At 40.9% G+C, this 227,089-nt stretch overlaps 12 protein-coding genes and 1 non-coding gene across 35 annotated transcripts; 7 read left to right on the top strand and 6 right to left on the bottom strand.

The window, feature by feature from the left end:
- Positions 1–1,861: 1,861 nt before the first annotated feature.
- Positions 1,862–7,375, top strand: LOC135496842 (uncharacterized). Its single transcript, XM_064786391.1, has one exon. It carries the CDS (start codon positions 1,862–1,864, stop codon positions 7,373–7,375), a length of 5,514 nt encoding a protein of 1,837 aa, XP_064642461.1.
- Positions 7,376–27,494: 20,119 nt separating this feature from the next.
- Positions 27,495–27,568, bottom strand: Trnan-guu (transfer RNA asparagine (anticodon GUU)). The gene has a single exon. It is a non-coding gene; the product is annotated as a tRNA-Asn (tRNA).
- A 23,646-nt stretch (positions 27,569–51,214) lies between these two features.
- LOC135485486 (zinc finger protein Noc-like) lies at positions 51,215–56,374 on the bottom strand. The gene is made up of 2 exons (XM_064767563.1): positions 56,000–56,374; positions 51,215–53,908 (listed from the first exon to the last, which is right to left on the bottom strand). The coding sequence occupies exons 1-2, from the start codon at positions 56,057–56,059 to the stop codon at positions 52,490–52,492; spliced, it is 1,479 nt and encodes a 492-aa protein (XP_064623633.1). The 5' UTR covers positions 56,060–56,374; the 3' UTR covers positions 51,215–52,489.
- Positions 56,375–61,976: 5,602 nt separating this feature from the next.
- LOC135485420 (erlin-2-B-like) lies at positions 61,977–67,797 on the bottom strand. Of its 2 annotated transcripts, none has more exons than XM_064767423.1 (11): positions 67,700–67,797; positions 66,910–67,005; positions 66,374–66,524; positions 66,029–66,090; positions 65,680–65,805; positions 65,226–65,358; positions 64,992–65,083; positions 64,539–64,628; positions 64,235–64,314; positions 63,840–63,980; positions 61,977–63,597 (listed from the first exon to the last, which is right to left on the bottom strand). In XM_064767423.1, the coding sequence occupies exons 2-11, from the start codon at positions 66,995–66,997 to the stop codon at positions 63,571–63,573; spliced, it is 990 nt and encodes a 329-aa protein (XP_064623493.1). In that variant the 5' UTR covers positions 66,998–67,005; positions 67,700–67,797; the 3' UTR covers positions 61,977–63,570. The 2 variants fall into 2 exon arrangements, with proteins under 2 accessions (XP_064623493.1, XP_064623501.1); XM_064767431.1 differs by having other exon boundaries at positions 66,910–66,999; positions 67,700–67,788.
- Positions 67,798–69,101: 1,304 nt separating this feature from the next.
- LOC135485433 (pro-neuregulin-1, membrane-bound isoform-like) lies at positions 69,102–101,851 on the top strand. Of its 13 annotated transcripts, none has more exons than XM_064767476.1 (11): positions 69,102–69,252; positions 72,094–72,151; positions 76,554–76,607; positions 80,651–80,795; positions 82,144–82,188; positions 88,711–88,897; positions 90,641–90,696; positions 92,669–92,771; positions 94,258–94,290; positions 96,143–96,272; positions 97,960–101,851. In XM_064767476.1, exons 4-11 carry the CDS (start codon positions 80,732–80,734, stop codon positions 98,158–98,160), a joined length of 819 nt encoding a protein of 272 aa, XP_064623546.1. In that variant the 5' UTR covers positions 69,102–69,252; positions 72,094–72,151; positions 76,554–76,607; positions 80,651–80,731; the 3' UTR covers positions 98,161–101,851. The 13 variants fall into 13 exon arrangements, with proteins under 13 accessions (XP_064623546.1, XP_064623521.1, XP_064623586.1 ...); XM_064767467.1 differs by lacking the exon at positions 69,102–69,252 and adding an exon at positions 70,870–71,026; XM_064767485.1 differs by lacking the exon at positions 69,102–69,252 and adding an exon at positions 71,319–71,507.
- Positions 101,852–102,587: 736 nt separating this feature from the next.
- Positions 102,588–107,071, top strand: LOC135485406 (dual adapter for phosphotyrosine and 3-phosphotyrosine and 3-phosphoinositide-like). Of its 2 annotated transcripts, none has more exons than XM_064767411.1 (8): positions 102,588–102,830; positions 103,631–103,750; positions 104,251–104,384; positions 104,680–104,813; positions 105,254–105,301; positions 105,686–105,837; positions 106,034–106,121; positions 106,474–107,071. In XM_064767411.1, exons 1-8 carry the CDS (start codon positions 102,799–102,801, stop codon positions 106,543–106,545), a joined length of 780 nt encoding a protein of 259 aa, XP_064623481.1. In that variant the 5' UTR covers positions 102,588–102,798; the 3' UTR covers positions 106,546–107,071. The 2 variants fall into 2 exon arrangements, with proteins under 2 accessions (XP_064623481.1, XP_064623473.1); XM_064767403.1 differs by lacking the exon at positions 102,588–102,830 and adding an exon at positions 102,895–103,064.
- Positions 107,072–107,142: 71 nt separating this feature from the next.
- LOC135485380 (equilibrative nucleobase transporter 1-like) lies at positions 107,143–115,161 on the bottom strand. Of its 5 annotated transcripts, none has more exons than XM_064767389.1 (13): positions 115,059–115,161; positions 114,168–114,335; positions 113,785–114,001; positions 113,245–113,291; positions 113,045–113,121; positions 112,701–112,793; positions 112,269–112,491; positions 111,685–111,858; positions 111,309–111,410; positions 110,864–111,053; positions 110,231–110,351; positions 109,645–109,821; positions 107,143–109,419 (listed from the first exon to the last, which is right to left on the bottom strand). In XM_064767389.1, exons 2-12 carry the CDS (start codon positions 114,325–114,327, stop codon positions 109,687–109,689), a joined length of 1,539 nt encoding a protein of 512 aa, XP_064623459.1. In that variant the 5' UTR covers positions 114,328–114,335; positions 115,059–115,161; the 3' UTR covers positions 107,143–109,419; positions 109,645–109,686. The 5 variants fall into 5 exon arrangements, with proteins under 5 accessions (XP_064623459.1, XP_064623427.1, XP_064623443.1 ...); XM_064767357.1 differs by having other exon boundaries at positions 114,168–114,377; positions 115,059–115,077; XM_064767373.1 differs by lacking the exon at positions 115,059–115,161 and adding an exon at positions 114,827–114,924 and having other exon boundaries at positions 114,168–114,377.
- Positions 115,162–116,859: 1,698 nt separating this feature from the next.
- On the top strand, positions 116,860–125,669 carry LOC135485375 (glutamate--cysteine ligase catalytic subunit-like). 2 transcript variants are annotated; one of them, XM_064767345.1, is made up of 13 exons: positions 116,860–117,180; positions 117,648–117,754; positions 118,604–118,723; positions 119,102–119,170; positions 119,531–119,703; positions 120,122–120,339; positions 120,554–120,670; positions 121,071–121,209; positions 121,975–122,180; positions 122,794–122,980; positions 124,057–124,127; positions 124,348–124,468; positions 125,007–125,669. In XM_064767345.1, exons 1-13 carry the CDS (start codon positions 116,989–116,991, stop codon positions 125,156–125,158), a joined length of 1,872 nt encoding a protein of 623 aa, XP_064623415.1. In that variant the 5' UTR covers positions 116,860–116,988; the 3' UTR covers positions 125,159–125,669. The 2 variants fall into 2 exon arrangements, with proteins under 2 accessions (XP_064623415.1, XP_064623403.1); XM_064767333.1 differs by having other exon boundaries at positions 116,862–117,180; positions 124,925–125,669.
- Positions 125,670–127,630: 1,961 nt separating this feature from the next.
- On the top strand, positions 127,631–163,185 carry LOC135485362 (uncharacterized). 3 transcript variants are annotated; one of them, XM_064767309.1, is made up of 30 exons: positions 127,631–127,724; positions 132,107–132,267; positions 142,804–143,005; positions 143,296–143,510; positions 145,684–146,001; positions 146,973–147,225; positions 148,130–148,371; positions 148,605–149,033; positions 149,311–149,465; positions 149,676–149,816; positions 150,656–150,852; positions 151,335–151,509; positions 151,847–151,989; positions 152,941–153,085; positions 153,266–153,451; positions 153,649–153,900; positions 154,151–154,312; positions 154,621–154,998; positions 155,358–155,461; positions 155,772–155,913; positions 156,164–156,357; positions 156,660–156,753; positions 157,149–157,455; positions 157,798–157,985; positions 158,297–158,452; positions 158,711–158,853; positions 159,072–159,214; positions 159,561–159,658; positions 159,991–160,132; positions 161,221–163,185. In XM_064767309.1, exons 2-30 carry the CDS (start codon positions 132,216–132,218, stop codon positions 161,298–161,300), a joined length of 5,436 nt encoding a protein of 1,811 aa, XP_064623379.1. In that variant the 5' UTR covers positions 127,631–127,724; positions 132,107–132,215; the 3' UTR covers positions 161,301–163,185. The 3 variants fall into 3 exon arrangements, with proteins under 3 accessions (XP_064623379.1, XP_064623370.1, XP_064623389.1); XM_064767300.1 differs by lacking the exon at positions 127,631–127,724 and adding an exon at positions 131,812–131,885; XM_064767319.1 differs by lacking the exon at positions 127,631–127,724 and adding an exon at positions 160,332–160,357 and having other exon boundaries at positions 131,817–132,267.
- A 7,312-nt stretch (positions 163,186–170,497) lies between these two features.
- LOC135485351 (F-box/LRR-repeat protein 16-like) lies at positions 170,498–196,899 on the bottom strand. Its single transcript, XM_064767262.1, has 3 exons — positions 195,666–196,899; positions 176,089–176,237; positions 170,498–173,067 (listed from the first exon to the last, which is right to left on the bottom strand). The coding sequence occupies exons 1-3, from the start codon at positions 196,706–196,708 to the stop codon at positions 172,919–172,921; spliced, it is 1,341 nt and encodes a 446-aa protein (XP_064623332.1). The 5' UTR covers positions 196,709–196,899; the 3' UTR covers positions 170,498–172,918.
- A 671-nt stretch (positions 196,900–197,570) lies between these two features.
- On the bottom strand, positions 197,571–200,099 carry LOC135485358 (uncharacterized). Of its 2 annotated transcripts, none has more exons than XM_064767275.1 (5): positions 200,031–200,099; positions 199,724–199,807; positions 199,304–199,516; positions 198,405–198,857; positions 197,571–198,251 (listed from the first exon to the last, which is right to left on the bottom strand). In XM_064767275.1, exons 1-5 carry the CDS (start codon positions 200,086–200,088, stop codon positions 198,226–198,228), a joined length of 834 nt encoding a protein of 277 aa, XP_064623345.1. In that variant the 5' UTR covers positions 200,089–200,099; the 3' UTR covers positions 197,571–198,225. The 2 variants fall into 2 exon arrangements, with proteins under 2 accessions (XP_064623345.1, XP_064623356.1); XM_064767286.1 differs by lacking the exon at positions 199,304–199,516 and adding an exon at positions 199,041–199,253.
- A 1,127-nt stretch (positions 200,100–201,226) lies between these two features.
- Positions 201,227–216,465, top strand: LOC135496833 (uncharacterized). Its single transcript, XM_064786379.1, has 5 exons — positions 201,227–201,671; positions 201,755–201,975; positions 202,321–202,503; positions 215,760–215,942; positions 216,455–216,465. The coding sequence occupies exons 1-5, from the start codon at positions 201,343–201,345 to the stop codon at positions 216,463–216,465; spliced, it is 927 nt and encodes a 308-aa protein (XP_064642449.1). The 5' UTR covers positions 201,227–201,342.
- Positions 216,466–223,711: 7,246 nt separating this feature from the next.
- On the top strand, positions 223,712–224,900 carry LOC135496826 (FMRFamide receptor-like). The gene has a single exon (XM_064786366.1). The coding sequence runs from the start codon at positions 223,878–223,880 to the stop codon at positions 224,898–224,900; it is 1,023 nt and encodes a 340-aa protein (XP_064642436.1). The 5' UTR covers positions 223,712–223,877.
- Positions 224,901–227,089: the final 2,189 nt, after the last annotated feature.

Genomic DNA, 227,089 nt, shown 5'->3' with positions numbered 1-227,089 from the left:
ATTGTTTTGCCTTAAGACAGGGATGTATATATTGGCAAATTATTACTCGGAGGGGTTAGGGTGGCCGATGAGCTGCCAGCAGAAATATGTGTGATTTATTCTCTCCATTTGTGCTTTCTAAAGGACGGCTAAAGCTCAAGCTATATTAAAGATAACTCTCATAGGGGTGACTAAATATGGTCGGAGACTTCTTGACTAATCACCACTTACTTCCTAAGTTCCTGAAATTTCACTAGACATTGGTTGTTTAGGGAATCTCAAAACAGTAGGGTTAGGCCAAGGAATGCTCTCTCCGTTCAACACGCACTGGGCTGGACATGAAGACCAAGAGAAAAGCACTCGGAACAGCCAATTCCTCGGGCTGTAAACAATGCGGTTTTATCTTGATCAGCTCGCTATGGCAGAACTTGACAATACCCTCACTTGAAGTCCATTAGGGTCACGTAAGTTTGAAACATGGCCCGGTCTATAGGTATCAACACCATGTTATGGCATTGTGTTCATGACTGTCGTGGGTTTAGCATGCGGCACAATCAACCATAATATTTTCTTACCAGTTCAATTACCTCTCCAGGGAAGTAATACTCAAAGTTGCAAAAGTGTGGAAAACTCACTGTCAGGATATTAGACAGTTCTCTGAACGCTAAAGTCACGTATTGGTCATTTGTTGGAAGGTTTCAATGCACAATCTCGCGACTTATCAGACGATTTATTACAAGAACCGGACAGAATTTCACACTCTCGATTTTCATCAATATTCTCTTCAAAACCATAAGCGTCGTCATAAGATCAGTTAGTGCCAGATTGGCAATATGAGAAAGCAACAAAGAATGATGAATTATACAATCAATTATGCACGAATTCACTAAGGCAGAAAATGATATGATTGATGGACTACGGACCGGGCCGGTCTCTCGGGGCTGGTTTATCAATGTCCCTTAAAGTGTCGTGAGTGCCTGTCCAGGAAATGCTGGTGACTAGGTAAATAGCTTGTGTAGGAAGGGTAAACACGATTGATACCTTGGGTACTGCTTGCAGTGTATTCACTCCGTCACCATGCTGGGAGTATGCATGCAGTCCTCATTCGGTTTTAAAAGCACAACATACTCATAGTGATGCACATCGGTCTTTTTCCAATGTGTGGTAAAGGTTAAGGTCGAAATAGATGTAGGCCTAGGATTTAGGCCCAATGAAGGTCAAGGTTGAAATGACGGAGGTGCATGGAGGTCAGCTTGGGTTGCCATGTTTCTATCTCGGAGACATATCTGATCCTTATAGCATACCAATGAGACGGCTTTTGTTGAAAATACATTGGCCGCCTGACGGAGACGATCGCAGGTAGCGATCGCCCCCTATTGTGCGCTTTTTTATACGTGCCAAGGTATTTCTTTGATGTTGTCGGGAATTGTCATCCCGAATATACTAAAGTACATCAAGTGTCAATTCAGCCCACGCTAGGTCCTGGCGACTGGTACAGAAGACATCCGTTTCTGGTACATTTCACCAATCTAGGGATGGTCACTCGGGTTCTGTTTATCTTAAAGGCCTTCCCACACCAAGAAACAGGAAGTGACTCATGCTTTCTTCAGAAGCCAAGGTTTGGCAAGATTAGTATTATAGCAAATAAAGTTAGTTCTCTGATGGTAACCAAAGAGTTTGCCTCGTTCTATAGCATCATATCCCCAAACTTCCACATGGTGTCGTTGGACCAGGATTTTTGGGTTTTGCAACACGGAATACGGAATACGGAATACACAACGCAATACTCCGGACGGAATTTACGGCGACAAATTCGCGGATTACGGAATAAACACTGATACGGGCATCAAGTTTATTACGGACAATTGAATTTCAACTCGGCATGGCAGACGAGAACGAAGAGAACGAAACCATGGAAACGGCGGAAACGGTTCCAAGGGAGAAAACTCCTGAGGAAATAGCGGACTTGAATCGCAAGTATAATAAACGTAAGGCTCTAATCAAGGCCTTTGATCGTGAATTCGAGGGGGTTGAGGACATTCTCTCCAAAGAAACCCCTAACAAGGCGGAACAAATTCTGGCAGAGGCCAGTCTTGAAGAACTTAAGAACATATTCGACAACGAATATGAATTAAATAACGATATCGGAGCGGAACTCGATGGCGGCGAATTCATCATTGAAATGGATAACATTATCGTGCGGCGGAGTCATGAGCGAAGACGTCTCATGCGTGTAAAACTGTTCGTTGAGGATTTCAAGGAGCACGCAAAAGCGGAAACAAAGAGGGAGAAACGGGACGGCACACCTTCGTCGGCAAAAACGGCAAGGTTGCCAAAACTAAGGCTTCCCATATTTGATGGGACATTCACAAAATGGACAGCCTTCTGGGAGACAATGGAAGCAGACGTGATAAACGGTAACTTTTCGGATATTACAAAATTTAGTTATATCCTAGGGCAATTAAAGGGACCAGCGCTGGATGCGGTCACAGGCATCCACGCGACGGGAGATAACCTCGAGACGCTGACGACAACACTAAAGGAGAGGTTCGGGCAACAACGGAAAATTGTCCGAGCTCACGTGTGCAGCATTTTCGACTTGGAGCCACCCGGACATAGCTACGCAGCACTGAGCCAGTTCTACAACCACGTCATGGGAGACATCAGATCGCTCAACAACCTGGGCATCGACACGGAAGAATGTGCGGCGTTCATCATCCCAACGATGGAGAGGAAGCTGCCGAGACAGTTCCAGGACAAGATGGGGACCAGCGGACAGGACGGAGCCTTCAACCTGAAGGCGTTTTTAGAAACTTTCGTAAAGCACCTGAACAATCTAGGAGAACGTTTCAGTAGTGAAAATCGCGAGAAAACCAAACCCGCTGAAAGTGCGAACCGGAAACCCATCTCTGCCGCAACCTTAGTGTCCAACAACGGGACAAAACCAAAATCATGCGTGTTCTGCGATGGAGACCATTTTCCATCAAATTGTACAAAGGGTGATTCGGATCGATTCGCGGTGGTCAAAGCCAAGCGCTTATGTTTCAATTGTCTCCGACCGCACTCTGCCAGGAATTGCAGCAATCGCAAAAATTGCAACGTCTGTAATCGCAGACATCATTCATCTCTGCATAATCACTTTGCTCAACATTTTGGCGCGACGAATGCTGGTGAACAGCAAGGCGGTTCTAGTACTACTCAAACATGTGCGATACCGCGTGAAAAATCACGGTGTCCAGTAGGCCTATCCGGTGCAGGCCTATGCGACAAATCAGAGTCGGGAAGTGTCGTAAAATTAGAATCCAATAAGTTGGATAGGCCTAACGGATCGGAACGCAAAACTAGGCCTATAGATCCTGCTGCTGTAGCAGCTGAGACGGCAGAAAACAACAAAATTGTTTTGTTGGAAACGGGTCGTGTCACCTTAGAAAATGGTGATGCACAAATTAAGGCAGGGGTACTCATAGATCGGGGCAGCATGCTGTCATACATTCGCAAAGATACGGCTGTAAAATTAAAACTCCAGCCACACGGTAAGCAGTACCTAAATGTCAACGGTTTCGGGGGTCATGTAAGCAAACGGTGCTACGACATGGCATCGGTTAATGTAGCTACTAATGAAGGGCCGAAGGTCATGGATGTCTTAATCACAGATGAAATTGTGAAGCCGATAAACCAAAGCGGATGGAAAAAATGTTTGAATCATGATTACATAAAGGAATTACCCCTAGCGGACAATCTTGGTGCCAAAACTGGCAAATTAACCATAGATTTACTCATAGGATGCGATAGTGCATATTTGTTCTTGGAAAATCGCATTATCACGGGAAAACGTGGTCCCACTATACAGTTTTCAAACATCGGTTGTTTCTTGTCAGGCCCATTAGAAATAATCCAAGGGGATAGCGCTGATGCCACGACCGCCGTGGTCGGCCAAGGTGATAACGAAAGTGAGGATCGGGAGGCGGAATTGTTGAAAACTTACATGGAATCAATAACGGTCAAAAATGACGAAGGAAGCGATGGTAAGTACGATGATCAATTCCTCTCAAACTACCTTGATAAAATGCAATTCAAAGAAGGTCATTATTATGCTCCACTCCCCTGGAAAGATGACTACCCGGAGTTAAAAACCAACGTGGACGCCTGTAGGTCCCGCCTCAATCAGGTTACATCTAGGCTTAGAAAATTGAATCTTGCTGATCAATACATGAAAGTAATGCAAGAAAATCTTGATAAGGGGTATGTCTCAGAGATCAGTGATGCACAGGCCTTAAAAGAATCAGATTGTCACTTCATGCCACATTTTCCGGTATTGAGAGAAAGCGCAACCACTCCTGTTAGAATAGTGTTCGATGCTAGTTGTGGTTCGCCATCATTAAATGATTGTTTACACGGTGGGCCAAATATGACACAAGATCTGGTAAGGTTGTTGATGTTATTTCGGACGGGAAAGTATGCTATCAGTGCAGATCTGGCCCGGGCTTTCTTATCGGTTAGGTTGCTCGAGCCGGACCGGAAGTATGTGCGTTTTTTGTGGTACAAAGACAACGACATGACGAAAGAAGTTGTGCCGTATACCTGCAACACAGTCATCTTTGGTAATGTCAGTAGCCCATTTGCCTTGGCAGTCACCTTGCATAAACATCTGACTCAGTACAACACACCTGTATCACTAGACATGTTGGCAAAGACATACGTTGATAATTTGTTGTCAGGGGTCGGCTCAGAATCGGAAGCCTTGAAGTATTACCATGAAGCTAGAGAAATCATGTCTTCGGCAGCCTTTGACTTACGGCAATGGGCCACAAACTCGGAAAAACTAAATGAGAAAATACACGAAGACGGTACAAATGCAAAAGCAGGTCCACAAAATGTCCTTGGCTTAAAATGGCATTGTGTCAGGGATGAGCTTTCGGTTAGCGAGAAACGGTTTGAAAAGGACAAGGTCCACACAAAAAGAACGGTAGTCTCAGAGACTTCTTCGATTTTCGATCCTCTTGGTCTTGTGGGTCCAATGGTTGTGCCAGCTAAAGCGTTCGCAAACAAACTGTGGGTTGAGAGTAAGTCTTGGGACGAGCATCTGACTGAGGATCAGAAACATGAGTGGAATGACATTCGGGTGTCATTACAAAGAGCGGATGAGATGAAATTTCCAAGATGGTTGAATCTTGAATCAGATAATCAGTTGGAAATCATTGTGTTTTGTGATGCATGCCCAACTACGGCAATCGGGTGTGTAGCATATGGTAAGCAAGGCAACCGGGTCACATTGCTGGGTTCTAAGAACAAGGTGGTATCGCAGAAAAACAACAATCTGACGGTACCAAAATTAGAATTGCAGGCCATGGTGATGGGAGCCCAATACGCAGATTACTTGGTCAACACATACAGGGACACTTACGCAGGAGTAAACGTAACTCTCCTCACTGATTCGGAGATAGCCTTGTATTGGGTGAAATCTGACAAAAAGTTGCAGCAATTTGTCAAAAATCGGGTTGACCTGATCAGAAAGCTCACAAAGGTCGAGCAATGGTTTCACGTCAGAACGGCTGACAACATTGCTGACATAATATCACGGGGTACAACACTCCAGGGACTGGGGAGCTCTGTTTGGTTACAGGGACCCAAGTGGTTAGAAGACGACAGCATCACTTGGCCAATCAATCCCCTAAATGATCACAAAATTGAGACAGTGTTGGTAGGGAGTGTAGAGGTGGAAAATGAATTTCTTCCAAAAAACACTAGGGTAGGCCTAACACAAATCATGGATGTCCAACGCTACAGCTCCTACACCAAACTGTTAAAAGTGACCTCATTGGTCACCCGAGCTTTCAAACGTGGAATTCAGGCCAAGAGCAAAATTTCAGCGGACGACATGCACGCCGCGGAACAACTATGGATTCGTAGCACTCAACAAGAGGGGTACGGCGATGTTCTGACTTATCTACGGGCAGAGAAAGCAAAGAAGCAAAAGCTTCCCAAGCGACCACCATTGGTCAATCAACTAGGCCTATTTCTCGCAGACGATGGCATGATTCACTGCGGGGGGAGGGTGCGTAACGCAAATGTCGAATTGGACAGGAAGTTTCCGATTCTACTTTCAAAAACTAGCTTTTTGTCAACGCTGATCATCCGGGATGCGCACCAACGTATAGTGCATTATGGTACTGGGGCAACAATGTGTGAACTCCGGAAAAAATTCTGGATCACATCCATGCGTTCTACAGTTCGTCAAGTTGTCAAACGTTGCGTAATCTGTAAGGTTGTAGCTGGAAGACCTTACTTGACACCACTGGCACCAGAGTTACCTGAGTTTCGGTTAAATGAACTAACCGCATTTAGAGCATCAGCAGTAGACTTTACAGGTCATATTTACGTTCGCAATAGGCCCACAAACAAGGTACAGAAGGTCTATGTAGCATTATTCTGTTGTCTGACAACTAGAGCGGTTCACTTAGAAGTAGTCCCAGATATGACGGTTGAGTCATACTTGCGTGCCTTCAGACGGTTCACATCAAACTGTTCGACACCTAAACTTGTATACTCGGATAATGCCAAAACCTTTAAGGGCGCAGAAACAGAAATCAAACGGTTGTTAGCTAACGTGAGTGGTGAAAGAGTTCAGAATCACCTTACTAGAAACGGCATCTCTTTCAAATATATACCGGTGCAGGCTAGTTGGTTTGGAGGTGTGTATGAACGCCTTATCGGGGTAGTAAAAAGCGCCATCAAGAAGACGCTTGGTAAGGCTCTGGTTGACAGTGATGAATTAAACACCATGGTTAAAGAAATACAACAAGTTGTAAACAACAGACCGCTAACATATATGTCGTCGGAGCCAACTGAATTAGGTTTACACGCGATCACTCCGAATCACCTAATTTTCGGTAGAGATATGGATCTCTTACCTCACCAAGAGGTAGAAAACGCAGAGTTCGACCCAACATATGACGGGAAAACCGCACTGGAAAAAATGGCACACCACAGATGCGTATTGATCAATCATTTTCGGAAACGTTTTTATGACGAGTACGTGGCCGTGTTACGGGAACGTCACATGTACGAAGTAAGTAAACAGAACGCCACAGCAGACACAATACGCTGTGGGGACGTGGTCTTGGTTCATGATAAGGATGAACGTCGGATTAACTGGAAATTAGGAAAGATCGAAAGTTTGAATACCGGCAAAGATGGGTTGACGCGTTCCGCAACTGTGCGCACAACATCGGGTAGATCAAACCGTGCGATTGGAAAATTATATCCCCTGGAATTGCATGTTGGTCCAGAGGAAGTGCCGCCAAAGGCGGGAAATCACGTAAACGAAGGTACGCGACCGCAGCGCGCAGCTGCGAAACTCGCACGTGAACGGATACAGAGACAATCTCAAGACTAAGAGAATTCTCTCAAAAACTTTGTGTGAACTATATGCATGATAAAAGGCACTTGTTATTAACATTTGGTTTAGGTTTCAGTAAAGGTTGATCGGAAATCATTCATATCGGAACTTAGTTGAGTTTAGTTTGAAGTCATCACATTACCTTTAAGTGTATACTCATTCGTTGTTGATGTTTAGACACACGACTAGTAATTTCTCGGAATAACCAAGATTCGGATAATTGTCAATCGTGACATTGTTTACAGTAAGATGGTTATAATTATATCGAGTTCACGTTCTTTGTCGTGTAGACAATATTCTTTCTGATGGCTGATTACATTACAAGTTTAACTTCAAGGATGTCAAGTTGACATCATCTGTTGATGGATTTGTCTACTTTTAAAGGTACAAGTTTCTAGAGTTTTAATTAGTATGCATGTTTTTTAGGTTTCACTTGCATTTACTGTTTCTTGGCCGCGGGGAATGTCGGGAATTGTCATCCCGAATATACTAAAGTACATCAAGTGTCAATTCAGCCCACGCTAGGTCCTGGCGACTGGTACAGAAGACATCCGTTTCTGGTACATTTCACCAATCTAGGGATGGTCACTCGGGTTCTGTTTATCTTAAAGGCCTTCCCACACCAAGAAACAGGAAGTGACTCATGCTTTCTTCAGAAGCCAAGGTTTGGCAAGATTAGTATTATAGCAAATAAAGTTAGTTCTCTGATGGTAACCAAAGAGTTTGCCTCGTTCTATAGCATCATATCCCCAAACTTCCACAGATGTTTCTGGATGAAACATACCAGACTGGCAGCGATGACTTGCAACTCGGCAGGTAATTTCTAACCCAATGCCCCTCTAAAGATGCGTAAGTGTAAATGATTGATCTATCTTTATCAGTGCAAGTCGAATCTTTCTATCTCATCTGATGATCTATGGCGTTTTGAAGTTCATAGCATAGCCAATCTGTCATGCAAGCTTGAGTCAGTACAGCAAGGCCTTTGATAGATCCGCACCCAAATCTAGACATGACCAATCATGACTTATATCATTCTTCAAAGATGATTTATCGCTTGCTAGAGAGACAACACCGACACTTCTGAACCATACTCTATTTATGATTTATAGTGTAATATTAAAAAAGCCGTCTGGCATGTTTTATAAGTTGGCATGAAGATTCTGAGAGTAATTAAAGTGATTAAAGCGAGAGAAAGAGGATCTTATTAATACAGGAGAGCTTGAAATCAGTTAGATTGATGATACCTTCTTGCAGAGCTTTTGTACCGGTGATGCTACAGATGCTGCTCCTCATCTTTGGATTTTTTCCCCAATCCGCAACACAGATGATTTTGGATTTTTGTTGTTGCTGCTGTCAACTATTACAACCTAACCACCGTCCTCAATTTCGTTCCCTTCAAAATGAAATGGTTGTCAAATGACGATAAAAACTCGACTGAAATGAGGTGGCAGAAGTTGAACGATCGACGCACAATCTCCCCCCAAAAGCCAAGAAACTTTCATATTTTCCATACAGATGACAACATTTCAACAGTGATTGATCATGGCAATATTTCATATATTCCCAACTCCCCTGTCAGCTACCCGTCACAAGCTCAACGTTATCCAATTTAATTTCACTCCGAACCCGAAAACAAAAGACCTCAGGATCCCTGGCACGTCACAAGCCTGTCATAACCACCTTAACGATGACTTAGGACCAGATTTGTGTGTATTTAATACATTCACCACGTGTCAGAGTTTTGAGGAATGGATTTTTGAACCATCTTTCCAGTCAGATTGTAGTGATTTATTAGATGGGCGCTGTCAGGGCAATCCTTTAGGACTAGCGGCTTTGTCAGAATGTCGACTAGAATCAGCCTCTGGAAAGAGATCTCACTTCATCATTTGAGAATCTTCGAGAACCCTGACAATGGATTTAAAGATTTTATATCTATGGGATGATGGTGAATCTTGCGAGTACAGATACAAGTGCTGTTGGCCTGGAAAGATGGTTTTTTGGGTTGCGAAATTCAGTTTATCTTTTGCCGCTAGAGGTCGTTCTATTCATGTGACTGGCGCTTTGGGAGGTCGCCTGAAATTCTTTTTTTCTCTCGTAGGCTTTCCCACTCCTTCAAAATATTGGACGTGGTATTAGTGATTAAATCGCAGCTGGAAACATGCCGCAGCGCCAGTCAATGTATGATGAAACAAGTGGCATCATGTTTCGTCCCTTCGATAATGGCTAGCTTCGTATATATCCATCAATAACCAAGTTATAATATTGAGGGGAAAAAGCCATGTTCAATCATTATTTATTTCCAAATGATTTCCCAATCAGGAATGTGCGAAGAGTTGTTGGTAGTGATTGAAGAGCGCGATAGTTGTCTGCCTTTGACAGATCGACGCAAGTTGCCCCCTGCAATATCCCACATATGATGGATGGGTGAGCTATGAGAGTCATGTCAGCCCAGCACAAAAGCTTAATCCTTGGGGGCACTCGCTCCTGACAGCCTATGGTTATGTAGCGATATTGCTTTTCAATGAAACTACAATTGCAATTAATAAATTAGTTTCTTGTCGGGATTTTCTTTAATAAAAATTCTTCCCCTGACAAGTTGATGTATGAGTTATGGGCGCTGCTATCTTTGTTAATTTCCAACCAATTCATTTTAAATGATAGTTGCAGTGAATAAGGCATGGTTTGGGTATTGTTCACTTTGACAGTTACAAATTGACCTGCAGCCTCGAGGGGGAGCCGCCTGGATGACCAGGGTGGACAGCCTATCACGATTTGCTCAGAGGTCCCCGACACTTGGCACGTTGACGCGACACTAACATTTGAAACCTAACTGATTGTTCTTCAGTTCGGGATATTTCAAAGAAGACTTTGATCTATAATTGACCCATCCAACCAAAGACCGGGTTAGCTTGCAGATGAGATCGAATTGTAATGCAATTACGCCTAGTCCTGAGTTTTTCCTATCACCATTAACTTTCAGGTGCCAAGCATACCGATAAACAATGTAAGGGACCTAGTTTTGCATGTCACCATCAACGTTTACATATAGATGCCATTCATACGGATAAGCAATTTAACATGAACCTAGTTTTGCCTGTCACCGTTAACTATCAGCTGCGAAGCATACTGATAAACAATGCAACATGAACCTAGTTTTGCCTGTCAACACTAGGCACACTGATAAACAATGCAACATGAACCTAGTTTTGCCTGTCAACACCAGGCACACTGATAAACAATGCAACATGAACCTAGTTTTGCCTGTCAACACCAGGCATACTGATAAACAATGCAACATGAACCTAGTTTTGCCCGTCAACACCAGGCATACTGATAAACAATGCAACATGAACCTGGTTTTGCCTGTCACCATTACCTTTTAGGTGGCACGCATACACACACACACACTAATAAACTATGCTTTTTCTCGAGGAAAGATGGCTCATGTTTTTGCTTTGCATGTAAATGTTTTAGAAATGAAAAGGAATCCAGTTGAACATCGGTGTCTAACTTTCTACACTGGTAGCTGCATACAAGACCACCGCTTTACCACAATCAATAACCTGTCGCATATTTTGCATTTTAGATTGATATTTCGAGGTAGAGTCTGCCATGTCTGGTCCTTTAAGATAATTCAGGATAATCAAATTGGCGCTGTTTTGACATCTGTGTCGGAAAGGAATCGAGTTTTCTTAACTTGGCCATCAACATCATAGCCACCGCGGCATTCTTGTCGTTTCTGGCTTTTCTCTAATTAACTAACCATCATAGCTCAATATCAAAGAGATGAGATGTTTGTATACAATGGAGTAGACCAGGGGAGCATTTCAAATGTACCAGTTCATGATTGGCCCATAAACTAGTACCAATCCAATCGAGGCTGCGACTCCTGTGATCAGGGTTCAGAGGAAGTGCGTGCCCGCACCAGTATAGGCAGGTCCGTCACTTGCTTTTTGATCGTGGGGGGGGGGGGGGGTACCTCTTTTGTCCTCTGTCACTCAGAAAATCAGCCAAAATCTGCATGAAAAACATGTTTTTGATGAACCTTGGGGGCATTTCGCCTTTGGCCTCAACATGTAGAGAAACTAATGGCTCAACTCGGCAGATGGGCCTGTATCAAGTAATGTACTTTGAAATGGTCCCTAGCACTCATTGATAGTGAGGAATCCTTCTCCTTCGGCTAATCTTCGCTTTGAAGTAGGTTTGATATACATATGCTGACATGGCAATGGCAAGGTTGCTTTGATAGGCTTTGATTGATGTGTTTATAGGGTTAGATACCTCGGAATGAAGTTTACAGATAAACAGCTTCTACTGTAGACATGGGCGATTCTATTACCTAAGTGCAGTGCGTTGCCGAGTTCATCTGACAGCTAAAGCATCCCTAAACCTAGCTGAAGTCGGCAAAAGTAATTTTACACGACTACTCATCAACTAAACTAAAGGACCCCATTGATCAATCTGGCCAAAAGATGTCAGGTCGGGTCAGGTCAAGGTCACCTAGCAACTGGCAAGCGCGGAGTTGGCGCCACTGTTCTGGTTATTGATATTTCCTGTCAAATGACCTTGCCCTTCCTGCCAAATGACAAATGACTTGTACATTCAACACATACATAAAATGTACATCGTATGCACGTACTGGAGGTTGAAAGTACCGCTCCATAATCCTCAAAGCCTATGCTGTAAAATAAAGTGGCAACCATTAATTATGATTAATTGATATCGCTATGACATATCAATGATTATCATGAGAACGGTCAATGTGTCCGCCATGATTTATTGCCCATTAGACACATATAAATTTCTTCTCTGCCCGTAATTATCATAATTATTCAATTAGCGTAAAGTGCAATTAACATGGTGGATGTAGCATGTGGCGATTGTGCAGAACGCTGTTGTTATCCGACGTGAATATCTGCGGGAAGGCGTCACAGCGCAAATGTTATAACAGTATGTATATATACTGTATATAAATAACCCCTAAAATTTCTCTCATTTCAGTTGCAGTTTGTGGTAAAAAAGAGCGACGTCTAGCGGCGAGATTTCACCTCACCAGTTTAGCATCATAGTCACAAAGATGCAAGGTTCCTTCCGCGTGGCACTGATGTTGAACATCTTCACTTTTTATGTCTGTAGAGCGTATTTGGCAAGTGGCGGAGGTGCTACCCCTCAAAGCTTTTACGAAGGAGCCTGTTAGAACAGCCGCTTCACTAGCTCAATGGCTTCGTGGCTTCAAAAGCCTAACATTTTCCCCTTGACTGCAATATTTACACGATGTTTCAGATAAAAACACAAATGGACGTGCAAGTCAGGTATAGTGAAACAACTTCAATTTGAACCGGATATGTGTGTCACCATCGCTTCCTCTGGTTTCGTCTTTCCTTCACCATTGACGCACACAGCTGCTGTTATCAGATGTGATTTTTCGGTCAAGGCTAAAATTCACATGAAAGTCCAGTTTATCAAACGTAAACAGTAAACAAGTTTACCGTTAATAGCAAACTCCCCTATGAACCAACGAACAAAGCGTTCGTGGCAGCTTACATGCTGGCCCAATCTGGTGATCAGGTCATCAATAACAACTTTCCTGTCGTTCCAGCTTAAAAAATCAAGATGCAATCGGATTATGTCAGGCAATCTGACAACTGCATCTTTGGCGAGTCCATGATAAATTGTCTAAGCCATTAGAGTGGTTGGAAACACGCTTCATCATCCGGACATTTGCCAGCGTCTATTTTTATAGACGCCTTGGCTCCCTGTTCTTTCGGTGTGACTGGTTGGTGCGACCATGTGCAGTGATCAGAGGACTGTTCGTGTTGCAAGATCATATAAGATTGTCAGAGGTGCAAAAGGACAAGATCACGGCAAATGATGTTACAAGGAATGTATTCCGAACTTGTCGGAATCTTCGTGAGTTATGTATTCCTTTGAAATGACGGTGCATCAAAGCCAATACAATGAAAACATCAAAGTCTTTGCCTGTGTTATGGCGATGTCGTAATATGAATAAACGGAAGTTATATATCATTTGCAACAGGCCTTAATTGTAATCGTCCCTCGTTATATCCGACACGGACATTTCAAATGCTCTTTTATGTCATTTAGCCTTTTAATCAGATACTTTTTATGACATTGCGAATGTTATAAATGATCCTCCTCAACAGGCACATTTGACTGAAATGCTCATATATTACTTTTATGAAGCCCCGCTTACAAAGGACCCGGCCAATCGTTATTTATACATGTTTAATGCCAGTTATATATTCTATGACTACAGCGAGACCGATGAGCATAAGGCCAGGGATCGTGGGTATCACCCGTCCGGAAATGACAATAACATATTTCATCGGGAAATTAATGGTTAGCATTGTCATTACCATTCAAATCATTATATATCACCCCGTGGCATGGGCGATGTTCAGAGCATTCAACATTCATTCCGTTTGTGTAACGTGGAAAATGTTTGACTAAATGGTACCTTGTTTTGATTAATGAGGAAAATGTAGTATCATTAATCATCTGCCTGTGATTCATAAATCATATTCTTGTTGTGTTCTTGGCAGGGGACAATGGTAGTGTCATGACGCCACCACTTCCAGGTGGGCCGCGACAAGTCCCCTCATCCGGCGGCCAACATCACATGCTAACGACACCAGCGGCACCTTCAGGAGCAGATGTTCCGAGACAGAAGACGTGGAATGGTTGCAGGGGACACTAAGCAAGAAGACAATACATTCACTGTTCTTAAATGTTGGAGTTTTGAGTCGATAATGATGTTGGCAATGGTTGGCGACCGAGGATCATTTGTGAGCAAGCACACACAGTCAAATATGCACTCCCTTGAGAACAAATAATGTTGTTGTACTGATAAATCTGACCCGAAAGTAATTCGACGTCTACACACTCTTGCTTCCCACAGGTGACCAAGGCTGTATGATAGTCTCAGAAGCCCTCTCCTTGGGCCAAGCCATGGTCCACACCACTGATCAGAAGAACTCGCCACGAGCACCTCAATGCGGTCATGTATTGCTGACGGGTTTCCAACGATCGTGTGGGGAAAGGCCCTTATTTCAATCTACATTAAATGGTAACTCAACTGACGCCATAAGTAAATGATATCTTCATCCTCAGCACCTCGGCTTGGGGCACCTCCCATTTGGGCAACACGATACCATGCTTTCGAATGGACGCCACTTTCTGTCAAGTTTTTCCAGTTTCCCAGGAACGCACCAGGAGAGGACCAACCTTCTAAGATTAATGAGCTCTAATTTGGTTCACTGACACTTGCCTACTGTACGATAATTGATTTCTAATTCAGGCTGCTACATTGATGTGTAAAAAATTCGTTTTAATCTTAGTTAATGCTATAATTAATTCTGGAGGCATCTGAACCTAAACACCAAACAAACGACTAATTGTAACCCAATGATTGATTGCAACCTTTCTCATTTATTTCGTAGTTAACTTCTCCTTTTCTTGATGTGAAGGATCACTATAGCTCGGCGCATGCAGCAATATTGACTTTCTCAGGGTTGCTTTGGCCCACATCTGCTTTTTTGTGGATGTCGCGTAGGGCAATCGGACATGACGTATGTCCCATCACCAAGTCCGTGGTCCAATAAATGGTCTCCAAGCACTGGCTCAAATATCAGCAGAAACAGCTCTGTGCTTGCTATACTGTTAATACCAACAAAGGGTAACCAAACATCGAGTACGCAGAGGGAGGCTGGTCTGGCAGGGGTGCTCGCAAATGGAAATCCCTCTGCGAGCATCTACAGGAGAGTTTTTCAGCGAGTATGCGAGATTTCATTTGTGGCCAAAAATACAGATCTCATTTCGTTCAATTTTCACTTGTTTTCTCTGCATCTGCACCCTGTCAATGTCATGTCACCACTGAATAGAACGAATTAATTCTGTCTATCACGTTGGCCGCATGATCCAGTGCGAATCACCTCCTAATGTCATCATTGTCCGGTTGACAATCGCCCTCACGATAATGAAACAAACTTGATGTAGGCATTCGTGACAAATTGTTTCTTTTGGTTGTATACAGCGCTTTGATGTGACAGGTCCCGCGTGATGGATGGATTAGAGATGACTGACAAGTCTGCCTGGGAAAAGCCATTGATACAGCGCCGGAGTTAAACTTTGATTAAGTGCCTATTGTAAAGGGTTTCGTGAGCATGTTGTGGTGTATCTGATAGGATTTTACAGTTTCCGTCAGGCAATGCTTTAAATTGGAGACAAGTGATGATAATAGGGATACAGGCGCTATCTGCGTGATAGGTAGGTTCATAGGGTCGACTGACAGATTGATTGCCGGGGCACAGAGTAACCCGAATGGCAGTGCATGCCAGGGACTGTCGCCGTCAGGAGTTTAGAAGGGCAGTTGAAACCTGCTTGAACTTCCAAAAGTAACGGCTTCACCATGCACTAAATGAAGCATGCATGTCCGCTTACTAGCCAGTCATCAAAGACAAATGGATGCAAACCACTGTAAAACGTCCACTATTCTAGCCTTCATGTCACATCGGTGCTTTGAGAACTCTGGTTCAACCAGTCACATTATTCCCACAAATCTAATGGACCATCGGCAGCACCACCACGAGTAATACCATTCCGAAATCAAGGGCTTCTTTACACAAGGATAAAGAGTGCGTTTGTGAACACTGCTCCGTGTCAACAAGATGGACCCACAGAAGATATTGTTTCTCATTTCACACGGAATGAACCAGCACTATTTATTTAGATATCTAACCATCATTTATGCAAGATAAACAATCATAAATCTTTCCAATCAACTATCTGTGGTCTCGAATGCTGTTTTATTAACACTAGGCCCAAAATAAAGGTCGCCTTGTCTCCTGAGCAAATTCAGATAACTGGTCTCGAAGCAGGTGGAAGAAGTATCCATATTCACACATAAATTGACAATTCAGGACAGGCAAAGGACCCAGCCGATGAAGCAGTTCATCAAATGCGACTATTAAAACATGGCCGAGTGGCAGGCAAATTTCCGCCGCTTAAAATTCAAATATGCAGGTGCGAAAAATTAATCAATCAACGCTGGTTCGTTTGTTATGTTGTTGAAATGAGTGGTCAAATTGATGGCGGCGCTGGGCGTTGTTTGTTGAGCATCGTCAGCGTCGTTCTGGTCAAGAGGACAGACGAGAGATGAATTTATCAAACCCTTTATCCAAGATAATATGATGTACGACTGTTTTCTTTGTGCATTCATAACTCATGGGTGACATGCAAAGATGCCACAGTGTGCAATAAAAAGATAAGGCTTAATACTGGCAACAAATTAGGTGATGCTTGCTTTGCACCATTCTTAGATGGGGAGATTTCTTTAGTAATTTGTCGAGCCTCTCCCTTAAGACGTACAGTGGTTGAAGCTTTGGCTCGAACCCATAGACTGGCTTGACCAAGCCAATCTATTGGTTCGAGCGAGCCTAGTTTTCGTTGGTAGTGCCTTCGAGGGTTGTCTTGTCCACCTTTCAAAGTAAACGCTCTTGGTCATCACTGGCCTGGCTCCAACATTATTTATTTGGAAGCATTCTAATGGAGCTCGTAAGACTTCGACCAAACTTTCATCCAAAATATCGTATCATATTACAGCACCACCAATAACAGCATTTCACACAATGATTACCTTGGAAGGCAGATGGCACGAAGCAGACTGCCTGACAAACTGTTCTGACTCACGTTTGTAAGATAAATGGTTATGGATCGATCTAATATCAAAAGCCAACTCATCAGCAATATTTGAATGTTTAAGAGTGATAATAAATTTCATTCTTCGCTATAACCATTTGTCAAGTTGATAGATAAAAACTCAAGAATACATTTCGCGCTGTCAAACGGTTGAGAAAAACAGGGGAATAAATAATGCGCAAATGGCGGGCAGATGACGGTACGGCTCATGAGGCGCATGGAAAAAGCGGCGCAGACTTCCAATATAGAGGACGATAAATCATCGTCATGAAAGTTCTTATGAATGTCTTTTCAGCACTCCACCTGGGCCTACGATTGATGTCGTCTGGTTCATCTTAAGCCTGGTTCCTAGCCGACTACCTTGGCACTAGGCCTACTCAGTTCGTGTAGATAAAGCGCATCCCTCCCACACCTTTACCCCGGGATCCGTAGGCCTACATGAAAGTCTCTACATCAAGACAAACATCTTTGACTCCACACGCTCTCGTAACCGAGTTCAAATCATCCAGATCATCCTTCGATCATGGTGTATCGTCTGCGAATCTCATCAAATGTAGCCTATGTTTTCTGACGAGACACAAGCTTCTCTGAAAGCGGACAATAGTGATTTCATTCCAGAATCACCCAAATGTATCGAAAAACCTGAAATAAACTTTGCTGAAATCATTTGAACTCTATGATTGATGTATGTTTCAGTAGCCCTGCATGGTTTCGAATCTAGAAACAACTTGACATGTTATCTATGGAGCGCCAAAGAAACAACAATTGCATCCCTACACCCATACAATATGTCCAATAGAGGAGTTACTCGTGTATATTTAGACGTCGACCAAATGGATATAACACAAGTATAATAGGTAGCCTAGACTTGGTTTTGGTGGCAAGATGAAGACGTAAAGAAGATACCGCTTCACCTGATGAACTTCAGACAAAGGGACTTGCCTGTAGCCATTTGTGGCCAACTATCAGTAGTGGGGAAAGAAACCAGGCGGGCATGATCAATCACAATCCATAAGGAAATGACAATCTTGTCCGTTTCCAAGCAGGAATCGAGAAAATAATTCATATCTTTTCATATTTTGAAAGCACCATCATTCATAGTTGGATGTCATCTGGTTATGTTGTATGGTTTGACTACAATTTGACTACATGATTGAGAGGAGGCCAGCTTTTGTATTCACGTACCTTAGTGACACATTGTCACATCAATCATACAGGAGCCCCGCTTTATTTTCCCCTTCGTGTATCGTCCGTTTTTGCCTTTGAGATTACAGTCATCTGGAGCTGTCTCAAGCAGTGCCTACACGACACCTGCCGGGCAGATGAAGGTGTAGCCTGAATTTCAAAGCAAACGACACCACCATCGCTTCTTCCGGTCATCCCGCGATTACACGCGACATTTGACCAAATGACAAAATAAGAAGAAGGACGGGAGGGGCCGAGTTGGAAGTCCAAACAACAAGAATGCTGCTGGTTTTTGGGAATATATGTGGCAGGATGACGCTGAGACATGTGGGGGGGGGGGGGGGGGTCATGGAATATCGTCACGAATATAAGGGAATCAGGACACGTGAGGCAACTTAATATCTGTCAGGTTGAGAGCATTTGTCACCCGAACGTTTCCTTCTGCTGCTTTTAATTGATGTGCCCCTGTCAGATGTGTAAACTGAGAGATGAATGACCGACATACCCCAATCCACATTTTCCTGACAAGCATTATAGCGAGACGTCGGCGAGTCTTTGTAAAAAGCGAAATGTTGGTGACGGGATGGGACCTCTAACCTGTGACTGTCAGGCAAATTTGGAAACAAGGCACAAGTTTTACAGAGCTGACAGTTTAGTGATTTATGGGCGTCTTGCTTGAGAAAAGTCGATGGGCACTCTGTTATTACAGACGCCGGTTTAGCCTGATATATGGCTAACTAAGGGAGCATTATCTTCTTATAAAACCCATTAAGAACAATGGAAACTCTCGTTTTTCAAAGCGAAAAATTAACGACGCTTTTTGCACTCAAGGGTGGGAAATAAAACGTCAACATTTTGTGTGGTGTGTTTTAATTTATTTGCTATTTTCGCCAAGGAAATTGAACAAATAGACTTAATGGAAGTGAATGATGTATGCGTCTCATTGGCTTTCTTGCCAACCGATCTATTCTGACTCCGGTTTAAATTCAATTTCGAAAAACATCCATCTTAATATCTATAAAGCGCAATAGGAGAAAGAGGGTAATTTATAACTGTTGTATTGCACGATTAATTATTCTGCGAGAGCAAATTTTCGATAAATTACAATTTTAACTGCGAGCTTGGTAGTGCGCAAGCAAGCGTTCACTTTGAAAGCTGGCCTCTAAGATATCAACACTTTCTCATTAGTAAGTCGAAGTCATGGTTCATTATGCTTCGTCAGGAACAGGAGCCTCTTAAAAAACGATAACAACAAAATCACTGGACATCTGAACTCATTTGTTGTGGCTGGCCAGGTCATCCCCGTCATCTTACACTCGGGTCGTTTACTTCTCTCGAGCCCGCCAGCCTCTATTCCCAGGGGTCAGTGCGCTCCCCAACTTCCGGTGCTTCTATGCGGCCATTTTGAATTGTCACGGTGAATCAATTAAGTAGACCCCGGATGTAGAGGTTTTATGGACGAAGCGTAATATACCAGCCAATTCACTGGCGGATTACATGTACTGTCCACTCGTCTAGTGAATAAATATGGTACCTATCCATTTTTTCTGGCCTCCCGTGGCACCCACCATGAACACAAACACGCGGAGGAATATATCACCAAAGGGACCCGCGCGACTACAAATCAAATATACGAGAAAAGCATTTTTCTCTTCTGATTTACAGCAGATCAAGATGGGGTCATAAATGTCTGCTCCCGGGTTTTATCTTCCTCGGTGCCACTCAGAGGGCTTATTGTTGGATATTTATTTGCCAACTGGAGCCTTCTGACCCCTGTACGTGTATTTAGCGTCAGAATGTTTGATCAGGCCTTTCGCGCGGGCAGCGTTTGGTTGATAAATCGACTAGACTGCCCCCGTCTGTCATCTGTAAGGCAAGATCTGAACTTAGAGTGTCTGGTTACTCTAAGATCTGAAGCACACCGAAGTCACTGGAGTATACACCATCAATGATACATCGCTTTTGAAGGAGATATAATGTGCCCAAGTCATTTTTCAAGGTATCTCGACTCTTATCGCCATAATGAAAAAATATGACAAATTACATGGGCTGCATAATAAAAGTGATAAATGCGCATAGTAAATTTCGTAAATCAAAACTGAAAGGTTCCAAATTATAGCAGGAGGCCATACTTTATCGAGATGGTCGTTATTGCTGGCGTTTATTGCCTCGGCGCGGTATAAAATACAGAAGAAGATGAATGGGCAGCCTAACTAAAACCATGTTTATAGCTCATTTTACCGATTAGGTTTTTTACCGCGCTGAACATGGCAGAGAGTTATTTTCTCAAGAAGATGGTGTGCATGGCTAATGTACTTAGCTGTTATTGCTGCTGACATGCCTTTGAAAAAATCAGTTCAATAGGTGGCGCCATGTGGTTCTTTCTTTTCAAACCTCGTCCCTATAGAATTTTTAGATATTCTGCAATGCAGAACCGAGGCCTTGGCTTAGTGCTGCTGGAGCACTTACAAGTCCCTGCAAATAGCATGACAACACATTTGATAATGTTCATGCATAGTGCAATTACGTGCTGTGAGAATACCCAGTGCAGTTACGTCACCGTGAGGATCTGTGAGGGATACCCAGTGAAGTTAATACGTAGGCCTACTATGAGTGCAGTTACGTCACTGTGAGGGATCTGTGAGGGATACCCAGTGAAGTTACGTAGGGTAGGCCTATGAGTGCAATTACGGACTGTGAGGGTACGAACTGTGCGGGATACCTTCAAGCCACAGAGAATGACTTTGATTATTATCATTCGTTGTAAGCATTTGCTACCATCAAAGATTATTCACGTGTAAACCTATATGTTGCCGAGAGGTTAACATTTACCGAATGTTCAAACATCGATTTCGATTACCCTCAATTTATTTCTTGGAGAAAAATAAAGAGCTGACATGAATTCAAAAGAAAAACTTTGAGAAAAAGTCGATTTGAATTGTAGGTTGCTGTTTGCACGGCATCCGTTCGCATCCAAATCACAACCGATTTCATTAATTTCTTTTAATGCGGCAATAAATAAAGAGATTTCATTTCACTTTATTGTACTCTTGTCATTATTAGGGCCATTATACGATCAAACTATGACAGGTGAAAAATGCCTATTTCACCTGATATTATCCATCTCATTACAGACTTCGTGTAGATTTTCCTAAGCAGCCGAAATGAATATTTGGGCAAATTAATTCTGTTGAAGATTTAGTCGAAATCGTGGCAATAATTGTCAATAAATATAAGGTTTCTTTGGCAACACAACTAACCCGTCAGTTGGGGGATTGGAAATAAAAATAATTAGATAATGAATAATGATAGCAGATATTTCTATCTTTATTCAAAATGTGCAGTTTCGCACGAAACCGCTTGATTTATGAAATGGTGCGATTAACCCACCTGCTCATAAAAAACCCTTCTGATCCAAATAAGTCCAATCGCCACAATTATAGCAGAGGCAGCATATATTCATCAAACGATAGGGTAGGACAAATTCTCTACTTGGATACTGATACCTGTTACACCGCCATTTGAAATGGGAATCAGTTGAGGAGGCGCGTTTGGCAGTGTTGGCCTCCAACCAGAAACCGAATGCAGACTTCTGGTGACATGAGACTCATCAATAACAGACAGATAAAACCATCGATCCGTATCCGGTAGTATTTCATCTAAAAGTACATTTTTCATGGTACAAACGACACACATAAATCAGCAACATGTCGTGAAAGTATTCCTTGGTTTTGGTAGTAAACAAACTAAAACGTTGAAATAAAACAAGTGTTGATGTACAGTGATATTAAACTCGTCGTAATTTCACAATAAAAGTGGTATCATCGTTCTTAGAAAATTGGACCACAACCCAATTTATGTTTCTGCACTCAGGCTGTACCTGTCACTCTGGTCGTCATACTGTCGGTGTCCCTTTGATAGCCAATGCCGTTTGAAAGGCATTTTATCCGAAAATCAGCCATTTGTTCCAGGAAACTAACCCAACGGCTGTAAGTACACAGTATGAATAACATCATCATGAACGGATGTTCGTAAATATTATTTTGTGTCATTTTTATTGAGTTTTATGATATTCGGGGCGGCAGATGGCGCTTGTCGTATGACGTACGGTTGTGGGCGAATTTTATTTTTATTATCATTCAATTGGCGCCGTGTGATATTTGAATACAACTTAGAAATCTGCATATATGAAGGGTCTATATGTCCCACCATGTGGCAAATCTTCCCGGAAAGTACATTTTTGTGGCCTGAGAAAATGTACCACATATGCATGTCGTTATTTCACAGTGTTCGTTTCAAAGATAATCAGGCCTATGACTTGCATGCATACATGTACACATGTATATCCTTCCCTAAATCATACTTCCGAGGAGAACTTAATCACAACCAGAAGGCCGGAAGAACACTTTAAATTGGCCTGTGTAAGACAGGCTCAACTGGAGGGGGGTAGAGAGGAAATGTCCTCAAGGTCCTAAAACTGTGATTTCCTGCTGATTTTGGCCAATTTTTAGAAAAATTTTTTTTGCTCCCCTCATGATCAAAAGCGCTATGAGCTAAGTGCATATACCTAGACTAGACACCAGACCACACCTACGTATTTGTTATGCACAGTTATGATTTTATGGGATACTGAATTTTGAATATTAAAATAAAACTGAGTTATCAAATGTACATGCATCATAATGTATACGTGGAAACGTATCTCATGCACATCCATAGACCTATTTATCATCGCTGCCACAAAAACATTAAAAATGCATACTTCAAAATTGATGATGGGACGTTTATCATTCAATTCCATTTGTCATCGCTTTATATCGATGATTAATGCACAATGTCAGGAAGATAGGCCACATTACACATAAATGCCATTTTCAGCTTTGACGTCACACCCAAATGTCATTTGTCTCCTACAAGTTCATTCGAGTCAATGGTGTTCAACATGACTGAATCTGAAATTCTTGGATTTGAAATTGAGAATTAAAAAAACTCAAAACGATGGTGGTGATAAGAAGAAGAGGTATATAGGCTTAACCAAGACTGTACGACATGAACTTTTAGGAAAAGACCAACTTTCCAGCTCGGTTAGTTCAAATAAAATATTTTAAAATTGAACTTTTTTTGAAATTTTCCAATTATTGTGTCACTACACGTACATTGTTCACACTGAATATCATATGCATCAATACCGTCGACTGATATAGAAATACTTAAAAAAATGCCAAATTTCAGCGAAAAGGACGTATAACTATAAGAACTGCACAACGCCAATGTTTATTTCTGCTTATCTCCCACCGGGAATAGGACTTCAACAAATAAAATGTACATGTAGGTAGGCAATTGGTGGGCATTTATAGTGTAGGTAACAGGATTGGTACAGTTTTTAGTTATTTTCATGCATGACATGCATGAGGCTCACATGTTTTTCAATGATATGCATAACTATAAAGTGCATGTAAGCTTGAAATTAGTTTTCATCCATAATGTCAGCGCACGTGAGATAAATGTTAAATCCAAACAGAAAAAAACTCAACGTATTTATCATTTTTCTATGTATACATGTAAATGATTAATGATATGGTAATGAGAATAATTAAGCTATAAAACATGTTAGGCTATGCGTCATCATTTCGTTGAATTTTATGATATTTTCATCAATCAAGGTTCACAGCCTGTTTCGACAAAGTAGGCCTACATTGTGTATATACGGGTACATATGTATATAACAGTGTAGGTCACTTCTTACAAGTCCTGAAGAGATGATGGGTCTAAAATCTTTTGATGGTACATACATATTCACATAGTACGTGTAGTATATTGTACATTATAAGCAATTAGATGAAATAGGTTTAGCTTCCAGTCATGGGAGACATACCAAATTGCCTGCAGAACATCATATAGACTGCCACATATACTTTGTATTGTCTATTATTTTTTGGGGCATACCGCATTTTGCTATCACTATGCAGACACGCCAAGGCTTTCGAGTATCAACTGATCACCCTCCCACAGCGGGCCTTTGTATTGTTCCTAAAATCCACTCAAACAAAGACCTGCTATGCGAGGGTGGACAGACATGTAATGCCTTCCGAGTCTCCAATGGTCATCGGATACATCCATTTGTAACTCACTTAAAACATTTCGCTGCCGGCCTGTCATGACAATCGATCCAGTGGAGACCTCTGCGTCTTTAATATTAACACTCTGGCCTTCAACCTGAGGAAACCAGGGGTGAATGTGTGTGCATGGCCGTAAGAAGCGAACACCAACCCTAATTTCCTCAGGGTGACAAGCCTTACATGTAAGTGCTTATTATCCATTGCTTCATCAAAATTCCTTTTGAAAAAAAATCTTCATTGGAGGAGGTAGATTATGTCATGGTTGCCATTTTGGTAGCTGTCAATTATCAATTTTATGTTAAGGTTGTATGTGAATATCCTCTTATCCTCCGACAACATCTTAAGTACAATTATAGGTAACTTGTTCCAGTACTACCCGCTGTCCCCGGCCCCTGTCCAAAGAGCTCTTCGCCCAAGTTTTCTGCGGTGAAAGTTCGACTAAAATACCTATAGGCTACTTTATACAATCATCGTTCCTTTGAGAGAAGCTTATGTCAGTCCTCATTACTCATCATATTTATGTCGGAAAGTTGGCTAACTAAATGTGACAAGTCGAACATCAGAAAGGAAAATGGATCACGTTCTATTCAGGGTTTACCCTTGTAAACCCATTACTAAATACTTACGAGATTTCTAGCAAATCTGCGATCCTATATACCCGCCAAAGGCGTCGTCATCCTATGCTAATGCCGCTGAAAATTGGATTGTTTGGCAACAACATCCCATAGTGGATTGATGATGGCGGCTCACTGAAGCCAGAGGGTATCTCTGCGGCTAATAAACCACCGTGATTACCACTGTCCCAATCTTGCCCTCTAATTATGCAAATGTTGAAATATTATCACATTGTCATTGGCCAGAAATTGGTGTCCGTCCCCTCGGGTTACTCCATATTAAACAGGCGCGTACACCAGATAAACGCGTCAGAATTCGTACCCAATGGCGGTTCATTCTGACAAGTTAGATGGTAACCTACAAGAAATTAATTTATCGTGCTCCTAATGAAATTCCCATCGCCCTGAGAATGAATTTTCAACAAGGTTTTGCCGCGGGTTTGAGCGAAATTGATAGTGTTTACAAGCCGCTAATCAATAGAGTAATAATAGGATTATTGCAGCGAACGCTGGAACAATAATTTCAGATATATCAGACAAAGGATTCGTGGCAGATCGAGCACATTTTTAGTTGATAGAAAGCTGCCAGTATCGGTAAGAAATGAATAATTTATCTGTTCCGATTGCGAACACTTAGCAAGTGTTTCTTCGAAATTGATGAAGGCTGAAGATGAGGACAATGCGGTTTACGTCCATTATCAAAAGACTGAGGAATTTTCATGCAAACAAAACGATTAAAAAAAAAATTACAAAGAAAGCCCAACCAAATTGTTATGAGCCTGAGATGATGAGGCCATAACCTTCATTTCCTATACCACTATGAGGCCATCCATTGTTCAAATCTTCTGATGAGGGAATCAATTGTTTACATACTCCATTAGGTCACCCACCCCGATTCTCGCCTGAAAATATATGCTATTCTAAAATCTAGCGTGGCCTCAATTTTCTGACATGACAAGTAAAAAAAACAAATACATGTCTTTATAAAAATCAGCAATTGTACTGACATTTTCCGACAGTGTTTTATAGAGACTGATTATCTCATAAAAATGAGAGATATGCAGTGTTTAGTTATGACTGCCTGTGGGCGCCAATTATGTTTTAAGATACCCTTTGAAACATAACACGTACAAGCATGCGATTCAAAAGTGTGTTATTATACAAAAATACAAAATTGTGAGGTCTTATGTTATTATCGCTGTGTTAATTTTTTACCTGTCTATTCTCCTCTAGGGTGTTTGGTTTAGCAATTTACAAGAGCTTGTCCCCTTGGGCAGTTTGCTTTGTCACAAAACACGCACTTGAAAAAACCGCGCCGCGAATTCGTATTTGACATGTTTGATTTGCGAGCTGTTCTTTTGATTTTGAAACTTGGTAAAGCAATGGTAATCGTAGGATGGTATTTCTAAGGATGCGCCTCTGGGAAGGAGTAAACAATTTATGTAAAATACGTTTAGGGAGAGTGCCGACTGACACGGCATCCTATACACCGCTCCAGGCACGTCAAGAGAATACAGCCCATCAAAGATGCAGATTGTCGGGGTTGTGTTCCACCACACCCATGCGCGCAAACCCTTTCGGAATTATACCCTGGCAAGCTTACAAGGTGTTGTCAGAACCTTTAGCTTTTAATTATGCCACTTTAGATTTATTCCAAATGATTGGTACTTGGATGTTAGATGAGCTGTTTGATTGTTGGTGATTGAATATGAGCCGAACTTAACCGAGCCTGGTGCGATGGGTGGAGCAGGCAAGACACCAGGACCGCAGGCTATTCTCATGCCGTCATTGCTGCTCTTGACGGATATTCTGTGCGCACATTTTGAATTTTATTGCAGTTTCAATACGAAACGAGAAGATTTTAGTTCCCATCTGCATTTGTCATCAGCACTTATGCACTTACTGGTATATACTTAAGTAGTTCAAATACCATGTAACATGCAACACCCTGTAGACAAATGCGTATCACAAAGCCACAAATGAACGCTTGTTGTATTAATGGCAGCTGAATACATTTCCATGTATCTATCAAAGATAAGCAATCTTTCAAATGAATTATTGCATATTTAGACGTATTTATCTGACCCCTCGTATCGTTGTCACATCACAAACAGTTTACGAGATGATTAATGAGAGAACAGTTACAATGAATCATATGTAGCGTTTATGGTGTTCGAAGCCTAGTTAATGACTGTGAGAAAGTGACCAAATTGTTCGATACGTATTACTGATAAATATTGATATATGGTGCTGTGTATAGTGTCAGATTATTCTGTACTTCGATGACTTCTTTGTCAAAAAAGGTGGCTGACGGGCACCATTTTGGACCACTGTGTCAGAAGTACACTTCACCACACCCGGTGTAACATGGAACGCTGTCCCTATAGGGGCCTCTCGACAGATTCCCACTTCGAAATGTTTGACAAATAAAAGAAAAACATTCAAAGCATTTCACGAAAAAGTTATGATAAAAAAGACCGTCGTCCCTGGGTGGGCTCGAACCACCAACCTTTCGGTTAACAGCCGAACGCGCTAACCGATTGCGCCACAGAGACGGCTTGACTTTCATGGGAGTTTATGAAAATAATATAGGCCTACGGTAAATTGCATCGTGGGATGTTTACTGCGAGAGACTGCTTTATCAAAAAACGGATCGGGCACCCTGGGTCCTGCAGTGTGGCTGATGTCGTCCCTCGTCCCCATTCAGCAAGAGACAACTTCAATTCCCTGACCGAGATATCTTGGCAGACTTTGAAAGGTTGGGTTGTAATATCCACAGTAATATAATAATATCCAAGATGTCCTGGCACACTTTGAAAAGTTGGGTGAAATCCATTGCAATAGTTCAGTAAAAAGTGATGCAAAACGATGTACAGGGGATCTTACCGCGTAAAGTTCCGTTTTGGAGTCGAAATATCGGATCTACCTTTTTTGGTTATTTCTCTGTACACGTAACCCCAGTGTTCAAAGGTGCTGATCCTAGAAGGTTACTTCTTTCTGATCCTCTGTTGGGTGACACCTTAGAGTAAACCTTGGTTACTCTAAGGTGACACTGATAGCTGACTGAGTTTCCCTGCCATGCCCAATTGTTTCCAAATGATAAAGCGATGAAACACGCGGATAGTCGCAACTGATGACAGGCAGTATAAAACATATCAATTCTCGTCGACCTAATCTCGCCTGATTTATCGTTATTTAAGGCGTCAGCATCTGCTAGCAATGAAAATTATGCATCATAAATAAAAACAACAAAAATAACTGTTTTAATGAAGTTTTATCTTCTGGTCCGTGACACATGGTTAAATGAATTCTTAAGAGCATGGTCGGTATCTTTGCCCACACAACGAGGATTTGCGTCAGCTTAATGACCAATATTTTAACCAGTTATGTTTCATTAGAGAACTTACACAAATACATCAGTAATAGTCTAAAGTGGCCCCACCTTTAAAATATATAATCACCAGGGCAGGATTGAATCATCCTGCATTTTCAACGATATCATTCATGTCCTTCCACTAGAGCCAGTTTCAGTCCACTGCAGCCGTGATCCATGACTGTGTTGTGGTAACTTGGAGGCAGAGGCCGCGGGGGGGGGGGGGGGGGGAAAGCGGAGGTATATCTGGTCGTATTTTATCGTTTTGAAGCGATGTCAGCAACAAAAAAAATCTTAAACGTCTTCCAAAATAGACAATAAGGAGTGTGTTGACCACGATCGTGACTCTCAAACCCGACCACTGAACACGCGTTGGAAAAAATTACTCAAGAGTGATAAAAGTGCGAATATAACCTCGTGTCCAACGTACAGAAACGTCACTCCGGACACGCGTTGCATCGATATTCTTTGCGGATGCGGCGTCCCATATCCCTCTAGCAACTCAAAGGTGTTATGTCAACAATAACGGCATTCGTGCGTATTTGCCTGCAGTGGAAATTGAAACTGTTCACTAGAAACCGATCGGATATTTGATGGATATTTGATACATTAGATTTCATCCTATATCATTGCTCATGCAAGCCCAAAAAAGTGTAGGGGATCAAGGGTTTATTTGGGATGCCCTTGGTAGTTTGGGCGATCACCTCGTTCCTGATGGATACGAATGCGTTAATTGACGTATAAAGGAAATTGATTACATCATTCGGACTGAACGTATGATGCTTTGCCTTAAACGTATGACCTCCGTGTAGTACAAGAGGTATACGTGTGTGATGATGTCAGATTATCAGACTCAAGTTCACAGGTTCATTTCATATCCTTTCTGTAAAAACCAGCGAAATGCGTTGTCAGCCAAACTACAACGAAATGAGGCTAACGTAACTTTCTCAAAAGCATTATCTCCCCACGCCCAACCATCTTTTCCTCAATTGCGGCCGAAATGAAATGTTAGTAATCAGTATTGGTTTACGCGAAAGTGCTCCTTTACATTCAGGTGTTATTTCAATCGTGCGTGCACAGAGATCGCTGTTTCGTGATCGAAAATATTAATACGCAGTCGCCGCCATTGGCGACATAATTCACAGGAATGGTTCAGTGTTTGGTCCATACGTTATGATTAGCGGTTTATTGCCTAAGATAACGACATGGAATAGCGTCTAAACGTGATGCGAGAACTGAAAATATTCCCCATTATTTCAAATTTATCTCCAGTTTAACGGCGGCAAGGTTGTTATCTGTCAGAGGGAACCGGTATAAAATTTACATTCATCCGCGTTGATTTAAATGAAAAATTATGGCCATGTTCATTACGGTGATAGGAAGACTGTGCGCGGCAACAAATAGTCCATTGGCATTTGTTTATGGCTTTGCCAATAGGCTATTATAGTAGACATTTGTGTCATCCCCGCGGGCCCTCCCCTGCTGATCTTACTGCGGTTACTGACAGATATAAATTTCCCCCATATAATTTAAAGGAAAGAAAGACCTCGCCCCTTATAATTGATCAGCGAAGTCTCGTACATACGTTCTGACACGGATCGCGTTTCTGTGGTCCTTGGTTTACAATTTTTGTAGTTTGATTTCAACATAAACCCCGAAGACACTACCAGGGGCGTAGCTGAGCCGAGGGGGGCAGGGGCAACACCTCCAAAGGGTCAGGAAAAATGGGTTTCTCGTGTTTATATTGGCAGATTATTGTGGGCAAAGGAGGTGTTTTGCCCTCCTCCCCTTCTATGATCAAATAGCTGGCTACGAGGTATGCATGCACAAAGTACAGTTTGTTTGCTGCAGCAAGATCAAAGAGATGGTCGGGAACGAGGTGGCCGCGACGGATATCCCGTTGCCTGTTGTCAAAAATACGATGAACCACTTCGTTCTCGGGTTCTCGTTCTGTTGACGACATGTCAACACAGACAGTGAGTAGGGACGAGGTGCCGCAAAATTCAACACCCGGATGCCAAAACGACAATGAAAATAATAAACAACTCGTATTCCAATAGCAGACGTAAGATCTATGACGCTGGAGGGTACGAGCATGGTATTTTCTGAGTGTAGGCAATGGAAAACGACCAGTATAAATTAACGGAAAGTGACGGCGCAGACTATTCCTAATGGTTTATGAGTCCACATCTCTTTCAAAGGGTACATTCTTTATTGATTCGGGCGTAGAGTGGTGAGCTACTTGTACATATGGCCCCAGTTAACGAGAGAGATGGCGATTCATTGTTTGGGACTATTAGGTAGTAAGCCATTGGCGGTGAATCAAACAAGTTCGCATTCTTCTTTCTGCTAAATCCGGCCCGTGACAGCTCAGAAGATCACGCCAGGCGACAGTTTTTGCATCCTTATATCATTTTATCATGACAAAAACAGGACACATCCGTTGTTGCAATCGCATCTGCATACAGGTGTGATTAATGTTATAAAAAGGACCCGCCAAAATTCAGCAGGTCTGATTTTGCTGACACCAATTCCGCCCAGCTCGCATCAACAACTGACGTATTCGCCGGGCATCACAGCTGCCGAGATCGAACAACAGAGACAGCATAGCGACCCTTTCTGGGCGGAAATTTGAGAAAAATCCTTTTTTAGCTGGCCGATCTTGAAAATGATATAGTTAACATTTTCTCAACCTTTAATATAGTCAGTGCCCTGTACACCAACATGTCCAAGACACTTCGGTCATCTGGCTGATATCAGCCACTGAGAATTTCCTCCAAAGCCGCACAAAATGAAAGAGCAATACTTGGTCAGGTTGTGATCACTTGTCACCTCCGTGACGCAGCCATACAACCCTCGGACAGGCGGACAATTGACCGGCAGAAGGGGCAGGAAATGTTGGCCGCGGGTGGTGGTCCTGGTCCAAATGAGCAAACTCGGGAACGGCTATATTAGTTGATTAGTGACAATAATACCCCCTCGTACGGTTACAATTCATATTGACAGGTTTATTGGCAGTTGATAAACGTGACTGCTGGAAATCTGACCGAGTAGATGTGATTAATAATCAGTGTATATTCGCTGTCCAGAATCATCAAGTCACATCAAAGCAGAATGAACCGCTTTCTACATTGGGGCAGATCGTATTTAGAATGAGATAAATAGCCTGTGAAGTGATCGCTCAATGTAAACTAACCCTGAGTAGATGAAAGCTACATTTTGACATGCTCTAATTTAATGAATTTTATGGCGTTTTCTATTGCCTTAATTATTATGATATGATCGGAATCATTCGTTGGCAGTACTGCAAGAAACATCTACCGCGCACCGAAAAAGGACAAGTTTCCCTCTCGTAGCCTTTAAATGGGCTGAGTTACTGATGGCTGACCAAAATCATAAATATCATTTCGGACATCTTGTCATGAGTGATTCCGGCAAATACATATCTGCGGATATAAATTTGTTAAGGGAGTGATAGATGAAGCTGGAATGTGACACTAATCCGGCTGGGTGGTGATGGATTTCCTTAAGGCAAATAAATGGAATCAGCCTGATTAATGCCTAATTCTGCCCGTTTAATATGCATCAGTATTTGGACGAATCCTGTGATGCGATCCTCATGATATCTCATATATTTCATATGAAAATGACTGGTCATAAAGGCGAATGGGCCAAGTGTGCATCGTTTTAGTCTGATTTATGATGAGGCAAGACATTTAATCCTGAGAGAGTCAACATTAAAGTGATGGACGGGTTGACTCTTTACGGCTAGGAATTAACTGGTGCATCTATGCTCGCAATAACTATACTCGGTTGATTTCTCTCACATCAATACCATGTTTCTGTAGTAATGTGGCTGTACATCACTGCATGCATTGACGTACATGCTGCTGGTTGTCCTGATTTATACGCTGGGATGGAACACAGCAGCCTTAGTTGAACATCTGAATAAAACAAACCTAAATTTTGAGATATTGTTGAGGGGACCAAAATCAATGCAAATCGCGTTTTGTAAGGGAAACAGCACATTCGATCTTTAGCTGTTTTCTGGGCATGGAATCTAAGACTTGCGTTGGCGAGAGCATAATGGAAGACTGCAGTAGTTTGATGTTGTCCTGCAGTCTGCCTCATATTCCGTTGTATTAACAGCAATCTGACTCCATTCTGCAAGGTGAAATAGCTCCCCATACCTTCATTGCAACCGTGGCTCGAGGTGTTATACCGTAAGATTCTGCATAAAGTTGTAAACTTTGATCATAGCGTGACAAGACTCCATGAAATGCTTTCCGTAATTAAACCAGACAGCATCGTTTTTACTCTAATTGATTGATTTGAAACGAATGAGTATGAGCATCGTTTTTACTCTTATTGATTCTGAAACAAATGAGTGTCATCATCTTTGCTCAGTGAACATGAACTCAGTCCCTTTTGCAACTCGCGCCAAAGCAAAGAATCACAGTAATGTTGTGTCGCAGTTTTCAGATTAACCGCACATTCATTGTCAACTTCGTAGCGCCACTATCGGTACTTCCGGTCGCTCAATGAAGCCATGGCGGCGCCACTGAATCAAAGGTTGCGATACGAGTTAAATTCGCTGGTGCAGGTGAGAGAATAATCCAAAGGAGTCAGCTAACCTCTATCTAGGAGCATGTTCAAGCCGAAACTCTAATCTGATCTGCAGTCCCGACCAACCGAACTTGCTCGGGCGCTAATATAACACCCTTTTAACTGTCACTCCGCATATCGATCAAGCCACATTTCTCATCAGAACATCAAATACTATTTTCGCCTCATCCCTCAACAAGTTAAGCCCGACACCTCAAAGACAGCTCTTGGCAACCCAGTCTCCATTGGCGCCGCCCGTCACCACATTACTTGAAATAGCGCCTCTGACAGTTACAGCGCATCCCGAATCCTCTATGAAAAAACCTCCGAAGTAATCTTGTTATATAGTTGGTTTATTGGTCTAGTCATGTCTGCCAATGTCAATCTTGTCACTCGTCAAAGATCAAAGTCGCCCTAATTGATAGCCTTCACTCAGTGTTTCTCATTCATTATGCCTTATAATTCGTATATAATCGTGTTTCACCCCTATTTCCCGAGACATGATTGTCTTAGGACACGCCTTCAAGCTTGTTGTGGATATCACTACCCTTGCCATTTGATAAGAAATGGATAACAGAAACACGAGGGATATTTTTCATCTTTTTTCCCTGAAATACGCGTGCCAAGTTCTAGGTGTTTTTTCTGTGGCAGCACTCCATATGAATTCCCATTTTTTTTGTGAGATAGCGCTCCATATGAATATTCTCAATAACGAAGACCAGGAATCAATAATTTAATGATTCTTTTGAAGACATACATGTATGTTGCGCTCCTAAAGATTAGCTACATGTACGCTTGGCTTTGTGTATACCCTGATCTCGATCGCGTGGCCCGGGAACCGGATTTTCGAACTGTTATTCGTTTCTCACAAGAATGTTTGCCTTACTTCAAAATTGCAAATGTTTCACCGCTTATTGTTTTGATTTATCGCCCTTTCGATGTATATACATCGGCACCATAGGATGTACAGGAGACGTTACAGTGCGTTAGATATATATTGGTTCAAGATGGGTTCATAAAAAGATCCCTTGCGCGATAACACCTCATAACGGCCCCTCTTATCGCGAGTTGTCATTTGCTACATAAACTAGACTGTTGTTTATGGCTATTCAGATAATTGACGTCGGTTTAGTTTCATAAGATGGAGGATCTCAACGACATGCCTTTGAATCATACCTCCATCATTCATCCTCTGTAGCAAGTTGGCGCTCAAAACTGCGCCCCGGACTGCCTTATTTCCTTCGCAAAGATACCGTGGCGCCGTGTGACAGAGGTGCTTGGATACCGCAAGTAATTAAAATGGCTATTTCGAGCGTGAATCGGTGCATAACAATCGACAAGTATGTCGTTTTCATGAAATAAGATAGTTGAAATTCCATACATTTTATTATCTATGGCTACGCCATTGTGATCAGGTTCAAGCGTGCAGGCGTACAGGAGTTGTTTGGGCAAAATATCGCAGCCCCGTGGACCAATTAACCTTGGCTCTGCAAAAGTTATTTGGTGCTGGATTCGGCTTTTCAGCCATCTTGGGGCTTATTGGTGGCCCGCGAATCACGTGGGACATTTTAATCAGTTATCTTGGTGTTGATTGGTGCGTTTAAAAGAGGCGTTGGGCCTTTGGCCCCCAGTGCCAAGTCAACACGTGATACTGCAGGGAGAACCCGGATAACGAGATTAGTGCCGGGTTTCTTCAACTTAAGTGCCCCCTTTGACGTCAAATAGGCCACCTTGACATTCAACCATCATGCTGACATACATGTAGGGATACATTGTGTTCGACAGCTGAAGTGTCCATAACCAATTAATCACAATAAACTTGAACTATCATCTGACATTGACTTTGATGTTTACCGACCATGTTTGGTGTGTGCTCAACATACGACCATATAACAATAAACTCTCTTCGATAAACCTTTTATGATATTTTCTATTGCTTGGTTCAATTTCAAGTACAATCATCAAGCCTCCTGCTGGACCTGTCAGCAGGTACTCGTGTGTTTACGATCATGAAAACAGGATTGGCTTCTGTGTGTATTACCGTGTGGTTGGGGGAGAATGAGTTTCATACATCACCAATGCAACCAGTCATGAGGCCCTACACACTAATTCAAACACTCCTCCTGAAAGATACACATGCCATTTAATTGTAAATACGTGTAATTTTCTCCGTGATCTCAAAAACTCTCATCACATCAATATTAAAGCATAAAATGTTTTGCGAATCAAACCGTCCTATAGGCACCAATAGTACTGCCATTAATATTGACTCGAGATTTCTTGTCAGAAAAAATAAAAATCCCCTGCAGTAGGGAAAGGAAAAAGGAACTCCAACGATTCAGTCAAGGCATTTGTGGACTAAAAAAGTTTCTTGTTCTCATCCGCAGGTGAAAAGTATAATTTATTCGCCATATTTTTCCTGCGTACTATTTTTGTCAACAACATCGCCAAACCGTGGCATTTATAATGAATAGGTTCTGGCGGTGATTCTTCTTTTTCTAATCTTTCTAACATGACACTTGGCTGTAGATACCTATCTTTCCTCACTCGTTCCTTATCTCCTACCCTGCCCATTCATCTTATATGATGGATGCACTTCTTTCTTTATGACTGCGAACAAAACGGCAGCCATTTTGAACTCGTCCCCATGAATACAGGGGCCAGGTTTATTCGCGTTGGGAATTTTAATTTCATGCGAACACACGGAGTAATACAGCTGTTCGGACGAAATATGAAATAAGCATACATGTCAACAGCAGAGGTTGTTTTGTACAACGGCTTGTCGTCATTTTTACGGAATCACACTAAAACATGTTACATACCTCCAGGACCTTTGGACGAGTGTGTTTCTGCATCACGTCTTCAACTGACAGCAAACTATGTTCAGGAATACCTCACGTCTTAGAATTAATGAGCGTGTCACTCCGTGGAGGCTAATATTACTTTAATGTATGTGATGAGAAAAACTTTGAAACCTCATCAGTCAACTTGATGTATGGGCCTTCCCGCGCCATGAAGGTGGAAGATGAGTAAATAACCACAAGACGCAGATAGTATTCTTTTTTTGAATATGTTCGAGGCCAAAGGTTGTTGAAAATCGCAAACGCTAACCTATATCAAAACTACAACCACAACATCATTGGCGGGTCAATAGACTTCCCCATACTTCGTCCAACTCGGTGGCGTACTGGGCTACACTTTCACACAGCGGTTTAAAAATAGATGTCTCGAGAGAACTATTTTGACGGAGGAGATGCTTACATTTGACCGAGGCGACTGGCATAACTGGGAGAGTGCTCTCCTAAGTGACTAACCCATTACTACCCTCCCAGCCGCGAGTTGCCGACGTACGCAAACCTGGCTTTGATGCAAGTTATCTCACGTTATATTTTATTCCCAGTACTTTATACTTCTAAACGCTATTAGTAATGTTATATCGCCAAGAGTGCAGAGTTTATGATAAATTGCGGCGCCCATGCCCAATTTTTAACAAATGGTGGTCATTTATTAAACTCTTCTCGTTTGAAGTCTGACCTCGCCGCCTTTAATTACTGCCATATTCTCATGTGTCGGAGATATAAATTATCTTAGAGCTAAATAACCTCCAACAGCATATCAGAATCTGTCATGTTGAATTTATCGTGACTATATACTACCCGCCAGAATGCACACGTACATGTTAATGCACTGACGCCATGATGAATTGGATGAGATTGCCTTGCTGAAATACCCGTCAGTTGGTTGATGGGGCTTGAAAAATTGCTCCTGGCAGGCAAAGTACACTGGCTTCTTTATCCTGATGTGGAAACCTCGGTAGCAGGAGGTAACTTGGTACCGCCAACACCTACTCTTGGAGGCACGTGCATCGTATTTGCCACTATGCATGAAGCGAGGTTGATACAAGATGGCGACAAGGGTAGCCATTCTGGTTCGGCTTTGAGCTTTTCTTTTTACATCTAGATTAAATGTATCAAGGACATAACCCAACACTGGCCACACCGAAGTCAACTATAATGTCATCTGATATCAGTGAGTTTGCGGTGATTTGGCGCTCCACGTCAACAATGCCAGTCATGTCGCTTGTGATATTGCTCAGGTGTGCGTTGGACCGGCGTTATGACGGATGCGATTGAGCTGTGATGGGTTATTCATTACATAGACAACCAGATAAAAGGATCAACCGGTACTAACTTGACCAAGTATTTATGATATTCTGTTTGATGAGTGATGGCCGGTAAATGGAAATTACTCACGCGAGGGGTGTACCCTCCCAGCAGGCCTTTGTATCGCATGAGTGTATTTCAGATATGATCCAAAGACCTGTTGTGGGGCTATAGGATAGGATGCCGCAGACGAACGAATCCGGGTCATTTTCAGAAGAAGGTGCTAGTGTTATTTCGATCTTGCCGCGGGAGACCCTTCTTCTTTCGTTATCGTCGCTTCAGAGGATGTTATCATCAATAGGGTTCCTGACATTCTACGAGAAAACTGTTTAGGTCGATTGCAGTTGCAAGGCATTCTTGCGCATTCAAAACCTTTGAGATCTTACGCTCTATCAAACCGATTCCTTTGATGATCACCCATGTTTACTGTTAATTCCCCTCATCATCCCAGGGTTACATATTCTGAACTCTTCCTCTGCAGAAAGGTAAATCTTGATCCCGAAACTTCTTTGATCTTTCACCGCTGATCAAGACTATCAGTAAAGATGCACAAACTCAGTTGGCCGCCACTAACAACGTCAGCTCACCTTACACGGTCCATTTGCCAAAGGGTACGAACGAACCAAGCAAGGTGAGGAGTCCATGATAAGCACAACGTAATCACACCTATCTGTTTGTGCCTCATTTACCATAACCCCCCCCCCCCCCCATCTCCTACCGCTACTAGCCCCTGGCTTGTATCACTGTCTGTTTATTACTCCATTACCATTCCAAATAGCAAACACATAACAAAGCCCCCGCCGCATTGATGAAATCATTTTGGTGCCGTTCATTCCATTCTTGCTTGCTCAGAACAATTCCACATAAAAAGCTACATCTAATCGTAAGTTCTGTATACTTAGGCGGGTGAAGTGCAGGACTGATGAACCACACGCCCAAAGGGATTTTGCAATCTTCGCAATGTCCATCACCTTTGTAAGTTTTTATCAATTGCCATTCTGTCGCCTCATTATAGAGCATGAATCCATTCTATTACATCGGTTGAGCTATCATGATCCTCTTGATTGACTAGATGGAGAATCAATTACATTGGGCGGGAAGACCGCAATACTCTGATTCAATTTTTAGAGTTGGGTCAGCCTCGAATCATTTTAATCAATGGCAAATGCAAACATTACGAGTGTTAACCTCTCTGCGAGCTTGCATGGAGTGATACAGATCGTAGTCTTGGCCGTGAATTGATATAGACGCAGCCTCTTCTTTGATATTTTGCGGCCGATGCATTGGCAAACCGGTTTAGAACAGTCGAAAGACTGGCGCCATAAGTTCATTTCATCCTCAGCAGTTATGGCAGTCGGACAATCCATACATAGTCGAACTAATTTCTTAGTGACCTCGACATGGTCTCTACACGTCATGAGACAAACCAAATACAGTTTCTTCGGCAGAGGCGCCACCATCGCTTCTTCCGGTCTGTCGGTGTGATCACATGACCTGACAAATGGTGGAGACAATGCCCTCGGCACTGCATCTTCTCTCATGTGTCATGGCGTTAGTAATGTTCTGCCATAAAACGATGAGTTCATCACCTTCATCCCTTTCTCAGATGCCCATCACGTATAAAGGTGGTCACTCCAACGCTTAGCTGTCATTCTTTAGAAATACAGTCAGAGCTATAACAGTTTTGTTACAACAGCTACGGCCATTACCACATCGTAAACCAAATCAAGGGAATGGGATGCGGTATTATTTGACGCGAATGCATCTCACGTAGATCTGATGTTCACAGTAAAGACCTGTGTATCATAACAACTCGTATTTCTTGTGGTCATCAAGTCACGGTTTTGATGGATGGCGAACCATACAATGTCATGGATATCCATCCCAAAGGTGGTATCGCTCGCAATAAAGTGCAATGATGTGATGTCCTTCCAACCAGATCATATGGTTCATGGTCAATGTGTGAGCGCAGCTGGGACACTACCAGCTGTATGGCTTCATTGAGCCCATCATACTTCGAGAACTGATCATAGCTGTCGCCAGACCTAATGGTTCCCAATATAGTTGTAAAACCATTAAAGCAGTAATAAAAGCCAGCAATAATCAAGATCAAAGTGGCAGACGGCCACCAAGGGGCGCTGGACTGACGTTGATGCATGTCCATGAGCACTGGGACCATGTATCATGCTACCCACCAATGTGACAGCGAAATGACAGGAGGCGACTGTTTCATATTTATTGTTCTTGTAGAAATGTGTAAATGAATGGATATATATTGGACACAAACAATGTGATGTTGCGTCTAATGTCCCTGCTGATATTGACTTTTTCATGAGGCAATGTATAGCATTCGAATATGACAGAGATATCGACCATTGCTGTCAATGTGATAAATTGCCTCGTAGAATTCGAATACACTCTGTACCAGCTATTTCGTAGGCCATTCACCGGGTTTCCGCACTGAACCATCTGAATAAAAGTAACACCCACTGGCACTGACATCAACCCGCTCAGGAGTAACCTCTACTGACTAATGAGTTACATTCTCTGACTCAATCGAAAACCTCCAAAACTCAAACCCTCTTGTTTTCAGATCTATGGCGAGAATGCTTAAGTCTTCATTACTTTGGCCAAATTACAGTTGAAAGCACCTTTTGCCAACTATAGGATATTCAGAACTGCAAACTTTTCACTGACATTTAACAGAAGTTTTCAAGTTTTTCACCCATCTACTTTTTCTGAAACAAAAATCAACACTAGATGGATTCTCCATGCTTGTTCATTTGTCATTTGGCACAGATAATGGAAACATAACAATATTTTCGACTCCGTATGTCCAATTTCCCTGGCACCCAGAAACAAGGTCTCAAAATGCCCCAAGCGTTTTGCTGTCGACGTATTATGTCACCAGTGGATTAGTCGAGATTGTCACATGTCAAATCCGTCGGAATCTTCCGTCAGGTCTGGACGTCAATTCGCTGATATTTTGTCAGTTGTGCGGAGATACTGTCTCAAAAATCACATCACAGCCATGACAGGACATCGGAGCTCCCGGACAAGTGCAGAGATAAGTCTGAAATTGCATCAATCTTCATGGAGAATTTGAGATTTGTTGACAGTTTCAATCAAAAAGTATCCGCAGAGAAGCGAAGTGACTTGTCTTCTTGTCAATTGTGTTGAAAATCGTGCTTTGTGACACTATTAGAGGAAGTTCCTAGTGGATTGTTGTTAATTCATTTCATACTATTCTTCACCAACCTTGATGTCATGACATCGTAACAAAAATTTGGTTTTACTAACGATTGCACACATAAATTACGTAATATCAAGCATTAATATAGACTAGCATCTCAATCTCAAAATGTACATTTGTCAATCCACCGAGTTTGAAAAAATTGCAACAAACATATTTCAAACTGCCAAGACATGACACCATTTGTTAAAAGGAAGAAAATCGAACGACTTCAGAACTTTTGACAAAGGTAGTTGTGAATTTCCTCCCCTTTGGCGCAAATGCCATAATAGATGCATTCACTCATTTCCCAACTTAATAGAATAATTCCTGCAAGATGACTCTTGTCTCAACGTAATTCAAACCTCCCGACTTGTGGGCGACTTCAGGTGTCCCACAGGAAAGTACCAGAAAGTGGTTCGTCTTCGATGTTACGCCGCCGCATCCAACTGTCCTCTAATCCATGAAGTTTGTATCCGAGAATTTGATCCGTGCTCTTTCAATCACCTCCTCCCGCAGGATGTGACACTAGCCAGAAGCGATCATGATTCATAATCGTGGCTGTTTTGTCCCGGTGTGGCATGTTCCATCAAACGACATTAGCTGGCTCTAGGAATCTTTATTAGATCTTCCGTTGCTCATGTCACAACGTCAAGCTTGATTTCCTTTGATCTCTGCCACTTTGCAAAACTAGTGTGGATGATCTAATTTTTCGTCAGCCATATTCATTTACTCATTTGCTCCCTGTTAATCTGCCATGTCAAAGCTTTTACCCTTCATTATTATAGTTAGCCTTTCCTGGTGGGAAGTGACAGCCATAGGGAATGAAGATCAACTGCACTTTTTTCGTATTGACAAATATTTCTCATCATTTAATGCCTGAGGGTCCAAATGATGGGCTTGGCTACATCATACTGGACGAATTTGTCGAAGTGAAAATCTCTCGTTGAATAGGGGTCAACAGTTGCTTCAGTGAAAACCTTACTCTAAGGTCAAACGACCCAAATACAATGCAAGTGATTGCTCCTGAAGTATTAAAAGCGACTGTTGTAAAGAGTGTTGAGAAGGATCTCACCATGTAAAGAATATAGGGATGAAGACATCGAGGAGTAATATCGATTATGGAGTAACGTCTGAAGTAGCTGTATCTAGTACATCAATCAGTGGACACTTGTGCACATATAGCTGAAATAAAGGGAAAATGCTAGGTTTGACTTCACCTTCCATCCATCACGTTGATTCTATGTGGACGATCTCCTTGACCAGAAGTCATATGTGGACGTTCAAATTGAAGCAAGGTTCTATGCAAACGATTACATCAAATCCATGTTCTGTGTAAACGATCACATTGATTTCAGTTTCTATGTGGATGATCACATTGAATCCAGGTTCTACATTGACAGTCACATTGAATCTACGTTCTATGTAGGTTTTATGCGGACGACCACTTTGATTGGCTGCATATATATACACCCATGTTTGTCTTTGAGCTTGACTTAGCTGATTCCATCAGAGTTCTATGCAGAAATATACCCACTATTTCGCCATTTGAATCCAGTTTCTAATCGAGGTCATCTTTATCGAGCTTGTTTTCCTCCATCCGAGTTGTCTGTAGATATTCATCTTCGTGCCTGACTTCGACGTTTCGATCCAAGTTCTTTGTGGACGACCATCTTCTCTGAAGACTTCTGTGACCTTGCCTTAGGCTTTTCCATCTAAGTTCTATGAACTAGGTCCTTCTTTATTCTCGGATGTCAGCTTGGACTTCGATTTTTCAGCAGATCGACATCTTTGAAGTCAACTTTGCCTTCCAAGTTCTTTGTGGATGATCGTATTTGAGCTCGACTCACCCCTAGCAACCCCTCGTGTTATGAGAACGCCCCAGGCAACGATAAGAGCAAAAGTGATAGCGCTGAAGTGTCATGACATACCGATCGAAACTGACAGGATTGATATCAAACACCCTGCGGATCTTCCGAAGCCCTCGGGGTCTGTTGGTTTCAATCTCAGCCTATTAGGTCGCCCGAGGCAAACTGGCCATTATCGTTCACCAATCAGGGATTCTTGTTTAATCATCATCTACTGGATCTTCTGCTACATCCATATTCCATTTGAGTCAAGGAGCTCCATTAAGAAATGGATACTGTGGTCATGGGGTGACAGAGACATTTATACTAGGAATCCCCCTCGGGCTAGCTACCCCCTGGCTATGCGAGGAAATTGACTCAAAATGTGCATTAACACCAATAACCTGCAATTCATATTAATTGTGCTACTCGCCACCCATGCTTTTCTTGATTACTCTGTCGATTAGGAATGCGTTCACTCGATATGTCCTTTGTTTCTCTTTCGACTTGAAATATCTCTCAACAAGAGCACGGGGCCTCAAGCGATTTGTACCACGATACTTAAATTCCTGGAATCAAGTTTACGGCCTATTCGAAGCTGCCGACATTGTTGTTGTTGAGATCAACACGGATATCTCAAATAGTTAACCAGGGGGTCTTCTATATACATGTATATAGTGAAATATCTTATTGATGACGTTCTTAACATACTCAAGGTTGTGACAATGCTTTTGGTGGTAACAATCGATGTAGTGTACATGTATCTGTTCCTGAATGAGATCATCGTCTTCATACTTTCTGATCCTAATGAGTCTTTGCCTCTCAATGATTATCATATTTGGCCTCTACTTCGCCCCGATGCTTAGCCATGTTAGCACACTCTCATAACGTACATTTCATTTAGTATTTTTATAACATAGCTCAGGGCCTTGCATTCGATATCCGCGATAGGTTCTCTCGTAACTCATTGATTGAATTAAACTGAAAGATGTCATGTCTTTTGATTAGGTTCATCACGCCGAGCAAGTTGTCTGTTTTTGTGGTAAAGCTTGGGGCTAAGTGTAGTAATTATCTTAGAATCTTTCCAAATGCGATTCTTCGCCTGCAACTACTTTCATTATTCCATGTTTGGCTACCATTCGGTTTCATTTCTATGCTAATGAAAACTACGTTGCTCGTATACTGAGATCTCGCCTGCATTCAGCCATCATTATTACCAAGGCATGCAGTGTCAACAGAAATAACCATAACGAGCAATAATTCACTACTGTTGATTTTCATTAATTCAAATCTATGGAGAACCGAAGGGCCATTTTTCAATCAAGATTTATGCTATCAGATCAGGCTATGCGCAAGTTTCAGGTACGTTTTACGTGCTGTGGAGTCGTAATTGGGTTTCAGGAAAGAAAAGTGCTATTTTATTATGAGATCATATATCAATTGACATGCATTCTGGTCATGAAGAGTTCTCAAAGTTTTCGGAAAGTGTAAATTTCAAAACTTTTCTGACACTTCAGAATGCGATGGTGGTGTGCACAGACATGTATATGGATTTTTCCGTCTTAAGGACACACTGGAGGAATGATACTGTCTATGGGTGCCAGACGAACTAATGGTAATGGTGACTCTGGAGATATGATGAGTAACGGTTATCCCTTTAATGATATATTAATATCAATGGAAACTTGGCATTGGTCACTCATGGTCAGATTTTGATCTCTTATGTGAGAGGTTCATAACTCTTTCATGGCCAGAGCAGAGGTCAATGTTCGTATGCAGAAATTTGTTAATCGCAGTTTTGAAAGGTGTCAGTACTGTCACCCAGAGCACCAACAGAGGATGAGCCAGAATGTGACTTTCCTATCATCCAAGATGCAATTAAAGATGCAATTTGTGTGGACACCACAACGAATAGGCGAGAGAGGGGTAGACCCTGAGGGGACTTGGATAAATGCCGCATGACCATCGAAAGGACCTGCAGATCGGCTAGGCCGGACACTAAGGTGAGGTGTTATCCATTGGTGTCTGATTGGTCGGGAGGAATTCAACATGGCGGACATAACTGATCAATCCATTTCTTGTCCAACCATCGAGGGAATAGATTGGGTACCAATCGCCATTTCTTCCCACAAATTTGGGTGCTTCACTTCTCTTTGATCGACACCCAATTCGCCTGCCGATCATGGCCGACCCATGCAATTAGGGACTTCACGTTTGAAGAGCTCTCGACGCTTCGCCCGGATGTGACAGTCGTTGCCAAATCGTGATCCACCCCGCGGCGCCGCCCGTCTCTCCTCTCACCTCCAACAGGATCATGCCTCCTTCCGAGCCTCACCCATCAGACATTTCAGAGGCAAATTAACGCTCATCAGTACCTCGGGCCCTGGAAGATAGAGTGGTAAACAATGCATTGAAGACCAGGCAATGATGCCTGGATGCACACCTATTAGTTTCAACGAGTTTCTACCCTAGGGCCAGCGGTCTTTCGCTTTGAACTCGGAACTTAAGTTGTTCTCTGTAAAGGTCTTTACTTTCAAAAGCGGTATTTGCCTGAAATATTTCTGCTGTAATTTGCCACTTTATATCTCCAAATAAAGCAGATCACAATATTAATCAGATCTCGAGTCTTCGGCGCCTGTCATTCGAGATAGATGCGGGAATTTGGGGACGTCTTGGTGGCTGCCTGGGGGTTCGTTGTGTAAGGCTGGTAATGAATTGGAGAATAACTGACATCGTTCTTGAGGTGACAGAAGCCGGACTGATCACTATGATGATGACGCAGCCATGTCATGAACAGATTCTGCTATCCGTCGAGTTTGAAATTGAAATCGAAAATACAGTATTGGCAGGCCTAACGGAACTCTTTGTGTCCCTGATGTGGTGATTTGGAGATGAGAACTTGAGATGAAAACTTAATTTGATTTGTCACGACTTAAATTACCCTAGGGTTCCATTGGTTGAAATTATTAGTTGGTGATATTGCTTACATCACGCAAGACCACTAATGTTGCTTTGAATGATATTCTCTTCAATTTAACTGTTGAAAAATAAGTTATTCTGAACATTGTCATCAATTTGCAAGATGTGAACAATACAATCGATCTTTCTTATCAAACAATACAACACATTTGAACATTGAAATTATTTATACATGTAAAACATTTCACAACTTGTCCGAGAATAGAACATCTTCGAAATGGCTGTAAGCAACCCGGCTGTAGATAGAATCATTGTTGTTTTAAACCCAAGGCGATTCAGTGTGTCTGCAATTTTAATCAACATAACGAACGTAACTATGTAAATAATAATATGACCTTTGATGATAAATCAAGATTTTTTAAAGCATTTCTTATTTTGCACTTTTCGTAGCCTTCGCCTTATCCGTTTATTGGACGGGCAATCATTGAACGCTCTCTGATTTGAGAGTATATTTGATACATTGACTGATTTCAATCATTCTAAGGCATTTCAAAGGTCATATGATAGTGTTACAACAGATTAGTGTTTCACTAGTTTAGTGTTACACAACCTTTACACGACCAAAAACTGTTTCCATGGGCCAGTTATCACCGACCCAGTCTTTCCATGAAGGCTGCTTGACTTGACTAACAATGCAACATTGGAAAAACTAAAATATTCAGGATTACATTATCATATTGGCCTAATTACAACTGCATGGTGTTCAAATTGTTGATGTCCATAATTGACATGCACTAAATAATAAATGCTAAATCTGAAGGTACTCATTGTAATTAATATTTGCTTTCTCCACATTACAAAGTTGTACATGTACATGTACATGTACATTGTACCTTGTAATGAAGTTTTGGAATATGTGTTATCTTGAGAAACATACATAGGACACTGATCTCGTAAACTACGCGTCCATGGCTCTGACGTGTCACATCTGTTTTTGTACCATAATCTACATGATAAAAAACCGCCCATTATACTCGAATGCTGTCAAAAGGTCAATGCTTGGCGTTTCTATATGACAGGCGATCAAAGGAGCCGTCATCTCAAATGACATAAATCACTATCAATAGAAGAATTAGCTACTTGTTTATTACTTTGATCTAAAGCTTAATTACCGAGCTTGTCCTGACATCTGACCCCGTTTGTCATCTCGCGATATATATCACTTTAATTTTATTACACACAATGGCAGAGTGGCTATATATTACTTCAGATAACGATATATGCCGCCATGCGCCATGCATATGTATGAACCTCAATGCCATTATGGTCTGGTTGCTCCTGCATTCCAAACAAAAGTCGCGTCAAGTTGAGATGAATATGATATGTCTGCGCTTGATGAGCACTTCTAAGACTCACTCTTTCCGTTTATCCCAGACATAGTTGATAAACGACACAACAAAATGACCATCGACAACAGATAAGTTGACAGAAGTTGGTTGTTTTCCATCTGTCCCTCAAACTACTTGTCCAGTCTTGTATAACATCACTGGACGACTTCCACAGAAATCTTATCGGATGTCACCTAAATCCTGTTTCTTCCGATAAAAGACAAGATGTATGTTCGTATCCAATCGCCTGGTGTCGTTTTATGACCATCGGTAAAAGTACGTTGCGACCAATATTGTTCGAAACCAGAATTCGTTGATGAGAACCAGGGTGATTTGAAAATACTGTTGTCCTTGCAAAACGTCTGATGAAAGTAAGTTGAGGAGGTTTCGTTTGCAGTTCTGCAAGAGTACAGTAAAGTTGACGTCATCATTGTGGCAAAATCTGTGTGAAGAAATTCGTCAACACTTTAACTGCTTCTCGTGTGTTTGTTATTTCAGATCTGGGAGGGGGATCACACTGCATGCTAGCGCCTGGTTAATTTTGCCGATACATATGACTATAGGCAGACATGCAAGCTCTGTACTTACATTACATTACATTACATAAAAAGCAACGAAACTTAGCCATTTCGTTTCTCACACATATCTGTGTGTGTATAACTACATTATCATCGATCATATTCCACACCATTTTTCTCAAAATATCTAAAACATTCCTTTGGTCGTAACGCGAGAATTGCAGGTCTATTGAGCTCCAGGCGGAATGGTGAATACCCAACCCCCAGGGAGGAAACAAAGTTTATATAACCTGCACAACGATGAGCAGTATTATATATATTTTCAAAGCCTTCAAGTTAAGCGTGTCAAAGTTACTTATTGATACTTTGCCCAGGGCTGTTTCACATTCACGCTGGAATGTATCACTTGCCCGAACCACGCGTACATTTCCTAATAGAAAGAACTCAAAATGCACACAGTGATTTCAGGCAGTTCACTGTGTTCATCATGTAACTTGGCTGAACCACATGTATATTTCATAACAGAAAGCAATTTATATGTACAGCAATTCCTATCAATTCATAATGAAATCAATCAAAGACTTCATCAATTTCGATTGATTTTCCGACTTTAAAATCTTTATTGGTATAAATTACCTGGTGGCTAAATGTTACGTAGAAGATGGCATTGTATGACGAACCAACAAAAAAAGTCGCCGGTTTGATAATTGTCATGTTGGTTTTAAATTGACAAAGGAATCAGATAGTAATGAAAATAACGAACATCAGGCATTCTCCGGTTTCATGTTAGATAAATTAAAAGTATTCGTTCTTTTCTGTGTCAGTAGAAAAGAGATTCGCTTAAAAATATGGCTGAGAAAATGTCGAATGATGAAAGAAGTGATATACCCAACAGGCATGAAAGGCTTTCCCTTTGAAATTGATATTTCGTGTTGTGCAGTGTCTGGTTGGCAGAATCAGGAAAGTTTGTTTTTGAATGAATGACTGACTGATAGCCATTTTACCTGAATAGGTATTGCACTATTTGCTGTTGTTCAATGCAGTGTGTCACTCTGTGTCACTGATCATCCTGTGTTGATTCTGCAGTGTGGTATCCCATAAAATCACTAGGTCAATGATCTATGGCGTCCCTGTATTCAATGCGTTGTGTTCAATGCAGGGTGCCCCATATATATTTAGGTCATTGGTCATCCTTTGTCTAATCGAGTGTGGCGCCCCATATATTTAGGTAACCCTGTTTTCAAGGTGGCGCCCCATATACCTGTATTTAGGTCACTGCAAAATACCAGTGGACCTAAATTCGTCTAATGACCTAACTCGGGCGATCGCGCCATTGCCAACCGTCGTACGGTGGAATGTCCGAATTTTGTTACTTCTTGGTGCATGTCCGGTCAAAGCACACTCAAGATTGATAGGCCCTTCAACATCTTATGGCAGGCCTTGTTACCATTAAGCCGTTTCTCGAGGCGTTTTGACAGATTACAACCAAAGGCGGCACTATCTTTGAAGATCTCGGGCCGGGCGTTATCAAAGAATGTCTTAGTGCATACAAGCGTGTAAATGCACTCACCGCGGATAAAGGCTTTACGTGTGTAAAGTGTAATCCGTACTGTGCAATATTACCGAAATAAATGGGCCCAACAGGCAAATCCCTATCCGAGTAAATCGTAGTATTTTTAAGTCTTTTCTTATGGTCTTTTTTTGCAGACTTCGTTCCCTATTTGGATTTTGGTGCACTGCTCAAACACCATTGACTGGGAACAAAGGTCGAATCATATCCTTGAGTGGTTGCTCGACGGGGTGAAAATTGGAAGAGACAGGTCTGGTCAACAAGTGCAATTAGTAAAATATGTCCCATCTCTGCATCCATAATCTGAATTAAAGTTATAAATGAGTTCCGAAATGGGCGCACTGAACTTTTTTGTAAATACTCCAACTGTTTTGTATTTTACTACGGAAAAAAAGTGTTTTTTTGCCTCAACACCAATCATGTATATACCATAAGACCTGCTTCGCTCTCCATCAGTCAATACTGAGCCCAACCTGATAAATCATATAGGGCGCCATCTCGAACAGTCGTAATAGCGGAGTCCAATGCAATTTGTCAGTAGAGGACGATCTTGACAGCATGGACCTTGTTTTACATTGATTTGCGTTAGATCATGATGAATCTATTAGAAGACATGGCAGGAAGTAGGCCCTATCCCAGTATGGCAATCTTGTCATCAAATACGGGATCTGGGTTACATCAAAGAAATGAGAGGAGAAACGAGGCCACGAGAGGTTTCCTACGCGAATGCATCACACTCATTTGTATCGGCCTATATATAGTGGCTCAAAGCTGCGGCAAACATAAAGACAACGTCGTACTTCAGCAGAGCAGAAGCACCAAAAATTATTGCTTTATCAGTTTCTAATTCTAAATTTGTCTCCACAACTGCCTATACATATAGAGTTTGACTAAAAGGACGGTATGCAAAACAGCTTGATATCAGCAGACCAACTCTGGTAGTTGAGAACTTCCTGATCTCAAATGAAGAAACGACCTTATCTGTTCCTGCAGAATATCCGGCTGGTTTGTGAATATGAATCAAAGGAATGCTAGAAATGCCAACTAATTAGAACATCGAAATCAAGCAGAGTCCAAGTCGGCGAGAAACCCCTCCAAGCTGGGTTGGATTAAGTAAGAAATGTGTATCCGGTCGGTTTATACAGTGTATAAGTACTTCCAAAGCAGCAGTTTTCATGACTTCCTACCGCATTGGCCAATCAGATACCCCCAATTCTGCTTCACCGGTGCAGCCTTGGGAATCTCGAACCAATCACACGGGAGTGATGTTGCGCAATACTTACAGTTGACTATGCGTTAGGAAAGTGGTGAATTAGTTACTCGTTCTTATCATTATCTTCCGGCATGCAGCTGAGACAGGCAGTCTGGATTTTCTTACTCTGACCCATCAATCATTCGGCGATATTTTTAATTACCCCAGCATCGTTACCAAATTTTATTAACTCCGAAAATTTATCCTTCGAGGAGCCGAGGCAAATATTTACATGTTAATATTCAAACAGCGCTTGATGATAAACACCCGTTGGGAATGCAAGTTGAACTTATTAATTCGCCTCCCGAGCTCGTAATTTATAAATGATGGCCTCAAAACTAATTCGCCCAACTCTAAACCTGCCAGCATGAGAATTTATGGCTCTTCATGCACATAAAACATCTCGTGTAAAACGCTATTAGGGTGAATTTTCAACTTCAAAGGTACGCTCACGGCGATAAATCAGTTAGGATGTAAATAATAACAATATATCACAGCGGGTTGACTAGTTTGTCAGGTGGCTGTCAGTACCGATCCATGTGCAGGTTTTCACCCAGGCTAATGCGTATCTTGATAGTGTTTAGGCCCGAGCCGCCAAAGAAAGAATAGCAGCCATGTCAAGTAAAGCATTTATTATCTACTGGACCTTTTACCCATTTAAATAATGACCCCGGTAAACGATATGTTCGGGCTGTCAAGTTTGATTTATGTTCACAAACTTCACATTATGCTATTCTTTACTTCCATTTTATGTTTGGTTGAAAAATGCTGCCAACTATCGGAGTTGTGCACAAAGAAATCGTCTGCCAGATGCCGAGGATTGACATCCCAGGTAGGGCGATTTTTAGGGATTCGTCTGCGGGAACTGCCATCAATTAAAGATTCCTGCTCCATAACAAGTCGATCGACTTCAAAGACTGCTCAAAATGGTTACGTCTCGGTAAGACTTTATTTTCTTGTAGAGTTTCATTCAGTAAAAGAACTGTATTTCATCTTCCCGGTAAACAAAATAAACGTGTACATGTATTTTGAAGTCTTGTTGCCAATATCAAATTTTACAGAATTTTTATTGCAGACGTGTCTTGAATAAAATCCCACATCCATACTTACTGGTATTTTTGTTCATCAATACTAGTATTTTTGTAGAGTGTCATCCCGAAAGTGGTCAAACGAGAAATGATTGAAAATGTTTAATTTTGCCAACAGAAATCGTATTGTTTGTTTTAGATGTTGTATTCATTCGTAGATGAAGTACCAAGCAAACAGTAAGAATGAGGTCCGTCGGACACAGCCAACAGTTCCCTTACGCCAGGAAATCAAAGCAAACTAAAATATAATTTGATATTTCATATATTTATCTCTCTCTCGCTCTCTCTCTCTATTTTCAACCTTTAAGAACTTGAACACTGCTTTCACTTCAATACAATGACGAGGGTGCAGATAATCACAATTGAAAGGCATTCAAGTTGTAGGATAAAAAAAGAAATCAGACGAAACTTCCTCGAAAAAGGAGGATATTTGAAAAACTGTCATGGAGTGCCAAATAGAGCAATTTGATTGGTCAGTAATTCGGGTCAGTAATGAATATTGACCAATCCGATGGCTTCCTTATAAAAAATGATTAAAAGGAGCACGGGGTTGCTTCAACGATTCCAAGGAATTTCGTCCGATTTCCAAAAGTGATAAAGGACCGTGGGGGGCTTATATTTTTCGGAAACCAACCAGGGACATTTATCGCACAGTGACGATGCACATCATATAGAATATAGAATCGATATACTAATCTTTGATTTTATGTACAAAACTATACAGAATAATAACATAATATTAATACAAAGCAATAAAGTTCACATGGAAATTGGTGTATATCCTGGTTTGTAATAACGAAGTATTTCATTCATTACCTCTTTTTTACTTTTCCTGTTCTAATTCTTTGCGAGGATTTTAACGCCGCAAATGAAACATTTCTCATGGCACTGTAATCCATTAACTACATTCGTTATTTGGACTGGTGTTCGGTTTACTAAACCCTAATGAATGGTTCTTTCGTTTAGATATGTTCATTAACGGACGATAAATTATTTTTCATTATTTTCCACACCATTTATGATCAATCTTTCTAATCATTCGGCAGTGATCTTCCATAAAAAACGAACAAAATGATTGTGGAATATTTTTTGACATGGTGCTAAATAATTCATAACAACTGGCAATTCAAAATGACACAGAACTTTACGAATTAAGACTTCCATATAGAAAACAGCAATTAAAGTGTATTATCGGGAAAATTGGAGAACCGAATTCGTGTTTTCCATGGCAATCTTTCATTAAAATGTACTCGGAAGTATGTGAATTACCCCTGGACATTCGTTTATTTTACCTGCAAATAACGCATTACCAAAAAGTATGGAGCGCCAATTGCACATTGATCACAAAGCTAATACCCTAAACAGTGAAATTTCCAACTGAAAACACGAATTTGTTCTTACACTTTTAACCACAAGTTTTCGTCCACATCAAGAGGAAAGGGTCCAAATGAGTGATAAATAAGGTTAATCCAGGCGTATACTTAATAGCACATACGTCATAATGTTTCACAGTTTCTGAGTTCATGGTGCGACTGCTGCGCCAAGTCTCTGTCCATACAACGCATATGGTGAATAATATGGTCCCATGGATGGAAAGGGCATTGGTGGCATTGAGGGGGCTGCACTTGATAATGAGGAAAGTCCGGCGGATTTGGCATAGGGGTGATATCTGCTAGCTGCTAGGGCACTACTGATTGGGCTGAGGCTTGTTGGATAGTTCCTATGAAGAGAGTTGGGGCTCAATGAACCATGACTGTAATGCGAACCTAGCGTGCTGGCGACAGAGACGCTGGGCATTGACACACTGGGGTACGAATATGACGGTAAGACTGATGCTAATGACAATGACGTAGAAATGTCTGTAGATGACGTATGAGTGCGCAAGTGTTGTAAGAGTTCTTCAGACGTAGAGAAACGTTTCCCGCAATGATCTGTCCCCGACATCCAGTTACACACGTAAGGTAGTCCATGATGTGCTGCCATTAAACTATGAGAGTAAAGTGAACCTAGTCCATTTGTTCCTGAGAGTTGGCTTGCCCCGGGTACGGGCAAAACGGGCACTGTGAGGGGAGTGCCGGATAGTCCAAGGCTGCTTGAGGCAGCAAGAGATTTCTCGTGATTACATTGCGTACAACCAGCGGCACATGTTCCCGAAAGCTGAGCACTACGCATGGTAAGTTGGCAGTTCGTACAGTAAGGGTCTCTGCAGATGGGGACTAAAGTAGTAGCACCGGTGGCAGTTTTAACCTGAGCATAAGCCACGTAGGGTGACACAGACGAACCCCCAGATAAGGCTGCGAGATCATGCCCGGACCTAGCAAGGCTGGCATGGGCAGCTAACGCCGACGTGTAAGCTGCATTTGCGCTGTGAATGCTGCTGGGGTCCAATGCGAATGGATGTCCAAGAAGATGAGGGTCCAATCCTGGATGGTGAGAATAGCTGGCTGCTCCCGAAACTGGCACTGCCGTTGGCTTGAGAGTTGCACCGGGCGTTGGTTGTGTTGGCTGCGAAGATAGTCCTGTTTTTGATTCTGAGCTCGTTTTTACATCGCCATGTTTGCTATCCAAGGCGAGGCTGTAATGGGTGTTGGAGTGAGCGGACGGGATGGGTGAATGGCTACTGGAAACGGGCGTGTGGGCGTTGACAGGGCTGCGGGTCTTGGGTGAGCCCGTACTTGGAGAGTATTTCCCGCTGTTGGGCGAGTGGGTGATTGGTACGAGTGAGGGCATCTCCTTCGGCGGAGCACTGCTCGGTGTCTTGCTGTCCTTCTTATCAGCAGGCGAGGATCGCTTGTCATGGTCACTGCTCGACTTTTCGGACGATGTTCGGCCATCTTTCTTTTCGATGGGCGGTATCAGCGGTTTAGCTGGTGTGGTATCTTTACCAATGTTGCTGCATGTCTGGGCAAGCAAGGCCAATGGGCTCTTTTTGGCATCCAACTGCAAAGACAAGAGATGCAAATGATTAAGAATAATGTTTTGAAGGGAGAAAATACAAAGTTGAAATACTTTTGGTACGAATCGACTGGCCTGAAAGGTTTACAACTGTCATGAAATTGGAAGAAGGAAGTATATATATGAATAATACAACACACGATCAATCAATATATATCAGTAGCATGTGTACCACTTTCTTGACAGAGAAAGATGTCATATTTTAACAACTGGCGAAGAACACACATCCTGGGTGCCATATCAACAGATCAACGAGAAAGCAGGACATAAAATCAATCCAACCAGAAGTATCTCGCGAAAATAAATAGGGTGAAACCAACACACGAGGAAGCACAGAAAACATGATGTATGAGCCTACATGTGTGTATCCTGCAGTTGAGTTGACAGATACGCCTTTTGTTACCCAACGATGATAAATGAGCAATATGAAATGATATGCATGCACTCGTTCCCATGCATAATCATAGCCATGACTAACCGGCGCCTATGTGGATTGTTTAGGCTTGCGAAATCTCACCAAGTCTGTCACGAATTAGATATCAATTTTCGCTCTATTTGTCGGCTAGATTAAAGGATCGTGATACTAAAGAACTCTGAGTGTGAATTTGGCTGATAAAGATGTTAATGTTTGTCTGGTGTTCGATTCAGATGGCCACTCATGCCATTGGCAGCAATTAATTGTATTTGACCAGAAACTCTCTTGACCAACCAAAGGTTACAGTCGCCAAAGTGACTGGAGACCTTAATTTCATTTCATGAGATGCGAAATACGTGATGAAAATCTTAAATCCTCGCCAGTCTCTCTTGTAGCATGGACACAAAATATTTCTTAGGCCTTGCCGGCAAAGGAATAATTCTCGTGATTGTCCATATCATCATCAGTTTTTCTCATCTGATAAGTGATATGATTACTTAGACCATGATCATGATCTTTTTGAAGGCTTCATCACGAAGTCTTTGTTGTCGGTCATGACATGTTCGTGAGACTTCCCAACACAACACCATGATAATACGAATCACTTCTTTATTCCACGACGCATGATGAACGAAAAATCAATTTGTGAATGACGGATTACTGTGTATTTAAGACGCCTGTCCATCAGGATTGATAGATAAGTCATTTCTCCAGATTGTCACACTAAAGACATAATAATTCGTCAAACCAGTCCACACGACACGGAAATCAAAGGAAGGGTACATTTCAAAGGCTTGCTAATCCAAGACCAATCAATCAAATTGTCTGTGTTGTCAATAACCGCGCGATCAATAATGTGTTATTAGGAATTCTTGTGTCAGATTTTCACCATGATATCACTCCATATAGTTAATTTGAAATGCATTTCGGACTGAAAAGTGGCAGGAGAAAGGGAGCAGTATGTATGCAATACAACATTCGACCATTGACACATTGTCATAAACCACCAAGTCGCAAAGGACATACTGCTGACGAATGTCCAGTTTCATGACACGACAAGCTGAGCTCAGTACGCATCCAAATGCTGATAGCATGCAATTCGAGCCAAGACGGTATCGATATCATTTATTTGTAGTCGTATAGCCGTGCAATACACTGACAGACTATTCGAGCGAAAAATATGACCCAGGCTTGACCAAAATTATGCCGCATTTCATTACAGATGGACATAGACCAGTAGACAATGATGATAAACAAAATTCTTCCAACAGCTTATTTTCTCGCATCGTCATGCTGGGGTTTTCAAAACCAGATGCCGGTAGGCTACCACTAAAAATGGCTGTCCATTTGTTTAAACAATAATGACTGTGGCTTTAATTTCAAATCAAGGTACAGACAGTTGATTCTCAGTTCGTCACGGTCACTCCTCGTATGTCGTGGAAGCTGGATGTGAGCAGAGTACAGCAATTTAACATCATCAACATAAAAGATCGCCAAAACCAAATAAATACTTCCAAAAAGTATATTGGCATCACGAGGCATTACACAAAATGGGAAGTCAGCAAAGGGCAAGGGAAAAAGGACCCGCAACACACAGTCATTCAGCATTGGTCAACAACACAAAAGTTGAGAAATTGGAAAAAAAGAAAGGATTTACTCACCGTTGTTGGCAAAGGTTGAAGGTACTCATGGTGTAAGTACTGTGATGCTGTTTGAAGCATGGTCAAGATATTTCCTCTTGATCGTTAGGTAGAAGTCACGACTATATCCAAGCACGATGTTGTATCAAAGGCAGAATATCCAGAAATGATAGTCCCAAGCTCTGATGGGAAGTAGGAATGTGAAGACGATGTTTTACACAAGGCTCTCAATTACTCTAGACATCGACTGCTGGGCTAACTGGCACAATGTGATTGCACACAGCAGGCACTCGGTTTTATTGAAACATGCCTTCCTTACTCAAAGCTTGCCGACACCACTTGTGTTCTGCTTACAGATGAAAGGAATTCACCGCCGACCAATCAGGAGGTGGCTTAAGAGTGACGGCAAGCTGCGATTGGCGGGAGGTGATGTGTGCGCTGTCAGTTCCGATAAATGGTTTTAGTGATAAATGGCCATGTGACCCACCCGGGCGAATCATGAGCTGATAATCAGATTGGCAGTCGGCCAGCCGTCATTTTCCGCACACTAATCAATCAACTTGATGGCTCGCCTGTCAATCAAATGTGAATAATGTCAACTATTGTTGGCAATGTGTATGGCACAAAGGAGGAAACACGCTGAAAAGATAAATACTAATCGTGCAAAATAAACGTAATTTATGCTCCGACAAAACAATTTTTAACTCATAAAAGCACCTTCAAAGAGGTGCTTTCAATGGGTCTGGCAACGCACAGACTATCGGTTAATGGGTCGCTTTGCCCAGGACGGGGCCAGAATACCCCTTGCTGGAAAAGTAATGACATTCTGTGTAGTTGTAATGGCTGAATGGCAGTCGGCGGGCCAGATCAAAGCCTGGGCCATATAATTGAGCCTCTTATCGATCGGGCTCGTACAAGCAGGGGTGTTTTGAAAACAGATTGGGATTGACATGTTGAAAAGCTTGACAGGTCCATGTTGACAGCTGAGACAATCCATCGGTAACTTCAAACAGGCCACTTCAGATTCTTATCGCCTTCAATAAACACTTGAAGGAACTCAATCCGCGGCCTGGTTGGCAGGCATCTCACCAACACCCAGACCACAGAGATTCTATTTCAAATGGACTGGGTGAATCAAGGCGACATTTCCATGGTGGCGAGGTTGGATAAAGGGCCTGGGGCACTCCCCGGGTGCGACCCTCTACTCATTTTGGAGGATCATGCGAGGCGACCAGACCGAGAAATGAAGTACCCCTTTTCTTGTCCCGTTTTTGCCAGCGAAAAATGGGATGAATTCGAGACCGGCTACAGGTTAGGACTTTTAAGAACCCTAAACAAGGAAGGCTCGGCACTGTCTGATGAAGTTATTAACTGGTCGGTGAAAACTTTTCTCATCAGATTGTGCAGGTTTTGGGAGCGAGTCTTTTCATGTTTGTGACCAGCTATTGATTGCAGTCAGCAGTTTAGTGGAGGTATGTGGCCTCTTTGGCCGTTGCTACCCACTAGTACTCCCAGGGTTGATAATGCTTCCTAGCATTGAAATATCAAGTTTATGCTATGTTACGCAGCCTACGTTCTGACAGACGGGTTGAGATTCGCAAGTTCTGAACTCTCAAGAGCACTGCATGGTGCCGTATTTCACAAGTGAACACGTCCATGAGATATTACACGATCTGATCTGATCTCAAAGCCCACAACGCCGGCTCAGCTCTCAGAGATCTCAAACGTCGAACTTGCCCAAGGCTATATACTTCAATGTCTTTTACTTTTGCCGCTTCTGAGATAGTTTGAGTGAAAAGAGTTGTTTTCTCATCGGCCACACATGGTCTGTCAGTTCAGGTTTACACAAAACACTCCACAAGCTGGAAGATGTCAAACTCGCCTCGGTGACTGACGTGAAACAGAATGAGAGGTTTCTGCTCAGCCGGGATAAACAATACTGTTGATGTTCTTGCGATGGCTCTCACTGGAAATGGATGCTGATAAAAGACGGATGCAACAGGACTTTGATTGATGGGGTGTTGTCTCAACTTGGCGCCGCAGTGCTGGACTCTGAAGGGTCGCAGAATGAAGCAGATGATCCGTAGGTCCGAGAGGGATCCTGGGGTTTTGAGTTCATGAGTTCTTGCAAAGACCCCAGGCGGATCTGATATGATGATCTCGTCTGCACTGTATGTTTGGATTGTTGAGTGAAGGCGGCATTGGCTTCACTAAGCAAAGGTAATGCACATGTTTACAGAAACAGCATGTTGCATGCTTTTCCCGCTGTTTGATGTGATAGGTGTCAGTCATTCAATCCTAGCCCAAGGAAGAACTCTGCTTGATTGATAGGTTTCAATCTAGAGTGGCGAAATCAAAGGTCGGCACAGTGAAAGCCATATGTCAGCCAATGTATCGGGTGGCAGCTATTCAATGCCTTGATGGACAGGGCCTTTTGTGAGTGACAGTCTACCATCACCCCGACTGTGACCAGACATCCTATTGGAGACAGGAAACATGGTTCTAGTTGTTCGCACTATAATTGAGTCCTCAAGCTGTGCTTTGAAGTGTCCCGATTGAACAGCGCGTCGAGGCTGCGGGGTTCCTCGGTTCGGACACTTTGACAGTGCTTGATAGACAGTCTTTTTGTTGTGGACGGGTGATTAGCAAATTTCAGTGGGTGGGTAAATGGTCGGTTGAGCCCCGCCAAACGAGACAGAGTACTTAACTGTGTGTTTGATGTACCGCATACGGCGATAAAGTAGTCGGTATTCTACATTAAAGCTGGTCCAAAGTGTCAAATCAGACGAACACTCTGTTTACCTAGCCCGCCTTCTTTGTCCAAACGACTTGGACGACCATCACCGCAGTTGACATTTTTTGTGAAGGAATCTCGAGATCAAAGCTACCGATGAGCTGTCAATCATTGGTAAGCTGATCCACGTCTGATTGATATCATAATCTGATTAGCTGTGCGCAAACGAGTTCGCACTACGTTCAAATAATGAATATTGACATGCTCGAAGCTTGTACATGCTGTTACACTTGGCAGGTACGAGAGTCTAATCCTTGGTAAATATTGGCGATCTGGTGGCCAAGCAGGCGTCACAGACCCATTACGCTTTGGTGGCGGTCTCTCTGATCTCCCATAAGATTACACTGGTCTCCAAAACAGCTCTTGAGGAGAGGTTTTATCGCCTTGACAAACGCCGCATTGTTGGGTGATAAAACAAATATGTGGACATTTTGATAGAGACCATATAATTGTAAACCTGTCATGATTATCAATGGAGTAGATTTTGACCCCTTGTATGTATGTAAGACGGGATTACGAACAGGTTTAAGCAGCTTTTGAAACAATGGGCGCGACCCTTCACACGTCTGGCGTTGCTCTCAAAGAAGGGCCTGCCACTCCACTTCACCTGTGTTTCCTTGGTGCATATTTTGCCCCATGTTTTTTGTTATCGTTGTCGCTAATGGGTATTCGGAAAAGTCCAAGGCAGCCACTGGCATTTCTGGCTATTCAGTTCATCGTGGACTGGACATGACCACATCGGTCCAAGAAGAACAAGATGCCGAGAGTTCAACAGGTTCACATCGGAAACAAGACCATAACCCAAGCGCCCTTTTTTCAGCGCTGCTCGCCAAGTCCAATCTTAACACAAGAGACTTACAACGTTTTAAATTTCGGCATGGGTGCGAGTTTGTGCCAAGTCATTAAAAGTTGCCTTTTCCAGAACTGGACAAGAGCTCTTTTCTGTGTAGTGCTTATGATGAGAGCGTTTTCAGCCGAAATACAACGAATATCCAATTGCAGCTGATGCATATGGTCGTGTATCCCTATGCAAGTAAAAGAAACCTCTAAATGACAATCACGAGTATTCAATCAATGATCAGTGGCATCTGCGGACCTAGTTGTGTAAATCACAGGGCATGTAAAAACGCACAACAAAACACCAGAGAGTGACTGGTCATAAGGGAACCTCATAAAGCAAAGAACGATTTGAGATTCTACTCTCCCAAATCTGCTTGCAAGCTTCCAGTTAAAAAGTGAGTGTGACTCTAAAATAAGTTTTGAACCAACCTCTCCATCGAAATGGGTGGTAGCTTCTGAGACACTCACTTTAAAAGCTGCCTTACCCCGGCATCTTCCCATCAATTTATTCTAGCCGCCTGTCCTCCTCCTCCTCCACCTACCCACTTGACCATACCATCATGATGGACACTGAAAATAACTCCAATAAAGAGCATCCTCTTGCAAACAGGGCCTACAACACGACTTCTCCTAACCCATGATTCCACATGTCCATCCTTGCCAATTATGAGTGGTCGAGTCCCTCCGTGTACATACATGCATAGGCCTATACAGCCGCCCATACAGCATGCAGTATCACAGAAAAAGGGAATGCCCAACTTTCGATGGAGAAGGCAAGTAAAATGCCATCTCATCTGCCACCTCATAGGATAGGCATGCTAAGCAATGTCATGTATGGAGAACCTAGGCTGCAGAGTATAAACATAATAATGAGGAAAGATGGTAAGATGACACGATTCAGTTCGCCAGCACACAGCTTTGCACAAAGAATGCCGATGGCATCATACCTCGTGACCTAGTGATATTTTTCTCTCTGCGAGAGGGCAGCACCTCCTGGTCTGTAAGAGATTATTTCGCGCCTTAACTGCAGGTCTCCAAACTCGCGCCTCCAGTGTCAAGATTGCGTTGTAAGGAACGGAATCAGCGCCTCTAGTGTCAAAATTGGCAGGTCTCCTGAAATGAAAAGTCCCAATACAATAACCTGGTCATTTCAATGGAATAAGGAGGCCGAGTACCACATAGGTAAACGGCATGAAGATCCAGAATCAGTCGAATCAATCAATCACCAAAAAAGCAGTCGCAACGCAAGGCCAACTGACAAGACTCGTCATCAAAGAATTGAAAAGAAAAAATACCGTCCCATGACCTCCGAGATTAAATCGCACAACCCCGGGCACAATCCTTCCTCCATGGTTTCACTTTTGCTTCATAGATGGCAGCAGCTACCGGTTACAGATACACCTCGGTCTCAATTCCTGCCAGCTGAGACAACCTACTACATCTCCACAGAGGCCCTTGGGAATGGCTTTTTTATTCATGAAGCCAAAGATGCAGTGTCTCAAATAGCATACTGTGAGCTATATTTGGGCTGAGTGAATCAGTGTGAGTGAATGAGCCATAGAGGAGATCACAACGTCACAACCAAAGAACGCTATAAAAGGTTTACCTGGAGAAGACCCCCGTTTTGCCCGGGAAGAAGACGCACTTGGTTTATACACTGATACATTCATTTAATTCAGCAATTGGGAAAACCTACCAGAACGTAATCTATATACATATTATAGGGACCAGTGGGGGAAAGACAGCGTCATAACCTCTGGAGCGGACACACTTAACTCATAGATTCAGCATATCGGGGAATTAACCACTATGTCACAAACTAATATTGGAACGCGATCTGGGGACCAGTGGGGAAAGACAGCCTCACAATCAATGTGTATCTCAGGAGAGGACATGCTGTAGGAGGCTTTTTGACTTATTTGAGGGCCAGGGAGGTGAAATATACCAAAAACAAGGTTTAAAACATGGCTTCTCACCTTGGCTTCCCACTTTACCATTGATTCAGCATCGGGAAATTATCCACCATGTCACAACCTTGACTACATGAATTAGAGCATTGCAGCCAATAACTTAAGACTTCAAAGAGACAGACTCTCAATCTACATGACTAGGATGCTCCAGAGAAGACCAGCCGTCGGGGATAATCCAAGTGACTAAAGACACTTTGACAGGAGACTGTATGTCAGAGACAAGACTGAAGACATGCTCTCATTCAAATGACTCCGACTCTTGGTCAGAAGACAAGAATTCGAAGACACAAACTACTGATCTGAATGACTCAAGACACTCCGTCATAAGACCTATCATCAGATGATAAACCAAAGACACAAGAGAGACACTGTTTGTCAGAAACAATGACATACATGAAAGAACTGAAGCTTATTTACAGAACAATATAAAGACACATTTATTCATAATTTATATGAAAGTCATCCAAGCACTTGATGAAGTTTATCCAAATATTTACAAATACAATCATGTCTGCCACAAGAATCTAGATGGATACATGCTCAGTTAAATATGGACATGGCCAATGACAATAATTTTCGTACAAATATTTAAGATACAAATACCCACAACAGTGAGGTCACCCCTTCTGTCATGTTTAGGCCATCCTAATATACAAGGCTTTGGTTCAGACTCTCAGAATGCATTTCAGCTCAACTACCAGCTCTTTCTTAATCAAAAACACTAATTCCCCCATATTTCATACAACAGAAGTGGTTATTTACTTTCTTCTGTGGCAAACATATCTTCAAGAAGCATATACTGACCATACATCAAAATTTGTAAAATGAAGTGACATGATGAAAGGCTTGAATACAGATACCGTTAAAACCTCTTTTAGCTGTCCAATCTAAAGCTGAACAACCATACAGTACTATCCAGAAAAAATAAAGTCTTTAAGAGTTCAGAGCTCAATAAGGTATCATTTTGTTCGTCTTTATTTTACCCATGCAGTGAATTGATCTGACCACTTCATATATATAAAATATATCAAAAGGAAAGATTTTACCCCAAGAAAACATTCTTTCCCTTGTTATGATTTCTCATGTGTACATTTTCATGAAAAAGTTTTCTCCCATGGTATCAAACAATCTTGAGATGATCCCTGAACAAGTTCAAAAACGATTCACCTGCCCAAAGGCTTAATAAGGCAAAGCTACAAAGACCTTTACAACCATGGGTGCAAATTTCCCTCCCTTTTCACAGCTACCAAAGCAACTAAAACTAAAATTAGGCTTGCTAACCAAGCAGGCATATACTGTTAGACCGACGCCAAAAGTCAACTGGTTGAATCCGTTCCAACTGCATTTTTTAGGCCAAGGTATGGAAGCAACGAAAGAGAGGACGATGCCAAACATCGGTTTTTGATTTAGTTTTGGAAAGAAACGAAATCAGTCAAGTTTTCAGGCATTGGTGTATTTGAAGCTTATCCCGACTGCGATAAATCCTAAGCTCTAATACTTTTCTCATAAAATGTGCATACACCAAGTTATATTCACAACATTTCTGTGAGATACAACAATTTTTGCATAGCGTAAGTTACAATTCAGTGTTCTTCACTTTTGAAACCTGAATTGTTATGCTGCCTGCAATTTTTTTTGTATTTTTGTTGATTAGGAAAGTTTTCTTGAATATAGCAGACAACTAACAGTGATTTACTCTCTTATATACTAGTAGTACAACAGTCAATGACTTTTTGTTAAAACTGAGTAGGCAAAATCAGTGAAATTTAACAGCAAGTGAAAAGTGTTCATGTACAAAGCACTATCTTGATAGGCATCCTCAAAAACCTATCACTTCAATAGGTTTTGGGTATCCTTCACTTATAATTCTTTCTTTGTTGTAAACATCTTTGCTGATTTCATCACAGGTACTCTTAAGGCAGAATTCTCCAGGAAATCTGATCATGTCCTGCCATGAAGGGCATGGCAGCACGAGGTAGGAGTGTTGACTACTGCTTCACTGTTTCTTTTGAAGGCTGAAAGAAAAGGCAAGATGTTAAGGTACCTTAGGACAACATGACTTACGCATTCTGTCTCTCTGCTTTAAAAAAATACTATGGTCTCATAGTCTCTCGGCTATTGATGACTTACATGAGATAATGGCGGATGGCGTCATGAAAGGCAACACAGCCACGTCGTTTGTGATGTCTTTTGGATTTCCACTATTTTATCTTCACAACGTCTTATTGAGTGCAATTATCCAACCATGAAAACATACCTTTTCTTTCGTTATCACTGGGACATGTCCCATGGATGGATCAAGAAACATTTTAGGAATATCAGCACCGAAGTATATTTTGTTATTGGCAGCTATGGCTTCGTATTTCCTTAGTTCCAGGTACTCCTTTGTTAGTGTCACCTGGAAAGAGAGGACAAAGGGAATCTGAATAAAGAAGCTGGGGCAGTGGCAAAGAGGTTATTCATAGAAGTCATGGGTTTGAATCCTTTGCGAACCACTCGGTTATATCCCATTACAATTTGAGCAGTGAATGAGTCTTAGTAGCAGTTGTTTCTCAACACACCTTGCCTTGGAAAGGCAGGCGATGCTAAGGGCAAGGGTATGTCCCTGGAAAAGTGCTACTGTATAGGAGAAATCGAACAGCCAGTACTCACTTTATTAGCTTCTGCTACTCTGTGAGCCTTATAATATTCTGCATCGGCCATCGCCTTCTCTTTCGCTAAATGGGTCATATCTGGAAACAAAGACAATAAACTTTAGTCATGACACATATTTTGACAATATTTTCTCTCCACACAGACAACTGTAAGATCACAAAATCACAAGATTACAATAGTACGACTAACAACTACAGTGGACCTCCAAAGCAGACATCCCTGTATTAAAAAGACCAACTGGTGATTTCCAACTTATAACTGCACAGGTGGCATCTTCTTGCAATAATAACACAATATTTACCTTCAATTTCTGATATTTTCCTCTGCGATTCTTTCTCCATGATTTTCTGGCCCCACTGAATTTTAGACACTTGAGCCGCTTTTTCAGCCTCTGAAATTTAGGAGGAGAAAAATATTCATCACTTTCGTCTTCATGAAGCAAGTCATAGCATTAGAATAATGAGTACTTAACGATGTAATTACAGCAATAAACTAACATATTTTCTGAAGCTAATACTGGCCTTAATGTAGGTGACAATAATATAATCATGCTAAAGGGTTAGAACAGTTCAAAGTATTCAACCAATTTGAAGATCTTGCTATGAAAGCAAGATCTTTGCACCAGCATGCACCGCCTTCATATAAATACTGTTTGTCATTTAATCACTGAGTGAGGTAACTGACATGTCATCTTCTTCATATGTTCATGGAAAGAATTGCTGTTACACCAACAAGATGAATCACTGCACCGTACCAATGACAGCTTTCTTCCTCTCGGTCTCCGCCTCCTTCTCAACAACCTTCTGTCGCTCAACTGTGATCAACAACTTGGATTTCTCACCCTCCCTAGAAAGACAAAGATTTTAAATCAGTTAGGAATTTTCAAACAGAAAATATACCAGTGCATAGATTTGCTCAAATTTACTGAAAATACATAATAAGCTACAACAAATGTAGATGCATTTTGAAAGATGGCTGCGACACTTACATGCTTTCATAGTTTTTGCGGATCGATTCTGGAATCTTTGGCTTAGTCACTCTTACTGCTTGGATGAATAGTCCAGGCGCCATATCTGTTAAATCTAACTGAAGAGATTTCTTGAGGTTTTCATCTATTTGATCTGGAAACGAAGGAAGAAAATTCAAACGGAAGCCTTTTATAAGTCCCTGCTGCTTATTTGCTTTTCTTTCAATGCAAGTGCAGTCTTTGGTACAATTTCGAGTTTTACGGCGAGATGAGGCATATATTGTTCCAATTCTGCTCTCAAATTAAACCCTTTTCAAGAGGAAAAAAAGGAAATCCTCAAGAAATCAAAACGTTACATCCCTGTATGAAGCAACAGCAGCTGACTTTGTCATGATTCACTAATAAATCCCCCCAAAAAATGTTTGATCTTTCTTGCTGATACATGATTTCTTGATATTCTTCACTTGATACTTACCAAACAAATCAATATAGACCTCATGTAGGGAATGGACACTGCAGAATTGATTCAACTCGTGGTGGATTTTGTTATAAATCAATGTACGATCATAATCAGCAGTGTAGTTTTTCACAATATCGTAAACTGGAAGAAATCAATTGCAGTAAACATTAGTGATGATTATTGGTGAATAACAGCTTATTCTACATTGTATGCACTCAACAGGATATTTGGCAGTAAGACCTCAACATGTGGTTTGCTTGAGCCTGAATAGAATCTATTGAGTTGTGATCTAATCAGCCTTACTGCGACTTTGATTTGATTGGAAAGTAGTTCACAGTATTTGTAGTAGTTGAATGTGACCTACCAGTATTTGAATTCAACAAGTTTACAACTTCTATTCTATCAAAGTAGATAACAACACCACCACTGAAATTGATAAACACAACATTAGCAAGACATTCGATTTGTTATCTATATTTGAATGCACATCTTTCTGGATTGTAATAATTAATCATCCTTATAACAACTTGTTGTATGTAGAGAAATCCTGTGTTGTTGACTGTAATTTCCACTCATCCAGTTGGTTTTTTTTAGGACAAAATCACAAGCAGAAGAATCCTCCACCTCAAAAGATTGCCACAAGAAAAATAAAGGGAATTCTTATCATCTTTATTTTTGTCTTCATAAGACGCAATTTATCCCAACTTACCTGGTGCCACAAGGGACGTTTTTAACTTCGTCTGTTTGGAGTGTCGTCTGCACAGATCTAAATGTTGTTATGAATGGAAACATGATGTGAAAGCCAGGCCCCGTGGTTCCAGTGAGCAAGGCTCCACCCCTATAGTACACACCAACATGACCTGTAAACAAAACCAGAAACAATAGATATATTTAGGTCCAAGTCAGCACTTTCCAGTAAACATGTTGCAAGAATAGGGAGCAAAAATCTACTGTAGACTTTTGCCTCAAATACTGACTGAAAATGTTGGCAGGAGCCACTGACTAAGTGACTTTAATTACTATGAGCTTCTAAAGGAACAAAATAGACTTCCTTATTAAACAGAAAAGGAGGTCTCTCAGAGTGTGATACTGTGAACCGTTATACAAATATCTTCGTACATGCACAGTGTATTGATTATTGGGGTCTACTGGGTTTCAACAAAAAGTATGCCTTTCAGTCGTACAGGTTTTCAAACAGTTTGTTTCAGTTCAAATCGATGAATACCTCTGATCCCAGGAACATACCTTCTTCAATACGATGCAAGGAGAAGTTGAGCATAAAACCAAGAAGAGCAAACACAACTGCTATCACAGGTCCCACTGGTACTGCCATAACTGAAACTGGACACAAAGAAATAAATAGTTTTGTAATGGACAAGTATCTATGAAAACTACACCATTACTCTCCAAGTTTCTTGTGAGCAATGCCTTCAACCCCTCTACTTGATTAGTTTCATATGTGATCTTGGTCGAGTCACCAACTACTGCAGATAAATTCCATCCATATTCAGCTTTCAGGCACTTTTCCCCATGACCACTAGACCGCATAATTGATGTGCAACTTCCTGATTGGGTGAAGAGACATCATCGCACCAGTCGAAGGAAGCCGTAGATATGGCCAAGGCGCTGGGCCTGGGACTGGGTGGTGAGCAGTCTTGCATGGCCTTGACCTTGAGACGGAGTCGGAAGCCAATAAAAAAGGAACTGGGAGGCTGTGTGTGATGCGCGTGTCAGTGTTTTGGCTCACACACAGTCAGTGGGCCATATGTGACTGGACGCGGTGATGTCTATCGACTGGGTGGGCGAACATAACTTTACATGCAATGCGCAATGTATGCATCCATGCAGCATTACTCCAGTAGGATGGTCAGTGTTGGTGTATGCATGCATGCATGCACTCTGATCAGTGGGCGAGTGGTGAACCGAAACGAGTTCGTGATCTTTTAACACTAACATATAACAATAGCAGACCACTCAACCACAATCATGATATGGGAATTTCGGACATTGTTAGGTACTATAGACAAACCTTTACCTATTCTATTGACGAAATGGGCCAAATAGCGGGATGTATCGAATAAACGGGGTGCAAAGTTTGATCAAAAAATGTAGAAATTGAGTGCCTCGTCAACCATGTTTTATGACAAAGAGCTAGCCTCAACCTTGACCTATTCAGTGTCTAAGTGCATTGATTCTGAACAATAAGTACTGTACACAGTACATGGTTTGAGGTACTAAAAGCCGGTTTTAGCCGCATTTTCGTAAGATTTGAGTCACAGGGAATGAGAGGGGTGGCGGCACATTGTTGCTTTCTCTCTTTGTTTAGGGAATACAAGCAAGAAAAAGTCATTGACTAGCTAGTTGTCTTTTGTATTGTCGAAAAAAGGTATGAGAAACCTCAAACACGAACAAACCCGGGCCAATCAATGAGAGGTCATAGGAAAGACAAGTGACTTGTCCAAGACATGAAACACAGCGCAAAATCTGGGAGCGCCTGACAGCTGTCGCCACCTTTCAATCCATTAAGTAACTAATAAATGTGCTCCGCCTTAGGTCTCATTAGGGAGTTTTTTTTTGTTATTCATGCGCGGCCAAGCCCTAACCGTAGTTCCTAAAATCATTGATTTCTCGGTCCTTACAGTACGTCAGCGTTGATTCAGCAGTTGTTTTGGCAAATACATGTTTTTTTTGAGTTTATGAAACCTAGAGCGCTACTCAATAGGCGATTAACTAGAAACTGCTCATTTACACTGTTGTTGCCGACGTGTGTGTACACTGAACATGGGATGTGCGTCGGCCCCGTGTTGAAATGCCGTCCAGTGCCAGTTGGTGCGTTTTTCGCTGATTTGTGCAAAATTCAACATATCTCAAAAGTTCAATGGTTGACCCTCGATTTTTTTGATTTTTGTGTAGCGTAAGCAACTGTCTTTCATGGGAGAATGGTCTCTGTAAGAATTATTCAGGAAGAAATGTATAATATTTGAGGTTTTTCGTGAATGTTCGGCCCAATTGGCAATATTGCCATTTGGGATGGCGAACAGAGCTAGGAGCAAATGCGACGCTTATGATTTATTTAAAGAAATAAAATGCCCGATTTAACATCCTGCAGAATCAGGGGAATCGGGCGTTTCCAGTGATATACGACACAAATGGGTTGTCCTCATGCATTCACTTTGGAAACGCATTTTAAAATAGATGTTATGTCCTGTTAATGGGGCACGTCATCATCGCGTACATTTGGGAAAAACTCCCTAACGAGACCTTAGAGGGATCGTGCAGTATTTGGTAGTTGATGAAGGTAGCACAAGCAATAATTTTTGTTCTTTACTTGTAGATAATGGAATTATTTCGTATATTTTATCAATTAATTACAATCACTGTCGATTTATGCAGCGCTGTTTTTTTTTCTAAATGTATTTTTGAGCTACCATTTTTAGTAGGTCAAAATAACTGCTGCTCCCCTTAATATGGCCGATTTAGAAATGTCATTTTAAGTACGGAAACTTTTACATACTTTCCGAACTTTTCCTGACGCTGTCATTTTATCAATTCAATATCATTAATCTGCGGGGAGACAACATTACACAAGTAAGTTAAATCGTTTGTGAATCCTCGGTGAAAAAATCGGGAGCAGTGAGAAACTGCAACTAACTTTTGTTATACACACTATACCATTGTATAGGCCTACTATGTAGACCCTTACTGATCAATTACTGTGTAGACGCTCTTTAGCCGATTTTGGTCCGGGGTTTTGGTGCGTTTCTTTAACAGTAGCCTATTACACATTATATATATTGGCCTTTTGTACAGGCGCCCTTCTTCATTCATCCGGCTTAATAGCGTCTACACAATAGTCAATACACACTGAACAGTGCAGTGGAATCTCTTAGTGGACACCTCTCTATAAAGGAAACCTTCTCTATCAAGGACACTAGTTTTGGTCCCAATATGGTTGATTACCTGCAATTTGACCTCTCTTATCAGGACAACTCTCTTTTAAGGATATCACTTGTCAGTCCTGAGGAGGGTGTCCTTAATAGAGAGGTTCTACTGTATATTCACTCCTGGTCTAAATGCGTGGAATACCATGCATTGCAAAACATTTGCTCTGTGTTTTGATTTGCAAAGTTCACTCTGAGCCATATTGACTATTAGGCCCAGCTTGAAAGGAATTCTCCTAATTGCTAAATCTTACAAGAAAATGTTATCAAACGCTGTCTGGCACATCATGTAGGGCCTACGATGAGGCCAACTTGTGAGTTATTTGCTTATGATAGCATGCTGTGAATTTATAATGAATACCCTTGCAACAGTTTTAGATGAACAATATTCAGATTTAGTGTAGCCTCACTCTTCAGTTTCTGGATGACATATTCCAAATTTCAGAAATTCTTTCTCATTATCGGCAAATTGAAATTCGAATGTTCAGTAGTTCAAAATGTTCGAAGGCAAATATCATTTTTGAGTGGGCCTACTTGGCCTTAAATGTCGAGTCCGCCCACATCATACATCAGTTTTAGTCCCAATATGAATCTGTTCCTGCCCTAGGGAGTCCACTTATAACCTGTCTACATGACGCTCAAGATGACTAAATATAGTCAGAGGATAGGATAGGCCTTCAAATGTACTTATGTCTTATTTGATTGATATCTTATTCCATCATGCTTATTTGAACGAGGTCTATATTCGCGAAATCCGTGAAAATATAAAGCCTGTGAAAATATCTCAGTATACAGTATCGCCATTAGTCCACTTAATAATGTACTGATACTGATAGTAACAATTGATTGATGACTGTGTGAATGTTCCATATGGGGGTGGTAATTAATTAGACTAGTGATATCACATGTTGACAACAAACAAACTGGTCGATGAATATTCTGTTTGCTTTTAGACGTAGGCCGAGTAATCGTTCCTCATTCAACGTGACCTTTGTGTGTCTATAAAGGCGCTAGTTTCCTAAATATATAAGATTCCTCTGACATGAGATATTTAGCTCAAGGTGACCTACTTTTGGGGTGTCAAATCCACCTTTTTAATGAGCATGGTGACCCTGCTGGCCAGCGCTACTTTAGTTCATGTCTGGTTACTTGGGTGTTCTACTTCATACTCAAACTCTCAATTTAGTCTTGGTATATTTTGCAAAAGTCTCAGACCGGTGGGTTAACATGGGTTAACATGGCTGTGAAATCAATCTATCTATTTGCTTGTACTGTGAAAAGCCCGGAAGGTGAGATCTTGCCTTATCTTACTGCATGATTTGCCACACATACCTGTGGTCAGTACACACTACTATCAGGCAAACTGCACTGGTCACGTCTGGCTTGTGATTGGCAGCACTATTGGATTCATTGTCAGAAAGGTAGGAAACAAAATTGAGTGCATGTCCCGAACTGCCCGTAAAGGCCCCGTCCTGTTTTCCTTGACCAAATCTGAACATCCACTGCTCATCCTGATTCCCACCAAATTTTAAAGCCAACTCAGTTGCCAAATCATGATGAAATTCATGATATACAGGCACTGTAATCTCCTCCTCTTTCCTCCCAAGCGAAGAGTTGGCTATCACCCCTGGTGCCAGAATCGCATTAATACTTTTACAACTTGATGATGATGGTACACATGTCATGTCTATTTCCTGCTAGATTGCGAAAATATACCTTGAAACTAGCCGCGGCAGATCAATAATTAGTCTGCGTCGTTGTGTAACTCATCAAGAGGGGATTATGGTGCTACACGGACATTTGCATATTGTGCTCTGACAGTCGGCAAGTTATGACAGTCATTACTAGGCTACTACTACAGAGAGTTCAATAAATTATTGGATTTTCTCTTGGTCTTGCATGGTAAGTTTTTGTTGGTTCATTCAGGTTTACTGGTGGAGGCTACATTCAGTTTTCTAGGAGTGTGCAAACTTGCAATTTTTGTCGTTGCGACCTTTGATTATAGTTGCTGCTATGTGTGAGAAAGATCTCTTGTCTGGTGGTAAAATAGAATCGCCGGGTTTAATTGTTACATGCACCTGCTATGATCACCACAAAGGAGCGATTTTTGTCACATGCGATCATGATTTGAGGTCGCAGCACTCTCTCTGAGGAGTGTTACATCATCAGGACCTTGTGTGCTACTCTCGTTGGGTGCGCATTGAGTTTGTTGGTCTAGTGACTCTGTGGTTCTGTATATGCTGAGGGAGTCGCGGTTACAGTGTGGGAGCCCCCTCATTGTCAGCTTGTCTCTCTGCCCAGTGCTGCCAATGTCGTCCCCAGAAACCTTCCTGTTTCATCTGCCCACATCTGGTCGAAAAGTCACTTAGTGGATAACACTTGGGAGACATCACTTTGTACCACAAGTACATGATGTGGGTTGAGACAGAGCCCTAAGCAGTGAATCTTTAACACCCTATTGACAGTATTGCGTTGGCTGTCCTTTCAGATAAAAGTGGATTACTTTTCAAGTGAAGGAATCAAGCTGGTAAAACTATCAGAAACAGGTAAGTCATGATTTTCACAATCGCTTTCTGTATCTTTCACTCCTCTGTTGCGCAAGAACTCTGACATAGTTTTAGTGCTGGCTTGATGTGTCATAAATGAAAATAGTACGATTTCCTCCATTATAACTCATTCCTGTGCATTTACACGAACGACTAACTTTTCAAAAGGTAATAGCGTGTCAATCATGATTCCCATCAAAGCTAATAATGACAAAAGACTCCGTAATCATTGGCACAAAATCGATAACATCCACAGGGTTCCATTGGACCAAAACCAATAAAAACATGGACCAAAGTCAAGGTCAGTTCATCAAATACTGCAGGTGGTGTTCGTGAAGCCAATAGATCTTTTTTTCATATACATGTACAGCTATGGCGTAGAATAAATTCTGCATTCGTTGCCGAAATTAATGGTTTTGTGCATTGACTTTTGACATTTTTAGTAAGTTTATGTTGGCATTTGCCCCCCAAATCATGAGTGCTGAACGTTATCTTTGAAATTGGCAATGAATTACTCCCCCCCCCCCCCCCCCCCCGTACTCCTTTGGAAACCCTTGTGACGCTCATGCTATATTTCTTTCTGGCTGGCACCCTGAAATATGGATAATTGGAAAATATAGGTTACAAATTCTTCTTTCATGATTCACTGGTTAATAAAAGTATAAAATGTATTGTCATGCACCCTCGATATTTTACTTCACCAAGGTAAACGAACACCTGGTCAAATTACCAACTGTTTGTCATTCTGAGTATTCACGGGAGTAAATTATGGCTGTTCTAATTAGTCCTGTGACCGGCCTCTCCTTGGGCTATGCAAATTATATTGTGGTCAGTGCTGATTCAATTTGTTATTTAATTAAGGATCACTCATGTGGGGTGGCGATTCGCTTGTCGATTCTCATTTAGCGCTTGGACGAAGGCAGTGGAATTGAGGAGGCAGTACTTTTTGTGTCTCAAAGAGATTTCTTATTCATGTTACAAAGATGTTGCTACATGTAGATCTAGTGCGATTTACGAAAAAAACAAGAATACTTTTTGCACCACCCTGTATATAACAGAGTCACGTACAACAGACAAAATGGCAGAGGTACTCAAACTCATCAACAGTGTCATTATTCTAAGTGCAATGGCACTGTCAAAATGATTTGCTCCACGTGTCAAATGTGACCTCTGAGATCTCATTCAAACATGTCAAATGGCAAGAAGGCAATTCTTGACTACAAATGACCAATTTCAGAGCTAATGAGACGACAGTGGAACCTCCCTTAGCGGACACCTCTCTAATAAGAACAGCCTCTCTCTTTAAAAGGACACTAGTTTTGGTCACAAATTGGTTTTTGCCATTGAATTTGATCTCTCTAATCAGGACACCTCTCTAGAAGGATAGTACTTGTCAGTCCCATGGTAAAGTTGTCCTTGATAGAGAGGTTCTCCAGTATATTGAACAGGCTTGCCTGCATTCTGCACCTTGTTGGAAACCTTGTGCAAAACTAGCATGGTAGTTCCGTAATGCCATGACGGAGCATCTCGTGGGTGGGTATCGTGGTAGAGAGATCGTGATAGTGATACAGAAATGTTCTGAAATGGGTGAAGAAGCACTTGGTTAGAACAAAATAGCAAAGAGCACCCAATGTTTGCTTAACCACAGCTTTCAGTTTGTATAGACAGGTACCATAATATCAGCAGAAATGCCGATCCTGGGATACCTGTTGCTCAGAGTTTACCAATGTTGTAAGGGTCTTACCAAAAGTAAAACAAGACGTAGAATCAACACATAATTGTGAGCCAATAATGCACAAATCGGCCAACTAGCAATATTGTGTATGACGTAAGAAAAAGGAAGCCAATAGCTTGAGTTGTTCAAAGACTATAGTAGATTCGAACAGGAATGTAGGTTTCTGTCCTTGAGCCCTATGTACCAGTGCAATTAAAATGTGCCCGACTGTATCAAATGGTGCACTGATGGTGAAAATAGTAATGGTCAGTCGATAATTGGCAGTGGCAGGATAAGTGGGCAGTCACAGACACTTGGCTTCTAATAAAAGGAACATCCCGATGCATCCGGATTACTGATGATATCAGGGCCGGTAGGAACTATTGGGTCTGTCTCTTTCAATCTCATCGGTCATTTTCGATAACTTACAGGATGATGGTGAGTCCAGATTGTTGAAATTGTGAGGGAGGTCTAACTTGTCGTTCACATTTTAAAATAAAGGATTGAAGGAACATTTTCATGTTGTGCTTGTATTCAGTAATTGGTTTTCTTTTTCCTGTTCTAACTGAAGCAAGATTGTGACATGACTGTTTCGTCTTGAGATTGTGACATGACTGTTTAGTCTCAAGATTGTTACATGACTGTTTTCGTCTCGAGATTGTGACACCACTGTTTCATCTGTCTGTCATGTTGTGCTTGTATTCAGTAATTGGTTTTCTTTTTCCTGTTCTAACTGAAGCGAGGTTGTGACATGACTGTTTCGTCTTGAGATTGTGACATGACTGTTTAGTCTCAAGATTGTTACATGACTGTTTAGTCTCAAGATTGTAACATGACTGTTTTCGTCTTGAGATTGTGACACCACTGTTTCATCTGTCTGTCAAATTAACAAGACTAAAGCATTTCCCAAAATGTCTTCATAAGGATCATTTGGCATCAAGTCAGATCTGAAAATTTACATTTGTTTCCATTCTGTTTGCTATACAACAGATGCAGAAAGTGAATAAATAAATATCAGCCACATTTTTGCCAAGATTATTTATAGAAAAAGGTATGCTGATGCATGGAATATTGAGATATTGGAACAAAATACATGGTGCACTTTATGATTTGATCAATAGGATTTGCCTTGGGCGTTAATACTCCCAATGTCGGCATCATCGATTGGAAAAATTCTCATGTGATTGGGAAATACTACGGAAATACACAAAGTTGTGTGCAATCATCCATTGGCTTTGTGGATTTTCTCATGATGCGCAGTGTTTGGATTGTCTCTGGGATTGGGAGTGTAGGTAAATATAGCTTTGCCATAAAAGTTGGGATGTGACATTTCCAAGTTTTGGAGGATTTCCATTTTGCTCCTCTTGATAACGTTTCAGTTTGACGGCAGAAATGGCACTCAGGTCTCTGCTGTGTGGATGATTTCTGGCTGATGCCTGGAATGGTTTGTTATTTTGACATGTGCTGGACCACCAACTCAGTGCATGACATTCTCATTGTAACATCAATCCGATATCTCAAGAGCCTCTTCATTTAGATTCACCGGTATTGTCCTAACATGTGTCGTAAGTGTAAATATATTGATTGTGTTTCAATGCAACAGAAAAAAAACCTGTTGCCAATTTGTCTTACTGAATCAGCGTGATCAGTATTGCAGTTGATAGTATCTTTAGCTATGTATTTCACAATCTGCTGAGATGATGGTTGCATGGTTTGAGAGTGACTCTTTCCAACTTGTAACTTTTTGCCATTTTGCCTTTCTCAACTGATCAGCATTTACAGCTGATACTATCTATACTAGTCATTTCACAATGTGCTGAGCTAGTTCAGAGAAAGCAAAAGCTCTTAGGTTGGGGTCTGCCGACTTTATCGTGAACATCTTCAGCATGGTAAGAGGATTCTTTTACTCTTTTATTTCAACCTGTACCAGAACTTACTGTAATTACGATACATTTTCTGTACGCTCAAATATTTGCCCGAGAATTTCTCCCACGCTTCATGATTGTATCTTGAAAAGTATTGCTCCACACTTCTCCTTCCAACCACGAACCTGCAGCTTTCTTCACCTGATCCACACAGGAGTCAAATTACTTCTCTGATCAGAGTGGTGAGGCTGGAATATTCAATTCATCTGCACAATGTTTAGCGCTGTTTCCTTGCATGGCCTCTTATTTCAGCCAATGGTAGTCTTCTCCTTTGACTGGAATAGTTCACAATTTCATTTATCGGGAGTAATTCAGCTGGTTACCACAACATTTATAATGTGAGGAGAGGGTGACATGGGCAGAAATAATACAATATTTTTCATTAGCCTAATTGCAGCTTTAAAACATTGCCATTCAGAATACAAATTCCTACCTGAAATACAGCGCAATTTCAGCACGAATTCACATAAGTATTGTGGAGATTATATCCTAATTAGTAGTAATGCATGTACATGTCCAACCAAGGTTATTAGTTCCATTTCATCTCGTTTAACCAATATATTGTGCAGAAATGTGCACAAATTGCACATGCAATCATGGCCAACCTAGTTGTCATGAACGCTTGTTACCAGATCCAATTGATGGCAATAACACATAGCTGATGGACTAGCACGGTGCACTCCCTGAGTGACTCCGATAGTAGCCTCATTGATCCCCTACCCACATAGTTATGAATGAATAATGTCGAGCTTTCCATTTTCAGCACGCGAAGTTCCCACATTTGTGACAACGCAGCACAGCCATGAAATTTTCCCAGGTAATTTCCACAGTGTCTGCACGCGTCATGCATGATGATTTCTTTCTCCCTCGCTTCTGTTTGTTGTGCTTTTATGCTGCTTTGATGATTTGTTGCCAAGATTATATGAGAATCTAAAAATATCAGCGTCCACATCTTCACGGTTGCTCAAGAATAACTCATACTCTTACCCAAACAATGATTTCGCCCAGAAGGTACGGAAGCAGACCACGATTTGCATTCTTTTTGAAGAATTTCAAGTTTCTTTGAATACTTTCAGTCTTTTGAGTTATTTTTATTCCCTTGGCTCAATTTCAGTTTATTTTGATTTCCATGACAAACACGTTCATTCATGTTTCAAGATTTCTCTCCAGAGTTTGACATCGATTAAATTCCTGAATATGATATTTGAGTTGGGGGTTGTTGGGTAGACATTTTATTTCCACGCTGCAGAGGCGATCGGATGCATGTCTGAGTAAGGTAGGCCAACATTGGTTAATTTGACCTCTCATCAGGAGACCTCTCAATTAAAGACAGCAACTTGTCAATCCCCAAGCCCTACTGTTTTTGTCACACTATTTTCTGCTGCTATGCCTTGTTTGTCTTGGTCAGTATATCTAACTCCCGTCTAGCAATCAGCAACCCTCCCAACTGTTCTGCTTGATACAATCTCTTTTATTTTGCATGGCCATGTTGTCTGTTCATTATTCTTTTACATCTTGCACTCATTTTTGTCACAAAGTCTTCTTTGATTTTGAAATATGTGTCTATACCAGCGAAAAGAACAACATACTATGTTACCTTAGGCTCCTAAAGTGCAATATCTTAGTTGAAGATGCTCTCAGATTTTTTCCCTCATCGTCGGAGATGCTTTTAGTTTATAATTGACCTGATTGTTTCACCTGCACGTCTCAGCGAGGGTGGTGATAATGATGTGATCTACCGATAAAACACAGCCATTATCTTATTAGGTGGCGGACACTTTTTATTTAAATCTTCAAGCGGGGAATCTCCAGCAAAATTTCTTTCAAATTTAAGGTGATTTGGTTGGTGTTTTTTAGCCTGTTTTTGATCAAAAGATTATTCAAACTCTTGTTTCAATTAATTTGTAAAGTAGCATCTACGCAAAGGTATTTTTGCTTTGATACAGAAACTTGCCTGTATGTTATGGTGTCATATGCTCCCGGTCAGATGCCATTCTTGATTTTAATTTGCTACTGCTCTGATATTGTCAGATGTTTCAGTGGGAAAACATGACTGTATTCATTGCAGAATGTGGTGTAACTTCTTGTGTGCAACAATCAAGGTTATTTACAGATGAAAATTATCATTTGAAGCACTTGTTGTTGCACCACAACAGTATATTTGTATCAGTTCCTGCCACTCGGAGTGCGTTCAGCGTATATTGTCTATCATAAGTCTCAGAGGGAAAAAATCATTAGGATGCTTTCAGCAATAATCATGACGAACCTGTGAGGATCTTGCCGCTAACACATTTATAAGGTTATATCAATGTAGGGGGATGCTGATCAATCAATCAATCAATAAGCTGTCGTCTGCAACCTATGCCTTGTGTTTGTTGTCATTATTGTTGACGATTCTGTGACATCTTCGGGGATTGGTCCAAATTATCGTCTGCTCTGTGTTGGTTGTTGTGAGGCTGCATCATTTCCTCCAGTGGGAGTTTCCACTGTCACTGAAAAGAAGCTAATGAACATAGATGCTGAGATTCACGGTTTTCCCATTCAAAACTCGACGCCAAAGTGTATTGGAAACCGCTGGTATGAAAAGATGCAGGGAGTTGAGCTTCCTGTATGTGCTGGCCATGGCCATAGCTTGGGTAATGATGTGAAGCACTTTGAGCATTAAAGCCGCTTTGGATTAAGCGCTATAGAAGTCTCGTGATCATGAATGCAACAGTGGGATGGCTACCCCCTTCCTCTGCACACAACTGATGCACACAAGGCTGCACACAACTGATGAACAGATTCTTTGCCAGTGAATAGAAAGTTTGGATGCAATCTTAGAAAACGATCTTCATTCATGAGGTATTTCCATTCATTCCTGAACGCAAAAAAGTAAGCTGCCGGTACCATGTGTATCTCCCATGAGATAGGTAGGCTGCAGTGATCATAAACATCTCAGACATCTACTGTGTATCCAGTTTTCTCAGTCTGTCGATTGAGTCACAGCATCAGAAAAAAGACTTACCGAAGTTTCTGATATCGCTACACCTGTCTTGTCAATCTACCTCTCAATTTTGAAGAACATGAATGTTCCATGAATATCAAAGTGCTCTCTGAGCATTAATTGTGGTGTGAAGATAAAAAATTGTGTGAAAGAAGTGGCATCTCTGTGGCACCACCTATAAATTCTGGAAACTTTCTCTGACTTCTGCCGATTATGGGTCTGATTCAAAGTCCTAATGGTGGTCAAAGAGCCAAAGCCATTTCTCACTCACCCCTTCCCATCAATAGTGATTCCTATGTCTTTGTTAAAAATAATATCTCAGCTGTTCCTCTTGATATCAAAGATTCTTTAGCCCACAATTCCTCATATCTTGTTAAAAATCTTATCATCGGCAGGACGAGTGCTCGTTCCAATATTGCAAAAATTCAAAACAGATAACCAATTCGCCATGATGCATGAATAGCAAGTAATGTCACATTCCTCCACTGGCTTCATAACGAAGTAATATCATGCTCGAATATAAAGGATGTGTCGGGAAATTGTGGCATTCCAGAGCTGGGTAAAATTCATTGCAAAGTGCGCTGACATCGAAGTGACAGCAAATAAAGCTTAGTTTGGCTAAGTCTCCTAGGGACGATTGCCAATAGTATTACCATCTATCGGTCTTGCTGAATTTGTAATGCACTTTGAGATATTGGGCACTAGGGGAATCTTGGAAGAGATTCCTGACGTACTACGTCTGTGTCATGAAGAACAAGTCCCGTGGTATTTCATGATCTCTGATTGTGCTGTGATGTGACTGCAATATGGATTGTGATCAGATTGGATTATGGGTCCACCTCATCATAAACTTTGACATCTTCTTTTACTTTAAAACTAGTATCAAAGTTATTGAGACTGAGACTATCACTTGTGCCACCTTTTGGGCTTGCATGCTAACCATTGCACCGAATTGGTATCCGAGCTGAAATGACCCTGTAGCAATGGATTCTGCACCTGTCTATCGGCCGTTGATGTGCTAAATCTTCCCAAGAATCTTCAGTGTTAAGTACAGATTGACCAAACTATTGAACATTTCCTTCCTCCGGACATAAGTTCAATAAGATATGAATAGGACGCAATAGGGAGGGTCTTGTCTCCTATGGCGCCAGTACACGTGTGTACGCCCAGCGTACTCGCGTAAGCAACTCGATTGATTTATGTGAAGTGTGTGTACCATTGGGAAAATGAATGAACACGTTACGATCAATCAATCAATCAATCATTTATCGACCATCACGAGTGATAGTTGGGAATAAAACGAATCAAAATACGGTGCAAATCTCCCGAGGACTATTAATGGATTTCAAAGAGCAGGTGGAGTGCTGATTGAGTTAAAGCCGATAGAGTTTATTGCTGTTCAGGATAATTGAGTTACTGGGGCATTTTGTGGTGAAGAGGGGGAAATCCTACGGTCGGAGTTCCAGTAAAGTCGATGATTTGGTAGAGTAATCTGAATTCAAACTCTGACAAATGACCATCAGCATCCAGCGCGCCATCAAAATCTTGATCCTCAAGTTGATGACGACGTCCACAGAACAGCTGGTATAGTTGCATCCATCATTGGTGATGGCAGAAATGACAGGCATAATTTGCGCACAGTGACCCAACCTCTTCCTGACAGTGATGCAAAAAACATCCTGTCAACATACATTTTGTACATTTTCCACCTTGCAGGTCCCGATGGTCCTAAGAGACCCAATTGTCAACCATGATTACCACAGCTATTCCCTCGACTCAATATCCATTTTTCCATAGCTGAAAGTTTTGGCATCTTTTCAAGATTTTACTTTATTCGACTTTTTCCTAATTCAGCTTCATCTGACTGTTTTCAGGGCTTCAAGAAGGTTGTTCGTCCTCCTAATCATTGTTGCTGGGGGATCAGCGGGAAATAGCAGCGGAGAGGTTGGGAGGTCATGGTAATAACCGAGCCGGCATTGCCACTTGTGGTGGTGTGGCTGTCATTGGCTTGTATTGCAGGTAAGTTGAATCTTATTCATCATCACTGGTCTCAAAAAGGAAGAGTAGGGAAGTTGATTGAGAGATTCAGATTTTGATCTGAGAACGAGCTGGCATTTTGACGACGCATATCACATTGCCTGTTGTCTGAAAAGCAATGAAATATGTTGTCTTTATGTCTGGTATTCCTAGAAACAATGATACAAAACAATCAAATTGATGACATGAACCAGAGACAAGAATCACCCGCTCTCGTTCTCAGATTGAAATCACATTCACTCTACTGACAAGTTTTTTGTCTGGGAGACATTTGGTGCGACATAAAAACCATTGGCATGCTACTCACATGTGTCCGCTGCTGCACGCATTTGTCTACTCCCATTCCTTGTTTGAAATTAGCGGGAGTTTGATAATTGGCGTGGAGAAATCTATTGTGTATGAGATAAACTATGCGACTTTTATATGGGCCTGCTGGGACGGCATACTCCTTCTTGCCTGCAATGAGTTGGCAGTGTTTCTTATATCAACAGCGCATGAACTTAAGGCCTTGTATTATTATCGTTAGAAATATTTCAGATTCATGCGATACATTTGTTAGTAATCAAGCTGTGCGTTTTGTGTGTTCCGCATCATAATTTGTCGTGCATTGAATGTGGAAGTATGTCTCAAGTGCTTGCCGGCGAACAATGTTACATGGAATATTCTTGGTGCATGCCGGTCTTTTGGATTTAAACTTTGACGAATATTCGACTTTGAAATGAAGTTAAGGATACCTTTGAATGTGTCGAACAGACGCGTGAAATCTCCTCGCAATCCTCAAGGATACTCCAAATGGATGTTTAGGAATGTGTTCAGAAAGTTCGTAGAACTTTGTAAGTAACTCAAAGTCAGCTTTGGTTTTTGTAAAAAAATTGTTTACACGATATCATACAACCATCTGGTCTGTGTGTTCCTGCACAGATGGCAGTTCTTGGTTGAATTAGAAAGTGTACACATATGGTTTTCTGACTGTTGTTATCTTACAGGAAAGAAGGGTCCATTGACAGTCTTCTTTGTACTGGGATGGTCAATTCCAATTGGCCTTGAAAATCTCCAGCCTGAGGATGGCTATTTGGAAGTGTAATTGGTCTCTGCATACCCATAGGTGGTAGCCACTTCCTTTCTGTAATAGAACTACCCCATTGCCTGTGCAGTGGATCAGTCATAGTGGCAGTGCAGCCGCAATTCCCACACTCCTCCTTCTACAGTCTTTTTAGCTGGGATCTCAAATTTGGGCTGCGGTGCTAGGACGCTCATTTTCACTAATTGCTTATTGGCCTTGTGCATGTTCTGGTATGGTTACAGCAAATGTATGGTTCTTCTTCTACAGGTCATGTGTTGCCAATCATAGATGGAAGTTCTGGTGTGGTAATAGGTAATTTCCTAATTTGAGTGAGGTGCAGAGGTGTGTGACATGATTGTGGTGGGGTTTTGGAGGGGCTAAAGTGATCAGGTTTCGGTATAGATCGGCCCTGTGAAGGTGTGTCATTTTTTAGCCTTGTGTGTTGGTGCTGGCTTGGTTATCCAGGTGATTTGTCTGGTACGAAAAATGTTGTAATACTTGGCTTCATCAGAATTCTATGGTCAACTGTAGACAGTGGTCAACAAGCTGGAAATCGAAATCAACCGCAATTATTGAGGAAACAATTCAGACAAATTGTCATGTCCTTTCCGACAGTGCAGATAATTTGTCCCTCTGAGCTGTCCACCATCACTAAGCAGGGTTTCCACAGTAATTGGCACCTGTATTCTACCCCTTGCCTCTAATTCAGCTCGGCAACATACATACATGTATCTGACATCTAATTCGACCTAATCTGGCATATCAAAGATATGTCGTGTTAAGTCGGTTTGTTGCTAATATTATGCTGACTCAAGACATCAAAGAAGTCGCTAGATGTCTAAGATATCTTAAACATTATTATCATGTAGCATGTCTACTTTTACCCTCATGGTAAAATAGATGGTTTTGTTGACTAGAACTCAGCCGTGATGCTTTTATGGTGTATTGAAATTCGTTCTGAATGTGGTTAAAAACTGCATTAGCTCAGCCTTTATAGCTGTTCAAAGCATGTTGTTATTTCCGTCTGTGACCAATCGAAAAAGGAAAACCTCATATGGTTCCTCTGATCAGGTCTATAGAAGTATTTTTTATCTCGTTCCACATCATAAACCCAACTATTCATAGATCGCTGTTGATAAAAACTTTCAGCGCTGTGAGGGAATTACATATTTGGGTTGATTGAGAAAATAGTTTTTTAGTGTTTCTCTATTTCATATTATCATGTCATGCAACAATAGCCCATTGAGGTCTGACATTCTGATGCAATGGCAAGAGTACTACCACCATGATCTATCTTCATGCCAGTAGTATCAGAATTCAACACCTCGTTGTCCACATCGTGCTGCATGATCTGCATCTCCAGTTTCCAGCAGAAGGTTAGCTGACCAGTCTGGGGATTATCACCAGCTGTCATCGCCAAACGATAAACAGTCTGAAAAATCAGACCTGTGAGTGACATGAATCTTTCCCTACAATTACGCCCCTGGAACTGACATTATCCACCCTCCAGCAGCAAGACTCGACTGCCTCCCACTTTGTAACCATAGAATGGTATTTCTTTATCTCGAGGTGATACTGCGTAAAGCCTACCCACGGAATTCCTCAGCAGAGTAATATTGAAAGTCTCTCTTGGTGTAATTAGCCCACTCTGTGAATGAAAAACTTCCATTCCCATCCATTGCGCAGATTTTTCTTGACCGTGGTCCACAAGTCACAGAGGTCAAGTTCTCTGAAACCATAAAAGTAACCTTATTCCCGTCATTGACAACAGGGTGAGCACATGGCCCCTGTCTATTTCATTAAAACTGCCAGCGGCAGATTGGTTGTTACAATTATGTGTCCTTCCTTCTTGCAGCTGCAGCTACTGGTAATGATACTATAAGTAATGTTACAGTTACAGGTATGGGGAAGCAAATAGTTTATGCTAACAAAGAATTTTTAGATTTCTAACTCAAAGCTGTCCAACATAGCTTCTTTACAGAGTTGCATCTGGCATCAAGTATCTTGTAGAATTTTAACTGTGATAGATGTTTGAGTAATTGTTTTGCACAACTGCTTAGCCTGTGTAGAATCACCTCTGTCATCGGGACCAAAAAGAAAAGCAATGGCCACTCTTTGTGCACTTGCGGGGTCAGCTATTGGTCACATCAAGTAAATCATCTCTATTAAGTATGGTCCTTAATAGAGAGGTGTCTGCTAGGGGAGGTTCTACTGTAATTGGAAAGAGTAGGCTGTGCATTCCATCTAGATTTCACCAGAATTAGCCACCCACCTTCACCTTCCGTTCCAGTAAGTCATAGCACCACTTCGCCGCACTTCAGTGATTCCTTCCCCACAAGGTTTCAAATCATCTGACGTTCAGGGCTTGGACTGCGTAGAGTTCTCATTGATGACTACAATAAGATGCTCCCTGACTAATTATCCATCTTTAATTACTTCCCTTTATTCTCTACCCATCTTGTCAATGAGATAGATCATGTCTGGATGTGATTATCCAAGCAATCCCTTAGTACATCAAGATGGTAGACTATAGCTGTCAGAGGTGGACAACCAGCATTCCAACCAGGTTTTGTACCCATGCACGCAAATTAGTATACATTGGTTATTGTTTATCAATGCGGAAGCATAAGCAGATATGATATCTGGAATTTTTTTCTGATGTTGGCCAATCAATGGTGTTTATTCAAAGTCCTCAAGGGAGAATATCTGAATGGAGACAATGAAGAGGTCAATGATATCATCTAACAATTATTAGATGACAACGAATGTGCTTTCTGGTTCTTAAAAAAGAAGTTTGCCCTAGTTAGGCGATCAGTAAATCACACTCTCAGTAACTTCCACAAAGATCAAAATCACTTTTATTCTGGAATTCTGTCACGTTGTAATTCAATTTGTAAAATGTGATGAAAAAAAGTGCAAGTGTACTTATGTGGGAAATGATACACGGAGAGTGGAGAAATGTTTCACTATCATTGCCTACAAGTGTACAGTGCTATACAGGCCAGAAGAAGAGTTAATTGATCTTTTTCTTTTGTTATACATGGAATACCACTCTGGCACAGTTTTGTATTGGCTATACACTGGTGGCATCAAAATGTGCACCTTTCCACTCTAAATAACTAAAAATGTGGCTTTTGCGCTGTTCTTCTTGTCTATATAGCACTGTACGAATGTGACACAGTTCACAGTGTTGTTGTTTTGCACCAATCAGGTGCACAATGACCCGAGATCAAAACTATCAAATATGCGACATACCATCATAATCAGTTTACTTCTAACACAATCAGGGTTACATGAAGTATTTGTGGTCCATGGCCTTCACATGTCAGCATTTATGAATTGCTGAATCAAATGGATGAGAGAACAAACAGAAAAATACTAATATCTTTGGAGAAATTGTGAGTGTATATTGCCGTACAATTAGATCAACTTCTCTGGTACAATTATTTGATGTGGTACCACATCTAAAGTTATCACTGCAACTATGATGCTGTTAAGATCTTCATTTGCCCTGGAAAAAGCAGTAGTTGTCTGCTCCAGAACTCATTGTTGATGTAGGTGAACTACTGCCAGCTGCCTGCTTCTGTTGATGAGGCAAGAAAAAGAGGAACAGCCAAACCGACCTTTTTGTGCAATTCACTCTTGGGGATTTTAAAGAGTTGGTGGTCTTTTCCCTCAGTCTAGAACAACAATGAAAGTGCAAAAGACATTCTAAAGGGAAGCACTACTCACTATCAAGACTATATCCACTGTGGTATTCCTCTTGACCTACCTCTAAAGGCCCTTGTACTGTATGTGAAGGACATTTTAAGCAAAATCAACTCAACTCCTTCACTGAGTTCAAGAGTTTCTTATGCAGACCTAACATGCCTAAGTATTGCATTGGCTGTTACTTACAAAAGCCAAAGGCGTTTTAAAGCGTTTTCTGTTGGTTGAAAAACCTTTCAAATTCTGCCTAATTCTGACTAAAATTTCATCTGATAGAAATAATTTCTCACTTTGGGAGCAGATTTCCCTCCATCATATGCTTTCTGTTCTGTTTTGAAAACATAGATCATCACTCCTAATCCAATATTTCTGGGGAAAAAATGTAATATAAGCTTGTCATTGTCATGGGCACTTCTCTCTTGCATGAAAATGTCAATTCAAGCAGCTTTAAAAGCAGCATCCAGGGATGAAAGATGCCAAAGTTCCATTGGTTGTGAAGTACATTGCCCTCTCAGATAAACAGGAAAAAAGGAAGACACCATTCCTTCATATAAGAACGATAATAAGAAGAGCACCAAACGACTTCCTTTGATAAGAGGTCCCCGCCTTTATTAGATTCCCGCTACCTGGCGTTTGATAACTGCTACATTCCCGTTTGATCCACTGAGCTATATGATGCATTAAATGTTGACAACCATAAGCGAGGAGCTCTACATCCAATATCTTCTCTTGCCTGTCATCTGTTGAAGCCTTCTGAGTTTGTTTAATTTAATCCCATGTTGCCTCCGGGTGTGCAATCAACCATGTGAAATTTTTATATGCTGACAATGTTATGAAATATACAAAGAAGAAAATTTATTGATACCAAGTGACTTTCTTTCCATGGTTTTCATGTGGATCGATGCCAACAGAAGTATGATGAAATTCTAAGACAACGGTTTCTTTTCCAGCTATATATCAATGAGCAGCTTTGATATAAAAAAAGCAGTTCACAAAAGTTTACCGATCATATTTGCTATTGCTCTGTGCGATTAGGACATTTTTTCCTTGAAAAAACTTTGAAATTAGTGACAAAACTATCCGTGATTCATCAGTAAGAGCTGCTAACATATCTCTTATGCCATCTAATGGTATCAGTTATCCTTCTTGTAAATTCACTCCAGCAACTCATCATTCAACCTCCGACAGCAAGCCTTGTTCCTAGAACCCTGGCTAAGCAGAATCATTTACTCGTTAGCATCATGGGCCTCATTTATTACAAGCTAAGTGGAATAAGACATATTGTTATTACATGCTAGCATCCTTTTCTTGCGAAGAAAACAAACAATAACACTTTGAATGAGCAATAGTACTTCACAGTAGCATGCTTTTGATACACAAGATAGCTATTGAAAGGATGTCTGCACTCATGGTTAACGTGTCAAACTTTTATCCTTTGACCTGCAGTTTTTTTGTAAAAATCAGCGTTGGCCTCTGTTCGAGTCCGCTGACATGGTTGGCTGTTCTGAGGCAGGTGGTAGATTATAATGATTCCTTGGTGAGAACTCGTTTGCTGATTACTTCATTCAGCTTCAGGTGGTCATTGCAGTTTTGAAAGAAACTGTAAACTAATTGTTGAACTTTACGTATCGTTTTGCCTGTATTAGATGGAAGGACTATTTTGCTTGGCTTCCCTTTAACTCATCAGACAGGGTTAGCTCCTCCAGGGTAGGCGGTAGGTACTATAATGATTTAATGGAGAACATATGCAGACATTGATTGTCTGCTTTTTACTATATTCCTGTAGGTGTGCGTAAGTTTCTCAGAGTTGGTTCCTAATCACTTGGGTACCATCCAGGTGATCCAGTTTCCCTTGAAATATAAAGCTTACTCACGCGCACCATTTAAGATGATGACCACTTCTAGTTGTGATCATTGAATCAAATGATGCATATCGGATTTGTCGGATAAGGTTTTCGCTCCGGTGTCAGGATCATGGTCCGTCTTTTCAATCGGACGGTTATTGCCCAGCGGCTTCTGTTCATGAATCGGCTTCTGAAACTTCTTGGTGGACACGAAGGTAGGTGTCACATGAAGTCATGTGGCATTCTTACTGGCAGCACCTGGCTGTGGACATTACATATGGAGACAGAAATATGAAAGATTTCTAGATAATTTTACTATTAGGTACTGATAGGAGGGTACATTCAAGCAGGTCTCTTTTGGCGGGAAGGTCTTGCCGTTTGACCATTTGATTTTGTGATGAATTTGACTATTGATTCTAGATGTACCCACTTTGCACTCAAACATTGTCAGTTGCCATTTCTATCTCATCTGCATAACTTTATTGAACTTGCACACTCAAGTTTCTTCATTCATGTAAGCCATCTTCCTCATTGCTGAAGCAGATTGCTTGTTTTAGATCAGTGCACCAACCAATTATATTCCAGACAATGCATTCTAAGAGTGCGCAGACAGGCCAATTAAAAGACAGAATGCTGATGATGTTTTCATTTCAAATACCAATTTAAAACTGGGCAAAGAATCTATGACATTTTGTAATGTTTTGTTTGATCATAGTAGGCACATTGTGCTGAGGTGCATTCCTTTCGGTGTCATTGCGGTACTGTTCATATTGTACTTAAGGCACAACATGCACCCCTGTTTCTTACCGGACCAGGTTATGTCTGGGGTTATTGAGCAGACCAGGTCAGGAAAAGTGGTACAATTAGTGTAGAATAAATGCTGGTACATATCTATGCACACAGAGGCTATAACTGTACCCCGGGCGAAATTGTACAAACTTACTTTCAGCATACCTTAAACTGTCTCATGTTCTCTTTTGAATTAATGAATGATTTTATCGACATTCTTAATCGCCCAAAAGGTCACTATATCAAAGAGAAACTGATCTCCTTTACAGCTTTAAGTTGGTGTAGGTGATGGTGTTGACCCTGTGAAGGGTAGGGAATGCAAAGAATTGAACAATCAGGCCAAAACTGTTGGTATCAAAATTGTCAAATGAATGCATGATATCATCAATACTCTTGTTGTAACTGGTGACTCCCTCTTTGGCCAGTGGCAGCTTTACTCCTCACATACCGTTCTCTTTGATTCAGCCGATATATCAACTTTGTCTCTTTGCAGATTGCTGTAGCCGAACCCCGGCAAAGTCTACTCCGCCTGCCACCACTGCCATCCCATTCTCAACAACAACAGCGCCGGACACTCATAAATTAGAATGTGAATATCATGAACAGCAGCGCACTGCTTGTCTGAACGGGGGAACTTGTTTTGCTTTACTTCTAGAGGGAACTAGAGAAGCTTTTTGCAAGTAAGTCAAAACATCTTTTATTGTGTCTTAGAACAGTCTTTTGGAAAGGAAACTTCACTTAGTGAGTTCACTTAGGTAATCTAGCCAATGAATATTTGATGATGTGCAGCAACCTGTTTGATTGATTCCTGCTGATCTTCATTGAATCCTCAATATCATCATATGAGTCACCGTGTTGATAGTTTTATCCATCTGTTGATGATCATGCAACATTTAAAGTAGAGTATTATTGATTCTAGTCTGGCTTTTGAAATCCACTCTATTAGGGTGTTCCAACTACTGTAAGCCGTGGTTAACTGGAGGGGGGAGGTTGCCATGAGTCTGCCATGCCAACCATAGGGTGTGAGCCTTCGGCCAACACCGCCCTCACACAGTTTTCTTCTGTTTTTTGACGCCCAATTCATATAATGTAACCATGAAACACATGGCACTTGAGGGTAAATAATTCTCCTGTATTGGGGCTTGTAAAATACCATCAAGTCATCCTTAGAAGTGAGTAAGGATCTCCATAACCTTGTTGCGACATTATTGGCTACATCAGATGTCAGAAACCTTTTCAAGATCCTTGCCCGCCATCTCAGAATTCATTGCATGGTTGGGGAAAACAACCACTGGTGAAGATTTCAGCACTCTGTTGCTGCTATACACACACCTGTTGGACTTGCCTAGCAGAATCGCAGAACCCCTGGTTTGTATCTGCTGTCTGCAGAAAGATGATGATTTAGGTAATTTCTCTGCAATATTGTTCTCCTATTAGCAAGAAATCAGAATCAACTGCCTCCATATGTGCACTGATCCTGTCTACACCTGAACACAGGTTATAAACAGTACATCACCAATGTCTCATGGAGGTGCATTTTACCTTTGTCTTCTACTGTGTTGGCTTTTGTGGACATGTTGTGTGCCACTTCAGTTGGGTACCAATTGGAGGCTACTCAATGTTTCACAATTGAATGCAGTGTCTGTTGCTAGTCTCACTTTCATAAGTCTTCTACGCATTTCTTCTTCTTCATAGACGGAGAGAACATAAAAAATCTTGACATACTACCTGAAGCCAGTCAGTGCCAGTACATCATAAGTGGTGATTACCCATAATTTTTGTACTGCTTGAGACTCTCCAAAATCTTTTCATCCTCAAGATGTTTTTTCTGGTCCTCTTTACCATAAGAGCCTTATTAAGTTTAAACTTCAACTTGATGGAGCCTTGTCGTAATTTCAATTTCCTTTCTGATCATCATGAAAATTAATTGATTGTGTTACAAAATAGCTAGGTCTGTGAGCTCCGACAGTGCGTGTTGCACCTCATGCGACAAGTTTCTGAAATTTCATCAGCTAATTCAGTTCTATTGTCTCCATGGTGACTACAAGAAAAAGGTGTGATTCTTGGCGCGTAATTGTCAGCCAAGGGGGAAGAACCGGTTATTTCTCTATTTAGTTGGTCCGGTAAATGCTGCCTGAAGCTGCTGATTGCAGTCTTGTATCGTCAGCTTCGGAAAGTAATTCAAAGTGTACGTTGGCTAATTTTATTATCGGTACTGTGAAACGTCAACTTTTCGTAGGTGTTCAATTTTGGGTATGATAATTAGGCGGTGAACAGTATGCTATATCTTTATGGGGTAGAATATCTTGACCAGAAATAGTTTTCGTTGTCTTAGAGGTATTGCAAACAAAATTGAACATGAATTCTCCACCAAATTGCCAAAAAGTCTCATTTTGAGATACATAGTGCATCTTCTTTTTCAGTTGTCCAGAAGAATGGAAAGGAAACCGGTGCCAAGAAGCTGAAATACCTTTTGTATGTAAGTATCATCACGAATAAAAAAAAAGGAAGATCCATATCGAGGTATTTCAAGGTTGGCATCTCCTTTTGCATACCAGTCTTCTCTTTTGACCTCATTGCTGCAGTGCCAGAGGTATAGTATCAAGTTATTGCACGGTTTCTGACTGGTCTGATGAAAAGTCGATTGTGCCGAGCATATCACATTCTCCAACAAACCAGTTTGAAAAAAGCCAAACTCGGGTCCTCCTCAAGGTATAGTGCTCTGCCCTCTTACCGAGGTGGTTATGTCTGACAGCCTTTCATCTCAATTTCAGGGGGTCTTGATTTCGTCGATTTTGTGGCTCTGATGTCAAACACATAGGTGTTATATCAGAGTTCTGCAGCCAAAATTGTTCTCTGTCTTTGATCTGATCGAATAAAGTATAGGGTTATAGCATTTGTTTTTTTTGTTGGCGATGTCTGAGTTCAAAGTATTGCCCTGAATTCACTGTGTGAGCTGGTGGCTCATGAGTTCCCTGATTTCTGACCTGGCAGATTCCTATGATTCTTTGAGGGACTTTGATTGAATCAGCAAAGATTGAACGAAGTTACCAGGTTTTGTGTCCAGTTTCGCTTGCACACGAATGATTACTGGAAGAGTCTGGCATGTGCATGAGTTACCGGATTCAAAATCTGGTCATTTTGTTCCAGCTTCTGCCAATCAATTGATTGGATCAGAGCCGTCAAAGGAGTATTCCTCGTCATTGAAATCATGTAAAATATTGGATGCCTGATCTCCAATCTTGTTGGGATTGTTTTTGAAACAATGGCTGTAAAATTTCAAAGTTTGATGTACAGGACTGAGAAAGGTATAAATCTCATACATACTGTTAGATGTGAAGTCTTGGTAAATGGTTGAAGGGCTGGTTTTGGCTTTGACTGTGTGGCCAGTGTGGCAGTCAATTCTAGAACGCCTTGGCTTATACAATGTAGCACTGTCAACAGTGCGATGGAGTACCTGTGTCTTGTTCTGGTGACAGCAGTTTGAATATTGTTAGACAGCCATAACAGCTTTGGTTGGCACAAAATATTAAAGCAGCATTTCAAAGTTTAAATTTGAGGTGTTTAAGAATAGTAATTGATATCTCACTGTTGGTATTAGTAGACAACCAATGCCTCCAGTTTCATGGCAGTTCCTCAAATTCAACTTGCCTTCCATTGGCAGTTCCCTAGCTACATATTTGTTGATTTGAACAAGTTGGAAGATTGGGTGTTCAGTTTGAGTTGTATGTTGGTTTTTGTGTGTCCTTGTATGTTGGCCCTTATATGGTTCCATGGTTGTTTGTTACACTCCTTTCCCCTGTTCACAAGATAGGATTGGTCTGCTTCATAAAGGTATTTGCTGTTTCAACAAAGAGCTTGAAAACATCCTTGACCCCTGCCTTGGTCAGTGATTTGTGTCTTCTTGTTGGTTTGGGTTTAGATTTGACCATTTTGCCACCTGTGATGTTTCCAACTTCAGCCAAGAAAGTGGTTTGGTCAGAAGATCTGGGCATGATCTTCCAGGTCCCTCAATTGTTGGCAACTTCCTGTCACTATCATCATCTCATTAACAGTACTTGTAGAAACCTGCCTTTTGGCAAAATATTAAGAACCCTAATATGATTACAGACAGTCAAATCATATCAAACTCAAGAAGAAGTGAGTCTGAAAGTACCTAATTCAATTGTGTACACATTGTCTGTGAAATGCTTAAAGCTGAACTACATGACCATAAACCCCTGAGGGTGGCTAAAAAAATAAGACAGGAAAGGGGCGGCCCTGAAGCCCGACCTAATACAAAATAGACGCTCGTGTGCGTCGCCCTTAATTTCACAATTATTGAGTTTGAAGTACTGACACAGGGCATATGTTTTTGCCGCCAAATCATACATACTTCTTACTCCTAAAGACATTTTATTTGAAATTTGTTCATCATTTGTGGGATTTCACTGCATTCTTTCTCTTTCCAGTTTATTCTACCGAGCGTATGCGCACAGCTAACATTGCTGCCGGAGCAGCGGTTGCTGTTGTTATCGTGGTTGTGATCCTAATTTCTTTATACGTCTATATAAGGTGAGTGAATGATTTGTTGCCACTTTTTGAAGGACAGTTCTGAAGGAACGTCTCAGAGGCCTGTGTCATTCAAAAGCTAAAATAACAACACGCAGTTTTTGCCAATTAGAAGTGCAAACGGGAAGTGCGGTCTTTAGGAAATTTGCTAACCGTCGTGTTGCATGTGGATTGACGTTTCTTCTCTGAGCACAAACCTGCAGCAATGATTAATAGCCCATTAGAGGAGATAATTTCAACTTCATCTACAAAGGTGTTACAGCTTTGATGGCATGCTTGTCTGGCAACAAGAAATTAGCCGGAGAAAATTTCATAAGTTTTGCTGTTAAGATGTCCGTGATCATTATGTCAGAATTTTCTGTCAAGTCAGGGACTAGAGGGTGCAGTGTGTAGTTGGTGGTGCTACCTTTGAGCGTCGTGGTTTTCCTTACCTAATTCGACGACATCCTTTAGTCAATTTATCTAAGTCCTGCATGGGTATGGCACTTTGGTACTGCACCACAGCATGAAGCCCACCTTGTCCTAATTCCTTTCTATCTTTTTCCCACATCTCTCATAAACATGATATCAAACAGGAAACAATGTCTGCACTTTAAGTAGGCTACGATACTTCAGATCGTCATGTAACCTTAATGTTGTCATCTACCATGCCCATTTCAGTCGCCGTTCTGAACGCTTTATCTGCTATAATTACTCTCCTAACCTGTAGTAAGTAGAACTACTGCTTCCCATTTTCATACTTTCAGTTCGATTTGTTGTCTGTTTGTTAAAATCTGATCCAAGACAAGGGAACCAAACCCATTTTGACAAAAACCAATTCACTCCTATTTTTGCATTGGCACACCTACAAATTCAAATTTAACTCACGAGTCAAGTGGCATCGCATTGAATTGCCGACACATACCCCTGCAATTTGTAATCATTTATCACACTTGATAAGTCTGCTGAGTGTGTTCACCTTTTCATTGAGAATGATATTACTGTTAAAATGAAAATGGCTTCGAGTCACGCGCAATAACAGATCCCATTAAACCTATTTGCAATTTCATCATCTTCAAATGACTTTAATTTCATTCAAAAAAAGACTTGATCGGAGTAGTTAAAGGCTGCAAGTCGACTATAAAATGTTAATGAGAATCAAAGATGGCTGCAAATAAGAATTAAAGATGGCTTTAATTAGTTATGCACTTCTTTGTAGAAAACTTGAAGTGGATCACCATGCCCCAAAAAATATTAACTCACTCGTGCTATTTTAGTTGACTCACATACTGCATCGAGTTTCCACTCAACCTCACATTCTTTTCCTCTTCTCGAAATTACTCAAAACTCTCACCTTCTATCAGTGGTTTTAGTTTCCACATCATTCCAGAAATTTCATTTCGTCCATCACCTTTTCACAATTTTCAAATTTTCTGGTCAATTCCGATTCTATTTCAGTTTTCGTATCAAACATTTGTTTCTCAAATTTGAGGGTTTATATTTGTTTTAGATTCAGGAAGAGGATTCGAACATGGTGTTTGAGGTAGAGTTGGCTAATTTAACAAATCTCACAAAGTTGAACAGAAGTTTCTCCTCTCCCATGCTCCTCTAAGTACGAAAACCTGTAGGGTGTCTCACTGAGAATTCCTAATGAACATCCGTTAATTTGAGAATTAATTGCCTACCAACTGTGGTGGTATTTTGACATAGGAAGTGGTTGAGCACTTTGCTGCAAGTTGTAATTATGAAAAGTTGTGATGATGTAGCCATAGTTTGTGATGAGTATTGATATCAAGCTGTTCCAAGGCTTTCTTGAAGATTGAAAATTTGCTTTGCTTATTGCTTAGACAAGTAGGTTTTGTGTAGCCTACTTGGGAGAAGCCATTTTTCTGTTCACCTCGGTGAGAAAAGTGGTGGGGTAGGAAATACTTACCCTTTTGACCTTTGAGGACTGATTTGTGAAGTTGGTTCTTTGCAAATTGTCAGTTCGAGAGCAAAACTGAAAACTGAACCTTATTATAGACACTCTCAAGTTAGTCCGCAAGGTTTCTGTAATATTTTTTCCAGTAAAACTTTCTAACAAAGTCCTCCTCCAAAGCGTGTAAATAATTTGCTACTGTAAACTGAGAAATTTTCATGATGCTGAAAGTTGGCAAATTTCTAGTTTGGGATAGACTCAATATCAAAAGGTTAGTGGTTGATGCCTAACAATTGACATTTTCATGCCTGTTTGCATTTGACATGCAGTGCATTAGCAAAAATTACAAAAATAAATCGCTCACAAAAATTTCACATTTTATTGTTTGTGTTAAAGATAATCTCAATTGAAGTTTGCTATTTCCAGGCCTTCCTGATCCTCTCCTTCTAACATGCGTTTTCCTACTGGGTGCAGGTCATAAAATCCTATTTGGTTTTATAACATTGTGCTAGAAACATGTTGACCTTGACCTACTTTCTAAGGTCATTGAGGTCAAACTCTATGTAACTATAATGGTAACCATATTCATTCCATTGACAACAAGTGAGCACATGGCCAAATGCCATTTCATACAAATATCCAATGGCCTTGACCTGATGTTTGTGGAACAGTTTTCAAATTAATCATTATCAATTTGCTGTAGATATCAAACTGATGATAAAAATGAATGTCACTGTCTAAGGAATTCGTTAATAGTCCGACAGTACTGTATGTTATGTCCCATTCAGTGCATTTGACCTAACTGGTCTGTATTTCAAATCAGTTTTGTCTTTATGTTCGACCCAGGCCCATCGCTTTCAGATAAAAAGATACTGTAACCTTGAAAAGTACCTTCATTAAGGCCAAATGGGTCATTTCTTTGCCCACTCGTCTATTACTAAAAACAAAAACAAAACATATTTGTCATGATATCATAGTTTCTTTGCACATAATAAAACCTAGTTTGGAAAACATCAAAGCTGAAATTTGGAGTCTCCAGCACCTTTTATGCCTTTTAACAGGATTTAATCACTCATTTGCGAGGCACCTAAGGTGGTGAGACTCACTAACATGGCCTTGCTATTCGACATATCGCTGCTGTAACATAGTTCTCTATTGCGATGCAATCAGCTATCTGTTTGATCTTCTTTTTATGACACTAATGGTATCATCAGTTGCTACAGATGTCAGAGATTTTATTAGACTTTTATAGATTGTGTGATTAAGAAGAGGAATCGTTACCTCTGATGTCTTTAACCATTTTAGGTGCTTGTAAAGTGGCCCACAAACGAGTGATTTTTATTGCTGCAACCTTTGCAATCATCACTATGATGAGTGATAAAAAGATTGCTTGTCTGTAGATTGAAGTGGTAATCGGTAGGTCTGTAGGTTGAACTGGCAATAATTTTGTTGATGCATCTTATATTTATTCTTCCAGGTGGAGAAAGAAACAAAGTCGGATGGAGAATCTTGAATTTGAGGCAAGTGCTGAGCAGTTGTATAGGCGGCCGTTTAGCGGCAGATCTTCCATTATAGAAAGTGATGCAAGACAAGGATATAGACGAGGGGTAAACACCATATCGTATCTGGATGAAGCATGTGCTATATGTGCTTTATGGTGTTCCCATATTCCTTTAGTTCATTGTGTCACTGTGTAGTCTGTGGTCATACCATCCTTATGTTTTTTCAATTGAAAATGCCAAGGGTTTGGTTCAGTAATTATCGACGAAGCTGTTTGATGGCCAAATCATTCCAATTGCTAAAGGCCACTTGAAGGATATACATCTTGAGATGCAGTGATGAATGCTTTCTATCCCTTGCACACTTGGGCAACTTTCTCAAAATATTGATATATATCCAATATGGCTGCCAGGTGGCCATTTTGGATTGCGCATTCTGGACAGTAACTGCCGAACAAGTGACTCGTTTGGCTTCACTTTTCCCTGGCATGATGGGGTGGGGTGGAAGAGGTGCCCTATTCATTTTGGACCTGATCCGATACCCAATATGGCTGCCAGGCGGCTACATTGTATCTTGTATATCATGTTGCAGACTGCAAATGGTGAATGAGTCACTATAGGCTTCAATTTTCTGTCGCATAATGGTGGGGTGGGGTGCTAGTTCGGTGGGATCAGCCACGCTTTGCATTGCCCTTGTTTTTTGTCTTTGTATATCAGTCCTTAGACGTATAGTAATTGGTTGAAGTATTTGTCCCGTTTAGATGGTAGAATTTAGTGTCTGGAATGTCGTGTTGATTTTGTGTCACCTAGATCAGTTAAATGGTTAACTTCTTTTGTTTGTCGCTATGTTATTCTATGGTTCTGTGATGTGGGGAGGATGATTTTGAAACGACCACCGTGTATGCAGAGCTAGGTTGCTTTGTCTCGTCTGTTGCAAAACATTTTAAGGAAAATGTCAGAATATTACAAACCACAAATTTGTATTTGACACAAACTCTCTTTATCTCTGTCTCTTATCTCACAGTTGTGTGTACCGATGACATGGGCTCAAATGAGGCTCTGCATGTATACACTTCTTTGCTTCGTCTGAGATGCACTCAATTGAACCTGTGGAATGATGTCACTACTTGACATAATTACTTAAATGAGCTAGTCATTTTCAGTCACAGGTGGGACACAGCTCTTTCTTTCAAGGAGGGACACTCTATTGCACTGTAAATAAATGCACTCCACTCATGCATTAAGCTCTGTCTGTGAGGAACAGGCCTTTACATTGTAAACGAATGCACTCAAGTCAATGAGCTTCTGCTATTAGTGGCACTCCTTTACACTGTGAGGGAATGCACCCAAATGACCTTCTCTCAATGAAGGACACTTCTTCACACTGTAAATGAATGCACCCAAATGACCTTCTCTCAATGAAGGACACTTCTTCACACTGTAAATGAATGCACCCAAATGACCTTCTCTCAATGAGGGACACTTCTTCACACTGTAAATGAATGCACCCAAATGACCTACTCCCAATGAGCGGGACACTTCTTCACACTGTGAATGCACTCAAATCAGTTAGCTTCAGACAGTGAGGGACACTGTCCTGCATTCTCAGATGAACATACTCAAATGAGCATCACTCAGTACAGTAAGCACTCAAATGAACTCCTCTTAATGATTTTTGATTGGAAAAACTGAGAGAAATGTCATGATTCGCCTAATGAAAATTGTAAAATATTCATTCTTCGGGGACATTTTCGTAAATCACGGAAGTAAACATGTTTCAATCTGTCTGTTTCAGGAGCAGGCCCGGAATGCCATACAAGACATACCGGACGGTAACAATTTTGAGGATGATCGAGAATCAAAAAGTGATTTAATTGATAAAGAGACAGAGGCAGATATACATGTACATCCTACATACCAATATAATAATGCGCAATCAGACCATAGAAATGGTCCACAAAAAACTGAAAGGACAGCAGAAGAAACGACTGTATAGCATTGATTTCAAATGTGGAAATTGTTTATAAATTATATCATTGATCGTTATTTGTTTATTTTGTTACTATTGTACAGGATTTATGGGACGATAGTGCTTGGCAGTTGCGCCAAAAGGTAAATGTGGTCCTTGGTGACACAGAACGTCACCAGGCCAGTTCTGCATGAAGTTCAAAGATGTTTTGATTGAAGATAAATTAATAGCTAAAATTTAGGAAAAGGGGACTTTCTTTTTACAATTTTCCATTCTCCATGAACTAATTTGAATCACATGTTGCCAAATTCCTATCATATTTGTTTTTAAAAAGGTTTGTCTTAACTTTGTGGGCAGTGTATCTTGGTGACGTATGCATCCCCCAAGGATAACATTTTTACCCTTTCGGCGGCAGCGACCTTGAATTGCTTCTGTAGGAGATACGCTGAATGATGCTGGATCGAACTTCAGTTCCTGAAACTGGGAGATTCTGCACCTGTGTTTGCTGTTAGTCGTTAGTGCCCATCGTTGCTGTCATTACATGGAGCAGATGTCGCTTGGAATGGAACTTTCATAACATGGAATGTCTACAGAGTTTTGGCCTAATTCAGAATGGTGGGTACTGTTCAGTATACGAACCAGATTGAATTGGAATTCATGGAATGCTGATTAAGTGAGATGGTTGTTATGATATGAAATTCCTGCGCTGGAAGTGTCTGAGGTGAAAAAGTGTCCAATTTTCATTTCAGCACTCTTGGTTTTGCTTTTAGGCGTTACCAAAATCATATTACTGATTGGTCAAAGTTCATGTACAGTAATTCATTTTTGGCGCTAAGTGCAGTGGAGCTCTTATTGTATCAGCTGACTCTTCACTTTTGTTGTCAGCCTTTCACCTGAAATCTGTTGGTTTCATGATGGTTTCATGATGGTGGTGTTTTCCCTACATCAACAATTTGGCTGTTGAAACAGAAAATGGAAGTCAGTTTTGAGCTCTGTCAATTGTGCTGCACCATAGTTGCTGCATATTGCCGAGTTTTAGCTACTTAGTCAAGCCCAAGAAATCCCAGTTGGAAATGATGATAGTTTGCAGTTCTTACATATCAGATATGTGTGTGCTTGCTAGATCTCTCAATAACTATAGCTTCCCTATATAACGGGGCATCTTGGATTAAGAGGGCATGTCAAAATTATTCTGAAGCAAAGGACACAGTTGCTGTTTGTCTTGGGGGAGAGGCTGGTCATAATTTTTTTTTTTAAATTTAGAAGCTCGCAACGAAATTGGTATACTGCTACACGCTTGTTTTCAAGTTGTGTTTCTAACTGGTCTCTAGTTCCAGAACCACATTATGTATAATCCTTGTGAATCTTTGATTTGTAAGCATATTTTATGTTCGATATACTGAGTATACTCCATTTAAACTATTGGCACCAGAAGACAGTCTTGTTTGTCTTTCTGGGGAAGAGAGGGGGCCAAGGGAGAGGCAAATAGTGTTATTTCTCTTAGCTTCAAGATAACTTTGGCATGCTCGCTTAGTAAGATAAGTTCCTATGTGGTGTATGTAGCATGCATTATTTATCTTTACTCGTCGGATGAGTTGTGTAAGTTGTCAGTTCACAGTGTATATAACTGAATGATAATCTCAGGAAAGACTACTTGTATGTCAAAGGCCATAAATCTCTTGGACTCGTATGTTTGGGGCAGATTCCTTAAGATTATCATTTTGTCATTTTCACTCCCTGGACAGACAATTCTAAGAATAATTGTACATAATTAAATGAAGACACAGTGATACTGATCAAGATGTACAAAGTCGATTGTATGTACTGTAGAATAATAATAATATTTTATGTACATGTGTATTGTAATATTAATGAAGCAATATGATAAGTAGAGATTGTTTAAATGAATAGAGTGTCTGTAGAAATTAAATGAATACCTGTGGCATTGTTCTGATTGAGTTCTGGAAAGTGTTGTGTAGAGTGTGCATCAATTTGCAACTCAGTCGTCCCAGTATTGCATGCTAGTGAAAAATCCATCAGGAGTGATCACCAATGCCTGTAAATTATCACAGCATGCGCTAATCTAAATTGGCAGTCATTAAGGAATTGGTCGGAACTGGAGGTATTGGTTGTCTCAGCAAACACTGCACGGGTGGAGCTATAGTGTAGTCCAAAGTCAAGGAACCTCGCCAAGTTTAGGGCAAAATGACAGCTCAACCCAAGCAGTGGTTTTTTAGACAACGATATAGTCAGTTACATATCTATTTCTATTCTAAAACACGTCGAACTAAGCAATAAAATGCGACTGTAACTGCATTACGTCTGCTTCCATATTTTGCACCAAACCAAGCGGTTGCCTCACAATGACCTCTGCAACCAAAACGAGGCACAGTGCATTATACACTGTAGACCATGCTTTGTTACAACCGAGGTGTTATAGAATATAGATACCATAACCTGGTGTTGATATGAGATTTTTTGCATCGGCCAGTAATCTAGTATGAATGTTAAATTGAACCTATTATTAGCCCCAAATCGTCCTCTGGAACATATCTTTGAATTAAAATGTCACATATCTCTTTGTTTCCTTTTGAACTGCTTGTTATTATTTAAGTTTTAGCAATCGTGCATATCACATTGGTAGATTGTTTTGAGGAAGTATTTGATGGAGTTCTCCTTATTTATTGTGTGTGATAGAGACTTCGTCAAATATTTTACCCAAGTAGAACAGGTTTGTGTCTCCCGAAGAATGCTTTTGTCTGCTTGATTATCAAGATCATGATATTCTGTCAAAATTTTACTTTAACCAGTGGCAGATTCAGAGGAAGCGCATATTTAGATCCAAGCATGAATTTCGGCAAAAATGAGTTTGACACCTTGTCCCCTCCTTTTGATGGGTGCCACCACTTTTCCAGAGCCCCAGGATCCACCCTATCACGTATTGTAAACATCATAATTCTTATGAAATCACAGTGAGATGCCCCACAGAGAGCTAAAGTTTTGTTTGACTCAGAATTTAATGATAAAAGTGGCTAACTTACAACAGTTAGGTTTTCACCCTGTGTGTGACTGTGAGTGTCCATTTGTTAGTGTGATAATGTTCATGTTGCCCTCCAGCTCCTGCCATTTCGATCTGTTATTTCATGTGGATGGGATAATAGGGTGGTGTTTCACCTGTATCTTTTGTTGCATAATTGCTTTGTTGGGTTCTCTGAATAAGCATGTGCAGAGTTGGATTCGTTGTCAGTATTGGATTCATTGTCGGTCAGTGGCACAGTACACAGACAACTAAATGTCGCATGACTTTGGGGTATCATGAATTTTGCTCGTAAACAATAAAGAAATGACTTTGGGAAATCAACCATGTTGTAAGTCAAGTTGCTACTTTTTGTCACGTGTTTCTGATTTCAGCAAAGTGAGCGCTTTCAGATACTTCAGACTCCAGGAACTTCACATGAAAGAATACTTTTTGTTGAACTGTTGTGTTTTCTGTCTGAAATTAACCGAAAAATTGAATGACGATTTCTCATGAAATGGACTAAAGGTTGTGTGAAGCAACTAATGGAGTAGATTATCTAAATCATATTTCTCTGTACTTGGGCCAGTGTACACACCCCAACCAAGTTCATCCCAAAGTCTGTTCCTTTTGTAACAACTTATTTTACAAGGTCACTCTTTTTCAACTGAAATAAAACCCAAAATTATTATTTTATTACAAGGGAGTTCTCGTTCTTTGTGTCATGTTTGGTGAATTCTTTGAGGATTTTGAATCAGCGCCGGTTTGGCAGAAGTTTAAACGAATTCCTGGTATCCAGATTTTGTATCCGGTTACGCTTAAAGTATACCTTGATTTCTGCTTGGTTACCCTGCTTACCTTGGTTACTTATCAATGTGCATGCGTAACTGGATACAAAATCAGGAAATTTTGTTCTGACTTCTGCCGAATATGGTGATGATTCGTAGTCCTCGAAGGAATAAACAGGATCTGCTTGGCTACAGGCATCTATAGACCAGCCAGATTATTTTCATCATCAGACTGGACAGGGCCTTTGCCATGAAAAATGTGGTGGATGAAATTGAGGGGTTAAAGAAAAACTTCTCGCCCCTCTATTTCCGGCTTGTCTATTTTGTAAACTGGTGAACCAGCATCATGACTGGGGTTGACATTTTGCTGGCATTGATTGAGCAGACGATCAGAACAACTAGAGATCCTGGTAGTCAGCCAAGGAACTTGCCAGTACAGACATTTGAAGGGGGAATATTGGCCTACAAAGCTTGCCCCAGGATAAAGTTTTGGGGTATTGAGGTACGACAGATTGTCTCGTTTCTGAACAATGAAACTGGCATTCTTGGTCTGGCGGTCTGAAGTGAACTTGCCGGAAGCTTCTACTAGTAAAGAATTAAATGAAAGTCAGGATAATTTCCCCCTTTAAAGTGACACGCACTGGAGACCTACTTCCTGATGTCAACAATAATGAGGTCACCCATGACTTGGCACTGGGAAAACCTATTGACTTTTATGATAAAGTCCGGATCATATCACAAAATATTCAAGAAGAATATGTACATTCTCATGAGTATGTCCTGCTAAGTAAGACGGGTCCATATCAAATTTCATAAGCCTCGAGGAAAGATTGGTGTCTTGTGGATTCCAGCCATTGAAGAATGTCTGTCCCAGAGGAAATAGAGTCATGTGGGTAAGTGAAACAGAGCATGAAGGCAGCATAATGAAAACGTACATCAAGGTTTGTATTGATATTCTAAGTCTTCCTGACCTATGTTCATGGGACCACATTCTCTAAATTTATTGTTTTGATGTCCGTTCTGAACCAAAATCTATTCTTGATTTGCACGATGATACGAAATCTTTTGAAGAAGAAGAAGCATGGGGATACGAGTAAAGAGAAGGATTGTGACTTGTCTTCCTCCGAGTGAGTAAAGTAGGCCCAGAACATTTTTGGTTTATTTAGGAAATGTCCTGATGTTGACCGATCTCCCTGCCCATTACCATTACAGGTAGAAACGGGGTCCTGATTTGCCAGATTGGTTCACAACCTCTAAAAGGAGAGACAATTGTCACATCCTTAGATAGTATTTTCTTTTCTTGTCAATTGAATATGGGGCTCAACCAGATCATGCATTGAGACAACTCCTGTGCCTGATACAACCAAGTAAAGATCAGAGAGGCCCAACCTGGCTATTGAGACAACTCCTATAAATGTGGGATGTAACCTGGAGGAATCTTCTTCTTAAAGAGGCTCATAACTTGTTTTTGGGACAGTCAGGATCAGATGTCTCAAGAATAATCTGTGTTTTGAAGGAGGCTGAAGAAATGTTTGGTACATTGGTATGCTCATTGGCCTGAAGAGAGGTTACTAGTTGTGATACTTGTACTGCAGGTGTATGATGAAACTGGAGGCTGTATTTCTTGCTTCATTGGTTTTGCAAACTACCCTCAGCTGTCCTCGTAATATTTACTTGTGAATTTTTCTTTCAGGTGGTACCACCCGTTTGTCACCAGACACATAGCAGAGAGCATGCTACTGGCCAACGGTAAAGATGGCACATACCTCATCAGAAACAGCTCCAAGGCTGGGGAGTTTGTCCTATCAATTAGGTAAAGACCTCACACTGGTGCAAAAAACTGAAACTTCTTCTGGAAACCCCTCCCAAGAGACCTAAAATGGTATTGAGCAATCCAAATGTAAAAAGGGATTTGCAAGAGCATAGCTAGGACAAGACCCATGTTGTGCTTTGTCTCTTAGTCTACCTACACAGAAACATTTCCCCGATTTAGGACAGCATATAAGTTCACCTCTCTATTGAGGACAACATTTGTTGGTCCCATAGGAAATCCTTACGATGGAGAAAATTTTCTGTATGCGACAAGTCTGACGTGCCGGTTAAAGTTCAACCTGTTCAAGTGACAGATTGTTGTAGAAAAATGGTTCCGCGTTTGTTTTGGGGGTAAGGGTGGATGAATTGTGGGGATGTCTTTAGTATTGGTAGAGAGACCATGCAGAAAAAGGAACCCTATTGTCAGTTTATTGATATTCAACAGATTACAAAGCCTCTCCATACTTGTTAACTTTTGACAAGCCATCCGTCTTGATTCAGGTGCAAAGACTCGGTCAAACACTTCCCACTGGTCATAGAGGATGGATGCTACAAGTTTGGGATGGGATCTTTCTCAAGCATGCAAGATCTTGTCGAGCACTTTGCCAACCAGCCACTCATAGGATCCGAGTCAGGTAAGGGTTCCTGTACAACTACCCACAGGTGCTGAACCGAGGGAGTGTCCCTCGTCTTTGGAGAAGAATCTTTGGAATACGAAATTGGTCATGGAGGTCACAATGAAGTGCCACAAATTGGGCCAGCTCTGCTTCAATAAATGCAGCCATTCCAAATATATCACGACTTACTTTGTAGAAGGAGATTACAAGTACAAAAAGGACTATACGACGACAATATGTGTAGGCCAGCAGTAGGCCTCGGTCTCCCCGAGTAAATTTTCTCCTGAAAGCAACTAGTTTGTCTTTTCTACAGGTGTTTTAACAGTTCTAAAATATCCCTACCCAAGGAATGTGGATGAGCCTGCAGGAACCTATGATACTATAAAGGTTCATGCGGAGTTTCCGAACAGAAAGCAACTGTCCTTAGAAGAAAAACCAGACTTTACTGTAAGTAGCATGGAGTGGATGAAATGTCTCTCTCTTCCGATATTTCCCCATCCCAAGCTAACGTCCATTTGGATGGGGTCTTGCTTGCCCTCATAGGCACTATTTACAAGTAATATCATCCGGAGTACCTGCGTTATGGTCAGTCTTGTCAGAAAGTAACTGCACAAACTGCACAGGATATCAGTCAGGATCTGTGGTGTCAGTGATCGAGGCTAGCTGTTCAGACCTAGTCTCGCCAGGCACGCTATACACCAGGCACTGACCTCCCCAATACTTAACAGTCGCTAATTAGCCATCCTCGAATAACTGGGTCAGTTGCGTGCTCCTCCCCTTGAACACATTTCTCCAAAAGTGCCGAGTAAAAGGCTTTGAAGTTCAGGATGATAATGAGCGGCCATCAACATCCACAAGGAATACAGAAGACTTTGTATCTATTCCAGGTTGCTTCGAAGGAAGGATATCTCACAAAACAAGGTGCCATAGTCAAAGTAAGTTATTTTATTGAAGGCTGAGCTCTCATTTCACCTCAATATCGTACTGCTATCTCTTCCACTAAATCTTTTAATATGAGGGCAGACCACTTCACAGGATGGAATTGACTAGGATATGCTTGTAAAGTATTCCATCACTCTGCAATGGCTTGTGGTAGTTTATTTAAGAATCATCTGATCAGCTGTGCGGAGTTAGATTTGTTGCCAGCATTGGATTCGTTGTCAGACAGTAGCACTGCACACAGACAACTTAACGATTGCTACAAAAGTCACGTAACTGTGACAAGATGTCTAATGGACATCCTCAGAATATCCCTGTGTACATCCATTAATCCAACAGCAACAAGCACGTTTCACAATTTCACGTCTCTCTTTTTGCAGAATTGGAAGACGCGGTGGTTTGTGCTGCAAAAGTATGAACTAAAATACTTTAAGGAGCGAGAAAATAAGAATCCGATTAAAGTTTTAGACCTGCATGAGTGTACGGGTTGTGAAACTGTTCAGTTGTACGAAAATCGTGACAATTGCTTTCGGTAAGTAAGAGCGAATAGAGCAAGAACAAACGTTTCCAATGATTATTTGAAATGTGAGACAGGGTAGAGGAGAGATTATAATCCAACTTGAATACAGAGTTTTAATTATTCAAATTGATTCCCGATTTTGGATAAGCCACATAATAGGCTTTGGAAGTCGTTATCAGATCACAGTATTAAGTAATTTTTATTCCAGGATAGTGTTCCCACAACGCATATTCTACATCTATGCCGCCTCACAAGAGGAGATGAAGGAATGGGTGGAACTTATCACATGGAAATTGGTGAGCAGACCATATTATAAGATAAGATTCAAAGCCTTTACATTTAGTCGGACAGTCTTAGTAAATACGGTTTAACTGTGAAAATTGTTGCGTTTCATTTTCGCAAACACTGTGTCAAATATGAAAATTTCAGCTCTAATGCATAAAACCAGTGAACTTCAACAACTAACGCAGAATTTGGTTCACCGCCGATTTCAAAATGAGCTAATTCACCAACTTTTAGCTTTATGAACATATCACGGTTGATGAGCATGCGTAACAATCCACTACGATCTGAAGCTGAGAATGCTGATGAGGCGTGGTGAAACGGCCACTGCTACCAGAGGAATAATATCTGCACTTGTTGTTTCAGAATCACATCACAAAGGATTCCAATGATAGTGACAAAGACACGAAGGACACAGCAGAAAACAAGTCTTCATGACCAGAATAACATCTCTCATCTATACTTGGTATGGATATGCTTGTTTTCAACCATATGAGGACAAAAAATCGATTGATTAGGACACAAAGAGCTCCCGATGTAATGTCGAAAGGCAAAAGGGATAAGCATAATTATTGCAGGAAACTTCACAGAAGCAGTGCTAAAACCTTTGGGGAAACTGTGGCCAGTGACTGGTTCGAAACTGTGACTTGCAGAAGCTATGGAGGAACAGGAAAATCAGAAAAGCAGGTTTACACAAGAAAGGAACCAATGCATTTTTCAATATCTTTCCTGATAAATATCCCAGACCCTAGGAATAGAACCAAATTTAGAATGGACGTTTTTACATAGGTGTAATGTAAATTTTAAGAAATAAAGCAGGGGGCTTTGACTACCTCTTTCAAAGGTACCTACCATGTTCATTTTGTAGGCACTGCACACAACAAACTTGTTGCTACTTCTCCATTTGTTCATGCAATGTGATAGAAACATTTCTCCACCAGAAAAACTATATTATATTTCACGAATTCTCCACAACGTGCATGAAGCACACTTGAAGTGCTTGATTTCTTGGGACACAAAAAGTGATGAAGAGTGTTCAAACTTTACCAAAATTAAACGTTTATTATACCAATATATCAACAGCTTCCCTACATGAAATGGGGAGACATAAAAATAACTACAAATAAACCTAGTGACAAAATGAAAGAAGAAGAGCTCACTAATTCTTGTATTAGATCTACCGCTAGGCTTTTTCAGAAGATGTCCACACCCCTTTGGGCTGCTGTGCAAAAAACTACATTTACCGGACTGATTCTTTAAAGTTAGGCTTTTGTTAAATCTGATTACATTAAGTACATGTATTATATCAAAACTTTACATTATATCTTAAGTCTGTTCAGAATGCTTTCAGGGCAAATCAAGGAGCTTGAACACACACCAGTGCATCAGTATGATGCATCATATTCCGAGCTTAGATTGTACTGATGAGATTATAGGTATGATGCATCATATTCCGAGCTTAGGTTGTACTGATGAGATTATAGGTATGATGCATCATATTCCGAGCTCAGATTGTACTGATGAGATTATAGGTATGATGCACCATATTCCGAGCTCAGATTGTACTGATGAGATTATAGGTATGATGCACCATATTCCGAGCTCAGATTGTACTGATGAGATTATAGGTATGATGCACCATATTCCGAGCTTAGATTGTACTGATGAGATTATAGGTATGATGCACCATATTCCGAGCTTAGATTGTACTGATGAGATTATAGGTATGATGCATCATATTCCGAGCTTAGATTGTACTGATGAGATTATAGGTATGATGCACCATATTCCAGGCTTAGACTGTACTGATGAGATTATAGGTATGATGCATCATATTCCGAGCTTAGATTGTACTGATGAGATTATAGGTATGATGCATCATATTCCGAGCTTAGACTGTACTGATGAGATTAGAGGTATGATGCATCATATTCCGAGCTTAGATTGTACTGATGATGCACCATATTCCGAGCTTAGATATACTGATGATGCATCATATTCCGAGCTTAGATATACCCCCCCCCCCACACTTATTCTACTCCCAACTTAACAGCTATATAAATGCGAAACACATGCAATTTAGCAATAATGACATAATGACAGCACTACACAATTAAAACATTTTAAAACATTCCTTTTTTAATTAATGGCATTTGTTTTCATAAATTCTCCACAGGCTACACATAGCCAGATATCTGTTTTATAATGTGTCGTAACACTTATATAAAAGTTTCAGTAGACAGCATTTAAAATCGTTCGGAATACAATTTACTGTGAGAACCAATGAGATATATCAAAGCTGAACAGATTTCTGCACAGAAATATCGCCACATAAAGCACATCAGGCATTCAAATTCGACGTTCAAGGGACTAACGTTTTGGTGCCAAAAACATATGTTAGCCATGATGTTGAAAATGACCTCATACAATGTAAAATCCCGAGAAAGACGACATGGAGTCGCACTTCAAAACATAACAAATGAATATTCGAGGGTCAGCTGGATGAGACTAAAAGCTTTGGTGCCTTGTACCTGGGTGGCCATGCCAGGGTAAGAAAAGGATTACACACGTACAGGTGGACAGTAGCCATGATTCCATACCTACGGCAATAATGCAATAGGGCTAACACAGGTAATGGTAAGTACTTGATAATAGTACCATACAACTTCCGTTAGACGGTAATGATATCAATAATTTGAACAAACAGTTCATTAAAAAGTTACAGTTAAACAATACGAGTTCATTCTACACCTGATATGGTACCATGTTAACAACACCGCTGCTGAAAAAGCAAAACACACACCTGTACCACTAACGTCTTCTCATTTCCCAAAAAATTACAAACACGTAACACGTCACACACAAAAAATATTGTAAGTGCATTGCTAAACACTGGCACTACTTCTGAAGTTAGAAAATTATAACTTCTCAACAAAAATAGTCAGAACCATAGATTGATAGCACTGTCATATGTATCATAAACATTCAAGTCAGATGACATGGGTATAAAATTTAGATATGTCCTACCCTGAGTCTGAAATACATGTGGTGCATTCATGTAGTGCATACATGCGCATGTAGGCTTCATCTTAAAGGGGACTACAGACAGCAGCAATGGGTCAGATTAAGTTTCATGAAATCACTGATAGGTGTCTCTGCAGTAGCCTACAATGGCACTATTCATTCTGGTGCGAGGATCACTAGTGTGTGAGGATCAAGACAAACCAGGTCTCCAACTGCAAATATGAGTCATCTGGACAGAACCATCTGGTCCCCAGCTCCTGCCTATAGTCCCCCTTTAATAGAAAGGATCTATGTGACCCGCTCTACCAAAACTAGGCGCTTGTCGCATCTGAACTTGACAGGTTGATACGGACTTGTTGTTCATTTCCCTATTGTAGACCTTTTGTTGAATGTGACCAAATCAGTTTGTAATAGATTTCACAAAAGGTCTACAATAGGGAAATGAACAACAAGTCCGTATCAACCTGTCAAGTTCAGATGCGACAAGCGCCTAGTTTTGGTAGAGCGGGTCACCTATTATACTTGGTTTCAGAGTTACGGAAGAACTTGGTTTGTTCAGGTCTCAATTTCGTTGTCTAATTTCACATCTTCTGCGGGTACTTTTCGACAGCACTGGAACTTGTTGCCAATCCAGAGTTGGATGGGTTGAAGAAAGGTTATAACTGTCAGGACAAGCATGAGAATGTTGACCTGAAAAGAGCAGAACCAAGTCATAGGATGAAACAATTCATGGCCGCACATTATGCCTTGGAAATGTTTGATTAACAGCATAAGCACCATTTTTGTGTGTTGTGTATAAAAGCACCATTTTGTGTGTTGTTAGCACTATTACCCCCTCAATTCACAACCATGGCAAGGAATCAACGTTTAATTCTATTTTGTCAGCTCATACCCAGCACTCAAATAATTGACACTGACCAGGATTTCACATTAAAGGAAAGCGTCCTACACCCAGGGACCACCAAACAGGTGTTAACCTGCTGTCAACTTGCTCAAGGAAATACAGCATCGTGCAATGGTGTAAACTAGCGACCAATGCATAACAAAACTACTCAGGAGTCCTGTTAATCAAAGATAGAAGTGTTGATCACACACTTACCGTTGTCGGATCCCTTGGAGGGCCTGATGACCATATAAATAGAGGGTATTGTAGAGCTCCTAGGACACCATTGAAAGTCATCAGGATACCAAATAACTTGCCAAAATGCTCAGGTGGGAACCTGAAAAAATACCAATGGAGTATTATGGAATTGGCTAATAAGAGGGCAATTAACGTACAACCAGTAAAGGACCATCTCAAAACACAATAATAGGGAAAAGTTCTGCGCCTCGGTCTTACTTGTCGTCATCAGGAATTACAGCATCATATTAGGACAAACAAGGCTTGAAGATGTTGCTGTCAAATATATATTTGGTAAATGTATTGATTTGTGTGAAGTCAAATGTTGAGTCCTGACCAAAAGCTAAAGATATCCTTGCACCAGTCAAGAAAGCAGGCGAAGGCCACTACATATGTACAAACCAGCAGCACACAAAGACAGCACAGTCACATCTAGGCCTGCCATGTGTTCTTTTGTTCGTTATTTAGGTTTGTTTTGGCTTTGACTGAACAATGATTCAATCTGACTGGTGTGAGGTCATCTGCATGTATTGTTTAGAATGACTGTGAATGATGCAATCACACCAAAAGTGGTGTTACAAATACACAACTAACATACAGTGTGACACTTACGCCAAGACCAAGTAGGCACAGTTGAGACCATAAAGGAAGGCTCGGCATATTGTCAACATGATGAATTGAACGTATAGTAACTCAACCATAGGAACCAGCACCAGTATAGACAGTATGAGGCAAAAGATAGTACATAACATCTGCGGGACAGCAGCAGGTTGAATTCGATCAAAGTATGTCATATTATCACCTAAAAAGAGAAATTCCAGAATTTAATAAAGGGTTGGTGCAGCCGAGTGGCTAAGGTGTTGTTCTAATCGCAGAAAAATAGTGGGTTTGAAACCTGACATTTTTGCAAAAGTGATCTAAATGAAAAAAACATTCGTAACTTTTGATTGCTCACTACAACTCAACAAGCCAACAACCCCAATTGGCACCCACCCTTAGTGGCCAACAACTTACCCTCACAACAAGAAGGTAAAGATAAAAAGACTTCAAAACTTACGTTTTAATCGCCTGGTCTCCATCATGAGGATAAACCCTTCGAGTGGACCGGCTAGGATTCCACACATGAGTGCGATGGAGAAGACATTGGTCAAGGCACTGACTGGAAAAGCAAGGAGTCAGAATACAACGAAATCTGTAAAAGGAAAACTTTTAAGACAGGAATCAAGGACACCCACCCTTGGGACTGACAAAATGATGTCCAGTTGAGAGGTATCCTGATCACAGAGGTCAAATTCATTGGAAGCAACCGATTAAAGACTGTATGCAGTCTCTTTAATAGAGAGAGTCGCCTTAAAGGAGGGCAGGGCTCAAAATTCACGGTCTGGGCTGGTGGCCAACTACACCAGAATAAGCAGCGAAAAACACAGACTTACCCATGGTGAGGTCATCTTGGGTAACGATTTGCAGCCAGACATTCAATGATCCAATATAAACGAAGAAACGTAACTGGATAAACGCATGCCACATGAGGTGGATAAGGTAGAATCGGGTGAAGACGTAGTGTCGAAGTGGCTTCACTAACTTTCTCTCTTCAAGGACGACTTTGCCTATGGCAGACAAGAATTTTACGATCAAGAAAATGGCTGATAGAAGTTGAATACAGTACTACATTACTTCCACTACCATTTGAAGGAATATCATCTAAATTGCATAAGCTGAAGGTGTATGTTACTTTTCTCCACTGCCTTTACCACACAGGTTCTACCTACACGTTCAGAGTCAAAAGCCACTGTGTTGGGGTGGTCCGTGTACATCATTTACCTGCAAAATGCCTGGACAAGGGCGTCAACAAGTCCATTGAGAATATTCGATCGGCCAGTGACTGTGACTTTCTCATTTGTGAGGGGCAAAAATTGTGGAAGGCTTTGCTGAAATTGACTGTTGAGATTCCAGATGGGGCCTTTTTTAACAACGGGACAATTGAACAGTACCCCCTTCCTCTCTCTCTAAAAGTTACCTTTGTCCTCTATTAGGGCATTATCCAGCTTGCCACTCCCGACATCCACTTCTTCAGATTTGTTTTTATACAACACGACATTCTTCTCCTCTCTCACCTGGCTCCTTGGTTTGATCTTAAACTTGGGGATCAGCACGAAAGTGCTCGTCAACACTATAACTGTTGCAAACGAGGCCAGGAATATGAACAAATGAAGTCGCTGGGCACCATTTTCATATAAGACCTGAAAATCAGTTGTCAAATAAAAACTAGTTATACATGTATAAAATGTCATAAATCAAAGTCGTGCCTTTTTAAGAATGTAAAAGTAATCCTAGCAGACTGCCGTAAGTTTCCAAGCTCCTTAGCTGTGCTCCAGATCTACAGAGAACTGCTTGGCGTAAGAGCCGACATCTGTTCCCAAATGATTTCTCTGTTTATGATCACTCTTACCTTGAATATCAATAATGTAACAGACGACGTGTCGAAAGCAGAGTTGAAGATAGTTACAACCGTCAACTGAAATCGATCGAAGTAGTTACCGATCTGAAATCAACGAAAAACCTGTGAATTTCATGTATATTTTTTAAAAGTCCACACTTGATAACACCAAAGATGAAATGTTGTGATTCTACAATGCCATCCTTCTTCCAGCCATGGGGAGTATCTGCTTTTATCATCCAAGGAAAAAAGAGTTTTTGATTTGTTTGAAACATATGATTGTGCTAATATTTGCGCTGGTAATTTCAATAAAAATGTCCTTCCCTATGCAGGTAACAATCTGTGGTAAGGCTTACCTGTAAGTTCGTCACCAAGAACATTATACCGCCGACACCAAAGCAAATCAAGCCGGGGAATATTAGGACTGGGATTTCTGAAAGAGGCAGGATATATGTACAATTACATGAATAATGGCAGTGAGCTTTGTTGAGGAGAGCGCAAATGTATACTCGAAACTTTCATGATGTTTAACACAATAAGAGGGCGTCACACTCACCAGCTGATGCAAAGCCCATCATGAGACTCCCAGTGACAAAGAGGGACCTGAAAGCAACCACAATGATAGCGAGTAAGGCTTTAGCGACATTACTGATATAGGAGAGGTTAGTTTTTGATCCGAAAATGAGGTGATTCATTCTCTGCTCAACATCAACAAGTCAAGTTGATTGCTTTGTATTACTGTTTCACAGCATAACAGACTCATTCTGTCAGTTTCATTGCAATTTTGACAAAAGGCAACGCGATATTTGTCATCAAATGCCACCTCGTTTTCAAATCAGAATATTTTAGATCTATTTGAGATCCAACTGATCATTTCTTGGCTATGGAGAGCATGCAGCAACATGTCGGAAAGGGTTTTGAGCAAGCAGACCTTTCCAAAATGCAAGATTCATGATCAGTAGCTTTGTTTTAGTGGTAGCAGTTCGTCAGTGGATGAGTTAGAACTAGTATCTAATGTACCGGTAACAGTGATGTTAACATTGGTTTCATTAGCTGAAGAGCAAAAGCAGGATAATAATCATCAGAAACATCTTACAGTGCTAGAAGTCTTGAGATTCGCAGGCCATAGGAATCAAAAAGCCATCCTACAAATAGCGTTGATCCCTCAAGGGCAAAGTTAGCTATGGTAAATGCCAGATTCAAACGATTATCCTGCTCTTGGCACATAGGATAGCGGTGTTGTGGAAGAGGGGCAGGGGTTGAATTCAGGTTTGTCACAATCCTAACACTCAGAGTAATATTTGTTGAATTGCCTGCAATATAAGAAACATCACCGATAATTTTCAAACCAACACAATGGAGAATAACTTTGACTGAGATTTTTTAGGCAGAATACAGTAAACAGGATTGGATATGATCTAAAAACCCCAATATGGACTTTTACCCGAAACCCTGTACATTACTAGTAACAATACATACCGAGAGCTGAACTTTCACACAAATGGCTGAACACCCCATCCTCTTTGAACACAAAGACAATAGCAGCCCATCCATAGATACAGCCAGCGAGGAGGAGACACTCAATCAAGCCGAAGATGAACGCAACAAGTCGTTTGATCTTTTCCTTCGGAGTCATCATTTTCTCTGCTGCAGTTGATTAGAAACAGTCAGATTGGAAATCCTGGGGGTCTTAAAGAAAGAGATAATGACAAGTTGCTGGTACAATCTGTTTGCAAATTCCATGTATGTACCGGTACCGGCAACCTAGAACATGTAATAAAAATGGATCATCATGAGGTTTTGAAAGAAACCAGTTTTGAACCCACCTTGCACTGAAGGTCAATGAACAGATATGGGGATAGGTCTACATATTTGTAGTGAGCGTAGTCTCTGCATGACTTAACAGTCAGCATGGCCAAGAACCAGCGATGCAAATGACCTGTTTTCATATTAGAAGCAGGTGAAATGACCTGTTGAGTGTTATCATCCGATAATACATGACTTTTCCATTCATCTTTTGCAAAGCTTTATGCCATTTGATTAGTACTAATAGTAGGGCCTAAGCTATGTTTAATCAGGCCTTCCATCACATCATGGCATTTTGATAACCCCGACAACGATTATGGAAACAAACATACTGGAGTAAAAAGCCGCCCATTCCTTTAAAATGCTTGACCTGGATACCTTCTTGGCTTAGCCTAGCCTATACCGGAAGTAGGCCCCTAGGCCTAGGCCTCTAGAATAGTAGGCCTACAGAATAGTAGGCCTATAATAATTAATAATGGCCTTGACCGCGTAGTGCATATTAAATGACGTAAAATGTATGCGCAACAATACACAAAACAGAGTCGAGAGTGTATGCTCGATTACCGTAACGACTAAAGCTTTACAGTACGTGTCCTTTCGTTATATCATCCCACGCTGAATGAACGATCGAAAATTGTGTGTGATAAGTACATGAAGCAATGACCGTTTTGTTTTTCAGGTCAGTGCTGCCATCTATTTTTTCCTAATGAAACTGGATTTTCCCGCCACAGCAAGTTTAAAGCTGAACGAAGTTCAAATACTATGGTCGTGTCTCAATTTAGAATTTGTTTTAGTTATTGTTCCTTGAGTTCTCACGGCGCATGCACAGAACATTTTTTTTTCATCAGTGCGACTATACTCTGACAGGAGCAAGGTCACTGGGTCATCATAGCGTTACATGTAGATTCAGCACTAAATATCCATGTACAAACTTGAATAGTTAGGCCGTACTGTGACATGTGACAGACCCATATTGGCGACTTTATGAAACTCTATCTTGCCTATGCACACAAAAAACTTATTTCATTACCATAGTTACTAAAATTAAAAGAACCTGTTTGGCTTTGAGGTGAGACCATTAAAAACCAAACTTCAATGAAGTACCACCAGTGGTTCGCCCTCCAGAGCCCCCAAATGATGCAGACATATCATTTACGAATGGACCATGGTGGCCCGATTTCTTCATAGTGTATATGTAGTTTTGGGACAATTTCCAGATTACAAATTACAAATTAGAAAAAAACGGCTTCATTGTAGCCCTTTGTCAAACACAAACAGTGTAAAGCGGTGCAAGACAGATGGTGCTAAAAAGTAGTCTTACAAACACTGATCACTAGTGTCAACCAAGATGTCTGACACCAAAGACTGTAGTGTTCATGGTGTTATGTGAACCCTCATCACACCTTAGTTTTTACCAGGTCATGCATTCCCTAGGTTTCCTTTAAATAAACCCTTTCGTCATGACTTGTGTCACCAAGCACTGATATCGGTCATGATCCGAATAAGAATTCGTTCGATTCGGATCATCCACAGATACCAACCTTCGGTGATGAGGGAGCCTTCCCACGTTGAGGCCGTAGATCTTGACCTGCAGTGTGCCGATGGAAGGTCGTATTGAAACTGAAGCCCGCAAGCGAGTGTCCTGGGTCAGGGCACACCCCTTCCTTTTAAGCATCAACTGTTGCGCATGCGTCGTTGAACAGGAAGACCCTGATATAAACGAGCATCTGTGACCCAGGCCTATTGTCCCGGCGATTCCCAAATGGCAACAACGATCCTGGATGAGCACAATCTCCCTGTTTATTTTGTCAGAATGTACACGCATATTGACAACAGCTGACGGGTGATAAGAGTGTGACGGCCTGAGCACAATTATATCCATCCTTCCAAAGGGAAAATTACTAACTATTGTAAAATTTACCAATAAAATATCCCAATCCAAGTTTTTGACTAATAAATAGATAAAACCATTGATGCTAAATATTCTCAATAACCCAAACAGGATCTCAAAGTATGAATAGAATTTCAAGCCGTCTGTTACCCTTGGCTCCCTCAGATAATCGTCGGTACACTCCGGACGCAGTGGACCGGCCTCGTCCCTTGGCATACGGGATCCAATTGAATTACATGTAGGATGATGCAATGGACTGCCCCGGGAGTCTAACTGTCGGCCTACTGTGTGTTACCGCTGATAGTCATTAAATCCACCCACTGCCAATGAATGGGACCTTTTCATGCTATTTTTTTATTCCACCTGGCTGACTGATTCATATTCAGGTAATTTCGTGTGAACAACGACTCATGTACCGCGAACAATGAAAATTCCTTAGAAAATAGATCTCATCAAATGTTCACTGCGTGTACATGTTACGTTCGACCTGGGGACGGATCGTGACGAAACTTGGGTTGGATGTGGCAAACGAGGAACTACTTGTTTGTTTTCAAGGCTGAGGATTTGAGTCTTCTCCGCTTCTGACTGCAAATCTGAGTCTGGATGGGTCTCCTTTCAGAGGGAACGCCCCTTACCTGGGCGGAGACGAAAAGACAAGCGGACCACGTCAGGAAACATGGTATTCTACAGTTTATTAACCAGTATCACAAAGTTACCAAACTTATGCAGGATCTACGGGAGAATAATCGCGGAGAGAAGATGGATGCGATGATGGAGTTGAAGTGGGGCGATGAGGCAAGTAAAGCTTAGTGTTGTAGTTTTTTTTATTATTTTACTTCATTTTATTATTTTATTTCTGGCTTATAAGGGTTTCTTCAAAACTGCAGACACTTGAATTCGCTGCCATGCACCTATAATTGTGCTTTTGATGCAATATTTTAGTTGGGTGCAGTGAGGTGAGCTGGGGAATATGGGGATGACCCGAAGTCGTACCTCGAAGGGAGCCGAACCGATCGGAAGGCCCTTGGAAAATGTGGTGCTGATTCTCCTGGGTGAGTCAGTGCATCGATCAGGTCGTTTCCCAGTTCATACCGACTCGTATTCACGAACGGGGTCGATGAACTACAGAACTGCTGACGCTGTTTGAAGTAAGGTCACTGCGCTCTAATTTTGCCTGCAGAATAGCGATAAATATCGCACGTTTCGATCTCTGCAATACAAACCGCCGGCTGCGCCGTGATTCAGGTTGCCGTTTTTTCCAGATTGAATATATGCTGGTGAAGTATGATGATGATAATAAAATGGTTCAAGTGAATCTCAAAGCGACGGAATTGACGCACAAACTTCAAGAAAATGAGGAAGAAAACAAGTAGGTTTTAATGTAGATCGGCCATACATGTAGAGTCTACTTTCTAAGGACAAAAAATTTCCCCTATGGAGCAACTGAAGGGCTTGCAGATTTTTTCTTGGAAACCTCCATTTTCCCTCCCTAATCCCCTTTCTCCGCAACATCTTTACAACATGACCTTTCTTGTTGAGAAGAAATAGATTAAAATTGGGTCGCATAAAATAATCACTGTTCCATCTAAGGACATGCTCTGATTAATCATCTCGGAGTAAAACATCTATTCATCGCGTTGACCTCAGTGACATTACATGACATGAACTATGACTAGCTTTTTACGCTCCGCTCTAAAAAAACTTCCTTGGTTGTCCCAAATAAGCACCTCGTGCGAAAGAGCATCATATCGTCACCCTCTTACGATATTTGCCTACATACATGTAACTCACTTTTCGGCCATTAAATTTCGAGAATTTTTCCCAAGTCACTCCTCCGAGAGCAATGCACCAACAATAAAAATGCCGAAGTCATTGACCGATATTCAAAGAGACACGTCGCGCTTCTCACGTATTAGCAAGTCTCAAATGAATAAAACTTAGGTGGGTGATCATGAAAAAAGCTGCGGGTCATTTATTTTTTACGAATCATCAGGTTTTCTCCATGTACTGAGTATCAGTCTGGCAAGCACCTTGATGATTGCCGGCGTATGAGTCAAATGTCCTCTGAAAAAAGTAGGCACCACGGACATCATTTAAACCGTGTCACACATCCACATGACTAAAAACCCTCAAAGTCTTATAATCAGTGATTAACAAGCTTTTTGACGTTCCATATTTTATAACACACTCAAATTTGTTCCCCTCATGTTTGTTCCAGACTGACCACAGGACTTTGGAGACCAGAATATGCGGAATACATGATGGAAGGTTCACCAGGAGAGCCTTATGGGTGCGACCTGGCTTATTTCAACATCGTCGAGGCAAATATGAGAAGAAGGTACATGTACATGTGAGAGTATGAGGAAATCGAAGATAGTAATATCCGATTGTTTCTCTCCCTTGAGCAGTGTCATTCTGAAGAGATAGTTGCTGAAAGTTACCAGTTATCAAAAGTTGAAACCCGATGTTATATATCTGAACGATGTATACTGAACAGGCTCCGCCATCAATACGGTATTTAATGTAAGATGTGTAATCGATCCCACGAGATGAATCTTGAAAACTGTTTGTATTACTCGACTTCGAATAATGATGTGTGAACCTAGTGTTCCCTATATTTCAGTGTTTCCAATAGACCGACAGCTATAGAGCCATGATTTTTCACTGAATAGGGTCCCGCTTCTGGTATTTTTTTAACCTCAGTTTACTGTTTCAGGCGGGCAGCGGCGTTAGCGCTCTGTAATGACTGTGACGAAAGTTTACTTAGCCTGGTCTCATTTCCAAGGTAAGGGAAAGATATTTAAATTGTGATAGAGACTGCAATCTTCGCCATCCCGGCGAAGCAGGAATAGACTTGATTTCCCGAGAAGTTTCGTCCTTCTCTCTTGTTATAGCTGACTTATTAAGGAAACATTGACGATGTTGAAACAAGAGGGATTGCGTTTCTAATATGACTTTACACAGTATAAAAGCTTTCGAGTCTGGTTGTCTATTTTCACCGCACAGCGACCCGTCCAAAAAATCGCCAGTTATTACAAAACGATAAATATGATGAATGTTCTGCCCTCGTAGTTGCAAGGTCTTCTATGAAATTAGGTATACCACACCATCAAATAGTAAGAAGTGCAATATTTCTTTCCTTCAGGCTTGGCTGTGGGAACTTTACGTTGCCTCCTACGAAGCCTACACCAAAACAAGGCTCACCCCAATCACTATTTCTCCCTCACGACCTTATCAATGTGGGTCACCCACGTTTTCATCTGATGACGAGGAACTCACGTGAAAGAAGAGGGGAGACGCAGCCAATTAACGTTCCCAGTAGGTTAACATTATACGTTTCTTCCCCCTCGTTTCTTCTTGGCTGGGGCAAGATTTCACTGATCAGAAGCACCGCGTCGAGGAGCAACATTTGTCACTGCGACCTACCGTGCGATTATAATCGCTGCCACATGGACAAATGTGCTGATAAAAGACACATACAATGATCGATCGTTTTCGCGGTGCTTAAACGCTATCTTGCATCGGCCCATCAGCCCTAGCCGGCCCAATTACGGTACTACAGATCCGTGGCCCATAGTGCATCCGCTATGGCATGCGAATCCGGCCAATTTAACATTCAAATTCACTGAAGTTGTCTGTTGCAAACATGTAAAATGTATCCCAACCAGCAGGATTCCCAACTAGCCATATACCAGTTATTTCTTATCCAAAAATATGTCTACTTCTTTAACTTAAGTTTACAAAGATAAACGGACGCCGTCCCCCTTCATCGAAGACTTATCCATCTATGGCGACGATGGATCAGCGCAGAGAAACTCGAAACCAGATCATATCTATCTAGACAGTATGACCTACGGCTTCGGTATGTGCTGTCTTCAAATGACCTTTCAGGCTTTCAGCATCTCAGAGGCCAAGTTACTATACGATCAGCTGGCACCTTTGGCCCCGATACTGGTAAGTAAAACGGTAGATTTAGTCATTTTGTTCAAGTCATGACTCTTCGAAGCCACCATCAGAAAATGATTTTGATGGTCAATTTATAACGCAGCCGCGCACATATTCCCTGTTATAGATTGCTTCGATTAGATTGTGGGATCTCCAGCAGTAAATCTAAGAAATCAACAAGACACGTTTAAACACGTTTTGTTTGATGCATTCGTTTTTTTAGCTTGCATTGAGTGCTGGTAGCCCAATCTACCGCGGCTACCTATCAGATATTGACTGTCGATGGCACGTCTTGGCTGCAGCCATTGATGACAGGACGGAAGAGGAGAGGGGGGTAAAGGTAAGCATCACAAGAATGGTGAAATGTCAGCAAGATGAGTCCACTATTCAGCAGGACTGATGCTCATTGGAGTAAACACCGTAGACTCTGGTATCCTTTCCATGGAAAGAACAACCTTGGCAATACTTATCTCAGTATTTGCGACTACCACAACATCTAGCATGAGATCTAAGAGAGGATACCATGCCTTCCAGATAAAACCATCAAACCGGTTTATTGGTTTGGTTATTCCCCATTTTTGAAGGGAAACGACAGACACCGGTTCACCAGTAAGAATGGAATTTATGTCAGTAATATTACATGTAGTGTGTGCGTTTCCAAGGACAATGGTCACAACTTGGGTTATCGGGCATGTGAAATTATAACAGAGCCGTTCACTGGAACTCTTTCGCCATTGCAGCCATTAAAAAACGACAAATTCGTGATTCCAAAGTCACGGTACGACTCCATAGATTGCTACTTGTGTCCGGGCAGTGAGCGATATAATGATGTTGAAGTTGTCCGAGACGAGGAGGCAGAGAAAACGCTCATAGAAGCAGGTAGGGCAGTACATGATTCGCCGGCCCAGTTACGGGTACTATAGATCCGTGGCCCATAGTGCATCCGATATGGCATGCGAATCCGGCCAATTTAACATTCAAATTCACTGAACAATTCGAAATGATATAAAAAGAATATAAGTTGTCTGTTGCAGCTCGTAGAAGGAGGTAGGGCAGTACATGATTCGCCGGCCCAGTTACGGGTACTATAGATCCGTATGGCCTACTTGTTTTTATACAAACTATTGAATTGACTCTGTCTCGTCCATCAGGTGATCAATCAACATGCACGTCATTTAAAAGAGAGTGTACATTCTTTGTAGCTATTGAAAGTGTCATGAATTGTTGACCCCCAATCTGACAAGATAGCCTACCTGCCCATCCGGAACTCATCGGGACCTGCTTTCAGTTGAGTGCCGACTTTCAACAAAAGAGGACTGTCATCTGACAAGTAATGGTGATTGTGGCATGATGCAGAGTTTTTTTTATTACTACCGGTAAAGATATTTGACTGGAATTTATTTTGGCTTTGCGTGGGACATGATGGACGGACGTCGACATTGTACCGCGTATTGGCACAAGGAGAAAATTGTGTATCGGGACCCGTTGCACGTTTTCTGATATGTTTTGGAAGTGACTTTTTGGCAAGCCGTGCTTACCAAACAACAACAATGCAGAATTCTTTATCAGTTTGGCAAGCCGGACTTGTCGAGCTGGGTTGATTTTCAGTACTGTTCAGAAATATCCCTGTCATATGTTTTTCAGGTATTGACAGACACTTAGCTCAACATATTGCTCACTTGTTTATTCGAGACACAATTATAATGTACAAGGAAAAGATCGATCAAGATGACGAAGAAGATGTTGACCATTTCGAAAACATCCAGTCCACGAATTGGCAGACGATGCGATTCAAGCTCCCGCCGCCGAATTCGGGCATAGGGTGGAGAGTAGAATTCCGGCCAACAGAGGTAACTGAACTCATTCTTTTATTTCCTAAAGCAGAATTGTTGATGCATTAAGTGGAAGAAGGTGGTCAAGCCGTGCAAAACACACAAAAATACACTGAACGGTATTGAAACAGCCTCGTTCAACGATGATATCAACCTCTATTGTACGTACTTACACTAGACTTGTACAAGAATGCGTAAATAGGCCTATGTTACTAACTTCATTTTTACACAATACATGTATGGAACTTGGCCACCTTATAGCAATATTATTGCATCTTCAATTTTGTACAGACTTCTTGCATTATTGGCCAAACGGGCTAATAAGTCAGTTGCTGAGTGTCCCCAATTTGTATCCTTAAACGCGGGGTCATGATCGAGTTTCTGCGTGTAATATTTTTGGTATCAACTCCCTTTCGATAACGCCGTATACCTGCACCACAGCCCCGCCCTGAGAACACCGACAACACCGTACACTGCCCCGCTTCGAGGCAAATTTTGTGTATCATTCTAGCTCTGCTCGAAATTACAAAAAGCCATCCGTTCATGATCCAGTAGGAAAGGTGATTTCCATGGATGTAGTGTCGTCCTGAAACCTCCCATGAGTATGGATCCATAAAGCCCTTTCTTTCAGGTACAGCTGACAGATTTTGAGAACGCAGCCTACGCAGTCTTCTTGGTGATACTGACTCGGGCAATCCTCTCGTTCGGGCTTAATTTCCTTATCCCGATATCTAAGGTGGATGCGAACATGCAGACGGCCCAGAAGCGGGATGCTGTTCTGACTGAAAAGTTCTATTTCAGGAAGGACATTAATACACGTAAGTTGCAATGAAATGTGAAATGAAATGTAGTTCTTAGCACTTGTATCAAAACCCTTTACATTCATTTCATTTCGTCTTATTCAGAAACATTTCTTTAGGAACCAAGGAGCGCACACCGCACACGCGTCGGTTGAAAGCCAGGTGAAAGCACTAAGAGGCACTGGCCGAAGCTCGAACCCATGACCTTCCGATCACAGTTTAGACGCTGTTCCACTGTGCCACCGCGCTTGCAATGGGATCATGTTCAACATCCATTTTAAGGCGTATTGTCATTAAAGCAAACTTGAAATCACGCAAATAAAATGATCCGGTGCACACGTACACGTATCACGGAATCCATAATCTGATGGGATATGCGAGAAGTGGCAATAAAATTGATAGTCGATAGGAATACGTGGTTTCTACTGATACGTAACAGGTGCTCGTGATATTTGCCGGCATTCGCTATTGTGATAACATTAAGAATCCGGTGTGATGTGGCTTTACTCTGGCTCATCATGTATCAGTTGTGGTCATTATAACGCAGCCAGTGCATATGGGGTCGGAGGCTCACCACCAGCAGGCAGTTTATCATTTGATCAGGTAGAGATTCTAACTACAACATCTGGTGAGCCAATTATTAAAAACTCGATCGGTGCACCATATGTTGTATTTTGATAGCGATCATTTATAATTATATATCGCTAAAGCTGGACATCGCTAGCGGTATTTTGATTAAGTTAACTGTTGACGTGTTCAATGGCTGATCATAATGTAGATCTGTATCTAATTCCATTGCCGCTTGATAGACGGCGCACTTGCTTTTCTTTCCAATCAATCTATTCAAACTCGGCCCAGTGCCGAAATTAAAACATTTCAGAACGAAATCAGCGCCTCTAGTGTCAAGATTTCAATCTATTGTTATGGCCAGGGCTGAACTGATATGAAAATTAACTGTTTTGAAAACGTACTGAATCCGAATCGCCACAGAGCCATTGTGTGGACATAAATCATAGGGGGAGGAGGGGGGGGGGGGGCACATATTAACAGTGTACACGAACTAACCGCCTCTTTGAACTATATTTACCTTGCAGCATATGGAAAGACGGCAGATGATGGTGAAGAATACATTTCAATGTCCATTGATGAAATCATCAACGGCAAGGTACGCAGAAGTTTAGACAGAAACCAGAAGATGGCATGGCGGTATCAGAATGCAGTTGACTATTTAATAAAGAAATTGTCCGTACATTTTGTTGTGCATCACAGTAGGAAAGGTTTTCATGAGAAGTTTCAGAGCTCGTTCACGGACGCAATGCCCCGTCTCAGTGCCTGTCGTCGTACCAACTTTTTTCGACATGCGACCGATCTCATCCTCATTTCAGGAGAATGTTTTCCCTGGCCTCGTCCCTGTGATCAAAGACTACTTAGCCAATATGGAGGTTGATATCGACACGCACTGCACCATACAGCAATATCTCACTTTCATACAGAAAAGAGCGTCAGGTACAGTCGGGTCAAAGTTAACATTCATCTCCTTTCCGAAAACTATACACCCCGAAATGAAAACCTCATCCAAAATAAGGCGGCATCATCAGATTTGGCAGAACGTAAGGGGTCCACCATCCCGGCACCAGTCGTTTTCAATCTACTCCACCTATCGATATTTCAACCGTACACGACGTACATGAAGGAGTAAAATATGCCTGATCTCACGATGTCCGTGGATCTACATGCTTACTAACAACTTGCCCATTAAAATAGGCTTCGATCCGCTACATGCTATCTGCTGCTTTGGATAGGCAGACAGGGGATGAGTTGTAATTTAGCACCCCTGACTTGTCTGGAAAATTATCTTCAGACATTCCAGCTCAGAACGTGCGAGGTATAAGCCTTTCGGCATATTCACTTCACCTGTTGAAGGCCTTTGCAAACCTGTCTCCCAATTTCCAATCGTTTCAGGTGAAATCATGACGACAGCCCGCTGGATACGGGAGTTCGTCACCAATCACTCAAACTATAAACAAGATTCTGTCGTTTCCAGCAGAATCGAATACGACCTTCTCAAGAAGTGCGACAGAATCTCACGCGGTAATGAATCGTGTCCAGAGTTACTGGGTGATTTCTCGACGCGGACGAAACAGGACATACCTCCCGCTTACGCAAGGAAGCATCGACTTCTGGAGAATAAAATAAAAAATGGTGCGAGGCGTGTCGGAAAAGAGCAATGTGATAGGAATTAAGACTTTAAAAAATAACAATTCCAATTATTTGGTGGTAGTTTTTGGCGGAGCGTCTGAAGAATTCGTTTGAGCCTTCGAGTTATTTTTGAGACGTCATAGTAGTGCCGCATCCAGGCTCCCTGTGTTTTGTATCCGTTCAATTCTCCGCTATACAAATAGGCATACGGGTTTTTTTTAGTGTTACTTTAGCACTTTGTGTTTCTATTTTTGATAATTATAAATGTATAATGACTTTATTAATGGCATATTTGCTTATGTATGATAACTGCATGTATGTACCGAAAGATGTTTTAACATATTTACCTATACAGAACCAGAATTGTTTCAGAAATATACTTTATAAATATTTTTCTCCTTAAAACTATATCAAAATCATTTCTTACACCCTGTACAACGACCTTCACACTTGTGACTCTTTCCACTTTGTAAATACATGTAGCTTCATAATAAATCAAGGCTTCAGAGGAACGCCTTTGTTGTTCTTTCTAATCTCTAAGTGACTTATCTTGTAAGACTATCTCACGTAATGGGAGAGCATCACTTACAATCTGCGATCGCACTGGATGCAGGCCAACAGCCCTGGAAAAGAACCTTGTAAATACAATGCTACTCCATGCAATAGAATCCTCGTTCGTGAAGAAGACAAATGCAGCCGAGTAGCTTGCTTACTTACTTTTTCACACGTTATGCATTACTTGCAGTGGATGATAATTAGCTGGTGCAAGCGTTACACGCATGAAACCTGTGGAAGAAGATTCGTGTGTAGCCTATATATACCGTGTAGACGTCCGCTCAGTGACGTGAGATCGGGAATATCATGCCTCAGATGTGAAACTTCGTGGTATTGTTCCGCTGATGGCAAAATGAAAATTAACTTGCCATGACATTGATGACAGCACCAGTGAAGAAGATTCCCAAACTTCCGATTATTTGTTTTTTTGAGCGGACGCCCTAGAACTTCCGGGATCTTTGGTCGAGTTCGTCTAGCCCACTGAAATATGCTCCGATCCACTGAACCTCTTGTAGTTGGACGGACCAGGCCGCATTTTCCAAAGCAGCGATCAAGAAATAGTTCCGGTCATACGTTAGGCGGTTGGCCGGTCTAGAGTTCATTCGAGCTGAGGTTGGTAATGAACGTCATGTGACAGTGGAGATATCGTCATAGACTCTCAGCAGTCTGTTCCATTCAGTCATTACATCGGCTAGGTAGCAAGAGGGACGAGGTTACCTGGCCTAGTATCGTAATGGAGTCGATTTCTTAAGAAATTGAAAAACGTTGCGTTATTAGCTCATTGGTGAAAACCAGACATGTAGTTTAAACTGCTGTACCTGATCAGCAGTGTGTAAAGTTGATTTCTCTCCAGGACCATAGAATAATATTTTATGTTTCACAGAAACGAAAGAAAACCTTTATAAAAGGTTTCAGTAAGAATAGACCACATCTGCATCAGACCAGCAGTCACCAGTCTGTCATAACAATAATTTATTGTAATATCTCCACGAGGGCCTTGTAACAACCGATTACATTAGGTGACACAGAAATCGAACCACACTACTAGTATATGATAGGTGGTATATGATCTAGAATTCTGTATCTCTTTGGTATCGAAAATAAAGCAAACAGTGAAAGAACTGAAGCGCATTCCCTATGTTTAGAAGTATCCTGGTTTTGACAAATGATTCGTTAGAATAGAAACTAGTAAAAATTAACTAACAAATGGTTGAAAATGAAACCAGGGTACACCTGTCTTGGATATTCCATGGCAATTAGCCCCAGGTAACGTATCTTTGCTTAGGGAAAAAGGAAATTATACAATTATATGGATATCGAATAATCAATGTCTTAGTCAACAAAAAGTTCGTTTCCACCTTTGAGTCGTCTTCCATTACGTTTTCGCTTGTGTATTACTGAATCTGAGCCCAGTGTTGAGGAGAAGGACGTGGGCTTATGTCTTAAACTATTGTGCTTTCAGCGTTACGAGAAATCGATTTATCTCTTCGGAAACGATATTTCTTCGGATCTTTTCGGATTTGCTCGCGGGTTTGAGAGACGCTGCTCCACTGCCGAGTTCTTCATGATGAATCGGTGGTAACGCGTTCTCAGAAATATTTATTGAAAGACAATGGGCTGAAGTAATAAAGTCTTGGATCCCTTTTTTTCTGGTGGATATAGATGATGTGAAATGCAGTCATGTCTCAAGGATCACCATGAGGTTCAGTCCTTTTGCGCTTGTATTCCCCGACTAGTTATATAAAACAGCAAGGGGAGGAGTGAAGTGAAGGACCTCGGTGTATAGGATGATCACGGATAGACATATGAAAAAGGCTATAACCAAAGGTAATCCCGGAATTCTCAAGGAACTAGTCAAATGACGTATCTAAGGATATATGAACTTCACTCTTAGATATTTGAAGAGGTTCTGACATTTGACATCTGCTAGTGGCTGATAAAATACTGAAAAGGGCGTCTACGGCCTACATTTTGTTATTTGAGCCAAGGATAGAAGATAAATTTGGAGGTAAGTTGCGCTTAATCTCACTGCCATACCGATAGATAAATTCTGTGCATTTACTATTGAAAACAAATGTTGTACCATTATCAGTCTCATCAGCTTTGTCCAGCACGTGCACTTATGCTGGAAATCTTCATGATAATGATTGGGTAACCGTGATGGGTTAACCACAGACTGAGACAACTGTTGATGATTCTTTGGTAAGGAGCCTCCAGTTTTTGTAAAGAACTATACCTCATCGACATGCAGGCTCTACTGTAGGAAGTGCCTAAAGAAAGATCATTTCATCTGTTTCACCGGTACGTGTAGAAGTCTAAACTGTTCCCCAGAAAATATGTCACACCAGCCAGCGTATGGTCACACTTTAAGGTTCTCTTGACCAGTGACAGTCACTAACTCAGAGATTAACGGCACATGTTCCCTGAACACTCTGTCCTGGAATATTTCAAGCATTTAAACCTGTTACATGTATGTCAAATGATGACTCGAAACCATCAGCATATAACAAAGGACCAGTTGCTGAACACGCGAGCATGCTCTTCTTGTCGGAGGGCTAAAAGTTCAAAGTTGGACCGCGGGCCATCGATGCACACCCCAATATGATCCCATATGTTTTTGGTGTATTTTGCCGCGGGATGCACCACACCTCTGCGCCCTGTGAACACGCGAGCTTCTATATCGATGTTGTCAAAAGGATGGGAAAGTTCACCCTTCGAAATCCTTCCCAACAAGTTAAATGGGCTTGCGCTTTGAATTTTTAAAAATCATGAAAACCGGAAGCCATTTGTCAAGCGGTTTATCAGATATTTATGTACTGTAAACTATTACGACCCCTTTCCTGAGCGCTATCCACAATACATTTGTACGATACTTGGTTGCTTTCAGCCGTCTGTCCTCGGGTTTTGTCAAATGCGCCTTGGTCGTCCACAGCTTCAATACCAAAGATAGATTCCCTTCAGCTTCTGTGCTAAATCATTGGACGGACTAATACCAATTTGCAGTAAATGGGCCGGAAAATTGTTTTTTTGCCCAATCGGGCATGCGCTCCCACCACATTTCCGCGAAATGAGGATATTGTTCTCCCGTGTTTTCTGCAGTGGAACAATTGAGCATGATATCTTTTAGACCATGGTATCTTTCACCATGTTTACGGGAAAATGCTCGACTGATGTCATCTTCTGCGTTCTTGCGAAAGAGGGTTACAAAAAGGGAATCACATTAACCGTTTGTGGCTTTATGGCACCTTGCAATTTCCGTCGCTGATTGCTGCTTCTTTATAATAGTATGCTTAGAGAGTCGACACGGATTGAATTAGGTATTGAGAAACCGTTCACACATGTTACAACCCAAAATATTGATAGACACCAGGGGGAGCCGGTTTCCGACCTTAGGCCTAGCTCTCAGATATGATCGTGCAACATTAAAATCTTGTATGGTCCGGACTACTAAACCTGTGGCTTCGATCCCTGTAACACCTTTTAGTAGGGCTTTATTTCTCGGGGAAGTGAGACAGTGACCTATCAGCGAAATTCCTCATCGAGCGCAAATGCAAGGTCTAGAATAGAATAGAACATCCATGGCGATGATGGTGATGATGACGACGACACACCGTAGTATGTTTACTACATGATGGGTTAAATATCATGGCGGATGGTATAGTCGGAGCATCAATCAAGAAAATCCATTTCTCTGATATGGCAGTTGAGGTTGGATTTGATGAGAAATCAATAGGCCTCCCGAGGCACTGTAAGCGATCGTTATCTTCACAAATGCCTTTAAGATATAATATTTGCAAAGTTGAGTTGAAAGCTACGTTAAAGTTACTTATACGTGTATGTGATGGTGTTGATGGTTATGCCGTGTAATATGGTTGCCAACAACAAGTGCTTTTTGTGGTAATGACGCTATCGGCATGACACATAGAGTCGCCAAGGAAGCTGTTCTTATAGTCTTTACTACTGTTTCTGGTTGAATTGCAATTTCAAGGGCAAAAGGACCAATTCTCTATGATGAGTTTTCTATAAAAGACAACAAACCTGTTGTAAGTTTTGGGGCTTTCTTACATGCAGAATACCTGCATTTTAGTCTCTCTTATCTTCCTCCTCCTCGAAGAAGCTTAATGCGACCGATCACAAGCGCCGGAGGAAGAGAGCTGCTGTAGTGAAGACGTTTTCGAGAGATATCGCACTGCATGGCTCTCATGTTGGAATGGGTATTTCGAGAGACGCCGTGCTCTTCAAAATTGCATTTTTGATATTGACATACAAGTGTTGTTGACCTTTGAACCAATAGCCTACGTAACAGAAGACAATCAATCACTGCCCCAGGGAGGGACTTTCGTGATCACATGCATTGAAAAACGTTATTTTTTAACTGCTCATTGATGAGCAATGCATTCAAAGAGCATGATGTGTTAATGCATATTTAATCACTAATTGTCATTGCAATTCCACCTGCTGGCAATAAGAGACAAGACCTTATTGATTTTATAAAATGATGTCATGAATGAGATTGGAGACTTGCGTCATCGGATCTCGGCATTGTTCTCGCGAGACAAAAAGTGACAGTCAACTGCTGACAGTCACTTTTGATATCATCTTAAAACAATGGATTACCAGTGTGATGTATGGCACATAATCATGTCGTGGTGAGTTTTGAATGTTTTCTTCTCGTGCATCCTGCCCCCCATGGGTCCGAAATCGCAATGCCATCTGGATACTAGCTCGATGGAGATCAGTCTTGCTGCAAGGAATATTCGTTTCGGCTTTTCACAATCGACAGGGATGGCATGATTTGTCTGTTAAGCACGATGAAGAAGTCTGTCGAAAATTTAGAACTGAAATCGGAATGTACAAACTGTATACGCTCCAAAATGTGGCAATTACTGAAGCTAACGAGTGTGATACAATATGTAGCCTAATTGTGTTTCCTCTGTCTACGAACCTACTACCCAGTTGTTGCCATTTGTCTGCGAATGTGCTATAAAGAACTTAGTTTTTCCCAAAACTTTTGCAATATCTTTTATTTTCGCAAGTGGCTCTTGACATTAACAGTTTTTTGGGCGGGGAAAAAGATGCGAGCTGTTGACTTTGATATGCTCATGCTTTTCTACCTTATTGGAGTAGCATTAAGTTCGCCGCTCATCGCAATGATGCCATCCGCAGCTGGTTAAGATGGCCAGATGATGCTGACATGAGAAGGGGCTTCACACGCTTCAATTAACGTATCCTCTTCAGGCATGATACACTTTATCTAGAATAGCACGCTTAAAGTGAAAAAAGGGACATTACCCTAAATACGTATAATATCAGTTGCATTGGAAGGTTTCGGATGGATCAATTGCATGTATAAAAAAATACATGTAAAATTACCTGAAATATGCCATAAACCACATAGTAGTGCACATTTGACAACCAACCGTGCCCTCAAAAAACTACAAGTCAACTTCTGTCCAAAGATGGCCACGAACGATAGCATTGTCTTGCTACCCTTTCGGAAGAAGAAGTCGTGAATTCTTGGACGATTTTTCGAACAGGACAAAGACCACATCCTGTCTACTTCATAAAACTGCCATTTGTACCGCCTTTTGGATCATATGAATGACTATTGACGGGCAGCTCTATAATTACATGGAGTCTTTCAGTTAGTCATATCCTCGGATTCTCAAAATCTCAATTTAAAAAGTCTTGAAAAGGTTATGATAAATGTTATTTCTGGCCCATACTGTGGACAATTGCTGCCACTTTCCGTGTTGATAAAGATAAAAAATAACACAATTTAACTAAAGGAATAATAGCCAGACACTCCAAAATGAAAAGTTCTCCGCCCCAGAGGGTTTTTATAAGCCATGGTTGGCTGGTTAAGCTATAATTACCACCGGACTTTGTAATTCGCGCTTCCCTTCCCATTATCTCTATTTATCATTATCTTTTGTGATTCTGATGACGCGGAGTCCCAGTTGGCGAGAACCCCGATGAAAAACCGACCTAAAAATCCTACAATAGGCCTTTAGCATGGTCTGAATACAAATATAAAGCAAAATATACGGGAGCGAATGCCTAAAGGTATTGTCACACCGCGTGACAACTCAAGAGAAAAGATATCATTCGTCTCTCATTCGTCCACACAGCAATAGTGCCGGTTTGATGCGATAGCAAAACAGAACTGGTGTGTTAGTTCAAGCGATTTGCGAGCGATGAATTGATGCTTTGCCATTGATGCTTCTGTTGCTGCGAGCGACAGAGTCCGTGTCAGTTATCACTTTGATTGTGAAAGCCGCGACATCCGTAATATAGCTCTTGGAATATGTGATCGCATGTTGTTTGAGGATAGTTGTCGCCAGTGCATTAATGTTAATCTAAATACCGATTTCTTTGTTTCATGTGGAGATATTGCCAGAGGCCTGAACGCATGAGGATTGGCTATGGGTGATTGTGAGAATGGTGGATAGATGAGAAACCATAGTGTTAGTTCATAGACACGCTAGCAGAGACAGAAATGGATTTCACACGGAATATATTCATCGTGATAGGAATATTAGTTATTTTCGGTAAGTACTGAGGACTTTTCTTATCGTTTATTTGTGCAAACCATGTTAATCTCGTCAGAATTCAATGATATATGCCACGATATCTTGTCCCATTACATAAACCAACAACTGGCATATTTCGAAACCCGTCAATTGCACAAACCATGCAATTGGTGAGTTATTCAACGCAGCTTTAACCAATACTGTTGAGAAACTAGTCAGATTTATTTATCTTCCTCGTTATCCCTCTATTATCATTGACACGAAAGTCAATAAAGTCAGCTGACACCAATGTTAAGTGTGCTTTTGCATAAATCCCAGTAACTTTCAAAAACAATTATTTATTTTGGTTATTTGCTTAGAATTGTTGGTGGCGTCCCAAGAGGCGAACGTCAAGGTGAAGTAGTTAACTGTCCTAATAGAACAGTCTGATACCAGTGGCATTGTCATCCAAATGTATCCCATAGAACGGTGGCATCCGTATAAGTGCTCGTTCAGAGCCAAACTGCATCAACAGGGAAACATTTCACTTTGATGTTGAAGTGCACTCATCTCCCAAAGTGGTCTTATAAAATGTTTCTGAAGAGGGAGACAATTGCGTCTTCAAAGTCAGTGTGCGTAGATCGTCTCCTTCATCTCGTTAAAACTTTAACATTTGTGAAAAAACGGTGCAATTTGTGGGGCATCTATCAACCTGGGGTGTCTAGTTAATGGAAAATACGGTGCTGCAAGAGCTTCTCTTGACATGTGTCTAGCTGATAAACATACCGCGTTGTTCGAGCATCTATATTTAGTGTCCGGTTATAAGAAAATGCAATGCTGTTAAAGTATCTATATAGTGTCTACTTAATTACGGTGATGTAGAATTCGTTACCGTATGTCTTTAGAACACGAACTGTTAAGTGCTATATCTCTCTAACCATTCAAAGAGTAGCAATTTGCTTTTTTCAAGCACACATATCGTTTCCATTCATACCGATAGTACCAAACAATAGGCTAAAATTAGACAAATTATCATCAGTGGTAGTCGTCTATAAGACGGTGTATGGAACTGTTTAAAGAATTTGCGGCAGACTTACCGAGCAAGGACAATGTACCCAAGTGTGTACTTGCCAATCTAATGATTAATGTTTAAAATAACTTCGCTTTTATGAGTTGGCTATGCGGAAAACTGTTTAAATGCACACCCGGTTATTTTGATGCAACGTAGAGGTAAAGGTAAAAGATCACACAATTTGCTTATACTCAAGAAAAAAATGCTTTTCTATTCGACGTCAGAATACATTATGACCACATATGAATAAGAATGGCATCAATTTTTCTGCAATCCCCAGCATCAAAACATAGTGCGGATGAAAGATGAAAAGCCATTGTCTCAGTTGCGATGTACTGTAAGAGTGTATTCTTGTCTTGAATGGTGCGTGGGGCGGGGTGCTTGTCAGGAAAGGGGTTGTAAGGACAACGTGGAGAAGTATCCAAGGTGATGACCTTCTTTTCATGAACTCCACCAGCAGAATCCCAGAGTAGACAATCGTTGAGAGGAGGAAAAATTACGTTACGTGGCCACAATAACTCCAAACCTACACTGTGGGACATACGGAGGAAGATGTAGAGCTTTTCATACGAAATTCGTTCATATGTCTAAATATGGTGCTCTCTTTACGAACCCACCAAATGATCACCACTTGGCACTTGGGTCCAACCCGTTATTCTATAGGTTGAATGGATAGACTAAAACCTATAATTATGTAGGTCCATCAATCATTGATCAGATTCAATTCTTGCTAGAATGTAAAAGCATGCTACGAATTCGCCTTGATTGGGTCGAAAATAAACATGTAAAAAGCACCCCATGAAACCTGCGCTCCTGTGGCGAAGACCGTGTAGCCCATGTAGGCACCACAAGGTACACCGGTCTACAACATAATCGAAGCCAGCACGCGAAACCACAGTTCTACCATTTCTTCAACAGCAGAGAAACCCCAAGGTGCCGCTAACTTCATAAGTACGTGTGAACTCATTAAGCAATGACAACATACACCTGTCTTCCACCTCAGCAGACGAGCAAGCAGACGAGACCAGTTTCTTAGATCTTTCATCGAAACTCCGCCATTTTTCTATGACGGTCACTGCTCTTTTGATGACGTAATTTGAACCTGTGAACTTGAACCGCCGATTCCAAACATATGTTTTGTATTTCCAGAGGCTGAAATGATTCTGCCACAATGTACAATGGAGCTATTATTTATATAAGCACCTTGAAAAATAGGTTTCGCATCAGTTGACAGCCTCTTTGATATATCATCACAGATCGCCAACGCAACCCTCATGAAATGTGTGCACCCCTTGTGAAATCGATTGCATTAAGTACCGGTATCATCGTTCGTGTAATCGATCGGAGGGAAGTCATTTTGACCTTTCGTATTTCACTCTCCGTTCGAATAGATGTATCGAACATGAATGGAGGGAAAGCGAAGAGAAGGTGTGTCCCGATAGTTTTGTAACGTTCTGCAAGACGTCTTTTAGTAACGCCCCTCTCCCACCTCTAGCCACACACCAATTCTCACCCATTTTCGGCAGTTCTGAAGATGAAATAAACTAGTAACTAAAATCTGTTTCTTTCGGTATCACCTAAAAGAATGTGTATTTGCAACCTTTATGCAATTCCGACGGCGAAACTATTGGATAGTGTTATCAAAGTGAAACTCACGGACTTTTTGTACGATTTTCTTGCACGTATTTCAGATGGTATTTTCATTCATCAGACCAACCAGGGGGTCGTTTGCTTACAGAAACACTAAGCAAAATATAATGCATCGTGTAGGTGCAGGCAAACAAAAGAAAGCATTTTTCAACAAACTTTGGTATGTTATGTTCGCTGATATATTGTAGGGACGAACACAATGATAACCCAGACTCAAACTGTTCTAGACATTCATGGACAATTCAACATCACATCATATCACGTCATACAAATGCACAATACTTTCCTTTGTGTAGTGAAAAGAGCTTCATGTGATGAACTCATAAGCAGGTGATTGACCAGTGATTCCTCGATTGTTATGTTGTTCGGCATAAAAAAATTATACGAGTACACGAAACCATAGTGAGCGATGATTGAATGTGATAGTTGTTTTTTCATCCAAATTAGCTGAATCATGCAAAACATACAGGATTTGTGTCAAGCAGTTTCTCCTCTGCATCAGCTTTGTACAGTACTGCCATGGATTGTTAATGAGTTTTTTCCGGGATATCAGTGATGGTAGAGAGGAATTCCTTCAACAAGTTAACTTGATGGAGTCTTTACTGTCGGAGATGCCTGGATCCTTTGATTATTTGGTGTCAACTTCCTTATTGGGAAACGCTTAATCATCATTTCAAGCAGATCAGTTCAAAAGATGACCTATCTTCCATCTCTTCATTATTTTCCGTCTCGTTTACGGACATAAGTGTTCCTTGAAAAAGCCCAACCAATGACTTTGTTCTGCACTGCATATAACATCATCTCAAAAAACAGTCATCCCTCATCAATCAAAGCGCCAAAGTAGTTTTGTGTCGAAGAAATTGATTACCGTACTGTCTGTAACAGGTTACGCTGATGCCATGAAACGTGGTTTATCCGTTTCCCATTGACAACTGCTGTCACCCTCATTAGAGTGATACCCTTGAGTTCCGACCCTTCTGATCCCTTGCTGATAAAATCAACGACAATTGGCCGAAGCGTTGAGATGCTAAAATAGCACTATCTCTTGACCGATGGCCGTGGGTGACAGATAAATAAAGTGGTTCAGAAGCCCCTTGTCAACTCCTTTCTCTAAGTGTCAATTTGGACTTTGAAAAGCTCAAAAGGTGATTGTTGGAATGGTCATTAAGGCCATTAACGTTGACAGAAAGAAGTGACGAGCACTTTGGGACTCGGGGATCTGTTGGTTGGGAGGATGTCATGGAATCTCTCTTCGGGCTCTGTCTACTTCCGACAGAAAGTTCCTCTGAGTTAATGAAAGAGCCGAAACACAAACCCTGCCAGACTAGGATTCAGGATGACATACTATATTTTTCCAGTTTTCTACTTATACCGACAAAAAAGGCTAGGTTCAGTCTTGAGTATAGACGACGTCACTTCAATCTTCCCAAAGCTTCAGCAGTGGCTATATACTTCAGCAGCATAAACAAAAAGGGTCCAAGGTTTGGTTAATATGGCCTTCAGTAGTCGATTGATTGGCCCGGGTTATTTTAGTTGATGACAACAAAATTTGGCACCTTACTTTTATTGCGGAGGCAGCGCAAGAATAGAAAATCGGCGCCTGATTGGTTGTTAATAATGTGACGTCACCATGTCAACATCGTTTTTCAACCCTGGCTTCGCCGTTGGTTATTGGTCTTATCAAGTGAATTTTAGAATTGCAAGAAATTCTTTGGCGTCAAGCCTTGTTGTGATCGTATATTGGAACATAGCTGGTTACTACTACCACTCATCCTGGATGAATGGTTAGTTTCTCTGGTTTTGAGGAATACTTGACGTGAACAATGACAACAGTGATAAAAAGCGAAGTAGGCTAAATTTCATTTTTCTGAAATTTCGTTGGTGCGTTGGTTTTGAAAGCATTGAATATCAAAACGTTTCACTAACTGTATAGAATTACATGTATTTGATTTATGCACGAAGTTATCTTCTATCAGTATGATCTTCAAGCAACTCCGGCATGGTGACACACATTTTATGAATTCACTTCATGATTTTCTATGATAATTTTGATGATTTATACTTGGTAGTTAGTTTTTCTTGTGTTGCAATGTGTACCGTGGCGATGTTCTTTCAATGTTCTTTTTGAATTTTGTGTGTTTGAGTAAGAAATTGGCGACGATCCTAAAAGTACAAGTTACCGACACTTTAAATGTGCGTTCATGAACTTATAGAAATCAAATATAAAAGACGTCAAATTTAACTTGCTCTAATAAACAGATTAAGGGTACGAGTGTTGAAATTTATAAATACCAGATGCATATATAGGCTTGGTAAATACGTATAAGGAAGAATGCTATGTAATTACATATATATCATTTCTTTTCAATTGGACGTCAGAGCTAGAACCGGGTGTCCTCATTTGGAGAGAATTGACAGGTCCCTATGTAGTAGAATGTCTACGTAACACAAGTGATATACACCAATATATTTTTGTATGCAAACATTTTCAATGTCCATTCAAATGTCTTGATACATTAAAGAGGTGCGAAGCCTTTTGTAGTATAGTATATGCTACTCGATAAGGATGCATTGCATGGTTCTGGGAACACCTCAAGAAAGCGACCATTCATTAGAAACCCAATGCGTAGACGTCCCCAGGTATCGTGCACGATATTGCATTCTTTAAAATGTCAATGGTCTCAGCGATCTCATTCTCAAGTTATGAAAGGCTGGCCCGTAGCATTATACATCGGTATCCTGACAATGTGGTCACTGAAAGCTTGAAAGCGAAGCTTCAACAGATTTGAGAACCAACCCTAAGGTCAGGTCAAATAATTAAATTATTTTCTATTGCTTTCAATAAAAGTGGCATATTAGCTAAGAATGCTTCATCTACCCGATTGGCTGTTAAGAAAACCTTTGCTGTCGGCGACGTATTCAACACAAAATGATATTGTTGAAAATCATCGCGAAAAATTACAGCATTGAAGAAAACCTGCTACTTGTTGTTGGCTAAGGTAGTGTTGTCACTCAGTGATCCGTAAGAATAGGTGCCATTTATAAAATTCTTTCAGAAATTTAACGTTTCATTCGAATATTTGCCTGTTTAATTGATTTGCGATTGGTCCTTCTGAAGACGTGGTCTCATTACTGGTCAAGATTTGTAATCAAACTGTTCAGTTTGGTTGTAGTAGCATTGAGAAGACTAGTTTGAATGTTACCAATTTGATATCTTCATTAAAGAAGCGACTTTTCAATACTTTTGGATTGCAATACCTTTAGAGTTTCAATTTTATCAATTGTCGTATAGTATCACAAAAAAGCGATTTAACAAAGGATGCTTTGTTGCTATCAGCAACGTTATATTTATTGACATAATTTACATGTACACGTACTGCCATTCTGTCCCAGTTCTCTATGTAACTCGAGTTGACCACAAAATTCGGACACCAAGGAGTCTTATAACAGTTCCTCACTTATCATGGACATCCCTGCTCCGGGTCATTTTAAAGGGGCAATGAAATAGGGCGATTGCTTGACAGAAGATGACACGTTTTGAAAAAATGGCATTGATTTGGAAACATTCACGGAAGTACAGGAGTACTTACCTTAATGTGAGCACTGGAAACATGCGACTTCTAACTCGTAATAACCTACAATTCCTCCATTTTTTGCCAGTGTCACATAGCCCCTTTAACTTCTGTGGAAACCCAAGGTCGTGAGATCTACCATCAAACATTGTAAAATGAGACAACTAAATGGATATTTTGGTCAACAAGATTTGCTAGATCTTTGGAATTCTTCCATGGCTCGTTCACTCCAATCCCTGTATAAAATCTATTGAATGTTACGTGTTAAATGTATGTGATACTGAAATATAACGAATTTTTAATGATCCTGTTTCAGTATGAAAAAACCCACAACATATCTCACGCTCTACCTCTCCCTTTTAAATTGTTCGATCGAAAATAGCGTACTTATGTTGGATGATATGTATAGTGCATTGGCTCGTGCATTAGTCGTTCTGAAGGAAGATGTCATGTATAAGTTTGATTGGAATCATTGCAAGAGACATCAGAAAGTTAGCGGGAAGATCTATCAATCTAGTCTCTCATGTTTTTCACGTACCAATATCGAGATAGAACGAGTTTATTAATGGAATGGCTGCTAGATCCTACTACATATCATCGATGCAATTATTCCAAAAAGCTGAAATGGACATGAAAAGTCACTTGATATACTGTGTTTAGACGTAGTGCTTTGAAACCTATACATACATATGAATTTGAGGACCCACTCCGATACATTACATGGCGTTTGTCAGTGGTTTAAACGAAATACATACGGTACTCGTATCATACAGAGTCTGTAGTTACTGAAGAACATCAATATCAGATAAGAATAGCTAGAAACTTGAGTTTTACCTTCGGGCAAAGGAAAAAGAAGTTCACAATTAATGATCGAAAAAGCATCAAGTGTCCTAACCCAGTTCACTAGCATGCAATTTAAGTAACATAATACGCCTTGGATAAAATGTAGAAGAGCTAAACATTCATCGATCACGTAAACCAACTGAATACTAATGTTAACACACTTAAAAATGATCACTATCTCCACTTATGACAGAGAGCATTGTTGGAATCATTATTTGCCATCGTGTGATAGTGACAATTAAACTGGCTAATCAGAAAGTAGGCCTTCAATTACAATCATGAAACATCATGGTTTTTCATCACGAAATGTGTGAGAATGCCTCGGGCAATGGTTAATAAGCCTCCTCGTTTTGTTACAAATTCTACAACTGATAAATCCATTAGAAATCGGTAGTAAATTAACTATGTATGAATGGGAATCTCATTGCTTGATGACAATAGGGTGAGTCATAGCTTTTTACATCGCATTTATCTAAAATGTGATACTCTTGGTAGTAATGAATCAAAAAACCATTTCCGACAGAAATTTACACAACTATCGTTTTCTTGTAACAATAAGCTTGCACTGTAACTTTGATTACGAAGTTATGGCAGACCCCTCTTTGTCGAATGTATGAAGTCGTGGTTGGTTACATACTACCCAATGCTTCAATTGATTGGGTATATACTTGCTGACATTGCGGTCTCCGTGAGTGGCTGATGCATCCTGAGTGCAGGGCCATAGATACGAACAGTAAACCCTGATTTCCTCTGTGTGGAGGGCTAGAAGAGCGAACATGACATCCTGATTTCCTCGGGATGTTGCTGATGCTGACAGTACTGAAATGTGGAAAGTTTCTTGTTCGAGCCGGTCTCCCAATGAAACGTTCGTTGTTAGACCCAACTGTGTCTTCTTTCTCCAAATAATGGTTTACTGCGTTTGACGATAACTGAGGAAACTCACTGGAAAGGAGACGGGGTGTGTGTTAAGACAGCCATACCGCCGAAGTCAAGGTCAAGTTATTAAAAGATCAGAAGCCCTTTCTTAATAACCTTAGTTACTCATTTGTCGATCAGTGACTTCGCTTAAGATGCTATTTCTTTCCCAGAAAATGCTGAAACCTCATCTTCAGTGTTGGTATTATAAAGCCTTCTCAGCACCTAATATATAAAGTAAGAAGAAACGCATTTTGTCTTTCGATTGACACTGTTCTCGGATATTGACCATCGCTGCTCATTTGCTAAGTTATGTCAGACAGCAGTTCCCTTGTGTACGAATGAAAAGCTAAGCTTCTTCAGTGATCGTATGAAGGCTTTCTCATCGTCCTAATTGAAACACAGCATATTGTCTGATCCTAATTATTGTTTAGCTGCTAAAGAAGTATCATCGCGAGCTCATTAGTAGCGTCGGTCATTATCCGTGTTTGCCCAACAGGATTTAATCCTACTGGTAACGAGAACCTTTGGCTGGGAGAATGTCTTACGGTTGCTTTACCTCTCAAAGTTCAAAAGGACGGGAAGCCAGAATGATGAAATCGATACACTAACACTCTTTTCTCAGAGTAGTTGGTTGTTATTGGTCAACCTTCTCTCGCTGATGTTATAGCTTCATTTATATCATCTTACATCATTACTCCCAGGGCTTTATACACCCTGTTTAGTCGCAAAAATGGAGTTATTCGCCCTGCTGTGCCCGATACTGAGCAGCATAGACAGTTGGTTGCCTTACCTTCAACTTATTCTACCAACAGCATGTAAAGTGTTGTTGGCTATCTTGACAGTAGGTCCAATCTTCCCATGGCATATTTCTCCCTGCGCGTAAGGACCTAAACTGTCAGAAATAGCCAACATACATCTCGCATGTAATGTACACTGCCGATAGACTACGTGTATATTACTCTTGCACATGCCATGACTTTGCATCCAGTGGTCGAATCGTCGACGATGTTCAGCCGTGACCAGCATCGCTTTGCTGAGATCGATTCATAATATATTCCATTTATTACAAGCGAAAAACCATACAACGTGTGGATATCGATCAAAACTGAAGGTGATTGAGATTTTAAAGGACTGTTGTATCATATTGTGTTTCGTACGCATAGTACACACCAAAATATGAAGTGACATCCAGATGTAAAACATATCTTGCAGAAATAACCACCAAAATCAAAGGTCGGGTTCAATCCTAGGTCAGAGCCTGTCATAATTACAACTCATTGCCCTTTCTCGCAAAGCAATTACGTGACCATCTTTTGTCTCCAACATTCTAATTAATCATTACGAAAGTTCCACCCATTGTTAAATAACTACATCAAATATCATCATCATCAGTATGTGAGAATTGACCTGATTGCTTTAACTCTTTCGCTGACACATCAACACGACATTTGTTGAGCATCATTTAACCAACTTTTCATGAAAATGTTGAAAGACTAACGAAGTCAATCAACTTTCGTTCAAGTATGAGACTGACCAATCCATGAATCAGCCTACCATCACAAAGTTAAAAACAACGAAGTCAGTCAACCTTTCATCAGCAAGTTAGAAGTGAGGAAGTCAATCAACCTTCCATCAACAAGTTAGAAGTAACGAAGTCAGTCAACCTTCAATCAAAAGGTTAAATTCTAACCAAGCCAGTCAGCCTAAGTCTAACAAAGTCAAACAAATTTTCATCAACAAGTTGGATGTCTAACGAAGTCAATAGCTTTTCCATCAATGATTAAGAAGTCTGATTTTATCAGCCAACTTTCCATCAACAAGTTATAAGTCCACCGCAGGCATTCAGCCTTCCTCCAACAAGTTAGAAGCCTAGCTTCTATATCTTTCTCACGGATGCCATTCAGGAAGGCCGCTATCTCTCAAAGATATCGAAAGGAATGAGAGGCATTTGCTCGAAAATAAACTTTATTTCTATTATCATAATGATCATCAAACCCGAAATCATCCCCTAACCCTGGGCTCTAACCTGTAATCATTCGAAGGAAAAGTGTCCGATTGATTTCAAGTGAGCCCAATGAATCTCGAAAAGTGCTGGTTAAAAAGCCTTTGCGGGAGACCGTAATATCAACTACTTCTTACTAATTAGCACCGCTCCGTCAGTTAACTTAACTACCTAAACTCATGATATTCAATATATTTCAACAAAACCTTCTTATAAGTTCGTGTATGTACTTTGTGCCGGATTAAAATGGATTTTGAAAAGGTGATAAGTTGTTGGTTTGCTTGTTAACGTGATGGGATGATTTACGAGAAACAGGAATGATCATAAGAATGAAGAGGAAGTTTGTTGAAGAATAAAAGTACATGAAAATAGCCAGAGTCTAGATGTTATATGACAACAAGTAATACTGATCAGTAGTATATCGATACAGCATACCAAGACTAATTAGTCAAAACAGATAAAACAAAAACAAGAACAAAACACTAATGTCACAATTTCATTTTCTGCTGCTGTTCCAGGTTACGGGGAGATTTCGGCGAAGGAACGCCGAGATGTTGTTGGCTGTGAACCGCACTGGCATCATTTCCACAAGGCCTGCTTCCACGTCAACAAGTCTAAGGAGACGTTCGACCAAGCTGAGAAGAGCTGTAGAGCAGTGGGGGGAAGCCTGGCCAGTATTCACTCGAGTAGAGAGTTGGACTTTGTCGAAAATATTACATTGTAAGTTGAGATGTCAACCCTGGTGAATTGTATCAACTTTTTAACTTATTTTTTCTGTGGTGAATCATATCATCTTGCAAATTTCACTTAATGTTCTGACAAATGTATTTGCAGCATACACATTGGAAGCAGTCTTTAACAAATTGAATCCAATGTATCACTGCATTGCCTTGAAAACATTTGACCTGATTATGAATAATTGAAAATCTGAAAATCTGAGAAATGGCAAAAAACTAGCCAGTACCCTTTTTGTAAATTTCACTATCTTCACCCCCTCTTTTCCTCACCAGTTCACACCTGACGTCGGTATGGGTAGGGCAACACATGGTGAACTTCACAGTCAGGTGGACGGACAACACAACCCTAGACTTCCAGCCAGATGGCCTAACATATCTTACTGCTGAGAAAGGCTGCATGGTGTTGAATGAGGACCCCAAGGGATTCGCTAGGATGGATGCCACAAATTGTTCACAGTACCTGCCGTTTGTGTGCAAGAAATCAGCTGGTAGGTTGTTGTTTTAACATGTCGAACACTACAACTATTTCTCCCTCGAAAGATCAATATCGCTTTTAGCATGTTACTGATGATCTCATCTCATTATGGTTATAGCCTGCCGGGATTCACCCCATGTCCATCTAAATGAGGCATTACCAGGAATGCCCTAATCAGTGAGAGTGATTGCAAAAACACCTTTAGCAATAAGCAATAAGTGACCAAGATCTTCCAATTTTCATCTTCTAGTACCTCTTGATGAATATGGATGATGTTACTTCTCATAAGCAACTCGGACTTCACCACATACTGGCGCATAATGAAGTTGGTTAAATGGCGGTTTTGGCGGCCATCTTGAGTTGAATTTGATGATAGATGACATGTCTTATGTTCGATAACGAAAAGTCCATACTAGTTCTTTTAAATATGTCAGTTATATACTTCTATTAAAGTTGAACAATGTCCATGGGTTAAAGAATTGAACTTCGTTTTTAACCTTATGTGAATTTCTTTAGCTTTCATGGTCTGACAAAAAGTATATATAACTGACATAGTTAAAAGAACTAGTATGAACTGTTCGTTATCGAACATAAGACATGTCATCTATTCTCCTATTCAACTCAAGAGCAAAGCTATCAGCCATTTTTTTCGATTTTCATTGATACGCGTTTGTCTGTTATTTGTGGGGGGTTTTATTCTCGTACTTTCTAGCTGCTGCAAAACTGAAAGAGTGAAGGCACGCTATTGTCGGAAAGTTGTCTGGTTCATGATACTATTATTTGTCTCAAAAGAAGAATATGTCAGGTTGTGGGTAAATGACCCTTTTGGGCACGGTTGTGAGAAAACTATGCTGGCACCCACAAAATATTTTCAATGATGACATATCCCATGAGATTTCGTTTCATCGACTCATGATTCAATACACTCATCATATAAAGAGCAATGAAAGCCTTTTTAGTAAACTGTTCGACGAGTACACCTTGCTGTTATACGCTTCATACATTATGTTGAATTCTCTTAAAAACGCATTATTATCTTGTCAATGCTTGTGCTGAACATCAATGGTGTTTATGATTGACGTTGTCAGACATAGAGTAGCCCAGTGACACAAGCATGACTAAGAATATCTTTAAATCATTGACAGAATAAGCTTGCTTGCCATCTGTATGTAATGGTACCATACCAAACTTTATATAAGAGTTGACATTACCTTCATAGCACTAGTCTAAGAGGTCTTTAGGTCAAAATTAAACAAACTCTCGCGAATGGTATACATGTGGTCTAATAAAGCACAGTGCAGCTATCATACAATCGATCTGACTATAGGCTGCGTTGTACTACCATCACTCTTCCGTAATGAATTCATTGTTTTTTTAGTTTCAACAGAATCTACCGATTGAATTGATTAGCAGGTCGATTTTAACGTAGCGTACGTTTTCAAGGAATTGTCTATTTACCTAAGATCATGAATTGACTTTTGAGAACTGATGAATATTTCATTTTCAAACCAACGACTAGAAAGTGAACTAGAATATGTACATTGACCAATGTGCAAATGCACTAGTAATGTACATGCACTGCCAACCTGTTTACTTTAAAACCACAAGCACAAGCATAATGCCCTTCAAATTGCCCCTAAGTTATATTACATTATATTACATTAACGGAACCAAGTTTCAATTTGAAATAAGATTCCGTAATGTAAGAAACAATTCTATCAAGACGGCATCCTGGATTCTTCCGCCTCTACCGTGGATTGGTAATTTGCTTCCTTTTCAATAAAAGCCAATGCGGAGGATGCTCCCATACGAGTTGTAATGGGAAGTTGATTTGGGTAATTTTGTTCAGTTGGTCTTCTGCTCAATCTGGCGAAGTTTCAATCTGGCATCTTAATTTGCCATTTGGGTAAATGGGTTTTGTTTATAGGTACACTTCAGATCATCAAACACCCTTGAGAAGATGGGGCGATCTATTCAATTTGTGGACACAAGATATTTTACTCCCAAAAAGAACTTTAAAAAAAAAAAAAAAAAAAATTTTTTTTTATAGATTTAAAGATTTTGATGGTAACCAGTGTAAGAAACATATTGTTTTAAGAAAATTTCACATTGTACAACCGGCACAGACTATTGGGGATATGATCCACTATACCATGTTCAACTAATGTCACTGTTATTTGTTTCAGATTCTAAATGCAAAGATGAAGACATCGACTGGCTTAACGTGAAGGGGCGAAGTTTTCCAAAGCATAACATAAAGAAAATAGACGATGTGGAAAATATGGGGAAGTGTAAACGAATTTGTTTAAGACAATCAGAATTCTCATGTTTGTCCGTGAATTATCTCCGTGCCAAGAAATATTGTATCCTTTCTTCCGATACGATGAAATCCAGTGGAATTGACCTCATTCGTAGCCGACAGTTCACATACGCCGAGTGGTCGTGTGGGGACCAGAAGGATAAGGCGAAAGCATTAGCGACACTCAGGCTAGGGAATATCAGAGGTGAGAATATAATCTTCAATATTCCTCATCTAAGAAAGTAAAAACCTCCTCATCTAAGAAAGGTTCGAAAAAGCTTTCCCTTTCTTTAAATTGAATTTCATAAACTACCTTAAGGTAAACAGAAATGCTGTGTCAGTGCCTGTTAGTCATCGAATTAGACTTACAGAGTTGGACTTTTTGACTTTTTGACTTCAAACTTTTATACTTTGCTCTGCTGGTTGACCGTGCCATCTCAGCTTAAACAAAAAGGCTGTGTCACCAAGCCTTGATCAATGTTATCTCGTAGGAAATAGACGAGGATAAGAATCCGCCCAAGCTGTCCGAGGAGGTTTATATCAAATAATACATCGAACCGTTTGCAACTATTCATGTACCGTTTATTCGTGTTCTCAGGCAAATCTGTTGACTAATTCTTCGACATAACAGTGCAAATAGGTAGATGCATATACCACTAGTATCCCATGTTATGAACCGCGTTACTATTATTTACACGAACTATGCAGCCATCTCGTCTTTCCCGCCTCAGGCACTTTCTCAAGTAACGTTGCTTACAATCTTAAGTTCCACGAAAGCCATGGCAACGTTTAAGATCTCTTTTCCTAAGATAGAATCCCGTGACGGAAAAAAGCATAAATGAATTGGAAAATTGGAAGAAAATAAGATCTTGGAATTAAGCTGTCAGTTGTGTCAGTTCCCAATAGAGTATCAGATAACCTCGCAGCTAGTGTTCGGGGAGTATCATGATTTGAAGCCATGTAAAGAGCGGGCGGAACGGCATTATGAAAGATCGGCGGTGTTGCCTTTGATGAGGAAAGATAAAGAACTACCCTTTCCGACGAATATTCCTCTTGCGAAGAATGAGAGGATGTGCTACTATTTATCTTCGGAATGATCACAAGAAAGTTTCAAAGTTCATAATGTAGATTTGCTATTAATCTAACGAATACGTTCTCGATTTATTTCCGTGGCAGCGTCAGACCAGGAGCAAGACAGCGATGATGAGCCCCCAGCAGCAACCGAGCCAGCACAACAAAAACCAAAGGATGCCGTATGTCCACAACACTACCAGTTCATGGCCGGCGTGTGCATCAGGGCATCCTTCAAGGCCATGACATACTGGGACGCAAAGCAACACTGCGAGAAAGAGGGAGGGCGGATGAGTAATATATTGAGGATGCAGGGGATCCCGGACATCGGGGGCGTCTACAGGGACCTCGACAGGAAGTGAGTGAACCCTGGAGATGCATTTTAATTGCGACTTGCCTGTGTGATATTTGTACATTGGACAAGAATAGGATTTTTCTTATGTTACGGAAGAAGATTGTTCGTCGATTGTTTTTTGGTTCACCGGAAGTTTCGATTTAGCTTGATGAGAAACACAAAGGTTGGCCATCATTGGACCTTTTAAACAAGGGCAAGCGCTACCATTCACCGGGACTACACTGCTCCCTTTTTATGCTATCAGGCCAAATGACTTGAAATTAAGACGTAGGGCCTATAGTCGAATTACCAGTCTACGAGTCATTCAGCATACAGCAATGTCGTATAGCATTACATCTTCGTTACTCTTGCTTCAGCACTCGCACTCACGTCAGATTCTTCCCCTAAAAAAGTATAACACCTTATGGTGTGGTGGCTATACGTACCATATGGTTCAGTATTGACGAGCACAGATGGTTTGCTCTTGGCTAACGAGTTGTTGGTCATAACGCATCCAGCAACCATCATGACATTGTTGGTGATAAACTTGGCGTTGATAGGGAAGCTGCATACCAATATGTTCCGTATTATCACCTGCGTCCCTCCTCATCAGTTATGACTACTCTACCACCTGCTCAGCAATGCGACGAATGCCGTTTCATATGCATTACTTTATTGAAAGTGGGGGTAGCGTTGTTGGGGATATCATATGTTAGTTCGATTTGCAAGCATCATCGATTCCTTATTTAAATCTAATGAAATGTATTTTATGGCACTTTAGAAAGTGCTTCATTTTATGCTGTATTGCTAAGTGAGGATCTTTCAGTGCCAATCAAGGACTGCAACTAGAGGTTTTAAGGGAAGAAACGGTGTGCAATCTCACGCATTTACCTTTTCTCACTATAACAACAATATCGTCAAATTGCAGGCTTCGGAAAGCGTCGCTGACTGAACACGCCTTCTGGCTCGGAGCAACATGGTCGAAATCGACCCAGTTGGTTTGGGCTGACCCGGATGAAGTCCAGTCACCTAATTGGTCGAGAGGAAATCCCTCATCTAAATATGAATGCGTCATTGTGACGGAAAAAGAGAAATGGGAAACACGCCCGTGCGACTCGAGGTTTTCCTTCATTTGTAAGAAGGATGCAACTACTACGCGGGAAGATGTCGGTAAGTGTTTTCCAGTTAATTGGATCCATCTGATGCTAAATTGACATGATTCTGACGTAATGTTAACATTGCTCTAACAAGATATCAATTTGACATCAACAGATCTTCCTTAAGGCATAGATGGAAAGGAAAAAAGAAGCCACCTGGGGCACCACATGTATAAGGGACCCTTTGAACACTTTTATAATAAATTATTTATTTCATTATTCCAAAATATCAACTTCTTTTTGCAGAATATTTCACCTTGAAGGGTCTCTTCACCCAACTTGCCAATCTGACGAACGCACAAATGCCAGCCTGCCCGAGGGACTTCCCCCAGAAGAGACATCACCGATTCATTCTCCCTCCGACTAACGGCTACCTGCAGAATTACCGCTCAAGGACAGTTATGTGTAAAAACATTTACTCCGAATACAGGGAGAATAGCGTCTTTATTGCTTCCATTCGTGCAAGGCTTTGGAAGCATCGAAATGATTCTGATCCGATTCCGATTATTGTTGGACCCAGTATGAAGGGTCGGAGCCGGTACCGGCGGCAGGCCCAGGCGTGGAGGTTACTCAAGCCGGATGTGTACTACCGTCAGACGGGCATCCCTCTCCCTTGTCACCATCTTATCAACAAGACCATTATTCATGGCTTAGGATGGAGAAATACTAACACAAGTAAGTGGAATTGTTACATATCTGATCAAAAATGTTTAGGAAATATATATATTTCCTAAACATTATATGGAAACGCCGTTAGCGCTCTTACAGTTGGTCTTGGCTGTGTCCCCCTAGTGCAACTTATCACGGTTATTGTACGTTAATTCTCTGTGATATTGTGTTGGTAAAAAAGAATTACCTATGAAAGCTATGAATGAAGATGTTCAAAATTTGAATTTCCCGGACATTTTACCATTTTCGATAAAAAAGTTATTTTGCTTTTGAACTGTTTCAGTGCAGTACTCTTGGTCAGAGACTTTCACCTCCAAGACCTTCACCCAGCTACGATGTATGGATGAGAAGCTTCTGCGGAAGATCTTCCTCTCTGCTCGGGATCTGACCATCGGAGAGCTAAAAAGTCTGCCAAGTACAGTCTACAGGCTCTTTAGTGTAAGTAGAACGTTCTTAACACATTGCTGGGGCAATGGGTAGTTGACATGCCTGATTGATGGAACACTGCATTTCTACTGATCTTCCCAAGCTGATTCTTCACTTTTAATAATGATTCACGGCATATTGGTAACTCCTGGCCACAAAGCATATTGAGCAAGTAAGCTTATTCCTTCTGAGGCGCTACACGAGTTGAACTCAAACTTTCAGCCCGAGTTCTACCGCCAACTAGACATGGAACATCGATGGGCCTACTGCGCCGGCCTCTTGATGAGCAAGCCAACGAGCCATGATGTCAAATATGCCATTGAAGACAAGGACTGTCGAGATATTATGACATATTCTAACATGGTAAGAACATGGTTTGATATTCTGAAAAAATAGCATCTTCTGGCTAAGGCAAGGTTTGTTCAAACAGGAATTTACCCATTAAGTTTCGTGAACGAATCTTGCTTGGTTCTTTACAGAATCCTTTGTTTCCTTCTTCTGGATTCCTGTTCTAACCTTATCAGGACGTCGATTGGGAAATATTTTAGGATAAAGGTCCACACTACATAATACTGCCAACAACCAAGCTGCCAGAAGCCTCTGATCTGCCTTTACCGTGAACGTAGTTGTTGTGCACTAATTTCACGTTGAGGGACCCACTTTTCATCGGAATACTTCAAAGGGAATCATCTTAATAGCCAATATTCGTTTGGCTTCTTTGGTTTCGAAATACAATAAAGCAACTTTTAGAGAAAGATCGATGTGTTCTCACCATGCTCACCATGTGCGTGAATCTGATCAATAATAGTCAATGTTCAGTCGTTTAATGATCTCAGAACCATTTCAAATCGATGGTCGTCAGATCTGCAATATGAACTTTGAGCTGAAAATGATATGGGCAAAATCGATCGCGATTGAAATTTTGCATTGGAGCGACAAGGTTACGACCCTGGCAGTATGTCCGTCTTTGTAATGCATTTTTCATACCAACGTCAGTATGTTTTCAAAGAATTGTCCAAAAGACAGTTGTTGTCAGCTTGGGGTGTTTCTTTCCGTAGAAAAACTTGCCAGCATATCTGTGGTTGTTGTTAGCTAAGCGATTTTGAATAACAGTTTATACAGACTTTTTATATCAGCGATCTTGTATCCAAAGCAAAGTACATGCACTTAGTCATCTTCTCGACTATTTGCCACCTTTCCAGAGTCGTCTGCTCCCCGTCTCTGTCACAGCCAACGAGTACATCATGTCATTGTTCTGTGACTACACATGGAAGGAGAGGAATGGAGCCTCATGCCGACTCCATGACATCGAGGCATACGAATTTTGCTTCAAGATCGGTGGAATACGTTATTACGATCTCAGGCCGAAGTGTATGTCCAAACAGTTTACTGCAATTCTGTAAGTCAGGTTTGTTCAATTCGCCTCTTAGCTCAACACCACCAGTGCTGCTCAACTTGCTAATAACGGCAGAGGGGTGTATGTATTGTCTATGATGCATGCATCGAAAAGTACCCTTTGGATAATTTCGCAAAGAGTGGGGGAATCTCTCTATTCAAGTCTGGCCGTGACCAGCAAGATGATTAGTCTCACAACATGAGGGAGGAGTTCCAGTGCATCAGCAGTGCAGATAAAGTGACACCTCTGGTCTTGGCAACAAACAGGCAAACAAACTCTTTCCTGATCAGCACACCTTGTGGCGGAAACTTGATGTGAGGAAACACAATGGCCGACTTATGGTGGTCGGTCTTTGATGTTTCCGACATCACGTCACATAGCGACATAAGTATCAAAACTCCTTCACTTTTGGAAGTTATTCTTACCCGCCGCTGATGCTATTGTAATATGTAACTTTCATTGAAAGCTCGATTTTCTTATTTCAGCATGGAAAGAATCAAAAGCGCCATCTCAGCCAAAGGACAGCATGACCGCCTCCAGGTCTACGCTGGTCAGATTCTACTGGTGCATGATTTCGTGACGAGTTCTTCTCTCTTCTGCTTGCTCTTGGATAACATTGATGATATCAGAGTGAGGAGGAGACTCCTGCAACTACCGATGGTAAGATACATGCATTGATGTCCTAAATCGCACCATGGAATACTCTATTTCGTCTTCTACAACCAGTAGCGCCGAATCTTGCTCCTTCGAGATACCAACTTGAAATATACCAATTCGGATTACTTTTGCCCTAGACTATCATGGACTGCCTTGTGTTATATGCAAAATATTTCACCAATAAGGCTTGTGTTTATAGTTGTTCTTCCTGTTCATAACTGACGCCAAAACAACTGTTTAGAATATTTCATATTCGACTCTTTTGCCTGGTTTCCCCAAATAGTTATCATACAGTACATGTGGTTCTTTAATATGCACTTCGTTTCTCTTTATCCAACAGGCGAAAGACTGGATTCTCGAATGTGAGGTCCCTTCCAATCTCCGAGGAAGCTGCTCCCAATCCTTCAATGGCTTTGATGACCCACGAGTTCAACGGGTTGCCATAAAGGGGTTAGCCAAAGTCAAAAAGCCACTCAGTTATAGGTAAATTATGTGACGATGTAGGTCCAATCAAAGTACCCGAAATCTCTTCACCCAAACTAGGAGATTCAAAATATCAGAAAAACGCCATTTCCCCGAAAATTTGCCAGAAGCACTATTTCTGCCCTAGACAATCTGATTGTATCAGAAAACTTAAATTTTTCGAATAAGGAAGTGCCATTTTCCCAAATTTTAGCCTAGGCCTACTTTAGGGCATATCTTGTGGCAAGGTTTCGCATTCATAGCCCCTACCGTAATAATTTAAAATGTCACAGTTCGGGCTCTGTGTTAAGTGTCCTCAAAAGTCACTGAAAAAAACCTAGACACTTTTTTTAAGAAGACCCTATCATTTCACACATCAGTTATTATGCACATGCGCTCAACCAATGGTTCCAATATCGATTAGAACTACTGAGCATTTGTCCTTCATAAAGTTCTATTAAGTTATTTGATTAATGCTTGGAAGCGTTTCAGTCAGTATAATACGGCTGCTTTATGCGTACCTGACAGTGCTGATACAAAGCCTGGATTTAAACCAATCCCGAGCCAAATGTTTGTTTTCGATACAAGATTAAAGGAGATGGTCACAATCAGTTCTATCCAAAGATATAAAATGAGCAAAATATATTCTGTTGACGAGATCCGTACTTTTATAGTAACCAAAACAGATAGTCAGTGACGGGTATGCTGTGATTATCGTTGTAGTTGTTTTGCTGTTGAACAAAAAAATATCACTCTGTCGTCCTTAGCTTTTTAAAACTTCGTTTCAGTTTTTGGTGAACAGGCTGGATAAATAAGTTGGATGAATTACCAAGATACCGAATGAAGTATAAACCAATAGTCTGCTAACAGGTTGTGAGATACACAAGACGATTAACAAAAACGATATACTCTGCTATTCTAAATTACTCAACTGTTGTTTGCTTGTTGTCTACATTCCCAATTCTGCTCCAGAACAACTCGTGTCATCCTTGCCCTGTGTGCACGTGCGGACTGCCCGGATGACGTCCTAGATCTGCTTGATCCAGCAACGGCGTTTCAGAATATGGACGCATGTCGTCCGGCCGGTTGTTGGACAGACCCCACTGTTGGAGCTAAGGTAACTCAATTGTGTCCTACGTTTAAAAGCCTTCTAAAATGTTTTAAACAATAAGACAGCATGCATATTGTTTAGTCTCTATTTCCACTCTTTAATTCAAAGCTTTCGACACCATCTACAAAAACGTTTCAGAATCATTTAACCACATTTCGCACTGATTACTGATTGATTACTTTCCAGGTTGCTGGTATACTAAGACTTGTGCGAAGCTACATCCGCCATCGACCTCTGACCGTCCATGACCTGTTAAAACTGAAATGTGTCCTCCCTGGACTGGGCCGACACTTCCTGTTCAAGCAGAAGAGAGAACAGGTTGTGACATTCGCAATCATGGCTCTACAGCACACTCCTCTCGACCGTCGAACGGTAGGTCTACAAAACGTCATGTGAACTGAATTGTCCAATCCACAACAAAACCTGATATGTCTCCATGAGCTGTCAAAGATGCGACCCAGTAACGAAACCTCATGAGACCAGAATTAATCGTCAGATTCATAAGTGGATGTAGTCACTCGAACTGCTGAAGAAAAAGACGACTTGCATTTCTTCCTTCGCGATTTCAGGCCAACCAACTTGCCAGGGTTGTTATCTCCAGGGAGCAGCATCGCCTGATGACGAAGAAACCCAGCCCCAATGCCCTCAACCAGATCTACGACTATTTCAAACCACTTGGCCGCCTCCTCCCGTATGTAGACCCTGACCTCGTTGATGAAATGGACCCCGATGTTTGTTCTAAGTTCCTGCCGGACTTAGCCCAGTGTACAGACAAGTGTGATGCCATCAGACCGGAGTGGTTCCTTGCTTGGAAAGAGAGGGTATGCCTTTTTCATAATTTGGTTTCAGGCATTGGCATCTCGATTATACCAAGTGTAGACTAGATTCTAATCTCTGCTTGATAACATGAGCAACTGCAGGCCAAGCAGGCTGAAGTAGAAGGTTCGTTTCAGTGTCCATGTCTCTGTAACTTCAATTAGTATCCATGCCGAGTAGAGACTATACTTCTTTGTGTCAAGTTCCCCATTCAATCGATTTTCAAATCTTTCCTTTAATTGTGATTGTCTGCAGGCGATGGCTGGCCGTGGTTGGTCCCTTCACGAATGCCACGAAATCATCCAGAGTTGTAATGGCGGAAAGTTCCTCTCCCCTGGTGACATCTACGAGTGCGCCAAAGCATTCCCGTCTTCCATCTTTCATATAGAAAACAAGAAGTTCCTCAATAGGCATATGGTACGTATACAGCATTTGTCGATGAATGTAAAGTAAACAAACGTTCTTAGAACCATCATTATGTGTTAGGAAGCTGCTGTGGTCAGTGGCTCGGTTCTCTGAGAAGAATGCCCGAGATCCATCCTCACGGTTCACGTTAGACTCTAATCAGGTATCGTTGCCTATCAACTGGCCTTACTCCTACTTCAGGTATCAACCTTGTGTCTTCCTATTCCTTATAGATGAGAAACGAAAAATTGCTGAGCTAAAAAGATTTGAAAATTCTGGTAACGTCATATCAAATGTTTTTAATCGTTTAATCCGTCTAGTGTTATGCTGTCTTGAACGTGCAATCTCAGCGCTGGAAAGAACCGCTGGAAAAATGGTCAGCCAAGGCGATCAGGCAAGAGCTGGGACGGCTCATTATTGGTCTGCACCCCGAGAACATCACAAGGATCCTAGAAAGGGCCATAGAGAGCGACCAAACACCTAAACCTAAGCAAACCAAATCTGTGGATGATGATGACTATGCCGAGGACGAATACAGGGGCAAGAAGGATATGCGGAGGCTGCGCATTGGGAGAGTCAGGGGTAAAAGGAATGTGGAGGATGAGGATGAAAGTGTGGAAACGAAGGATGAGAATGAGACTGCACTTGACTATATATTACTGTTTGCATCTTATTTCCCACAGTTACGGAGTACTCAGGTAGGAATGAGTTGGTCTATTACACGTATTATGTATTCTCTCCAGTTCGATTTATCTCATTATCTGTTTCTTTAGCTGAATGGGTCCAAATTGTCTGTGTGGGGTTCAGTGAGAGAGTCGTGATCTTCTCCTGTGGTGGCAATCCGAAAGAGGGGTAGTACATTTTTAGTGACTTTGCCTTACTTCATTAGCTTATGATACGATGCAATCGCAATCGCAAGTGCAATTGATGGTTAAGCCTGTGATGACTGCCAAATCGCAGCCGCAATGAATTTCATGCTCAATGTATCTATGACAATCATACTGACTATGCCTTGGTCATGTATAAAATTCACGTCTAATACATATTTCGTTTTCAGCGTTATGCGGTTATGGATGCACTGAATGATCTGGCATTCTTTCTACCAAGCGACTTGGATGAAAACTCATTCCGAATGATCAGAAAAATTGTGCTTAATGATAAGTAAGTACTTTGGTCGTACAGTCCATTTACTCTCACACCAAACCAGTTCAAGAGCCCCTTTTTCGCCATTCATGTCCCCTTTCTCCTAATCTTTCACCAAGCAATTTCTGAAAGCTCCTTTTTCTCCATGTACGTCCCCTTCCATACTCCTGCACCAAGCTACTTCGTAATCCCCCTTCTCCTCCTTGCATGTTCCCCTTTTCTTCCCTCCTACATCACACGATCAAAAAGCATCCACCTTCTCGGTGTACTCTTCGTAATCAAGTGACTTCTATAAACTTGCTTCTCCTAATGTTATTGTTCCTTTCAGCACTGGCAGTTTAATTCGCTCCATCCTGATGGCAAGTCGAGACAAACAGGAAACGATCAAGAAAATCTGCCGGGGCATCAAGATACCTTACATCGATAAAGAATTCTTGGCTGATATTATCAGTCTGTATAAGAAAGCTGTGGTAATTATACTTCCATTGAGTGAAACGAGGATAAATTTGAGAAGTTGCAGAGATCAGTAAAACGTACAGATCATCAGTACAAAATTGAAAAAGTTGTATTAAGGCAATCTGTTTGGACTGACAATAAAACTTTCATCTGAAAAATGAAAAAATAAAGAGATCGCTGTTGTGATAAGCGTTACACACGATGCGACCAGCTAATGGGGAGGTAGGCCTTAAGCGTGTGTAAACCCTGTTGGTTCCACTTCAGGGTACGACTATGCTAGACAGAGATGACGTCTTGGCACTGGACCAGTGTGCTTTTGGCCTGAACATCAACGACCTACGGAGTCTGACAGACCGGGGCATTCTAGAGATGTGTTCCTCTGGTGTTCACTATTACGACTGGGATGATGACACGATGAGCCTGCTGGCGAAGAGGACATTGGATGCCTTGCATGTCGAGTAAGGAATTTCATGTTCTGTCGTGCCGTTTGACCGTAAACTAAAAGAGTAATATTAAGCTTAAAGTTGGAGACCAGTATGGGTAATGAAGTCAGTAGGCGATTCCAGCTCGATCTTGGTTTAAAAACGTTTGACTGTTAAGTCCAAGTCTTCTTTTAAACCTGGTTCACATGAATTGGTGATAACGTAAAAACAACAACAAACCACTGTTTTAAAAATACGACCTGCTTCAGTAGAGCAACCACCTTCTAAGATGATATATTGAAAAGTGTAATAACCGATACCAATTGTTTCTTTTTCAGTGATTTGACAGACATGAAAATGGAAGCATTCAGAAACTGTTCCAGCGTCATTACACTAATCCCAGGCGATGATGTCAGGCTTATTCGGAATCTGGTAAGTGATTTTACTGATATTATAAATCAAAAGGCGTTGTTTAATCATCAGTAGTGATTTGTTCATTACCAGTTTAAGAATGAAAAAACAAGTTTGGTTCATTCCAACAGCAAAAAGCGGTTCCCTTGTAACCACTGGGTAAGTTTTTGTTATCGAGATTTGTTGTACTATATAGATGGTAGGACATTGAGCAACCTGCACCTCCTTCTCCTTCTATGTACCCTTCTTTTACATCGAGCAACTTTTCCAAGCCCCTTTTTGCTTGATACCTGGGAAATAGATGGGAGCCTACATGATTGTGTTAAAGTGTGTAGTCAACGCAGTCTTATATAACTGCAAAATCAAAATATAATTTTAAAAAATCACCATCCACAGTTGTTTAATACCCTTTGCAGAAACTCCGATGCCAGGCATTCTCCGTCCTAAAACATGCCTACTGGTTACGCCGCACTACTCTTAGTACGCGGATAGAGCGAGGAGAGATAAAGCTAGATGTCTCACCAGGCAGTGCTATGTACTGGTATAAGAAGTGGGAACCCATCAGGAAGATGTGGGATGGCCACATCGAGCAGGGCTGGGCGGCTTCGACCAACGCTTGCTCCAGGGTGAAGGAGGAGGCGCGCAGGATGAAACGGATGAAGAGACGACACCGACGCAGGAAGAGATACAGGAGGGACGTGTTTGACCTCAATCAAGAGAAAGGTATATAAGAAATAATCGAAGTTTTCTCATTTCAACGATAAAGTTCAAAAAGTATAAATTTAGCAGTGCTTTCACAGTACACCAATCGTCCTATGTCGATGGAAGATTTTTCGAAGATTTTTCCTTTCAACTGCTTGTAAAGAAAAGAAGAATGTCATATGTTGGTGACATGTAGACAGTCCTCCAATAACTTCTTACAAATTCGTCATTTATGGCAATTGCCTGGCCTTTCGGCCTGAGGTAACATGTCACTCATTTCGACGATTTGACTAGATGCGAGGTTATTCTAGCCGTAAACGCATTCAAAAGAGGTATCCTCAAAAATTTAACTTGCATGTTCAGGTTATACCATGTTCCAACCAAGGACATGTGACGATCTCCGTAAGCTGGGTGACGCTGTGGTGGAACAAGGGAAGCAGATCTTTACAAGCTTGAAGAAACACGACTTCTCGGACTGCCTCGACTTTCTCGGTTCCAGGGAGGGATACAGCAAGGAATCCATAGACCACTTGGCTATGTTAGCTAAAAAGGTAACTAACTCACGTTATCACCGCTGATTCACATAATTTAAACCGAAGGAGAGAGGCTCCTTTTTACCTAGAATACGTTATAGTTGTGTGGAACAGTTAAGTCATTTGGGTCTTTTACTAACTTCTTATACTGACAGAATTAGGGATTTCAACACCGTTTACTCTACTATAAAACGGGGCTGTCTCTGTGCCTCATAACATCTCTGAAATAAGGTGTAGGCCCTGAACCAATAGGTCTAAGTATCACGCTGTCCAAACTTCCCCCATAACTCTTACATTGAATATCATCATAGAGTTTACTTTTGTTCTAGCACGGCGGTGAAACGTCTTCCTGGCACCCGCAATTTACTCTTGAGCTCGGCTGCATATCACAAGGCCTGTCTGAGGATGACCTACACCGCTTACCACTGAATGATTCTTTGGTGATAGAGTCTTTGGGGTCGTTTGGTGGATGGTCGCCCACACAGGTGAGAAGAGGAAATAATTCATATGGCCGGCAGTTTATATCGTTTCTGTTGAGAGTTTAATGAAATCTGGATTTTTTGATATCAGCATCGCATATCCAAGATGGCCGCTATGTTTGCCATCTTGAATTGTATTTTCCGTTAATTCATCTAGTGCCAACATGTAGATAGTGAAAATTTCTTCAATTCGAATATCGGAGTGCCTACATCTACATCTTCTATCATGTTCGTATTTATCTACATGTATAATTGGTGTTTCAGTTGAAGGCCATACACCTCGCTTATCTCCAAGCCAGTGGAAAGAAGTATTCGACACTAACTGGCGGTGATCTGACGAGGATGAAGAATCTCGTCTGCGGGATTTCCCCAGACAATATCTTGTTGATTAGCCCAAAGGTTTACAGGTAACTGGAGCATTTGTATGTTTAGGGCCAATACCTGCATGTAGTGTATGTATCTCTAAACACGTAATTAAGTCTAATTTGCTTGATTCCAACATTCCAACATGCATCTAAAAAGGGTTTTGCATTGACTTGACTGACTTAACAAATTTATCAAGTAATGTTTTTAAGTATAACAATTTTTTTTTTATTAGACGAAATTTTCTAATTTACCATTTCAGGCAAGCAGCAGGAACCATTGGAGAAGCATCTTCGTGCACACTCGACCAACAAAGAGCTTTGGCACACTTGGCCAAGAAATCATTTGGTACTGACGTCACGAAGTGGCAGCAGGACACAATTGGACGAGTCGGATCTGTTATCAGTAAGTCCATTGAACGACGTACCCAATCCAAGATCATGATCACCAGAATATTATTATTTGTATCCAATGTTTTGTTAGATTGACCTTACTTGTTAATATCATACAACGTTGTTTCCTTTGCAATATGACTTTATGCGAATTCGAAAAAGTTAACCTCACTCTGTTATGAAGCATAGCAGTCTCTGTCGCGTAATGGGTCTGCACGTTCGGCTGTTAACTGGAAGGTCTGTGGTTCGAGCCCACCCAGAGATGTTATGTTTTGCCAAACTATAATAATGTACATTAGTCAAACTGTTCGTTTGGTGTCAAGTTAGGTCTGATAGTATGTGAAAAACATTGTTTTAAGGTGGGTTATCAGAGGAAGACATTCGCTCTTTAGATCGTCAACAGATTGATGCCATCTCTCCCAGAGTAATTAGGATCTTACCGCCAGAAATCTTTCATGTAAGTAACATTTTGCAACTAAAGTGATAAAGCTTACTGATAAGAATGATAAGATACCAAGTTTGAAATAACTTATAGAACACAAAGCACAGGTGTTGGACTTAGGTAGCAAGAGACGAGTCTTGAATTTCGATTTCAAATTTTGAATTTCGAACGAGTCTTCTAGGCTATGGACTGTACGTATCTCTGGTGCACTGATTCGTTAAAGAGAATTGTAACACATGTTTAGTTCTTCTTTCACTTTTCAACGTTAAGCTCAGGAGATATGAGCTTAAAACCTGCTACGCTGATAAAAATTCATGATTTTGCATGATTTATGTTCCTCATTGCAGGCTTTCAGCGTGGATCAATTAAAATGCTTTGACGGCGACCAGGCTCGGCAGATCAGTGGGGAACAGTTACAAGCTCTGTCTAGGGAGAAGCGGAAAACTGTGGTGTCATTATCCTCAAGAAGAAAAGCAAATATTTATAGCGGTATGTTGAATTGTATGGACGATAGCTCGATTGTTCAGCACGAAAACCAATATACATATTGGCACCTTATTTTTTTGTTATTTTCTTTAATGTTTGTTTCAGTCGCTGACACAGATATTAGATCAACTTCTTTATGACAGTGACCCACAGCGTAAATCTTTCCATCATTACGTTTATCATTTTGATATTTACTTTTTAGGAAATGACGACGAAATGATGAATGAGGTAGAGTGTACAGTTCGATAAACTGTCTCAAGCAACTTGTAGATACATTATTTTATGATGTAACGCAACGTAACCAAGAGTTCTGTCTACCAACTTTAGCTCAACGTCACACATCTTAACACATATTTGCTTTCAGAAACGAAATCGATGCTGCATCATGTAAACTGACCAATTTTGCGGGCAATATATTATTGCCGATTTTGCGAATAACCTTGATTCATTGAAATGAAAATTGCCAAAACATGTTTTGATTTCAAAAACCGAAGATCAAAATCACGAACAAACTGTTTAGAAATTTTCGCTAATCGCAAAAAGTGCCGCGCAAAGTTTACGGTTTACAATATTTGCGACGTTGATTTGCATCATCCACATGCTTTTGGCAAATGACACCTCTATTAAATACATTTTTAACGACTTAACACACTCTCACCTGTCTTCTTGAAACTTTGCTAACTAAGCTTGCATCTAAACTATCTCAAATACTTTGTTTGTTTGTAATAATATGATTATTTGTGAGGTTTACTGCTTCACGTTGCCACCATATCATTCTAAAACCAGAAATAGACAATATGTTGTCAGCTACCGACCAAAACGGCTTACAACATACAGCCATCCACGAGGCCTGCCCTTTAAACATCAGATCTCATTCCTAACTTCCTTGGTGAATTGGTATCGCTGCGATTATAAGGTTGATCGGATCATAGTCGAAAATGTGATGGTCAAAAGCATTACCTTTGTCGGGGTGATGAGTTTACTCAAAAGCAGCCAGTTTGACTAAGCCCTTTTGATGACTCAAACAGATTACGCCTCTCCTTGTAATAACTTATGATATTTCACTGATTCATTATTCTCTTCTTTTTTAGATGGAGCCCCTCATTTCGAATCTGGATTAATACAACTGTTGTGTGTAGCTTTGATATTCGTAACCTGGCGAATAGGATAGTTTGGATTGTGGGTATGGATTAAGGTTGGGCATTTCGTGGCGGCGTGGTTAGGAAAACCAGTGCACCATGTACGTCAGAACTGTTAACACAGTCGTCTTCTATTAGGCGAGGCATTTGGAAGGATGTCATTGTCCTGTGTCTATTGGTCACCGCTGCATCAACCTTATCTTCCGCGGTGAAATATTTTATGAACATATCTATAAGGTTGTCAGGACTAATCAGTGACCGATGCGCGGGTGACATGGTTATTGACTAATAGAGTTACAATGTCTGACACAGTGAGTAAAAAGGATTTGTTCCAGGCACACCTACCATTTACGATAAAGCAGGGGAACATAGCACGATTGATACAGCTGAGGTCTATAATAAACTGAAGCCGCAGGGATGGGCAGTGCATTTTACTGTCCGTTTCGCCAAATAAGTAACGAGTCTGCAACTTATTGTTCATTTCAAAAATAAAATAACATGCACGGTGCCTAAGACAGTTATAGAGTTTGCTGGTGTACAGAAGAACGCTGACAGTGATGATATTGGGCCTTTCACAGTGAACACCATAAGTGATACTTTGGCAGATGCGATGACAGACTCGTGATTCGGCCAGTTGTAGGTAGATAGAAACAAGTAAATATAATCGCATATGTACAGTTTTGTGGCTTTGTGGATAGCTGAGATACTATGAAGTGAAGAAGCTTTAACCAGTAAAATGTAGAAAGACCCTCTCGCCAACTGTCAGTTGGTCGAGGAAGAATTAGGAGGAAACTTTTTGATGAGCGCAGTGTATAACGCTTTTGGACTCTCTAAACGAAAGATAGGCCTATTGTACGCCATGCTGCCCTTTAGGCAAACGGTTTGGGACCAAACCTGGTATTGAGTGAAAATGCACAATAGCAAGTTTGGTCGTAAATGTCAAATAAGCAGACAATTTGGATGGGTCCATGGCGTTGTTCACACTGTGATGAATGTCTATACTCGGGATGTGCAAATATGGAGATTTAACTAGACACGTATGATGTAACTTTGTCATTACCAGAGATTGCTGGAAGAATCATACGTTACCAACTAAATATTGCAGGATGGATTGGTTCGATTGCTAACGTGCATCAAATAGCATCAAATGATTTAACATTTTTATCATTTTTTCTCTTTTACGTTGCTGTTGCTTGAAACCCATTACTCTCTGGACAATATGGCTCATTGGCCACCAAATGCCCAATAGCCAGTCGGAGGCAGACAGTTACTGACATTTCTAAATAAAATCTACTGTCGCAACGTAATGAAACAAAATAAAAGCACCTTGGGGATTTTCAAAACAATATGTTTTGCACCGCTGTACTAATGAACCCGCCAATCAGTTTCATGACTACCAGTCAACACTACCTGAATAAACCAATCAGAAAAAAGAGAGGCTCAGAAGAATAATTAACACAGAATTAGTTAAGTTAAAAACCCAATCATCTTCAAAATCCTTATATTCAGAGGTGTCTGCAAACAGCATTCTCTTTTTAGACCGCCCGTCGCATAACCAATTCGGAGATTGCATTAATCCTGGTTTATCGGGTTGGAGCTCGTAGGGAAGTTCGCCAATTTGAACTTAAATCACAGTTGTGCATCATGACAAATTTGTTGTGATGCTCGTGGTGTTGACGTATATAATCTGGATGGCAAACCCAAGATACTAATTGGCGGGCTCAATTATTAAATTTTGTATATACATTGCTTGTTCATATATCTATTTTTCATGTTTAAATGTTATGTTATTGCGGCCAATTGACGCAAAGTTGAACATAGTGTCTCAAAAATGTTTTATATGCAAGATATGTATGTGATTATATATGTATGTGTAGATTTTATCGGTTTATGTAAAAGATTATTAAAAATAAGCAACTTTGCTTTAGGTCATTCTTAAACATCGAAAACCTCACATTTGACAAAACAGTATCCACGGATTCAGGCACGTTGCATTTCATCATGGATCAAGATATAACAAATATATCAGCTGTTTTGGAAATGTATGTCCCTAAATATGAAGGAATGCTGTGTCTTCAAGTAATCTTACTATATCTATTCACCCTTTCTTGATGAAAAAGGAACCAAGAAATATTTATCGTGCAGCATATTCAGGCGATAATTCATCATAATTACCGGCGCCAAGTCAGTATAGGCCTCAACTCGGCCAGCCTGAGTGAAAGTTAGCTAATTGAAGATGCCTTTGTTCCGAAGAAGTGCAATGAATATCAGCAGCGCCTGGTGATTATGACCTTGTTGAGATAGGAAGTGATCAACCTTCATCACGCCCATTTGTACGAGTACCTGCAGTAACTATTCTGATCGATGGAAGGTCACTAGTCATGGGACCATTCTTCGGACAGAAGCCACGAGAATCTTCAAAATCTTTGACAGGTTAAGACAACTGTTTACGTGGTATTCTTTCTAATGCTATCTTCACACAGTGACCAGTGACCAGACAAATGCATAGTTACTAAGACTCACCAAGTAACAAGTTGCCGACCGAGGTGGCAAGCAAAGGCTCATCTCCTTATGCATGAAATAAAGCATCGAAAGTGAGATGGGCGATTACTTAGCTCACCCTTGTATGTAGAAACTGCTTCTCATCATGCCGGGATAGACATGAATTACTCGTTCAGGATCCAGGTGATGTTGCATTGCCAGCAAGTCGGGAAAGAAGGACGATGTTAACTTACTTTCGCAACGCAAAGCACTCGAGTGTCTAGCATTGATATTACTTAAGCACGCGAGAGTACTGCGTGTGGTATTAAATGACTTTGGGTCTCACCATGCAGTGCTTTAGTCCTGCTCTATATTGAGCCTGCATAAAACAATTATACATACATTGATATCGTCTCTGAACACAAGAAAGTTATACATGCTCTGAAGAAAATTTAAAAGAGGTGCATTAAGACTTGTATGGGAAAATACTTAAAATGAAGAACAATATGGTATGAACTTACACCGTCACTATATACATGTATGTCTAATGAACAAAACATCCTCGCATGCGTAAAGATGTTCTGAGGCCATAGTGGTATCTTTAAATTATCCTATCATGGGAATAGTAGCCTGTGAAATGACTTCCAAAGCACCACTCTCCAACCCTTACCTCATAAACTAAGCGATTCAACAAAGCCTCCGCCTTTTCCGTATATGTCCCCTCGTGGTTAGTCTTACACAAATGTTTTTCTAAAGATCGCCTTTTCAAAACATGCTTAAATTCCCTCTCTCGTTCTTCTCCCACAAACAAGAGCATTCTTCACACTCTTACAATAGGCACCTTCCCCACCCCGACGTGTCCATACAGAAACAGTAGCGAGCTGCTGGGCCGACACCAACACAAAACGTCACGGGAGATGAATTCGTATGTACATGTACCATTATATATTAACGTAGATCCTGCATATCAAAACATTTCTAGTGTCATGAGGTGCTTTTGCTTAAACCTGACTGTGCCTCATTGTGTCTCTTCCCAAAGACAAGACGGGCCAAATCTCGCCTAAATTTCTTACAGCTAAAGCAGTAGGCATAGAAATTAATCGCGGAGTTCGAAATAAGCACAAAATTAGAAACAGCAATGGCTATCTGCGCATCTGACCTGTTAAGCTTATGCTTAATAATTTCGTACATGGACCAAGGAAAATTTGTTACGAGAAAGATTGCGGTTGCCGTCAGAAGTAGACGTGTTATTTCTCCATTGACTTTCTTTGCTTTCTTTGACATTTCAATCAGACTGCTTTTGTGCTGTTGAACCAACGTTATAATGATAAGATAATTGGTTACCGCGATAATGATTAATGGTATATGAACAATCCATATTACCGATACTAGATAAAAAGCAGTTACAAACACCTTCGGATAAATCAATGGGTCAAACCTACAAAGTGTTCTTTGGTTCTTGCCAGAATCGGGTATTCTGCCTTCCGGTAAATTTGACGTCACCAAAAACGATAGTGAAAAAAATATTACGCCTATAACAAGTAACACTGCCAATGCACGTTTAGCACGCCCCTTCGTACACAAAGTGGCTGCTTTTAATGGGTATCTTATCGCTAGAAAACGATCCACCGTCATAACGGTAACGGTCCAACTCGACGCCTCGTGCAAAACAATTATTCCAAAATATCCAAATTTACAAAAGAGCCCGTGTTTTCTATCCATGACCGATTCGGTAAAATAATTTATCAGTATAAGAAGCAAACTGTGATACAATAAAACGCCGATATCGAAGATTGAGAGTAGCCTCATAAAGAAAGACGTGATGTGGTTAATGTAGTTAGGCTGCCGGAAAATCAGGAAGGACAATATGTTACCAGTTACGCCGAAAGCGATGAGGCCAACGGGTAAGGCCAGCGTGAACATGTAAGAGAGAAGGACCTGTGACCACGGGCGTGGTGGTGGGTCAGATGAGTATTTCAGAATGTCCGTTGTTTGGAGATTGTCCATTATGATGAGGAATCAAATGGACTAACTTGCCTAAGTTGACCTATAGAACACAAGGAAAAATTAGTATTTGTTTCCGCAAATGGAGTCAAATCTGACTACAGATTATATAAGATGTGCATGCTGTTCGAGCATACAGCAGAAAAACCATTACGTGGAGGGGGTATGGAAGCATGATATCATATACTGCTGTTTCACTGTTGAGAATACGCAGCCTGAACACATCATAAGGATAAGACGAAGTACTGTCATTTCGGCATCTGTTGATTGATTTTACTCCTCTGCGTTGTTTTCAGTTAGTTGTAGGCTCGAGGCTAGAAGGTAAGCTTTGCATTGTTTTGAGACGACGATGCTGTCATCGACGAAAATCAAACTCAGGCGAAAAAAGATTTACGTCGGCGAATGCAAGGACATCTCAAAATGTCCGCGCACAGGCCACACAGACGTTTTTCTTGTTCTTTCCTTGTTACTCTGCTTGTAGTAGGCAGTGTGTTGAGATATGAAATCAGTAGTCGTTATATTAGGCTAACACTGACAACAGATGAATGTCTTCCTGTTTGAATGTATCAGTCGATATTGGTTGAAAAGTTCATTTCACCAGGGGACTGAATTTCCCACTTACACCAAGTCTTCTTCCGAGTTCGACTGGTTAAGCTATACGAGTTGTTAAATACAGTCCTGACAATGATGACTTTCCTCATTTTGACGTGACGGGCAGGCTACATGTTCTGGTTGTGATTGTGCCCTTCCGAACGTACTGGCATTTTCTAGAAGACGAGCTGCTGTTCTCCCTTACACATGATTATAACATCAGACACCAAATCCTGGTCGCATCAGCGTTCTTTACGTGTCTGTCTTGAATGTTCGCCGAAGTGGATCAGCCCCGGGCGCTATTTGTAACAACCCGAGCAAAACATGGCATCGTGGTAATATGAGACTGCACTAATATTCTGCTATCTCGTGTCAACTCCGTAGTTTTGTAAAATTGGTTACAACGAGGCGAAGCCTGGCAATCAAGCTTGTCAGTGATACATGAAACACCGATTTCCTCCATATCTAGTATCATTTACCAGTGACACTATCAAAGGGATTCTATAGGCAGCTGCTAGTTAGGCAAGAGAGAGTTTAATAAAGTCGCCAATAGTTTGTACAAGGATGTTTAGTGCTGAATCTACCTGTAACACTATGATGACCAAGTGTATATCAGTCGCCTGAAGATGGCCAATTTAACCCCCTAGCTCCTGCCTATAGTTCCCCTTTAAGGGTATCCTCACCAGGCTGTCGGCTGCCAAGTCACCTTCCATTCTGAAGTAGCAGTTCATCATAAAGTTGCCCATTAAATGGAAAAATTGAAAAATAGTTTCACGCGATATCAATCTCTTAATCCCAATCGGAATGCTTACTTATTGGTCATAATCCCTGACACGCTGAACATTTATTTCACGTTCTTTTATCATATGCCAGCTTTGGCACCTGCGAATTAAATGGGACAAAAGAAACGACTAACAGGGCTCATGTAAGTGACTTAGGACTGTTTGTGTTGGTGTGTACTGGCACGGACAGGCAGACTTGGGCTTGTAGCAGTGTGTGGTGCAGGGTGCTGAGTGTTCACAGTGGCTACCAGTCAACTACTGATACTGAGTGCCTTCTGCCTGCTCTTGTTGCGAGCCTTTTGAGGCCGCTAGATTGCGATTCTACGTCGAGAGTCGATCTGATTGATTCGAACTGCTGTTAATTTCGTGTATATTGTTTTGTATTGTAGTGTACTGTTTGTTTGTTCTAAAATAAATATTTTAAATTAATCTTTAAGCGTTATTGTTACTTTTGTCTTTCTGACCAGTCGGTAAGACCGATCTGATTGATTCGAACTGCTGTTTATTTCGTGTATAATGTTTTGTATTGTAGTGTAGTACTGTTATTTTGTTCTAAAATAAATATTTCAAAATCAATCGTTAGCGTTATTGTTACTTTTGTCTTTCTGACCAGAACAGCGTCTATTATAGTCTATTATATCAATGCTTATTTCACTCAAATTCAAAGGTGCGACTTGGCAAGGCACTTTCAGAATTTATGAAATGTCTACGAGGACAACTCTTACAATACGAAGCCGAACACTAAAGCCTTTTTTTTCGTCGACATCAAGCTCAAGAATAATATTATATATAGGCCTACAATCACCTAAAAAGAGGTATATAAATCTTGTCAATCAAATTGTAACATTTCAAATGATGAAGAGGGTTTCAAGCATAAATTTTAAGTCCAAAAAGTTCACTGAACATGACACACACTCCAACACCCCGATGTGCTTTCTCGTATCTCATGGAAATGCATCCTTCCATTGAATGACACAAAGTGGCGCATTCGATTATACTCAGCGCCCCTTTCCTTTTAATGGTCGCCTTGTCAGAGATGTCAATCAACAGAGACCGACCCAGCTTTCCGCAGTCTTGCTTGTCCTTAGTATAACCACCTGCCATGCCTGTCACCTGCGAGAACAGGTTAACATTTTCCGTACACGCCGTCTGCGGAATCGATTGTGTCTTTCGTATGGTTGGAGGTGCATTGGTAGCCCTTGAAGTAGTAGCTGGTACACCCGTAGCCGAAGATGTTTTCCGCGTCACTGCGGCCGTGGTGGTAGTTTGTTGAACCACCGCCCCGGTTGTGGCTGTTGTTGTCGTCATCGCTTTCCTTGCCGTTGTTGTCCCAGTCTTTGGCGTAGTTGTCGACGTCACTAAAGAAACCCAAGCAATTTAAGAAAACTATTAAATATCTTGGAAGAAAAGAAAACTAAACGCCATTGGCAGGACTGAGGAAACTTTGAAAAAACATGGAACTTACTTCAAACATCAGATCGGAAAGCAAATGACACAAGGGTCCAAACTTAGCCTAAGGCCTACGTTATGTATCGAATGAATTTTCTAATAAATGCCATGCTCTGATAGGTTTGTTCGTATGCCGCAAATACCTCTTAACCTCAAGGAGAAGTCTTCTAGACAGTCGAACCAACGACCGCCTGATAAAGAGTCTGATTTATTCAACTAGCCTTCATATAACAACATACATTTGTATACATTCTTATACCGGCATGTTGAATAATTGAATTGTCCACCATGAAAACAGCTTTCAAATGGAAGTTACTGCAAAAAGGAGAGATGGGATATATACGCGGATACGGGCATTCCCATCAGCTGTCTCTGCAAAGTTCTCAAGGGACTGACTGTGGCAATACATTGTAGCATAAAATAACCGCAGTTATTCAAACGGATTCACCTTTGCAGCGAATTTCGTGGTAGATCCAACGGGATGAGGTTTCAAATGTATCATCATATTTCAATACACTATCGTATAAGCGGCACTTATTCTTTCTGTCACGGTATGCAAAAGCAAGACATTTGATACTCTTGAGACACTTTGCTTTGCATCTAGACTTGGACGGACCATTATGCTGTTGATATTCACGACCGTCCAGTGGCCTTCCGTCTGCTTTAGTATTCCATTTTAGAGTACTCCCTTTGCCACAATTTTCTGAAACGAGAAGCACGAAAAAGTCTAGTTCAAGTTCTCTGCGACCAGATATCACTCGGCTCTCATGGGACAGTTACCCGCAGATGGAAAGTTAGGATGGAAAGCTACTCACTTGAATGTACTGCGGCAAACCGGCTGCTGAGCAACGTAAGCAAAATCAAGATGGGAGCCTTCATATCGCAAGAGACCTGTTATGTCCAGCTGAATGTCCCTCTAGATGTTGTTGATTTGATAAATCTTAACGCTAGCTGGAACAATCTTGCAATGCCTGTTAATTTGCTCTGTCTGGATCACATACCTGTTTTTGTTTGTTGGTCCTCTTGGACAGCACCGGAAGCAATACTGTACGGAGTGTTCAATTTCCAAGCCCCGCCATTGGTAGCTGTTCCAATGTGATCGACCCAATTTACTACATGCTGTCCTTTTTTCCCGAGGTGAATGATAGTTTACCTCTCATATAATATTGTGGAGTGTTACTACTGATGTCATATTCCGGATATCCAGGTTTCGTGCGCAACTTTATCATACTTGTATTGCAACTCTCTAAAACTTTTCCCACGGGTCTAAACGGGAATGAGTTCAATTTTAAACAAAATATTGTACTTTCTTCCTTTGGTTAACGTTTTTAACGGTTATTAAATCAGTTCGACTGTTGCAAAAGTTATTGCTGTGTAGAGTTGCTGCCACCTAAACATCGATTATAAAATGCTTAAAGTGCAGAAAAGTAGAGAATTAATTTCTATTATATCGGCGATGTCATCGCCACATTTTACCAATTTAGATCACGTACGTACAAGAAAAATGAAATCGCCAGGTGTCTCATCATTAAGAAACGGTAAGTTCCTTCTTTCTTGGTTCGGACGTACTCCAAGCACTGCAGCACTACCCAAGCTTCCCATGCGAAACTGCGAAACTATGAAACATAGAACCCGGGATGCATAGAACTCGGGTCGCATGGGACCCATCCCGTCCTGCAGCCATGCACGCATTAGACAACTTGATTCTACCACCCGGTTTGTTTTGTCAACAGGGTGGCTTGGGTTGCCGGTCCGGTCTTCCGGTTTTTCAACGCAATATATTTACTGAAGTTAGTGTGACCAGTCTCAAATGATTCAAGCTACCATCAAGCTCCGCCGGAAACATGCATGACACTGTGCTTAAAAGCCAGGAAACATCGAAAATAGCAGAAACCCAAAGAGACACGCATTATACATTTGTATCAGTATTTTATTGATGTAAACAATTGCGTACTTGTTGAGTTACTATGTATAACAAGACATGACTGTCATGCATGAGTGATGGTTCCCAAAGCACTTTAGTAATAAGGGTTTGTGAGTCTTTGCCTTCACTGATTAGGAACGCTATTTTGTCAAAACTTTTTAGATTTTGTACGGAAATACTGAAATACGGGGAACAACCCAAAACGTTACATTAGGCATGTTGGTCCGCTTTAGCCTGGAGCAATCCGAAGATATTTGTCTGAGATATTTTTGTTGTTGATTTTCTGGGATTCAAAACAGCGCACTTCATTCCTTTATACTGTAACGTGCGAAGAAAATGTATTTTCGTTATCTGAGCACTAAATAAAAATATTCAATTATCATCATCATTATCTCGCGAGACGAAACGAGAGTATATACAGGAGAAAACTCTGTATGCACACCCTAGTTTGTCACCAATGTCCCAGACCATAGCCATGTGAACGCCTTGCTCAGGCGGGAGATAGTCAATCCCTAGTGTTTTGTCGAACCGCCTGAGGGCGTCTGAGGCTCAGCGTAGGTTCGAAGACCGGAACCCAGCTGACAGCCATGACAGTTCAACCTCGTCTGCAGGGTCAGCGAGGACATCGACCATGGGGACGACGCCGTGATAAATGCAACATCAATGCCACCACAGTTACAATAATATGAAGAAGATATGTACAACTTCGGGGAACATACATTACTGAAATTCAAAAACACCCGTGCCATATTGATTTATACATTCGTATATACAGTCTACATCATTTACTCTAATTCTAGCATCACAGTCGTGTAAAATTGAGAGTATTTAAAACACTGGGCCGAGGATGAACCAACTCTTTATGATATACAACACATAGCCAACGGTCCGGCGGATCCTCATAACCAGAGAACACTGAGAAAATAGGTTACTATAGTAATACAATTACAATACGACAACAATGTCTTTCAAGGGGACAGTTTTTTATCATCGGTTACAAAACCACACTTTTAATGTTATTTACATTTTTACTGAAATTTCAGTTAGGAGCCCTACAAAGCCATTACAACCTAATGGGGCACTATATACGCGTCTTTCACAAAATACCCCAATCTGGGTCTCTTTTGTGTGAAATTCACCATGCGATTCCCACTGAGACCAAGGTACGTGTTGCATTACAGGAAAGGAGAGTCCATTGACTTACATTTTCCTGGTAGATTGGAATTGAACATTCCTAAAAACAACGAAGATGGTCAGTGGACTCTTCTTTCCTACAATATCTCAGGTACTCAATTGACCACGGTGATGTCATAGGCCACGTGGTTGACTTCGGTTAGAGTTTTGAACTTTCCGAGCCACCGGGTTGCTATCCAATAAAGTGCCCCCCATACTAGCGGTTTTTATTTCAGAGACGTGATTCTTCTTGCGTTATCGTTACAACGGGAGCAATAAACATCTCGCTGTTTTCAAATACATCGTATGTCGACCGGACAAAAATGCTTACCATCAATCAATGTATTGCACAGTATATTAATACGTATTATTTAGTCGAACATAACATCAGATAATATCTGACACAACATACGTCTTCCACCATTTGTGCTTAAGTCACAATATGCTGTTAATCTACAAGATCAAAGATGTATACCTACAACATCACTATAGCTGGGCTAATGACAACATTGTCGCAACGCGACAACACCAAGAAGTTGATGTTGCGAATATAATACGAAGGCCTTCACGTTTTCTCATACAAATCAATTATTGGGAAAAGGTCCGGGTGCGTGCGGTGAACACTGCTGAACCACAAACTCTTTCGATAAACACGATTTTTTTCTTCTCATCTATTTAACATGTGAATCATGGGCTGCACTACAAGCCAAACCGAATGAAAATATCCTGAGAACTGTTTGCTACATAACTGTGGCATTGTTACATACAAATTACATGGTATAGGCCCAATGCAAAAACCACCCATGCCACAAAGAAAGGAAATTGCAAATTAACTCATTCGTGATTTTCGCAGTATCCGCTGATCGGAATAAATGCGATGGCGAAAGAATTTTTTTTAAACAGGCTAGCTAAAACAGCGTTTACCCCCACCCAACCCACACGTATTTTCAAAAGTGTTAATGAATATATGAGATAAGTTTGATTCTTGAGTGTGTCCGTCGCGTAGACTCCCGAGCAGACCCAGAACAGGATTCACTGATGAAGTCGTCGAGCGGCTACCAACACAGGTCGCCATTACCAAAGTTAACACAGGCGTTTTCTGGGGGCTGATAAATCGCTAATTGATTGGTTGATTATGGTATCTTCACGTGCCTGTGACCACATGGTGTAATGGGAATCTGATATGGCAGAGAGAATATCCTTTGATCTGCTTTCGAGAATGCTTGTCCCGTTTTGATTCCTCTCACTAATCAAGAATGAGACACTTGTTCATGTTTTCTCTGAGATACGTGATGAGTTCGTTGGTTGCGCCCGGACAGTTTGTCAGCTCCAACTCCTCCAGATAGCGCAGCTGGGCTAGTCCTGAAAGGCCGCTAGACGTCAACTGGTTGCATCCTGAAATTACAAATAGGGGTTGTGTGTGAGATTGGGTCATTGTGTGACCACTGGACTGGGGACTGAATGGTGAGGTATTGGGATCAAATGGGTAAGCGGAACTAGAAGCCAAAAAGGAAAGTTCTTGGAATACGTGTCTTTATTTGGAGATCTTAACCTGAGGCCAAAGAGTTCAAAAACCAAGCGTCCGAATCCGTCATCAAACAAAATGATAAGACTGATTCCCCAACATAGCCATGGCAGTTCGAATGTTTCCATATACCCAGACTATTGGTCCTCTTCATTAATGTTTTGTAAATCATAACTTCTTCCTACATGTAAGTTGTTGACAGAAAATGCACATTATTGAGTCACTATTGGTTGAACAAACCAACCCTGGGAAAGGAAGCTACTCTCTTTGCTTTGTGGTTTTTGCCATCCTCGTTTTAGATCCTCTCAGCTGATTGAAGTCCCAGGAAAAGCCTAGGAAGCTGGAAATGTCACCAAGTATAAAAGGAATAGGTACCTTGTGCCCACGACCAAGGGTGGATGAAAGATGCCTTATCCATTTTGAAGTCAGAAAGAGCTGTTAACCTTTTGAGTTCCGGTGAAATGCAGACATTGCGAATTTTTCATGATTAGTAGTACCTTTGGCCAGAACGATATGAAAAAAAACACACTTTAGCAGTGCAAGCTCATTAAAGCAACATGTGCGCCATCTTGACCACCAAGGTTTTTGCATCTTATCAAGATTTACCCCGGCTATGTTTAAAGGGAGTATAGAACATGAGGTTCAGGATGCAGGTGCACATCAGAATGGCAATCGGGCCAGGGCAATCACCTGAAAGGCCATTTCGACTCGGAAATGAAACAGCAGTGTAGGCACCAGTGTTACAGATCATATCATAGGAATCAATGCCGGGAGAAGATGCTTCCAAGAACAAACCACCGCCAAAGACGCCAAATCAATACATCTCGTTAGAATGACGTCAATCGGGTTCGAAAGTGGACCATCTTCATCATATAGATAGCTAGGCAAGCAATATACTGTCTAGGGATCCTGCTATGTAATTAATAGGATTGCGCAAATGTTTCACTACGATTACATATATCTCTCGGGACCACTGGTTGCTATTATTAACAAAAGCCAATTTGCCAGAGGAGGGAATTTTCGTCCCTAAAAGATAAAAAAATATTCGATGACCTGCCTGGAAATGTATTGGAAAAAGCTCAAACCACTTCTTCAACTGAAATTTCTCTTGTCACCAAAGGTTAACCAGATAACAATTAATGTCGGATTTAAAAGTTCCTTTTCTCCATAAATACCAAGAATAGACCTGTACCGTAGGCAGGGAAGATATTCATCAGGGGTAAGAGCTTTGTTTACTGGTAGGAGGAATTCAAAAAAATCACCACTGATTATTAACAATGCAGTTACTAGTATTGTGACTACGCCCAGTGTTTGAATCCCTCCATCCATATCTCGAGCGAAGTCACAGCAATAGCTGTAGATAAGTATCAATTTCCTATCTAATGACCAGTAGTTTGCTTAATGCTTTAGTCGGACTCCAAATGACTGAAGCTTGGGTACTTAAAAAGCACTCCTTTCAAAGCAATACACGCGAAGTCATATTTCAATATATCAGAATATCAATATTGACGTATTTTCCAGCCGTCACATTTTCAAAATGTCTAATCAAGACCGACGGTTTTTCCTCTGATGTGATGAACCTCAGGCCATTCCTTAGACTTAATATGTTTCCGTCAAGTGTTGTCTAGAGGGCGTGGAACAAATCGACTGCATCTCAAACGGAATGTTGTGTTGGGCTTCAGGCGTGTAGCAATTTGAAAGTTTGTAATAATCAATGTGGTTGCGTGGAGTTTGATTTCAATACGCGAGATCAAGGTATAAAATGACGTCAATGCATTACATACTGTAGATGATACAAGAAAGTATCACATAATGAACAAATATATGTCAATGAAATATGTTATTACTCTCATAGATTATGTTTCATTTTCAACGAGGTAAACCCAATGTCTTTACACGTTCTCCAATGTAATCGTACTCACAATCCTAAATGTCGTTGAAGTATTGACACAGCATCACTTTCAAGAATTCGTTCATCAGAAGACAGGACAAGGGACTGTGGCATCGTTTTGGGTACACATGCCAGTGTAAACAGGGCCTTCTACTTACGCATGTTTTCATTGAGGGAGTAAGTATGAATCGACTGAAATGCCCTGATATTGCCAGGATGTGCAAAGTGTGGCGTAAACCAGAGTCTTTCAACATCGAAGGACTCTGCGTAAACATTACCTCGGCTCCATGCTTCATGAAACGGCCGTCTCCTTGGCGTTGCCTGTAACAACAGTCACCATGGAGTTCTCGATCACGTCGCCAAGGATAATCTGATCATGTTGCTCAAGAACATCACCATAGAGTGAGGGGATATAGAAATGTCCCCCATTTGATGGATCGGTTGAAACCGATGACTGAAACAAGCGCTGGAGCTGCTGGTAACACCACCAGGAAACCGCTGTCATCTGCCTTTTAACACCATGTCTAGCCGGACTAAGACGATAAGAAGTTGGGTATCCTGCCTGTCATCCCTTAATGGATGACGGCGAACTTTTGAAGAGGTTACACTCGCTAGGGACATAAGGAAAAATTTACAAGGCGAGCTTATATATTTTTGACATAAGTAATGGTTCGTCGATTTGTGGGGTGGCAGTTTGTTTGCAAGACATAAAAAGACATCCACAGTCCGATCAATTCTGCACGCGGCATGGCTTGTCAACAACATCAGAAGGATGTTGGACTTGCGAGTGAACATTCGTGCTTGCATAGTATTTACTCTGGGGTGAGAGGCGTGTGCTTCGAAGATTACAGGTTTATCAAATGCTCAAAAACCTTGCGCATGCTTTCTTCGAATGTTCATCCACTCGAATTCCAGTTATTTGTATATAGAACAGCTGCTTTCCGCCAACTTGAGGGTGACAAATGAGATGCAGTTCTTCTTTTTTATCTATTTCACTCACCTGCTAACGAGAGCACCTTGAGGTTCTTCATGGTGTACAAATGCTGAAGGCCGAAGTCCCGTATCAACGTACACCACCGGAGAAAGAGTCGTATGAGGGAGGTCATGGTGGAGAGGTAGCCAACCCCTATGTCGGTAATATGATTGCATCTGAAAAATACAACAAGCCGGTAAGAACATTGTGCAAAACTGGACTATGTCAACCTCGCTCATTGTTGTTGTCGGTGAGATGGACGCTTCTTGTGGATATTAAAGCAGAACTGCCCTGAGCAGGTATTGACGGGCGAAGGACGGTGAACGGAGTGCCGAAAAGCGAAAGTTGCACTAAGGGTGAATACGGACAACTTCGGTTGCTTGCTTATCAATAAACACAAAAAGGTTAGGGATAACATCGTTGTGTAAACCGTAGCGCGATCAGACAGAAATATTATAGCCATTCTTGGTACATGTATATAATTTTTCTCTCTTATCAATAAGATAAGTCAGCGATTCAACCCTTTCACCAAACAGCCAGTGAGAAAATGAATCACATGACAACACTATTAATTATGCACCTTGTTACTTGTGTATCGCCATGCGCCATCAGAGTCATCAAGGCAATTACTTCTCCGTCGTTGCTAAGATTTTAAGCTGATGTGTGACTGAAAATTCGTCCTCCAGAACATAATGAACAGTAAATGAGACTATAGCGAAGTAAATAACGCGACATACTGACGTCACTTGGGCGTTCATTTGCTAAATTGTCGTCATTAAGATTTCCTGATAGATTCATCCATCGTGCCAGGTCTGTGAGCAACTTGATAATGGTTAGTTGTGACTGTTTTAAAAACAGTATGAAACGTAACAGGCCGATTTGATTTCTATAAGCTAAGGTACAACGTCGGTTTGTTCCAATTTTCGTAGTCGATGATATTATCATATCGAAATTAAAGCAGAATTAACCATGAAATAATGTTTTTGCAGAAAATATACTATTTTAGTACTCGCTTCAGCACACGGTCGACACAACAACCCGTCGATGGTGAGGCTTTCCTTTGCAAGAGACAACCAGCCAATTTGCCCCGGGAAATGGTAGTCAGCTGGTAAATACGGCTTTCTATAAAGAGAATACATGGAGGGCCGCCCACGCCTGTTGGTTGAGTGCCGAATGCATAACAATCAGAGACGAGTGAAAAATCACTGGTCTCCTGCGGTACAATGATTACAAAGACAATCTATTGATATCTGTTTCCGGCTAAATCAGCTGTATTCAGTTCAATTTCCGTCGTCAATTTGACGCCCCCGCGCGCTTTGTTAGAACGAAATCGAAGACGAACATCGCAAATTAACTCTCTTGGGTGGGGTTACAGTATTGCCGACCACTAAAACGATAAAAACATCCGAAATAAGGAAGAAAACAAGTTCATTTAGGTAAACATGTGAGGGCAATTTCGACAATCATCGCCCATGAGATCTGAAACTAAGAACGGCTATTCTCATCACCATTTCTCATTTATTTGCTCACCATGGTGACAGCCCATAGAGCAGAGACACATACACTTCTGTATTCCGCGGCGCTATCTTACCAACCCAGAGATGCTTTGAGATACTGCAGATGAGCCTGTTGCCAGAATATAGAAACCAGTACCTTCTTCTTTGTGACACCTTACCGATGTAATATGAATACTTGATGAGGCAGCTTCCCTCCCAACGGGGTCTGACACTGAACTGATTTAAGTATTTATGGTTGCAGAGTTTCGATATCCAGAATATTCATGGTTGAAGTCAATAAAACATATCATGCATTTATCGTCTATCAAAGGAATTTATATGTCTACGATTTTGGAGGCTTGATAGATATTACATGTATATAATATTATTTTTGATCTATTCAAGCAATGACTATTTCTTAGTCCTCGATCACGCCCTCGTTACCTTTATTGAACTTTGCACTGGGTTCTCTTTTTGCGCCAATACATTACTTCCTCAAGAAATATTTTCGTCCACTAATCGAGCAATTTCCGTGGTCACTTCGGCGTAATCAGACAATCTGGCCCGCCGCTGGCAATTAATTACAAGCGTGTCTCCAGAATGTCGGTGATTGTCAAGACCATTGGCTAGAGGAAAGATTACCAATCCATATCACAAGGAAGTAGATAACAATACAATATCATAATATCCTGGCTGATATATTGCTATTAAGAAGCAATGGATGATGTTTGGTTCTAATAACTACATGTAGTTGCAACCAGCTTGATAGGGTTTGGCCGGAGGTGTTGCGTCTGATGCGAACTGATTGGGACTGTAAATGTAGGATTGCTCTTCATTGTATCACATTGTCAGCAGGCCTAATTAAGGTATGATGAGGCTAATACTAGTATGCCTATATTTCTACTCGCTGCGTTGGTCTGAAATAGAGCATTTTACTAAAAAGCGTAAAATACCACCTCATCGTTGATTAGCCTAGATGAGAACTTCGCTCAGGGACAATTGTGTGACCTTCAATTGCTTAAAAATCAAATATCTTTACAGCATAAATACTTTCCCTCTTCCTTGAGCGTACACCAAATCATACTTCTTTCACCAAACAGATCGAGGGCAGACCAGCTGCTGTTTAAGGAAACCCCATAACACGTTAGCTGATCAAGAGAACGTTAGCTGATATAGACTTTAGCTGATACAAAGAACCAACAACATTATATAAACTGACGGATCGGTACCATGTTCTACCATCTGTGACGAAGAAGCGCGATAGAAAGATATGACGCCGATCACGCAGTCTTCAAATCATGCATACTACGCCAAGCCTTGTGATGTGATGATCGACCTCCCCGGCTTAAGAAACACGAAAACAGCATCGCAATCCTTTCTGACTTATTGAAAGGTAGCCTAAAAGCCAAGACGTGTCATCCAGATAAAAGGATAAGTGCTAAGAAAGAACTCCATTCTAGGGCGGGTGAAATGGCGTGTCTGATAGAATCAGGTGGGCGTAGAGCTTGTTCGTGCCCCGGGAATTGCAGTTGGTGTAAGGATCGGAAACCGGAAACGATACGAATCGAATGTCGAGATGAATAGATTCTTGACAAATATACATATTCAACAAGCACAGCTGTAACAGGAGGGAAGTATATAGGACAGGATGTCATGATCTGTCATCAAAGGAAAGTGACATGATTATATGGCGCCTTGGACTACTTTGTCCGATGGATTACATATGAGTAGTTGTATTAAGCTTGAATGAGGAATGTATATCGGAATCAAACTCATGATAGGCCTCTACTGTGCATACTGGCCACTCGAAGAGTACTTTATTGACCCCCTAGCTAATACATTGGTCTCCCATTCAGGCAAACCTAACGCTAATGCAATAACGTCAAGATAGTGACAAGTGCCACTTTAGGCACCAACATATACAGTTCTGATCGGCGGAATTAAAAATAATTGCTCGTCTTAGATCACGATTTTACCCGTCTTGAAGCAACTACCTCATAGTCATCCCCGTAGGCTTGGCAACGACACGCTTCCTGGATACACCCATATCAAACCAGGATATCATATTCAGTTGACAAGGGAATGATCGATTGAAGAAGCTGATAACTGGATGCTGAAACTGGAGAACTAGAGAACTGGAAACCTAAGACATCGTATTTGGTCGACAGGGGAATGCTTGGATAATCAATAGTGATTGAGTAAGATACTTCTTGATTTGGCAAGGAATTGAGTATGCAGGCTTCCTGCGGAATGCCTCAAGGTCATTGATACTTGGATGGTCCAACAGAACATCACATAAAAGGTGTCCTTTGCAGTATTCATGGTTTACAAGTATGTGCATTGCTATATCATCCAGTAACTTCTGTTTCTGTTCAGCACGATGCCGGATCAACACGCTCAAGGAGTAGGTTTTATCACAGAGAGTAAATCCTCAAGTGCCAGCGCATGCCAAATCCCCTGATCCATTTCAAGGCCGATTGCACTCTTACTCATCGCTTCCCACACGCTACATTAGGTTGGTGCCCGAACTAAGCCACGCAATTTGCTTCTATAGATGGTCATACATGTAGATGGCAACTGCCACATTAAGAAGAAGGCGGCAGATGATGGAAGGCTGTTGAATGCGAGTGTACTTTCATGCATCGGTAAATGCTACTTGTCAGATAGTATACATGTAACATGAGGGGAAATCTTGATATTGATTACTGTTAACCCCAAACTAGGCAGATTGCTGACTAATACGAGTAAATGACAAGAATGTGCTGTGAAAAATTGGGATCGACTAAAATGTGAACCATATTCAGAGCAGAGTGGTGACCATTTCTGTCAGGAATCTGCTTTCACAAGCAACGGGATATGCACTGAAATACCGCTTGACGCTCACAGCTCGAGCCAGCAAAGACCATGACATTCTGGTCGCGTTGATCCCCGGCGTGGATATCTCGCAAGACGGGATTGTCGAGACATATACCCAGCTGCTTTCTTGATCTTTCTTCCTCGATCAGAATCGTATACATTATATATCTACATTGCATCCCGAACATATGTCATGTTATCCCAATACGAAGAAAACTTCTCTCACTCATGTTACTCACATCGACCAAAGGAAAGCTCGAGGAAGATGATGTGAAAAAATGGGATGGTTAAGATTTCTAAGTAAAGCACAAATCAAATCTACACAGCTCTGTGGCCAGCTGTTGATGATTTCGTTTAAATTTCTCATGGAGTGAGAAAGTCCTCTTAGCACATTATACTCTCATGGCGTTATAGAAAATTTGCAGGACTGGTCAGTCATTCGTCGGGGTCATTCGCTCCTGCTGTTGATAATTGTAGGACTGCTGGTTGGTTGTGCAGGCATCCAGTACAAATCCATAGGCAGACACCACGTGGTTGTACTTCCGAGAGATGGTTGCAACGCCACTGAATCATTCGAAAGGTGAAGTCGATTAGCTTGATCAAGGTAAGGTGTGACCTCTCATTGGCATGCTAATCTATTGCTGATTGCCTTATCAAAGCAGTTGATCAACAGTTCAAGTCTAAAATAGTGCTATGACAATCATCATGACTGCAATCGAAGGTTTCTTCAAAGTGAGCTGGGCCAAATTCATAAGGGCGTTTAGCTTAAAACAGCATTTAACTACTGAATAGACATATTCAGGTCCTTCATGTAAATCTTCACAATCACAGAATATGAATAGGCCCTGAAACTGATCAGGGAGAAGTTACACACGTCTAACCCTTAAACGCCCTATGAAGATCTACCGATTTCAATTTGAATGTAAATGACAGGTTTAGGACCAAAACCAGTGTTCCTAATGGAAAGTGTGTTCTTAGTAGAGAGGTCTCCACTAAGAGAGGTTTCATTGTACATACTGGTGTAACGTTTTTGGTTATACCCCACAAAATACTAATCCTACAAAACAAAAGATTTACCAAATACGCCGTCACATGATAGAGTTCTGTGCTTTCGACTAGCGTTCTTCAAACAATGAAAGCACTAAGAACTGGATACGCTCAGAAACAATGTGTTAATGTTAAGAGAAGTCTTATCAGCATCAAAGGCGGTTACTCCTACACAGATATTAAATATAGCTAAGCTAGTATTACAATAGAGCCTCTCTATTAAAGACACCCTCAAGACTGACAAGTGCTGTCCTCAATAAAGGATTCCTGATTTGTTAAATTGTATGGAAACAACAAATTTGGAACCAAAACTAGTGTACATATTAAATAGGGTGTCTTGCGAACAGAGGTTCAACTGTACTTCATATGGAATGACTGTATTGTAGAAAGATATATGCTTTAGTCGTCAAAGAAAACGTATATAATACTTTAAAAGAAAATAAATGGTGACTTTTGACTATGAACCATCTTTAGGTACAAGGACAAGTAAGTCTCTACTCCCACTTGTTATAACTTTAGTTTTACATGTCAGTTAAAAATTTTGGGATGTACGCAGTTGACATTAAACCTTCTGTCTCTGAGGACAAAAGAAGTACACTTTACAATGAACGTAAGTGCGTTACCATGAGATGATCTTTGTAAAGCCATCTACTACAGAAAAGATAAGGCAGGCCATTATCGGAAACCTCCACGACTTACGGAAAATTAGTTCCAACTGCAAACAAAAAGCTTCCTATCTATAGGAAGCAAAAAGCTTTTTATTTAATAAACACTATCTCTCGTACGTGGTCTTTGTGAACCCCTTTTTATATTGGTGATGACATAGATCCTTCTCTTCTTACACAAAGATTAGCATTCTTTCGTGCAAATGTCATCGCCTACGACGCGCATCTGTTCAAGGTTCGTGCTTATCATGCATTAAAGGGAGACTATAGACCAGAATTGGGTTGGCCAGTTCAAACTACACGAAGCTGCCGTGAGGCGTCTCTTGCACCATGCACACATATGCGACGGATATCTATATCACTTATGTATTGAGTGTAGTTGACACTAACGAAATAATATAGAAGACTTGTGTCGCAGTCCGCCCTATTGAGAGAGCATCTCGTATACGTCCACTAGACTTGCGACACCGGCTGCAAACCAAACTGAACGGGCATAGATCAGGAGGGGCTTGCGCCTTGTGGTAAGAACGACTTGAGACGATACAGCCAGTAAATGCTGAATATACCAAGTAACTCGCATCAAACTATATCATCTTACAAACATGGCGATTGGGCTGACTTACAGTGCTTTAAAAGTTTAGGCACTGCTGATCATCGTGGAACACGTTGAATTGGTTGCACAATGTATATCATTTTCGACTTTCAGCAAAAACAGACAGGAGAGGGACTTGCTGGACGTTCCCGGACCCAGATTCTTAGTGGCGATAGACATTTGCACACCCTTGCTGATGTCCCTGTTCTGTTATTTCTACGTCAACCGTACATGCTGCATACAAGTCACACTACGTACAGAGCAAGAGTTATGCACGACACCATCACCGGAAAATCATTAGGATGGTGAGGGTGACTCACTTTTCCAACGAAGCCACTATAAGACGACAGAACTGGCCCGCAAGGAATAATTGAAGACGTGGAATAATACATAGGAATAATATACACTGAGCCAGGACGAAAAGCCGTTTTGATGGCATATGTTGTGGTGCCTGACACTTGGGAAGGATGGTTGAGCGACATACAACGGGGAATAGGTCTATAGCTGCAGCAGGGGATTAGAAGAAAATACAGTCATGTTTCACCCAGCGCTCATCCGAACGCTTATACACTAAACCTGATAATAGATTTGAATCTACGAACTCATTGTGACCATTGAAACTCAGTCCTTATTTATACATGAGTACTAGCCACTATGTTGGATCACTGAAATTGCATTACAAGCTTCAGCCATTACTGACTATGAAACTAAACCCCCGTACGATCATTCAACCCCCAAAAGGGATGCCAGATAATGAATTAAACTGCGCAGTTATACCCAAAGCATTGGTCGCTTTTTCATTTGCTTTGAGCTGCAGACTGCAATACGGGCCAATATTGCTTTGAAAGTAAATAGGTGAATCAATCGTAGTCTGGTCGGTAATCAATGAATTGAATAAATGCATATAAATCACCTGCGTGTATAGAAGCAGAGATAACCTGGAATGAGATTCTGATCATACTGGCTTATGACTATTATTTTTAGTTTTAGAGGTTTCCCCCTGATGAAGTCGCACCAGTTCCGCTCTTAGTAAGGCTTCTTTCTCCAGAATAAGTATTGGCTGGCCAGCTTAAAGTACCCATTAAGGCTCCAAACGGCCATGCCCCCTGTCAACGTCGTTTTTCAAATTATGGCTTCAATTGCAATATTTATATATATATGAAATTCTTCTTTGGCGTTTGATGAAATGAAATATATGAAAACAATAAAATAAGGATACATATCAATACTCGTAATTATGGTTAACACAATGATAGAAGCGACATTGACTCAACGTCACAATATCAATTCCATGGGTCAATGCCCAGCGCGTATGAACACAAGTTTGGTTGATGAACAGAATCTAAGAAGCCGTATGTCAACCTAGTGATATTCCGGACGGAAAACAAGAAAATGAGTCACTTGATTGCCACAGTTATTATTGACATTTCCGTAATCAATGTAATAGATTATGCAGTCGTAAGATGTCTAAAAAACCGATGTCGCTGACTAGACATGCACTGAGCAGGTCCGGGAACATGATAGTGACACAAACGTACTCTAGGGATCATGGTAGCTCTTGCGTGCTTAACAAATCTCAGATATAAGACTGAAGAAAAAAACAATTTTCTTAACCACAGAAGAGTTAACTTGAGATATTTTAGTTGAATTCTGCTGCCTTTCAGAGGCTCTCCAACGAAAAAGAATCGGCCAAATGAATATCTCTGTAACATCTTTAACGCTTCACAGCCAGGAAAACCTGAGCGAGTTAATACTATACGGTAAGCATATACCTTAGTATTACACCCCGATCTGATTGAAGGAAGACTGGTATGGCAACTGCCTAATGATAGCACTTGACCTTTAAAACACGGATGTAATGACATCCATGGCGTCGATTACTATACGATATTGATGAGCGATTTGCAGTTGATGTTGTTAGTGTACAATCTGCGTACACCATGCACCTGGCTTTGTCCGTTACATTATGTATGCATGCACTGATCTACTTTTTGCTTCTAGTTTGATATCCTAGTGAAATCGATCCAAATTTTGATATCTTGTTCAAGTCTCCCCCAGATTGATACAACATGATATAGTCGCTCTTTAATAGCGAAGGCAACTGAAACCTTAGCTTAATGCTTACCTTAACTGATCCCACCGCGTCCTGTAGTTCCAAAAAACGTAGACCTAGACCTACCCTTGGAGTGAAGATCCAAGTCCTACTCAATCAAAATGGAAACTACATGTATTTCTTTAAAGATGCCCTCATTTTCTATTGCCCTACATTTTCAGAAATTTTGAGAATATTCTGCCGTAAAGAGAAAAGAGCGTCATGCTTCGGAATGACTTACATGTATAACATCAAACGGATTACACAACGCAGGACTAAAGGTTTCGTTATATGAACTGCAATGCCGTCATGCCTTTACCCTGCATCTTCCTATGAGATACACGTACATGGAATGAGAGCGCTTAGAATATCAGATAGGTCTCCTATAACAAAGGGCGATATGACAAGAGTGATGCAAGATTCGCTTTGCTGCCAAAGGTGATTATGACAGATTACAGGAGTAAGACCTTCCATTTTCAAAGGCTGGATCAGCTAGCTGATACTTCAAAGGTTAAATGATAGCCAAACACTAAGAGAACCATGGTCGGTCTGACTGAGTTCTCATCCAGAGGATAAAATGTGTCTCTGGCTCCGAATTCTTCAACAAATAGGCGATTTTTTTTGTTGTATTCGTGGGATTGGGTTCTGCATCACATTTGCGCTGCATTTTAGCATCATGATCATAATAATTACAATTCAGTTCATGACAGAGTGTCTTATTTTTGTGACAACTCCTACACGCATGATCTATACCCTATCTTGGTCTATAGTAATGTCAGTCATACACTTCTTTGTGTAGGCAAGATGTTTTTCGTGTCCCATGTCCGCAGGCAATAAAGCCGATACAATGGATATCAAGAACCTATATCACCAGTCGTCAACTGATAAGTAATGTGAAAGCGTGGGCATTGAGACAGTCAACAAATGAAGGCTTCGAAAGAGATATCATATTTTTCATTGATGTCTTTTGCCAAGAATCAATAAAACTATTGTTACCACCAAGTATCTGCCTACAGGCATGAGAGGCCGACAGAGACAAGCAGAAACCACAAGCATAGATTTAGATGTCGTTTTATCAATCCTGCTCAGCTGATGGGCGTCATGGCATGCCAACCCCATTCTTTTATCCTATTAATTTCGAGAAAAATGAAAAATTGCAGGAGTTGGTATTGTACTACACACTTGTATTGTTACATCGTCTATCGCTGTCTTTTTTCGCAAGGTCATACCACAAAACCTTGACAAATTGATATCGAGTTTTAAAATGTCACAATTTCTGTGCAGAGATGCCAGAGTATATGATTGCGGAACATTACATCGAGTACTCTGTTACTGAATCTACATAACAATGGAGGTACCTTATAATTTGATTGCAAACTCATTAGTTGAGATTCTGTTATGAGTAATTATTGGTGATATTACACTATATCACTTTAATGGCTTCTATCGCTTTTACAGGAGTGTCTGGTTCAGTGGATGACATGATAGGCGAGTGATGCACGTCAATCACAAGATTGTCATCAGTATGGAGGAAAGTGCAATGGATGTGTTGATGCAGACCGCATCAGCAGCCCACCATTACAAAACCATTTTCGAAATAAAGTGCGATTTTAAGCACTCTGGTACTATTTTCCTCTGCTTGTTTTTATAGTAACCATGATTCTTTTTACTTCTTGTCAAAGATGTTGGCGAAACGTCGAATATTCTCAATGGTAGACCTACACAAAAGAATATCCTGAGCGTTACATCAAATGATTACTAAATATTTCACCAATAATTGTATTCTTCAAGATATAACGAGAGACAACATTACGTCATCGAAATTGTACTCAAAAAAACGTTTGGACAAATCGTCCATTCTTTCTGCAATGATTTATATTCGGAGACAAACAAAAGTAATAGCGAATGGTCGGACATTCGCATTGATCCTGCACCGATGTTCGCAATAGTCCTCTCGGCATCTTCAGTCAATGATAACACCAGAAAACAATGTATTCAAAATGGCGTCGAATGTACGAGGATCACTTTTGATACATGTACATTGTAGTATTGCCAAATGCATGCTGCTATTATCAGCAGTTGGCGAGACCTGACGATGGACGAGGCCATCCCAAGGGTCGGATATCTCAATGGATTGTTGGCTCTGTGACCGTCATGATCCCATTATTTTCTCCGCTTTATACTGAATAATTTCCTGAGGGGAACAATGGTGTGTGGCGTGTAGCCAGTGTAACTGTATCGGAGATGCTACACCACGCTAACACAAGCAGTACCTCTGATTTAACCCTTGCAAATTTGGGTCAGTTTTTGTTGCTCGTAAGCCGTATATATTTAAAGCTAATTTAAACTGAAGAAGTTCTCCTGCAGATATTGAATTTAAATGTAGAATACAGGCAATGCAGCAGGGCCAGAAAGATCCATATTGCACTCCACAAAGGACTTATTTGATAAATGTGATTTGAAGTAATAAATCTGGCTCCAAATAAGCGAATCCTGAATATGCCGTCCATCTATTGTGGAGTGAACACTGAACGTTCAATAGATGTTGAACTTGTTATGTATGCCAAGACAAGAAGTCTGACTCATAGCAAATCAATACCCTGCTGTACACAAGTGAGGGGCTTAACATATTTTGTATGTCGTATACAGGTCCAAACAAATAATAGAATTTCTCATTGTCATGGGTCTGTCTGCGTACATCATTTTAACTGTTGGCAGATTCTTTAAAAACAATGCTTGGGCTTCCCATTAAGACTCAATATTCTCAACCTGTATAATCTAACAAATGCCTTGACGATGGTCAAACAGTACAGTCTGATGGTTCCCTTTCGGTGGCAGTAAGGCATTATAACAGGATCGTTCGCGGCTCATCCAAAAGCGATGATGACAACCACTGCAGATTCTGATGACGACCACTGCAGATTCTGATGACGACCACTGCAGATTCTGATGACAACCACTGCAGATTCTGATGACAACCAAAACGAACCAAGCCTCAGCCCAGGGAATCTTTCGATTGACGGTTGATGACCTCAGGGTCTCATTCGATTTACGGTTGACCTCTCTCGTAAGCTGACGACATTACAAAGAGCCTCTAATTGGATATTGAATTATTCCTATGGCGGACTGTGATCAAAGGTTTCGATTGAATTCGTGGGTCTTCCTTGATGTTTCATGGGTTTCGATCAGTCTCAATTTGCCTAAGGTTTCTGACATTGGAAGGCAACGGATTTTGGTTGAGAGCAAGTAAGGAAACGGAAAGTCCGCCATGCCGGCGTGCTTCATCTATGCCTATCCATGTTATCAGCTGGCAATGAACTGAGATGTCGTCAGCACCTACGCTCCTCGATGAATGATCATTTTGCGCTGACGACATTTTAATTCAATTCACTGAAATCTATACAGTTCGTAGATATTTGTAAAGAGACAAACGAACGGAGATTCTATCAATAGATTTCTATAACTCAGATGATACAATCAATATAAAACCTGATAATGATTGATTTGATGTTTGCGTCATAATTATGTCAACACTTGGCTGGAACCATTAAAAATTAAAAAACGATCAACACTTCGTTCATTGCATGATAGAGGCTTTCCACTTCAAAAATGCAGTCGTCTGCTTTTATGCGTTATTTGCAGATACCACAAAGATACATCGTTTTTATGCATACACTGTGTACATACTCGTTAGCAAAATATTGAATGAGTACACAGAACCCGAAACTAAATCAATTTCATATGCATGTTTTATAACAAAACATACACGGCTCATATTAACAGAACTCTAGCACTTTCAATCAAATATCCTGTTACGTCTTCTAGAGAGGTTTTGAAAGGTTTTGTGTTTTAAAAAGAAATCATGAATAATGATATGGCTCGAAACCTCGTCATGCCTAGCACCGAGCTGAAAAACTGGCTTAAAACCACAAATGTATATTTGGCATAGTGGCAGCTATCATGAACATCGTTTTTCGTCATTTGTGCTCAATAATTGGATTTGCCTCTCCGTTTCTCCTTATTCAAACTGTTAAAGTTCGTACAGTGCCACACAAAGTGTACGTGTTTGCCGGTAACTTACCCAAGCCATAAAAAAAGTCACCAGCAAAGCAGCTATTTCCATCCGATGCCTCTGGCGTGTTATAATGGAAATCAATTAGCTTTTAATTATCCTTAAAAAAATGTATAATCTGATTTATCCGATGGGAAAATTACAAAGTTGATATGAATCCATCGGTTTGGCTCGGAGTCGAGCTCGAAGTGAAATGCGCAAGTCTATTTGATCTCGCCAGCAGGCTTTCTAATTGACCCAGTTAATTAGCTTGAAATAGCTTGACATAGCCTTTTGTTGTTATTGTAATAAATGAAAAGTTTCATCACTGTGGGCAAATATGAAAAACTGAACGACTTTGATATGAATCGGGTTGTTCATCAACATGGAAATATCGAACGACATGCACCCTCAGGAAAAATAGCTTTATTATAAGTTAAAAATACTATGTTAATGTTGTTCTCGCGTCTGACTAAAACCCGGACCAACTCCGAATATTGGAAAGGAGCAGATGTTTTTTTTAACAAACTTCGGAAAAAACCATTACTTAAAATTCAGAAGCCTATTCTTACAAAATCCAATAAGAAAATATGGTTTAAAATTGCGCAGAAAATTTGAAGTGTCCATGATATTGATTATAAAAGAGCCATACCCACACACTGGACTGTGAGTTTGCCGAGTTTATAGGTCACGTGATGGATGCCATTGAAATGACGACGTTGCTGAGGAGGGCCGGCACGTGGAGAGTCATTGTGGTTTTGTTTACAATTCATTATCAAGTTTGAAAACATGATTCATATCTAGAGAGACGAATTGTCCATTGACAACACTTGCCTATTCTAATTACTTTCAAATCATGAGTAAAACAGGATGGGGACTCCTCCAACATATGTGTCAAGATTCGCGAGAGTATTTGCGGAATTGGTCAGCGCGGGATGTGGTGCCCTCATCAAAATGACACTTTTTTAACATTTTCAACCAAGATCACGGACTTCGGGGGAGGGGGCGGGGGGCATTTGCATTCTATCTCAAAATTGATAAACAATTTCCTTCTTTCCCGTTTGGCATCTATTTCCAATGTTGCCATTGATTGTCAAGTGGTGATCGATAGCTCTCAGTATATCAATGTACACTGGCTAATGGCTAACATTGGCGATGTATTATATGCTAACACTGAAGTGTACCATTTACATGATGCAGTATACGAGGTAGGCGGGTGTAACGTGTATTGATTGCGAATGTAAAGAGAAAGTACAATTATTGGCATACAATGTATACAGGGTTATACAGAGGATCTTTGGTCACATAGATCGATTATGGTATACCGTTGGTAAATAATTTGAAGCTCAAGAATAAACTATTCATTCACAGGACTGGTTTATAGCTGATATAATGTTTAGACAGATTATGAGGTCCATTTTTCCTACCTCAGAGACTCCATAGTACGATGTTGTCGTCCTTGGCCCGATAAATTATTGCTGTACCACCTATTTTGAAGTATGATGACCTGTTTGACGCTAAATGTCAAGATGAAGACGATACCACGCGATGCAATTGAGTAAACACCCCGGGTGACTGTAATCCTCTTGTGGAAGCTATTGTTTACTTCGCTGCTTACGGGATGAAATGTCGTTGCCTGCTAAGCCTTTAGTTCCATAGCGAAAAAAATATGGATTTATCCATATAGAAACTGTATCAGAGCGATAGTACAGGGCAAATAAGATTCCCTCGACATTCAGCCATTGCCATGGAAGAACATTGTACAAACTTCATCTCCTAAATTATCTGCGCGTTGCCTTGGTAACCGATTCTGAAGCCAGGCATTATTCGACGTTTCCCAGTATAGCGCCGAGCGGAATAATTGGACAAGAGCTATATGGAAACCTGTGATTTGTATGCAAACCAGCAAACATTAAACGAAAGTTTCCGCTTAAAATACGGCAACGAATTAGCCATTTCATTCGATAAGCACTAACAGATTTCGTCAGTGTGTGTTCAGTCATGTTATACGTTTATATTCATCATCTTATTCTTTTAAAATATTGCTGTTGTAGCTGGCAACTGTAAGCACTGATAAGAATACACGTATCTGCCATACATTCTTGTGACCTTATGATGAATCGGTAGTAAAATTGTGCTGGTTTCATTACTTCAGACCGGATCAGGCTTTTCAAAGGTCTCTGGTTTGATGACAGAGGTCAATAAAGAACCGTCTCTCCTTTGTTTTACATAGTACGACAGACAGATGACAGACCAAAGTCGCATACATCGTTCACCTCATATCCATCTGAGGAGGAAGGACTTGCCATAACTCAGACACCTATTCTGACATTATGCCTCAGCAAAGGTCTGGATCATGCGTCGATTTGGAGATCATCGGACAAAACTACACGTCAAGTTTCGACACGATGCGTCGATAAAAACGTTTGAACATTATGCGTCAATTTAGCCCATATTGGTTGCTGTATGCCCAACAATGGCTCAGACGCCCACACTACACAGCCGCACTAATGGAACTCCATGACCGTACAAAAGACCAGGGTCATTGTCCAGAGAGCATCTCGAACTGTCACCAAGCCGCCCCCTTCCGCAATTCATCGCCCGGCTGATTTAATGATCTTTCATACGGAAGGTGTTCCGTTCCGGTAACACGATTCCTGAGGGAGGTATAATTTCGACAGCTGGAGTGCTTTCAGGGGGTAAACATGGTATTACCAGGAGAGATATTAGGATGGATGTTTTCTTATCTATGAGGGCCAGCATGTATAGGGCTGGGGCATCTGTGCCAGCAAATTATCATGAATAATGTCGATATTGCATGGTCGTTCTCACAGCCAGGGAAATGTTATATCTGATCAGTGACAAGTAGTGTAGATGCTGTTGTTATACATTTGTGTCAGCCATCGTTAAGACAATGACCATCTCCAAGGGTCGCAGAGGTTAACCTGATACCGCGATACGCACATTCGTGCAGACAGTTCACCAAGAGGCAGACATGTCATACCCTCTTCCCTACTACGAAATGAGCCCTTGGTGTAACTTACAACACTTACGATCAAACCTAATGCGCTTCTCGGTTCATCACGATTGGCCATGGCTGCTTTTCTAGACGAACAGACATGACTGGGTATTTATACACCGAAGTGTTTGCTCGCTTTCTTTCGTTCCGATTGATCTATCGCATCGACCCATCCTTCTTTTACATCAACCCGTTTTCATCACGAAGCGTGACCTATGACATTTTTCTTGAACGATGTTCAACTCTGGAGTAAATCATCAAGACAAGCTAGTGAATAGCTCTCAGCTGGAAAGTATCATCACAGCTGATTGGAATAGAAGCAGAATGCCTCAAGAAACAACATTGGCTATGCCTTAGGATAACGGTATTGGTTTGGCCAATTGCTCTTCAATATCAATTGTTTGGCATTACTGACAAAGCATTGTCCACTTTGAAAGCATGATGATCATCGCTGTGAAGCGTGCACAGAGTCAATGTACTGTGAAATGGACACCTCTTGGTTACTTCATGAAACATACTCTAGCCCACCTCGCTCCTTCCTATACTTTTTAGGGATTGGTGCGAGGGGAATTTCATCATTTAGTTCTACACGCTGTTCTCAAGGAATATAATAATGGACATCTCCCTTATTACAGTGCACATCTGGCGTGTTTTCTTCAAAAGATTCACATATTGATATCAATATAAGGAGCGCACTTGGTTAGAACATGATCAAACAGTAGTTGTATCGAATTGGGAATATATCGGCAGATGTTGATTTTTTTGTGCGTATAGAACGAAAACATCATCTTTCATCCTTTCAATCATTAGACCCCCGATACCCACATCCATATGTACTGCGTGCGTGCTGGCGTCATTCATACAAGAATCAATGAAATGCTCAAATCAATTCGAGTAATCAATACATCAGCCTAATTAACAATCGATATCAATTTGAAAACAATCAATCCGCCATCTTGTGAAGGCATACGTACTTCCATTACATCCAAGCCTACTTCAAAAAGTTACATCCAAGCCTACTTCAAAAAGTTACATTTAATCAAAACTGTGTTGATTTTGAGATTCCTGCTCTCGTATGATATAAAAACTAAGATCATTTCATTAAAAACGTAATAAGGTTTCCAAGTGTACTCGCAGATATGATCAAGACTATTCAAAGGCCTGATAGAGTTACTTGTAGGAATTGTTAGTTCTTTGAGATATCATCGGAACGAGGGGTCCTCTTGGTTTTCCGCTTCTAACGTTACTTTCTCCATGTAACAACCGCCGGCTTGACGCTGACCCGGCATGCGATACATACTATTGTCCTCGGTAGCCTAGCAGGTAGATTATATCAGCCCTGGTACCAATAGCAGAAATTGGAGGGAACCTCATGGTTTCCAACTTCTAATGTTCCTTTCTCCTGGTAGCGATCACTTTCACGCCGATTGCACGGTTCAAGAGGAAATGTTATCGCAATGTGGATTGCCACCTGCCTCGGACGATCGTGTTGTGATGTGCAGTCCAACACCTGGCCCAGGAGGCTTGATTCCCGATATACTGCACATACATTGCATACATGTATCACTGGTCGAACTGGCAACGCTTTGGGGGAGTAGTGCACGTGTTACAGCGCCGGAGACAAGACTCGTAATCAACTGCCAAAACATGTCTTAACCTTCCTGAATTTCTCATTTAGTTTCAATGGTAGACCACCGACTGATCTCTTAAAATCTTTACTTGACAGGTGTATATCATTTGTCCATACGTTTACCGAACGCCAGGGAGGATCAAGAGTAACAAGAATAATACTCAAGTTAAGAAAGAGTTCTTAACAAACCGAAAGTCCGAGGAATGCAAGAACATATCAGTCATTGTAGGATCGTTATCCAAGGCCATGTCTACCGCATTTTCAATTTAGACACCAACAATTTTTAAATCAGCTTCCAAGCTTCCTATCATACTTGATGGCCAATCGCTGTTGCGTTATCTTGATCGCATGAAATGCAATTTTGAGTAAGCGAAAATAAACACATGCTCTCGCAAATGATGAGTTGTGAGAGGATTCTCAGGTGTTACTTGGTAGATTACTACCAGTACGTAAATAGTTGGCATCAACCTCGGAATCAAGCCTACCTTTTTTCAAACCAAGGTCAAATAAGCTTCTTAAGAGAGTTGAAAGGTACAAGCTGAAAACAGCTGGATCCCCTATATATAGGCGGTTGACGTCGCAGCAATTCGTTTTAGCGAAGCTTCAGATGGTACAATACCCTGGCTTGCAGAGTACCGGGATTGTTGTCGGTAAAGACGTCTGCTAGATTTGTCTGACAGAAGGCTTTCATTTAATGAATATATACATCATGTATCAATATCGATTTTGAAGGGTTTTCCCTTGAATTTTTTGAAAAAAAGGACTGAAATCATTCGTTACATGGTTTGTGACTTGCGGCTCAGGTTTCCCTACAAAGTCTACTGATGTTGACCAGTGTGCTTTCTACCCAAATAGCAGCCAACCCCCTCAATATTCCCTATTTCAACAACCTCGAATTAGCGGTCTCATGTATTTGCAGATTGTTTCTGGTTATCATTCCCCGCCGCTGATTGGTGATATACATGTTAATATTATCGAGGTGAAATAGCTTTCCTAGGTAGGTAAACTAAACGGCCTAACGATGTTGCTTTATGAAAAACAGAAAGCTATGTTACGATCTAAGAGTAAAAAGGTCATGGAGGAAGAGTATGTTGAACATGTACATGTACATGCACAACTGGATACTCGTAAATACGAAGAGCTACATTTACGAACGACGAAGTACGAAATGTGAGAAGAATGCTAGATTGTCTGCCATTTCCTCATCGGCCATGATGCCGGCATGCACACCAGCAGAGTGTTATCGACCGTACATCTTAGCACTGCAGGGTTAATTCTCCATTCATTGTAGTTCTTCTATGGGTGATGCACAGCAATTTAAGAAGAACTATTGATTTTCTTCAGCGATACACACCGCCTTCAAGAATATCATTGGTTCTGAATGATGCCATGTGCATTGCAACAATGCGCAGGGATGTTTGAAATGTCCATGAATTCTTTCCCCCGTGTATGGCGTTTCAGTGCATGGGGTGGTGCTTGAGCGCGTAGTGTGTTCATGCACGTAGGTTATGTACTATTCTGTACTGTGTATTATGTATTCTGTATTATATAACTACTAGCATTGTACCCGTAGCGCAGGTAGGTTCAAATGGGCTATACCTTGAATAGATTGAATTGCAATGAAAATCTAATGCAATATAAAAGGAGCAATATCGAAGAGACAAATTAAACCAACCATTTGTCCACAGACTTGGACCTAGCTTATGTAACTATTATGTACTGTATGTCACTATTCAATTTGGTCGATCGATACTGCGCATGCTCGTATTCGCCGGAGGTCGAACATATAGATCGCGATTTCTTCGATAGACGCATCAATTATTTAGATAATATGTTGAAAGTTGAATGGGCCACTGCTTCTGTTAATCGATATTTAGTATTAAAGTGAAGTTTAGGATTGTCATCGAATATGGTTTTAGGGCCTGCTTGGTAATTTCTAACTGACGCTCGGTTGGTTTTCCCCAGCGACCCCATGAAAGGCCAAAACAGTAAGCGTTTCACCAAACTGAGAGTAAGAAGCCTGTCGGCGGGACGGGTTCACTTGGTATGGTTTCACCAAACTGCATGTCATTATGTATACAAGCCTATCGGCGGGAATAGTTCGCGTGGTTTGGATGGACCGTACAGACATTCATTGAGGAGAAGTGAAGTCTTACCTATCCAAAGTTAATTCCTCAAGTTGTCCAAGGTCACATGCAATATATTCCAGTGCGGCATCAGTAATCCTTGGACACCAGGAGAGATCTAAAGACCGTAACTTCCTCAGGTTCTCTGCGATGAGCTCCACCCCGTCATCGGTAATTTTACTGCATCCAGACAGACTGAGGACGGTCAGGCTAGGTAAGGAATGTACAATGTTCACGATGCCGTGATTAGTAATCTCCCAACATGACTGGAGTCTTAGAACACACAATGTGTAGCTCTGTTTTGAGCTGAAGAAAGCTAAAGCTGCGTCAGTCACGTGATAAGCTTGAAGATTGAGCTCGTACAGTGAGGGTAACAACTGTGATATAGCCCCTACAGAGTCGTCTGCAACGTTTATACAGTCGCTTATACTGAGAGATACAATTTTTGAATTGAGACAGGACCACAGCCCAGCTTCCGTAACTTCGTTGCAACCGGATAGTTCCAATCTGTAGACGCACATCATTTTGTCCAAGAGATTCTCCAATCCGGTGTCATTGACGTTGGAACATCGTAAGCTCACGGAACGTATGTGTTTTCTAGATGGCGGAAAATTTGTCACAAATTCGTTAATATCCGAGTCAGTTGCGCCAAACAAGCATATGGAGTCAAAGCCACGTGCTTGCAGACTTAGGTAGAAGTTGTTTCTACTGGTCTCATCTTTATTCCATTCTCTACATTTGAGGACTGGGGTCACTCCTATCCAGTAATGCGGCTGGTACAAAATATCCCGCCATTTTCGACAAACCTGGCACAAGACACACCTCTCGTTTGGTGAAAAGTAAAGAAAGAACGCCGAAAGAAACGTGTCATCTTTCCAAACATCCGCGTTGTAAACGAACCGTTTAAAATATCCATTGATCTTGGCTAGGAATCTCTCCTTCTTGGCAATCTTTGCTTTGTTGATCTCCTTAGGCGGAGGTTCCTGCGATCCTTTCCCCAGCCGTAATCCGCGGATCCCATTCGAGAGATCCACGCACGCCTTAGCAATGGAGGCCATTCTCAGAGTCGACATCCAGCCCCCTTTCCTTGCTTTATAGCTAACCACGGGTTGAAAAATTAATACATTAGCGAGCGCCGGCCGGTATAGCTGGCAACCACACTGTAATGCTTTGCCGTGTGTCTTCCACTCTTACCATGCAACTAGAGAAAATCGATGAGACAGAAATCCTTGTTATTAGCAGCGAAGCTCTACGGCTACGTATTGCCGGCTGAGTTACAGAATTCTAATGACGCTACCCAATGAGATCAAGCTCACAACGTCACGATATTGATTTTGAGCTTTCACGAGAGTGCGCTCTTTTCTATGTCGATTCCAATGGCATTATTCCATTGGTTATTGAGAATAATGCAATAGGCCAGCATCCAGTGCTGGCAGCCTTCAAATTAATGTGATCTACGAAATCTCCAGATTGGGTTGGAAAATCGATCTGAGTGATTATTGAATAAGCGACTGTTAGCACTCAGTGTCACCCAGCTGGAAGGTTTCGTAACTGGCAGAGGTTTTTTTCTTCAAAAGGTATCAACAATCAAGCTCGTTAGCAAACATTATCTCATTTTTAACAATATAGGTTAGCAACTGCCAATGATCGGGTGTTTTCAAGTTAGAACCAAAATTTATCATTTGAGGTTAAATATCATGTTAATAAGACCTGATTACCGTGACTTGATGAGACATTGATGATTGAAGTGGGTTTGCAATCCAGACTACCTAGTTTCGTGGAGTCGGTGTTATCTGGCTTTGCCCATCGATAAGACAGTAGAACATTGAGAATTTTGGCCTGGGTGCTAGCGGGCCTTGTTTAAAGACCAGACCATGGGCTAGGCCTGAATTCGTTTAACTGGTAAGGAGTAATCAAAGAGACAAACTAACGTAATGACCACATTATAGACTGATATTTATTATCGTTTGCGAGACCAGATTAACTTGACTAAAGATTAAACCTAAAGTTTGACTGCAGAACGCAAATGAAGGGTGACCAAGATAGTGTGAGGAAGTGTACGTATTGGCCACCATGTTGAACATAGCAACGCACAGTCGAACGTGGTAACCATTAGCTCAATACGATGCAGGGGTTGTCAGATTCAAGAAGGCAAGCGTTGCTATCGTTAGAATATCATCAACGCTTCCTCACTCTATCGTATACTTTGCGAATCAACAAGCATGCGTTGGCTGTAACTGAGTATGCCAATTGCCATAAGGACTTTTGATAAGTTTTGGAGCGACTTGACAATTCACTGCCGTTTCCCAAATGATTCCCTCCGACACATTTTGATTGACGAAATCAGAGGTATTGATCATGAGTGTGAATCCTTCAGCCAGATTGAATTGTGGTGATAAATTATTTTGCATTTTAAACAATACACGTGAACTAGTGTAACATATGAGGCTGTTCCCCATATTTGAGTGTTTCTATGCAACGGACAGCGAGAGAGAACTTGACCTTTCAATAGGTGAAAACACAGAAAAAAGTTACTGTCAATCTAAATATCATTGTTTCTAAACATGATCATGTCGGTCAAGCAGCAGCCTTAGCCCATTGGTAGTGTTCCATAATCTGAAATAACGAAGAAAGACGATTAAATTTTCCTGTGGGTTTCGGGTCCCGATGGCGAGTCTCGCGATGAAATTCCGTAAATTTGTTGATTCCGAAAAAAACGCTTGCCAACAAACTAGCAGGTTAGAACGGCGGCAGGTCGAATTTACTTACGTGTATAGTCAGGTCCCTTCCTATCATACTTCTTTCTATCGCCATAGTTTGGACCATAGTTGCCTTTTCTCCCGTACTCGGAATTAGCGCTGGTCGTACCGTCGCTACCAACACGGCTCCTGCCTTTCTTCTTCTTTTCAGAATCGCTTTTGCTGTTAGTGTTGTCATAGCTACTCCCGCTGCCTCCGCTGTTGTCGTGGTTACTGCCACTGTTGCCATAGATACTCCCACCATTCCCACGCTTGCTTCCACTGTTGTCATAGTTACTTGCGCTGGTGTGGCTAATGCCATTCTTTGGGTATCGTGATTTCCCTCTGGGTCGGCTGCTGCCACTGTGGCTTTTGCTGCTGCGAGAAGTTTTCTTCTGTCGATATCTACGTTTACGGTATTTACTCCTGCTGGTGCTGGTGCCTCCCGATCGCGAGTTACTCTTGCGGTGGAATCTGCGATGGCCTGAAGCAAACAATCAAGATTATTGTCATTTATCCTTAATGTTGCACTATGATATTTAAATAAAATACCTCTCGAACTCGAACGAATTTGAGGACAAATCGAATTATAGGGCGACGTCTATATATGTCAGATATTACAGAATGAGCTTGGTACATGGTGAACTGTCGGATAACGAGTAATTACCTCTGCTTTTGAAGAAGACTTTACACTGCTTGCACTCTTTCATTGCGGGGTGAAGGGAAGTTTTCAATTTCCTATGCAACCTGAGGATACACAAATCCTCGTAGATGAAGAAAAAATGACACTTGACTTCATCACAAGCATCGCAGCATGCGGCTTTGTCTGATACCGTCATGAGATATTGTCTACTAGGGCCGTAACTCTTGTATCTTGGGCCTGAAAGTAGGAATAAAATGGTTCAAGGTTTTTCATAATAAATAACTTACCTCTGCTTTTGTAGTAGACTCGACAATTCGGGCAGTCCTTTATTGTGAGATCCGGAGAAGATTTGAGCCTGCCATATACCTTGAGGAAACACAAATCGTCGTATTGGAAAAACAGGCGGCAGTGGATTTTATCGCAGGCGTCGCAGCATTCTGTCCTGCTGGCTACCTTCTTAAGGTAGTATTTGCTGGACCGGCTAGCCCTGTAGAGCGAACCTGGAATTTGAACGAAACGGTGAGACAAAACCACCAAAGACGGACTTGATATCATTAACTCAGACAATAATATATCAACTAAATGAGTATATCAAATATTGTTCGTTTTCCTTTGCACTTTGACTAATTTTGTAGGCCGGTTCTTTACGGAAATTTGCTGACCATCGATGAGTTGTCTTAAAGTTTCGCAGATATTTGTTAACTTACACTGGTTGCCATTTTTCCCTTTGCCAACTAAAGCTCCGTTTGAGTAATGGTGGTCTTGCCTTGGGTAGTGTCCATTGGTGCACCCTAGAATCAATATAAAACAGGTACATGTACATGCACATTCACAATTATCTGAGGAAGTTTACAGTCTTTGTGATGTCTCCAATGCCGCACAAGTAGCCGGAATGGGGCTTCTAAATGGCCAAGATGATGATGTTAATATCCGCTCGATGCTTGAGGAAAGTGATTGGAAGACGGACGAGATATCAGCTCACCGCCATGACAGAAAGAACCATGTTCTACATACCAATGGAAATGACCAGTGCCAAGGCAAACAACATGATGAGTGAATATCTACCACACATTCTGGTCGCGAGAGGACTGGACCACAAATAATGGATTGGCTTGGGTCCATTCAATTAGGAATATGAACTTCTCCCGGTGTTGATTCTCACATTTCGGAATTTTTCCAGGGCCCGCGGCATTTTTAGATACACCAGCAGGTGTATAATCTGATATTTTAATAACAATATGCCCACGATGAACAGGCAACCTGAGAATGGGCGAAACTGCTCACAAGATTGCTGGACCGAACGGTTTGAGGTTGATCCCCTGAGGTGTTGGAGGTGGTACTAGTACTTGACACTGACTAAAAAGACAATGTGGGCGACGTCCCACAATGACTACGGCCTATGGCTTTACTACTCGGCCACCACTGCAAAACCATATCAAAAAGTACCCAACGAAAAATGGTGTTTGTCGAGGCTTTCGTCTGCAGTTCCCTCTGGTTCCTAAAGATGGTAACAACATCAACTGCGCTAAAATCAACTGCTTCTGTTAGTCTGATGCCGTGAACAAGGCTGCGACTTATTGGAGGACCTACAATACATCGTTGTTGCAAGATGGCGCATCGCCTTCCAGAACTGCGAGATAGTGCATAGAGGAATAGAGGAGAACAACAAACAAGGTAAGGAGTGCAGACCATTGCCAGTATAGTTCGAAATACAAATAACAAAGCAGCTTGATGGATTGTATTAAGATTGACAAATGTGTACTGACTGAAGACTGTTTCTATGGCGAACCTTTACTAATAAATAAGATGATCGCTTTTTCCCCGAGAAACGGTAGGTACCAGCAATCAATTTAAAGCGCTGTGAGACCGAACCAAGTCAGAACATAGTGCTTACGCTGGTTACTGCTGTATATATCGGAATACGTTCTGTATGTATGGATGCTAAAGTTAGCACACCGCGTAACCTGAAGACCAGTTATTATAAATAAAACAAAGTACCTAAATAAAATCATTACGAAATATACGGAAACGTCCATATCATCAAACAGTTTTACTGCCAGTCCTTAAATAACTTGTTTACAGCCGCCTATATCAGGCAGCAACACGCGAAAACCCAAGGTTTTCAGTATAGGCTAGCACCATTTGTATCGTCGATGCGTATTAAGAGCGGTCAGAGAAAACACACTAATTAATCGTATGCTGTTATTAATGCTTGTCATGTTCTGTGGACGATTCTAACTTCCGATTGTTTTAATGCAGGAACCGGGACTCTGTACGTGTCACAACCGCAACAAGCCAATAGAGTAAATACAAACTAAGAGCAACAATGAATGGCGTCGTCCTATCTGGTGTAAATGTCACCGAAACGGGGCAAAGCGACGAACTGGTCGGCCTCAGACAGTTATTCCTCCATTTGACTAATTACCTCTGGGTGCCGCCAGTGGTATTTGGCATCCCTGGAAATATTATGTCTCTCCTTGTTGCTAATAGAAGTCATAATAAGGATTTGTCTCCGTGTGTTTATATAACAGCTATGGCTGTTGCAGACACATTATTCTTGGTTTCCATGGCTTGGTTCCGGCCGGTGATACAAATGACGCTTTATTTTTCTGGCCTTGGCGAGGAAATTCCGCATCTGAGGGAGTACCTCTACAAGTGAGTATGAATGACCAAGAACAGGATGGAATATATAACCTGTCTGCTTTACGGCGGATCTGTATTATTTCTTTTTTTCGCAGGTACCATTGGTTTATAACGGCAACCACATCTATGATGTCCGGGTTGTTTCTTGCTGAGATGTCCCTGGATAGGCTCATAGCTGTCAGGTTCCCCATGTCTGCCGCGAGACTCTGCAACAAATCAAGGACAAGGAAAATAATCGCCATCACTACAATACTAGTCACCCTCTTCAATTTAAATACATTTGTCACGCATAAACACGCGAGAAACCGAGAGACAGGTAAAGGAGCCCAGTATCCTTTAGTTAACTGTATTCGTCAATAGATGTGTGTTCTTGATCCTTCATTAGACTATTCATCAGTTGAGGCCTGTATGTAGTGAAGGTGCATATTTCTTTTGCAATGAACGCAATTATTTTTCCTTAAAGTAGAAAAGTTGAAAAGTTAAACAATATCGCACCAAAATTGGAATAGCAGTGCTGCCTCAATGCCGCAACGTTGGTTTGACGATGGTGCTGCGGTAGGTTAAATCTTATCAAATATAAAACGAGCTGGATGACTACAATTCTTCTTAAAGATTTTGAAAAAGTATCTCAAATAAAACTGTATTCTCATTCTACTTTCAGGTGACGAAGATCTCTTCCTAAAAGTGGAAGATTATCCAATTGTTGAGCACGTTGTTTCGTCTTTCGAAATGATATTTGGAGCGTTCTTGCCGTTCGTCATTATTTCTTGCAGCAACTTCTTCATAATCATCACGGTTCAACAAGCTGTCAATGAACGCCGGAAGATGGAGTTGCAAGGTGAAGGTCAGAGGGACCGGAAGGAGACTACTCACCTCACGCGCATGCTCGTGCTCGTTAGCATTGCATACGTTGTGACCACAATGCCCCTACGTTTCTACCATCTTTTTGTCAACATTCCAGAAGTCGCTTATGATTTTGATGATGATTATTGGTTCCTACGTTTTGGTGTCGAAAGTGAGATTTTTTATGATATCTTATGCTGTAATAGTGCGGTTAATTTTTATCTTTACTGTGTGGGTGGAGGTCGGCGATACAGGTCCGATACAGTTGATATACTGAAAGGTTTTTTACGCTGTTCTTTCAAAACGAAAGCATCGCTAACTTGAAACAATTGGCTTTCATAACAACCTCATAGCGTCCATATGGAGCACCTTACCCGTTTCATCGCCATTCTAATGAGAAGTGGTCGTCCTTTATCATACCGTATTTTGTCACGAGATTGTACCGGCAATGGTTGAATATGCTGGTATCTAATGGACGTTGAAGAGTAGCAGAAGCACTTGGAATGAGGTGCGACGAAGACTATAGACATGCACAAGACCATGAAAACCGTTATTTTCAGCTTGTTCCAAATACGGTCACAATGACCCCTTGAAACATGCCTGGAAGTAAGATATTTCGAACACGTATTACCTGCCCGATGAAATAACATCGAACGGGGTCAAAATGGATCTACTACATGTCGGCAAATATGGTGTAAATGTCACCAACAGAGTAGAAAGTGACGAACACCAAGGCCTTAGACTTTTATTCCAGCATTTGACTGATCAACTTTGGGTGGTACCAGTGGTCTTTGGCATCCCTGGAAACATTATGTCTCTGCTAGTGGCTAGTAGAAAACATAATAAGGATTTGTCTCCGTGTATTTATATAATGGCAATGGCTGTTGCAGACACGTTGTTCATGGGTGGTGCCACATTAATGAAAATGTAAGCCGAAAAAGCACACTGTATGCGAGGCTAATGGACAACTCCTACCTGTCTCTGTTGGCCGTTTTCTAATTGCTATCTGTTGCGTTAACGCTTTTCGATGGCATTGAAAATAGCTACAGTCAATGGTTTATATCAATATTTGTCATATCTAGCTCCGGAAATGTGTATGGTTCCATTTTCGTTTTCGCGATTGGACATAATTTCTGGCCTCCAGGCGGCCATCTTGGAAATCCGTTTTGCCATTGTGAAGCTAATGGTTGTAGCTAAAGCGACGACTTTTTATATACCGGTATTTAGAAACTTGTGAGTACGATGTATTAAAAATGTTTTAATCTAGTCACTGAATGGTAAATGGTTTTGTGGAGTACACGAACTAATAGTTGGCCACAAAGATGTTCCACACTATGTAACTTGACGTACTCATAATATTAAGTCATTACTGTTGTTACGCAGAGATAGCGAACAAAATAGAATGGAATATGATAGCTTTGAACAACCAGTTCAAACTCTTTAGATATTTAATATAAACTGTTTACGACAAGGATGGCCATTAGTGGACGCAGTTATATGTGCACAGCTATCGACGTCATAATTCCGATATTCTCACGAACAGCGCGGGGCTGGTGGTTATACTGTTAGATAATGATATAGACACAAAGCCTTCGATGCTCGTCCCTCAAGTGTTTGGTTTTTTTATGGGTATCCTCCCTTTCTGAATGTACTAGAAATGTATGACAATGCTGGCATCTCTGGAAGTTTATGTCGAGTGTGTCCGAGTTCGCTTTGGTGCTAACGTATGCGTGTTTTCGCTGTGGTTCCGGTTTGTCACGATCAAATCATGCCGATCTACCGATGATGTGCGTATATCCAACCTTCAAAGCAGAACTTTAGGATTAACACGTACACCGCTGGTAAGTCGGCATGCAATCATATCAGCTTTTTGATAGTTCTATAGGGCGGTTTCTTTCCAATAACGGAGAAATTGCTTTCAAGAAATGGGTATATATTTTGAGTATTTGAAAAAAAAACGATAGGTTTTGCTTACAATTGTGTATAATCAAGGCATGTGTATAATCAAATGCTTTGGTCCAACGCCTGCAGCTGAATTTCCCGTGGATTCTCCCACAGACAGGTCGTAGAACAAACATTTGGAATGAGGTACAACTAAGGATGGCTGTTCCCTTGTTTCACTATCGTACACTGTTAAAATTGAGAAACCTGATTCAATCCTGCAACAGTGAACCTCGAAGCAGACGATGACGCGAGCAATCTTCTGGCCGTGAAATATAAAAACATTGGCGGATTCCAATGGATCAACTAAGTGTAAGTCTAAACGGTGTAAATGTCACCAGAAGGGAAGAAAGTGACGAACACCAAGGCCTTAGACTCTTATTCCAGCATTTGACTGATCATCTTTGGGTGGTGCCAGTGGTTTTTGGCATCCCTGGAAACATTATGTCTCTGCTAGTGGCTAGTAGAAAACATAATAAGGATTTGTCTCCGTGTATTTATATAATGGCAATGGCTGTTGCAGACACGTTGTTCTTGGTTGGGATGGCTTGGTTCCGACCTGTCATACAAATGACGCTTTACTTTTCTGGACTTGGCGAGGACATACCACACCTTAGGGAATACGCCTATAAGTGAGTAATCAATAAAATGATAAAACAGCTCGTAAGTATAAGAAAATATGTTTAAAACACATGAATTTCTACATGTAACTTCAACTTAAAATGTGAGTCGGAAAAGCACATTCGTTTGTATGCTAAAATAGAACTTGTCTTCACTTTGCATTGCTGCCTGTAATGCTAAACGGAATGACCGATTGCACTGCAATATACGAACATATTGACTCAGATCAACAGCTACCATAGCATGCAGCGAATATATAAACTCTATGCCGACTCATTTCACTTTTTTTGTCAAGACTTCATCACTTGTCTCCAGAAGCACGGAAGTCTACTGAAGTTCGTACCAGAATATCATGATAAGTATGTACTTCTCCATAATATTTTTTCTTTATCTTTCTTTCTTTTTTTATCTTGATCTGGTCATTGATTGGTTCATGAAAGGTCTTCATTGTATGATGCTAGAGATCGTCCATTTTTAATTCACAGGTACCACTGGTTTATATCGTCGGCCACATCTATGCTATCAGGGCTGTTTCTTGCTGAGATGTCCCTGGACAGGCTCATAGCTGTCAAGTTCCCAATGTCTGCCTCGAGGCTATGCAACAAATCAAGGACAAGAAAATTAGTAGTCATCACTACAGTTGTAATCACAATCCTTAATTTGAATACATTCTTTACCCGCAAACACGTGAGAAACCGTGAGACAGGTAAGCGAGAGAAACTCTTAGTCAGCAATTTAGGGCGAGTCGTTGTTGGTCCTCATGAATATTCAGTTTATTTAAGAAGTTTTTCCAATGTCTTCCAAAATTGACGGTTGCTTTGTTTCAGCATAACGAATGTTTTATGAAATTGAAATGTTTTATATTTTAGGCAATTTATGATTTCAGAGAATTGAGTTAAATATTTCTTCTTTTAAGGATACGAAAATATTTTCCTTGATGCGGAAAAATATCCAATTGTTCAGCGCATTGTATCAGCTTTTGATCTGGTATTTGGAGCAGTGTTGCCATTTGCCATCATTATGGGCAGCAACGTCTTAATAATCATAACAGTTCGAATTGCTTCGATACAACGCCAGAAGATGGAAAACCAAGGTGAAGGTCAGAGGAAACGGAAAGAGACCAAACACTTAACGCGCATGCTTGTGCTAGTCAGCATCGCGTACGTGGTTACGAATTTGCCTCTACGCTTGCATGGGGTGGTTATTAACATACCGAGTCTGGGTTATGATTTTGATAATAGCTATTGGTATCTACGGTTTGGCGTTGAAAGTGAAATTCTCTATGATCTGCTATGCTGTAACAACGCGATTAATTTCTATCTTTACTGCGTCGGTGGGGGGCAGAGATACAGAAAGGATACAGTTAATATATTGAAAGGGTTCCTTCATTGTTCATTCAAAAAAAGGAAAGACTCGCTTAATTGAAGAATTGAAATGTGGTTTTAGTCACGGACAGCGCATTTTAATTTCAAGACAATGGAAAACTGATCCCATCTAAAAGAGTCCAGACAGAAGGTGTCAAATGAATGTCTAACAATATAGACCTTGACGTAGGCATTGATAACAATACCTACAAAACATTGTACCAAAAAACCTCCCCACAAACAAGAAGGACAAAATAAACAAAACATTCTGCGGAGGATAGCCAGACGTCTTGCCGGAGAAGCCTTATTGAGACAGCCCCAGGATGTTTGAAGTTGATGTACGCGCTATATAGTCATTACTGTTGAATCGCAGATATGGTGAACAAAATAGAATTCTATTAATAGACATAGAATGTGATAGCCTTGAACCACCACTTTTGAGACTTAATATAAAGTGTTTACGACAAGGATTGCCATTAGTGCCGAACTTTATGTTGATTCCGTCGTCACAATTTCGATAGGCGTTATTCTTGCAACAGTAGACCTTGAAGCAGACCTGGACCGAAGTATTATTCAAATTTGCCTCTACGGCCAATAAAATAGAACACATTTGCGGGTTCCAATGGATCAACTACGTGTGAGCTTAAGCAGTTTAAATGTCACCAAAAAGGAAGAAAGTGACGAACACCAAGGCCTTAGACTTTTATTCCAGCATTTGACTGATCATCTTTGGGTGGTGCCAGTGGTCATTGGCATCCCTGGAAACATTATGTCTCTGCTTGTGGCTAGTAGAAAACATAATAAGGATTTGTCTCCGTGTATTTATATAACGGCAATGGCTGTTGCAGACACGTTGTTCTTGGTTGGGATGGCTTGGTTCCGACCTGTCATACAAATGACGCTTTATTTTTCTGGACTTGGCGAGGACATACCACACCTTAGGGAATACGCCTATAAGTAAGTATAGAATAAAATGAGAAACAACTTGTAAGGAGGAGAAGATATGTTTAAAATACTTGCATTTCTACATGTACGTGTAACTTCAACTTAAAATGTGAGTCGGAAAAGCACATTTATTTGTATGTTTGAATAGACTCTTGTCTTCGTTTTGCCGGCTTAGCTGCCTGTTACGCTAATAAAACGGAATGACCGATAGCACTGCAATATACGAACATATTGACTCAGATCAACAGTTGTCATAGCATGAAGCGAATATATAAACTCATGCCGAATCATTTCAAGTTTTTTGTCAATACGTCATCACTTGTCTCCAGAAGCACGGAAGTCTACAGAAGTTCGTACCAGAACATCATGATAACAATGTACGTGTACTTCGCCATAGTTTTTTTTTTTAGTAGTTTTATTGAGAACTGTTTCCAAATACATTAAGTTATCTAAAAACCTTTGCATTATCTTAATCTGGTCATTGATTGTTAAATAAAAGGTCTTCAGTGTATAATGATGCTAGAGATCGTCCATTTTTGATTCACAGGTACCATTGGTTTATATCGTCAGCCACATCTATGCTATCAGGGCTGTTTCTTGCTGAGATGTCCCTGGACAGGCTCATAGCTGTCAGATTCCCAATGTCTGCCTCGAGGCTATGCAACAAATCAAGGACAAGAAAAATAGTAGTCATCACTACAGTTGTAATCACAATCCTTAATTTGAATATCTTTTTTTCCCACAAACACGTAAGAAACCGTGAGACAGGTAAGTGGAAGGTAACTCAGCAAAACGTTTTGAGAGTGGTTTTACCTGACGTCATCACTTGCCATGCTGGAGGGACAGATAAAAGGAAGCAAGCCCTAATGACCATGAAAGCGCATTTGATTCATTTAAGTATCAATGACTCAACATCAGGTGACAGAACACCAATTAAGGCCTCAAACTCATACTGTTAAAGATTGCAACTGATCAAAAGTAAAATTTCCAAAGTTGACGGTTGCTTTGTTGATTTTTAATGAATTCATTATAGAATTGATTAGAATGTGCCATTTTTTAGACAATTCATGATTCCCGAAAATTGAGTTTACATGTATTTTCGTTTATCTTTTAGGATACGAAGATCTTTTTCTTGATGCGGAAAAATATCCAATTGTTCAGCGCATTGTATCAGCTTTTGAACTGGTATTTGGAGCAGTGTTGCCATTTGCCATCATTTTGGGAAGCAACGTCTGGATAATCATAACAGTTCGAATTGCTTCGATACAACGCCAGAAGATGGAAAACCAAGGTGAAGGTCAGAGGAAACGGAAAGAGACCAAACACTTAACGCGCATGCTTGTGCTAGTCAGCATCGCGTACGTGGTTACGACATTGCCTCTACGCTTGCATGGGGTGATTATTAACATACCGAGTCTGGGTTATGATTTTAATAATAGCTATTGGTATCTACGGTTTGGCGTTGAAAGTGAAATTCTCTATGATCTGCTATGCTGTAACAATGCGATTAATTTCTATCTTTACTGCGTCGGTGGGGGGCAGAGATACAGAAAGGATACAGTTAATATATTGAAAGGGTTCCTTCATTGTTCATTCAAAAAAAGGAAAGACTCGCTTAATTGAAGAATTGAAATGCGGTTTTAGTCACGGACAGCGCTTTTAATTTCAAGACAATGGAAAACTGATACCATCTAAAAGAGTCCAGACAGAAGGTGTCAAATAAATGTCTAACAATATAGACCTTGACGTAGGCATTGATAACAATACCTACAAAAAAATGTACCAAAAAACCACCCCACAAACAAAAAGGACAAAATAAACAAAACATTCTGCGGAGGATAGCCAGACGTCTTGCCGGAGAAGCCTTATTGAGACAGCCCCAGGATGTTTAAAGTTGATGTACGCGCTATATAGTCATGACTGTTGAATCGCAGATATGGCGAACAAAAAGAATTCTATTAATAGACATAGAATGTGATAGCCTTGAACCACCACTTTTGAGACTTAATATAAAGTGTTTACGACAAAGATTGCCATTAGTGGACCCAGCTCTATGGGCGGAACTTTATGTTGATACCGTCGTCGTCACAATTTCGATAGACGTTATTCCTGCAAAAGTATACGCTGAAGCAGACCTGAGGGGGAAGCTCTATTCAACTTCCCCTCTCCGGCCCGTGAAATAGAACACATTTGCGGGTTTCTATGGATCAACTAAGTGTAAGCTTAAACGGTGTAAATGTCACCAAAAGGGAAGGAAGTGACGAACACCAAGGCCTAAGACTTTTATTCCAGCATTTGACTGATCATCTTTGGGTGGTGCCAGTGGTCATTGGCATCCCTGGAAACATTATGTCTCTGCTAGTGGCTAGTAGAAAACATAATAAGGATTTGTCTCCGTGTATCTATATAATGGCAATGGCTGTTGCAGACACGTTGTTCTTGGTTGGGTTAGCTTGGTTCCGACCTGTCATTCAAATGACGCTTTATTTTTCTGGACTTGGCGAGGACATACCACACCTTAGGGAATACGCCTATAAGTAAGTAAACAATAAAATGATAAAACAGCTTGTAAGGAGGAGAAGACATGTTTGAAATACTTGCATTTCTACATGTACGTGTAACTTCAACTTAAAATGTGAGTCGGAAAAGCACATTTATTTGTATGTTTGAATAGACTCTTGTCTTCGTTTTGCCGGCTTAGCTGCCTGTTACGCTAATAAAACGGAATGACCGATAGCACTGCAATATACGAACATATTGACTCAGATCAACAGCTGCCATAGCATGCAGCGAATATATAAACTCTATGCCAACTCATTTCACGTTTTTTGTCAATACTTCATCACTTGTCTCCAGAACTGGAAGCACCGAAGTCTGCTGTACGTACCCGATTATCATGATAATTATGTACTTCTCCACAATTGTTTTCCTTTAGTAGTTTTACTGAGAATTGTTTCCAAATGCATTAAGTTATTTAAAGTCCTTTTGTATGATGCTAGAGATCGTCCCTTTTTAATTCACAGGTACCACTGGTTTATGTCGTCGGCCACATCTATGCTGTCAGGACTGTTTCTGGCTGAGATGTCCCTGGACAGGCTCATAGCTGTCAGGTTCCCTATGTCTGCATCGAGGCTCTGCGACAAATCAAGGACAAGAAAAATAGTAGTCATAACTACAGTTGTAATCGCACTCCTTAATTTGAGTATCTTTTTTACCTACAAACACGTGAGAAACCGTGAGACAGGTAAGCGGAAGGTAACTCAGCAAAACGTTTTAGAGTGGTTTTACCTGACGTCATCCCCTGCCATGCTGGAGGGACAGACAAAAGGAAGCAAACCCTGATGACCATTAAAGCGCATTTGAATCATTTAAGTACCAATGACTCAACATCAGGTGACAGAACACCAATTAAGGCCTCAAACTCATACTGTTAAAGATTGCAACTGATTAAAAGTAAAATTTCCCAATTTGACGGTTGCTTTGTTTGATTTTAATGAATTCATTATGGAATTGATTAGAATGTTCCATGTTTTAGACAATTTATGATTCCCGAAAATTGAGTTAACATGTATTTTCTTTTAACTGTTAGGATACGAAGACCTTTTCCTTGATGCGGAAAAATATCCAATTGTTCAGCGCTTTGTATCAGCTTTTGATCTGGTATTTGGAGCAGTGTTGCCATTTGCCATCATTTTGGGAAGCAACGTCTGGATAATCATAACAGTTCGAATTGCTTCGATACAACGCCAGAAGATGGAAAACCAAGGTGAAGGTCAGAGGAAACGGAAAGAGACCAAACACTTAACGCGCATGCTTGTGCTAGTCAGCATCGCTTACGTGGTTACGACATTGCCTCTACGCTTACATGGGGTGGTTATTAACATACCGAGTCTGGGTTATGATTTTAATAATAGCTATTGGTATCTACGGTTTGGCGTTGAAAGTGAAATTCTCTATGACCTGCTATGCTGTAACAATGCGATTAATTTCTATCTTTACTGCGTCGGTGGGGGCCAAAGATACAGAAAGGATACAGTTGATATACTGAAAGGGATGTTGCACTGTTCATTCAAAACGAAACATATCCAAAATGATAAATAAATATTGTTACATGTATACTGTTATCACTTCGAACCTTTTATAGCTGTACCTATATATAACCACAGTCTTTCAATAAATTTAAATATGGAAGACTCTGATAAAGCACAGCTCCATGCGCAGAGTTACCAGAAATACACATTGAAAGTGAAAATCATAGCTGCTGTAGATTATTTCCATGTGCGCTTTTAGATGTTATTGTGCAAATGGTAATGCAAGTGACGTATGAAGCCGGATACACATTTCGTGATGTTATTTGGTTTGCCCAAACGAGAGTAAGAAATCATGCTCTATTGATACAGCAACGAAATCTAAACAAATCCAACGGCCATCAATAAATTCGATGCACTTGATCGAGATGGACCCATGAGGACGATTAGCATGGTGTGCTGCCGTGAGGTGAGATATCCCTTGGACCATATTGATGATCAAGACTTTGACATCGCTTACATGTAAATTCCTTCAAACCCTTGGCTCGTGTCGACTCAACTTGAATACTAGTGATACAAACCATAATGAGGCTAGATAAACTAGGGCGTGCACCACGAGAACATAGGAGTCACGAAAACATTGAAGTGCATTACCTTGGGAAGTCGTGCTTGTCCTTCAAGTGTTGATGGTACATTCATTATCTATTTGAATAACTACATATCGATGCTGCAAGGATTTGAATATATTCAAAACTAATTGTTCAATTCTCTATCTCCGTTGTGCTAAAATGTAGAGTAACATCAGCGGGATGGATGATAACATAATATTGAATGCTTCCAGTACACCTTTCGTCGTAAAGGAGAAAGTGGACGAGCACAACGGCCTCCGAGTTTTCTTGCAGATTTCCAGCAATTACCTTTGGGTTGTGCCAGTAGTGTTTGGTATCCCTGGAAATATCATGGCTATGTTGGTATCTGGCAGGAAACATAATAGGAGCTTGTCGCCCTGTATCTATATAGCTGCTATGGCTGTGGTTGATACGTTGTTTTTACTTGAGTTTGCCTGGTTCCGGCCTTTATTTCAAATGAGACTCTATTTTTCGGGACTAGGAAGTGAGATACCACATCTAAGGGAATATGTATTTAAGTAAGTAAATGATTCTTTTGAAAGCATATTGCCAGTGGGTTCTGGATTATCAACGATATACGACGACAGTCTTGAAAATTCTGTGCAAATGTACAGTGTCACTTTTTACACTCTTCTATACGAAGCGATACAGCAGATCTTTTTATCAAGAAAATGTTACTGTAATCCTTGCATTTGTTATGCCTCTACATAATTATCTGCAGGTACCATTGGTTCATGTCTTACACCACATCAATGCTATCAGGGCTGTTTCTGGCTGAGATGTCCCTGGACAGGCTCATAGCTGTCAAGTTCCCAATGTCTGCCTCGAGACTCTGCAACAAATCAAGGACAGGAAAAATAGTAGTCATCACTACCACAGTGTTCGTGATACTCAATTTAAATACGTTTCTGACCCACAAATATGTGCGAAACCGAGAGACAGGTAGGAATCAATATGACCATTTGAATTTGTAGTGCGTGCAAAATCCAAGGCATAGAAAATTGCATTGAACTATTTCACGACTACGGAAATTAGAAGTAAAGCTATGACGGTATCCTGAACAAAAAGTAAAATGAAACACTAGTATTGTCTTTAAAAAAGTCAAAACAGTCTTTATTTTACTTTTAGGTGACGAAAGTCTTTTCATTCAAGTAGAAAATTATCCAGTTGTTGATCATATTATCTCAAGTTTTCAACTAGTATTTGGAGCATTCCTGCCATTCGTCATAATTTTAGGAAGCAACGTCACCATTATCATCACAGTTCGACTAGCTTCCCAAGAACGTTTAAAGATGGAGTTTCAAGGTGAAGGTCAGAGGAACCGGAAAGAAACAGAACAGCTTACGCGCATGCTCGTGTTTGTTAGCATCGCCTACGTCGTCACAACAATGCCACTCCGTCTGTATGTCTTAATTACGACAATACCAGGGGTTGCTTATGATTTGACAAAAGAATATTGGTTTCTTCGTTACGCAGTTGAGGCCGAAATTGTTTATAATCTTTTATGTTGCAATTATGCTTGCAACTTTTATCTCTACTGTGTTGGTGGAGGTCGCCGATACAGAGCAGACACAGTCGATATATTGAGGAAGTTGTTGTATTGCTAAAGTCGGGTCAGAATGAACAAACAGATAAATAAAAAAGGAAACTGTTGATTTTTCTATTCATCAAAATCCTTTTGGAATCTTTCGATTTTTGTGTTCAAGTCGAGTGGTAACTACATGCAAATAAGAAAAATACGGCATACTCATACTGGCTCATAACATATCGAACTTATTGTCAATGATCAACAGTATTTTCTGTATATGTATATGTATATTGATTTTAATTTGAATCGAAGAATGAAGGTAATGTATATGTATTTCCGGAATATTCAGTTGGCAAGTAGTTAATAATTGTTTTTGGCAGAGCATTCGTATTTTTGTCCAATGACCTAAATAGAATTCCGTGCATACTATATCCCCCCTCTCCCACCCACCAACTACTCTCCATCAATCATTGACATTGTGTGCTAGCCAACTGCTTCTTCGGTCAACTGCCATGATGGCATCATCCTAACTATATACCCCCCCCCCCCCCCCACCGAGTCTTCTCGCTCACCAGCCCTATTAACGAAGAGCTCCCTATCAAGGCCTGAGCCTTCCTCATATTAATTGTTTTTGGCAGAGCATTCGTATTTTTGTCCAATGACCTAAATAGAATTCCGTGCATATGATGTACCATTGATCATCATTTAGAAACTGACTTTAAAGAACTTATTTATAGTAAGATTATTGTTTTGTTCTGTTATAGTCATGCGCAGTATTGCAAAACGTTATCTCGCTCGCTAAACGCATCTTTCCACACGCATATTCATGTACATGTCTAAACTTGCGAGCTTACGTTATATCATGAATGATGGTTATATTGAACTCGCCGTGCAGGAGTTAAAGCAATAACTCTTGAAGAGGTATCTCACGGAATATTCAGTCGAAGGCAGCTGAGCCTGCATCAAGAAATATAATCACACAATGGAGACTACTATCCTGCTTGCTTCAGGAAACAATGTTGTAATGCCTTCGGAAAAGGCTGCATGATTGCAGGTCAACTTCGCCGTATCTTTTGAAAGTTGCGATTCTTAACATGACCTGTAAAACAGGTTAACGTAAGCAAGATGGAAAATAACAAAAGTGAATCCAATAATGTGAGTTCCATCGAAGAAGTGACAAACGGCGATACCTTTCAAGGCCTCCGACTGTTCTACGAGCTTACAAGTAATTATCTTTGGGTTGTGCCGGTGGTGTTTGGAATTCCGGGAAACATCATAGCTATCTTAGTAGCAAGCAGGAAGCATAACAAGAACTTGTCTCCCTGTATTTATATAACTGCTATGGCGGTGGCCGATACGCTGTTTTTATTTGGGTTAGCCTGGTTTCGACCCATAATACAAACGAAGATGTATTTTTCTGGACTTGGAGCAGAAATACCACACCTGAGAGAATACCTTTTTAAGTAAGTAGTGTCGTGATCATATACTAGGAAATAGATATCAAACAGTTCTATTAAACTGTCTCCTCACAATGAATAAATAACTGCAAATTAACGCCGAACTATTCGTATTCAACCATATTTTACCTCCAGTGTCCAACAGTAAATATTGTTGTTATCCTTGACTAGAACCTTTAACCATCGGTCTTAACTGCATCATGAACATGCAAGTTTATTAAATTCATCTCGTAGCAAACGAATAATTCTTGCCCACAGATACCATTGGTTTATATCGACGGCCACATCTATGCTGTCAGGGCTGTTTCTTGCTGAGATGTCCCTGGACAGGCTCATAGCTGTCAGGTTCCCCATGTCTGCCTCGAGACTATGCAACAAATCAAGGACAAGAAAAATAGTGGTCATCACTACAATAGTTTTTGTGATACTCAATCTCAATATATTTGTCACCCGCAAATATATAAGAGACCCTAACACAGGTAATCATCTAAACTGATATATGGATATGTAGTAATAATGTCTTGGTGGCCTACTTTTAACTTTTAACTAAGTTCAGCCAATTTTAAGTTTGTCTGGTGGAAAGCCCGTGCAAGGAACTAGCCTTTCTACGCAATGGGCTATCTCATTATATATCATTTCTTAAAGAAGACCATGAAGCCATTTGATGTGAGTGCAGCTGTGGAAGCAAAACATTCATTCCATCTGAAAAAAACAATTTGCAGTATCGTGATATTTTGCTTTCAGGCGACGAGGACCTTTATATTCATGTCGAAGATTATCCAATACTGGAGCCGATTGTATCAAATTTTCAGTTAGTTTTCGGAGCCCTGTTGCCTTTTGTAGCTATTCTGAGCAGTAATGTCGTCATAATCATCACGGTTCGACTGGCCTCCAAAGAACGCCGGAAGATGGAGTTGCAAGGTGAAGGTCAGAGGAACCGGAAGGAAACCACGCACCTCACGCGCATGCTCGTACTGATTAGCGTCGCATACGTGATGACAACATTTCCCCTGCGTTTATATCACGTGATTATCAACATACCTGGGATTGCTTATGATTTGACCGATTCATATTGGGTCCTTCGTTACGGTATCGAGGGTGAAGTTATGTTCGATATTTTATGCTGTAATTATGCGTGTAACTTTTACCTCTACATTGTGGGTGGGGGTCGGCGATACAGAACAGATGCAGTTGATATAATTAAAGCATTGTTGCCTTGCTTATTCACTAAGCGAAACATGAAAAATTGAAGTGTTTCTTTGTTCTTGGTAAAATGGACAATGGGTTAACTTATATTTCGAAGTAGAACATGTTGTCACAAAATCAGAGCAGTTTTATCAATCGGACTCCAAGAAGAATTGGAACTGCTGAGCTTTTAGTTATGTTATCACTAAACTATGTTTTTGAAAGAGTTCGTTGTTTTTCCACTTTTGTTTCAGCTCTTGAATAGTAGAAAAACGCATTATTCGTTACCTTTAGCACGAAAAGCCTTTCCCGCCACATGAGTACACGTCGACTTCGGACTCTCTGTCACCGCATCGTCATTTTCGTTGTCGTCGCAGTACGGGGTAAACGAGCCCCAACATCGAGACGTCATCGTGTAGGTTTCATCTCCGCGGAGTGCGTCGCCGTGCATCGACCCGCACAAAAATGATCTCTGATTTCGGGTCCAGTTGGGATGATCAGTCAGTGGACCCATTCTTTAAGGTACTTATCTTCATCGATATCTTGATTATTGGTGTATGTAGTGGTCGTTCATTTCATGTCATGCAGGTTGGGAATATTCAGCTGATGTGATGAGTCCGAAATAGGGCAATCGAACCTGTAATTTGTGATGTTCATATTCGATCAGCGAGGCTCACAATCAAACTACAAAGTCTAAATAAAGCGCCATGATTTCCCATGATTTACGAATTATTGATAGTTTTGATTGTGATTACCTTCGGAATGTCTCTTCATCGAGGTAGATGTAGCAATAGCTTGATTGCTGCCTCCTTAGCTTTTTCGTCAGGATTATCCATTACGAGTCGTATAATTCCTAAATTAATCATGCTCTTTTCCGTTTTTATAGCTCGCCAAATTATAATGGTAAGGCCATCAGATATCTTTCTCACATGCGCTAGATTAATAACCACTATATTCTTCTCTCCTAATTCTTAAGATCAGAAATGACCCGGCGCAGATGTATTGTTACAAGCAGCGTGATAAAGAATATCGCATTAGCTGATCACCACTTTTTGCCAACGTCTGAGCTCTTAGTGGAATTATCTCACAGTGGTTAGATGAGTGTAGTTATCAGTACATGAGTTTCTTAACGAATTTCAAATGCAAATATTGCTCGAGAGAAAAAAAGATGCATTTTGAACTATTCTCGCGAAATGGTCTTTGTCCATTTTCCCTCATTGTCAAAGGAAGGCGACGGTAAGGCCTGGTGTAGGGGTGCCGTGGGTTGGGGTCGGTGCAATATTGCTCGACATGAGGTTATGAAACGGTTCATCATTTTGAACAGCAAATTGACATTATAAGCTTAACGAATAATCGCCGAAATTTTGCTCCAGTAACCAAATAGATGAAGAAGTTAACTGAAGAATTGACGACACTCAGAATAGCAAAATAGTCTAAGAGGTGAAAGACAAGGCCAGCGTCTATCGACATTCCAATGTTCGAATGCTCCAGCACGATGTAGAGACAATTTGTGACATGGGTTGGTGTTTCTAGGACAAGGAATACTATTATGACGATGACTACCCGGAATGTCACAACATATGCTTCCTTCTCTCGCTTGTCTTTACCGGCACCAGTAGCGAAGTTTGCTGAAGTCCGCCTCACCGATGTAATGAGGTGAAACCCGGTGAAGTAAAGAAGGGTGACTGGAATGACTAGGCTGAATAATGTGAACAGGACGAAGTTATAAATCAGGTTAAAATAAGCATTGTTGGCCGACAGGTCACTTGGAATGGAGAGGGGTCGTGATGCGCCAGTGCAATGGTCTATGAGATAGATCAAATCGAAATGCCAGACAATTGGTAGATTGTACGCAATTGAGAATATTGTAATTGAAGCGACGACTATTTTGGCGTTCTTCCTAGTACATATTGATCGAGCGTGCAAAGGCTTACTAACTGCAATATACCTCTCAAAAGCTACTGCAATAATCATATAAACGGCAAAACTCTTACTGAACCAAACAAAAAAATATAAATAACGGTCAATAATTTGATGTATTTCGTAATATGTTTCAAGTACTCCGAGATAGACGTAGATAGCTGGAAAGGTGTTGTGCCAAGCGAATGCAATGAGAACCATGCTGTCCGCAACAGCTAAAGACTTGAGAAGAAACGACGTCGATGATGGTTTCAATTCGAGAGACAATACAGGCAGGGTGAAGGCGTTACCTATCAATCCTATGCAAGCAAGGGAAAGCATGACATGGACACGAACATAGAAAAGTATTGTATCATGAACACCCCCAACTGCTCGCCTCGAGGAATACAAGCAGGGGATGGTCTGAGTTCCATTATCGTTTGCTAAATCTACAACACGTGTCCACATTTTGCTTGCTCGGCTTGGCGCGATTGTACTGCTTCAATATCTTCAATCTGTTTGTAGTTACAAGTTAGATCAGTCATTATTATTAACACTTGCAAGTGTTCCAATGTTACTTTGACAATCCAAAATCTTTAGATCTCTTTTCTTGGGAAGGTTCTAGGTGACAAATACAATGTACGTTGGAATATTTTCCTCTCAGCTGGCATCAGAATGACGCATTTGGCATTTACATTTGATGCATTTATCGAACAAGACACAGAAATAAGGATTTTTGAATTTCCTGTAAGTCAAAATGTTGCATCTTAATCATCACCACGAATTATCATCCTTGTATCCTTGCTATTTTTCATACACCGTCGACAGCAGTACTGACCGAACGTTGACAAACGGGGTTGACTTGTAGATCATACTCAAACCTCATCAAACGAATGCTGTCATGCCTACAGAGAGTCGGCTTTTCACAGCTGTCGTATGACCAGTAAAGCTATCATAATCATCACTAGCTCACGACACAATCCTTGTTATTGAATTTATGAGGCCATCCGGTGATATCCAAATATGTCATATTTTGTGGACGATTCGTCAACGAGGAAAATGAAATTCTTTTTACATGCAACTGTATGGTGGTTCGAAACCTTCCTTTGTCTGTATTATGTAAACTGCGACTTAAATCGGTATGAAGATATCAACGTGATGGTTACGGTCGGTGGTATCTATCGCTGGAAAGCGGCATATGAAGTTTGAATTCTTCTTCTTCTTCTGAACTCCGACTCTATGTCGCCATCATAGCCTCAACTCATACGAGACAAAAAAGTCGGCTGATTGCTGCTGACCTTCGGCGGTTCTCTGGTGAAGATTTGTATGTAAAATTATCTAAGTTTTGATTGTCCTTTGCCGTGCTTTTGTGTATTTTTATCAATGGTTCTGTAATTACCGTTTATTTTCGTCATGCACGCAAATAGTTTGGAACATTACATTTATATCGAGATGGTGGTGTTATGATCCTATTGCAAAATATATCCATGTACTGTACCTCGTATTACAGCAGCATGATTTCTATCAAAACATGCTCGCATCAAGCACTGGTCGTACTATTGCGAAGCAAATAAGGAAAAGAATGCCCAGGCATACTGGCCAGATATATTTTCCAATAAAATACATAATGCGTTTTTTAACCCTAAATGCTAGTATGTTTTCCTGAATAATGATATAAAACGTTCTACATAATGCACAGCATGTGAATGATGCAATTCAGATATTCAAAAGCTAAAAAAAGAAAAATATATACACTTATTACCATGCTTTAATGGCCAATGTGAGAGCAAATGTGAAGCATAAAATACCATTAAAATTGTCACGAACCCCAAGGTCGGACGACGTAAAAGATATTTTTTATATCTACCCAGAGCTGCAAACAATTTTTGCTTGGTAAAAAACAAAACAAACAGTGTATGGTAAATGACAAACGCATGAGCAAATATCCTTTTCTAAACACATTAGCTGGTAATGACAGCCATGTCTGGCTCTTAGGACGAGCTGCTACTGACAGGAAGCCCTGTATGAGTACAAAGTATATATAGCCGACTATTTTTCAGATGGACCAGTAGAAATATTAATGATTAAGGCTGCGCTACGCCGGCCTACAAATACCAAATCGGCTGGACAATGGTCCGGGATCATCTCCTTAACCATTGCCACAGAGATCAAGAATCTGTGTCTTATAAAAATTAGATAACCGAATTGTGTTTCCATCCTTGGTGAATCAACTGACCTCTTCATACTTGTTCCAGCTTAGTATCCTACTCCTCTTACACCATACACATACAGATACCATGTCATTGGCAGATACATGTATAGGTCTTGGACATTTAGACAGTAAGGTACTGCATGGAGTTAAAGGAGGGAAGCCTTTGTGTCTGCTGCAGATCCCTGACTTGAATGGCGATATTACAAATCGATCAACAAAGCGAACCGATCAGTTGTACGTAGTACGTAAGTAACGTGGTGGGATTAAGCAGATCCTCCTCTCGGAACAGTCTTACACGCCTTACACGCCCAGGCCAAAGAATGTATGTCTAAGTCTTTATGTGAATATGAGGTTATGCAGGCTTGGTGTAAGATGCCCAACCATAGTTCAGTGTGCCCGTGCATGGTGACATTCCAAATAGAATAACGACGGCACCAGCGGTTTTCAACATACAAAATGTACTCCGCCTGTCGATATTTTGTATATGACGTAAGAGCAAAAGAGCCTGATCTCAGGATTGGCAACAATACAAAAGGAGCAACAAAATGCACTACTCAGGCGGTTTGCTCGCCGTAACCGCTCCCTCGTCAGAGTGATTTATACTCGTTGTCCTATTCCACTCACGCCCTGTCCATAACAGATCCACCATGTCTATCTGGGAATTAAGATAAGGTAGTGAAGGAAGCTCCGATGTTTGTGGTCGATCCCTGACGTGCCTGGCAACATACAAATTGAGAAAACAGACCATCATATGGTACTTGGCGTGCGAGCCCACAGCAGCTCCCTCCGGGTAGTTCTCCCGTCAGCCATGTCGGACTAGTTCAAACACTTGGTCATATTCCCCTTTCGCCCTGACCACGACCGATATATCATGTAAGTAGGATATTAAGATTACGTCCGGTCTGGACGGAATGCCAAGTTGTTAGTTGTTGGTCCATGGTGATCATACAAATGCAGCAACGAGAAGAACGTGATCTGTTTGAAGGTTTTAAAATACTAGGAGCAGAGTGAGGTTCATGTCTTTATTGCTTTTTATATGATGTTTCATAAATACAAGGAGCAGAGCGTTTCTTATGGGATCGTTAGATCATGAATTGATTCAAAGGCCTCAATGGAGTATTACTGAGGCACCATATACTGTAAGTGGTAAATAAGGTTCCTGAAACAGTCAGACAAATATAGTTTCACGACTACACTAGCCAATCCCTAGTTTACAAAACAAGCTTTGGGTTCTTTGAAGTTATAAAAGTATTGACAAGCGGATCCTAAAAATACCTGCTGCTTCATCGGCGACTCCAGACTTATTGGGACACGATCTGAGTCGAATCAGAGACAAACAGTTCTCAATATGGAAGAGTCGCTGTGCTCGGCATAGTCTCCATTGCGTTGCTTCTGAAGTTTGCATCTAAATCAGGAATGAAGGCTTAAGGAAGAGAACTCATTGTCCGCTACATTCTTGAGTTATCTCTGATGTACATTGTATCTACACTTAAGCAAAATGTGGACAAGTGTTAAAAGCCTTATTTTCGAACAGGCTAGTATCAGTACGACCAGTATCATCACCTGTCTATATGGGTCGAGAAGGGCACATGGGGGAATCAACGACACCATCCGTTTCTATGTCCGTGTGCATGTTATGCTGTCCTTGACATGTATGGGCCTGGTAGGTAACGCCTTTATTCTGCCTGTTCTATCTCGAGAAATGAAGCCCTCATCTACGACGTTTCTTCTGAAGTCTCTCGCCGTCGCTGATAGCATGGTCCTCTTCACCTTCGCTGGGCACAATTCGCTCCCTGAGATATACACCTACTTAGGAGTCCTGGAAGGATATTACGAGTTCCATCAACTCACGTATAGGTATACATACTTTTTATCGTGGTTTAGTAAGAGTTTTGCCGTTTACTTGATAATAGCAGTGGCTATTGAGAGGTACATCGCTGTGTGCATGCCTTTACATGCAAGGTCTTTATGTACAGTAAGAAATGCTAGAATAACGGTTTGTACGCTGACAGTATTTTCAATCGGATACAATCTGTCATTGATCTGGGATTTAGATTTGATTTACGTAATGGACCGATGCACTGGTCGTGCTAGACCACTATCAGTTCCGAGTAATTTCAATTTGAACGAATATAAACGGATTGTGAATCTTTTACTGTTTACAGTAATCAGTCTTCTGGTCCCAGTGCTTCTACTCTATTTCACTGGATTCCACCTCGTAAGGTCGTTAAGAAGATATAACGTGGACGTTTCAATGGATTCGGGCGACGCAAAGAGACAAAAGGAGATGCGAGTTGTAACATTCAGAGTGGTTATCGTCATCACAGCATTTCTTGTGTTAGAAACACCGTCCCACGTCATAAACTGTCTTTATATTGTGCTGGAATATTCAAACCTTGGTTTGAAAATAGACCGTTTGCTTTTCGCTGAACTGTTCAGCAATTTTGCTATTCTTGGTGTGGTTAACTCATCGATTAATTTTTGCATCTATTTTGTCACTGGATCCAATTTTCGTCGGCTGTTCTGGAAACTTTTAGTCTCTCGATGTGCTTAGTATATTTGCGACGACTGCGATGTTTATTGTAAGATACATTGCCGTATGTAAGCATCTACGTTTGCACAATACGAAATGCAACTGACCATATTAACAGGTATGTACAATCTGAGAGCACTCTTGATATTTAGAATATTGCAATACGTCGTAGTGAGTGCGCTATAGTGCTACTAGGCTTCCGACGAAACGCGGTGCTATATTTTTTTCAGAGTCTCAAATATTCCCCAATTTCGAGGTGGACTGTGAACTTGTTACCCCTACTTCCAGTTCCTTCAAAAATTGGCTCAGACGAGTCCATCTAATGGAAATATAACCACCAAATCAAGGATTTGATCCATTGCAGAGAGTTCTAGTTTAAATATGACTTTCCAAACGCAAGGAATTGAAATTCTGTTTAAGAAAGCTCGTTTCGGACACAGAATTTAAAAAAAATCAAAATCATTGACACATTTGTCTACATATGAGTCTTAAATAACACGTATGTCACATCATACTGTTGATTTTGAGTTATTTGATATATCTTAATATGCCTCCGAGCGTTTGCTTCTACTTCTGGTTCGTTCTAAAAGCAGCTTCAACAGCAATCAAAATTGGTTGCAAAACATGGCAAAACATGGATGACTAATCATAGTATTCTATCCACTTCGACACTATGCTGACCAAAGCATTTTTCGTGTGCGACAATGTCTGTTGCTTTCATCGGTTGAGGGAAGGATTAAGTATATCTTGGTGAAGGCACGAGACGGACATCTGATTATGTGATTTGTTAACTGTTGTTGTCATACATGGCATTAGTGACAGTACATTTTTCTACTGCACGCATCGATCGAGTACTTTCGCGCTCACAATGAGATAGATGAAAAGAAGACAAGAGGATGCACATCGTCGTACAATTCAAGGAGGTCAAAATTGAAACTACACAGTGCTTTATAACTTAACAGATAGGTGATCCCTTTTTTAGAGAAATGTGTCAAAGAGGGATTTTCTTCGCCGTACTGAATTAGAAAAGGACATGGAAGAAACAAATACCACAGACTCAAACACCTGCTTGTATGATTCGATGAGAGCAACTGGAAGCATCTTTGACGCAATCCGTTTCTATGTCAGCGTCCATGTCATGCTATCAGTAGCTTGTATAGGATTGATAGGCAATGCTTTCACACTGCCTGTTCTGTCAAGAGAATTAAAGTCCTCTTCGACGTCCATTCTTTTGAAGTCTTTAGCCATTGCGGACAGCATAGTTCTGGTGGCCTTCACCTGTCGTTTCTCGCTAACAGAACTGTACGTCTCTATGGGCATTTTGGAAGGGTATTACGAGTTTTTTCAAATCTTCATACCGTACTTAACAGTGGCGTCATTTTTTGGTAAGAATTTTTCAATGTGTTTGATCGTTGCCATGGCCATTGAAAGATACATTGCAGTTTGCAAACCATTACATGCTAAATTGTTATGCACCACACGAAATGCGAAAATAGCCATAATTGTGTTGGCAATATTTTCATTTGCGAACAATCTCAGACTGATCTGGCATTTTGATTTGACGTACGTTGAGGACCCATGCACTGGCTCTGCCAAGCCGCTCCACAATCTTAGTGACTTATTACTGAACAACAGATACTATAACATAATTTGCAACCTTGTGTTATACACCACAACAAACCTTCTTATGCCTGTGACAGCTCTTTATTTTACTGGATTCCATCTCATACGGTCTATGAGACGGGCATCCAAAACCTTCAGCAATCAAGCTGACGATAAACGACAGAAAACGACAAATACAGTTACCATTCGAGTTGTTGCTGTAATAATATGTTTCCTTATTTTAGAAGCACCAAACCACATATTAAATTGCATATACATTGTGTTGAATTTTTCAAATATTGGTTTTCGAATAGAGTTTGACATCTTCTTCTTTATCATGAGCAATTTGTCCATTCTGAGTGTCGTCAATTCCTCCATCAACTTCTTCATATATTTAGCTACAGGGTCAAACTTTCGGAGGCTGTTCTGGCAGCTGATTACCTTTAAAAAGTGAAGTATCTCAGGAGGGCCAGCCAGACAATCAAAATCCAAATCATAATCAAGAACTGAATGCAAAAAGGAAATAGGCACTACTCGATCAGAGAAGCGCGTCTCTCCTCTCATCTTTGCAATTTCTTCGGAATTTCCTTTAACGAACTCTTGGGGCCACCAGTTACTACGGTGGGACTGGACCTTTTGGAGTAAGACGTCTACTCGTGGCCTTTTTGACTTAATTTCCACTGAAGCCGTTTTTCAGTTGCATTATCAACCACGATGCGATTTACTCCAGTCCACTCTTCATGCACTGAGGATCGAGTCAAATTAACTTTCGAAATATAAATTTGTAAATGTTCGATTTAACGCCAATCCGTTCAATGCTATTCACATGAGATCAACGAACAGCTATGGGAGTCTCAAATCTAATTAACAAATTTCCTGCTTCGAAACCGGATTTCAAAAGAACCTTGAAACGGAGGACATTAATTTTTAATCAGGATATGATTTGAAGGCAGAAATTTGTAATTGCATTCCATTGTGAAAGGTCTTACCAAAGAATTTAATTTTGTTCTTTCTCAAATCCATTTGTTATGCAATACCAGTGTTGGAATGTACCCTTTTTATCAAATAACTAGTTTCAGAGAATTTAAAGAAACCACTTTTAATCGCACTTCATCCACTCTCTTGAGATGCAGATTCATGTCTCTGTAACAGAGTTAAATTTTCAAATTCCACAGCATCTCACGGAATTAGATTATTGATTGATTAAAAGACAGGAACAGTTTTTAAAGGACCAAGGATGGATCGATTTGCCGAGTTGAGAATTTGTTAATGTGGTTCCCTTGTTAAGCAGACAAATAATGTAAAATGGGGTGAATTTTGGGTGAGGCTGGAACTAAAAATTCGAGTTGTTTATTGTACCGTCTGCGAATTCAAGGGGAGTACATGATTAATGCAGACAACTATTTTATCGTTTTGCAGAATTCATTGCCAATTAAAAGCTCTTCAATTATCATTTGCACTGCTGCTTTGACGTGTCACCGACCGTTTAGTTAACAGCGTCCAGAATGTACGGCGAAAGTTAGACCCCGTCATGAAATAGATAAGAAAATTAACGGATGAATTCAGGACGCCAAATATATCGGACATATTTCCCAGTACAGCATAGACGAGGTAGAGATTCATATGTAATGTTACTCCGAAATTTCTGAGAATTTCAGAGAGACTCGATAAACAGTTCAAGGCGTGAAATGGCGTTTCTAGAATAATGAATATGATAATGACGATCAGAACTCGAAATGTCACAACTTGGGTTTCCTGTTGTCGTCTCTTGCCCTTTGACTTAGCAGTGATGCTTGTAGCAGCTCTCCTTACAACTCTTATAAGTTTGAAACCAGTAAAGTAGAGAACAGACACGGGGATGACAATGTTAATTATCGTAAAGAATATTAGCCTGAAACCTAAATTATATTCGTTAATCGCCAATAACTTACCAGACGGTATTGAGAGTGGCCTGACAAAACCAGTGCATTTGTCAACCACATATATTAAATCAAAATACCAAATAATTGGCAAATTGTTAGCAATAGAAAATATTGTCAGTGACATAACAACTATTCTCGCATTTCTTACAGTACATAGTGATCTTGCTTGTAAAGGCTGGCATACTGCAATATACCTTTCAGTGGCCACTGCTATTATGATATAGACCGCGAGAGTCTTGCTAATCCATAACGCACAGACCAGATACCGTTGAAGTACCTGATGGATTTCGAAATATCCTTCCAAGAGACCGCCATAAACGTAAAATCCTGACAGGGAATGGTGCCAAGAGTACATCACAAGTACCATGCTGTCAGAAATGGCTAAGGACTTCAAGAGAAAAGAGGTGGATGAAGGTTTCATTTCTCGAGACAGAACAGGAAGGATGAATGCATTGCCTATCAGTCCTATACAACTGAGAAACAACAACGAATGGACGTTGACATAGAAACGGATTCTATCCTCGATATTCCCCGTCGCTCTAGATGAAGAATACAAGCAGGTGACGAAATCAGTTTTGTTGACATATTTCTCTTGCAAAACCGTCTCTGTACTAGCCGTCATCGTGTTGCGTTTTTCCAAGGTGATGGAGTAACTGGCATATTTGTTCCTGTTTAATTCCTAACACCTCGTAAAAGAGCACGGCAATATGGTGTAAAACAT

Source organism: Lineus longissimus, chromosome 1, assembly GCF_910592395.1.
Source record: "Lineus longissimus chromosome 1, tnLinLong1.2, whole genome shotgun sequence".
In the NCBI taxonomy this organism is placed as follows: Eukaryota; Metazoa; Nemertea; class Pilidiophora; order Heteronemertea; family Lineidae; genus Lineus; species Lineus longissimus.
This window is presented reverse-complemented; position numbering and strand designations above follow the sequence as displayed.

Excerpts from the sequence above, each read along its gene's own strand:
- LOC135496833 (XM_064786379.1), top strand. The coding sequence starts at position 201,343 with ATGAATGGCGTCGTCCTATCTGGTGTAAATGTCACCGAAACGGGGCAA. Across the intron at positions 201,976-202,320 it reads CGCGAGAAACCGAGAGACAG|GTGACGAAGATCTCTTCCTA; the intron begins GTAAAGGAGCCC and ends TTCTACTTTCAG. Across the intron at positions 202,504-215,759 it reads GATGGAGTTGCAAGGTGAAG|GCGACGAGGACCTTTATATT; the intron begins GTCAGAGGGACC and ends TTTTGCTTTCAG.
- LOC135485406 (XM_064767403.1), top strand. The coding sequence starts at position 102,949 with ATGTCCGTTCTGAACCAAAATCTATTCTTGATTTGCACGATGATACGA. Across the intron at positions 103,065-103,630 it reads TGTGACTTGTCTTCCTCCGA|GTGGTACCACCCGTTTGTCA; the intron begins GTGAGTAAAGTA and ends TTTTTCTTTCAG. Across the intron at positions 104,814-105,253 it reads AAGAAAAACCAGACTTTACT|GTTGCTTCGAAGGAAGGATA; the intron begins GTAAGTAGCATG and ends TATCTATTCCAG.
- LOC135496842 (XM_064786391.1), top strand. The coding sequence starts at position 1,862 with ATGGCAGACGAGAACGAAGAGAACGAAACCATGGAAACGGCGGAAACG.
- LOC135485358 (XM_064767275.1), bottom strand. The coding sequence starts at position 200,088 with ATGTGTGGTAGATATTCACTCATCATGTTGTTTGCCTTGGCACTGGTC. Across the intron at positions 199,517-199,723 it reads AGGGAAAAATGGCAACCAGT|GTTCGCTCTACAGGGCTAGC; the intron begins GTAAGTTAACAA and ends TTCAAATTCCAG. Across the intron at positions 198,858-199,303 it reads AGTCTACTACAAAAGCAGAG|GCCATCGCAGATTCCACCGC; the intron begins GTAAGTTATTTA and ends TGTTTGCTTCAG.
- LOC135485433 (XM_064767451.1), top strand. The coding sequence starts at position 80,732 with ATGGTAATAACCGAGCCGGCATTGCCACTTGTGGTGGTGTGGCTGTCA. Across the intron at positions 88,898-90,640 it reads ACTAGAGAAGCTTTTTGCAA|TTGTCCAGAAGAATGGAAAG; the intron begins GTAAGTCAAAAC and ends CTTCTTTTTCAG. Across the intron at positions 90,697-92,668 it reads AGCTGAAATACCTTTTGTAT|TTTATTCTACCGAGCGTATG; the intron begins GTAAGTATCATC and ends TTCTCTTTCCAG.
- LOC135485420 (XM_064767423.1), bottom strand. The coding sequence starts at position 66,997 with ATGGCAGTACCAGTGGGACCTGTGATAGCAGTTGTGTTTGCTCTTCTT. Across the intron at positions 65,084-65,225 it reads CGCAAAAACTATGAAAGCAT|GGAGGGTGAGAAATCCAAGT; the intron begins GTAAGTGTCGCA and ends TTGTCTTTCTAG. Across the intron at positions 64,629-64,991 it reads GAGGAAGAAAGCTGTCATTG|AGGCTGAAAAAGCGGCTCAA; the intron begins GTACGGTGCAGT and ends CCTAAATTTCAG.
- LOC135485351 (XM_064767262.1), bottom strand. The coding sequence starts at position 196,708 with ATGTCGACTCTGAGAATGGCCTCCATTGCTAAGGCGTGCGTGGATCTC. Across the intron at positions 176,238-195,665 it reads GAGGAATTAACTTTGGATAG|ATGCAATCATATTACCGACA; the intron begins GTAAGACTTCAC and ends TGTATTTTTCAG. Across the intron at positions 173,068-176,088 it reads CAAGGTGCTCTCGTTAGCAG|GATGCAACCAGTTGACGTCT; the intron begins GTGAGTGAAATA and ends TTGTAATTTCAG.
- LOC135485486 (XM_064767563.1), bottom strand. The coding sequence starts at position 56,059 with ATGCTTCAAACAGCATCACAGTACTTACACCATGAGTACCTTCAACCT. Across the intron at positions 53,909-55,999 it reads TTCAACCTTTGCCAACAACG|TTGGATGCCAAAAAGAGCCC; the intron begins GTGAGTAAATCC and ends TTGTCTTTGCAG.
- LOC135485380 (XM_064767389.1), bottom strand. The coding sequence starts at position 114,327 with ATGATGACTCCGAAGGAAAAGATCAAACGACTTGTTGCGTTCATCTTC. Across the intron at positions 114,002-114,167 it reads GTGTGAAAGTTCAGCTCTCG|GCAATTCAACAAATATTACT; the intron begins GTATGTATTGTT and ends CTTATATTGCAG. Across the intron at positions 112,794-113,044 it reads TCTTGGTGACGAACTTACAG|ATCGGTAACTACTTCGATCG; the intron begins GTAAGCCTTACC and ends CGTTGATTTCAG.
- LOC135496826 (XM_064786366.1), top strand. The coding sequence starts at position 223,878 with ATGGAAGAAACAAATACCACAGACTCAAACACCTGCTTGTATGATTCG.
- LOC135485362 (XM_064767309.1), top strand. The coding sequence starts at position 132,216 with ATGGATTTCACACGGAATATATTCATCGTGATAGGAATATTAGTTATT. Across the intron at positions 154,313-154,620 it reads AGTTCCTCAATAGGCATATG|TGTTATGCTGTCTTGAACGT; the intron begins GTACGTATACAG and ends TAATCCGTCTAG. Across the intron at positions 157,456-157,797 it reads TGACCTCAATCAAGAGAAAG|GTTATACCATGTTCCAACCA; the intron begins GTATATAAGAAA and ends TTGCATGTTCAG.
- LOC135485375 (XM_064767333.1), top strand. The coding sequence starts at position 116,989 with ATGGGTCTCCTTTCAGAGGGAACGCCCCTTACCTGGGCGGAGACGAAA. Across the intron at positions 120,671-121,070 it reads AAGAGGAGAGGGGGGTAAAG|CCATTAAAAAACGACAAATT; the intron begins GTAAGCATCACA and ends TCGCCATTGCAG. Across the intron at positions 124,469-124,924 it reads CATACAGAAAAGAGCGTCAG|GTGAAATCATGACGACAGCC; the intron begins GTACAGTCGGGT and ends CAATCGTTTCAG.